The following is a 288,358-nucleotide window of genomic DNA, read 5'->3' as shown; positions in this document are numbered from 1 at the left end:
AGTTAATACTGCGCCTAATTTGTGCCCCCCTCTCTTTTTTAACCCTTTCTGTAGTGTAGTGACTGCAGGGGAGAGTCAGGGAGCTTCCCTCCAACGGAGCTGTGAGGGAAAATGGCGCCAGTGTGCTGAGGAGATAGGCTCCGCCCCCTTATCGGCGGCCTTATCTCCCATTTTTCTATGTATTCTAGCAGGGGTTAAATGCATCCATATAGCCCAGGAGCTATATGTGATGCATTTTTTGCCATCCAAGGTGTTTTTATTGCGTCTCAGGGCACCCCCCCCCAGCGCCCTGCACCCTCAGTGACCGAAATGTGAAGTGTGCTGAGAGCAATGGCGCACAGCTGCAGTGCTGTGCGCTACCTTGTTGAAGACAGGACGTCTTCTGCCGCCGATTTTCCGGACCTCTTCTGCCTTCTGGCTCTGTAAGGGGGCCGGCGGCGCGGCTCTGGGACCCATCCAAGCTGGGCCTGTGATCGTCCCTCTGGAGCTAATGTCCAGTAGCCTAAGAAGCCCAATCCACTCTGCACGCAGGTGAGTTCGCTTCTTCTCCCCTTAGTCCCTCGATGCAGTGAGCCTGTTGCCAGCAGGTTTCACTGAAAATAAAAAACCTAATCTAAAACTTTCACTAAGAAGCTCAGGAGAGCCCCTAGTGTGCACCCTTCTCGTTCGGGCACAGAGATCTACTGAGGCTTGGAGGAGGGTCATAGGGGGAGGAGCCAGTGCACACCAGATAGTCCTAAAGCTCTCTTTAGATGTGCCCAGTCTCCTGCGGAGCCACTATTCCCCATGGTCCTTACGGAGTCCCCAGCATCCACTTAGGACGTTAGAGAAATACGTAATGCAGTAAATCTTTGTGAAAATCCTATATTAGATAAAACCTGACGCACCAAGCCCCCTCAGGTTATAGAATATAGAGATAGCAAGTTGAGTGAAAGACACGAAATGGACACCACTCAGCTATCAAATGCACACACAAATAGTCACAGTTTGTACAATGCAGAGGTTATTACTAACAATAATACTGCACTGGACTAGCTTACACAGCTATATAACAATAGATATAACAGTACACAGTAAGAACTGGATGTATATCACAGGGTAATTGTAGTAGGAAACCCTGACTAAATGCACTCTCTTTCTTAACTAACACTGACTAAAAAAAGGCAGGTAGAATACTTAAGTGTCTTGTAAAGTCACAGCACTGACAACCAGGCGGCTTTACATAGGAGGATTTGCCCAAGCATTCCCAGGAACAGTGAGCTGAGGGTTAATGGTGCCGCAGACAATGACAGGGAGTGAGGGAGAGACAGATATGCAGCTCCAGGGCGGGAACATTTGCAGAAAATGGCGCCCTGGGGCTGCGGGAGGGGCTTCAGGTCTAAGCTCTATCCCCCTGCTGGCAAAACCATCGGGTACTGCAAGCTCTAATAAAACGGTTTATAGAGAAAACCTGACCTGTCCCATGCCCTGGTGATCTATTGGCATCGCCTGTACTGCCACAGTGTCCACCGCCAGCGTGCGCAGCCCGCCTCCCACTGACCGCGCTGGATCGCGATAAAGACCGGGTCCCGCAAGCGGGACCCACTTACCACCTTCCCGAAGCGCGGCCACGCGATCCCGGAGAGCCCCCGTCATGTGTGCCTGACAAGAAGAAAACCGGAGCCTCCTGCTGTAGTTACCCGACAACCAGGGCTCGGAAGTGAACAGCGCCGCTGGGGAGAGTCGGAGCTGCAGCCGTGAATGTCCACTGACATGTAACACTGCTGCTACCCTTGAAGTCTTCACTTTTTTCCTCAGAAAAAAAGCTCTTCTTAGGGCTGCCTGGAGCAGCCTCTCTGTTAAGTGCCTGCTACTGCAGCACCAACTACAAAACTGAGATCCTGTGCAGGGAGGCGGGGTGATATAGGAGGCGGCGCTATGCATTCTGGGAACAGTCAAAGCTTTGAGCCTGTTGGTGCCTCGGATCAAGATCCTACTCTACACCCCATTGTCCATTCCTTGTGGAGCCCAGTGTACCCAGCAGCAGAAAGACTTCTAACTGTCTAATTAGTCATACGTTTTTTGCAGACAATTGAATAGGCGCTGTTCGCAAATTGCCGAGGCTAATTGAATTTGGTCCTTTGTCGGTTAATAAGGTCTCTTTAATATGGTGTCTGTTCCCAACCAAAAGTACTACCAAATATGTTCGTGCTACATAAAAAATTAAAAATGTCTAATTATCACAAATTGGGGAATTCAATCACGGGAGAAAGGTGCGAACTGCCGCAGAGTTAAAATACCGGCAAACGGCACTGCACCTCATACCCTTATTTTCCCAAATGTTCATTACCTATAACTTCATGATTAGCAGGATATACACAAATATTTTGAAGCAAGCAATAAGAAAATAAATACCCTGGTGTCCGGTCCTACACAGAAAATGCATGTGCCAAAATGTAGATTCCGAAATAAAGCTCCTCAATCAAGCTGAAGGAATAGACCTACTGTTACACAACGCAGTTTGTTTTTCCACACTGCAAGTTAGAGAAAAATAAGTGTTAATAGTCTCTTAACTTTAGGTTCTATATGAAATCTTAACTAGTGAACATATGTTTATAGTCTGATATCACAGGACCGATGTAACAGCACAGCGTGCCAGCTGGCAACTGCCGACGAGTGAAAAGGTCATTAGATGAAACACTGATAACTGTAAACATAATATATTTGTATAGTATACTCTTATGCTTGATGAAGACATTAGGTGTATTGGACAAGTCTAATTTAACACAATTGGCTTAGGGAAAAAAGCATTCATCAACTAAGTGTGTGGCAACATATTATTGCCCAGCAATACAGAGACCTCCGAGACCACGCACAAGGGTTCTCTGCGCCAAGTGGGCATGTTTATTTAGCACCCCAGCTTCAGGAAAATCGACAGACATCAGATTCCCTTTGTAATTAAGAGTGCCTCCGGTTAAACCCATATTTTTGCAGAGACTGTACAGCTCATAGAAATCAACCAGGAAAAAAAAAAAACAACCTAGAAGACTATGGGGTATATGCAATAGCGGGCGAATTCGCGGCAATTATCGCCGTTTTTTCAATTCGACCAAATTCGCCAGGTGAATTCCGGAAGGTGGCTTCCGGAATTCACCATATGCAATGAAAAACGGATTCGCCAGAGTCGCGGGCGAAAATCGGCCGATTTGGCGGATTTTGCCGCGATTTTAATAAACGGGAAAAAACCCGAAAAAAAAAATGGCGTGGGGTCCCCCCTCCAAAGCATAACCAGCCTCGGGCTCATCGAGCTGGTCCTGGTTCTAAAAATGCAGGGGAAAAATCGGCCAGGGATCCCCCGTATTTTTAAAACCAGCACCGGGCTCTGCGCCTGATGCTGGTGCCAAAAATACGGGGGACAAAAAGAGTAGGGGTCCCCCGTATTTTTAACACCAGCATCGGGCTCCACTAGCTGGACAGATAATGCCACAGCCGGGGGTCACTTTTATGCCGTGCCCTGCGGCCGTGGCATCAAATATCCAACTAGTCACCCCTGGCCGGGGTACCCTGGGGGAGTGGGGACCCCTTCAATCAAGGGGTCCCCCCCCCCCCAGCCACCCAAGGGCCAGGGGTGAAGCCCGAGGCTGTCCCCCCCCATCCAATGGGCTGCGGATGGGGGGGCTGATAGCCTTTGTGATAAAAAAAAAGATATTGTTTTTTCCATTAGTACTACAAGTCCCAGCAAGCCTCCCCCGCAAGCTGGTACTTGGAGAACCACAAGTACCAGCATGCGGGAGAAAAACGGGCCCGCTGGTACCTGTAGTACTACTGGGAAAAAAATACCCAAATAAAAACAGGACACACACACCTTGATAGTAAAACTTTATTTCATACGCCGACACACATACTTACCTGTGTTGACACGCCGACTGCAACGATCTCCGACGATCCGAGGGTACCTGTCAAAAAATTATACTCACCTTCCAGCGTCCAGAGGTCCAGGTCCAGAGGTAAATCCACGTACTTTGTAAAAAAACAAACCGAACACGATCCACCGGACTAATGAAAGGGGTCCAATGTTTTCACATTAGACTCCTTTCCCCGAATGCCGGGACATCACGTGACTCCTGTCACTGATGTCCCTTCAGCCAATCAGGAAGCGCTACTGCCGTGGCGCTCACCTGATTGGCTGGACGCTGTCTGTACTCTGACAGCGCCTCGCAAAGCCGCTCCATTACTTTCAATGGTGGGAACTTTGCGGCTAGCGGTGGGGTCACCCGCCGGTCAGCCGCTGACCGGCGGGTGACCTCACCGCTAGCCGCTAAGTTCCCACCATTGAATATAATGGAGGGAGCTGTGCGATGCGCTGTCACAGCGATCAGCCAATCAGGTGAGCGCAACGAAGTTGCGCTTCCTGATTGGCTTAGAGACCTGTCAGTGACAGCTGTCACTGACAGGTCTCATTCGTGGAAAGGTGTCCCATGTGTCAGCATGGGACCCCTTTCAGTCCGTTCTGGAGCGGGTATTTGCGTTTTCTTTTTTTGCCAAGTACGTGGATTTATCTCTGGACCCTGAGGTGAGTATATTGAACTTTGCTTTTCAGGTATCCGTGGATTCTACTTGGAGAAGAGGACCGATGTCGGCGTGTGAACATAGGTAAGTATGTGTGTGTCGGTAGTGTGAAATAAAGTTTTACTGTCGACGGTGTGTGTGTCCTGTTTTTATTTGGGTATTTTTTTCCCAGTAGTACTACAGGTACCAGCGGGCCCGCTTTTCTCCCGCATGCTGGTACTTGTGGTTCTCCAAGTACCAGCTTGCGGGGGAGGCTTGCTGGGACTTGTAGTACTAATGGAAAAAACAATATCTTTTTTTTATCACAAAGGCTATCAGCCCCCCCATCCGCAGCCCATTGGATGGGGGGGGACAGCCTCGGGCTTCACCCCTGGCCCTTGGGTGGCTGGGGGGGGGGGGACCCCTTGATTGAAGGGGTCCCCACTCCCCCAGGGTACCCCGGCCAGGGGTGACTAGTTGGATATTTGATGCCACGGCCGCAGGGCACGGCATAAAAGTGACCCCCGGCTGTGGCATTATCTGTCCAGCTAGTGGAGCCCGATGCTGGTGTTAAAAATACGGGGGACCCCTACTCTTTTTGTCCCCCGTATTTTTGGCACCAGCACAGGGCGCAGAGCCCGGTGCTGGTTTTAAAAATACGGGGGATCCCCTGTCAATTTTTTCCCCGCATTTTTAGAACCAGGACCAGCTCAATGAGCCGAGGCTGGTTATGCTTTGGAGGGGGGACCCCACGCCATTTTTTTTTCTGATTTTACCGTTCCAGCAATAAAAAAAATAAAAAAAAATAAAAATAATATTTTTAAAAATATATAAATATTTGTGCCTCCCCCCCCCAAAAAAAAAAAGTACCTAATCCCTTCTAATATAAATAGATCTGCTATTCCCAAAAAAAAAAACACCAAAAAAAACATGTTTAAATTTTTTTTATTTGTTTTCACCCTCCAAAGTGTGGCGGATTGAAAATGACGAATTTGCTGTCTAAAAGCACTGCTGTAGAATTTCCAAACTTGAATTGAATATGCTTTGGTCGAATTGCAGCACTTGTATCATTGCAGAAAAGTCGAATTTGCAAAAAGTCGAATTTTGAAAGTCCGTTTTTTGGTCGGAAAACACTGCATTGCATAGGCGAATTTTTTTTTTGGGTCGAAAATGACCCGAAATTCGCCAATTTCGGGAATTCGACCACAATTGCATATACCCCTATGCCTGCTCCACTTGCCATAGACAACTTGTAAGGAGGTGTGCAATACAATGAGGTCCCCACACTGTATATACCTAAAGGAGAAAGCTCTATTATGTACTGAAGAATGAACAATGTTTATTTCACAAGTTAACCATGGTTTCACTCTGCAATTGATGTACAGCATAGTAGCCAATCACGCATCTTATGTCAACTTGTAGTTGACACATACCTAGCCACTTCCTGGCATCCTTATCTGGACTCACTTTGTGCCTTCACATTATCAATCAGGGTGGATGTGTTAGGAAGGAATGACCGATGCATGGAGCAGAATCTGTAAGGAAAAAGACCAATTAAATCAACTCCAACTAATGCTACAGGAGACGTACTGCGCCATCTATTGCGCCGGAGAGATTGACTGCTCCGGTAACGCAGGCTGTGCGCAGTATCATACATGGGTATCAGACACTTTGAGAGACCCACACCTGTTACTGCCCAGAGGGCCCCAGCGAGGGTTACCTCTGGGGGATTTCTCTAGGTCATGGCTAGGCCGTCAGGTACATCAACCAAAAGCCATAGCCTAGACCACGCACTTAAGGTACATCTAGAACATGCCTCAATTATCTGCCTGGCGTAGTCCTACACCTGCATGGAACGAAGCCATCTGCCCAGTGCTCTACTCTCAAATAAGGGAATTTATATAATATACTAAAGACTGGAGAAATTAACAAGTTGCTCATAGTAACCAAACTGCTTTTATCTAGCATTTATCAAGTGCATTCTATAAAATAATAGGCAGGAGCTAGGTGGCTGTTATGGGTAACTTCTCAATGTCCACACTTTAGAAGGTTTAATACATCTCCTTGAAAGTTCTTTACGTGAAGCAACCAACTACGTATACTCCGTAACGGGTCAGTAGTGCAGATAGGGCTGGATTGGCCCCAATAGGCACAGAGGAAACCCCCAGTGGGTCCCGCTGCTAAGTGCCCACCCACTCCTCTAGGGATCAGGTTCCAGACTGTACACTTGATTTATCCATTATACATATGCTCTATTATACTGCACAGGACAGGATACGGTTATGAGACCGCCGGTCACAATATCGACGCCGGAATCCCAAAGACTCAAAAGCCCGCCGGTCGGCATGCCGACCAACAGGGACTATTTTCACTCGGGGGTGTCCACAACACCCATAGAGTGGGAATATAACGTGTGGCGAGCACAGCGAGCCTGCAAGGTGCAACGTTGCGCTCGCCTGCCATCTAAAAGCCGGGATCCTGGGGTCAGTATGGTGACCGGCATCTACTGACTGCCGGTCAACCGAACCCAACCCCACAGGACTATGGAATATTTTCTACAGTGCATTGCTACTGTGGTACATTACCATGCTGGCTCTAGCAGCAATATATTTTTTTTTTTTTTAAAGGCCCAGACCACTCTCTAATGGTTAGCCAATGCTAACAATCCGACACTCAGTGCAGATGTGTTCCATTGCAGCAGAGCCTTGTTCTAATCTAGCACTTACATGTGGGGATATTCTACAATTGAGTGGCTAAATTTGTAATGTCACAGCTGGGTGACAGCTGTAGAATCAGGTGGAGCAGAGAGAAAGCTGTGCACACATGGTGTATACACTGACAGACATCTGGATGCATTGAGCACTGCAAGCATAACGTGTGGGGTACACACAAGTAAATATTGCTTGTTACACCCCTTTTAAATTGAAATCCCACATGTGACCCAGGATTTTGTATACAGGTCCAACTTGGGTGCAACCGAGCCGACATCCATTTCAGAGTGGCAGCTGGAGATTAGATCATCTCTTAGTGCCAGATTTCCCTATGCTGTAAACGGGTGCCAGGTCGCATTTTCATTTCAACCTTTTTCTGTCGACAATATGGTATCAATCTACTGACTGTACACCTTTTGACTGTTAATCCCCACCCATGCCAACAATCCACTACATCAGTGGTTCTCAATCTCTGTCCTCAGGACCCCACTCAGTTCACATTTTCCACTGACACAATTTAAAAGATCCACAGGTGGAGCAGATTATTTCATTTGTGATTCCATTAGAAGACCTGGAAAACGTGAACTGTGTGGGGTCCTGAGGACAGAGTTTGAGAACCTGTGTTCTATGTAATTCATACACAACATACAGTAGTGTGGCAATACCTGTAAATACTCCAATTATATTCCCCATAATTTATTCAAGTGGTCTCAGATATTTACATTGGATGTAATGCAGATAGAATACCTGTTACATAAAAATGGTACAAATAAATGAAACACAAAAAATGTTTAATGATTAGCAGGTCACTACTTTATACAATACTGTACCTCATCAATAAGAAAAACCGTGTGAATATGCCATAAGTTAGGATGAAACACATAACATTTACCAGTGGACGAGATGTCAGCTGTCAAGATCCCAACAGCGGCATCCCGCCCGCTAGAATTCCGGCAGCAGAACGATCGCAAACAGTCAACTTGCAGGCTCACTGCGCTCGCCACTGGATCCCATTCTACGGATGTCATGGACAGCCACAAGTGGGAACAGTACTGTTTTGCTGGGATTCCAGTTGTCAGTTTTGCCAGCTATCAGGATTCCGGCGTCTGTATCCTGATCACCAGGCCTCGACAGCCGGCAAACTGAATGGATCCCGTTAGGGCTAAAACACACTACCCGGCTTTTGCCGGCCGGGAAAAAGCCGGACGGCTTTTTCCCGTGCCGGCATTGTAGTTAACAGTGTGAGGGCTAGGGTCCCTTCACACTGCACGGCCCCGGCCCGGCTTGCAGCCGGGTCTCACCACTGGAAGGTCCGGCGGCCGCCGGGCCGTCTTTGCAGCCAGTGAACCGTGTGTGTGAAGGGGAGCTTTCACACACCACGGTTTTTTCTGAAGCCGTGTCTGATGCTGCGCATGCGCACAGCATCACACACGGCTCAAAGCCGTCCTGTGTGCGAGACTCTGCCGGTTTCTCCCGGATGGCAAAAAGCCGGACAAAGTTTGTGTGGCTTTTTGCAATCCGGGAGAAACCGGCCAGTGTGTTACAGCCCTTAGGGCTAAAACACACTACCCGGCTTTTTCCAGTGCCGACATTGTAGTTAACAGTGTGAGGGCTAGGGTCCCTTCACACTGCACGGCCCCAGCCCGGCTGCCGGGTCTCACCACTGGAAGGTCCGGCGGCCGCCGGGCCGTCTTTGCAGCCAGTGAACCGTGTGTGTGAAGGGGAGCTTTCACACACAACATTTTTTTCTGAAGCCGTGTCTGATGCTGTGCGCATGCGCACAGCATCACACACGGCTCAAAGCCGTCCTGTGTGCGAGACTCTGCCGGTTTCTCCCGGATGGCAAAAAGCCGGACAAAGTTTGTCCGGCTTTTTGCCATCCGGGAGAAACCGGCCAGTGTGTTACAGCCCTTAAAGGGTGTCATTCTGGAGGCGCACACACTGCAGCCTGCCTGCACTACATTTACTAGCTTCTATTGGGTGACTGGGATAATAAGTTCACGTATGTGAATGAATTGGATAGTCATATGACTGTTTCTCAATATAAATTAGTAAAGTGATGATTCTCCTACAGGCAGACACTGGTCATGCCTGTAATCACACAACACATGATCTCCGTGCGCAGAGCCCACTGCAGGTTATAGAACACACTGGCGGCCCCGTACACAGCGCTAAGTACTCCAGCAGCACGCTCAGTCCTCTCTATACCCGGGCAGTACAAGTCAATCTCCTATTACCACGACAGGGAATCTCATACCGGTGGTTACGGGCTCCCAACCCACCACTGTAACGCCACACAGACACGTCACTCACCCACCACGTGCAGATTCCGAGCCCGACTGCGCAGGCTTAAACGTTAAGCGTGAGACGTCAGTCATTTCATTCCTTTACCCCCTCCCTGATGCTGTCACGTGGTGCCCAGGGGAGGCCCCAGGGGGTTGTGTCTATTTTCCCTTCCTGGCATGGACCAGGATGTGACAGCAGAAGAGGGCGGACGTTCTCTATTGCCCTTACAGCACGTTCATTTTTTATCACGCTCCACTGTACCCTGTGGGCGGGCTTTGCTCGTCACGCTTCGGGCTAGGGGTTGTATGCAATAGCTGTCAGAAGCTGCCGTATTGTCGGAAAGACGGCATCTTTCGACAGATTTCGGTCAGATGGGGTTCCAACCTATTCAAAAAGTGCAGTTTTTTTCCAACAAGTCGGGAATTCCCGACGTGCCGGAAAACACGTGGATTCCGCCAATCCACGTGCTTCTGTCAGGTTCTACAGGTTTTGGCCCCCTTTCCGACAATCTCAATCCGCCTTTAAAAAAAGTTTGGATTGATGTGAGGTGACGGGGAGCGGTGCGGCGGGCTATGGGGAGCGGGGATGAGAGGTACCTTGACGCATACCTCCCAACTTCTCATTTTCCCAAGGAGGGACACACGCAGCGAAGCCGCGGGTGCTCCCGAAAAAGGGGCGTGGCCTAAGAAAAAGGCGCGTGCTTTCGCGGGAGGACCCACGATTGCGAGTTACGCCCCCGTTTTCGTCACTGAGGGGGCATGACCAGCGCTCTGTGAGCCGCTGGCATGCCCCCTCTCCCTCTGACTCCCTCTATTCACCGCTGCTCTCCCAACTGCCCCCACCGCGGGACACTGCGGCCCGTGGGTGGGACAGCGGGACAGTCCCCAAAAAACGGGACTGTCCCGCGAAAAAAATCGGGACAGTTGGGAGGTATGTTGACGACCGTCCCCCGACCAGGCACCTCTCTCCCTACAGCGCGGCACTGGGTGGCCGTGTTGTACGCCTCCTGCAGCTCCCTATGTTCTCACACACGGGGAGATTAAGACAGCGGCACGGACAGTCGGATTAGGCTCAAATCTGACAGTCAGATTTGCCCACTCTATTGAATAGAGGTTGTAGGATCCATTCCAACTCTTATTGAATATACCCCTTGGTGTCTTGCTCCACTTCGCTTGCCACAGGTTACTACTCCAAATAGTTGGTGACGTGGAGCCAGTGGTTTATGGAAAAAGTCCTTTCCACGAAGGGAAGCTAGACGTTACCGAGGTTTCAGGCTGCGCAGGGGAGGGGAGCAACTAGCAACCGTCCGTCTGCATGTGTGTGTTTTGTTGACGTAACATGTATGACCAAAGTGTCATAGTGCTATGATGAGGCAGTCCCGCCCCTGATAAGTGCCATCTGCCAGTGGCAGCTGTTCATTCTGTGTGTGCATGCCCGTTATCTATATTGCAAACACCTAGGGGTCAATTCTATTCAGCATGCTGTTAAGTCTGACTATAGTATTTCTGCAAGTAGTCGGACTCCTTTTGGGGTACAAGCAGAAATCCAACAAAACTAGTGCTGCAATGCTGTTTTGTGCCTTTGCACGGCTCAGACAGCATCGCGGCGGGGCACTTATGTCAGAGAATGGCCATTCTTCCAACTAACGACCGTTTAAGGCGCGAGTTACGGCGTTCTCCAACATAACAGCGCACCCTAGCCTAGAGCCACCAGATTAGCCATACAGCAAGACCTGTTTCATACCCTCCAACATTTTACACATAAAAATCGGTACAAATTAGGAAAGGAGGCGTGGTCACACCCCTTTTCCTATACTTTCAATGGAAAAATGGAGAGCCAAAAATCGGTAGAGAACATAGAAAAAAGGTATTGTACCTGCCAAAAAGGTACACTTGGAGGGAATGCTGTTTTTCTCTTACGTCCTAGAGGATGCTGGGGTCCACATTAGTACCATGGGGTATAGACGGGTCCACCAGGAGCCATTGGCCCTTTAAGAGTTTGAGAGTGTGGGCTGGCTCCTCCCTCTATGCCCCTCCTACCAGACTCAGTTTAGAAAATGTGGCCGGAGGAGTCAGTCATAGCTAGGGGAGCTCCATAGGAGTTTCTCTGGTTTTATTATTTTAACAGAGTTTAGGCACAGGGAGGCTGCTGGCAACAGTCTCCCTGCTTCGTGGGACTAAGGGGGGGGGGGAGTAGTGTCCGCCCTAAGGGGTCTGAGCCACTATCTCCACTGACAGGACACTGAGCTCCTGAGGGGATCGAACGTTCACCGCCACATGGGATCGCTCACCCCAGCAGCATGCCGCCACTCCCTTACAGAGCCAGAAGATTTCAGTGGCGAGTCAGTAACCGGCCCCGCTGGCAAGCGGGAAGCCGGTGTGAAGATGGTGGCAACAGCGTAGGGAGTGCAGTACTAACTGCGCTCCAGGGGTCAGCGGTACTTAGTGCGGTGCTGTGAGGGGCGCCCTGAGCCAGCGCCTACACCCTACACTGGTCGGCAAGCCTGTCAGGGACCCCGGATCACTGCCAGCACATACCTCAGGCCAGTATAATACAACTGAAGAGCGGGAAGCAGCGCCATTTTTATGGGGCGGAGCTTCTCAGAGGGGACCCAGCAGTGTATAGCGCCATTTCCTGCCTGCAGCTCCTATTCCACAGACGCTGAAAGGGAGAGCTACCCCTCCAAGCAACTCCAGCTATCCTGTACAGTACCAGGGGGTTGTAGAAGGGGGAGGGGGGAGGCTGTGTAAAGTCTGTGTACTAGCCTATTAAGGTACACAGACAGCGCTGGTAGTTTTATTTAGTCTGCCTCAGAAAGCGCTGTGTGTGGGTTGGCTCCAATCTCTGTGTCCCTCTGTGGCATACTTGGGGGGGAACTGTGTCGAGACATTTCCAAGTGTGTGTGTGTGTGGTTTTAATATCTCCCATAGCCATGTCTAGGGACTCTGTGTCATATGCTGCAGAAAATATTTCCTATCGGGAGGAATCCATTCCATGTACACAGAAATGTAATTCCTAGTTTCAGAAGGGGATGGTCTCCCAGATATCTACTAGGGTAGCTAATACTGCGACTGAAACTCAGGTGTTAAAAAAAATCAATGACAGTTTGGTCAGGCTATGTCCCTATTCATGCAAAATCCGTTGCATTGTTCTTAGAATTCTGCAGGATTTACGGTAGAATCCATGAAAGACCTGGGTTCGTTGGCTGCAGGGATATCTCCCATGTCTGTCTCAGCTTGCAGAGGACTCTGGCTACGCCAATGGTCTGCCGACGTGGAATCCAGGAGAGGTGTGGAGAACCTACCCTACACAGGTCAGGCTCTATTTGGGGGAAGTGTTGGATGCGTGGATTTCCACGGCAACCGCGGGTAAGTCACCTTTTCTTCCCTCAGCTGCGCCTGCTACGAAGAAACCATTTTCTTCAGCTACGTCACAGTCCTTTCGGACAGCTATAAAAGTCCAAGCCATCTAACACCTTCTTTAGAGGAGGTCGGGCAAAATCCCCCCCCAACCCCCCCCAAAAAAAACCTGCTACTGCAGTTTCCCAGGACCAGAAGCCTGTTTCGGGTACATCAAAATCCTCAGCATGATGGTACGCACGGCCTGGAGGAAGGGCCGGTGGGGGCGAGACCCAGACGGTTCAGCCATGTTTGGGTGTCGTCCGGCCTGGACCCCTGGGTAATGGGTATTGGTTCCCAGGGGTACAGGCTGGAGTTTCAAGACCTCCCGCCTCACCGATTCCTCATATCAGGCCTTCCAGCTTTGCTGGCAGACAGGGTTGTCCTACAGGAAGCCATCCAAAAAATTGGAAAAGTCACAGGTCATTGTACCAGTTCCACCTCAGATGCAAAACAAGGGTTACTATTCAAACCTTTTCGTGGTACCAAAACTGGATTGTTCGGTCAGGCCAATTTTGAATTTGAAATTGTTGAACCCTTATCTGAGGGAGTTCAAATTCAAAATGGAGTCTCTGAGAACGGTGATCTCAGGTCTGGAGGAGGGGGAGTACCTGGTATTCCTGGATATCGAATATGCGTACCTCCACATTCCAATTTGGCCGCCGCATCAGGCTTATCTCCGATTCGCACTGTTAGACTGTCGCTATCAGTTCCAGGCACTGCCATTCAGCCTCTCCACGGCACCGGGGTGTTTACCATAGTGATGGCAGAGATGATGGTTCTCCACAAACAGGGTGTGAACATAATTCCATACCTGGACGATCTGCTGATAAAGGCAGTGTCCAGGGAGAAGCTGTTGCAGTCCATTGCTCTCACGACTCGACTGGTCAGGGATCACAGTTGGATCCTGAACCTTCCAAGGTCACATTTGGAACCGACAAGGAGATTGTCTTTCCTGGGGATGATCCTCGACACAGAAGTGCAGAGGGTGTTTCTAGCGGAAGAGAAAGCGTTGGTGATACAATCAATGGTCCGGGATGGCTTGAAGCCTGCCCGGGTATCGGTTCATCAGTGCATTCGCCTGATGAACCGAGGCTCTCCCGTACGGAAGATTCCAGGCTCGACCCTTCCAGCAGGATCTCCTAAACAAATGGATGGGATCTCATCTGCACATGCACCAGAGGATACGTCTCTCACCGAAGGCAAGGATTTCGCTCCTCTGGTGGTTGCAAATGCCTCACCTTCTGGAGGGCCGCAGGTTCGGAGTTCAGAACTGGATCCTTCTAACCACGGATGCAAGTCTCAGAGGCTGGGGAGCGGTCACCCGGGGGGGGGGGGGGGGGGGGGGGGAACCTTCCAAGGAAGATGGTCAAAACTGGAAGCTATTCTTGAAATAAACAAAGCGGCACATCTTCCACAAGATCGGGCCATTCAAGTACATTCAGACAATGTAACGACGGTGGCCTACATAAACCAACAGGGAGGAACAAAGAGCAGAACTGCAATGTCAGAGGTAACAAGAATCCTCCTCTGGGCAGGAAGGCATGCATTGGCTCTGTCAGCGATCTTCCTTCAAGGAGTGGACAACTGTAAAGCGGCCTTCCTCAGCAGACACGATCTCCATCCAGGAGAATAGGGCCTCCATCCGGAGGTGTTCACAGACGTGACCAGTCGTTGGGGCATGCCTCAAATAGACATGATGGCCTCACGTCTCAACAAGAAGCTTCAGAGGTACTGTTCCAGGTCGAGAGACCCACAAGCAGTGGTGGTGGATGCCCTGGTAACTCCGTGGGTGTTCAAGTCAGTGTATGTGTTCCCTCCACTTCCGCTCATTTCAAGAATTCTAGAACTCATAAAGAGAACAAGGGTTCAGGCAATTCTCATTGCTCCGGACTGGCCAAGGCGAGCTTGGTACGCGGATCTTCTGGACTTACTGCTGGAAGATCCGAGGCCTTTTCCTCTTCGAGAGGACCTTCTACAACAGGGGCCGTTCACTTGTCAAGACTTACCGCAGCTACGTTTGACGGCATGGCGGTTGAACGCCAGATCTTAGCCCGAAAGAGTATTCCGACCAAAGTTATTCCTACCCTGATACAGGCTAGGAGGGGGGTAACGTCTAATCATTACCATCGCATTTGGAAAACATGTGTCTTGGTGTGAATCCAAGAACTTTCCTACGGTGGAATTTCAACTTGGACGGTTTCTTCTCTTCCTGCAAGCAGGTGTGGAAATGGGCCTACGTTTGGGATCCATAAAGGTCCAATTTTCAGCTTTATCCATTTTCTTCCAGAAACAATTGGCTGCCCTCCCTGAGGTTCAGACCTTTTTGAAAGGGGTTCGGCACATCTAGCCTCCCTTTGTGGCGCCAATGGCACCTTGGGATCTGACCGTGGTTTTGCAGTTCCTGCAATCTGATTGGGTTGAGCCTTTCCAGGAGGCTGAGGTCAAGTTTCTCAAGTGAATGGCTGTCACTTTGTTGGCTTTAGCTTCTGCTTGACGTGTGTCGGAATTGGGAGCTTTGTCTTACAAAAGCACCAATTTAATCTTCAATGAAGATAGAGCTGAGCTCAGGACGCGTCAGCAGTTTTCTTCCGAAGGTTGTGTCTGCTTTTCATATCAACCAACCTATTGTGGTGCCAGTAGCTACTGACTACTCAATTACATCAAAGTCCTTGGATGTTGTGAGGGCTTCAAAGATCTATGTGAAGAGGACGGCTCGTCACAGAAAATCGACTCTGTTTGTCCTGTATGACCCCAAGCAAATTGGGTGTCCTGCTTCTAAGCAGACGATTTCTCGCTGGATCAGGTTCACTATCCAGCATGCATATTCTACGGCAGGATTGCCGTGTCCAAAATCTGTTGAGGACAACTCTACTCATAAGCTGGGTTCTTCCTGGGCAGCTGCCCGGGGTGTCTCGGCTTTACACTAAGTTCTACAAGTTCGATACTTTGGTCTATGAGGACCTAAAGTTTGGTTATTCAGTTCTGGAGGAGCCTCCGCGCTCTCCCTCCTGTTCTGGGAGCTTTGGTACATCCCCATGGTACTAATGTGGACCCCAGCATCCTCTAGGACGTAAGAGAAAATAGGATTTTAATTACCTACTGGTAAATCCTTTTCTCGTAGTCCGTAGAGGATGCTGGGCGCCCGCCCAGTGCTTCGTTATCCTGCAGTGGTTATCTGGTTCAGTACGACTTTGTTCTTAGTTAAGTGCTGCCTTGTTACATGGTTAAGTAATGTTTCAGCTGTTGCTGAGTTTCAAGCCGTTAGCTTGGTTTGCCTTGTATGTGTGAGCTGGTGTGAATCTCGCCACTATCTGTGTATAATTCTTCTCTCGAAGATGTCTGTCTCCACGGGCACAGTTTCTAGACTGAGTCTGGTAGGAGGGGCATAGAGGGAGGAGCCAGCCCACACTATCAAACTCTTAAAGTGCCAATGGCTCCTGGTGGACCCATCTATACCCCATGGTACTAATGTGGACTCCAGCATCCTCTACAGACTACGACAAAAGGATTTACTGGTAGGTAATAAAAATCCTATTTTCATTTACCACCATATGTGTTGCCTGGTGTATTAACTGTTCTTATGAAGGGTCAGGACGTTCAACTTCATAGCTACCAGCCAAATTAATTAAAGACTTCCCCCCCACCACCAGTGCTTCTGAGGCACGCGCAACACAAAAGAGGCATGCTCTTAAAAAGAAAGCAGCGTGGTCACCCAATAGTATCCCCAATACAAATTACGCTGCACATTAGCACAATCTTATTCACATTACACCACATGGTAGTGTCCCTTATTCATGTTATGACACACATTAGTGCCCCTTATACAGAAAGCCCACAGTAGTAGCACCCCAAATACACATAATGCCCACAGTAGTAGTACTGTAGAGCCCATAGTATTGGTGCCCCTTATGCAGTGCACCCAGTAGTAGTGCCCCTTATGTCCCCAGAAGTGATGCCCCTTATGAAGTGCCCCCTATGCAATGCCCTTATTAGTAGTGCCCCCAGTAGTAATGCCCCTTTTAGATGCCCCCAGTAGATATAGTTACACAGTTGTTGAGGTTGACAAAAGACAAATGTCCATCGAGTTCAACCTGTATTATAATTTTTATTTACTATTTTTTTTATATTAATTAAAAATGCTGTATCCTTGGAAACTTTTTTCTGCTAGGAATTTATCTAATCCATTTTTAAACTTATTGATTGAGTCCACCATTGCTACCTGATCTGGCAGAGAATTGCAAATCCTAACTATTCTTACTGTGAAGAACCCTTTTCTCCGTTGTATATGGATTTTTTTTCTTCTAACCTCAGGGGATGTCCTCGTGTCCTATGTAGTGTTTTTTTTTTATAAACAAATGGTTTGATAAATCCTTGTATTGTCCCTTAATGTATTTAAAAATATTAATAATGTCTCCCCTCAGTCGCCTCTTTTCCAGTGTAAACAAATCTAACCTTTTAAGTCTTTCCTCATAATCCAGTGCCTCTAACCCCTTAACCAGTTTGGTAGCTCGCCTCTGAACCTTTTCGAGTTCCAAGATATCTTTTTTATAGTGAGGTGCCCAGAACTGTACACAATATACCAGATGTGGCCGCACCAATGATTTATACAGTGGCAGGATTACACTCTCATCCCTTGTCTCCATACCCTTGTTTTCTCTATCGTCCTAAGTGGATGCTGGGGTTCCTGAAAGGACCATGGGGAATAGCGGCTCCGCAGGAGACAGGGCACAAAAAAGTAAAGCTTTACTAGGTCAGGTGGTGTGCACTGGCTCCTCCCCCTATGACCCTCCTCCAGACTCCAGTTAGATTTTGTGCCCGAACGAGAAGGGTGCAATCTAGGTGGCTCTCCTAAAGAGCTGCTTAGAGAAAGTTTAGTTTAGGTTTTTTTCTTTACAGTGAGTCCTGCTGGCAACAGGATCACTGCAACGTGGGACTTAGGGGGAAAGTAGTAAACTCACCTGCATGCAGAGTGGATTTGCTGCTTGGCTACTGGACACCATTAGCTCCAGAGGGATCGAACACAGGCCCAGCCGTGGAGTCCGGTCCCGGAGCCGCGCCGCCGACCCCCTTGCAGATGCTGAAGCGTGAAGAGGTCCGGAAACCGGCGGCTGAAGACTCCTCAGTCTTCATAAGGTAGCGCACAGCACTGCAGCTGTGCGCCATTTTCCTCTCAGCACACTTCACTGGGCAGTCACTGAGGGTGCAGAGCGCTGGGGGGGGGCGCTCTGAGAGGCAAATATAAACCTTATACAAGGCTAAAAATACCTCACATATAGCCCATAGGGGCTATATGGAGATATTTAACCCCTGCCTGACTGGAAAAATAGCGGGAGAAGAACCCGCCGAAAAAGGGGCGGGGCCTATCTCCTCAGCACACGGCGCCATTTTCTGTCACAGCTCCGCTGGTCAGAACGGCTCCCAGGTCTCTCCCCTGCACTGCACTACAGAAACAGGGTAAAACAGAGAGGGGGGGCACATTAATGGCTATATATATATATATTAAAGCAGCTATAAGGGAGCACTTAATATAAGGATATCCCTTGTATATATAGCGCTTTGTGGTGTGTGCTGGCAGACTCTCCCTCTGTCTCCCCAAAAGGGCTAGTGGGTCCTGTCTTCATTAGAGCATTCCCTGTGAGTTTGCGGTGTGTGTCGGTACGTGGTGTCGACATGTATGAGGACGATATTGGTGTGGAGGCGGAGCAATTGCCAAATATGCAGATGTCACCCCCCAGGGGGTCGACACCAGAATGGATGCCTTTATTTGTGGAATTACGTGATGGTTTATCTTCCCTTAAACAGTCAGTTGAGGACATGAGGCGGCCGGACAATCAATTAATGCCTGTCCAGGCGCCTCAAACACCGTCAGGGGCTGTAAAACGCCCTTTGCCTCAGTCGGTCGACACAGACCCAGACACGGGCACTGATTCCAGTGACGACGGTAGAAATTCAAACGTATTTTCCAGTAGGGCCACACGTTATATGATTTTGGCAATGAAGGAGACGTTACATTTAGCTGATACTACAGATACCGTAAAACAGGGTATTATGTATGGTGTGAAAAAACTACAAACAGTTTTTCCTGAATCAGAAGAATTAAATGACGTGTGTGATGAAGCGTGGGTTGCTCCTGATAAAAAGTTGATAATTTCAAAAAAGTTATTGGCATTATACCCTTTCCCGCCAGAGGTTAGGGCGCGCTGGGAAACACCCCCTAAGGTGGACAAGGCGCTCACACGCTTATCCAAACAAGTGGCGTTACCCTCTCCTGAGACGGCCGCACTTAAGGATCCATCAGATAGAAAGATGGAAGTTATTCAAAAGAATATATACACACATGCAGGTGTTATACTACGACCAGCTATAGCAACTGCCTGGATGTGCAGTGCTGGAGTAGTTTGGTCAGAATCCCTGATTGAAAATATTGATACCCTAGATAGGGACAATGTTTTACTGTCGTTAGAACAAATAAAGGATGCATTTATCTATATGCGTGATGCACAGAGGGATATTTGCACACTGGCATCTCGGGTGAGTGCTATGTCCATTTCAGCCAGAAGAGCCTTATGGACACGACAGTGGACAGGCGATGCGGATTCAAAACGTCACATGGAGGTTTTGCCGTATAAAGGGGAGGAGTTATTTGGAGTTGGTCTATCAGACTTGGTGGCCACGGCTACTGCCGGGAAATCCACTTTTTTACCTCAAGTCACTCCCCAACAGAGAAAGGCACCGACCTTTCAACCGCAGCCTTTTCGCTCCTACAAAAATAAGAGAGCAAAGGGCTTGTCGTACCTGCCACGAGGCAGAGGAAGAGGGAAGAGACACCAACAGGCAGCTCCTTCCCAGGAACAGAAGCCCTCCCCGGCTCCTGCAAAAACCTCAGCATGACGCTGGGGCCTCTCAAGCGGACTCGGGGACAGTGGGGGGCCGTCTCAAAAATTACAGCGCGCAGTGGGCTCACTCGCAGGTAGACCCCTGGATCCTGCAGATAATATCTCAGGGGTACAGGTTGGAATTAGAGACGGATCCTCCTCATCGTTTCCTGAAGTCTGCCTTACCAACCGTCTCTTCCGAAAGGGAGAGGGTGTTGGAAGCCATTCACAAGCTGTACGCTCAGCAGGTGATAGTCAAAGTACCCCTATTACAACAAGGAAAGGGGTATTATTCCACTCTATTTGTGGTACCGAAGCCGGATGGCTCGGTAAGGCCTATTCTAAATCTGAAGTCCTTGAACCTCTACATAAAAAAGTTCAAGTTCAAGATGGAGTCACTCAGAGCAGTGATAGCGAACCTGGAAGAAGGGGACTTTATGGTATCCTTGGACATCAAGGATGCGTATCTACACGTTCCGATTTACCCCGCACACCAGGGGTACCTCAGGTTCATTGTTCAAAACTGTCACTATCAGTTTCAGACGCTGCCGTTCGGATTGTCCACGGCGCCTCGGGTCTTTACCAAGGTAATGGCCGAGATGATGATTCTTCTTCGAAGAAAAGGCGTATTAGTTATCCCATACTTGGACGATCTCCTAATAAGGGCAAGGTCCAGAGAACAGCTGGAGACAGCTTTAGCACTATCTCAAGAGGTGCTAAGACAACACGGGTGGATTCTGAATATTCCAAAATCCCATTTAATCCCGACAACTCGTCTGCTGTTCCTAGGAATGATTCTGGACACGGTTCAGAAAAAGGTTTTCCTTCCAGAGGAAAAAGCCAAGGAGTTATCCGATCTGGTCAGGAACCTCCTAAAACCAGGGAAAGTGTCAGTACATCAATGCACAAGAGTCCTGGGAAAAATGGTGGCTTCTTACGAAGCAATTCCATTCGGCAGATTCCATGCAAGAATATTCCAAAGGGATCTGTTGGACAAATGGTCAGGGTCGCATCTGCAGATGCACCTGCGAATAACCCTGTCACCAAAGACAAGGGTGTCACTTCTGTGGTGGTTGCAGAAGGCTCACCTATTAGAAGGCCGCAGATTCGGCATTCAGGATTGGATCCTGGTGACCACGGACGCCAGCCTGAGAGGCTGGGGAGCAGTCACACAAGGAAGAAACTTCCAGGGAGTATGGACGAGTCTGGAAAAGTCTCTTCACATAAACATTCTGGAACTAAGAGCAATCTACAATGCTCTAAGCCAGGCGGAACTTCTCCTGCAAGGAAAGCCGGTGTTGATTCAGTCGGACAACATCACGGCGGTCGCCCATGTAAACAGGCAGGGCGGCACAAGAAGCAGGAGTGCAATGGCAGAAGCTGCCAAGATTCTTCGCTGGGCGGAGAATCACGTGATAGCACTGTCAGCAGTGTTCATCCCGGGCGTGGACAACTGGGAAGCAGACTTCCTCAGCAGACACGATCTTCATCCGGGAGAGTGGGGTCTACATCCAGAAGTCTTCAACATGTTAATAGACCGTTGGGAAAGACCAATTGTAGACATGATGGCGTCTCGCCTCAACAAGAAACTGGACAAATATTGCGCCAGGTCAAGAGATCCACAGGCAATAGCTGTGGACGCACTGGTAACTCCTTGGGTGTACCAGTCAGTGTATGTGTTTCCTCCTCTGCCGCTCATACCAAAGGTATTGAAGATCATACGGCAAAGAAGAGTAAGAACAATACTAGTGGTTCCGGATTGGCCGAGAAGGACTTGGTATCCGGAACTTCAAGAGATGCTCACGGACGAACCGTGGCCTCTACCTCTGAGAAGGGACCTGCTACAGCAGGGTCCCTGTCTTTTTCAAGACTTACCGCGGCTGCGTTTGACGGCATGGCGGTTGAACGCCAGATCCTAAAAGGGAAAGGCATTCCAGAAGAAGTCATTCCTACCTTGATTAAGGCACGGAAGGAAGTCACCGTGAAACATTATCACCGCATTTGGCGAAAATATGTAGCGTGGTGCGAGGATCGGAGGGTTCCGACGGAGGAATTCCAACTGGGTCGTTTCCTACATTTCCTGCAATCAGGATTATCTATGGGTCTCAAATTGGGATCCATTAAGGTTCAAATTTCGGCCCTGTCAATATTCTTCCAAAAAGAATTGGCCTCTGTCCCTGAGGTCCAGACTTTTGTCAAGGGAGTACTGCATATACAGCCTCCTGTGGTGCCTCCGGTGGCACCGTGGGATCTAAATGTAGTTTTAGATTTCCTCAAATCCCATTGGTTTGAACCATTGAAAAAGGTGGATTTGAAATATCTCACATTGAAAGTGACTATGTTACTAGCCCTGGCCTCTGCCAGGAGAGTATCTGAATTGGCGGCTTTATCTTATAAAAGTCCTTATCTAATCTTCCATTCGGATAGGGCAGAACTGCGGACTCGTCCGCATTTTCTCCCTAAAGTGGTATCAGCATTTCATCTGAACCAACCTATTGTGGTGCCTGAGGCCACTAGCGACTTGGAGGACTCCAAGTTGTTGGACGTTGTCAGAGCCTTAAAAATATACATTGCAAGGACGGCTGGAGTCAGAAAATCTGACTCGCTGTTTATATTGTATGCACCCAACAAGTTGGGCGCACCTGCTTCTAAGCAGTCGATTGCTCGTTGGATTTGTAACACAATTCAACTTGCACATTCTGTGGCAGGCCTGCCACAGCCTAAAACTGTAAAAGCCCACTCCACAAGGAAGGTGGGCTCCTCTTGGGCGGCTGCCCGAGGGGTCTCGGCATTACAACTCTGCCGAGCAGCTACGTGGTCGGGGGAGGACACGTTTGTAAAATTTTACAAATTTGATACCCTGGCAAAGGAGGACCTGGAGTTCTCTCATTCGGTGCTGCAGAGTCATCCGCACTCTCCCGCCCGTTTGGGAGCTTTGGTATAATCCCCATGGTCCTTTCAGGAACCCCAGCATCCACTTAGGACGATAGAGAAAATAAGAATTTACTTACCGATAATTCTATTTCTCGGAGTCCGTAGTGGATGCTGGGCGCCCATCCCAAGTGCGGATTATCTGCAATACTTGTACATAGTTATTGTTAACTAATTCGGGTTATTGTTAAGGAGCCATCTTTAAGAGGCCTTTTCTGTTGTCATACTGTTAACTGGGTTTAGATCACAAGTTGTACGGTGTGATTGGTGTGGCTGGTATGAGTCTTACCCGGGATTCAAAATGCCTCCCTTATTGTGTATGCTCGTCCGGGCACAGTACCTAACTGGAGTCTGGAGGAGGGTCATAGGGGGAGGAGCCAGTGCACACCACCTGACCTAGTAAAGCTTTACTTTTTTGTGCCCTGTCTCCTGCGGAGCCGCTATTCCCCATGGTCCTTTCAGGAACCCCAGCATCCACTACGGACTCCGAGAAATAGAATTATCGGTAAGTAAATTCTTATTTTATGCATGCTAACAACTTATTTGCTTTTGTTGCTGCATTTTGACATTGCGTACTGCTACCAAGTTTATTGTCGAGCACTCCCAAATCAAATTTTTTTTTAGAAGGCACTGGGTCAGGGTTGGATTAAAGGTCACATGGGTCTAGTGCAGAAAATGTTCAAGAGCCTATACTGAGAAGGGGAGAAGCAGTGAACAGTGCAGAGTGAGTGTGGCCAGAGCCTTGTGTACATCCAGTGGCATCACAACATGGGTGTGTGGGGTGTGACCTGAGAGGCCATGCCCCTTGTTTGCTAGGCCATGCCCCCTATTTGTCCTCCTGCACCATGTGTTACCAGTATTAGTGACGTCTCTGTGTATACACCCTACACTATCAGCCTCACTGTCTCCTTAAACACATAAAATTAGAAAAAGTATATAGGCCCTCATTCCGAGTTGCTCGCTCGCAAGCTGCTTTTAGCAGATTTACTCACGCTAAGCCGCCGCCTACTGGGAGTGAATCTTAGCTTCTTAAAATTGCGAACAACGTATTCGCAATATAGCGAATACACCTCTCTTAGCAGTTTCTGAGTAGCTCCAGACTTACTCGGCATCTGCGATCAGTTCAGTGCTTGTCGTTCCTGGTTTGACGTCACAAACACACCCAGCGTTCGCCCAGACACTCCTCCGTTTCTCCAGCCACTCCCGCGTTTTTCCCAGAAACGGTAGCGTTTTTCCGCACACACCCATAAAACGGCCAGTTTCCGCCCAGTAACACCCACTTCCTTTCAATCACACTACGATCACCAGAACGAAGAAAAAGCCGTGAGTAAAATTCCTAACTACATAGCAAATTTACTTGGCGCAGTCGCACTGCGGACATTGCGCATGCGCACTAAGCGGAAAATCGCTGCGATGCGAAAAAAATTACCGAGCGAACAACTCGAAATGACCACCCTAATTTCTCTGACGTCCTAGTGGATGCTGGGGACTCCGTCAGGACCATGGGGATTAGCGGCTCCGCAGGAGACAGGGCACAAAATTTAAAAGTTTGACCACTAGGTGGTGTGCACTGGCTCCTCCCCCTATGACCCTCCTCCAAGCCTCAGATAGGTTTTTGTGCCCGTCCGAGCAGGGTGCAATCTAGGTGGCTCTCCTAAAGAGCTGCTTAGAAAAAGTTTTATTAGGTTTTTTATTTTCAGTGAGTCCTGCTGGCAACAGGCTCACTGCAACGAGGGACTTAGGGGAGAAGAAGTGAACTCACCTGCGTGCAGGATGGATTGGCTTCTTAGGCTACTGGACACTAGCTACAGAGGGACGATCACAGGTACAGCCTGGATGGGTCACCGGAGCCGCGCCGCCGACCCCCTTGCAGATGACGAAAAGAGAAGAGGTCCAGAAACCGGCGGCTGAAGACTTCTCAGTCTTCATGAGGTAGCGCACAGCACTGCAGCTGTGCGCCATTGCTCTCGGCACACTTCACACCAACGGTCACTGAGGGTGCAGGGCGCTGGGGGGGGCGCCCTGGGCAGCAATGAGAAATACCTATTCTGGCTAAAATACATCACATATAGCCCCTGGGGCTATATGGATGTATTTAACCCCTGCCAGGTTTTCAGAAAAACCGGGAAAAGAAGCCCGCCGAAAAGGGGGCGGGGCCTATTCTCCTCAGCACACAGCGCCATTTTCCTACACAGCTCCGCTGCTAGGAAGGCTCCCAGGCTCTCCCCTGCACTGCACTACAGAAACAGGGTAAAAACAGAGAGGGGGGGCACTTATTTGGCGATATTAACAATATTTGAGCTGCTATAAGGGGAACACACTTATTTAAGGTTGTCCCTATATATTTATAGCGCTTGGGTGTGTGCTGGCAAACTCTCCCTCTGTCTCCCCAAAGGGCTAGTGGGGTCCTGTCTTCTATCAGAGCATTCCCTGTGTGTCTGCTGTGTGTCGGTACGTGTGTGTCGACATGTATGAGGACGATGTTGGTGTGGAGGCGGAGCAATTGCCTGTAATGGTGATGTCACCCCCTAGGGAGTCGACACCAGAATGGATGGCTTTATTTATGGAATTACGTGATACTGTCAGCACGCTGCAAAGGTCGGTGGACGACATGAGACGGCCGGCAAACCAGTTAGTACCTGTCCAGGCGTCTCAAACACCGTCAGGGGCTGTAAAACGCCCTTTACCTCAGTCGGTCGACACAGACCCAGACACGGACACCGAATCCAGTGTCGACGGTGAAGAAACAAACGTATTTTCCAGTAGGGCCACACGTTATATGATCACGGCAATGAAGGAGGTTTTGCATATCTCTGATACTGCAAGTACCACAAAAAGGGGTATTATGTGGGGTGTGAAAAAACTACCGGTAGTTTTTCCTGAATCAGAGGAATTGAATGAAGTGTGTGATGAAGCGTGGGTTACCCCCGATAGAAAACTGCTAATTTCAAAGAAGTTATTGGCATTATACCCTTTCCCGCCAGAGGTTAGGGCGCGCTGGGAAACACCCCCTAGGTTAGATAAGGCGCTCACACGCTTATCAAAGCAAGTGGCGTTACCGTCGCCAGAGACGGCCGCCCTCAAGGATCCAGCTGATAGGAGGCTGGAGAATACACTAAAAAGTATATACACACATACGGGTGTTATACTGCGACCAGCAATCGCCTCAGCCTGGATGTGCAGTGCTGGGGTGGCTTGGTCGGAGTCACTGACTGAAAATATTGATACCCTGGATAGGGACAGTATTTTACTGACTATAGAGCATTAAAAGGATGCATTTCTATATATGCGAGATGCACAGAGAGATATTTGCACTCTGGCATCAAGAGTAAGTGCGATGTCCATATCTGCCAGAAGAAGTTTATGGACGCGACAGTGGTCAGGTGATGCGGATTCCAAACGGCATATGGAAGTATTGCCGTATAAGGGGGAGGAATTATTTGGGGTCGGTCTATCGGATCTGGTGGCCACGGCAACAGCCGGGAAATCCACCTTTTTACCTCAGGTCACCTCCCAGCAGAAAAAGACGCAGTCTTTTCAGCCGCAGTCCTTTCGTTCCTATAAGAACAAGCGAGCAAAAGGACATTCATATTTGCCCCGAGGCAAAGGAAAGGGTAAGAGACTGCAGCAAGCAGCTCCTTTCCAGGAGCAGAAGTCCTCCCCGGCTTCTGCAAAGGCCTCAGCATGACGCTGGGACCTTACAAGCGGACTCAGGGGCGGTGGGGGGTCGCCTCAAGAATTTCAGCGCACAGTGGGCTCACTCTCAGGTGGACCCCTGGATCCTGCAGGTAGTATCTCAGGGTTACAGGTTGGAATTCGAGAAGTCTCCCCCTCGCCGGTTCCTAAAGTCTGCTTTGCCAACGTCACCCTCCGACAGGGCGACGGTATTGGAAGCCATTCACAAGCTGTATTCTCAGCAGGTGATAGTCAAGGTACCCCTTCTACAACAGGGAAAGGGGTATTACTCCACGCTATTTGTGGTACCGAAGCCGGACGGCTCGGTAAGACCTATTCTAAATCTGAAATCTCTGAACCTGTACATACAAAAATTCAAGTTCAAGAATGAGTCACTCAGAGCAGTGATAGCGAATCTGGAAGAAGGGGACTTTATGGTGTCCTTGGACATCAAGGATGCTTACCTTCATGTCCCAATTTGCCCTTCACACCAAGGGTACCTCAGGTTCGTGGTACAAAACTGTCATTATCAGTTTCAGACGCTGCCGTTTGGATTGTCCACGGCACCCCGGGTCTTTACCAAGGTAATGGCCGAAATGATGATCCTTCTTCGATGAAAAGGCGTATTAATTATCCCTTACTTGGACGAACTCCTGATAAGGGCAAGATCCAGAGAACAGCTGGAGGTCGGAGTAGCACTAACCCAAGTAGTGCTCCAACAGCACGGGTGGATTCTGAATTTTCCAAAATCCCAACTGATCCCGACGACACGTCTGCTGTTCCTAGGGATGATTCTGGACACTGTTCAGAAAAAGGTATTTCTTCCGGAGGAGAAAGCCAGGGAGTTATCCGAACTCGTCAGGAACCTCCTAAAACCAGGGAGAGTGTCTGTGCATCAATGCACAAGAGTCCTGGGAAAAATGGTGGCTTCTTACGAAGCGATTCCATTCGGCAGATTCCATGCACGAATTTTTCAGTGGGATCTGCTGGACAAATGGTCCGGATCGCATCTGCAGATGCATCAGCGGATAAAATTGTCGACAAGGACAAGGGTGTCTCTGCTGTGGTGGTTGCAGAGTGCTCATCTGTTAGAGGGCCGCAGATTCGGTATACAGAACTGGGTCCTAGTGACCACGGATGCCAGCCTGAGAGGCTGGGGAGCGGTCACACAGGGAAGAAACTTCCAGGGCGTGTGGTCAAGCCTGGAAACGTCTCTTCACATAAATATACTGGAACTAAGAGCAATCTACAATGCTCTAAGCCTGGCAAAACCTCTGCTTCAGGGTCAGCCGGTGTTGATCCAGTCGGACAACATCACGGCAGTCGCCCACGTAAACAGACAGGGCGGCACAAGAAGCAGGAGGGCAATGGCAGAAGCTGCAAGGATTCTTCGCTGGGCAGAAAATCATGTGATAGCACTGTCAGCAGTGTTCATCCCGGGAGTGGACAACTGGGAAGCAGACTTCCTCAGCAGACACGATCTTCACCCGGGAGAGTGGGGACTTCATCCAGAAGTCTTCCACATGATTGTGGTCCATTGGGAAAGACCAATGGTGGACATGATGGCGTCCCGCCTCAACAAAAAACTGGACAGGTATTGCGCCAGGTCAAGAGACCCTCAGGCAATAGCTGTGGACGCTCTGGTAACACCATGGGTGTACCAGTCAGTGTATGTGTTCCCTCCTCTGCCTCTCATAACCAAGGTACTGAGAATTATACGGCAAAGGGGAGTAAGAACGATACTAGTGGCTCCGGACTGGCCAAGAAGGACTTGGTACCCGGAACTTCAGGAGATGCTCACGGAAGATCCGTGGCCTCTACCTCTAAGAAGGGATCTGCTTCAGCAGGGACCGTGTCTATTCCAAGACTTACCGCGGCTGCGTTTGACGGCATGGCGGTTGAACGCCGGATCCTAAGGGAAAAAGGCATTCCGGAAGAGGTCATCCCTACCCTGGTCAAAGCCAGGAAGGAGGTGACTGCACAACATTATCACCGCATTTGGAGAAAATATGTTGCGTGGTGTGAGGCCAGGAGGGCCCCGACGGAGGAATTTCAACTGGGTCGATTCCTACATTTCCTGCAAACAGGATTGTCTATGTGCCTCAAATTAGGGTCCATTAAGGTTCAAATTTCGGCCCTGTCGATTTTCTTCCAAAAAGAATTGGCTTCAGTTCCTGAAGTCCAGACTTTTGTAAAAGGAGTACTACATATACAGCCCCCGGTTGTGCCCCCAGTGGCACCGTGGGATCTCAATGTAGTTTTGGATTTTCTCAAATCCCATTGGTTTGAGCCACTCAAATCGGTGGATTTGAAATATCTTACATGGAAAGTAACCATGCTACTGGCCCTGGCTTCAGCCAGGAGAGTGTCGGAATTGGCGGCTTTATCGTATAAAAGCCCATATCTGATTTTCCATTCGGACAGGGCAGAATTGAGGACGCGTCCTCAGTTTCTTCCTAAGGTGGTATCAGCGTTTCACCTGAACCAGCCTATTGTGGTGCCTGCGGCTACTAGCGATTTGGAGGATTCCAAGTTGCTGGACATTGTCAGAGCATTGAAAATATATATTTCAAGGACGGCTGGAGTCAGAAAATCTGACTCGCTGTTTATACTGTATGCACCCAACAAGCTGGGTGCTCCTGCTTCTAAGCAGACGATTGCTCGTTGGATTTGTAGCACAATTCAACTGGCACATTCTGTGGCAGGCCTGCCACAGCCTAAATCTGTCAATGCCCACTCCACAAGGAAGGTGGGCTCATCTTGGGCGGCTGCCCGAGGGGTCTCGGCATTACAACTCTGCCGAGCAGCTACGTGGTCAGGGGAGAACACTTTTGTAAAATTCTACAAATTTGATACCCTGGCTAAGGAGGACCTGGAGTTCTCTCATTCGGTGCTGCAGAGTCATCCGCACTCTCCCGCCCGTTTGGGAGCTTTGGTATAATCCCCATGGTCCTGACGGAGTCCCCAGCATCCACTAGGACGTCAGAGAAAATAAGAATTTACTCACCGGTAATTCTATTTCTCGTAGTCCGTAGTGGATGCTGGGCGCCCATCCCAAGTGCGGATTGTCTGCAATACTTGTACATAGTTATTGTTACAAAAAAATCGGGTTGTTTATTGTTGTGAGCCATCTTTTCAGAGGCTCCTACATTTATCATACTGTTAACTGGGTTCAGATCACAAGTTGTACGGTGTGATTGGTGTGGCTGGTATGAGTCTTACCCGGGATTCAAAATCCTTCCTTTTTGTGTACGCTCGTCCGGGCACAGTATCCTAACTGAGGCTTGGAGGAGGGTCATAGGGGGAGGAGCCAGTGCACACCACCTAGTGGTCAAACTTTTAAATTTTGTGCCCTGTCTCCTGCGGAGCCGCTAATCCCCATGGTCCTGACGGAGTCCCCAGCATCCACTACGGACTACGAGAAATAGAATTACCGGTGAGTAAATTCTTATTTTTTTGGGAAAACTAGTAAGACTCGCCTCTAGTCTCCAAACCTTTAAATGTTCCCTGAAAACTCACCTCTTCAGACAAGCCTATCAAATTCCAGACCCACCCACATAACCTTCAGTGCTTCCCTATCTAATTACATCCTCTGTAGAGTATTCATAACATCACATATCTTGTCTTTCTTTAGTCTCACACCCTCCTGACACTTGGATAACTTTGTGGGGTATCATCATACAACCCATTAAGAACCTAGCAATCTGGTGGACCATTATGCAATAGGTAGCATCTATCCTTGTGTATCTATGCCTATTTCCCTATAGATTGTAAGCTTGCGAGCAGGGCCTTCCTACCTCTATGTCTGTCTGTTTTTACCCAGTTTTGTTCTATTACTGTTGTCCTAATTGTAAAGCGCAACGGAATATGCTGCGCTATATAAGAAACTGTTAATAAATAAATAATAAATACAATAAATACATTTCTAATGATTATGATGATGGGCTTATTTTTTTTGTGGAGGTCTGGAGCTAGAGCTCCATCCGCCTCATCGTTAATCTGGCCCTGGCCTTGATTGCAAACAGCTGTGGCACAGGGGACAGTCCTCTTTTGGTAAGATCATTTGCCTAGATTTGCACAGGTTCACCTATCTTTCAGACAAACTCTTGGGTTGGCATTTGTAGTGTTACAGAATACTGAACCACCTGATGGAAAGAGACATGTGAAGACGGAGTAATAAGAGTTTTCCTTTCTATGCACAGAGTAGGAGCAGTGTATCTCTATGTTTCACTGAGAAGTGCACAAAAATCATTTTAAACACAAATTACTGAAAACAGGCAAAGCAATGGAAGAGGCACTTACTATGAGTGTCCATTGATCTGCAAAGGTTTATCACTCCACAAAAGTTCTTGATTGATGTTACTATTCTGAGTTGGCGGAGAATTTATAATGCAGTTTATTTTAATGGTATTTTCCAATGTCTAGTTTCTTGAGTACAGATAAACTTCTTTCTACGTACTTTTTCCAATAATAAACCTTCCAACACACAACAGTGCCCTATATAATAAAGGCCTTTCCAATGCTTCATTTAAGTTAGAATTTAGGCTAAACTAAGCAGTATTTTAGGAGGAAAATAATAGTATAATCCAATTAGATCAAGGGTTTTAAAGTGGTAGGAAGTTGGACGTTTGTGACTTATAGGGGGTATGCAATTACCTCCGTTTTTTTGTTTTTTTTTTGCCTAGGCAAAAAAACCCTGAGCTTTTTGTTATTTTTAGGGAAAATGGGGATTCACCCTATGCAACAGCAGGGCTGTATTTTAGCCTAGGCGAAAAATGCGGCAGGGGCAGAAAACGCGCGCCATTTTTGTTAATTTTGAGGCATTTTTCGCCAATGCCTTTTCACAAAAATAAACAAAAAAACAATAGGTGAAAAGGCATTGGTGAAACTGCCTTCAAAAAAGACAAAACATTCCCTAATTGAATACTCAGTGGGGCAAATTCATTAGCTCCGAAATGATCGGAGCTAGTTGCATACCCCCTTGCAAAGTGTGCATATGAACCACAGCCATGGTCCATATGCACTTCCAGTGGATCATTTTGACACTTCATAGCATGTATCTAAACAGTTTTAAGTTATGACAGTAATTGCATCAAAACCTAATCTGACACATGTTGACGTTTGAATAAAACTACTTTCAGTCATCAGGGTAGTTTTGTTTCACAGGTACTGTGCATGTAATAGGTGGCTAAGCGTACCTGAAGTCTCGCGTCTGTCCCATTTTGGCTGGTCCGGTTCCTGCTTGTGCGAAGTCTGTTGGAATCTGCGGAGGACACCTGTGCAGAACCTGGGCAGAAGGGACGGAGATACCCCAGTATAGACAACACCCCCCTTAAAAGTGAAAGGACCACTACGGTGGGATACGGTAACAAAGATTTATTGTAAAAGCGGCTAATCCCCGTTCAGGGGAAACTGGGTTTGCGGCTAGTAAACCTAGTACATTTCGGTTAGGCACATCACCATTTCTCACATATCATTCACAGAAATGACATGAACATGGCAGGATAATGACAAATACATTTCGGAACTTCAACATCTCAAACAGGGGTTTCAGAAAAGAAGATTTCAATAATACACAAGCAGTACGCCAAACATGCCACTGGGTGGCGCTATGAACTCAATAAAGGGGTCTCTGGCCCAATATGTATATATATATATATATATATATATAAATATATAATCCGGAGAAGTTCAGGTGTATGTCCTTGCAAGTAGTACTAGACGAAACGCCTGGCAAGTGTTTCCCTGGGGAAGTGACACAGGGCCCTGTCTATTACGAAGCGTATACAGCTGTAGGAAGTGGGGGGGTTGTCGGTAGGTTACGGACACAGAAAGTCACCGGTAGCTCCTGGGATTTCCTTTCGACTGGTTAGTGGTTGACCCGGTAAACAACAGGCACTTTGGGGTTATACAACTGAGGTCCAGTGGGGGCTTGGCATGCTACCTCTGGCAAAGAGTCCGAATCAAGAGGGACCATCTATTGCAAAGTGGGGTGCAGTATGAACTGGCAGTGAGGTTAGAGTCGCTGTGGGAGTTTTAAGGTGGCTGCCGACATTGTCCGGTCCTATATACTGGTCCTGTGGGAGCTCAAGGTGGGGGGGCTGCCCTTTATGGGTTCCCAATAACTACCGGGGCACATTAGAGGAGCAGGTACCTGATTGTCGTGGTTCTGTGTCTTAGAGGCCCTTTTATGACTCCCGGTCCTTTGCAGCGTGGTCCCCACTCAGCGGAGCGCCACACGCTGCTCTCTCGCTGTCCCGGCCAGCAGATGCGCTGTGTGTCCTCCCTCCGGCAGGCACTCGCTTCAGCGCCTTTCGCTCGCGGCTCGCTTCTCCTCCAGCTGCAGGGTGTCTTTCTTCCCGGCTGGGCGTGACGTCACTCTCCGGCTCTCTCCTGTGTGACTCAGCGCCGGCGGCTCTGGCGGTAGCGTCGCACTCCACTCCCGCTGCTGCCCGCGGCTGCCTCCTTCGTCTCTCTCCTGCTCACCACTGCCGAACGGGCGCCAAACCCGCCCCCTGTTCTCCCGCTCTCCGGGCAGCAAATCCCTACATTTCTTTCAGTTAGGAGGCACTGGGTCCTAGTGCCCTCCCGTTAGGTGCGGTTGCCTAGCAACCAGCCAGCCAGACACATTAACCCCTGCAGTCCCGGGTGGGCTAAGGTATCCAGCAGTAGCTGGGGCAGATACTGGGCATCACATATTCTCCCTCTGGAAGATTGCGTGTCCTCACGCATTAGGCAACATGCCAAAAGTCAATATCACAGTATTTCAAGATGCGAACAATGGTAAACTGGTGAATACAATCAGGTTGGGTATCAACATACATATACATCCCTAAACAACCATGTTTACAGATCGAATATTAGCTTATTCCCTGTACCTAGAGGGCGGGACGCCCTTTGTGCTACGTCCCGACCTCCTAATTTCCACTGTGAGGGCTCGGTGCTCACTATGGGTAGTGACTGGGTTGGGTCGAATCTGACCCTCTAAGGGCCCATTAACCACGGGGTCTAGGGTGTCATGAGGTGCTGAGCTCACTGCGGGCGGGCCGCACATAAAGAGTAAGAGCTCCATAGGGTCGAGTAAGGGTATGCCACCCGGGGATACCCGCCCTTCTGCCGCAGGTGAGTTTGCCGTTTCTGGTGACACTTCGGAGGTGTAAGGTTTGAGTTGCTCTCTGGACACGACACTGACGGGCCCATCTTGACCTCGGCGGATCTCATAGGTGAACCGTTCTCCCTCCGGGATGCTGACGACGACGTAGGGTGCGTTTTCCCACATGGTGTCCAACTTACTGGTGTGGTGGTTCCGTTTCCTCCAAACAAGGTCGCCCACGTACAGAGGCGTAGGGGGAATGGTCGCATTGTAATTTTTCTCTTGGCGATGTCGGACGGTTCCCATCCGCATCTCTACCAGCTCTCTGGCCGCTTCAATTCTTTGCTGATGTTCGCGGACCCAGTCGGTCTAGGGAGGGGCAGGAGACGTTAGCGTGGGGGCAAGCTCTAGGTCTTGAGGCAGTTTAGCTTGTCGACCAAACATAAGGTAGTATGGTGTGAAACCGGTGGAGGAGTGTTCCGCATTATTGTACAGATAGACGAGTTCGGGCAGCAAGGTCGGCCAACGGGCACGGTCTCCAGCTGGTAGGCTTCTGAGCATCCCAATGAGGGTTTGGTTAGCTCTCTCGCACAAACCATTCCCCTGTGGGTGGTACGCTGTCGTTCTTGCTTTCTGGCAGCCATAATAGGAGCACAGTTCATAGAATAGCTGCGACTCAAAGGCAGGCCCTTGGTCAGTTAGTATGCACTCGGGGTACCCGTAGGGTCTGGCAAAGTGTTTCAGGAATAGTTCGGCCGTGGTCTTAGCAGTCAAGTCTTTCGCAGGGACCGCCACTAAGAGCTTGCTATAGTGGTCGGTCATGGTTAAGGCATAGTTGTGTCCACTGGTGCTGGGCTCTAGTTTCACGTGGTCGAGAGCGACGATTTGCAGCGGACGGTGACTCTTGATGGGGTGCAAATAGTCCTTCTGGTGTGCATCTGGGCGTCTCTTCAGGTTGCAGGGGACACAGTCCCGACACCATCGTTCTACGTCTTCATGCGGACCTATCCAGAAGTACCGGGTACGCAAGATAGCTTCCGTTTTTTGTGTACCGAAATGCCCTGACTTGTCGTGGTAGGCGGTAAGTAGGAAATTTGCCTGTTTCCTGGGAACAACTACTTGGTTCACTGTCTGGTGAGTACCGGGGTCAATGCTGGTGCGTACCAAGATGCCCTGTTTCAGGTGAAATTGTCTCCGATGTCGCAGTAGCTTTACCAGCTCCGGATCCGCTTCGGCACGTTGTGCCCGGGTCAGTTGGTGGTTACTTCGGAGGAGGGCTGTAAGTTCCTTCAGTACTGGGTTCTGTCGCTGGATCGCTTCCCAGTCTACAGCAGGGGCTTCGGACAATTCCGATCGTCGTTGGTCCGCGACGGCTAATGGGTCTGAGGTGACCGTTCATCTTTTCTTCGAGGCTTTGAAGACAGGGGTTTCTATTTCTTCCTCGACATCCCTTCCCTCTTCCGCCACATCGGTGGTGGGTAACCGGGACAGAGCGTCGGCGTTGCCGTTGGACTTCCCACTCCTGTAGGACACAGAGTATTGGAAATTGGCGAGCCGTGATACCCATCGCTGTTCAAGGGCGCCGTGGACAGGTGCGCCAAGGGGTTGTTGTCTGTCATGATGATAAATGGTGTCGCAGCGAGATAGTGTTTGAATTTTTCCGTGACAGCCCTGACTAGGGCGAGCAGTTCCAGTTTGAAAGCACTGTAATTTTCGCAATTCCGTTCTGTCTTGCGTAATCCTCTACTGGCATATGCGATGACTCTCTCGCGCCCATTCTGCACCTGAGACAATACAGCTCCTAATCCATGATGGCTGGCGTCTGTGCAGACTTGGAACGGCTGCTCGTAATCGGGGTAAGCCAACAGCGGGGCTTCCGTCAAGGAAGTCTTCAACTGGTGGAAGGCCTGTTGCTGTTCTTCGCCCCACTGCACTGGTGATGATCCCCTCCTTTAACGGCCAGACTGACCTCTCAGCAGTTCATGCAGCTGAGCTGCCACCTTGGCAAAGTGTTCCACGAAACGCCTGTAGTAGCCCACGAACCCGAGGTAGCTTCGGACATCTCTAACGGTCTTCGGCACTGGCCAGTCCTGAACCACTCGGACCTTCTCAGGGTCGGGCATCACGCCTTCCGCGCTGACGACATGGCCTAAGTACTGGACCTTGGGTTTGAGCAGGTGGCATTTCGTGGGCTTAAGTTTCAGACCACATTTTGTCAGTTGTTGGAACACTTCTTCTAGATGTTGCAAGTGGCCCTCGTAACTCTTCGAGAGGATTATTACGTCATCGAGGTATAGCAAGGCCATCTCAAAGTTGTGCTGTCCAAGACAGTGTTCCATGACGCGCTGGAATGTGGCGGGCGCGTTACAAAGCCCAAAAGGCATCCTTTCGAATTCAAACAGACCCATTGGCGTCGTGAAGGCTGTCTTTTCCATGTCTTCCGGGGCCATCTGAATCTGCCAGTATCCACTGGTGAGGTCGAGGGTCGAAAAGTATGCGGCAGTCTTCAGGGCCGTCAAGGACTCTTCGATCCGGGGGAGCGGGTAGGCGTCCTTATGGGTAGCCGCATTGAGCTTGCGGTAATCAACGCAGAAGCGTAGGCTGCCGTCCTTCTTCTTAACGATCACTAGCGGAGCTGCCCATGGGCTGTGACTTTCTTTGATAACTCCTGCATCTTTCATTTCTGCTATCATTTTCCTCACAGGCTGGTACAAGGCTGGGGGCAGGGGTCGGTGTCTTTCCTTAATAGGAGGGGTCGTCCCTGTGGGGAGTTAGTGATACACTTTGTCGGCTCTGCCGAAATCAGAAGAGTGTTGGCTAAAAGCTGCTGCATTCCGCCGCACCACTCGTAATACTCCCGCTTTCTGTTCGTCGGGGGTATCTGTGTTGCCGATCTGAATATCAGCCCACCACGGGGGCTCTTGACCCGTCGTTGACGGCCCCTCGGTCGCCGTCTCTTGGGCAGCTGTGGTTACCTCTTGGCCTACAATGTCTTGGAAGTCGATTGAGCTTATTCTTGCCACCAGGCAGCGCTTGTGTAGTCTGATAGCATAGGGGTGCGGGTTCAATATGCGTACTGGCACTCTTCCGTGTTTCACCTTTGCTAGCGTTCTTGCCACCGCGAAGGGTTGTTGGCCCTCTGAGTCACAGGGTTCCACCAAGGCTTCATAGTCTCGTCCTCCTGGACCGATTCTTGCCCTACACCAGACTACATGTTCGGAGTTCGGCCTCAAGAGGATGGCCCGGTGGTCGGCCATTCTGGCCTTCCCCACCTCCCCTTGATGGTTGGCGAATTTCTTCTCTTTCTCCAGCAGGTGCACCGTCTGCTGCAAGGCTCTCCGCTCCACTGGGGCGGCTATCTGCATCTCCTGCCGAAGGGCTTCTACTAGCTCGTCAGGGCAGTTCTTCAAGACATTCATCCCCAGGATGACGGGAGGTAGGTGGGTGTTAGGAGTCGTGGTGACAAGATACCCTTGCCGGGGTAATGTCGCGTTTCCAATTTTTGTGTCCGCTTCCCAGTAACCCTGATACGTTATGGCTCGTCCATTGCTGGCCAGCAGATGGAGCCAAGTGGTTGGTGGGGACACCATGGCGGCTTCGTCCCAGTACTGAAGGAACTCGGTGATCCGGATGGTGGAGACTTGCGACCCAGTATCCAACAGAGCTGGAATTTCAATTCCATCGATACAGATCTTCAGGTGTGGGCACTCCCCGACGTATCTGGACCATTCTTGGGGCAGTGGCCCACTTACTGGTTCCTCTCCCGAAGGTCGGTCCGTTGCCTCGGGAGTTCTTCGTTTAAAGCGGCCGCAGGGCAGTTCCTTGCGATATGTCCACTCTGTCGACACCTTCTGCATATCGGGCTCCCCTGAGAGTCGAACTGGTCGGTGGGTCTTCGGCCATATTCTTTTACCACATCCCAGCGAGGACGACTCCGCCCACTTCGTTTTTGACGCCATTCTTGGCGCCTATTCCTCTCTTGGTCCCTGTCGAACTCATCCATCCTTCGGTTCATTCGGGAGAGAGTCGCCGTCATCTCCGCCAGCTTTTGGTTGAGCGTTTCCATAGAATCTGGACTCGGTGAGGCTTGCGCTTGTTGGAGGACCGTTCCTCCTTGGGTTGGTCCGTCAGATTTCCTGAGCGGTGTGGTTTCTCTATAGCTGTCCTCTTCACTCCACTCCGAAGACGCGTCTTTCTCGACATTATTACTCTGATTTTTCCCAAGGATCTGCAGCATCGTCTCTTTGAATTCGGAGAAGGAGCTCTCTGGTTGCCGTCGTCTCTCCATGCGCATTTGGGATCGAATCGTCTCTCCTCTTGGCCCTTCCACAAACAGGTCTGTTAACGTTCTGTCTATCCCTTCGACCTCTCGTTCATCCAGAGCCCATATAGTCTTTGCAGCTTCTTGTAGGGCCAGCGCGAAGTCACGCAGTGATTCATCGGGTCTTTGTTTCCTCGCATAAAGGCGGCTCTTTAATTCCGCTATGGTCTGGCAGTCGAATATGGTCACCAGCTTCTTGAAGATGCATTCGACGGTCTTCTTTTCACTGTTTTCCCATGCCTTCACTTCCCGTAGTACCGAATCCGTCAATTGACCCATCACGATCTCTATTTTCTGTTCTTCGGTTAGTGAGTACAGGCGGAACATGGAGTACATCTTGTCTTTGAACGTACTTGAACCCGGCACTTGTTTTCCTGCAAACGTTGCTAACCATGGTGCTCCAAAATAGTATGGCATAGTCAACGGTGATGCCGCCATGGTGGTCGTGTTTCATTGCCCGGGTGCCGGTGGTAGCATGGGAGTAGCGGGAACCTGTGGATCCGTCATCTTGCTTGTATCCTGTTCGCGGACGCCAAATGTAATAGGTGGCTAAGCGTACCTGAAGTCTCGCGTCTGTCCCGTTTCGGCTGGTCCGGTTCCTGCTTGTGCGAAGTCTGTTAAAATCTGCGGAGGACACCTGTGCAGAACCTGGGCAGAAGGGACGGAGATACCCCAGTATAGACAACACCCCCCTTAAAGGTGAAAGGACCACTACGGTGGGATACGGTAACAAAGATTTATTGTAAAAGCGGCTAATCCCCGTTCAGGGGAAACTGGGTTTGCGGCTAGTAAACCTAGTACATTTCGGTTAGGCACATCACCATTTCTCACATATCATTCACAGAAATGACATGAACATGGCAGGATAATGACAAATACATTTCGGAACTTCAACATCTCAAACAGGGGTTTCAGAAAAGAAGATTTCAATAATACACAAGCAGTACGCCAAACATGCCACTGGGTGGCGCTATGAACTCAATAAAGGGGTCTCTGGCCCAATATGTATATATATATATATATATATATATATATATATATAATCCGGAGAAGTTCAGGTGTATGTCCTTGCAAGTAGTACTAGACAAAACGCCTGGCAAGTGTTTCCCTGGGGAAGTGACACAGGGCCCTGTCTATTCCGAAGCGTATACAGCTGTAGGAGGTGGGGGGGTTGTCGGTAGGTTACGGACACAGAAAGTCACCGGTAGCTCCTGGGATTTCCTTTCGACTGGTTAGTGGTTGACCCGGTAAACAACAGGCACTTTGGGGTTATACAACTGAGGTCCAGTGGGGGCTTGGCATGCTACCTCTGGCAAAAAGTCTGCATCAAGAGGGATCATCTATTGCAAAGTGGGGTGCAGTATGAACTGGCAGTGAGGTTAGAGTCGCTGTGGGAGTTTTAAGGTGGCTGCCGACATTGTCCGGTCCTATATACTGGTCCTGTGGGAGCTCAAGGTGGGGGGGCTGCCCTTTATGGGTTCCCAATAACTACCGGGGCACATTAGAGGAGCAGGTACCTGATTGTCGTGGTTCTGTGTCTTAGAGGCCCTTTTATGGCTCCCGGTCCTTTGCAGCGTGGTCCCCACTCAGCGGAGCGCCACACGCTGCTCTCTCGCTGTCCCGGCCAGCAGATGCGCTGTGTGTCCTCCCTCCGGCAGGCACTCGCTTCAGCGCCTTTCGCTCGCGGCTCGCTTCTCCTCCGGCTGCAGGGTGTCTTTCTTCCCGGCTGGGCGTGACGTCACTCTCCGGCTCTCTCCTGTGTGACTCAGCGCCGGCGGCTCTGGCGGTAGCGTCGTACTCCACTCCCGCTGCTGCCCGCGGCTGCCTCCTTCGTCTCTCTCCTGCTCACCACTGCCGAACGGGCGCCAAACCCGCCCCCTGTTCTCCCGCTCTCCGGGCAGCCAATCCCTACATTTCTTTCAGTTAGGAGGCACTGGGTCCTAGTGCCCTCCCGTTAGGTGCGGTTGCCTAGCAACCAGCCAGCCAGACACATTAACCCCTGCAGTCCCGGATGGGCTAAGGTATCCAGCAGTAGCTGGGGCAGATACTGGGCATCACATACATCTATAATATTATATATTGTTATCAAAATAGGCAACTTTGTTGAAACTGAGCAGATGTCAAGTCTAGAGAGTCCGTTTTCATTTTTATCTTTGTGTTGTTTTTCTTAAACAATTGAAATATATCCTCCCATTGGTGTTGCATCATAAATGAATAATTCAATAAAAATGTAAATTACTTTCAGAATTTCAATATTATTTTTTTAAATATTTTTTCAGAAAACTGTCAGCTTATTATAAAGTGAATGACCAATAAAAATGTAAATTACTTTCAGAATTTCAATATTTTTTTTTTCAGAAATCTGTCATCTTATTATAAAGTGAATGATTTATTTCACATAGCATACTAATCCCATTGCTAAAATATAACAAAATGTCAGAATGCTCATTTATTCTGCTCTGTTGACATTTACAGGGAAGTGAGATGAATGTGAAACAATGTGAGATCTACTTTGCTGCATTAAATTAATAGTTTCTGACAAGCAGTGAACACTGATCAGTTATATACTCTAAAATATTCAACCACTTAACTTGCTAATATTTTTTCCAAAAACTGCTCAGAAATTGTTGGGGGGTTTTATGATTTTATAAAAAATAATAATAATAATAATAATAATAATAATAATTTTTTTAAAACAATTTTTTCAATAAACATTGCTTAAACATCAATGACTGAAATACCGGTCCATCAATGATTGCTAACATGTACTTCATCACAGCCATCGGCAACCTACATTTTTCCAATGGCTGTTTCTCTCTGCAGCTGTGGAGGGTTGGGAAAAGCAAGGTTAAGGGGGGTAAACACGGAGAGATCCGTGCTTAATTTCTAAGCAATCTGACTAGAGTTCTAAGAAATTAAGCATGGATCTCAACGTGGGTATGCCCATAGCGATAGCAATGCGCTGCCCCACTGAGTGCTGAGCCGGGGGAGAGATGTGTGCTGAGCGGTTTGTGATAGATCGCTAAGCACACATCTTCCCTGTGTGTACCCACCTTAAGAGGGACTTTATGAAATTTCTCCGGAGGCTACTAATGTCTTCAGATGCAGGGTGGGGCAGGCGGCAGGGCCATCTCACATGCCAGGCAAGTGGTAAATAAGTCCTCTGTTTTTTTTTTTTTTTTACCCATGTCTGCCCTTCCCACTAGTCCATATTTGGAAATTTTAGCCTGGGGGCAAAAACACAAAAAAGGCTCTACAACAGCAGCCCATCTTTAAAAAGTTTTTTTTTTAGGTATACAACAAAGCAGGGGCTGATTGGCTGGGTGGGATGTCAGGACGGATCCTGCTTGGCAGGTCCCGTTGTCCCCTTAGTGGGCGCCATCACCCCTCTGCAAGGTCGGCTGCCGTGATCGGAACTCCCCTCAGGGAAGCTGTGTTTGTAAGCAGCTGCTGCCAGCTGCCTCCTTCTATACACTGAGAGGCTGGACGCTGGCTGCATGTAGGCCTCTCAGGCAAATCTCTTGTAGAGCTTTGAGATGGAGCTGGCTGGGAGACGCAGTGACTGTCTCCACTGTCACTGATTTGGACTCTGAAGCAGGTGTATCTCAGTGTCACATATTTCGGAGGGGTAGGGGGGGTGCCCGGGTGGAAGGAGGAAGATGGAGGGCAGTCTATAATAAGTTACTGTGGCCGGATGAGGTGCCATATGTGGTTAGGTGCGGGGGGAATGTCTTGTAGCTTGCAAGGTGAAAATTTTTAAATAAATAATAGTGGATGTACTGTGTGTGTGTGTGTGTGTGTGTGTGTGTGTGTGTGTGTGTGTGTGTGTGTGTGCGTGTGTGCGTGTGTGTGTCCTGTGCTCCTCCTCTCCTCTGTGCTCAGTTCCTGCCTAAAAGTACCTCTGCCCCTGCCCTGTTCCCTGCACATTATTGGGCAGGATATACTAAAGGAAAATGTGGTAAAAACCCCGTTTTGGGGGGTTTTAGCGCATTTTCATATGTACTACCTTCCGACCACCGGGTTTTCGCCGCCTTGGGTATCGCCAACTTTTGATGGTGATACGCTATATAAGCTTATGGGCTTCTTACCACCACCGTCGCCAAACGCAGTTGCCAATGACCCCCGCCCCACATACCTGTTTGCAGTAAGCCGCTGCCTCTGTGATGCTGGTGCGGCCCCCCTCCTTCTCACCCGCAGCACAGCCATTTGTCCTTCCGAATGCAGGGGGAGAAGGAGGAGCCCAGGGACTCCATGCACACATCACCTACCGGGTCTGGGAGGTTACGGAACCCACAGATACCCCCGCAATCCTTCTCACAGGTATCGAAGGGGTCTATGCACCGCATTGTGATTTTAATTGCATATGTTAGTACATATGCGATTAGCAGCAATGTATTTTAATACATCCTGCCCTGTATATCTGTCTCTCTATCCCAGTCACCAGTATATGTGTGTCCATGTCCCTAGTATGTTTCTCCAGCCCTCTCATCACCAGTGTATATATCCCCCCAGGTCCCAGTGTATATGTCTCCATGTACCCCTCCAGCCACAATGTTTTCATGCACTACTCCCCAGTTAGCAATGTGTATGTCTCCGTGTGCTCTCCCCCCCCACCCCACGGTCACCAATGTATATGTCTCCTTGTGCTCACCCCCCTCGGTCACCAATGTGTATGTCTCTGTCAGGTCCGGGTGTTTTTTGTGAATCCGTTAACCCGGGACCAACCACAGGTGTATGTGCTGGGGTATGAAGAAAGCACGAGAAAAGTTCAGTTTCATATATTTATTAAAAATAACAATTCAGTAAAGAGTTAAATGACAAGTTGTTAATCATCATATTATACTGAAGTATTGCAGGAATGGCAGAAATAATATGCAGGATGAATCTCAAAGACAAATAAAAGAAATGTTCATGGAACTGTATATGAAACAAGCTGAAGAATAAATGTTGAATTGTCCAAATATAAACAAGCTTTGATGCTGAACGGCAGAATGTGTTTAACTGGGTAATGCAGACATGAAGAAATAACTGTAAGGATTTGCAATGAAGTTTTGAGAGTTAACTGAGAGGCTGTGAAGAATTATCCTTGTTATGGTAACATAGAAAATAAAAGTACTTAATTGGGTTACTTGCGGGTTCCGGAGATCACTGTGAAAACTGTAGCAGATGACAAGGTGATGAACGGGTTAAATGCTGAGTAGAACAAACGAACAGCTGAGGGTAATGGAATCCTCCAAACTTTGTATGGTAGGCAGACAAGGTAACCTCATGCAAGACTCTGGGAATCCAACTGCTTCCAGTAGGTGTGCAATTAACTGACAGCACAGCGGGGAGCTGGTGGATCTTTTAGCAGTGAAGGCTGCAGACGGACCTCTGGGAACGGAGGCGATATCTGGACCACGGGAATCACACAGGAATGCACGGAGAGAGCTCAGAGCTAGAGCACAGCGTTGATACAACAAAGCACTGGCCCAGAGTAACATAATCCCAGCCTACTTAAAGGCAGCATGAGCACGGGATTGGTTTACACCTGCCCACAGGTGTTTTCACAAGTGCTCTGTATTACCTATTTGGTCTCCAACATGGCCACCTCCTATACAGCAGACACACCGCAGTGCCTTAGGCCATTTGGTCCCCGCACTCACAGTTCCCAGATTCTGCATTACCTGTGCCACCGATCACGCCGCGTCCCCACACGGGCGCACAGCACCGCGAGCAACCGCACTGGCAACGGATGAACCCCAGAACCCGCAAAGGTAAGAGACCGGTTCGTGACAGTCTCCCTATGCTCTCCCTCCCTTTCCTCGGTCAGCAATGTGTATGTTTCCATGTGCTCTCTCCCCCAGTCACCAGTGTGTATGTCTCCATGTCCCCCTTTCCCAACTTCCATTCATCACTTATTACGTCTCCGTGTCCCCCTTTCCCACCCGAGTCACCAGTGCGAACGTCTCCCCATATCCATGTATATACAAACAAAGAGAGTGCACTCACCAGTCTTCTTTATATGCCAAAGAAATGAATTTATTTATACATCATACGTCACCAAAGCATATGTCGACGTTTCAGGCCCGGCATGGCCCTTTCTCAAGACCCAGATGCCCCAGTGAAGAAAGCATAACTCACCAAAGGCCCCACAGGGCCTATAAATACCCAAAAGCTTACCACAGGATCTGCCCCTATATCTCACACACAGGAACTAGGCCAGACTATCAATCAACAACAATATAGGCTCAAATAGGTCCTTAATATTCATTATTGACCAAGCTGCTGCCACCCAGAGATATGATGTACACATCACTCATAGTATAAATACTGAAAGCATACTCAGCTATTAATAAATACCTTTAGTCCCCAGTTTGCGTTCCAAACGCAAAACCGGAAGTAACAGGCCGCTGCCAAATGCTGTGTTACCATCAACTCCATTCCCAAGGAACAGCGCCTACAGCACTTACGTTCCATGTAGGAAATGCAGCGATATACCGCTGCTCTCGCCCGCCATCGGGCACCATCAGCGGTCACGGACACGGAAGTGCCTCTACAGTAGCCGCCAGCAGTCAATTTGATCATGTGATGCGTTCCACCTCTTACCACAGTGGAACACACGGTCCTCTTCACTATGTTTAAGAGCCATGGACACGAATCCCGGGAAATACATAAAAACACAAGTGAACATAAACAACATACAAATACATGAATACACTTGGAGCCAAGGGAATAAAATGATGAACAAAGATAAGATCTATTATAGAGCCTAGATAAGGTACCAATACACTCCATAGAGAGAGAAATCAATAGAGGTGCTCATGGCATCCGAACACCATAATTTGGTCATCTTTGAAAAAGTCGTGGGTCACGTGACGAAACGCGTCAGGACTCCTCCCCTTTTCTCACTGAACACCTGCACATTCAAGGACACAGCCATTTCTGCCTGAAATTCACCGGTATTAGCAGTAAGCAGCCAGCATTTCACACGGAACCAAGCCGTGAGCCCTGTGCGGCAACTGTGACCAGCCCTTATCATCCTCCCTCCCGCTGACCACCGGCGGACGGTGAACGTCCAGGTAGTCTAGGAAGAGACTCTAAAATACAGCCGGATTTGTGTGGCAGCTTTCCATCAAACAGCCTCACACTGCCTTCTCTACAAATCTATACAGCACTTATTGGGTGAAGCACCCGAAGGGCAATTGAGCTCGAATCAGTGGTGTTCCGTATATACAGACACGCTACGTACCCTCCAGTTCTACACTTCACTGGGCAAGTTTTGGACTCACCCGGGGACGCTCGGGTTCACCAGCCCACATGGAGAGGTAATCTTTTACACACAACCGATATATGCCGGTCATCCGTATTGAAGTCGCTCATTTCAAACGTGCAGTAACTGTGTCTTATTCATGAATCACATTCAGCAGCTGTGGCAACAGTGTTTCCCAAGGATTGTAACACATTGTTACATCTGAACTTTTAATCAGCCAGTTCAGTGAAGTTTCATTGATACAGCAATCATTGCAATAGCTTAGATAATTCATGTGTTTTTATATTTATACATGCGGTAAATCAGTAAGTTACGATCAATATTACCTATGAATTGTTTCTATTAAGTGGTATTTTTATTAGATCATTGTGAACATTAAATATATATTTTATAAATTCATCTGACTCTTTGGTTGTTATAGAACCTGGGAAATTATGGTGTTCGGATGCCATGAGCGCCTCTATTGATTTCTCTCTCTGGTTATGTTGGTAGGAGTATTGCACAACTCCTTATAGCGGCGAACGTGCTCCTTACACCATCAGTTCCAGGTTCGTTTTATTAAGATTGATCAATTAATAATTGTCAGACACAGGCGCAGCAAAAGATTTCCTCTCTTTTTGTGTGGTCTGTTTGACCAATACACTCCATGCCTCTATGGTACCAAACGGACATCTAATAATAACCCCATAACTATGGGGGCTGATCCCACTGTTATACCCATAGCTCTTTAAAGGAAAGTTCTTACTAACAAAAGATTCCTATAATAAGATGTTTAGAGGGTTCATTTCATTTAGGTCCCCAGGGGCATCTGTGTCCAATTCATGGATCCATCTTGCTTCCTTCTTTAGAAGCAAAAGGTCCCGATCACCACCCCTAGCCAGCGGTGGGACCCAATCTATTATCATGTAGCGTAGTGTGGATAATTTATGGTGCTACTTTAGAAAATGAACTGCTACAGGTTTGTCTGAGATTCCTGTATTATGGGCTAATCGAAGAGTGTATCGATGTTGTGTCATCCTTTCTTTAAAAGTTCTAATGGTTTTCCCCACATATATTAACCCACAAGGGCATGTGAGGACATAAATCACATGGTCAAACTGGCATGTCAGTCTATATTTCAGATGAATCTTACGACCACTGTGTGGATGACAGAAAAATCTACCCGTGATCAGTGCTCTGCAAATCGTGCATCCGAGGCACTGAAAGCAACCTTGCGCACAGGTTAACCAATTCTTTTTCTCTGTTGTTTCAGGGCGCATATCTGGTCTGAGAAGGTAATCTTTCAAATTTAGTCCTCTGCTCACACTTAAAAGCGGCGATTTGCACTTCAGGTTCTTAAATGCAGGTTCAGAAGTGATCAGGGGCCAATGCTTCCTTATGGCCCTCGTTGTAGATTGCAATGCTGTATCACAATGCAGATTAAGGATCACAGGATTGTTCAAATCCTTTGATACATTTACATGTGTACCATACATACACTATTGATTTAGCTCTGGTAAGGCATCTCTCTATGTCATTATGTTTATATCCACGCTCAAGAAATCTATTATGACACTCCAGCAATTGATCTTCTGCCCGTGCAGGGTCAGAGTTATTTTTTAAAACACGGAAAAACTGAGAAACAGGCAGATTTGATTTCAGGGAGTCAGAATGGTGGCTAGTAGCCCATAGTAAAGTATTTCTGTCTGTTTCCTTCCTGTATAATGTATACGCCACATGTGATCCATTCCTTATTACCGTCACATCAAGGAATTTCATTTGGACCTCATCAACCGCTGCTGTAAACTGAATTGGACTCTCAAGCTGGTACAATTAACTACCATCTTTAAAAAGGAATCAGCATCTCCCCTTCAAATTTCAAAAACAATCATCTATGAATCTCCTAAAACATACAAGTTTATCAGAATAACAGTTCAAAATATGTCTCTGCTCATACTGGTACATAAACAAGTTGGCATATGCGGGTGCCAAGTTAGATCCCATAGCAGTCCCCGCTAATTGGATATACCATTCGCCCTGGTACATAAAATGATTCAGTTCAAGTACTAGGCGTAACATCATCAGTAAAAACTCAATCGGGGGTCACCATAAGGACCCACTAGAAGTGCTTCCTTCACAGATTCATGGGAGATAACCGTGTACAAGGAACTAACGTCCATTGTACAAAGAACACATTCATGGGGTAAAACTGCAATTTGTTTGAGATCCCTAAAAAATTGTCTTGTGTCCTTTAGGTGTTTGTAGATTTTACCACAGGTTGAAATAATAGTCCACAATTTTTTTTGCCATTGACTGGAGCAATGAGCCCCTAGCCGAGATAATGGGTTACCAAGGGGGGTCAGTGAGTGATTTATGTACCTTAGGCAAGGTATATAATATTGGACAGATAGGAAAGTTCACTGTTAGTGAAAGTACAACATCCTCACTGATCCCCCCCTGGGTAAAGGCCAACATCAATAGATCATCAAACTGCTTCTTAAATCTCACAACCAGACTAAATTCAACCCGCTGATAAGTGTCACAATCAGCCAGCTGTTTTCTAATCTCTTTGTCATACAGAGCAAAGTCTTGTAGGACCACTGCCCCACCTTTATCGGCACTTCTAATAACAATTGAAGTGTCCTTTTGCAGGGTCTTAAGTGCCCTTCTTTCAGCCCTGCTCAGATTGTCAAAGATATTAGTCTATGCTAATGATTAACGGCTACAAATGTGTCCTCACACATCTTTGCTCAAAAGAGCAGCATGGCGTGGTGTTTTTGCTATGCATACACATCGTGGGTACGCACACCACCACAGCTCTTGCCCTTTCCTAAATTTCATGGACTCACACTCCCGCAAATGCCACAATGTTTATATCAATAACCCCGTAACTGTATTAATCCTGCCGGCTCCCCCTCTCCCTCCAGGCATCAGCAGCATCGCTCCCCCACTGCCTTTAACTGTACTATTGCTGCAGGCTCCCACTCTCTCTCCGGGCAGCGGCAGCATCGCTCCCTCACTACCCGTAACTGTACTGTTGCTGCCGGCTTCCCCTATCTTTCTGGGCAGCGGCAGCATCCCTCCCCTGCTGCCCATAACTGTACTGTTGCTGCCGGCTTCCCCTATCTCTCCGGGCAGCGGCAACATCCCTCCCCCGCTGCCTGTGGCCACCTGTAAACTATTTATGCAAAGTATGCATGCTCCTGCTGAAATGCACCGCTGTGGCGCGCCATGCCGGGAGACACAGCCTGCGATCCGTTCACATCATGGACAAAGATGTGTAAGGACACATCTGTATCTCTGTCCACCATTCTTAAGAATGTCTTCAGACTTGCATTGTTTGATATGTGGTCAAACCTACTCGGTCTTTTAAAAACAGAGACTGTATTCTCCATACTAGTTTTTGCCCGATTATCAAAGAACTCTCTTAACCATTGTTTCCTACCAATTGTAAATTGGTCAACAGACCAATTAAAATAATCAAATGGGTTTGTAGGTATAAAAGACAAACCTTTAGACAATAGTGATATTTCAGCCTGATTAAGGCTGCGGGATGATAGATTAAAAATCAATTCCTTTGGCCTCTTCGGACCCTTTGGCGACCTCTTGCAATGCCCTTGCCGTGGGTGTGGCCTCATTGTCTTTGGCCTTAACCACTCCTTGTGGTTCTTGCTTCTAACCCTAGAAAAAGATGAACCTGAAGGGGGCAAACTTTCTGATGACTCTGTTTCTGAGGAAGAATAGTGGTCCACTCTATTAAAGTCACTACTTTGTCTATATCAAGGATTAAACTGAGGTCTAAGACCTATGTTATCACCAGATAACCACCTGTAAACAGAATGTCTCTGGTAGTCTGCTTCAACAATATCAAGTTTTTTCCTCTTAAAAGAGATGAGATCTATCTTATATTTCTCTATTTGTGTCTGCAGACGCTCAAAGCCAATTTTCGGTTTTGTCTGCCTTCAATGAGTCCAACAACTTCTTTTCACATTTCTTAATATCACTCTTAATTTTCTGTAATTCTATGCCAACTTCCTCAATCACCAATGCGATGAGGTCAAAGGAACACTTATTTAACACACCACACCATTTGACACAAAACCCTGGGTTCCTGTACCCAATGGTGGGTGTGTTATTGCCTTTGAAGCCCGGAGGTATGCGCTTCTTACAGTAATATTCGGACAGGAACTGTCCATGCAGCATCAGATCTATTTCCCATCTCTTTAAACGTTGTAATTTGTGAAACACATCCAAAGGGATTTCAGATGGTAATCGTCAAGTTCTGTTTCGTTAAGCAAAACTTTATCTATGTCGTCATCTGTCAGGCTAATTTGTTTGCTTTCAGTATCACTCAAAGCAGTCTCATCAAGAAAATCACTGCCAGTGGCCATTCTAGAGGACACCACAGTACAAAACTATTTCTAAAAATACCAAAAAGTACCAATATGTGCAGAGGCACACAAAATCCCAGGCTCCACATACAACAAAATATAAAAAAAAATTATAAAATACAAACAAAGACAAAAATTTCTACAATTTAAAAACACAATGGAAAGACATGCTCCTTCAATGCATCCAGAATTCCATATGATATAGCAGCAGTGTGATTGGTAAACAATGATTTCATAACTAGGCGGCAAAATGTTAATATTCTTAATGGGTGCTCACTTAGAGAAAAGTCCGGGAAATCCCCATACATATTATTATTATTATTATTATCCTTTACCTATATGGCGCCACACGGGTTCTGCAACGCCCAATTACGGAGTACATATGCACATAATCAAATCAGGAAAACAGTGACTTACAGTTGAAGACAATATAGAACAAGTACAGGGTAACTAAGCATAACTACACCAGGACGCCCCCCGCGGAAGCAATTGGAAGCAGGGTGGGATCCGTTACATCGCAAGCAAAGGTGTCGAAAACGACACCGTTGCCCAAGGGGGCACGTGGCATTGTTGAACGCGAAACATTTCCCCTTCGCCGGCGTCTGCTGCGGAGAATGAGCCGCGTTCCAAGGGCGGCGCGGCGGACCCTCCATCGCCGGCCGAAACTGACTCGCCGTTGCGGCCGGCGCCACCGGCGTCCCCTTAGCCACCACCTTCACATCTTGCGCTCGCGTGACCCGCAGCCATACCTCCACGTCCTTGCAACCAAAGTCAATGACGTGTAGGCAATCGTGCTTCTGACGGAACTGCTTGTCGTACTGCAGCCACGAATCGTCTGTAGACTGACGCTGCATGTCATGCACGAGGTGAATATACCTGATGACGTTCATGTGTTCATCAGGGCGATCCTCCAAGTAGCACGCCGCGAAGACACAGAAACCCGGCAACCAGTTGTCATACGAGCGGAAGGCTTCCGCCCCAATACCGCCCTTCGCGAGCGCTTCCTTACCTTCCCTCTTGGTGTCCTCTGTCAACGTAAAAAGGTTGACGTATTCCCCCGTCTAATCTTCCTCCTGCAACTCTCCCGCAATCCCCGCAAGACTGCCGTGTACTCGCAGCAAACTACGCCCGGCAAATTACGCCTCCTCCTTTCCCGGCGAGAACTGCTACTACTCTTCCGAGACCGCTTATCCCGGTGCCGCGCCTCACGCCGCGCGTACTTGATAGCCCTCTTCCTAGCCTTAGCGGTGCTACTAACCGCAGACTGCCACGAAGAAGAAGAAGAGGAAGATCTACTCGACGTACTGCCGTACGAGGAAGAAGAGGACCCCTGCGATAAAGCAACTGTATCGGTGTCCCACTCACCGGTCGGCCCGCTTCCTGGAGGTGACACGTCCGCCACAACCGGCTCCTCCTCCCGATCGTCCCCCATATCCGAACCTGCAAAAGAAGGGAAAACCGCCGCGGGTGCCGAAGCCCACCCCGGCGGGGATGAAAGCAGACGCCCCCGCGGATGACGGGGCAGCGCCACCCAGCAGCGAAGCGGCCGAGCCCATAGCGCGACACACTTGCAGGAACTGCGCCATAGCGGGGCCAGAAACACTAGGGGAAACGGCCACGGCAGGAGTCACGGACACGCCACCCGGGGACAGCGCCGCCAAAAACGGCGCGAATGCCACCGCAATTGCCGACACTGCCGCCGTAACGGCAGAGGGATCCGGAGCCGCAGCCCCAACGGACCCCCCGCTCCCCGGGTCCGCAGCAGGGACGGCCCTCGTGCCGCCGCCACACCCCGACTGGGCCCAGCGCCAGACGGCCGCCGTGCCCCCGCATTATTGCGTGAAGCACCAGCCGCCCCCACATTGCCATGGCCCCCACCGCCCCCGCCCACCGGGAGAACCGGATGGCCACCGCTCCCAGACCCCTCCCCTCCGCTCCTGTCCCCCACAGCAACGGAAACAGAAACCGGGGAGCCCCCCCCGTTGGAGTAGGGAGAGCCCCCAGGAGGCACCAGCACCACACGTGCACGCGGGCGCGCCCGCGAATCAGCAGCTGCCTGGCAGGGGCGGCCAGTGGTCAAGCCACGGGCCGCAGCCCTGAAACCAACCCCCTGAAGCAGTGGTGATCCTCCATCCCCCACATCCCTTCTTGTCTGCACGACTCTCAGCGGTGGAGGGCGCGGGGACCGCGCGCGCACACATCCCCGAGCCGCCGCAGCCGGAGAGGGATTACCGCCAGCGGGCACCCCCGCTGGCTCCCCCCTACGGCCGCCCGACCGCGTCCTCCGCCGCCCGGCACCTCGTCCCCCCGTAGCCGCCGCTGCGCCGGGAGAATCCCCCGGCGCCCGCGGCACCGCCAACACAGGAGCGGACGCCTGTGCCGCCACGCGCGCCCGTGGACGGGCACCCGCGGCAGCGTCCAGGGACAGAGCCTCGGGCGTGAGCGCAGCGCCACGGCCCGGGGCACAGGATGAAGAGGGGTCAGGAGATGCATACCGCAAAGGGGGACCAGAGGAGTGGCGGGGACGGGACATGGCGGCCAAATCGATAAAATTGATGGGCACAGAGAGGGGGTGGGGGCACCAGATGCAATGTGGCACAATATAAAAGCCGGCAGTGCCTTAACACAGCAACAATGCAAGCAGCACAAAAAACACAGGAGCACTCACCCCTAACACGACAAAAGCAGAAGAGGCTGACCCAGCCCCTTTCTCAGGCTTAAGAACCCATACCACCTACCCCCAACATTCATTCCTATTGGCTAACAATAATACTCCCATAATGCCTTACCGTCCTGCCCTCAGACTAGCTGAGGTTTAACCCACTCCTCTCCTATTCTGTCAATTCGTTCTCCATCCGTTCTCTGCCTGAAAAAAAAACGCTCCTTATCTGTGCTCAGTGTGCTGCATATATCTGTGCTCACACTGCTTAATTGTGGGGACAGGGGAGCAGCTGTATTATATAGGAGGAGTACAGTGCAGAGTTTTGCTGACAGTGACCACCAGTATACGTTGTCTGCCTGAAAAACACTCCATATCTGTGCTCAGTGTGCTGCATATATCTGTGCTCACACTGCTTTATTGTGGGGACTGGGGACCACCAGTATATTATATAGGAGGAGTACAGTGCAGAGTTTTGCTGACAGTGACCACCAGTATACGTTGTCTGCCTGAAAAACACTCCATATCTGTGCTCAGTGGGCTGCATATATCTGTGCTCACACTGCTTAATTGTGGGGACTGGGGAGCAGCTGTATTATATAGGAGGAGTACAGTGCAGAGTTTTGCTGACAGTGACCACCAGTATACGTTGTCTGCCTGAAAAACACTCCATATCTGTGTTCAGTGTGCTGCATATATCTGTGCTCACACTGCTTTATTGTGGGGACTGGGGACCACCAGTATATTATATAGGAGGAGTACAGTGCAGAGTTTTGCTGACAGTGACCACCAGTATACGTTGTCTGCCTGAAAAACACTCCATATCTGTGCTCAGTGGGCTGCATATATCTGTGCTCACACTGCTTAATTGTGGGGACTGGGGAGCAGCTGTATTATATAGGAGGAGTACAGTGCAGAGTTTTGCTGACAGTGACCACCAGTATACGTTGTCTGCCTGAAAAACACTCCATATCTGTGCTCAGTGTGCTGCATATATCTGTGCTCACACTGCTTTATTGTGGGGACTGGGGACCACCAGTATATTATATAGGAGGAGTACAGTGCAGAGTTTTGCTGACCAGTGACCACCAGTATACGTTGTCTGCCTGAAAAACACTCCATATCTGTGCTGCATTGTAGTATATAGTAGGAGTACAGTGCATAATTTTGCTGACCACCAGTATATAATATATAGGAGTACGGTACAGAAGGCCACTGCTGTACCTACCTCTGTGTCGTCAAGTATACTATCCATCCATACCTGTGGTGCATTTAAGTTTTGCACAGTTTGCTGACCACCAGTATATAATATATAGCATTACGGTACAGTAGGCCACTGCTGTACCTACCTCTGTGTCGTCAAGTATACTATCCATCCATACCTGTGGTGCATTTAAGTTTTGCACAGTTTGCTGACCACCAGTATATAATATATAGCATTACGGTACAGTAGGCCACTGCTGTACCTACCTCTGTGTCGTCAAGTATACTATCCATCCATACCTGTGGTGCATTTAAGTTTTGCACAGTTTGCTGACCACCAGTATATAATATATAGCATTACGGTACAGTAGGCCACTGCTGTACCTACCTCTGTGTCGTCAAGTATACTATCCATCCATACCTGTGGTGCATTTAAGTTTTGCACAGTTTGCTGACCACCAGTATATAATATATAGCATTGTGGTACAGTAGGCCACTGCTGTACCTACCTCTGTGTCGTCAAGTATACTATCCATCCATACCTGTGGTGCATTTAAGTTTTGCACAGTTTGCTGACCACCAGTATATAATATATAGCATTACGGTACAGTAGGCCACTGCTCTACCTACCTCTGTGTCGTCAAGTATACTATCCATCCATACCTGTGGTGCATTTAAGTTTTGCACAGTTTGCTGACCACCAGTATATAATATATAGCATTACGGTACAGTAGGCCACTGCTGTACCTACCTCTGTGTCGTCAAGTATACTATCCATCCATACCTGTGGTGCATTTAAGTTTTGCACAGTTTGCTGACCACCAGTATATAATATATAGCATTACGGTACAGTAGGCCACTGCTGTACCTACCTCTGTGTCGTCAAGTATACTATCCATCCATACCTGTGGTGCATTTAAGTTTTGCACAGTTTGCTGACCACCAGTATATAATATATAGCATTACGTTACAGTAGGCCACTGCTCTACCTACCTCTGTGTCGTCATTCGTCAAGTATACTATCCATCCATACCTGTGGTGCATTTCAGTTGTGCGCAGTATATATAGTAGTAGGCCATTGCTATTAATACTGGCATATAATTCCACACATTAAAAAATGGAGAACAAAAATGTGGAGGTTAAAATAGGGAAAGATCAAGATCCACTTCCACCTCGTGCTGAAGCTGCTGCCACTAGTCATGGCCGAGAAGATGAAATGCCATCAACGTCGTCTGCCAAGGTCGATGCCCAATGTCATAGTAGAGAGCATGTAAAATCCAAAAAACAAAAGTTCAGTAAAATGACCCAAAAATCAAAATTGAAAGCGTCTGATGAGAAGCGTAAACTTGCCAATATGCCATTTACGACACGGAGTGGCAAGGAACGGCTGAGGCCCTGGCCTATGTTCATGGCTAGTGGTTCAGATTCACATGAGGATGGAAGCACTCATCCTCTCGCTAGTAAAATGAAAAGACTTAAGCTGGCAAAAGCACAGCAAAAAACTGTACGTTCTTCTAAATCACAAATCCCCAAGGAGAGTCCAATTGTGTCGGTTGCGATGCCTGACCTTCCCAACACTGGACGGGAAGAGCTTGCGCCTTCCACCATTTGCACGCCCGTGCTGGAAGGAGCACCCGCAGTCCAGTTCCTGATAGTCAAATTGAAGATGTCACTGTTGAAGTACACCAGGATGAGGATATGGGTGTTGCTGGCGCTGGGGAGGAAATTGACAAGGAGGATTCTGATGGTGAGGTGGTTTGTTTAAGTCAGGCACCCGGGGAGACACCTGTTGTCCGTGGGACGAATATTGCCATTGACATGCCTGGTCAAAATACAAAAAAAATTAGCTCTTCGGTGTGGAATTATTTCAACATAAATGCGGACAACAGGTGTCAAGCTGTGTGTTGCCTTTGTCAAGCTGTAATAAGTAGGGGTAAGGACGTTAACCACCTCGGAACATCCTCCCTTATACGTCACCTGCGGCGCATTCATCATAAGTCAGTGACAAGTTCAAAAACTTTGGATGACAGCGGAAGCAGTCCACTGACCACTAAATCCCTTCCTCTTGTAACCAAGCTCCTGCAAACCACACCACCAACTCCCTCAGTGTCAATTTCCACCTTACACAGGAAAGCCAATAGTCCTGCAGGCCATGTCACTGGCAAGTCTGACGAGTCCTCTCCTGCCTGGGATTCCTCCGATGCATCCTTGAGTGTAACGCCTACTGCTGCTGGAGCTGCTGTTGTTGCTGCTGGGAGTCGATCGTCATCCCAGAGGGGAAGTCGGAAGACCACTTGTACTACTTCCAGTAAGCAATTGACTGTCCAACAGTCCTTTGCGAGGAAGATGAAATATCACAGCAGTCATCCTGCTGCAAAGCGGATAACTCAGGTCTTGTCAGCCTGGGTGGTGAGAAACGTGGTTCCGGTATCCACCGTTAATTCAGAGGCAACTAAAGACTTGATTGAGGTACTGTGTCCCCGGTACCAAATACCATCTAGGTTCCATTTCTCTAGGCAGGCGATACCGAAAATGTACACAGACGTCAGAAAAAGAGTCACAAGTGTCCTAAAAAATTCAGTTGTACCCAATGTCCACTTAACCACGGACATGTGGACAAGTGGAGCAGGGCAGACTCAGGACTATATGACTGTGACAGCCCACTGGGTAGATGTATTGCCTCCAGCAGCAAGAACAGCAGCGGCGGCACCAGTAGCAGCATCTCGCAAACGCCAACTCGTTCCTAGGCAGGCTACGCTTTGTATCACCGCTTTCCATAAGAGGCACACAGCTGACAACCTCTTACGGAAACCGAGGAACATCAGCGCAGAATGGCTTACCCCAATTGGACTCTCCTGGGGATTTGTGACATCGGACAACACCACCAATATTGTGCGTGCATTACATCTGGGCAAATTCCAGCACGTCCCATGTTTTGCACATACATTGAATTTGGTGGTGCAGAATTATTTAAAAAATGACAGGGGCGTGCAAGAGATGCTGTCGGTGGCCCGAAGAATTGCGGGCCACTTTCGGCATTCAGGCACCGCGTACAGAAGACTGGAGCACCAGCAAACAGTCCTGAATCTGCCCTGCTATCATCTGAAGCAAGAGGTGGTAACGAGGTGGAATTCAACCCTCTATATGCTTCAGAGGATGGAGGAGCAGCAAAAGGCCATTCAAGCCTATACATCTGCCTACGATATAGGCAAAGGAGGGGGAATGCACCTGACTCAAGTGCAGTGGAGAATGATTTCAACGTTGTGCAAGGTTCTGCAACCCTTTGAACTTGCCACACGTGAAGTCAGTTCAGACACTGCCAGCCTGAGTCAGGTCATTCCCCTCATCAGGCTTTTGCAGAAGAAGCTGGAGACATTGAAGGAGGAGCTAAAACAGAGCGATTCTGCTAGGCATGTGGGACTTGTGGATGGAGCCCTTAATTCGCTTAACCAGGATTCACGGGTGGTCAATCTGTTGAAATCAGAGCACTACATTTTGGCCACCGTGCTCGATCCTAGATTTAAAACCTACGTTGTATCTCTCTTTCCGGCAGACACAAGTCTGCAGAGGTTCAAAGACCTGCTGGTGAGAAAATTGTCAAGTCAAGCGGAACGTGACCCGTCAACAGCTCCTCCATTCTCCCGCAACTGGGGGTACGAGGAAAAGGCTAAGAATTCCGAGCCCACCCGCTGGCGGTGATGCAGGGCAGTCTGGAGCGAGTGCTGACATCTGGTCCGGACTGAAGGACCTGCCAACGATTACTGACATGTCGTCTACTGTCACTGCATATGATTCTCTCACCATTGAAAGAATGGTGGAGGATTATATGAATGACCGCATCCAAGTAGGCACGTCAGACAGTCCGTACGTATACTGGCAGGAAAAAGAGGCAATTTGGAGGCCCTTGCAGAAACTGGCTTTATTTTACCTAAGTTGCCCACCCTCCAGTGTGTACTCCGAAAGAGTGTTTAGTGCAGCCGCTCACCTTGTCTGCAATCGGCGTACGAGGTTACTTCCTGAAAATGTGGAGAAGATGATGTTCATCAAAATGAATTATAATCAATTCCTCCGTGGAGACATTCACCAGCAATTGCCTCCAGAAAGTACACAGGGACCTGAGATGGTGGATTCCAGTGGGGACGAATTAATAATCTGTGAGGAGGGGGATGTACACAGTGAAAGGGGTGAGGAATCGGAGGATGATGATGAGGTGGACATCTTGCCTCTGTAGAGCCAGTTTGTGCAAGGAGAGATTGATTGCTTCTTTTTTGGTGGGGGCCCAAACCAACCAGTCATTTCAGTCACAGTCGTGTGGCAGACCCTGTCGCTGAAATGATGGGTTCGTTAAAGTGTGCATGTCCTGTTTATACAACATAAGGGTGGGTGGGAGGGCCCAAGGACAATTCCATCTTGCACCTCTTTTTTCTTTCATTTTTCTTTGCATCATGTGCTGTTTGGGGACAATTTTTTTGAAGTGCCATCCTGCCTGACACTGCAGTGCCACTCCTAGATGGGCCAGGTGTTTGTGTCGGCCACTTGTGTCGCTTAGCTTAGTCACACAGCGACCTTGGTGCGCCTCTTTTTTTCTTTGCATCATGTGCTGTTTGGGGACAATTTTTTTGAAGTGCCATCCTGCCTGACACTGCAGTGCCACTCCTAGATGGGCCAGGTGTTTGTGTCGGCCACTTGTGTCGCTTAGCTTAGTCACACAGCGACCTTGGTGTGCCTCTTTTTTTCTTTGCATCATGTGCTGTTTGGGGACAATTGTTTTGAAGTGCCATCCTGCCTGACACTGCAGTGCCACTCCTAGATGGGCCAGGTGTTTGTGTCGGCCACTTGTGTCACTTAGCTTAGTCACACAGCGACCTTGGTGCGCCTCTTTTTTTCCTTGCATCATGTGCTGTTTGGGGACAATTTTTTTGAAGTGCCATCCTGCCTGACACTGCAGGGCCACTCCTAGATGGGCCAGGTGTTTGTGTCGGCCACTTGTGTCGCTTAGCTTAGTCACACAGCGACCTTGGTGCGCCTCTTTTTTTCTTTGCATCATGTGCTGTTTGGGGACTATTTTTTTGAAGTGCCATCCTGCCTGACACTGCAGTGCCACTCCTAGATGGGCCAGGTGTTTGTGTCGGCCACTTGTGTCGCTTAGCTTAGCCATCCAGCGACCTTGGTGCACCTCTTATTTTCTTTGCATCATGTGCTGTTTGGGGACTATTTTTTTGAAGTGCCATCCTGTCTGACACTGCAGTGCCACTCCTAGATGGGCCAGGTGTTTGTGTCGGCCACTTGGGTCGCTTAGCTTAGCCATCCAGCGACCTTGGTGCACCTCTTTTTTTCTTTGCATCATGTGCTGTTTGGGGACTATTTTTTTGAAGTGCCATCCTGTCTGACACTGCAGTGCCACTCCTAAATGGGCCAGGTGTTTGTGTCGGCCACTTGTGTCGCTTAGCTTAGCCATCCAGCGACCTCGGTGCAAATTTTAGGACTAAAAATATTATTGTGAGGTGTTCAGAATAGACTGAAAATGAGTGGAAATTATGGTTATTGAGGTTAATAATACTATGGGATCAAAATGACCCCCAAATTCTATGATTTAAGCTGTTTTTGAGGGTTTTTTGTAAAAAAAACACCCGAATCCAAAACACACCCGAATCCGACAAAAAAATTTCAGGGAGGTTTTGCCAAAACGCGTCCGAATCCAAAACATGGCCGCGGAACCGAATCCAAAACCAAAACACAAAACCCGAAAAATTTCCGGTGCACATCACTAATTAATAGAATATTCTGAGATCTTAGTTACATATATTTTCAAAAATATGTTTAAACCACCAGGCCTAGGCAAGGTTTCTCTGATACTAGTGGTCTGCATGATAACAGCACCCACTGGGCCATATAATTGCCTATTGTAAGGCCACATGATTGTGATGAAACGAGATGGACCTGGACTGAGGACCTTTTTATTCATCACTTGTTAATCAAAGTATAATGTACTTTTTATTCCTTGGGCCAGTCTAGCTATACACACCAGGGCATAGGTATATCGTTTATTGTTATTTCCTGTTATTAGGTATATTTTGCACTTGATATTACCTGCAATGTTGTATGTATTGGAGATATAAAGACCATTGCCATATTGTGTGAATATAGCAGGACAGCAGAAGCTATAGTGTGTAACAGCCAAACAGCTGTGACAGCTAAATGATTATTTGTGTCACATGTGCTTGTCCATTGTTTGAAATATGATAGGGATTGTTAGTAATGTAATCACTATCTGGCAAACGGTAGTGGTATGGATCAGTGACGTGCGGTGAGGTCAGGGCCTGGGGAGGCACTGTAGCTAAACCCCCCCCCCCCCCCCCCCGAAAAAAAAAAGTGCAGTCCCCCCACACCACTAAAGCCAGCACCGGGCAGAACCATAGATACAAGAAAGTGACCACACCTGGCGCCACCATACATCAACAACAAATTAAATAACTTACTTAAATATCAACCAATTGGAATTGATAGCCTCTTTTATAGTGGGAGTTATTAGTGGAGTACAAAAATCCACCCTTCTCAGAGAGGTAACAAATCTGTAGGACTAAAAATAAAAAAACATAGTGCAACCAGTTTTTTAAGGTGAAGTGAAGAAGATATTTTTATTGGTTCAACTCACATAAATATGAGTCAGTCAAGGATCCACGTCATATGGTGGATGATATGCTTGACTGACTCATATCTATGTGAGTTGAACCAATAAAAATATCTTCTTCACTTCACCTTAAAAAACTGGTTGCACTATGTTTTTTTATTTTTAGTCCTACATATTTGTTACCTCTCTGAGAAGGGTGGATTCTTGTACTCCACTAATAACTCCCACTATAAAAGAGGCTATCAATTCCAATTGGTTGATATTTAAGTAAGTTATTTCATTTGTTGTTGATGTATGGTGGCGCCAGGTGTGGTCACTTTCTTGTATCTATTGTCCTATATTGGGGTCTTGGTGAAGGCCCTTTGCACCATACAGGCTGCCTCTATACCTATAAGCGCAGATCAAAATCACCGACTCTATCACTGTTTTACCAGGCAGAACCAGCCAGGGGGGATAATGCCATAGCAGGGGAGACACTCAGTGTGGGGTCCCCCTGCCATGCCATTAAACACCCCCCAAACCAGTCAGCCCAGGGCTGGAATTCCTCGGAAAGTGGGGCCCCCAAAAAATCTAAATGGGGTCCCCCCTCCCGAGCAACAACCAGCACTGGGCTGATAGCCCAGTGCTATGCCCCACACCCCTGGTGGCGGTGGGTGCGGGGTTCATTGTATGTTCTGTTCTTTACAGGTGGCCTACAGATCCCAGCAAGCCTGCTCCAGCATGCTGGCACTTGGAGAACCACAAGTGCCAGCATGCCCGGACATAAAGGGCCCGCTGGCACCTGTAGTCCACCTGCAAAGAATAGTAATATTGTTCTTTACAGGTGGCCTACAGGTCCCAGCAAGCCTGCCCCAGCATGCTGGCACTTGGAGAACCACAAGTGCCAGCATGCCCGGACATAAAGGGCCCGCTGGCACCTGTAGTCCACCTGTAAAGAAAATATTGAAAAAACACCACGACACATTCTTTAAAAAATCCTTTATTAAACTGGGTCTTCACCTGGGGGCGGCGGCCTTTAAGCTCTTTTGCATGGCCACCGCCTTCCCAGGGCTTCCGGCGTCTTCACCTGGTGGGCGGCGGCTGCTAAGCTCTTTTGCATAGCCGCCGCCCATCCAGGACTTCCACGACGTCTTCACCTGGGAGGCGGCGGCCTTTAAGCTCTTTTACATGGCCGCCGCCTTCCCAGGACTTCCAGCATCTTCACCTGGTGGGCGGCGGCTGCTAAGCTCTTTTGCATAGCCGCCACCCATCCAGGACTTCCACGGCGTCTTCAGTCTTCAGGAGCTCTTCTCCGCTCCTCCTCCGCCGTCGGACTGACAGCCGCTGCCTCGCGCTGACTTATATAAGTCAGCGGGAGGGGGCGGGGCGATGACGCGGCGAGCCATGATTGGCTCGCGGTGGCCATCTTGAATTTAAAAAATGACGCTGAGGCGCCATTTTTGAAATGGGTACCGCTTCCGCTGCCAAACTCTGCACAAGGGGCCTGAATGCCGCGTCCCACCGCCGCTACCGCCGCCCGCCGTCAGCACCTCCGCCGCCCGGCCCACCGCATCCCGCACCTCCGCTGGTACCGACGCCCACACAGTGATTGACAGCGGATCCAGTGACGGATCCGTTGGCCAATCACTGTGGCTTCACTCACAGGGACGTGCTTTCATAGGTTGAAAGCACGTCCCTGTAGGAAAGCGGCACCACTAATGGTGCCGCTCTACCATGTTATTTCAATGGGCTTTTCCTGCCCATTGCTAGGCCCCGCCCGCGCCCGCCCCCCCCGCTCCCCATACCTTTCCCAATCACTACGGGAGGCACCACGATCGGTGCCTCCCAAACTGATTTTAACACGTTAATGATAGGTAAAATAATAAAGAAGATACTTATGTGTCATAAGTATCTTCTTTGTATTATTTTACTCATTAATGACAGGGGAGGCACTGCCCCCCCTGCCTCCCCTGTCTGCACGTCCCTGGTATGGATGCAGTTTATTGAGATTGCTATATTTGGATACTTACTGTAAGAGGCTACTGAGAACATCTTATGGTGTTGTGCTGTCATAATTAAGATATTCTGATCTGCCCGAGTAAATTGAATCCCACTGAGGGTAACCACCATCCCAACTAAGGTGGAAATTTACTAAGGTCCCAAATCCATTCGAGTTTGTCTTTTATTTCGAAGTGTGATCTCGGTAATTTACTAAACAGAAATCTCGGCAGTGTTGGGGCTATTCGTATTGAAATACATGGCCGTCCACAAAAATACGAATCAATAGACCAGGCATTCCCAACCACGGTCCTCAAGGCACACCAACAGTGCAGGTTTTAGTGATATCCAGGCTGCAGCACAGATGGTTAAATCAAAATAACTGAGGTACTAATTAAGTCACCTGTGTTCAAGCCTGGATATCACTAAAACCAGGACTGTTAGTGTGCCTTGAGGACCGTGGTTGGGAAACACTGCAATAGACCATCAGTCAAACGCGGCTGTTATTTTATACAACACGGGAATTTACGTATTCTCAATCACTGCCAACAATAGCCAAACACTGCCGGAAAGCATGGAATTCGTACAGAAATAGAACTTTCAAATAGAACTGCTTTTGGCTGGCGTGTTTGGAGAGTCATGCACAGATCAGTGAGATCCGTGCATGCTGCTGTCTGTAAAAGTATGTGAAATAGTAACAAATAAAACAAAAATTGCGTGGGTTCCCCTCTCCTAAGCATAATCAGCCCAGGGTTCTTTGAGCTGGTCCTGGTTGTTAAAATATGTAGGGGTCCTCAGTATTTATACAACCAGCACCGGGCTCTTGGTCCAGTCCTGGTTCCAAAAATATGAGGGAGAAAAGACGTAGGGGTCCCACATATTTTTAAAACCAGCACAGGGCTCCAGAAGTCAGGGACATAATGCCACAGCCGAGGTACACATTAATATTGGTCCCTGCGGCCGTGGAACCTAAGGGCCACGGGTGAAGCCCGAGGCTGTCCCCAGCACCCCTGGGCGATGGGTGCTGGGCTGATAGCCAAAAATGTGTAAAAAAAAAGAAAAGAAAAAGAATATTGTCTTTTGCTGTGGAACTACAAATCCTAGCAAGCCTCCCCCGCATGCTGGTTATTGGAGAACCAGAAGTACCAGCATGCAGGGAATTAATGGGCCCACTGGTACCTGTAGTTCCACAACAAAAGAAATACCCCCCATAAAACACAACACACACCGTGACAGTAAGTTTATTTACACAACCATGCACACTTACACACTCAAACATACTTATCTAGTGTCCAAAGCAGCACTTCGGCCCCCTTGTGCACGTAGAATCCATTGGTGACCTGTAATAAAAAACCTCAATATATTCACCTATTATCCTTTGTAGATCGATCCTCTTCTGTCCAAGTAGGCATCCACAGGGTTAAAAAAAATAACAAACCGAATAACCCGAACCACGTAACTAAAGGGGATCCATGTTTACACATGTATCCCCTTTCCCCGAATGCCAGAACCCCTCGTGACTGCTGTCACTAGAGGACCCAGCAGCCAATCAGGGAGCGCTGCGTCATAGAGCTCTCCTGATTGGCTGTGCGCTCCTGGCCTGTCAATCAGGTGGAGCGCACCGACTATAATGGAAGATCGCGATCATCTACATGACAGCCTGCAATGTTTGAGGGACAATCCACCTATGAGCTCACACCCGTTAGGGTGAGGTGGAAACAAAATTACGGCATATTCCCACAAATGAGCAGGTCATATGTTATTGTTGCGTATGAAAACTCATTGTACTGTATGTAATGTATTGTGTTATATGCTTTATATGAAGGTATTATACCCCTCTGTTTGCTAAACATGAATAAATCATTTTAAGCAATTTACCTGTTGGTATTTTAAAATAAGATTTTAAACCTACTGGTAAATCTTTTTCTCCTAGTCCGTAGAGGATGCTGGGGACTCCGTAAGGACCATGGGGTATAGACGGGCTCCGCAGGAGACATGGGCACTCTAAAGACTTTAGAATGGGTGTGCACTGGCTACTCCCTCTATGCCCCTCCTCCAGACCTCAGTTAGAGAAACTGTGCCCAGAGGAGACGGACAGTACGAGGAAAGGATTTTTGTCAATCTAAGGGCAAGATTCATACCAGCCCACACCATGCACACCGTATAACCTGGAATATATGCAACCAGTTAACAGTATGAACAAAACAGCATCAGCCCAAGACTGATCTTAACTGTAACATAACCCTTATGTAAACAACAACTATATACAAGCCTTGCAGAAATATGTCCGCACAGGGACGGGCGCCCAGCATTCTCTACGGACTAGGAGAAAAAGAATTACCGGTAGATTTAAAATCTTATTTTCTCTTACGTCCTAGAGGATGCTGGGGACTCCGTAAGGACCATGGGGATTATACCAAAGCTCCAAACCGGGCGGGAGAGTGCGGATGACTCTGCAGCACCGATTGAGCAAACATGAGGTCCTCATCAGCCAGGGTATCAAACTTGTAGAATTTTGCAAAGGTGTTTGAACCCGACCAAGTAGCTGCTCGGCAAAGCTGTAACGCCGAGACGCCTCGGGCAACCGCCCAAGAAGAGCACACCTTCCTAGTGGAATGGGCTTTTACCGAATTTGGTAGCGGCAATCCAGCCGTAGAATGAGCCTGCTGAATCGTGTTACAGATCCAGCTAGCAATAGTCTGCTTAGAAGCAGGAGCGCCAACCTTGTTGGCCGCATACAGGACAAAACAAAATATATATGGTAACCAATGCGCTAATCACACATGTTCTTCTTAACAGATCAAAATATCTTACATCAAGTGATAAGTCAGAAATATTCAGTCTCTATTCCAATATTCCTCCCGGGATGGTCAAGGCACCGTGTAGAAGAGGATATTTGGTAGGGAATAAATCCTCTTATCCTCCCATATGTAGCTCCACCACAGAAATAGGTGTTACCTTTAAATTTTCAAAGATAAGCAAAAATAGTGCAAGTACAGTCGAATGCAAAGTTAAATTGATGTTTTAATAAATTTGCACTCACAAAAAACAAATAGATAAACAGCATGTAACCACTATTGTGGGTTAGGACATTTGCCAGGCATTCGTGAAGTTACCCTCCCAGGTCTCAAATGGGATGATGTGGATCAATGGTCCGGATACACTGAACCCACTTGCAGGAAAACTGTCACCGCCAGGAATAGTCCCAAGAACACCAGTCACCACGCCTAAAGCTTTTCGGACCTCAGTCCTTCATCAGAGGCATGGTGGCTGGTTAAAAGTCTCCCTCTTATATACCCTCACTTAATATCCTCATAAGTGTCAGCTGTGGCATACACTCCCGCCACAGTGATTCTCGATCTCTTTTTCCGCCGGAAATGACGTTTGCGGTACTTCCGGCCGGAACCGGAAGTAGCCGTTATGCGTTCCACAATGCATGTGTATGCCACAGCTGACACTTATGAGGATATTAAGTGAGGGTATATAAGAGGGAGACTTTTAACCAGCCACCATGCCTCTGATGAAGGACTGAGGTCCGAAAAGCTTTAGGCGTGGTGACTGGTGTTCTTGGGACTATTCCTGGCGGTGACAGTTTTCCTGCAAGTGGGTTCAGTGTATCCGGACCATTGATCCACATCATCCCATTTGAGACCTGGGAGGGTAACTTCACGAATGCCTGGCAAATGTCCTAACCCACAATAGTGGTTACATGCTGTTTATCTATTTGTTTTTTGTGAGTGCAAATTTATTAAAACATCAATTTAACTTTGCATTCGACTGTACTTGCACTATTTTTGCTTATCTTTGAAAATTTAAAGGTAACACCTATTTCTGTGGTGGAGCTACATATGGGAGGATAAGAGGATTTATTCCCTACCAAATATCCTCTTCTACACGGTGCCTTGACCATCCCGGGAGGAATATTGGAATAGAGACTGAATATTTCTGACTTATCACTTGATGTAAGATATTTTGATCTGTTAATAACATGTGTGATTAGCGCATTGGTTACCATATATATTTTGTTTTGTCTACTATTTGGGGACCTGTGAGGAGTCCTTTTTTGGTACACTAAAGCTGCTGTTCACAGTCGGCGCGATATACAGTATTATTTGTTTATACGCATACAGGACAAACAGTGCCTCTGTTTTCCTAATCCGAGCCGTCCTGGCTACGTAAATTTTTAAGGCCCTGACTACATCCAGGGACTTGGAATCCTCCAAGTCTCCCGTAGCCACTGGCACCACAATAGGTTGGTTCATATGAAACGATGAAACCACCTTAGGCAAAAATTGAGGACGCGTCCTCAACTCTGGTCTATCCACATGGAAAATCAGATAGGGGCTTTTGTGAGACAAAGCCGCCAATTCGGACACCAGCCTTGAAGATGCCAAAGCCAACAACATGACCACCTTCCAAGTGAGAAATTTTAATTCAATAATTTGAAGAGGCTCAAACCAGTGAGATTTTAGGAACTGTAACACCACGTTAAGGTCCCAAGGTGCCACTGGGGGCACAAAAGGAGGCTGGATGTGTAGCACTCCCTTTACAAAAGTCTGTACTTCTGGGAGAGAAGCCAATTCCTTCTGAAAGAATATAGATACTGCCGAAATCTGTACCTTAATGGAGCCTAACTTCAGGCCCATATCCACTCCTGTCTGTAGAAAGTGGAGAAAACGGCCCAAGTGGAAATCTTCCGTAGGAGCATTCTTGGCTTCACACCAAGATACATACTTCCTCCAGATACGGTGATAATGTTTCGCCGTCACCTCCTTTCTAGCCTTTATCAGAGTAGGGATGACTTTCTCCGGAATACCTTTCCCAGCTAGGATTCGGTGTTGAACCGCCATGCCGTCAAACGTAACCGCGGTAAGTCTTGGAATACACAGGGCCCCTGCTGCAACAGGTCCTCCCTGAGAGGAAGAGGCCATGGATCTTCTGTGAGCATCTCCTGGAGATCTGAATACCATGCCCTTCGAGGCCAATCTGGACTAATGAGTATTGTCCGAACTCTTTTTCGTCTTATGATTCTCAATATTTTGGAGATGAGAGCAAGAGGAGGGAACACATAGACCGACTGAAACACCCACGGTGTCACCAGGGCATCTACCGCTACTGCCTGAGGGTCCCTTGACCTGGCACAATACCTCCGAATCTTCTTGTTGAGGCGTGACGCCATCATGTCTATTTGAGGAAGTCCCCAAAGACTTGTTATCTCTGCAAAGACTTCTTGATGAAGTCCCCACTCTCCTGGATGGAGATCGTGTCTGCTGAGGAAATCTGCTTCCCAGTTGTCCACTCCCGGAATGAAGACTGCTGACAGAGCACTTACGTGATTTTCCGCCCAGCGCAGAATCCTTGTGGCTTCCGCCATTGCCACTCTGCTTCTTGTCCCGCCTTGGCGGTTTACATGAGCCACGGCTGTGACGTTGTCTGATAGGTCACGAAGAAGATTCTCCGCTTGTCGTAGGCCGTTGTATATGGCCCTTAATTCCAGAATGTTGATGTGTAGACAAGCCTCATGGCTCGACCATAGTCCCTGAAAATTTCTTCCTTGTGTGACTGCTCCCCATCCTCGGAGGCTCGCGTCCGTGGTCACCAGAACCCAGTCCTGAATGCCGAACATGCGACCCTCTAGAAGGTGAGCACTCTGCAGCCACCACAGGAGAGACACCCTGGCCCTGGGGGACAGGTTTATTTCTGATGAATTTGAAGATGGGACCCGGACCACTTGTCTAGAAGGTCCCACTGAAACGTCCTTGCATGAAACCTGCCGAAGGGGATCGCCTCGTAGGTCGCCACCATTTTTCCCATTACGCGAGTGCATTGATGAACTGACACTCTGTTCGGTTTTAACAGGTCTCTGACCATGTTCTGGAGTTCCTGGGCTTTTTCCATCGGGAGAAAAACCCTCTTTTGTTCCGTGTCCAGAATCATGTCTAAGAACGATAGCCGAGACGTTGGAACCAACTGTGACTTTGGTAGATTTAGAATCCAGCCATGCTGCTGGAGCACTCTCAGGGAGAGCGACACGCTTTTCAGCAACTGATCTCTCGATCTCGCTTTTATCAGGAGATTGTCCAAGTACGGGATAATTGTGACTCTCTGCCTGCGCAGGAGCACCATCATTTCCGCCATTACCTTAGTGAAAATCCTTGGGGCCGTGGAAAGCCCAAACGGCAACGTCTGAAACTGGTAATGACAGCCCTGTACAGCGAATCTCAGGTACGCCTGATGAGGGGGATATATGTGGACATGAAGGTATGCATCCTTTATGTCCAGTGACACCATAAAATCCCCCCCTTCCAGGCTGGAGATAACTGCCCGGAGCGATTCCATCTTGAATTTGAACTTTTGCAAGTACAGGTTTAGGGATTTTAGATTTAGAATGGGTCTGACCGAGCCATCCGGTTTTGGAACCACAAACAGGGTTGAATAGTACCCCTTCCCCTGTTGAACTAGGGGAACCTTGACAATCACTTGCTGTTGACACAGCTTTTGAATTGCAGCTAAAACTATCTCCCTTTCTGTGGGAGAAGCTGGTAAAGCTGATTTGAAAAATCGGCGCGGAGGCACCACTTCGAATTCCAGCTTGTAGCCCTGGGATACAATTTCCATCGCCCAAGGATCCACGTCTGACTGAACTCAGATGTGGCTGTAGAGTCGAAGACGTGCCCCCACCGGCGCGGACTTTCTCAGTGGAGCCCCAGCGTCATGCAGTGGATTTAATAGAAGCCGGGGAGGACTTCTGCTCCTGGGAACTAGCCGTGGCAGGCATTCTTTTCCCTTTACCCTTACCTCTGGCGAGGAAGGAAGAGTCCCGACCTCCTCTGGATTTATGCGACCGAAAGGACTGCATCTGATATTGTGGTGTTTTCTTTTGCTGTGGGGGAACATAAGGCAAAAAAGTAGATTTACCCGCAGTAGCTGTGGAAACCAGGTCCGCGAGACCTTCCCCAAATAACACCTCACCCTTGTAAGGCAAAACTTCCATATGCCTCTTTGAGTCGGCATCACCCGTCCATTGGCGGGTCCACAGGGCTCGCCTAGCAGAAATCGCCATGGCGTTGGCTCTTGAACCTAGTAGCCCAACGTCTCTCTGAGCGTCTCTCATATATAAGACTGCGTCTTTAATGTGACATAAGGTCAATAAAATGGTATCCCTATCTAGGGTATCAATGTCAGCTGACAAGGTATCTGTCCAAGCTGCTACAGCACTACAAACCCAAGCCGATGCTATTGCCGGTCTGAGCAAAGCACCCGTATGTGAATAAATTGATTTTAAGGTAGTTTCCTGTCTGCGAACAGCAGGATCCTTGAGGGCCGCCGTGTCTGGAGACGGTAGCACCACCTTCTTGGATAAGCGCGTTAACGCCTTGTCCACCCTGGGCGAGAATTCCCACCGTACCCTGTCCTGTGCAGGGAAAGGATACGCCATAAGAATTCTCTTGGGAATCAGCAGTTTTTTGTCTGGAGTTTCCCAAGCTTTTTCAAATAATGCGTTCAGCTCATGAGATGAGGGAAAGGTTACCTCAGGTTTCTTTTCCATAAACATGCATACCCTCGTGTCAGGGACAGAGGGGTCATCTGTGATATGTAAAACATCTTTTATTGCAATAATCATATAATGAATACTTTTGGCCACCCTTGGGTGTAACCTCGCATCATCGTAGTCGACACTGGAGTCAGAATCCGTGTCGGTATCAGTGTCTGCTACTTGGGACAGGGGACGTTTTTGAGACCCTGAAGGGCCCTGTGACACAGTCAAAGCCATTGATTGACTCCCTGTTTTATCCCTGGACTCTGCTTTGTCCAATCTCTTATTTAATAAAGCCACATTTGCATTTAAAACATTCCACATATCTAACCAATCAGGTGTCGGCATTGCCGACGGAGACACCACAATCATCTGCTCCACCTCCTCCTTAGATGAGCCTTCCGTTTCAGACATGCCGACACACACGTACCGACACTCCCACACACTCAGGGATATATCTATATGGAGGCAGTCCCCCAATGATGCCCTTTGGAGAGACAGAAAGAGAATATGCCAGCACACACCCAGCGCCAGAGCCGGATTAAGGGGGGGTCCCCGGGGTAAAGTACCCCGGGCCCCCCTTTTTAAAAGGGCCCCCCCGTGGCCCCGCAACCCACCGCAGATCGATCTGTGCTTCCGGCTCAACCCTACACTTGTGCGGCAGCGGCGGCGCCACAAGCAGGGCGGGCAGCTTTGCGATGGCTCTCCCTGCTCCCGTCTGCATTCATTATTAACAGCGCGGGCGCCGCACGCCACGTAGGGCAGCCGTGTTGGGTTGTATTAAGGAAGGACAGTTGAGCGACGGCTCAACTGTCCAATAAACTGTAAAGAAGCAGCCTGCGGCTCAGTCATTGGCTGGCTGCGCAGGCTACAGGAAAGGAGGATGGCTTCTCGAGTGAGGGGGGTTGTGTGGAGCCAGCGCCCAGCGGAGACTGCTTGGAGGGGAGGGAGAGGAACTCCCGCTCTCCTATTATATCAATGTGACAGCAGCCTGCTAGCAAAGTAACAGTAAGGCTGGCTGCACTGTTTTTTTGTAAGTTTAGGTTCTGTGTTATTATTCTGTATATATGCACATATGTGTGAATATATATATATATATATATATATATATATATTATACAGCAAAGTAGCAAGCTGGCACTCCCGGAGCATTGCCCACCTTTAAACAGCAGTTGAGTGCCGGACATCTCATATATGTATATATATATATATATATATATACACACATACAGGATATAGATATATCTAGATATATTCATCTTGCAATGGCAGTGCCACACACGGTCATGCAGGAAACATAATGGTAAATGCTTCTAAGTTTCTGTTTTATTAAAAAAAGTAGCATTTAACATTAAGTTGCTTGCATAACCGTGTATGCCGCCGCCATTGCAATCTATTTTATATTTACATTGGAGGGCACGTGGGAACTATTTACTGTATATACAGATTGGAGTGACAGACATACACAATATATAGCTATATATATATATATATATATATACAGTGGTCGAAGTGGAGCGGTATACGGTGGTATGGTATATCGCCACTTCTTCCACTGACCCGGAAATGAGGAACTGAAAGTGCAGCAGGAGGCGAGGGAAGTGGCCATCCTGCTGCACATGTTGCTCCCCGTCCCTGCGCGGCGGCAGGCGGCTGTGTAGAGCGCTGTACTAGCTCACAGCCAGCCGCCCACCGCACGCCACTCACCGCCACCAGCCGCTCGCCACCGCCAGCAGCCCACCGCTCACCGACGCCAGCCACTAGCAACAAATGAAGTAATGTTCCCCTACTGTCACCTCTCTCCCTGTCGTTACTGTTCCTACTGTCACTCTCTCTCTCCCTGCTGTCACTGTCGTTACTCTCTCTCCCTGTCGTCACTCTCTCTCCCCCATGTCGTCACTCTGGCTGTCCCTGCTGTCACAATTTCGTCTCATTCCGTGTGCTATAATGTGAATTTCAGCTCATTCAGTATGCTATAATGTGAATTTCAGCTCATTCAGTGTGCTATAATGTGAATTTCGGCTCATTGTGTGTGCTACAATGTGAATTTCTGCTCGTACTGTGTGCTATAATGTGAATTTCGGCTTGTACCGTGGGCTATAAAGTGAATTTCGGCTCATTCAGTGTGCTATAATGCGATCAGGTATGCACCGCAATGCACAGGCATGTCGTACGGGTACAAAGTGGATTGTTGCAGTGCGATGGGTTTTACGAAGAATCCATTCGCACAGCCGATCGCAAGAAGATTGACAGGAAGAAGGCGTTTGTGGGTGGCAACTGGACGTTTTCTGGGAGTGGTTGGAAAAATGCAGGCGTTTGCAGGACGGGTGTCCGACGTCAATTCCGGGACCGGACAGGCTGAAGTGATCGCAGCGGCTGAGTAAGTCCTGGGTTACTCAGAAACTGCACAAACTGTTTTTGTACCGCTCGGCTGCACATGCGATCGCACACTTGCACAGCTAAAATACACTCCCGGTGGGCGGCGACTATGTGAACCCAGGACTGCAAAAAACAGCTAGCGAGCGATCAGGTCTGAATTACCCCCTTTGTGCGCCCAATAGCACCATTTTGAAAGGCCCCTGTCCCAATGCTTTAGAGACACCTCTCCTCAGTAGTTGGTAATATTATGCCCTTATTACATAGTGCCTTAGTTAATTTTATGCCCCATAGTTTATTTTATGAATTATAGTAGTGCCCTAATTACATTATGTCTTATTGTAGTACTGCCAGTACACATTATGCCACACAGTACCTCCAATTCATATTATGACATACAGTGTCCCCAGTTCATATTATGCCACATTACAGTGCCCCCTTACCTTTATAACTTCCACTACACACACCTCTTACTGAAAACGGAATGTGAAACCATTTTAGGGCCCCCCCCTGCCTTAAGTACCCCGGGCCCCCCAAATTCTTAATCCAGCTCTGCCCAGCGCCACCGGACACTGGAATAAAATCCCAGTTAGTACAGCACTTTTATATAAATATATAAATATCCTCACTGCGCCAATGAAATGTGCCCCCCCCCTCTTTTTTGCCCTCTGTAACCTTGTTCAGCAGGGGAGAGTACGGGGAGCCAGCTTCTCTGCAGTGTGCTGTGGAGAAAATGGCGCTGGTTAGTGCTGGAGGACCAAGCCCCGCCCCCCTCACCGGCGGGCTTCGGTCCCGCTCAAATTATTTATACTGGTGGGGGTTTATTAATATACTGCCTCCGCAGTATCTACTTTATATGCCAGTGTCCCTAGAGGTTTTTATTGCTGCCCAGGGCGCCCCCCCTGCACCGTGCACCATTACAGTGCCCGCTGTGTGTGTCTGTGTGGGAGCAATGGCTGCGCGTTACCTCAGTGAAGATCTGAAGTCTTCTGCCGCCTGTGAAGTCATCTTCTCTTCTTAATACTCACCCGGCTTCTATCATCCGGCTCTGTGAGGAGGACGGCGGCGCGGCTCCGGGACGAACGGCGAGGGTGAGACCTGCGTTCCGACCCTCTGGAGCTAATGGTGTCTAGTAGCCTAAGAAGCAGAGCCTATCATTCAAGTAGGTCTCTGCTTCTCTCCCCTCAGTCCCACGATACAGGGAGCCTGTTGCCAGCAGTGCTCCCTGAAAATAAAAAACCTAACAAAAAGTCTTTTTCAGAGAAACTCAGGAGAGCTCCCCTGCAGTGCACTCAGTCTCCTCTGGGCACAGGATCTAACTGAGGTCTGGAAGAGGGGCATAGAGGGAGGAGCCAGTGCACACCCATTCTAAAGTCTTTAGAGTGCCCATGTCTCCTGCGGAGCCCGTCTATACCCCATGGTTCTTACGGAGTCCCCAGCATACTCTAGGAAGTAAGAGAAATAATATTTCATTAGGGTAATTTTATCCAGTTGTATAATTCTATATTTTATATAAATTTATATAATATATAACACACTCACAGCACACCTGAGGTAATTTGTTGCTTATGTCTATTTACTAGTCTCTACTAGCAGGGGACTACCATTAGGGTGCTGCTATCTAAGGGGGTAATTCCAAGTTGATAGCAGCAGGATTTTTTTTAGCAGTTGGGCAAAACCATGGCCCTCATTCCGAGTTGTTCGCTCGCAAGCAGCTTTTAGCAGCTTTGCACACGCTAAGCCGCCGCCTACTGGGAGTGAATCTTAGCATAGTAAAATTGCGAACGAAAGATTCTCACGTGAGGCCGGAGACAGCTGGTGTACATGAGGTAATTTGGGCACTGGGTTTAAATAGGTTGTTTTTACACTGCAACGTTTGAGCACTTGGCACTTTACACTGCAGGCTGTGCAGTGATTTTACAGATATGCTGAATCTATTATTCCCCTGATGAAGGCAGACGAAACAGCTGTTGGGATGTTGAGTATTTCATTGCATATGTTACCTTGCTGCTATAACTACCTGTGCTGCTTGTTTGCATTATCTTGCACTTTATTAAAACACTGAAGGATATTCATTAGTTCAAACAGTGTGCTGGTTTTTCCTGAGCTGGGCTTTCTAGTGCATGGACAAATCCTATACTATTTATCTGACCGGGCACCTATCTATCAACTTGGAGGTGTGTTGCGACTCCATTTGTGGAATTTCATGTAAACCTGAGTAACGGATTGTTATCTCATGGACTTGGAGCTGCACCGCTAAGAATTGGATTTTTTCAAATATTGTGATTTTTATTTTTATTTTTTATTTTTATTTTTATTTTTACTATTTTTGCTTTTTCTATTTTTTCTTTGTGCACCATACTTTATTTTGGTGATGGATCTAGACGCTAATGATATCACAGGTACTAAAAGGTTTTTGGATAAAGAGGTTTCCAAAATATTATTCTCATCTACTGATAAATTAGCCTTTGACATTGACACGCCGACAGAAGTAAATGCCGATTTGCTGCGACTCCCCAAAAGACTAGTCGTACTGGAATTACACGGTTTGACCATTTCACAATATCATAAAGAAAAATTGATTCCACGTGGATTTAGGATCAAAAATCAACCTACGTTGGGTCGCAGCAACAAAGAATTCTGTCGTCAGTGGTGCCAAATATTGAACCAGTGTAGTTTTGATTTGATGGTATTGGTAGTCCAACAGGTTAATCTGGATATAGAAACGGTAAAGAAAGAGATTTTATCTTGTGAATCTACAGGTTTGGATATTTTGAAGGCTGATGCTTCCTATGATTGGTTAATCAAATTGGATGATTCGGTTACAGCCTTTAGAAACGATCTGCTGGCCTTCAAAAAATCCAAATATAGGAAAGTTAAGGAGGACTATCGAGACCTTCGAGTATATCCTTGGTTGTTTACTCAATCTAACAGACGACCCTGGAGAACAACCCAGGGTTTTCGTAAAAAAACGGAGATTTCATTTACTGATATTGATTCACATACATCCCAGAGTGACTCTGATCACTCCAGTAATCAAAGAGGCTCTTTTTTAGGGGCAAAGAACTTTACAAGGAGCAAGGCGAAAAAGAACAAAGACACGGGAGACCTTGCAGGAGAGGGGGGATCAGGCACAAAAGACACCGGGGGGAAAAATTACAAGGGAGGTCGGAGGTAACAGTTTTTAATCTATCTGATTACCTCCCTTCAGCAGTAGAAATGGCAGTACTGTCTAAGGGACTTACATTTGTACAAACTCACAAACAGAATGTATTCGACTGTGAAGTCGAATTATATAAATTCTTTAGACAATTAAAACTTAAAGACTTTTTCTCTAGAAAGAGTGCAGACAATTTTCCAGTGAATCCCTTTAAAGCTTCTAGCAGATTTGATCCACCACTAACTAATTCCGCTATTGAGGTGTTTATGCGCTTGGTCAAAAAGGAGGCTTTAACTAGTGTCCAAAACACTAGAATTAAAAATTACAACATGACAAAGGCCGAAAGATCAGCTATCAAAACACTACGGGATAATACAGATATCATCATACGCCCCGCCGATAAGGGCGGGGGGATAGTATTACTTAATAGGATTGATTATGTAAGTGAAATCAATAGCCAATTAGCGGATGGTCAATGCTATAAACAACTCCGCTTTGATCCCACTGACAACTTTAAACGAGAAGTTGATTCAATTATTGAACTTGGTCTCTCCAATAATTGGATAGATGAACAAACAGCAGGCTTCTTGACACAAGAATTCCCTCGCATACCCTTGATCTATACCTTGCCTAAAGTTCATAAATGTATGCAGAAACCCCCAGGGAGACCTATTATCTCCTCAAGAGGATCCCTGTGTCAAACATTGTCACAATATGTTGATTTTTATTTGCAGCCTGTTGTACAATCTACGCCCTATTTTATTAGGGATACCACGGATTTTCTGAATAAACTGAACTCCATTGGTCCAATACCGAATGATTGTATTCTGGTGACCTTGGATGTCACCAGTTTATATACCAACATCAATCATGTTGAAGGCTTAGAGGCCACGAGAGATGCCATTGCCTCCAGTCCGCAGTATGAGGGTCCGCCATGTGAATTTTTGATTTTGTTGTTGGATTTCATTTTGCACAAAAATTATTTTTTGTTTGAAAACTGTTTTTATTTACAGTTACAAGGGACAGCGATGGGGTCCAATGTGGCCCCATCGTATGCTAATTTATTTATGTTTCAATATGAGAAGGCACATATTATGGCTGATCCAATATTTTCTGAATTTATTAAATTTCATGTTCGGTTTATAGATGACCTTTTCATCCTGTGGACTGGAGGTGAATTGAAACTTCTTGAATTTGTTAACAAGTTCAATCTTTTACCGGGGTCAATTAGATTCACGTGTACCTATGACTTGACCAGCATTAGTTTTTTGGATGTTAAAGTAAAATTACAAGATGGGGCTTTTTTTACGGAAATTTTTACAAAACCAACTGACAAAAACACCCTCTTACTGGCGTCGAGTTTCCATCCCCAACCCCTTAAGAGGGGCTTACCGTATTCACAGCTAGTTAGAGTTGTTAGAATAACGTCGGACAGTGGGACATTACCAAAAGCCCTCTTAGAGATGGGCAACAAGTTCATCGAAAGGGGATATGATCCGAGAGAAGTCCAAGAATCAATATCCAGATGTTTGAAACTCGATCGGAAGCAGTTAATGGAACAGAATATACGTCCAGATGTATTGGGACGATTGACGTTCTCCAGCACCTATTCCGTATCCTCTAAGGGTACGAGACAAGCGATCCAGAAGCACTGGCACATTTTGCAGTCCGATCCAATTATGGGCAAATATTGTGAGAGATTGCCCTTATTTTGTTATAAAAGAAGTGCCAATTTAAAGGACCAAATAACTTATTCGGACATTGTGCCTACAGTCCAAGGAAAAAACACTTGGCTGCAATTGAAAATAGGAGCCTTTAAGTGTGGATCGTGTGTCAACTCAATTGCAAACATATGCGCACAGGGAGCAGCTTTACTCAACCGTTGTCAAATAAGGTTTATCATCTACGTCATCGGATGACATGTGAAACACGGTACGTTACTTACATGATTGTCTGCCCCTGCAACAAGCTTTATGTAGGCAAGACTATGAGGATGCTTAAGAAACGCATTGCTTTACATCACTCGTCAATTAAAAAAGCTTTCATCAAAATGGATGGCTCAACACCACCAGTTGCCAAACACTTCGTCCTACATGGACATAACATCAAAGATCTATTGTTCATGCCAATAGACCATGTGCCGCCACTAAAACTAGGTGGAGACAGGCATAAACTGTTGTTACAGCAGGAGTGCCGATGGATTCATCGACTTGGCACGTTGACTCCGACTGGATTAAATGAAGATTTCTCTTTTACCCCATTCTTGTAATAATGCTTATTATTTTTATTTCTTTATCTTTTTATTTTAATTTTTGTTTTTTGGTCTGAGTTTGGTACGCGCGGGTCTTGACCTCTGGTTTGCGTCTAGATCCATCATCTGACAGGGATGTATTATTCACATATTTTTTCTGTTGACATATCTTGTTTTTTCTGTGCATCCCATATTGGTGAACTGTTCTGTATGTATTATACTTGCCCACATGATATAATGTTGGATTGACTCTATAAGCTGTATGTGGTCAGATGTGGGCATTAGATTCACCAATTGTGTTGTGACAGCTATCAGAATAACCATCCCCATGTACTTCCCTATGCCCGGTCTCATGGTAATGGGCTTGTTGTCACGGGTTGCCGTTGACAACCAGCCTAACTGGACAATGGCACCGCCCCTTGGACGTCATGTGACGTGTCGAGGGAGTGGTTTCATCCAGGGTAGGACCCGGCGGGCTTGTTCCTTTCCGGGGGGAATGGAAGTGTGACACTTCTCTGCATCTTGAATGCGGAGAGGTGAGGGCACGCCAGGCCTCTGACGTCACTACCGGAGCGCGATACATGACGGCGCTTCCGGATGACGTCGGACTGATCCGCACGTGAGGCCGGAGACAGCTGGTGTACATGAGGTAATTTGGGCACTGGGTTTAAATAGGTTGTTTTTACACTGCAACGTTTGAGCACTTGGCACTTTACACTGCAGGCTGTGCAGTGATTTTACAGATATGCTGAATCTATTATTCCCCTGATGAAGGCAGACGAAACAGCTGTTGGGATGTTGAGTATTTCATTGCATATGTTACCTTGCTGCTATAACTACCTGTACTGCTTGTTTGCATTATCTTGCACTTTATTAAAACACTGAAGGATATTCATTAGTTCAAACAGTGTGCTGGTTTTTCCTGAGCTGGGCTTTCTAGTGCATGGACAAATCCCACATATATATATATATATCAGGGGCGTAAGTTCATATGAGACGCCCAGAGGCAAAACAGACGATGGTGCCCCCCCCCCCCCCTCACTTTCACCTCCAACCCACACATCCACATATGCACACACACACACACACTGCCACATATGTACATACATACATATTATTTATTTATTACCAGTTATTTATATAGCGCACACATATTCCACAGCGCTTTACAGAGACTATTTGACCATTCACATCAGTCCCTGCCCCAGTGGAGCTTACAATCTATATTCCCTAATACATGTACATGCACACATATATTTACTCCAGGGTTAATTTTGTTGGGAGCCAATTAACCTACCAGGATATTTTTGGATTGTGGAAGGAAACCGGAGTACCCGGAGGAAACCCATGCAAGTACGGGGAGAATATACAAACTCCACACATTTAGGACCATGGTGGGAATCGAACCCATGACCTCAGTGCTGTGAGGCAGTAATTGGTTGGTGAATCAAGAAAATCCAACATGTTGAATTTCGTATGGGCACCATTACTGTGAGATCACTGGATCTGCTCCATGTAATCCACACACTGCATTTCTTAAAAGTAAATCTGTCACTGAACGTGTGCCTGTTCTGTCAGACTCTTTCATCCCTTTGCAGTAGTAGGAAACCATTTTAGGTTGAGGGTTCTCCTGAGGCGTTGGGTATGCTTTACCGGCGGCCGGGTTCCCAGCCGCCAGAATGCCGGCAGGGGGGCAAACACAATGAAGCCCCTTGCGGGCTTGCTGCGCTCGCCACGCAGGTTTTATTCCCACTCCATGGGTGTCGTGGACACCCACGAGTGAGAATAGCCCTCGGGCTGCTGCTGGCATTCTGGCGGCCGGGATCCTGGCGTCGGTATGCTGACTGCCGGGATCCCGGCCGCCGGTAAAGCATACCGTCACTTCCCTCTCCCAGTCGCACTGCTCCACACACTGCAGCCAGCGCTGCTGCTCATGGAGATCATGTAAAGCAGAGAGGAGGGAAGGTCGAGTTGGCTCTGCATGTGGGAGCTGGGCTGTTAGGGAGCAGTCGCTCAGCCTGACACTGCCGGCAAACGCTGCCTCCCCTTACACGGATAGAGGGAGCGCTGCTCATCGCTGTGCTGCCTGATCTAAGTGGCGGGCGCACAGTGGTTGAAGTGACCAGAGGCAATGGAGAAGGTGTCCCCTTCAGAACAGGAGCCCGGCAGCAACCGACTCCATTCAGGGGCAAACGCAGGATTCTCAGGGGGGAATTTCCATAGAAATATCTATCTATATAGCTATCTATATACACATAACACACACACACACACACACACACACACACACACACACACACACACACACACACATATATATTAACAAGTTTGTCCAAGAAAATATATATATATATATATATATATATATATACACATACACACACATCTATGCATACATACGTACATATTAAATATATATATATATATATATATATATATATATAGCAAGAGAGATACAGTATATGTGTGGCACACAGCTTACATGCAATACACACGCACAGCATACTTACAAACATGCAGCATATGCACACACGCACACATACATGTAGCATGCACACACACAGCATGCTTAAAACAACAGGGCACATACACACACATTGCATACTGTACTTCTTAAGGTGGGTACACACTGGTAAATATATCTGCCAATCAGTTGATCGGCAGATATATCTATGGACGGATCAGGCAGTACACACTGCCCGATCCATCGGGGACTGATGTCATGAACTGGGCGGGCGTGTACACACGCCCGCCCAGTTCAGCTGTCAATCACCGCCGGCTGCCGCATCATGTGCCGACCGCCCGTACACACACAGCGATGCGTCAATATATCGATAGATATATTGGCCATCGGCTGTGCTGCGGGACCGGCGCGATACGTCTGTGAACGACGGAGTTCACAGACGTATCGCCCGTACACACTGGCCGACGGACCCGCGATATATCGGCCGTACAAGAGAAAGGCCAATATATCGGCCAGTGTGTATACACCTTTACAGACACAGAGCAGTTTTAAAACACACATGGCATACATGCACCCCCCCTTTCCCCGTTACTTCAGACGTAGTTTGCTGCCACAGTAGCTCCTCCGTGACTGCTGTCAAAGTCGGAAAAATATCATGCTACACGTTGCCATATATTCACCTCATGCGCTTGCCCGCTGCACGTGCACATTCTCTCCCGTGCGTGCGGATACTCGCAGCTGCGTGATGGCGCCTCCTCGGCCATGCGCTCGAGCGCGTGGTATGTGCATTTACAGTAGAGTTTGTGTGCGTCTAGCGGGCGACTCAATCGTTAAATAATAAAACCAAATAGTATGTTTTATAGATAATGTTCCCCTTAATAATGACTGTAAGTTTGTTTAATGTAACTGGTCGCTGGACAGAGAAATTCCTCTTTGCATGATACGAAGGGTCAGACAGGGTTTGAGCAGTGGTGTTTGGTACCTAACTAAAGAACATTTTATTAGGAACAATCCGGTGCTGGTTAGGTAAAGATTAATCGCTCCTGCGTATAGTTATGCCTATTAGTAGTTTCTGGACATTTACTATATTTGCGGTTCATTATCCATGCGGCGGGAATTCTGAGATTCCCTCCCACCTGAGCAGTTTGATATAGTCACAGCCCACCTGTTCAAACTAACCTATGACCTTTTGTTATAATGCGGAGAGACATTCCTGTGTCCAATGAACAATAAGATTGTAGGGCCCTTTGTAGTACACTGTATGTTGTGTATGTAAGGCTCACTGTCCACAGACCGGCCAGTACTCTCTCTCTTCAACATTTATCTCTGATAATTGGAGGACTGGATCTGGTTGCGCTAGCGAGTGTTCCCCGTATGGTATGTTTCTCTGTGGCCACTTTGTTACCCGTTTTTATGTTAGCCATTCATTCTTAGTCTATGTATTTGTGTTTGCGATCGTTCGCTATTGTGTATATTTCTGTTTAGTTATTCTGTTAGATTGTAATGTTAGCCTGTAGTGTATGAACTGTTAACTGTTTTTTTCCCTTTTACTTAGCTAAATATTGTTAGTAAAGGTGTTGGAACCTTAGCAAGGAGTGTGTCTCACCATTTGTTATTAAGGGTTGCTGAGCATCTCAATCGCTCAAACAGCTAGCTTACAGACCAAGGTTAAACAGTGTTATATCATTGCAGTATCTCAACACTAAGATTTACAGTATAAGCATACTCTGTGTAAGGTTTAAAAGGTTATTATCTGTGTGTACGCTCGCTGTGTGTATTCCATACTCACAGCGCAGCGTGTGTACGTAACTTACGTACCATGTGCGAGGTCTTTGTACGCAAATAGCGTACGAAGTGCGTAGCACGTGCACGAGGGACAGCGGCCATTACGGCTTCACGATATTAGTAAATAGCTTGTGTTCAAAGGTATAAAATCAGCTTTATCAATTGGGGCCTTGTCCGTCCTCCACATATCCGCACTAGCGAACACAGACTTTATCTGTCAGCAAAGGGCGGGAACGCAGTATCCCTTCGTATCCGTATTGGTGGTGAGGGATACAGTGGTGCTGACTAGATAAGCGTCTGTTACGCTACGCTGTAGGAGTGCTGGGGTGGAATCCGGAAGGTAGGAAGGTAAGAACAATACGCTATTATCTTTTAAAACTGTTTATTTCTGTTTTGCGTACGCACACACGCACGCACGCACACACCTGCATTGTTGCGACTCACTCTCTTGTTGCCATTAGAATCGATTATTAGAGACGTGCTGAGGAAATCTGGTGCTATTTAGTTGAGATTATAAAGGATAATTTTTTAGGGAATAATTGTAAAGGACACGCACACAGCATAGCAAATACTGTGTGGTGTACGGTAAGCGATTACAGTTGAACATCGTTTACATTTATAGAAGCGTGTTAGTTGCGTTGCTGTGGACATATCTGGACTTTGTGCATACGTGTCTCGGGCAACGTGCGAGATCACGTACGCAACACAAAGGCATACGCACGTGGCGTGTTTACGCAACGGAGCGTACGTATACGCCCACCAAAACTCAAATCACACGATAACATTGTTTTAGTGGGGGCGGTATAGTATAGCCACCTGATAATAGCACAGGTTTGTTCAGTTTCCAAAAAGCTTAGTTAAAAGAGAACCTTTTTCTACTGCAAAACCCAGGGATTGAACTACTGCCTGAATAAAAGGAATTTCTGTACAGAAAGATCAGTGTGTATATGAGTGAGTAGGAGTGAGTGTGGAAATAAAGGTATTATTTTGTGAACCCAGAAATCGGGATCCCGTCGGAGACCACATCAGGTGAGTGGACACTTGGTGGCGTGGGACTGGCTTGCCCGCGTTAACATTATACAAGGTAAAAGGAGCAAGTAATATCCGCAGACAAAAGGACTGCGAAGGTTTAAGCGCAGCCCGGGGGGTTTTGCGTATTACCCATATAGATTGAGCTCCGGCTGAAGGTTTCGCAGCCTAAACAACTGATTCCGTTGGTCGTACAGCGTATGAATATTAAGTTACTTATGCGCAGTGCGACTGGACCGCACGTAATTGTGTGCATTAGTTTGTTACCTTGATACCCATTAAAATTTACTGTGGGATCATAAACGCTATTTGTACATTCTAACGTGATTTGTGTAGGTTTTTGTTATTTTAAGGGAGTTTCGCTGTTCACTCAGGAAATCTCCAACAACCAATACTTACTGGGGAGGGTAGCATACTCCCACACGCCCCAGTAAATAGAGGTTACAAAAAGATCCCGCGGATTGGGTACGTCCAGTGGTGGGCACATTGCTGGAACTCGTACTGGCCAATTGGGGCGTAAAGTGAGTGAAGGCACTAGTTGAACTTTCACCGTCGCCTTACCGCGGGCAACTTGGTTTGTTTTGTAAGAATTCGCTGAGACAGCAATATCTGCAAACAATGGGGGCCAGTTGTTCAAAGAAGGGATGTCTAACAAGGGTTCACGTTGGTATTTGTTGGCCCAAAGGGTCAGCACGGTATATAATGTGTGAGAAATACGGATCACACACACAGGTATTTTGCAAAGAATGGGAACGAATGACAGAGGATGATGGGGAACAGTTTCCCCGGGTAGGCAGTTTGAACCCTGAGGTATTGCAGAATCTAAGAAAAAGGATAGGCCAAATAAAATCTGCAAAGCAGAGGATTAGACATTATGATTGTTTACAGGTATGGCAACAGGAAAGTGAAATACAACAGGAATTAGCTCAGAAAGCAAATTCAAATCCTGGTAGGAGTCTGATAGCAACGGCACCACCACCGTATATAGTAGGGGACAAAGTGGCTGCAGAGAATGACATGCGGGTGTACGATAAGGCTGCACTTAACCAATGTAGTAATGATAAGAATAAAATGAAAGTTAATGCAAATGTTGATACTAACGCTAACCCATGCAAGTTGTATCCCATTTTAAACTTCCCCCAGGAATACGACCAGGAAGATGAGCCCACTACGATTTCAGCTCTCTCTCTAGCGGCCACCATAAACGATACTTCAGTGGGCATCGCCCAACCAGTAAGAGTGGTATCAAAGGCACATAGTTCAGGGACAGGTGAGGTTGTATCTAGAGGTAAGTACGGCACTGTACAATATGCTGAAACTGTTGCACCACCCACTGTAGAATCAACCCAGAGTGAAGTAATTAATATTAATCCTGTTAGAGTGATAGCGGTCCCCAATGGGAAGACCGACACAAATGGGGTCACACCCATCAGGAATATTGCAATGCACTGTCCCTGGTCCCGAGCAGAATTAAGAACAATTTTGTCTGAATTTCCTGATCCCAGAAAAGATTTAGCCGCATGTCAGAGGTTCATTAAGGGTAACTCCACTGAACCTAACAACAAAGATTGGCGGACACTACTGAGGGCATGTCTGCCCTCTAGTATTGACCTTGTGAAATTTATAGCTGACTGTAAATTAGATGAAGAGGTACCCCTTACGGATGAGTATAATCAAGATAATGTAACCAGGATCAATCTGCAGCTGGGAATATACTTCCCAGCTGTGGTAAAATGGAACAAAATTTTCTCCATCAAACAAATGGAAGGAGAAACTGCCTCTGACTATTTCCACCGGGCACTGGAGGAAATGGCTAAATATACTGGGATCGTGGAAATTGAGGCAAATGTACACCATAGAGAGGTAGCGGTGTCCGTCTTGATGGACGGTTTAAAGGAGGTATTAAGGAAAAGGGTACAAACCACTCAACCTAACTGGAGAGGTATGTCGGTGGCCGCCTTAAGAGAGACTGCTGTTGGGCACGACAGGAACATCGCAAGACGCAGGGAGTCACAGAGTGATAAACTGATGGCTATAAGTATCCAAGCCCTTACAACAAGGCCGCCTCAGTCTAAATCTCAGACCCCTGGTGGTAAGCCGCATTTGTAAAATGTTACAATTGTAATAGGGAAGGTCATTTTGCACGTAACTGCACCAGTAACCCACACAATGCATATAAAAACCCTAGACAACGACATGACATACGAGATTGGGATCAAGGACCGCAGAGACGGAGTTATGAGCCACACGCAGGGGAAACGAGAAGGTATCCCCCAAGAAGAGACTGGCAAGTCTCTGATAGTTTCCATTTACCCCCTTCACAGGTAATAGCTGCCAGCGCAATGCAGGGAGGTCACCACGCACCCTAGGGGTGGGGCCACACCTGTAGTCTGCAGCCAGTGAAATTAATTGCGAGCCTTGGAAATGAACCTGAGGTCACAATTGATGTAGCTGGTAAATCTCTAAATTTCCTTGTAGATACGGGGGCGGCCAAGTCAGTGATAAATTCGACCGTGGGCATGAGAACCACTGGTAAAACTATTCCAGCCATGGGAGTAACAGGAGTAGTGCGACAATACCCTTTAAGCAAACCTGCAGAGATCACGATAGGGCCTTTGCATACCAAGCATTCTTTTCTGCTTGCTGCATCGGCTCCGACTAATCTCCTAGGGAGAGATTTACTGTGCAAAATGGGATGCGTCATATACTGTACTCCTGAAGGTGTGTTCTTGGACATACCCGAAAACCACGCTCAGGAAGCGCAGGATATGCTAGACTCCCCAACAAGATTAATGTCACACACTGTTGTTGTAAATAGGTGTCCGTCCAAGGTAGAGGAAATGATTTCCCAGATACCGGAATCACTTTGGACCAAGGATGGACAAGACACTGGATGGATGGCAAACGTAGCCCCAGTAGTTGTGCAAGTAAAAGATGGTAGGATAGCTCCAAAAATCCCACAATACCCTCTGAAGCCAGAGGTGAAGTTAGGAGTTTACCCTGTAATAGAGCGCTTGCTACAACAGGGCATTCTGGTAAGGACGTCCAGCACTGCCAATAGTCCCATCTTCCCTGTTAAAAAGAGTGGGGGGAGGGGTTACAGATTAGTGCAGGATCTAAGAGGGATCAACAAAATAGTTGAGAGTCAATTCCCCGTAGTGCCAAATCCAGCTGTCATCCTTATGCAAATCCCTTCCACTGCCAAATTTTTCACTGTGATTGACCTCTGCTCCGCCTTCTTCTCTGTACCTCCGCACCCTGACAGTCAATACTTATTCGCATTCACATACAGAGGAGTTCAGTACACTTGGACTCGATTACCACAAGGTTTCATAGACAGTCCAAGTAATTTCTCACAGGCCCTGGATGATTGTTTACAGTCTTTCCAATCAGAGAGTGGATCAATATTGATACAGTATGTGGATGATTTACTGCTGTGTTCAGATTCACTGGAAGCGTCCCTGAGAGATACGAAACAACTCCTGTTTCATCTTTCAGACACAGGACACAAGGTTTCCAAGGACAAGTTACAGTTATGCCAGACCCGTGTGAAGTATTTGGGACACTGTTTAACACAAGGACTGAGACACCTTACCACTGATAGAATTCAAGCAATTCGCGACATGACCCTGCCACAAACCCAGCAATAGATTAGAACATTTTTAGGAATGTGTGGGTATTGCCGTAACTGGATCCCAGGTTTTTCCATACTAGCCCTACCTTTGCAGGAGATGGTCTCATCAAGCAAACCTGATCGGATTTCGCACACAGACGAATCCAAGATGGCATTTGAGAGACTCAAACAGTGCCTAACGCAGGCACCGGCATTAGGTATGCCAGACTATGGGAAACCCTTTGAGCTGTACGGAACAGAGAGTGCTGGGTGCGCGGCAGGTGTCTTAACCCAGAAGCATGGTGATGCCAGCAGGCCGGTAGCCTACTATAGCGCTCAGCTAGATACGGTAGCGCGATCCCTCCCCACATGCTTGCGAAGTGTTGCAGCAATAGCATTGCTAGTCACAAAGAGCGAAGATGTAGTGCTAGGACACAACCTCACAATTCATACACCACATGCAGTGTCAGCCTTACTGAATTCGGCCCAAACCAGACACGTCTCATCAGCGCGGTTTACAAGATGGGAATTGGCATTGATGGCCCCCGTAAACATCACCATAAGGAGATGCAGTGCATTAAATCCTGCAAGGTATCTCCCAGGTGTGCCTGGACAAGCACAAAGGGTGGAGGATGAGAGTGATGGTGAAGGAGGATTTAATACAGGGGATGACACGCATGATTGTATGGAATATTTGACCCAAAATTTCACGGCAAGGCCTGACATCAGTGACAACCCACTGGAAGATGTAGATTTTACTTTCTACACTGACGGTAGTTGTCACAGACAGACGGACTCGGGAGACTTGTGTACTGGATACGCAGTCGTAGATGACCAAGGTACCATAGAAGCGGAACCGCTAGGCCCACCACACTCAGCACAAGTTGCTGAACTGGTTGCCCTAGCCAGAGCATGTGAATTGGCTAAGGACAAATCTGTCAATATTTACACAGATTCTAGGTACGCCTTCGGAGTAGTCCATGATTTCGGGGCCCTATGGCGCCTCAGAAATTTCATGACGGCAGCTGGCACACCCGTAGCGCATGCAGCCCACATCAAAAGACTTCTAACAGCGATACAGGAACCCGATAGAGTGGCTGTTATCAAGTGTAAAGCTCACACATATAGCCAAGACCCGGTATCACTTGGTAACAGCCGAGCAGACAAAGCTGCTAAATCAGCAGCTAGTAACCTTATACAAACAGACAGTACACAACTGATGGTATTTAATACTGTAAACACACAGAAATTGTGTGAGATGCAAAATTTGTGTTCCCCACAGGAAAAGGCAGTTTGGAGGTCAAAAGAATATAGCCAGGAGTCCTCAGGACTCTGGACGGATGGACAGGGTAAGCCAGTGGCACCCAGATCATACCTCCCAAGTCTAGCGGAAGCGGCACATGGGCTGACTCATCTAGGCAAAGAAGGAATGTGTAAGTTGGTAAGAGCTTATTGGTGCACCCCAGGATTTTCTTCCCATGCGGGTAAAAGAGCGATGACATGTCTCACCTGCTTGAGGAAGAATATCGGAAAGGCAATACCAACAGAGCCATCCCATATCCCTCCGACAGATGGCCCTTTTCAGGTAATACAAATTGATTTCATACAATTGCCACCTTGTAGAAATTTAAAATATGTATTGGTCTGTATTGATGTGTTCTCAAATTGGGTTGAAGCATTTCCCGCGGCCACAAATACCGCTGTATTTACTGCAAAGAAAATTGTGCAGGAATTTGTGTGTAGGTATGGTATCCCTAGAATCATTGAAAGCGATAGGGGTACCCATTTCACAGGTGAAGTCTTTCAAACAATGTGTAAGTTGATGGGAATTAATAGTAAGCTGCACACTTCGTACCGCCCCCAGGCGAGTGCGAAGGTGGAAAGAGTAAACAGCACTATTAAAAATAAATTGAGCAAGGTAATGACTGAAACAGGACTGTTATGGCCTGAAGCTTTGCCAATTGTATTATACAGCATCAGAACCACTCCCAGGTCCCCTCTTAATCTGTCTCCTTTTGAAATTCTGTTTGGTCGACAACCCCATGTTATGATTAACCCCCAGGATGATTTGAAATGTAACAATGAAGTAACCGTAAAGTATTTGGTTAAGATGAGTAAGCAATTGAGGAATCAGAATGATAATCTAAAGTTGGTGATTCCTGATCTGCCAGACAGTAATTGTCATGACATTGAACCTGGGGATTATGTAATGATACGGAATTTTCTACGCTCAGGTTGCCTTATTGACAGATGGGAGGGACCATATCAAGTCTTATTGACCAGCACAACAGCATTGAAGGTTGCCGAGAGAGAGACTTGGGTCCATTCGTCTCATTGTAAAAAGGTCACTGACCCAGAGAGGTCCCGTGATAAAGAACAGACGGTAGAGGTTGTATCACTAGAGTGTCTGTTCAGGGAGGATTGAGACGACACCTGAGCGCTGAGAATAATAAGACCGGAAGATTGTCGAGCCAGATTTCTTTTTCCCATTTGTTATTTTCTCCAGTTCCCACCTCCCTCCTATTTCCTTTCCCCCTTCTTATTTTTCTCCTTTTACTCCTCTAAGATGGACTTGCCCCAAGAGACTGTGATCCGGATTTTCCTGTTGACCATGATGTTGACCAGAGCAGTCTGTTTCGGTGAGAGTACCATGGAGGTCGAGAGAGGATCTGGAATGGGTTCTGATGACCAGGATGCAGGCGTAAATTTCCAAGAGCAACATAATCTCAGAGCAAAGGCGAGTATCAGAAAACGATCTGGTAGCATTGACAATAGAAGAAATTGTGAAGGATTGTTAGCTGAAGAGAACTGCATCTGTAGGCATTGTGACAATATAGTTGAGGATGGGTGCATCAAGAAGTGTCAGTCCAGTTTTAATGTCCACATGGACCGGCATCCATTGAGTGACTATCACTCCTTAGTGGGTAAAGTGTTAAATCAGACAGACTGTTGGGTATGCTCTCAAGTACCTCAAGGTCATAGCAAATCAGGACTAGTACCATTCCCTTTAACTGTAGGAGAGGTACTTGAGCTAAGTGGTGGGAGGCCGGTGGACAAGAGGTTTAATATCTCTAGTCCTCCTAGTTTGAAGCTCCACCAATATCATGTGGATAGGTCCTTAGTGTGCTTTAACATTTCCAATCCCCGAAAGCCGGGAAATTGGGAAGTATCATGGAGTAATCAAACCATGACCTTTTCATACAGAGCCGACAGAATGCCCATAGACACAGAACTTATACGCCAGATAGCCGACCATGGAAGATTTTTCCGGTATAGGTACACTCTAGGAAGTAGAACCATGCGAGTTGGAGAAGTATCACCAGGATACTGTGCACATATCATACAACCTGATACGTGTACTAAATAGATGGGAGAATTAGGGTTAGGAGATTTCACATGGAAAATTTGTAACATGGTAATGTCATACGCCGTCCCATATGTTCTCCCTGATGATGCATATTTCATATGCGGGAGGAAGGCGTATAAGTGGCTTGCCCCAAACTCAGAGGGATTGTGCTATATTGGAAAAGTACTGCCTGAAGTAATGACTGTATCCCATAACAAAATGAAAGATATTCACCGCAGTGCCCAAGCTCCATATACTCACACTCATTACGAGCACATCGTTAAAAGGCACCTGATAGAGAGGACAGAGCATTCAGCCTCTGATCTGATCCACGAATCCACCGGGATTCAATTCCTACTCGCGTTATAAATCACTCGTACCGCCAGAGGAGTGATAAATTATAAATATATATCTGTGCTTGCAAATTTATTAGACAATATCACCGAAATGTATGACGACACATTCAGGTACACTGGGAAAGAGTTACAAGCCTACAAAACAGAACTGGTTCAGCATAGGATGATTCTTAATTACCTCACAGCTGTGACAGGCGGGTATTGTGTTACCCTAGCAACTCAATATGGAATAAAGTGCTGCACGTACATTACAAACAGCATGGAGGACCCGGCCGAGGTCATAGACCAAAAGATGGATGACATTTTATAATTAAAATGGGAGTTTCGAAGGAAACACAATCTCACACTCGCTGCCGTGGGTAATGAGCTGACTAGTTGGGTGTCATGGTTGAACCCACGAAATTGGTTCTCGGGCTTAGGAGAATGGGCCCAAGGTATTATTATGGATGTAGGGAAATTTCTTTTGTGTATTCTAGGAGTCGTCATATTGGTTGGCCTGATATTTAGATGCGTTCGGGTTTTAACGAAGAGTAAAAGCAATACCAGGGTGATGAGTTTAAGGAGCGAGGACACTGTAATAACAACAACTAATTTGATTTATGACCCAACGATAGAGACAATGTTGTGATGAAAATGTGATTCCACGGTCCGTTTCTTTGACCCGTTTCTCCTTTGTTTTCCTCCAAGGTACAAAGACATCCGCTTGGAAGAAGAATTTGACAACCTCTTTTATACAGACCATTGATGAACTATGCTACAAGCCCCCAATTTCCCTAGTGACTTTAACTTTTACGATAGCCCAATACTTTAGAGACTGTAACTTTATGGACAATGGAACAACTTTTGCTCGTTATTTATAGCAAAAGCACCGAGAGACATCAGACAACATGTACATCAAGACAAGACTTCAGACAAGACCTCAATCATCGAATGCATATTAAACTCACATAGTTTACGACTGCATTTATAATAATTGCTTCTTATCTTCACCTCTACAACCTCCAGGTAATGACACACATAGTCGATAGGGAATATAGATACAGATATCAGCACTCACATATCCCCCCAGTCATGTATCATCAACTAAATGTGCTCCCCCATTTGTTGCAACCAAAAGCCGAAAAGAGCTCGGTAAAGTTTGACAGCCCATCCACAGACCCGTAATACGGGATAAGAAGGATTCAAATGTATACTTCGCAATACCACGAAGCTTGATTTAAAACACGTACGGCACGATGATACATGACCCCTCAAACATGGATTCATACACACATGCTTCTACTATCTCACTAGGTCATACTTTTTTCCCACCTGCTCCTCTCCTCCCTTTACCCAATCATAAAATGGTATTTACATTATGACATATATTTTTCTTTTTTGAACTGTTTTAGGAAGTGGCAGTTATTGATGACTGCCAAAGGGTGGACTGTCAAAGTCGGAAAAATATCATGCTACACGTTGCCATATATTCACCTCATGCACTTGCCCGCTGCACGTGCACATTCTCTCCCGTGCGTGCGGATACTCGCAGCTGCGTGATGGCGCCACCTCGGCCATGCGCTCGAGCGCGTGGTATGTGCATTTACTGTAGAGTTTGTGTGCGTCTAGCGGGCGACTCAATCGTTAAATAATAAAACCAAATAGTATGTTTTATAGATAATGTTCCCCTTAATAATGACTGTAAGTTTGTTTAATGTAACTGGTCGCTGGACAGAGAAATTCCTCTTTGCATGATACGAAGGGTCAGACAGGGTTTGAGCAGTGGTGTTTGGTACCTAACTAAAGAACATTTTATTAGGAACAATCCGGTGCTGGTTAGGTAAAGATTAATCGCTCCTGCGTATAGTTATGTCTATTAGTAGTTTCTGGACATTTACTATATTTGCGGTTCATTATCCATGCGGCGGGAATTCTGAGATTCCCTCCCACCTGAGCAGTTTGATATAGTCACAGCCCACCTGTTCAAACTAACCTATGACCTTTTGTTATAATGCGGAGAGACATTCCTGTGTCCAATGAACAATAAGATTGTAGGGCCCTTTGTAGTACACTGTATGTTGTGTATATAAGGGTCACTGTCCACAGACCGGCCAGTACTCTCTCTCTTCAACATTTATCTCTGATAATTGGAGGACTGGATCCGGTTGCGCTAGCGAGTGTTCCCCGTATGGTATGTTTCTCTGTGGCCACTTTGTTACCCGTTTTTATGTTAGCCATTCATTCTTAGTCTATGTATTTGTGTTTGCGATCGTTCGCTATTGTGTATATTTCTGTTTAGTTATTCTGTTAGATTTTAATGTTAGCCTGTAGTGTATGAACTGTTAACTGTTTTTTTCCCTTTTACTTAGCTAAATATTGTTAGTAAAGGTGTTGGAACCTTAGCAAGGAGTGTGTCTCACCATTTGTTATTAAGGGTTGCTGAGCATCTCAATCGCTCAAACAGCTAGCTTACAGACCAAGGTTAAACAGTGTTATATCATTGCAGTATCTCAACACTAAGATTTACAGTATAAGCATACTCTGTGTAAGGTTTAAAAGGTTATCTGTGTGTACGCTCGCTGTGTATATTCCATACTCACAGCGCAGCGTGTGTACGTAACTTACGTACCACGTGCGAGGTCTTTGTACGCAAATAGCGTACGAAGTGCGTAGCACGTGCACGAGGGACAGCGGCCATTACGGCTTCACGATATTAGTAAATAGCTTGTGTTCTAAGGTATAAAATCAGCTTTATCACTGCCTGGCAGTGATGGGCGGCGCAGAAACTCTTCCTGTCAGCTCTGTACTCGCGGAGTGCTGCCCGGCCACCCGCCGATTCAGCTGTCAGGCACTTCCACGTCAGGTGGAATGGATATGAAAGCCACCTCACGCGGAAGCGCCTGACAGCTGAACCAGCGGTGGCCGGGCAGCACGCCGCGAGTACAGAGCTGACAGGAACAGTTTCTCTGCGCCGCCCAGCACTGCGGTGGCCGGGCAGCAGCACTGGCGTGATGGTGTGCGGCTGGTGTAGAGATGGAGACAATGTTGTCTCCGTCTCTGAAAAAATAATTTAGTCCGTCAGGGTACTCGGAAACCCCCCTGCATGCGCCACTGCCATTGACTCCAGTACATCCGCCACTGATATTTATATACGTGTGTGTGTGTGTGTGTGTGTGTGTGTGTGTGTGTGTGTGTGTATATAAAATTTATTCTGAGAACTGAAATGCTGTGTACAGATTGTCTCATACTTTAAAATATGTCTGCATCTTAAACTGTACCAATAACTCTTAACTGACTTGGAGTCTTGTGCGGCAAGTTCTATAAATTGCATCTCATAATCTAAGTGTTTCACAATATTAATGAGTATGACTCAACTTTAGAAGACTCTTTTTATTTTCCTGGAATAAAGTGTCTCCTTGTTCTAGTCCAAATTGGATATACAGTAAATCGTAATGTTTGGCCTAACATTAGTAGGATGAAATCACATTCTTTGAACTAAGTGTGATTTCTTTGTACAGGCTAATGTCATAGCTGTCTTTGTCTTATTTTAACTATTCATGATCTGGTAAAGAGGCATCACTACTGTGTTATATAACATTTCTGTTTGTAAAGGAATCTTCTGAACAAACAATTTGCATGTACTCAGGGTCGGCCCCAAGTCTACTAGCACTCTGTGCATGAATGTTTGGAGCACCCGTACATGAAAAAAATTGGATTTTAATTACCTACCAGTAAATCCTTTTCTTGTAGTCCGTAGAGGATGCTGGGGTCCACATTAGTACCATGGGGTATAGACGGGTCCCTTGGGAGCCGTGGGCACTTTAAGAGTTTAATAGTGTGGGCTGGCTCCTCCCTCTATGCCCCTCCTACCATAATCAGTCTAGAAACTGTGCCGGAGGAGACGGACATACTTCGAGAGAAGGAAATACACAGATAGTGGTGAGATTCACACCAGCTCACACATAACAGAAAACCAAGCTAATTAGCTTGAAACAATTCAGCAATGGTTGAACAACAGTACTTAACCACGTAACAATGCAGTACTTAACCCTGTAACAACGCAGTACTTAGCTAAGTAACAAATGCAGAAAAACGAAGCGCTGGACCCCAGCAACCTCTATGGACTACGAGAAAAGGATTTACCGGTAGGTAATTAAAATCCTATTTTCTCTTACGTCCTAGAGGATGCTGGGGTCCACATTAGTACCATGGGGATGTACCAAAGCTCCCAGTATGGGAGGGAGAGCGCGGAGGCTCTTGCAGAACCGACTGACCAAACTTTAAGTCCTCAGAGACCAAAGTATAGAACTTGTAGAACTTAGCAAACGTGTTCGACCCTGACCAAGTAGCCGCTCGGCAAAGTTGTAAAGCCAAGACACCCCGGGCAGCCGCCCAGGAAGAACCCACTTTACGAGTAGAGTGGGCTTTAACAGATTTTGGACACGGCAAGCCTGCTATAGAATAAGCATGCTGGATAGTAAAGCTGATCCAGCGAGAACTCATCTGCTTAGAAGCAGGACATCCAATCTTGTGGGGATCATAAAGGACAAACAGAGCGTCCGACTTTCTGTGACGAGAAGTTCTCTTCACATAAATCTTCAAAGCCCTTACAACATTCAAGGATTTTGATGTAATTGAGGAGTCAGTAGCCACTGGCACCACAATAGGTTGGTTCATATGAAAAGCCGACATAACCTTCGGACGAAATTGCTGACACGTCCTGAGCTCAGCTCTATCTTCATTAAAAATCAAGTAGGGGCTCTTGCAGGACAATGCCCCCAACTCCGACACACGTCTAGCAGATGCCAATGCCAATAGTGTGACCACCTTCCAAGTAAGAAACATGACCTCAACCTCCTGTAAAGGTTCAAATCAATCCGACTGCAGGAACTGCAGCACCACGTTAAGATCCCAAGGTGCCGTAGGAGGCACAAAGGGAGGCTAGATGTGCAGAACCCCTATCAAGTAAGTCTGAACCTCAGGGAGGACAGCCAATTGTTCTGGAAGAAAATGGACAAGGCCGAAATCTGGACTTTTATGGAGCCCAAACGCAGGCCCACATCCACACCTGCTAGCAGAAAGAGGAAAAACCGCCCTAGTTGAAACTCCACCGTAGGAAACTTCTTGGATTCACACCAAGACACGTACTTTTTCCAAATTCGATGGTAGTATTTAGACGTTACTCCTTTCATAGCCTGTATCAGGGTAGGAATAACTTTGTGCAGAATGCCCTTCCGAGCTACGATCTGGCGTTCAACCTCCATGCTGTCAAACGTAGCCGTGGTAAGTCTTGATAAGGATCGGCCCCTGTTGCAGAAGGTCCTCTCGAAGAGGAAGAGGCCTAGGATCTTCCAGCAGTAACTCCTGAAGATCCACGTACCAAGCCCTTCTTGGCCATTCCAGAGCAATGAGGATCACCTGAACTCATGTTCTTTTGATTAGTTTGAGAATCCTTGGGATGAGTGGAAGTGGAGGGAACACATACACTGACTGGAACACCCACGGAGTTGCCAGGGTGTCCACCGCCACTGCTTGTGGGTCTCTCAACCTGGAACAGTACCTCCGAAGCTTCTTGTTGAGGCGGGAGGCCAACATGTCTATTTGAGGTACGCCCCACCTCTGCGACCACCTCTGGGTGGAGGCCCCACTGTCCTGGATGGAGATCGTGTCTGCTGAGGAAGTCCGCTTCCCAGTTGTCCACACCCGGAATGAAGATTGCTGACAGCGCCACCGCGTGTTTTTCCGCCCAGAGGATGATTCTTATTACCTCTGACATTGCAGCTCTGCTCTTGAATATTTATGTCGCCAGAATGGCTCAGGTCAGGAAAACGGAGGATCTGTCTGTCCTGTATGCTCCCAACAAGATTGGGGCGACTGCTTCCAAGCAGACTATTGCACGCTGGATCTGTAATACGATTAAGCATGCTCATTTTACGGCTGGATTGCCGATACCGATATCGGTGATGGCCCATTCTACCAGAAAGGTGGGCTCATCCTGGGCGGCGGCCCGAGGAGTCTTGGCATTACAGTTTTGCCGAGCAGCTGCTTGGTCGGGTTCAAACACTTTTGTGAAGTTTTACAAGTTTGATATCCTGGCTACGGAGGATCTCTTGTTTGGTCAATCGGTGCTGCAGAGTCATCCGCACTCTCCCGCCCGTTCTAGAGCTTTGGTATAAACCCCATGGTTCTTGAAGCATCCCCAGCATCCTCTAGGACGTATGAGAAAATAGGATTTTAATACCTACCGGTAAATCCTTTTCTCTTAATCCGTAGAGGATGCTGGGCGCCCATCCCAGTGCGTACTGTATCTGCAGTTATTGGTTATGGTTACACATGTTGGGTTGCGTTTAAGTCAGCCTGTTACTGCCGTTATTCATGCCGTAACATGCGTTATGCTGTGATTGGTTGTGTTTGCATGCAGGTTGTGTTACGGTTTATGTCAGCATATTGCTGCATATTTTTTTCATGCCGTCGGCTGGTGTTCTATTGAATGCCACGTTCTGTGACGTGCTTGAGGTGTGAGCTGGTAAGACGCTCACCGTGGTTTAACAATAAGTTCTTTCCTCAAAATGTCCGTCTCCCTGGGCACAGTTCCTATAACAGGAGTCTGGAGGAGGGGCATAGAGGGAGGAGCCAGTTCACACCCATTCAAAGTCTTAAAGTGCCCATGTCTCCTGCGGATCCCATCTATACCCCATGGTTCTTGAAGCATCCCCAGCATCCTCTACGGACTAAGGCCCTACACACTTAAAGATTATCTGTCCAATCTGTCTGATTGGAAAGAAAATCTGGCAATGTCTGGGAGCAAATGACAATCAACCATTTGCTCCCAAAATCCAGAAAATGGACAGAAATGGTTGTTAAGATCAATTGTTTTAACGAAACAAACTTAACCAATTTGTTTGAAAGTCCATTTTTGTCTGTTGTCCAGTGTTTGAGAGCAAATGGTCAATTGTCATTTGCTCCCATACATTACCAGATTTTTGTTCCAACCAGAAAGATTGGACAGATAATCTTTAAGTGTGTAGGGCACTTTAGAGAAAAGGATTTACCGGTAGGTATTAAAATCCTATTTTTTGAGCTATCTGAATAAAAGGTATTTGTTATTTTTGCACAAGCCTGGAGTCGGTTGCTGGTGGAATTTTTGTAGCAGAGCATATTCTAGCAAGACTCCTGTTACAAATGGTGCCTGAACAGGGACCCTTCTGCTAGTCATGTCACACGTGGCAGAGGACCCAACAGCCGCAAGGCAGTGGCACACATACCAGCGAACTCCAGACCAAGCTGAACTCATGAGCATCAGTACCAGACCAAGGGTGTTGTGAGTAGTGGTTAATCCCAACCCCACGCGGTAAAATAAACTGAATGTGTTTGATTATGGTGCAAAGGTTTGCATTGGCAGCAAAGATGTTAAACAGTTTGCCTGGCCTGTTCTGTCTTATAGACTCTCCACCATTCATTGAAAATAGCTGTGCTGATTTGCTCTAAGGGGTTGCAAGCATCTGATAATTTCTAACTGAATTTCTTTTCCAAGCCTATTTTTACCTGTGCCTGCAAAATCTGGTAATGGGAGTCTGGTGTCCTTGTTAATTGGCTCATTAAGACCAATCAACCAAAGTTGAAACCTTTTATAAATGTGGTTCTATTTAAATAGAGAAATTTTGTGGCACTATGTGTCCCAGCAATCCATGAGTTCTAGTTTGAGGAGCCTGAAGGGAGAAGTTGTTTATTTGCACTACCAGTGTAAGGTATTTGGGACCATTATCAGGGGTTATAGTGGGGGGGAACGAGATGGAACTGAGTTCCATCACCTGTAATAGTAGGGGGAACTAGTCCCACCATCTCCATTGCCCTGCACAGTAATTCCAACAGAAAAGCCTGCCCCATCATCTGCGTCAATCGATGATACAGGCAGCACTAGTGTTGCTGATGAGCTGCAGCCACCTACTCCTTCCTCGGGTCCTGGTGCCTCCATGGTCCTCCTCCATGAGTTCCACCACCTCACCAGGACCACTTTAAGCCCTGACCATTATGTACATGCTACTTTTCAGTGCTTTGTTAAAAGCTTAATCTGTGCTAAAAAGAAAAAAGGAATTTCTATTTTCCCTTTCACTCACAGTTTTCAAATGGGTAACAAAAAGAGAATTCATGCTAAAAAAACAAAACAAAAGGGGTGACAGCTCTAACACCTCAGGTCAGGAACTTATGTGACCCAATTAAAGCCCCACAGTTGGAGAGTGAAGTGGAGAACTTATTGGGGAGTAATCCAGATCTTGGGGAAGATTTTAGCATGGAACCTTTTTTTTGGTGTCACACGATAAGTGACCTTGAAAGCAATGTCCAATTAAAGGACCAGGAGCTAGAAGAGCTTAAGGAAAAAATGTGATTTCCTTCAAGAGCAGGTGAACACCTTAACGCAAAAGCTGGAGGAGAAGGAATCTCTTTTGTCTGACTCTCTGACCAAATTGGGAAGGAGTAGAGCAGAGATTGCCAAGCTCTCAGGCCAGGTGTCAGAGTTGCAGAAAACCTTGGCAAAGGCTACTCCCAGATCTGAAAACTTTGTAGTACATAGTCAAGGACTATTAGAGGAAATATCCTGTGACCAGACACAATATGGAAGTCTGGTGCTGGCCAATAAGGCTCTGTCGCAATTCTTGGCAGAGCTTCAGGAGAAGGTTTGTAAGCTAAAACCATTGGCTAGGCTTAGTTTCAGTTCAGAGACAGGCGTAGCTACACCAGTTGCTGAAGACGTTATGCCGAAGGTTGGGTCAGAGACATTATCAGAAATGATGCCAACGGTGGTGCAGGCTGCGGAAGAATGGTACCATACTGTATTGGAACCCGGCTATACTGGACCCTGTTCCAGCCAGAAGGAACAGGAAAGTTGAGCCAGAGCTGCCAGTACCTAAGGCCCGGAAGGCTCCCTGCTATACCACTAGTAAGGCCATCTGCCTGGAAAGTGGAAATGAGGGCCCTTCCTAAGAGGTAGAGAATTTACAGGCACTAATGTCCATTCAGTTGGTATTACCGTTCCAGAGCATGGAGGAAGCTGCAGCCATTATTGCGCAGCACACAGAAAATCCACAGGAATTTTGCAAGCAGCAAGAGAGAGCCACATCAGATGGCAGTGTTTTGTTGTTAACCCCTAGGACAGCAGTGAGAAGTTCCTCCGAAGCAGCACCACCTCATTCTCTGGAAAAAGAATGTCGTAGTAGCTTGGGTGAAGAGTCAAACAAAGCCCTGAGTTCAGTAGAACCTGTTCAAGATGGAGCATGGCAGCCACAGGGGCTCACAGAAGATGTGTTTATGGAGACATGAGATGAGGATGTGGGATGCCCGGCTGCTCCTCAGTTGACAGGGAGTGAGGAGGAAGCGGTAATGGAGCTGGGAGAGGTTTACTTGATGTTAAGTGATCATCCACCTCCAAAACAAGAATCCTCTAATCTGCTGGATCTGTGGCAGAATGATGAACCCCAGGAATCTACCTGGACAAGATGGCAATTTGATGACTACTCAAGAGCCCATCCTAGAGCAGGAAGTCTTATCTGAGCTGGATATTGCTTCTGTTGAGGTCTTGGAAACCCAGGATCTAGACATCCAGTGCACATGTGAGACTTTCTCTGATGAATCACAGACAAAGACCGTACCTTTGGTGGTGTCTCGCCCATGTGAGCTAGTCGTGGCTAAGCTAGTGGCAATAGGGGAGTCTACTTCCAAAGTCATCCGGGAACCTGCTTCTGAAGGAGTTCCCCTCGTGTATGAGGAGTATAAGGTGCAAGATTTCGATCTTGGGGATGTTGCACCCTGGCATGATCCACCACGAGAGGTTCAAGATCCAATTACTGAACTGTGACAGTTCATAAAGGACACACTAAGTAAAGAGCAAGAACCTGTCTCAGAGGAATTGGTGCAGAGTCCCATTTCTGAGGTTGCACTACCCAGGGAGAGTTCTCTATATGAGACACAAGAGCTGGAAAACTTGAGGGGAGACTTCCAAACGCTGGCTCCAAGTAACACCCAGCTAAAAGAAACAGTGAAGGAGATTCCTAGACTATGGAGTCGAATAAGAGACCTGGGCAAGAGACTCAAAATGGGTTACTTGCCAGTCATAGAACGGCAGGAGTCAGTGACTAGGGTCAAAGATGGGAGATCGGAGGACGAAGCAGTCATGTTAATGAAGGAAATGTTACCAATGTTGGAAAGACTGAAGGAAGCACTAAAAGTTCAACAAATGAAAGGACTTTCTGAGACTCGGGACCAGTGCCTCACTCTGAGGGAAAGGGTTGGGAGCAAAGTTGGACCATGACCTCAGTACAATTAAAATCAGGGCAGAGACTAGGTGTTACCGGTGCCAAGAGCTGGGCCATAAAAGGTGGAATTGTCCATATAGGCCAAGACCAGTGTGGGCCGGGGTGACTACTTGGCCCAGAGTGAACTTAAAAACCTTCCCCAGTCCAGAGTTGGTTAATGTCAGGTGTCACAAACACCCAGAAAAGAATGAAGCGACTTCCTCAGGAGCCAGTAAATCTGAGCCCGATAAGGGAAACATCCCTAAAGGTGAAAAGGTGAAGAGAAGGGGAAGTTTAGTGGGCAACAGGAGGTTGTCCATTAAAACGACCACTTTGGCCACTGTGCCAAAGTGGAGGGAAAGGGAAAGTGGCACAGTGGAGTTGGTGCAATGAACCTTTAATGGAAATAGATTCCAAGACCAGTTAAAAGGGCCCTGGACGTGTACTTGGGAGAGGAACTTGGGACCCAAATGTATGGGCCCAAGTTATGTTCCAAAGATTTGTCAGCCCAAAATAATTGGCAAATGTGAAACCTTGCCAATGTCACATGCCACTTTTCTAAGCCAGGAAAAGCTGAGGGAAAGGGTATGTGGCAGGAGAGGTACTTTGCCACCTGTAAGCTACACACAGGGTCCTGAGGGTGGATGGGAAGTGTGGATGGACCGGGTTCCCATCCATTTGGCCCAGACCAGGTCTTATAGGCTTCTTAGCCCAAGAAGATGCTTCATCAGCCAGCACCTGGCTGCTGGGTATAAAGCAGAGTCTCTCCCTTTAGTCAGGGCTCCTGAAGGCAGCTAGTTGTCCAGGTGATAGGCCTGCTAGGGACAGTGGGATCCGGAGGGCTGACACTAGTGTCAGGATGCCGGGACTTGGATGGTTCCTAATTAAGTAAGTGGGAGTGAGGCAGGGCCTAACCTCCCTGGTAGTTTATACTAAAGACAGTGATCTTTGTTTTATGTATATCTTTGTTTTTGAGCTACCTGAATAAAAGGTATTTGTTATTTTTGCACAAGCCTGGAGTCGGTTGCTGGTGGAATTTTTGTAGCAGAGCATATTCTAGCAAGTCTCCTGTTACAGTATTTCATTAAATAAAACACATACATTGTGCAACTAATATCAGCGAAACATGTCTGCAACACTCCCATTAGGTGTAACATCTCTGTGACTCTGATAAGCCACCAAAAACATTGCTCTACTGCGTCCAACATATAATCAGGCCCTTCGTGTCACTGAGCATTGTGGAAATTTGACTCAAGCCGCCACCCCAAGACTTACTTATTGGGAGGACCAGGAGGTCCCTCTGCTTGTGGCAGCTGCTGGAAGTTTCTTTTCCTGCAGCTGCACACACTGTGTATCTGACTTGTCACATTGATTGTGACCAGACCAGATAATGCACTTGCTGGTGTGGTTACATACAATGTGACCATACCAGACAAGTGGTTAAAAACCTGGAATGTAAAGACTGTAAAACAGATTATGGCACAGTCTACCCCTCACATTATTTTATTTATGTATACTGAAGAATAACATTAAGAAAGAGATCACTTTTAAGAATAACATTTGTATGTGACTCCTGGGAGCACGCCCAGCCAAATAATAGAGGACAATGGGGGAGATTGAGATGTATTAACCTGGAGAAGCCATAAGGAAGTGATAAACCAGTGATAAATGCAAGGTGATAAATGCACCAGCCAATCATCTCCAATATGTAAATTAACAGTTAAGAGTTGATTGGCTGGTGTGTTTATCACCTTGCATTTATCACTGGTTTATCACTTCCTTATGCCTTCTCCAGGTTAATACATCTGCCCCAATTTTCTTGCAATCCGATCTTTATTGCTGGTTTCCACTCACTTATTCTTTTATGTCCAGTCCAGTGCAGGATAATACACCCTGGGGTATATGTATTAAGGGTCGGTATGAGGGGAAGCGGTATCAGTGGCGCACATTATGTGTGCTGATACCGCCTCCCCCTAATATATTAATGCGGCAGTGTGTGCTCAGTTACAGGGGCACTATGTGCCCCTGTCATTATTGGCGCTGCTATCTAAAAGCATGCCGATAAGCAAGGCGATGTAAGATCGGTCAGTTGCACTGACTGTTCCGACTCCGGCAGCTATCAAATTCAACAGCTACAGGTGTCTATGCCCATACACCACAGTCAGTGACAGTGCTGTACCTAGCTGAGTCTGCTTCGGGCTACATGTGAGATCTCGTGATAGTAGTGAGATCTCGCACATACACACTGGAGCCGGCTGGGCAGGGAGATGCAGCACATGTGCTGTGTGCTCAGACGGGGATTGCTGGAGGGGGGAGTCTCCATACCCCTGCTCAGGCAGGCAAGATGGTAATACATCTAGTTGATATTCCTTCCTGCTTTTCTTGGTAATGAGGCCGATCTGTGCCACTATAATACATCTCTTCCTGTCTTTTCAGAATACCGCTGGTGAACTACAGTGGCACATAAATATTTGTTGCAGTACAGATTCAGACGCACGCATTAAGAAGTGTTTTAGAAATGTTTTGGGGGCTCCTTGGCTGTTCTAGGGTACTGGCTAATGAGACACAGAGGTAATGTAGTATGGGCGTGTTGCTGAAAGTGGTTGCATGTAGAGACGCTGAATTGCTCACATTGGAGGCCATACTGTGACAAGCTAAGGGCTTGTGACAGTTTCAATCGTGCAACTAAAGGTGGCATCTAAAGATGCACAAAGCATGATTGCAGTATTTGTAGATACTGAAAGTAGGCATCTCAGTACTTGTTTATTCAGATGCACGGATGTACAACAGGGAAGGGCAGTATAGTCACATTAGCAAAAAGTAGCAGAAGCAACTGCAGCAAAAGACGCAAGGAAGGCCGCAACTGCATTCAACTCAGATTCAGGCCATATGATGAGGTATCCCGTCCCCTCAACAGACCCCACCCCCCATTAGCGCTGCTTCCATAAATTTCCAGGGATCATTTTCTATCCCAATCTACCCCTGCCTATTATAGATTGTAGGACATTCATGTTTTCTGGGTGGCATTTTGGATGGTGGTAAGATTGGAGGCACTTGGAAATTGCCAAAGGTGCGATGGTATCTAGATGGCCAGACATATGGACATGAAATGGAATGGCATAATATCAGCCTGTGTGAGAGCTATGGGTAAACAAACACTATAGCAACATGGCGAGAAACAGGGTTTTAAAAGGTATTGATGATGTAGGTAACCTAAAGCATGGGTGCCCCAGAGTGCAAGATTCCAAGGGTAAGGTAATATTGGTGTGTCACTAACCTCCGGAGTGCAAAATCTTTGTGGCTTATTATAGTCGTGATTAATTGTAGACCTTTAGGGCTGCCAAATGATTGTGTGAGCTCTGTGTGTATATATACACACTAGAGATGAGCGGGTTCGGTTCGCCAAGAACCGAACCCTACCGAACTCCACGTGTCAAACAAGGTTCCGAGCCTGGCTCAGTTATTCCCGCCTGACTCGGAAAACCCGAACGAGGCAAAATGTCATCATCCCGCTGTCGGATTCCCGCGAGATTCGGATTCCATATAAACAGCCGCGCGTCGCCGCCATTTTCACTCCTGCATTGTAGAGAGAGAGAGCGGAGAGGATGTGGCTACGTTCTCTCAGTGTAAATCTCAATATCAGTGCTCAGTATCAGTGCTTACTTATTGCTGCTCAGTAATACTGGTAGTGTGTCTCTCCTGCTCAGTGTCAGTTCTAGTATCCTCATTAGTGCTCAGTATCACTGCTCATTGTCTTGTGCTGCATTGTGGTGACCAGTATACTACAGTACATTACTAATAGTCCAGTGCTGCATCTTGCTGCTCTGTGTCAGTTCTAGTATCCTCATCAGTGCTCAGTATCACTGCTCATTGTCTTGTGCTGCATTGTGGTAACCAGTATACTACAGTACAGTACAATAGTCCAGTGCTGCATCTTGCTGCTCAGTGTCAGTTCTAGTATCCTCATCAGTGCTCACTATCGCTGCTCATTGTCTTGGCTGCATTGTGGTGTTCAGTATACTACAGTACATTACTAATAGTCCAGGGTCTTGTGCTGCATCTTGCTGCTGTAGGGTGCTGTGTTAGTGTCCTGTCACTGTGCATAGGTCATCATCATTCCAGTCACAGTGGTATCTGGGGGTGACAATTCAGGAGGGCTTTTGTGCTGCTCACTAATACTAGTACAGTGTCTTGTGCTGCATCGTGCTGCTCAGTGTCAGTTATCCGTAGTATCATCAGTGCTCAGTATAGTCAGTGCTCAGTATAGTCAGTGCTCAATATAATCGGTGCGCTGTTAGACGTGCGCCCGTTATCCGCCATTAGTGCAGTGGGATTTAGACAATTGATGAAGTTATTGTGTCCCCGGTACCAAATCCCATCTAGATTCCACTTCACTAGGCAGGCGATAGCGAGATTTTGTCAATTAATTCCAGTGATTTATAATTATTAATTACAGTGATCTTGCCATTTAATTCCAGTGATTTAGACGTATAATTACAGTGATTTTGCCAATTAATTCTAGTAATTTATAATTATTAATTACAGTGATCTTGCCATTTAATTCCAGTGATTTGGACGTATAATTCCAGTTGGAATTGTTTGTGTCGCTTGGCTTAGTCATACAGCTACCTCATTGCACCTCTTCGACATCTTTGCATGAGGTGCTGTTTGGGGCCTAGCTTTTGATAAGTGCCATCCTGTGTGACACTGCCATATGAGTCCACGGGTACTGCTGTATTAGTCCTGGGGTACTGCCGTGTAAATCCACCAATTGCACATTTTTTTTTAAAGTGACTGGAGCATGCTGGAGATGCTGTCAGTGGACCGAACAATTGCGGCCCACTCTTGACATTCAGCCACTGCGTGACACTACTAGATGGGCCAGGTGGTTGTGTCGCTTAGCTTAGGCCTACAGCAACCTCGTGCACCTTTTTTTCTTCTTTGCATCATGTCATGTTAGGGGCCTTTTTTTTATATCTGCCCTCCTGTCTGACACTGCAGTGCCACTCCTAGATGGGCCAGGTGTTTGTGCCGCCCACTTCGGTCGCTTAGCTTAGTCATCCAGCGACCTCGCTGCAAATTTTAGGACTAAAAATAATATTGTGAGGTGTTCAGAATAGACTGGAAATGAGTGGAAATTATGGTTATTGAGGTTAATAATACTACAGGATCAAAATGACCCCCAAATTCTATGATTTAAGCTGTTTTTGAGGGTTTTTGGAAAAAAAACACCCAAATTCAAAACGCACCCGAATCCGACAAAAATTCGAAAGGGAGGTTTTGCCAAAATGCATCCGAATCCAAAACACGACCGCGGAACCGAATCCAAAGCCAAAACACAAAACCCGAAAAAGGCCCGCTGCACACACATTTACATGCCTCTTAGTTAATAAACCCTGCACACTGAGGAACCATCATCTCACCTACTCAACAGCGATGTAAAAAGATTTAAATTGGGACCCATAAGACTTTCTTCCAGGCTTCAGTAGTCCACGGTTGGTGCTTCATGGCACAGGAAACCCCATTCTTTCACTGCTGGAGAAAAGCTGTAAGTTCTTAGCTCCTTACTTGTTCTCTAAGAGTCCTTTCTTTCAAGTTCTTCCAACCCTAAACTTTTACAGCTTATCTTTTGCACTATATCAGGCTCTTCACTGGATTTCAGTTGGTTAAAATCTATATACTGTAGCTAGATCTCTTCACCCATCAGAGGCGGAACTACCGCCAGTGCAACCAGTGCGTTGCACTGGGGCCCGCCTCTGTCCAGGGGCCCAAAGCATGTAATGAGTCAAACTGACTCATTACATGCCGCTGTGTGCTGCGGGCAACCGCTGCCCGCAGCACACAGCCGCCCAGAGAGGAGAGGAGCAGCGGTACGGGGGAAGGAAGAGGAGGGAGGTGGAGGAGGGAGCCGCAGCAGCGCTTTGTTACTGGTTGAGGCGATGCTGCTGCTGTCCCTCTGCTTCACTATAGGCTGCCTTCCGAGAACAGCCTATAGTGAAGCAGAGGGGCAGCAGCAGCAGCGCCTCCACCAATAACACAGCGCTGCTGCGGCTCCCTCCTCCACCTCCCTCCTCCTCCTTCTCTCCTGCCCGGGAATCGTCTGACGCTGCACCGAGGAGCCTGAGCCAGCGGAGAGGGTAAGTATAATTCTTTCTTTCTTTCAAAAAAGGGGGACTGTCTGCCACAATGTGTAAAAAGGGGGAATCTGCCTGCCGTAATGTGTAAAAAGGGGGAATTTGCCTGCCGCAATGTGTAAAAACGGGGAATCTGCTTGCCGCAATGTGTAAAAAGGGGGAATCTGCCTGCCGCAATGTGTAAAAAGGGGGAATCTGCCTGCCATAATGTGTAAAAAGGGGGACGCTGTCTGCCGTAATGTGTAACAAGGGCACGCTGTCTGCCGTAATGTGTAACAAGGGCACGCTGTCTGCCGTAATGTGTAACAAGGGCACGCTTGTCACAACTGAGGGCTGGTGCTGACCAGGGGGAAGCCTCAGTTGTAGGGGCTGAGGTATATGTGTACCTGGGAGGCAGTACAGGGTTCTTGGACATGCAGGGAACCTTTAGAACAAATGCCCGAAGGCGTGACCACGACAACAAGGGAAAGTTCAAAGGTTTTATTAAACACAGTTCAGAGGAATACTGATGACTTGGTACTGGTAATAGGAAACACAATTCAGAGAAATACTTGGGATCGATGACGGAACACCAATGGTTACTTTGGGATCGTTAGTAAGCTTTGAGTGAAGCTGGGGTTCGCAGATAGAAATGTACTATTGTACTTAGAAGCACAGGTGAAGCATGAAGTGATGCTGGGGATCGCTGGAGAAGAAGCTGGAGAATGGCTGCTGGGAAGCCGGAGTTCAGACACAGGTGAATCAGGGTAGACTGTAGAGGGTTAATCACTGGAGTGTCGGGTTACACTGCAGAGTATAATCACCAGGGAGTCGGGCTGTACTGCAGAGAAAGTCCATGGGAGAACTGCACACTGGAATCACTGAAGACAACTGAAGCACTGACATCTTTCCACCCCAGGAACAGGATATTTATACCTGCTGGGAAGCAGGGATTGGCTGGCTGATTAACCAGAGACCAGAGTGCAGCTGCTGTGTAATCAGGCTGAGAGCAGAGTGCAGCTGATAGGCTGAAAGGTAACATGTGATTAGGAAAACATGGCTGCGCCCATGTTAGCTTTTGGAGGGAAAGATTGTTTGTAACTTGAATGTGAGCTTTAACCATGAAGCTGCCAGAATCACAGTAAAGAGATTTGAGACAATGAGATGCAGCGTGCTGCACACAGACAGTGCAGATAGAATCCAGGCTTGGAACACTGGGACAGTCTCAGGAGGCATTTGGAAGGTAAATACTGATAAGGAATTACCTAGATCTTGACAACGCTGTCTGCCGTAATGTGTAACAAGGGCACGCTGTCTGCCGTAATGTGTAACAAGGGCACGCTGTCTGCCGTAACGTGTAACAAGGGGACGCTGTCTGCCATTATGTGTAAAAAGTGTACGCTGTCTGCCGCTATGTTTAACAAGGGCACACTGTCTGCCGTTATGTGAAAAAAGTGTACGCTGTCTGCCGCTATGTGTAACAAGGGCACGCTGTCTGCCGTTATGTGTAAAAAGGTACGCTGTCTGTCGCTATGTTTAACAAGGGCACGCTGTCTGCCGTTATTTGTAAAAAGTGTACGCTGTCTGCCGCTATGTGTAACAAGGGCACGCTGTCTGCCGTTATGTGTAAAAAGGGGACGCTGTCTGCCGTTATGTGTAAAAAGGGCACGCTGTCTGCTGCTATGTGTAAAAAGGGCACGCTGTCTGCCGTTATGTGTAAAAAAGGGGGCCGCTGTCTGCCGTAATGTGTAAAAAGGGGACGCTGTCTGCTGTAATGTGTAAAAAGAGGAATCTGTCCGCCGTAAGGTGTAAAAGGGTCTCTACCTGGTGTAGTGGTGCTACTGTGCGGCGTAATTTGAATAATGGAGACTACTGTGCACCGTTTTATGAATTGGTATTATTTTGTGGCCACACCCCTTCCCCACGAAGCCACGCGACTATGTATTTTTGCGGGCGCCTACGGCGCGCACTGCCCCTGTTTTGCATGCAGGGGTGGGGCTCTGATGCCGTTTCTTGCACACAGTGCTAAAATGTCTAGTTACGGCACTGTTGCTAGGTATCCACTTTCCTGAGCAGGTCCCCCTCACCAGATCCTCTCCAGGGGTGAGGGGTGGACTTGGATGGGATGGGGGGGCGGGGGGGGCAAGCCATTTTGTCGCACATGGGCCCACCGCTCGCTAGTTCCGCCACTGTCACCCATGATACCCTGCTCATATGCCTCTGCCATTTTTAAACAGTACTGCACTTCAGTAGCTGAAAAGGGGCCATAACCTACATGCACATAGCATAGGATGATCAGGTGGATTATGGACAAATCAGGATAAAGCCTAATATGTCTTTATTTTTTTAGTTACATTTTTTAATTTAAGTTAAGGTTGTTCGCTATGTTATATACTCATGATAAAGTCTGTGCCATGGTACGATGTAACTACTTGCATAATTATATTTAATTAAGCGCAAGTTAAATTAAATGTAATATTTAGATTTTCTGTTATGTGTAGACAAGTTGATACATTTGTTATATATTGCAATATGCTCTACATTGTATAAATAAACTTATCTATACACCTGCAAAACTTAAAAAAAAGTCATGTTAAATCTACCAATGGGCCAGGGGCATTGCAAGCCACCAACCGCCCACTCTACAACGGAGGCAAAAAATATCCCAATGGCAATTGTATGTAATGCTGAGCTCTGCAAGCAGGCTTACTGTACTAGAACTTTCATTGTCACTAGGTGAAGTCATTTAAACCTTAATATTTGTATTACCCAAATACTGTACAAGGGAAAAGAAGCATTATAGTGCCTTTAAATAAACATATACAGATATATTACTTGAATTTTTTATTAAGATACACTTTTGCTTGCCGTTGTGTACATTACAATTAGTATAAATAAATATGCATCATCCCAATTGCTGCAAGACAAGAAACACAACCACATTGACGAGACATGCCTAATTACTCTTCCTACACAGGGAAACAGCATCATGACTTTCGTGCATCATTATTTGGGCTTCCATAAATTTGTAGGTGTACAGTCTTCTGTTTGTCCGTAGACCTCAATATACAAACTCATTATTCCTAGGGTATAAACATGCTATGCACATATACATTGTACAGGTTTTCTTCTTCTCCATCCAAGTTGTGGAGTAAGGCAGCATTAATAATGCAGAATAGGGGGATCTGCAATAAAATAAATTAGGAACAAATTAGGTTTGTTTATGTATCCTCATGAGAAGTAACACATGCCTGGTAAAAATTTTAGGCTTAACATTAAAAAAAAAAAAAAAAAGTTTAATTAGAATGATAACATTTTCTAAAATTAGATAACACCCAAATATAACTGTAACACTGCAATAACGTATATAATAATGAAGTAAATGATATGCTCACTGGTATACAGGCGCACTAGTATAAAGTGTAACACATGTAGCATTCTTTGCCTCTAAAATATCACAATGTTCTGTTTTGTTAGGAATTAGATGCTAAAAGGGAAATCTGCATTATAAAGGATATTTAATGCTTGGCTTTTTGTTTCATATAGAGATGCAGAGGTCACTCAGTACCATCAACATTCTGATGATAAAATTGGCTATCCACCTATATCATAACTGCCCTTTACACTGTAAGCTCTCACGAGCATTGTCCTCTTCCCTCATGTGCTCTTCTTTCCCTTACTTATACCATCATCTCCTCCCTAACGCCCTCAATGGGACCTAACCCTTGCGTTTTGCCACTCTGACGCCTATTTGAGTATTAGGGGGGTATTCAATTCTTGTCTGAAACTGCCGTCTTGTCGGAAAGACGGCAGTTTCTGACAGGTTTAGGTCGGAAGGGGTTCCGACGTATTCCATGCCCCTTGTTTTTTCCGACAAGTCAGATTTCCCGACCTGTCAGAAAGCACGCGGATCCCCACATGTATTGTCGGAAGCGCGGCCAAACCCGACAGGTTTTAGCCCCGTTTCTGACAATGTCAATCCGACTTTAAAAAAAAGTTGGATTGGCATTGTCGGAAACAAACAAACGGTTGTTTGGACACATTGAAAAGAATCCAATCCCTGATAATTTTTCAATCCCGATACCTAGGCTTGAAAATATGGCCCGGGATGGGCCACCCTAGTGTAGAGCATACAATATATTGGTTGCTTGTCTCATTTTCCTGTTACACACAGTATGTATTATAGGTTTTAGATTTCTTCTCTAATACCGTACACACCACAAAGATCAAGATTGGAAAAGTGTTGAAGCCATTTCTTCTCAATAAGTCCAGCACCAGAGAAATGCATTTACTCAGGTAGTTTCGCATTCTTCTGAGGAAGCCGCGATGTTCATAAAGGCGGAGAAAAGTGTTAAAGACTTGCCTGTTATGAGACATGGAGGGAGATATACTAAGCAGTGATAAAAGTGGAGAAGTGAGCCAGTGGAGATGTTGCCCATGGCAACCAATCAGCATTGATGTAACATTTATAATTTGCATACTATAAAAGTATACAGAGCGGCTGATTGGTTGCCAAGGGCAACTTCTCCACTGGCTCACTTCTCCACTTTTTTCACTCCTTAGTACATGTCCTCCTTGGTCCCTAGTGTGACACTTTGCTCTGGATTGCTACAAGGGCTTGGGACTATTTAGTAGTAGGGCATTCTCATTAGGCTGCAAGGTGTTCAACTGAAAGACTGCCAATATAATTAGGGATTGGGTGTGCACTTTAAATGCATGCATTGTGCATTGTACTAACTGTAACACACCCTGGCTGTGAAATCTATTTACAATTGGATGCTATTAACAAGTACAGTATTTTAGGACACTTTAAACATTCTCTGGATTAAGTTTATTAAACCGATTAACATCATCTGTGTGGTAAGAGTTGGATACATTTTCTCCATTTGTTTATATCTACCAAGGGGAGCTAATTTAACCCCTTGCTGGATAAAGACTGTGCTAATAAAGCTACTTGGGACGGTACTTACTATGCTTGGATCAAGCTTATTAACTTTCTATGTTCCTGGTTGTTTGGATATATGTAATAGTGGTTTACGATATTTACTAACAATTGTTTGCTTTACAGAAAACAGTGCTCCGGAATGTCTCACTACTAACAACTACTTATACTATTCTACTTGATTGGTAACATAATAGATCAGTCTTTGTATCTTGATTTTTTTTTTTTTTGCAGATATGTATATATGTATTAATAATTAATAAACAGGCTGCTTGATTTATGTATTGTTGTTTTATTATTTGTCATTTTTTAATTCTAACATTGCATTTACAACTGCAATTAGCAATGAGGTGGAGGCTTTAGTGGTACATTGATGAATATGGCCCTAAAACCAGATACTCCAGACTAACTAAGGGGTCTGTCAAACTCAAAAATACTAACCTTTACATGTAATAAATGAGTTTGATGAGAGCTTAATGTTTTCCCTATGACAATAAATAAAGGTGCAAAACAAGACAATTACAAATGTAATTTGATGTGGAAAACCTAGTAGAAATAAATTCCTTAAAGCTTGATAAAAAAATATGTATAGGAGGATAAATATGCCCTAGTCTATATTCTAGGAAAATAAGCACTGTGACAAACATTTGCTTGTACTGAGAAAAGCAAGCAATATACTGTACTTACCATTCTCAGATCTGACGCATTTCTTCCCGCACTTTGTGGAGCAACACTTGTGTAAAATTTGACAGTCATAGTCAGACTGGCAGCTTGTATTTTCCGTTCCAGTAGGGCAAGCTGTATCTGCAGCAGGACAATTACCGACCCTCTCTAAAACACAAACAACAAATCACAGTTGGCGACAAATAAGATATAAGGCACATCCATATAGGGTTGTTGTTTTTTTTTTTGCAAGACCTATTCCCATACACCTGACCAACCTAGGGCTGGTTAGTACTATGCAGGACAGTGGTTTTAAAACTTTTATATTTTATATTTTTATATTTTAAATATTTGCAGCACACTAAACATAATTTTAAAATGTTATTGCACATCATCATTTTTGTATCAAATATATAATAACTAATATCAACATATATTAAATACACTGGCCCCTCACAGTAATAAAAAAGCAATAAAAAACATTGTCCCCCGCAGCAATTAAACACACTGTCCCCACAGTAATTATACACATTGTCCCCCACAGCAATTAAACACACTGTCCTCACAGTAATAATTACACACATTGTCCCCTACATTAATAAAACAAATGCACTGGCCTCCACAGTAATGACAACATTGGCCCCCGCAGTAATAAACCACATTGTCCGAAACAGTAGTGGCCCACATTGTCCCCACAGCAATAACAAATATTGTCCCCCAAAGTAATAAAATAAATAAAAATACACTGACCCCATACAGCAGCTGTGAAAGTAGCTTTCCCTCCGCCAGTGGGAGTTTATCCAGCTGGAGTGTCAAGACAGAGCCTGTATCTGTCACAGAGCAGGGAGCAGCAGAGAGGAACAAGGTGCAACACTGGGCAGGTGGAGGGAAAGGCAACATGGCGAGCGTGACCTATGAAGTCACACCGCGCCTCCATAGGTCACGAGCTGGGCCGTGTCTGGGCCATTTGAAAGAACCCAGTGCTGCCCGAGCATAATATTATAAAGTGAAATGATGACAGGCATCCCTTGCGGCACATCTGAGAACCTCCCGGGGCACTCTAGTGTGCCATGGCACAGTGGATGAAATATTCTGATGTAGGGGGTTCCTCACGCTGTGTGTGTCTCTTGCTATACTGTCACCGGCCCGTTGCTGGATCGTCTAGTGGAAAATTCGGCGAGACCCCCTACTCTTTTTCCCTCAAAATGTTTCCATTACTAGCCTGTTTATTAATTGGTCAAAATTACCTTTAGTAAATACATTGGTATCTAAACCCTTAGAAAAAAAGGCCACATATTAAATCTTGCTCAATGTGTTAACCTGTGTATATTAATATATGTAAGAGTAGCAAATGCATTATTTTGACAATATAATGTACACTTGCAAAATCACCAACAATATTGAACATCTGTCTCAATAACTGACCGTGTTCATATGATCACAATAAAATATATACTGATCCAATCAAAATGGATAGGATCATAACCAGGCATGTTGGTAAATGCAGTTACATGTGTGCATTCATATTCTAAAGGCGCTAACACAGCTCAACGATGCTGGAAGTGCTCGCCAAACAGGACAGTGATCCTGCATTAGAGGTCTGTCCACTACCGTGGTGGGGTCTTGATCATTTGGGCACGTTGAGAGTGTGGCTGACTCCCCACAATCTAGCAGTGAGCTGCAATATCCGGCAGCCCAGTCCTCCAAGCCACAGCAGTTGCGAACAAACACAAGCAAAGTCTCCACCACCACTATCGTCAGCGGGCAGTGACAGGGGATCTAGAAGCTACTCATCACATATACTATTGCAGGTTGCTAAGCCAGTAATTGGCTTTTCAACCTACGAGCCAATACCAACAATTCACTGTTCTGCAGAGCAGAACACAGACACGTTCCCTCATTCTTTCGCTGCCTCTTTCTTTCCCTGATCATCTGCACAGTGCACTGCACACTATAAGTGCACAATACCTGTGCTGGGTGGTTGAGACATCTGGCCAAATAGAGAGCATGTACAGGTTCCATATGCAAATGCAGGAGGGGTGGCCGGTAGCCAGGAAACCCCCCTCCTCTTGGTAAGTGGCTCAAATTATGACAACAGCAATAGTATATAAATATGATTACTAGAGCTGTTGCCACATCATGCAGTTTAAGGGACAAAAGCGGAGCGGCTGCATATGCCCAGTGGTAGCTGCTTCTTCTACCAAGTATGCTGTGTGTGGAGTCCTCAATCAGTGTACTGGACTAGAGACTAGTTACCAGAAAGAAGAGACAGGAGCCTTACCGTGAGGAGGGAGAATGTGTACTTATTTATGAATTATGGTATGTTTAACCTTTCCATGAACACTTATCTTATTTATATTATTTAAATATGTTTGATACAGCCTATACTATAGACCATCTATAGTGTTAAATATTAATACTGTATTTCACACAGTATACAGTGTATAAAAAGAGCAATGTTTACATTAATGTCCAGGGTCATTACTAGGTTCTTCTACCACTACCGCACTTGCTCCAATGTTCCGCAGAGTGGGAGATTGTGGACTGCATTTGGAAACCCCCCTCTAGAAATCCTGCGTTTGCCACTGGGTTCTCACTACTGACACAGGCAGGCCCGGCACTACCCGCTCAGCGAAGTGATGCAGTGCAGGGAGGCGCTGGGACGGAGAGGCGCTCCCCCTGCTCTGCATTCCTTCCCTGCTGCGCCTTCCTGTCCCCCCTGCTGCTGCTGCTGCTGTGCCTGTCACTGTATGACAGGCACTGGCTGCGGCACCTGCATCATGAAAATCCTCCTCCCCTCCCCTCCCCTGTGTGACAGGACAGCGCTGTGCACGGGACAGAAGGGGGCGGAGCTAAGCGGGGCGGAAGGGGCGGGTCTAAACAGGACAGAAGGGGGCGGAGCTACACGGACCAGGCTGCTGTAGTGTAAGGAGACTGGCTTAGGTAAGTGAAGTGTGAGAGGGAAATGTGTGTGTATTGTGTCTGTGTGTGTGTGTGGTATGTCTGTGTGCGTTTATGTGTGCTTTAAGGATGCTACTACTACAGGGGGGGCATTACGTGTAACGACGCTACTAATGGGGGCCATTGCGTGTAATGACGCTACTACTGGGGGGTCATTACGTATAAGGACGATACTACTACTTGGGGGCATTATGTATAGGACGCTACTATTACTGGGGGGGCATTACGTATAAGGATGCTACTACTGGGGGGGGGGGCATTATGTATAAGGACGGTACTACTACTGGGGGCGCATTACGTATAAGGACGCTTCTACTACTGGGGGTGCACTACGTATAAGGACGCTACTACAACTGGGGGGGGCATTACGTATAAGGACGCTACTACTACTGGGGGGGCATTACGCATAAGGATGCTTCTACTACTGGGGGTGCACTACGTATAAGGACGCTACTACAACTGGAGGGGGCATTACGTATAAGGACGCTACTACTACTAGGGCGGAATTATGCATATGGACGCTTCTACTACTGGGGGTGCACTACGTATAAGGACGCTACTACTACTAGGGGGAATTACGTATAAGGACGCTTCTACTACTGGGGGTGCACTACGTATAAGGACGCTACTACTACTGGGTGGGCATTACGTATAAGGACGCTACTACTACTAGGGCGGAATTATGCATATGGACGCTTCTACTACTGGGGGTGCACTACGTATAAGGACGCTACTACAACTGGGGGGGCATTACGTATAAGGACGCTATTACTACTAGGGCGGAATTATGCATATGGACGCTTCTACTACTGGGGGTGCACTACGTATAAGGACGCTACTACAACTGGAGGGGGCATTACGTATAAGGACGCTGCTACTACTAGGGGGAATTACGTATAAGGATGCTTCTACTACTGGGGGTGCACTACGTATAAGGACGCTACTACTACTGGGGGGGCATTATGTACAAGGACGCTACTACTACTGGGGGGGCATTACGCATAAGGATGCTACTACTACTGGGGGTGCACTACGTATAAGGACGCTACTACAACTGGAGGGGGCATTACGTATAAGGACGCTACTACTACTAGGGGGAATTACGTATAAGGACGCTTCTACTACTGGGGGGTGCACTACGTATAAGGATGCTACTACTACTGGGGGGGCATTATGTATAAGGACGCTACTACTACTGGGGGTGCACTACGTATAAGGACGCTACTACTACTGGGGGGGCATTATGTATAAGGACGCTACTACTACTGGGGGGGCATTATGTATAAGGATGCTACTACTATTGTGGGGGCATTATGCATAAGGACGCTACTACTACTGGGGGGCATTATGCATAAGGATGCTAGTACTGCTGGGGGGCATTATGCATAAGGATGCTACTACTATTGTGGGGGCATTATGCATAAGGACGCTACTACTACTGGGGGTGCACTATGTATAAGGACGCTACTACTATTGGGGGGCATGACATATAAGGACGCTACTACTACGGGTGGGGCATTACGTATAAGATGAATAAGATTGTGCTACATTGTGGCGTAATTTTGAATGGGGGTACTATTGTGTAGCTATGCCCCTTACTTGTGAGACCACACCCCTTTTTCCGGCGCGCGCCAAAGGAATATGGGAGGGCGCAAATTTATAGTTTGCAGGGGGGCGCCGAACACCCTAGCACCGGCCCTGGACACAGGTACACTTCATAGCATGCGCCAGGTACTCCAAGTACTCTCTGTTCTCTGTATTGATGAATTTAGCAAAAGTATATCTATCGTATTGAGTTTGTGCTACTTATGCACTGTATGGAGTGTCACTTGGTAAAAACATTCTAAAGTTTGAAATGTATAAATTTCATGTGGAACAATAAACATCTTAATCCTTCATCTTGCCTAGGGCCCTTTTCAGTTTTAAACTGGCTCTGTTGGACCCTACAAACATGTGCTGGCTGCATATGGGTACTGGGTGAAAAAAAACCCACTGATGAGGTCACTCTTGCCCCACCATGGACTGAAAGCTCACTACTGTCACAGCATTGTCACAGCCATCTGAAATATGTGGGAATATTATGTATCTACTGCGAACATACTAAATGTTGTTATTCGTGGGATGCTAATAGAAAATTCTTGCTTCATGTATTTCTAAATGAAATATATATATATATATATATATATAGAGAGAGAGAGAGAGAGAGAGAGAGAGAGAGGGAGATTGTGGCCTGATTTGATCCCTAGATCTCCTGCCCATAGGAAGTAGTGGGCCTCCAGGAACCAATGCCATCTGAAGATGATGCTGGTTCTGCAGGACACTTCAAACACTTTCAGCTTTCAGAGTTCACTAGATACTAGATTTATAATGAATGGGCCCATTACTAAAAATACGCACAAATGCTGTGTAATAGGCTCACAATGGATGATGAATAGGGCCTAGAATAGCCATCTAACGCTGTATCATATCTGTCCACTTTTTACTCATTTAGATTTCATGATAATGGCAATAAAGAATGTTATCAAGAGTTACCGTCAACAGCTTTTCGACATTCACGTCTGCAGATCATGGGGCAGCATTTGTAACCATCCACACATGAGAAATCGTCACATGTTGCCCTTTCTGGTAGCGCACAATTCAAAATATTTTCCTGGGGGCAGAAACCTCTCTCTAGAAAAGAAACAAGCTTGGATGTACAGTATACACACATTGAAGACATTAGCATTACTTCCAAATAGATTGGACAGTAAACATTTTACCTATTTCTGCACTTTTTATGCATAGATTAATCTTTTTGGATATAATTGCTTGGATTTCTTGTAATGGTGTGTACACACGGTGAGATTCTGTCTTATGTTCGATTTTCACTTTGCGATTTCCCTTGAACTCCCCGGAGCCCAGCACCACCGATCTTGACTAACTTTTCTTGAGATATGGACTATGTGTGCTTACGATTTTGGCTTATGTGAGATTTTGGCTTATGTGAGATTTTGACTATCTAGCTACTTGCAGTATGAACTAGATAGTAAACCGATCTAGCAAGGATTAACTTGCCTACACAGTCTATATTTTCTTGCGATGCTGACCTGGCGGGACCGCGCATCGGGATCAAATCGGTATCGCAAGGTGACTTTCACCTTGCGATCTGCACTAACTTTTCTTACGATTTTGACTACAGTATATAGTCAAAATCGTAAGAAAAAATCTCACCGTGTGTACACACCGTAACCTTAACACTTGTGGTATACTTGTATATAATACACAGTATGAAACAAACCGGGAGAAGCAGAAAGCCAATGACACAAGGAGTGGTGAAATGCAGGGATGTGTGGTGAGCTAAATGGCTCAGGAGGCACTGGCTAGTACCAGAGCCAGATATACACACAATATACTGCATGAGCCAAAGGGTACATGTGGGCATTATACACAGGTGCAGCAGTATAAACTCCTGGAAATTTGATGAGCTTTGATCAGAGATGTGTGGAAAATATAGGTAGGTGAGGCACTGCTTCACCTGCCATATACTTTTTACTCCAGAGTTTTGGCTATAAAAATGATTAGAATAATGTAAATAAGATATTTCAAACATATTCTTTATATTTTTCTTATACTTCATACAGGCACAAATGTTCGTATGACAGGAAAGGCTCTGCCTCACCTGCGAAATGGCATATACTGCTTTTCAGGGGTGATGTAAAAACAAATTTGATTTCAGTTTTAAATTTAGAGAAAAAAATATTATTTGATTATATATACTGTTTTTTATGGTGTGGTAACTTTGTGTGAGATGTATTATAGCGGCACAGATTGTGCGCTATAGCTCTTCCTGCTTCGCCTCTTTATCGAGGTGAAGCAGGAAACAATACCGACGTGATGTGTCAAAATTTCGGCTGCCGAAGTTGGGGAGTGAAAACTCCCCCATCCGGAGATCCCTGCCAGAGCCACAGCGCATCAGCCCAGTGCTGACGTACTGCGTCACACCTCCCGGCCGGCTTCAGTGGGCATACGCGAGATCTTGCAACCATCACAAGATCACCAGTGTGCAGCCCGAACCCCAGCAGCAGCCACAGGTATGTACACATACCGGCAGGTAACACCTGCCGATATGTGAAGAAACGATAAGCATCAAATGTGCGCTTATCATTTTTAATACATCTGAATGAATTTCCGTTGCCATAGAAAAGTATGATGATGGCAAAATCGTTAGGTGTAGAGAACATAGAGAAAAGTGATTTTTCACTGTTATCTGGTTTCATACATACCGAGGCTCATTGTAGTCAGACAGAGCTGGTTATAGCACTTTTGACACTTACCATCTATTGATTATTTCGTCATATCTGAAGATAGCAAAGTTTTATGTCATGCTTTTTTTTTTTACGTTAGGGAACATGAAGCTATTCCTGCCAGTTTACTTGATAGAGCTAGAGGGGAACGCCAACTCATGAATCATGTACAAAGGTGTCCAGGGTATGGGACCCCATCATGCTGCTGCTATATAACCTCTGTATGAACTATTTAGAATGTAAAAAGGGTTGATCGTCTAAGCTTCACTTACGTATTATAGGCTCCATGTTTGGTTTGGCAAGGTCAGTTAAAGTGGGTACACAAGTTTTTCCACAGGTTTTAAAGCAACACTTGGCATGCCCGGGACATTCACTATCAGATGTGCAATTATCAGAACATTTTCCAGCATGAGCTGTAAATACAGGGCATGCACCTGGTCTCTCTGTGGAGGAACAAAGAGTATACATTACCCTCATATGACAACAATAGCAGACTGAATATTAACAATCAGTACAGACTCACATAACATGAAAAACTGGAGTGGATACACCAACACTACGGATTGTAAATTGTACTTGTCACTGACATTCTGAAAGCTGCCGTTTTGTGGATTACAAAAAATATTTCATTAGAAATTACTGACATCACTAAGGGCGGTATCCAAATAGCAGCGGTATTTTACTGTGGCTAATTGACCCGCCTAGGGCTATCCAATTAGCCCTGATGCTGGCACTAATCAGGGTTTTTACTTAAACTTTTTGTGGATCCTATGGGGGGTATTCAATTGTTTGAAAAGTCAGCTGGGTGTCTGTTTTTTCCTCTTTAATAGACAGGAGAAACCAGACACCCAAGCGACTTTTCAAACAATTGAATTCCCCCCTATGTGTTTTCGCGCAAAAAAAGGAAAACATTTCGGCCAGAAAAAAACAGGGACTAATTTGATAGCCCACCAAAAAATTGTCATAAAAAACAAAACAGATGCAAAAAACAAACCAAAAAAACTATCTTTCGCGCTCGAATAATTTTCAGATCTAATTGGATATCCCATAAGTCTGGCCACTCTGTGTGTAAATAATAGCTACTAATAGCTACTTCCACTATGAATAGGCAACAGCTACAACTTAAAGACATCACTACTTGAAAACACAGAAAGTTGACATACAATTATAACTACAATAAATCTGTTGCAAAATTATAGGCTGAAGCTTACTCAGACTGGCCATAGGATCGATCTATCTATCTATCTATCTATCTATCTATCTATCTATCTATCTATCTATCTATCTATCTATCAAGAATCCTGATACATCATTTCTTTTTAACATGGTATAGGGAGCAAACTTTAAAGAAAATTATTGTAAAAAAACTTTGCACAAATGTGTTGAACAGAAATCAGATGTAAATACTGGTTAGTAGTACTCAATACTGTGCGCTTACCCTGTGCAGGAGGCTTGCACATCTTTTGGCAGTTATCCAAACAACACTTCATATTCCCGTCACACTCATTGTCATATTTGCAGGGATGGAGACAACTCTCATCTTTACTTTTATTATAATACCTCTCAGGGGGACAATTTCCTGGCTTCACAGAGTCTACAGTTAGATACATTAAATAAATAAATTATAATCACATACAGAATACACGCACACACAAGTGAAATGCACACATATTTGTATAAATTGGCCTGGATGGTGCAGGGCACTTAAGAGTAAATATTTCTATAGTGTGAACTTAATATAATTGCTCACATGAGAATCGTGAATCTTAAATGTTCTTCTTGTAGAGTGACCTTATTATCCCTTTTACCTGGGACGCTCATGGATTACACAGGTTCTGTGGCTGGCTGACTTCAAGCCTGCATTTCAGATGGTTTTAGTCAGCCACAGAGCCTGTGTAATCCATGAGCATCCCAGGTAAAAGGGATAATCTGGTCACTCTATCTCAGGGTAAAGAAAGGACTTCTCAAAATGATTGATCTCCATGTTTTGCGTACATGCTGTTTTCCAATAATGAGGAGAGTAATAAATAAGGACTATAATTTATGTTATAAATCTCTAAAGGATTTACCGAAGATCAGAAGCTCTTGTAACAATCCCTACTGTAGTAATTGAAACTATCTATTTACTTTATTCTCCAACAAGATGTTCATTTCGTACTTATGAATGCACTGACAGAAATATTGTACACTAGCTGTTGTCCTCAATGCTGCACAGACAACTCTCTCTCTGAACTATACTCTCTCACTCTGGACTACTCGCTCTCTCCCTCTTTCGGGACTAATCTCTCTCTCTCTCTCTCTCTCTCTCTCTCTCTCTCTTTTCCTCCTCCTCTCTCTTCCTCATCTCATTACTCTGTATTTCTCCTCCTCCTCTTTCTATCCCCTTTTTCTCTTTTACTTTCTCTTCCTGTACTCTGACCCTCTCTAGCCTCCTCTCTCTTCACCTCTGTTCTGTCTTACTCCCCACCTCGCTCTTCTGCCCCTCTGTTTCTTACTCTTTTCTCTGGGGCACTGCTACAGCTGCCTACAGGAACAATATAGTTTATGAGAAAAAGAAGTTCGGATTCCATTTTCTTATGCTAAAAATGATTTACCTAGACATTTTGTTGCCTGAGACAGTAACTGTAACATCGCTTATATAAACTATCAGAACCAATTCTCCTAGGGCATTATAAACTGTAAGAATCTAAATATTGCTCGTGTTTTAATACACTTACAGTAAAATATATGGGATCCGGTCTGAAGATCGACAGTATCTAGGTCGACAATGTTTAGGTCGACCACTATAGGTCGACAGTCACTAGGTCGACATGGATGGAAGGTCGACAGGGTTTCTAGGTCGACATGTGCTAGGTCGACAGGTCTAAAGGTCGACATGAGTTTTTCACTTTTGTTTTCTTTTTTTGAATGTTTTCATACTTAACGATCCACGTGGACTACGATTGGAACGGTAAAGTGTGCCGAGCGAAGCGGTAGCGGAGCGAAGGCACCATCGAGGGGACGCGGCGCACTAATTTGGGATCCCGGTCACTCTACGAAGAAAACGACACAAAAACAAAACAAAAAACCTCATGTCGACCTTTAGACCTGTCGACCTAGCACATGTCGACCTAGAAACCCTATCAACCTTCCATCCATGTCGACCTAGTGACTGTCGACCTATAGTGGTCGACCTAAACATTGTCGACCTAGATACTGTCGATTTGATGAACCACACCCAAAATATATGCCTTACTAAAATGTACTTCACCCTCAGAGTGCCACCTCTGGTCCCTTTCCTCCTCTTTAGGCAGCAGAAAAGACTCAGTGATATTTTGATACAAAGTAAAACATAACTTACCTTGTTAATAAGTTTGTATGGCTGATAGTATTTTTTGTATGGCTTTTCTACCTAGAGATTACTTTACTCTACTGGTATGTCTTATGTACAAGCTGTTCTGCAACCTTTACAAACTATCATGTTTTTGTCATTCTAGATTCCTTCCATGCCTTTTAGACTTGCCTTTATATCATAATGTAGAGTTGTTTATATCTCTTGCCTTGGGATACACAGTTGCTTTTTGTATACAACTTATATACAGTACAAGTCGTGTATTTAGTAAAAGCTACAAGACTTCATATGTAAAGTCAGTGAATTCAAGTAATGTAAAAGTGTCTCGCTTTCCGTAACTTACCGAATCCATATCCCTTTATTGCTGAACTGGTGACCACTGTGCATAGTGGAAGCACCAGGAAGAGGAGCTGGATCTGTTCTGTTCTCATCATGATGGTAATCTGCTCTGCAATCAGTTTCCTGGCATTTATATATATGCTCACTGACAGGTATAGTGACAATAAAGTGATGACTTTATGACACTGGTGATGAAATGGTTGCACGTGACATTACTCAACCTAATTTTGCCTCTTTTGTTTTACCTAACAATTGAGACAACTAAATACTGTAATGTCCTTCATGGAGCTAAAGTCAGTATTGAGAGGTGAGGTGACTCATCTAATTTGCATTTTGGGTCACAATCCTACACACAAATAGTGTAGGAATGAAGATAGCACTTAGGAGTGCATACAACAAGAACTGCAATGAGTAACACTGTATAGCAATAACATTTTTCTTCTATTTATAAAGCAAAAATATAGTCAACATGGTTCTTAACCTGAGAAGGAAAGAATGAGGTCATCCTCAAGAGTATGCAATCTAATAAACAATGAGTGTGATTGTGAAGATACAGAAAGTATCAGTTCATGTTTTGAACAATGGACCCGCCACATATGCCTTTATGTGGAATGGATCCCAAATGTGCTTTGGGATTCAACAACATAGCATTCAAATACTGTAAAAGGATCTGGGCAGTAAGGGCAATTGGACATACCTAGATAATGGTTACTGCCAATCTTGCATGCGCAACTTTAGACATGGGCTGACCCTCAGGTAGAACTACTAATATAGCATATAACCACACTTAAGTTACAACCGGATATACAGATTTTTGTTCACAGTCCCATTGGGCTGCATACAAAAATCGATGAATCTGGGGCGAGATAGGGCCACAAGGGGGTTGAGGCCCCATGACGTTGCCAGCGTTTACATGCCTTTGCAATGGCAACTCGCCCCCCTTCTATGAGGGGAGAGTTAATTGGACTGAACCTATGGAGTGCTTATATTCTACTCTTACTAAGAACACTTTCACAGACTAGACTACATATAGGTTTATGTGGTTCTCTGCTTTCAGAAAGACCAGAGTTGTAAGCAAATTGGAGCCTACTATACACTTCCTAATTCAAGTTGCTATAAAGCTTTCAAAAGTAACTGGTAACATTTCCTTCTACAGTCAACCATCTGCCAATCACCAAGCGGAAATTGGAGGGTTTTATATAAACATTTAATTAAACATCATAATAGTAATAATAATAATAATAACTTGTATACTGTATAAGAAAAATAACATACTGTGGACATAATATGTACATGTACATGCATATTTACAGGGTTGGCTAATTACTAGCTTCATTATTAATACAGCAGCTCAAAATGGCTGCATCTTGCCATACTAACAGAAAACAGTGTACAGTACTGAGTTTGACTCCTCCCCTAGTTTAACATTATTCACTCTCTTTGCGAATATCTGTAGAGGTATTGGTGGTCAAGGTTTGGCGGGACATCTTAGGATGGTGCCAACAGAAAGAATAGCCCTTTTTCACCAGGAACCTTTGAAAGAAGACAAGACTAATGGTTTTCCCATCCTAATTTCTGGAACAGAGAAACTGGTTGATATAAATGTAACTTATAAACTATGGACCTAATTTTGAGGTACACACAGGTTCAAATGCTAAAGCAGATAGATTCCTAATGGAGGGTTAATGCAACTATGCATGACGTGTCTAAATATTTGTGCTTCGCTCCACAGTTGCCATTAATACACCTACTCCATGCTAGGTGCAAGAGATCTGACTAAAGGTGGGTACACACTGATATATATATCTGCCGATCAATTGATCGGCAGATATATCTATGGACGGATCGGGCAGTGTGTTGAGCATACACACTGCCCGATCTGTCGGGGACTGACGTCATGAACTGGGCGGGCGTGTACACACGCCTGCCCAGTTCAGCTGTCAATCATCGCTGGCTGCCGCAGCATGTGTACGGGTGGTTGGCCGACCGCCCGTACACACACAGCGACGCGCCAATATATCGGTAGATATATTGGCCGTCGGCTGTACTGCGAGGCCGACGCAATATGTCTGTGAACGGCGGAGTTCACAGACATATCGCCTGTACACACTGGCCGATGGACCCGCGCTATATCGGCCGTTCAAGAGAACAGCCAACATATCGGCCAGTGTGTACTCACCATAACACAGGCGTCTCCTTGGCATATGCTCGACTAAGGAAAATACTACACGCACACCAAGCTCCCACAATGCAGTTCTATTTCATACATAAACCCAAATGACTCTGAAGCGCTAATTTTATGGACAGAGAGAAATTACCATTATCCACCTGACTCAGAATTGGACAGAGATACACAAAGATGCATATGTACTAGAGATGTGCACCGGAAATTTTTCGGGTTTTGTGTTTTGGTTTTGGATTCGGTCCCGCGGACGTGTTTTGGATTCGGACGCGTTTTGGCAAAACCTCCCTGAAAATTTTTTGTCGGATTCGGGTGTGTTTTGGATTCGGGTTTTTTTTTTTCAAAAACAGCTTAAATCATATCATTTGGGGGTAATTTTGATCCTATAGTATTATTAACCTCAATAACCACAATTTCCCCTGATTTCCAGTCTATTCTGAACACCTCACACTTCACAATACTATTTTTAGTCCTAAAATTTGCACTGAGGTCGCTGGATGACTAAGCAAAGCGACCCAAAAGGGTGGCACAAACACCTGGCCCATCTAGGAGTGGCACTGCAGTGTCAGATAGGATGGCACTTCAAAAAATTGGCCCCAAACAGCACATGATGCAAAGAAAAGAGAAAAAGAGGTGCACTGTGGTCGCTGGACGGCTAAGCTAAGCGACACAAACACCTCAATATCATAGGAATTATTCGTTCTAATCAATGGTATTATTGGTCAAAATTACTGGAAGAAAATGACAAAATCACTGGAATTATTCGTTCTAATCAATGGTATTATTGGTCCAAATCACTGGAAGAAAATGACAAAATCACTGGAATTATTCGTTCTAATCAATGGTATTATTGGTCCAAATCACTGGAAGAAAATGACAAAATCACTGGAATTATTCGTAAACATTTGTTGAAAGTCGCTGCTTTCTGATTACAGAAATGCTCAGATATTCCTGCGAATCCGCAATCCCTTCCCAGAGGAAAAAGAAATTGAGAAACCGTTGTTTGAGAACATTTGTTTTCTTTCCCTTACAAAGGAACAAGCCACTTTCCAAGAAGACTGACGTTTTTGGGATTATGGAGACATAATGTTTTTGAATATAAATCCTAAAGCAGGTGGTGTATTAGAGCAAAAGAGTGCAAGAGACCAGCCATGCAGTTTCTGAAATATTATGACAAAATGTTACTGTATTTCATAAGCACTCATTCCTAACTCTGCTAAGTACTGTTTGGTATCCTGTATCTGGCTTCCATTAAGTAGTTGTCCATTATTTCAGCTTCCATTGACCTTTTTGAAAGCGGTAGAAGTTATCAATTCTTTTTTTTATTTTTTATTTTACCTTATTTTTAATTTTCTCCTGCATAGCCAAGTAAAATGTTGCAATGTTAAGTATTGACTTGTGCCTTCTAGGGGTCCACTTCTTCACCAACCCCAGCCAAATCTCATCCTAACCCTCTGTTTCACGTTCTCTATGTACCCCATCTGTGTCACCCATGTCTGTCTACCCCTCTGCTTTAGATTGTAAACTCTCACGAGCAGGGCCCTCTTCCCTCATGTGCTTATCCTTTGTTTTACTTTAATAATCTTCAACTGTACCACATCCAGCAGTCTTCTGCGACCTGATACTTATTCCAGTGTCATCTGCTGATGTAACTATGTTTATTTACCCTGTACTCGTCCTATACTGTCATCAACTGTAAATTGCTGTTTTCCTGTTTGATTATTTATGTACTCTGTAATTGGGCGCTGCTGAATCCTTGTGGCGCCATATAAATAAAGGATAATAATAATAATAATAATAATATAGGGTGTATAATCCCCAGGTGTATCTCACACATCACACAGTACAGTATATAGGATGTATAATCCCCAGGTTTATCTCACACATCGCTCAGTACAGATTACAGGATGTATAATCACCAGGTGTATAACAGACATCGCACAGTACAGTATATAGGGTGTATAATCCCCAGGTGTATCTCACATATCGCTCAGTACAGTATACAGGGTGTATAATCACCAGGTGTATCACAAACGTTGCACAGTACAGTATGCAGGGTGTATAATCCCCAGGTGTATCTCACACATCGCTTAGTACAGATTACAGGATGCATAAAAGCGCCAGGTGTATAACACACGTCGCACAGTACAGTATACATGTCACGATCCATGCAGTTTCTCCTCCATGCCTGGGGTAGCGCTCTCTGCTCTGGTGCTCAGTACTCTGCTCTGTATCTGCAGCTTGATTATTAGCTGTTACCACAGCTGTGAGCAGCACCTGAACTCACTACTTAGGCCAGCCACACAGGCTCCCTGTTGCCAGTTCATCGTGTCAAGGTTGTCTCAGTTCCTGGTCCTGGTTATGCTGGTCTCTACTGCTACAGTGCAATCCTGTGATCCTGCTACAGTGCAATCCTGTGACCCTGGTACGTTGCATACTCTACCACAGTGCTATCCTGTGATCCTGCTACAATGCAATCCTGTGATCCTGCTACAGTGCAATCCTGTGATCCTGCTGCAGTGCAATCCTGTGATCCTGGTACGTTGCATACTCTACCACAGTGCTATCCTGTGATCCTGCTAGAGTGCAATCCTGTGATCCTGCTACAGTGCAATCCTGTGATCCTGGTACGTTGCATACTCTACCACAGTGCTATCCTGTGATCCTGCTACACTGCAATTCTGTTATCCTGCTACAGTGCATACTCTACCACAGTGCTATCCTGTGATCCAGCCACAGTGCAATCCTGTTATCCTGCTACAGTGCATACTCTACCACAGTGCTATCCTGTGATCCAGCTACAGTGCAATCCTGCTATCCTGCTACAGTGCATATTCTACCACAGTGCTATCCTGTGATCCAGCTACAGTGCAATCCTGTTATCCTGCAACAGTGCATATTCTACCACAGTGCTATCCTGGGATCCAGCTACAGTGCAATCCTGTTATCCTGCTACAGTGCATACTCTACCACAGTGCTATCCTGTGATCCAGCTACAGTGCTATCCTGTGATCCAGCTACAGTGCTATCCTGTGATCCAGCTACAGTGCAATCCTGTGATCCTGCTACAGTGCAATCCTGTGATCCTGGTACGTTGCATACTCTACCACAGTGCTATCCTGTAATCCTGCTACAGTGCAATCCTGTGATCCTGGTACGTTGCATACTCTACCACAGTGCTATCCTGTGATCCTGCTACAGTGCAATTCTGTTATCCTGCTACAGTGCATACTCTACCACAGTGCTATCCTGTGATCCAGCTACAGTGCAATCCTGTTATCCTGCTACAGTGCATATTCTACCACAGTGCTATCCTGTGATCCAGCTACAGTGCATACTCTACCACAGTGCTATCCTGTGATCCAGCTACAGTGCAATCCTGTTATCCTGCTACAGTGCATACTCTACCACAGCGCTATCCTGTGATCCAGCTACAGTGCAATCCTGTTATTCTGCTACAGTGCATACTCTACCACAGTGCTATCCTGTGATCCAGCTACAGTGCAATCCTGTTATCCTGCTACAGTGCATACTCCACCACAGTGGTATCCTGTGATCCAGCTACAGTGCAATCCTGTTATACTGTTACAGTGCATACTCTACCACAGCGCTATCCTGTGATCCAGCTACAGTGCAATCCTGTTATCCTGCTACAGTGCATACTCTACCACAGCGCTATCCTGTGATCCAGCTACAGTGCAATCCTGTTATTCTGCTACAGTGCATACTCTACCACAGTGCTATCCTGTGATCCAGCTACAGTGCAATCCTGTTATCCTGCTACAGTGCATACTCCACCACAGTGCTATCCTGTGATCCAGCTACAGTGCAATCCTGTTATCCTGTTACAGTGCATACTCTACCACAGCGCTATCCTGTGATCCAGCTACAGTGCAATCCTGTTATCCTGCTACAGTGCATACTCTACCACAAAGTGCCTTCACAGTCCAGTGTCTCTAGTATTTCCACAGTTTACACCGTTTTCATGTACTCAGTCTCCTGGCATCCCGTGTATTCACAGTCTCCTGGCATCCCATGTCCCCTCAGTTCTCCCTTTCATTTTGTGTTCTCTAGTTATTCCTGGTTTATATTTACTGTTCACAGTTGTACACTGCTTTAATAAACTTGCTATTGTACCGTGAACATCAGTCCCTGCTAATATGTTCTCACAATGGGAAATCCAAACGGATTCTGACAGTATGAACTGGACCAAAACAAACAGCAGGGGAGATAATTGCAGTCTGCCTGAGGGAGTTTTCTCACAGCTCGTTAACCCCTCAGCTCCCGAAACATCACCTTCTTTAGATTCCTTACGACTGGGGATTTTAAAGGAAAAGTTAGACCAGCTACATATTTTAGTATCCAGTATTCTATGCATTCTACCTGAATTCCTGGGGAGACTGGTGGACCCCAGTAAAATAGCTCCAGAAAAGGAGTTTTCTTCTGACCCATGGACTAGGCATGCTAGGGGCACCTCTACTCCACAGACAAGAGGCAGGTTCCAAAGTTTTCCTCGACCTAGCCTCTCAGAAACAGAGCGCCAGCATCGCAGAGACAATAAACTTTGCCTGTATTGTGGGGGTCAAGGACATTTTCTTCTAACTTGTCCCATTCGAAAACCAAGAAATGGGGGCAGAGTGCATCTCCAATCTTTAAATACCATCTGTCACAAAACTGGTCTTCCACCTAAAGTTTCCAAGCCTGTTGCCCCAGGAGGAGTTTCCGAGCCTGTTGCCCCAAGAGGGGGTTCTTCAGAGTGTCCAGCCCCAAGAGGGAGTTCTTCAGAATGTCCAGCCCCAAGAGGGGGTTCAGAGCGTCCAGCCCCAGTGAGGGGTTCAGAGCGTCCAGCCCCAGTGAGGGGTTCAGAGCGTCCAGCCCCAGTGAGGGCTTCAGAGCGCTGCCCAGGCAGAGAGTCTTCGGAGCGCTGCCCAGCCAGAGAGTCTTCGGAGCGCTGCCCAGCCAGAGGGTCTTCGGAGCGCTGCCCAGCCAGAGGGTCTTCGGAGCGCTGCCCAGCCAGAGGGTCTTCGGAGCGCTGCCCAGCCAAAAAGTCTTCAGAGCGCTGCCCAGCCAGAGAGTCTTCGGAGCGCTGCCCACCCAGAGGGTCTTCGGAGCGCTGCCCAGCCAGAGAGTCTTCGGAGCGCTGCCCAGCCAGAGGGTCTTCGGAGCGCTGCCCAGCCAGAGGGTCTTCGGAGCGCTGCCCAGCCAGAGGGTCTTCGGAGCGCTGCCCAGCCAGAGAGTCTTCGGAGCGCTGCCCAGCCAGAGGGTCTTCGGAGCGCTGCCCAGCCAGAGGGTCTTCGGAGCGCTGCCCAGCCAGAGGGTCTTCGGAGCGCTCTTGCCTCAGCCCAGCCCCGTGAAGAGGGGGCTCTTGCCTCAGCCCAGCCCCGTGAAGAGGGGGCTCTTGCCTCAGCCCAGCCCCGTGAAGAGGGGGCTCTTGCCTCAGCCTAGCCCCGTGAAGAGGGGGCTCTTGCCTCAGCCCAGCCCCGTGAAGAGGGGGCTCTTGCCTCAGCCCGGCCCCGTAAAGAGGGGGCTCTTGCCTCAGCCCAGCCCCGTGAAGAGGGGGCTCTTGCCTCAGCCCAGCCCCGTGAAGAGGGGGCTCCTGCCTCAGCCCAGCCCCGTGAAGAGGGGGCTCCTGCCTCAGCCCAGCCCCGTGAAGAGGGGGCTCCTGCCTCAGCCCAGCCCCGTGAAGAGGGGGCTCCTGCCTCAGCCCAGCCCCGTGAAGAGGGGGCTCCTGCCTTAGTTCAGCCCCAGGAGGGGGCTCTGAGCATTATGCCAATCTCCGAAGAAGAATCTAGCACTCCCGTTTCTCACAACACAGGCCATATATCTAGGCACATAGGCACTGCTGTAGTCCTGGGTTCCAATCCTACTACTAACTTGTTGGCTCGCGATTTGGGTACAACTCAGTCTCACAGGACTTCCAGGAAGGACCAAATCCAGAAAGTGCCATCCAAATCTCTAGTCAACGTTCGGTTAGGATCATCATGTATTCCTGACCAGTATCCTGAAAGTCTGTCCCCTCCTAAGTGTCCTGATGCTCAATTTTTCATTCCATCTCCAGTGTTTCCAGAAAATCAAGCTTCTACTTCACAGAATTCATCCAACGCTCCATCTTTGGATTACTTTGATGGAGATTTAACGCAATACTTTGCACTAGTTAACCAATATCTTTCCATGATGGAGACAGACCCTTCCCTCGGAATTACTCCATCCAACATAGTAAAATTTTTATTCCTGACCTTCAGAGGAGAAGCCTTGGAATGGGCTAGTCCACTAATTGAAACCAATGACCCAGTTCTTCTCAATCTTGCGGCCTTCAGTGAGGTGGTAATTAAGAAATTCAATTCATGCTCTTATCAGTCTTCAGTCTCAATTGAGGTTCCTGCCCAGCCGGGGCCATTTAAGGTTCCTATCTATCTTGGTTCATCAGAGAATCCTGTTGCCAACTCAGAGACTCCAGCAATCAGCTTACCTGTTGGTTTTCTTCAGCTTCAGTCTACTGTTCCTGCTGGGAAATCTACAAAAAGGAGAAAGACTTTCCCTTTTTCTTCTAAGTTGAAAGCCTCTGTTGGACTTCCTTGGCAGCATGAGGATACCCTGATATGCCCTCTACCTTTTGATTCAGACTCTGACATGTGTTGAGCATCTGGAATCCGCTCCTTAGGGAGGGGGTACTGTCACGATCCATGCAGTTTCTCCTCCATGACTGGTGTGGCGCTCTCTGCTCTGGTGGTCAGCACTCTGCTCTTTATCTGCAGCTTGACTATTAGCTGTTACCACAGCTGTGAGCAGCACCTGAACTCACTACTTAGGCCAGCCACTCAGGCTCCCTGTTGCCAGTTCATCGTGTCAAGGTTGTCTCTGTTCCTGGTCCTGGTTATGCTGGTCTCTGCTGCTACAGTGCAATCCTGTGATCCTGCTACAGTGCAATCCTGTGATCCTGGTACGTTGCATACTCTACCACAGTGCAATCCGGTGATCCTGCTACAGTGCAATTCTGTGATCCTGCTACAGTGCAATCCTGTGATCCTGCTACAGTGCTATCCTGTGATCCAGCTACAGTGCAATCCTGTTATCCTGCTACAGTGCATACTCTACCACAGTGCTATCCTGTGATCCAGCTACAGTGCAATCCTGTTATCCTGCTACAGTGCATATTCTACCACAGCGCTATCCTGTGATCCAGCTACAGTGCAATCCTGTTATCCTGCTACAGTGCATACTCTACCACAGTGCTATCCTGTGATCCAGCTACAGTGCAATCCTGTTATCCTGCTACAGTGCATACTCTACCACAGTGCTATCCTGTGATCCAGCTACAGTGCAATCCTGTTACCTGCTACAGTGCATACTCTACCACAGTGCTATCCTGTGATCCAGTTACAGTGCAATCCTGTTATCCTGCTACAGTGCATACTCTACCACAGTGCTATCCTGTGATCCTGCTACAGTACAATCCTATTATCCTGCTACGTTGCATACTCTATCATAGTGCTATCCTGTGATCCTACTACAGTGCAATCGTGTTATCCTGGTATGTTACATACTCTACCACAGTGCAATCCTGCAACCCTGCGTTCCCTGTTCAAGTGCATCCTGCTATGGTGCAATATCCACTACTGAACAATCTTATTGCAAAGTGCCTTCACAGTCCACAGTGTCTCTAGTATTTCCACAGTCTACACCGTTTTCATGTACTCATAGTCTTCTGGCATCCCGTGTATTCACAGTCTCCTGGCATCCCATGTCCCCTCAGTTCTCCCTTTCATTTTGTGTTCTTTAGTTATTCCTGGTTTATATTTATTGTTTACAGTTGTACACTGCTTTAATAAACTTGCTATTGTACCGTGAACATCAGTCCCTGCTAATATGTTCTCACAATGGGAAATCCAAACGGATTCTGTCAATACATACTGGTCACAACAATGCAGCAGATATTGAGCATTGATCAGGATACTAGAAGTGACACAGAGCTGCAAGATACAGCAATGGCCTACTGTACTATACTATATGTATACTGCTGGTCACCAAAATGCTGCACTGTCCTACTATATACTGCTCACAATAATGCAGCACAGAGATAGTATACTTGACACAGAGCTGCAAGATACAGCAATGGCCTACTGTACTGTACTATATGTATACTGCTGGTCACCAAAATGCTACACTGTTCTACTATATACTGCTCACAATAATGCAGCACAGAGATAGTATACTTGACACAGAGCTGCAAGATACAGCAATGGCCTACTGTACTGTACTATATGTATACTGCTGGTCACCAAAATGCTACCCTGTTCTACTATATACTGCTCACAATAATGCAGCACAGAGATAGTATACTTGACACAGAGCTGCAAGATACAGCAATGGCCTACTGTACTGTACTATATGTATACTGCTGGTCACCAAAATGCTGCACTGTCCTACTATATACTGCTCACAATAATGCAGCACAGAGATGGTATACTTGACACAGAGCTGCAAGATACAGCAATGGCCTACTGTACTGTACTACTATAATTATATACTGGTGGTCCCCAGTCCCCACAATGCAGCACACTGAGCACAGATATTTGCAGCACACTGAGCACAGATATGGAGCGTTTTCAGGCAGAGAACATATATATTTTCAGCACACTGAGCACAGATATTTTCAGCACACTGCGCACAGATATCTGCAGCACACTGAGCACAGATTACGGAGCTTTTCAGGGAGAGAACGCAGCCATGTCCTCTCCGTTCAATTTCCAATGCACGAGTGAAAATGGCGGCGATGCGCGGCTCTTTATATAGAATACGAATCTCGCGAGAATCCGACAGCGGGATGATGATGTTCGGGCGCATTCGATTTAACCGAGCAAGGCGGGAAGATCCAAGGCTGCCTCGGAACCGTGTAAAATAGGTGAAGTTCGGGGGGGTTCGGATCTCGGAGAACCGAACCCGCTCATCTCTAATATGTACGCTACAGCACCTGTAGTTAGCTAAAGCATGCTAGATGCTGTCGCATTTGCACATGCATGTGACTCAGAATTAGGCGCTAAATGATTTTATATAATACCTATAAGTGGCAATAGAAAAAATAAGCTTACGACTGTGATAAGTCTTTATTTGGTAAATTTACTAAAGCTTCTAAAAATGAAAAGAGGCGATGTTGCCCATAGCAGCCAATCAGATTCTGTCTATCATTTTCTAGGATGCAACAGAGAAATGAGAGACAGAGATCTGAGTGGTTGCTATAGGCAATATTACCTCTTTTCATTTTTAGAAGCTTTGGTAAGTTTACCCCATAATGCGAGTTTGCCTATACTAGCTGCGTTCAGCATGTATAAATAGTTATGTCTACTAGGGGGCACATCAACAATACTAAAACAAATATACAGACCACGGAATAAAATCTGTATCCTACCCCCACTTCTATACAGTATGTCCCCCTTTCTATCAGAGAGCCGTTAACTAATTATACCAGTCCCCATAATTTCCCCAGCACCACCAATAATTTCCACCTACAGTTTAGATCAGCGTAATTTGGCCAATATTGATAATATAATTTACGATTTTTTCAGATTGAAATGTAAGACATACTGTACTTGTCTACGTTTCTGTGTTTTGTGGAGTTCTCCCAGATTAGACATCCCCCTGTGAAGTGGGCTAGGGCATGATGATGTAACCATGATAATTACTTTCAGCTCTCTCCCATAGCACTAATGAGTTTTTAGACATTTTCCGTTATTAAAATGCCTGCAGTATGACTGTATCTAAGCTGGATATGGTTTTCAACTAGAGATGTGCACCGGAAATTTTTCGGGTTTTGGTTTTGGATTCGGTTCCGCGGCCGTGTTTTGGATTCGGACGCGTTTTGTCAAAACCTCCCTGAAATTTTTTGGGCGGATTCGGGTGTGTTTTGGATTCGGGTGTTTTTTTTCAAAAACCACTCAAAAACAGCTTAAATCATAGAATTTGGGGGTAATTTTGATCCTATAGTATTATTAACCTCAATAACCACAATTTCCACTCATTTTCCAGTCTATTCTGAACACCTCACACTACTATTTTTAGTCCTAAAATTTGCACCGAGGTCGCTGGATGACTAAGCAAAGCGACCCAAGAGGGCGGCACAAACACCTGGCCCAGCTAGGAGTGGCACTGCAGTGTCAGACAGGATGGCACTTCAAAAAATTGTCCCCAAACAGCACATGATGCAAAGAAAAAAGAAAAAGAGGTGCACTGTGGTCGCTGGACGGCTAAGCTAAGCGACACAAACACCTCAATATCACAGGAATTATTCGTTCTAATCAATGGTATTATTGGTCCAAATCACTGGAAGAAAATGACAAAATCACTTGAATTATTCGTTCTAATCAATGGTATTATTGGTCCAAATCACTGTAAGAAAATGACAAAATCACTGGAATTATTCGTAAACATTTGTAGAAAGTCGCTGCTTTCTGATTACAGAAATGCTCAGATATTCCTGCGAATCCACAATCCCTTCCCAGAGGAAAAAGAAATTGAGAAACCGTTGTTTGAGAACGTTTGTTTTCTTTCCCTTACAAAGGAACAAACCACTTTCCAAGAAGACTGACATTTTTGGGATTATGGAGACATAATGTTTTTGAATCTAAATCCTAAAGCAGGTGGTGTATTAGAGCAAAAGAGTGCAAGAGACCAGCCATGCAGTTTCTGAAATATTATGACAAAATGTTACTGTATTTCATAAGCACTCATTCCTAACTCTGCTAAGTACTGTTTTGTATACTGTATCTGGCTTCCATGAGGTAGTTGTCCCTTATTTTAGCTTCCACTGACCTTTTTGAAAGCGGTAGAAGTTAATGATTCTTTTTTTAAATTTTTATTTTATCTTATTTTTAATTTTCTCCTGCATAGCCCAGTAAAATGTTGCAATGTTAAGTATTGACTTGTGCCTTCTGGGGGTCCACTTCTTCACCAAACCCAGCCAATCTCATCCTAACCCTCTGTTCCACGTTCTCTATGTACCCCATCTGTGTCACCCATGTCTGTCTACCCCTCCCCTTTAGATTGTAAGCTCTCACGAGCAGGGCCCTCTTCCCTCATGTGCTTATCCTTTGTCTTACTTTAATAATCTTCAACTGTACCACATCCAGCAGTCTTCTGCCACCTGATACTTATTCCAGTGTCATCTGCTGATGTAACTATGTGTATTTACTCTGTACTTGTCCTATACTGTCATCAACTGTAAGTTGCTGTTTTCCTGTTTGATTATTTATGTGCTCTGTAATTGGGCGCTGCAGAACCCTTGTGGCGCCATATAAATAAAGGATAATAATAATAATAATATAGGGTGTATAATCCCCAGGTGTATCTCACACATCACACAGTACAGTATATAGGGTGTATAATCCCCAGGTGTATCTCACACATCGCTCAGTACAGATTACAGGATGTATAATCACCAGGTGTATAACAAAAGTCGCACAGTACAGTATACATACTGGTCACAACAATGCAGCAGATATTGAGCACTGATCAGGATACTAGAAGTGACACAGAGCTGCAAGATACAGCAATGGCCTACTGTACTGTACTATATGTATACTGCTGGTCACCAAAATGCTACACTGTCCTACTATATACTGCTCACAATAATGCAGCACAGAGATAGTATACTTGACACAGAGCTGCAAGATACAGCAATGGCCTACTGTACTGTACTATATGTATACTGCTGGTCACCAAAATGCTGCACTGTCCTACTATATACTGCTCACAATAATGCAGCACAGAGATAGTATACTTAACACAGAGCTGCAAGATACAGCAATGGCCTACTGTACTGTACTATATGTATACTGCTGGTCACCAAAATGCTGCACTGTCCTACTATATACTGCTCAGAATAATGCAGCACAGAGATAGTATACTTGACACAGAGCTGCAAGATACAGCAATGGCCTACTGTACTGTACTATATGTATACTGCTGGTCACCAAAATGCTGCACTGTCCTACTATATACTGCTCACAATAATGCAGCACAGAGATAGTATACTTGACACAGAGCTGCAAGATACAGCAATGGCCTACTGTACTGTACTACTATAATTATATACTGGTGGTCCCCAGTCCCCACAATGCAGCACACTGAGCACAGATATTTGCTGCAAACTTAGCACAGATACGGAGCATTTTCAGGCAGAGAACGTAGATATTTTCAACACACTGAGCACAGATGTTTGCAGCACACTGAGCACAGATATCTGCAGCACACTGAGCACAGATTACGGAGCTTTTCAGGGAGAGAACGCAGCCATGTCCTCTCCGTTCAATCTGCAATGCACGAGTGAAAATGGCGGCGACGCGCGGCTCTTTATATAGAATACGAATCTCATGAGAATCCGACTGCGGAATGATGATGTTCGGGCGCATTCGGGTTAACTGAGCAAGGCAGGATGATCCGAAGCTGCCTCGGAACCGTGTAAAATAGGTGAAGTTCGGGGGGGGGTTCGGATCTCGGAGAACCGAACCCGCTCATCTCTAATATGTACGCTACAGCACCTGTAGTTAGCTAAAGCATGCTAGATGCTGTCGCATTTGCACATGCATGTGACTCAGAATTAGGCGCTAAATGATTTTATATAATACCTATAAGTGGCAATAGAAAAAATAAGCTTACGGCTGTGATAAGTCTTTATTTGGTAAACATAGGGGAAAATTTACTAAAGCTTCTAAAAATGAAAAGAGGCGATGTTGCCCATAGCAACCAATCAGATTCTGTCTATCAATTTCTAGGATGCAACAGAAAAATGAGAGACAGAATCTGAGTGGTTGCTATAGGCAATATTACCTCTTTTCATTTTTAGAAGCTTTGGTAAGTTTACCCCATAATGCGAGTTTGCCTATACTAGCTGTGTTCAGCATGTTTAAATAGTTATGTCTACTAGGGGGCACATCAACAATACTAAAACAAATATACAGACCACAGAATAAAATCTGTATCCTACCCCCACTTCTATACAGTATGTTCCCCTTTCTATCAGAGAGCCGTTAACTAATTACACCAGTCCCCATAATTTCCTCAGCACCACCAATAATTTCCACCTACAGTTTAGATCAGCCTAATTTGGCCAATATTGATAATATAATTTACGATTTTTTAGATTGATAATGCTGATTTGATTACCTTATAACCTTCACAATAATGGGTAAGAGACACAGTACGCAATTGGCGTATGGGGTACCGTAAGGGTACGCACTTAGCGTAGCATACGCTCGGCCGTGATCGAGACGCACATGCGGCACGCTCGCTCACAGCTTAATGCATGGTGTTGAGCACGCTATAGGCGAGCGACTACCGTAATGCTACGCTACCAGCGTAGTGGACGCTCGAGACCACGAGGAGATCACGAGCGGCGCAGACGCTCACAAGATGACAATCAGTAAACCTTGAATGTAACACACAGAAAGGATACTCTTATACTGTAAACCTTGTACTGAAACACTGTAGCGATATAACGCTGCTTAACCTGATTAACACTAAAGCTGTTTGAGCTATCGAGACGCTCCTATTACCCACTGCAATGTAATGAACACATGATACCGTGCTAAGGTTCCAACACCTTTACTAACAAGCTTTTAGTTATATTGAAAAGGGGAAACAGTTACAAGTCATACACTACAGACTAACATATAATTCTAACAGATTATCTATACAGAAATATACAATAACATTACAATCTTATACTAAACAGAGAGAGAGAGAATGTGGCCAATACAAACAAAGAGCGAGATGATTACAGAGAATTACTTACACACACTGGGAATGATCGCTGCGCAGCCTGGTACCAGCTCCGAGTTAGTCAATATGAAAACCGTTTGTGGAGTGAGAGAGAGCTGCCCAGGCTGGCTGATCTTATATACACTGAGTACAGTATACTACAAAGGGACCTATAATCTCATTGTTCATTGGACACAGGAATGTCTCCTCGCATCATAACAAAAGGTCATAGGTTAGTTTGAACAGGTGGGCTGTGACTATATCAAACTGCTCAGGTGGGAGGAAATCTGAAGATTCCCGCCGCATGGGTAATGGATCGCAAATATATGAAATGTCCAGAATCTACTAATGGCCATAACTATACGCAGGAGCGATTAATCTTTACCTAACCAACACCGGATTGTTGCTATTAAAATGTTCTTTAGTTAGGTACCAGACACAGCTGTTCAAACCCTGTCTGACCCTTCGTACCATACACAGAGGAATTCCTCTGTCCAGCGACCATTTACATTAACCAAACTTACAGTCATTATTAAGGGGAACATTATCTATAAAACATACTATTTGGTTTTATTATTAAACGATTGAGTCGCCCGCTAGACGCACACAAACTCTACCGTAAATGCACATACCACGCGCTCGAGCGCATGGCCGAGGCGCCATCACGCGGCTGCGTATATCCGCACGCACGGGAGAGAATGTGCACGTGCAGCAGGCACGCGCATGAGGCGAATATATGGCAACGTGTAGCATGATATTTTTCTGACTTTGACAGTCCACCCTTTGGCAGTCATCAATAACTGCCACTTCCTAAAACAGTTCAAAAAGAGAAAAATATATGTCATGTATAAATACATTTCTATGATTGGGTAAGGGAGAAGAGAGGAAGGTGGGAAAAAGGTATGACCTAGTGAGATAGTAGAAGCATGTGTGTATGAGTCCATGTTTGAGGGGTCATGTATCATCGTGCCGTACGTGTTTTAAATCAAGCTTCGAGGTATTGCGAAGTATACATTTGAATTCCTTCTTATCCCGTATTACGGGCCTGTGGATGGGCTGTCAAACTTTACCGAGCTCTTTTCCGCTTTTGGTTGCAACAAAATGGGGGAGCACATTTTAGTTGATGATACATGAATGGGGGGATATGTGAGTGCTGATATCTGTGCCTATATTCCCTATCGACTATGTGTGTCATTACCTGAAGGCTGTAGAAATGAAGATAAGAAGCAATTATGGTAAATGCAGTCATAAACTATGTGAGTTTAATATACATTTGCTGATTGAGGTCTTGTCGGATGTCTTGTCTCGATGTACATGTTGACTGTAGTCTCTTTGGGCTTTTGCTATAATGCGAGCAAAGCCGTTTCAATGTCCATAAAATTTTAAATCACTAAAGTTCTGGGCTAGCGTTTTCATTAAAGTCACTAGGGATATTGGGGGCCGGCAACATAGTCCATAAAAAAATCTTTGTATAAATGTGGTCTTCAAATCCTTCTTCCAAGCGAGTCTTTGTACCTTGGAGAAAAACAAAGGAGAAACGGGTGAAAGAAACGGATCTTGGAATCACATTTTATCACAGCGTGGTCTCAATGGTTGGGTCGTAAATCAAATCAATTTTGTTATGCGATACAGTCATTACTTCAGGCGGTACCTTTCCAATATAACACAACCCTTCTGAGTTTGGGGCAAGCCACTCATACGCCTTTCTCCCACATATGAAATATGCATCATCGGGGAGAACATATGGGACTGAATATGTCAAAACCATGTTACACATTTTCCATGTGAACTCTCCTAACCCTAATTCTCCCATCTGTCTAGTACACGTATCCGGTTGTATGATATGTGCACAGTATCCTGGTGATACTTCTCCAACTCTCATTGTCCTACTTCCTAGGGTGTACCTATATCGGAAATATTTTCCACTGTGGCGTATGAACTCTGTATCTGTAGGCATTCTATCGGCTCTGTATGAAAAGGTCATGGTTTGGTTATTCCATGACACTTCCCAATTTCCCGGCTTTCGGGGATTGGAAATGTTAAAGCACACTAAGGACCTATCCACATGATATTGGTGGAGCTTCAAACTAGGAGGACTAGAGATATTAAACCTCTTGTCCACCGGCCTCCCACCACTTAGCTCAAGTACCTCTCCTACAGTTAAAGGGAATGGTACTAATCCTAATTTACTATGGCCTTGAGGTACTTGAGAGCATACCCAACAGTCTGTCTGATTTAACACTTTACCCACTAAGGAGTGATAGTCACTCAATGGATGCCGGTCCATGTGGACATTAAAACTGGACTGACATATCTTGATGCACCCGTGCTCAACTAAGTTATCACAATGCCTACAGATGCAATTTTCTTCAGCTAACAATCCTTCACAATGTCTACAAATAACATGGCTGCTAGATCGTTTTCTGGTACTCGCCTTTGCTTGATGATTGTGTTGCTATTGGAAATTTACGCCTCCGTCTCAGTCATCAGAAACCCATTCTGGATCCTTTCTCGACCTCACTGGTACTCTCACCGAAACAGACTGCTCTGGTCAACATCATGGTCAACAGGAAAATCCGGATCACAGTCTCTTGAGGCGAGTCCATCTTACAGGAGGAGAAAAGGGGAAATTTGTAATGGGGGTACAGAAAACCAGTTTGAGGGGGAGAGAAACTTGTTACGATAATTAGTTCTCTAGTCTTTTTGTTCTTCTTGTTCTGTTGTCATCTCAAAGGTGCTGTCTCTCAGTCTTCCAAACGAACACTCCGGTGATACAATATTCCTTCCAAATCAGCGATCTCTCTGTAAGGAGCAAAAATCTTGCATTACCATTTGTCTAACTGATGTGTGACATACCATCTGTAAAGTATGAGAACATGAGAAAGAAGAAAAAAAAAACAAAAGAGAGAGAGAGAACAATTCATATATATATGTTACATAAACCAACAATAAAAAACGAAACATTGTCAGATCTTCCGTTCACCATCAGGCTGTCACATCTACATGTCCAATGGTATCTTTGCATAGTCTCTCCCACCAGTATTTCCATACTTCACCCTTTGTATCTGGCCAGGATACATCGATGCTGGTAGGTCATACTGGGGTTTGGTAGACTTCTGAAAAGGTCAGGTAGTCAGGTGATGTTGGAGCTGTTGTGGTGAACGTCAGAGATGGGGAAAAAGAAACATTTTACAGGTACATTACAATTTTTACCGGTCATTCCTGTGTCTTCAAGGAATGACCTCCCAATGTATTAACTGTTACCTCAGGCTTTATCAAGGTTAATGATCAACTTTCCTAATCATAAATTATATGTGTGGACCAAAATTTGACATGTGTGATACCTGATTATACTTCCAAGTGTCGTAACTCTGCTCGTGTTCTTGTCTAGGGGGTCTGACTTTATGTGGGCTGTTGCAGTTACTGGCATAATGCCCTTCTCTTTTACAATGATAACAAGCCCTGGGCTTCCTCCAAGTGCCAGTGACCTGAGGTCTTTGTTGATTTGATGCCTCCTCAAACGCTTGGATGCTCATCACCATCAACCGCTCTTCCTGTGTTTCCCTGGTTCTTTGACTATTATGGTCATGTCGTTATCTAGGGGGTGTATATATCTTGTGTTTGTTTTTAGACCTACAATCTCGTGCAACATGACCTTCCCTTAAGCAGTTGTAACACCTTCTTACTTTTGACCTATTCACAGGGGTTTGTGGCTTGCTTTTAATGTTCCGGTCATGATTAATAGCGGACTCTTTCAAATCGGCCACTGAGATATCTCTCCAGTTAGGTAGAGAGGCTTGTATACTCGTTCTTAATACTTCCTTTAAACCATTTATTAACACATAAACTGCTACTTTCCTGTAGTGTACATTTGATTTAATATCTTCTATACCAGTGTATCTAGCCATTTCCTGCAGTGCCCGATGAAAGTAATTAGGAGTGATTTCCCCCTCTCTTAGTCTTATGGAGAAGATTTCTTTCCACTCGACAACGGCTATGAAATATACTCCTAACTGTCGGTTGATCTGCTTAATACATTCCTGATTGTGTTCCTCCGTTTGAGGTACTTCTGTGTCTAATTCACAATCAGTAATACATTTTGCAGAGTCAACATTGGAGGGCAGACATGCCCTCAGCACTGCCCGCCAACCTTTGTTGGTGGGTTCTGCGGAATTACCTAACTCTCTAATGTACTTCTGACATGCGGCTAGATTTCTCCTGGGATCAGGGAATTCAGACATAATTGTCATCAATTCCATCCTGGACCAGGGACATTGCATAACAATGTCTCTGATGGGAGTGACCTTGTGACTATTAGTCCTTTCATTGGGGATTGTGTTCACCCTGACAGGATTTTGTTCCATTATGCTATTTTGTGTTAACTCTTCGGTGTAAGATGCATTTGTCTGTGAGTAACATACAATACCGTACTTACCTGTTGACACGACCTCACCTGACCCTCCGTTAGGGGGTTTGATTATTGCCTTTACCGAATTGGTCGTGTCCACCTGGACGTCTTGTGTGATGGCTGCTGATAAAGATGCCGACATCGTGCTAGGTTCACTTTCTTGCTGGTAATCCTGAGGGAAGTTTAACATGGGGTGCAACTTGCATGGGTTAATAGTTGTACATTTAACAGTATTACAATTATTCTTGTTACATTTATTACAATTGTTCTTATCATCTATAATACAGTTGCTAAGTGCATGTTTATCAAACACCAGTGTGCCATTCTCTGTAACCACCTTCTCTCTCGCTGCCATATTTTTCTTACCAAAGTGAGAGTCAGCTGTATGAGCTAATCCTCCTTGTATTTCACCTTCCTGTTGCCATAATTGTAAACAATCATAATATTTGATCCGTCTCTTTGCAGATTTAATGAGACGTATCCTTCTCCTTAGATTCTGTAACACCTCGGGACTAAAACTGCCTACCAGTGGGAACTTTTCCCCATCATGCACAGTCATTCTTTCCCATTCATTGTGTGATCCATCTCGGACCTCCTGGTCTGTAGACCTTGCCGACCCTATTGGCCGGTTTACTAAACCAACCCGAACCGAGGTTGATCGCCCCCTACCTGAACAACTGGCCCCCATCTTTGCAGGTGTTGCTTTCACTACCTCTAACCTTCAAATCAGGGTCTTCAGCGAACCCTTACAAAAACCAAGATGTCCTGGGGTAGGCCGGCGGTGGCAGTTTACCGAGTACTCCACTCACTCGCCCACGTCGACCAATACGCCCACACACTGCTCTAGCGCTGGCGTACTCGACCTAGGGCCCCTGCGACCTGAACCTCTATTTACTGGAACATGTGGGTGCGATCCGAAGAGCACTTAACCCTTTCCAGTAACTATTGGTTGTTGGATAGTTCCCAAGTGACTAGCGAACTTCCCTTAAAATAAAAAAATTACACAAATCACGTTAGAATGTACAAATAGCGTTTATGACCCCTCTAGCGTACGCAAATGGTACTGGGTCAAGTTACTAACTAATGCACACAATTACGTGCGGTACAATCGTTCTGCACATAAGCAACTAATCTTATGTGCGGAGCGACCAGTGGAATCGAAAATTGTGGCTGCGAATTCCTTCAGCCTGAGCTTAATGGCCTAGATGGGTACCGCACCAACCCTTTCTGGTGTTGTGCTCCTTTATTCTTTATCTATAGCGGACTTCTTAGTCTGCTGTACCTGGACCTCCTGGTCTGTCTGGACCTCCTGGTCTGTGCTACAGTAGACCTCCTGGTCTGCTATACTCTAATGCTCTTTTTTAAATGTTTAACAAGTGATGCCTCCCAAGCCACCATGCAGTCACTTACACATATGTACCTTCACGAGAACTCGATGATTTCCTTGGTTCAAACCCCAAAAATTTGAAACTTATATATGTATACACACTCTTTCACCTCATGTACTCTTTACTTTCGTTTCTGCGCAGAAATCCCTTTAATTCAGTATCGCAGGCTAATCTCGAGGAGTTACAACTAGAGAAGGATCTATTAGCTTAAAATTTTGGACACTGAGATCGATTTGCGCTATTTTCGCGTTGCCTCCTTATCGCCTAATTAAAACAATACTATCGTGTGATTTGTATTATGTGGGCGTACGCAGACGCTCCGTTGCGTAATATACGCTCCGTGCGTCGGCCCTTGCGTCGCGTACCCTAGTTCCGCCCTTTGTTAGAGACACGTGTACGCCGGCCAGGTATATCCACAGAAATACAATTTAACACGTTTATATCAATGTAGATGATCTTTAACTGTAATCATCTACTGAACACCACACCAAACTTCCTTGTATCTTAGGCAAGCCGTGTGCATGTATTACAAATTACTCCTTAACATATTATTTTTACTCTTTAACTACCAATAGCAACAAATCTTTCTCAGCACGTTATCAATTGTGAAATGGTAACCAGGAAAGTGATATGTGAAAATACACAAGTGAAAAGAAATACAGGTGTGTGCGTGCGTGTGTACGCAAAACAGAAATAAACAGTTTTAAAAGACACTATCGTATTGTTCTTACCTCCGGTTCCCGATTCCAGCAGCACTCCTTCACGTAGCGAAACAGACGCTTATCTAGCCAGCACTACTGTATCCCGATACGAAGGGATACTGCCTTCCCGCCCTTGCTGACAGATAACGTTCGTTTTCGCTAGTGCGGATATGTGGAGGACGGACGAGCCGCCAATTGATAATGCTGATTTGATTACCTTATAACCTTCACAATAATGGGTAAGAGACACAGTACGCAATTGGCGTATGGGGTACCTTAAGGGTACGCACTTAGCGTAGCATACGCTCGGCCGTGATCGAGACGCACATGCGGCACGCTCGCTCACAGCTTAATGCGTGGTGTCGAGCACGCTATAGGCGAGCGACAACCGTAATGCTACGCTACCAGCGTAGTGGACGCTCGAGACCACGAGGAGATCACGAGCGGCGCAGACGCTCACAAGATGACAATCAGTAAACCTTGAATGTAACACACAGAAAGGATACTCTTATACTGTAAACCTTGTACTGAAACACTGTAGCGATATAATGCTGCTTAACCTGATTAACACTAAAGCTGTTTGAGCGATCGAGACGCTCCTATTACCCACTGCAATGTAATGAACACATGATACCGTGCTAAGGTTCCAACACCTTTACTAACAAGCTTTTAGTTATATTGAAAAGGGGAAACAGTTACAAGTCATACACTACAGACTAACATATAATTCTAACAGATTATCTAGACAGAAATATACAATAACATTACAATCTTATACTAAACAGAGAGAGAGAGAATGTGGCCAATACAAACAAAGAGCGAGATGATTACAGAGAATTACTTACACACACTGGGAATGATCGCTGCGCAGCCTGGTACCAGCTCCGAGTTAGTCAATATGAAAACCGTTTGTGGAGTGAGATAGAGCTGCCCAGGCTGGCTGATCTTATATACACTGAGTACAGTATACTACAAAGGGACCTATAATCTCATTGTTCATTGGACACAGGAATGTCTCCTCGCATCATAACAAAAGGTCATAGGTGTAATACCCTGAAGCTATTGCACCATGGAGATCCCCTTGTGATTTTTTTTTGTTTACATTGTGGAACTACAAGTCCCAGAGTAGATTGTGGGCTGAACTTTATGTGACCCTGTCAGATTGGGACAGGGATTTTGCCGCCAATTCTCTGGTCCTGTCACTTCTTACCCAGCAACATAAAAAGTCTGGGAAACATGTCCCCAGCTGATTGGGTCCCCTGGGTTGTAGGGCAGAGTGACCAGGGGGTGGTCTGTTGCTGGGGCCCCGGGAGCCAGTCATCATAGAGGAGAGGGGAGGTGGAGGAGCACCAGGACCCTTAAAAGAAGCCTCACAGCACAGGAGAGAGAGACCTGGAGGAATGGGAATATGTACCTGGGGAAGTGGAGCCATGTAGTGTCCAGAGCCTGAAGACTGGAGTATGCAGCGCTGGGAGGATCGCTGCCAGAGGAGCCCTGGAGGAATGGGAAGATTACCTGGGGAAGGTGTCGCCATGTAGCCCCAGGAGCCGCCTGCCAGTGTGTGAGGACCGTCTGCGCAGAGAAGAAGCCGAGGGGAGAACCAGCGACCGGAGCACCAGTACCCTTAAAAGAAGCCTCACAGCACAGGAGGGGGAGAGCCCCTGGAGGAATGGGAATATGTACCTGGGGAAGTGGAGCCATGTAGTGTCCAGAGCCTGAAGACTGGAGTATGCAGCGCTGGGAGGATCGCTGCCAGAGGAGCCCTGGTATGGGAAGATTACCTGGAGGAGTTGTCAGCATGTAACTGCCGGGAGCCTGAAGTGCGGAGTCCCCCGCTGAAGCCTGACTGCTGCCCAGCCGAGCCGCCGCCAGGACCAGGAGCTATGACCAGCCTGGAGAGTGGAGCCGCCTGTCGGGTCGTGTGTCCGTCTGCGCTGTGAGAAGCGAAGGGGAAGATCCGGTGACCGCAGTGAACCGAGGAGCAGAGCTGGAGACCTGGTCGGAAGTGAGGACCCCTGGTGAGGATGAGCCGTCCACGCTGCTGCCTGCCGCTGAAGAGGATCGCGGGGACGACTGGAGATCCCCGACGCGGATCGCTACCGAAGAGGAGCGGGTGGAGGAAGATCCCCAGGAGGAATTCCCAGGCTGCTGCAGAGAAGATGCTGGACCCGGTGGTGAAAGACGCGCAGGCACCGCGAAGGACGACCCCGGAGGAAGGACGCGGCGAGGACCCCTGGTGGCTGGGAGATGACGGCGCGGACCGGAGCCTGCTGCACAGGAGAAGAGCGACCTGCGGCTGGAGACCAGTGAGAGGACGGCGGGGACCGGAGCAGAAGAGGACATCGCCGGCAGAAGTAGTGAAGAAGATTCGGGAGCCGATCGGAGGTGGCAGAAGCGCCGCAGCAGGTGGTGAGACCCTGATCGCCCTTCCGCTGCCATACTCTGCCCCTGTTGTGCCCTCCGCTGCAAAAGCTCTGCAAAGAGGGGACATAGTATTTGCAAAGGGGGGTAGACACCCCTAAGATCCCCTGGGTCCTGTTATTTATCCCCTTCCGCTGCATGAACTCTGCATTGGGGAACATATTGTTTAATGGGGGGGTAGGACCTCCTTCATAGTGCCTGCAGGTGTAGTATAGTGGAGGGGGTGAGCGTCCCTCATGACTTCCGTGCCGCACAAACTAAGTAAAGTATGGGGAAGGGCACCCCACAGTAGCTGTGCCCCTGCTTAGGTGCAAACAGAGGGTAGGCACCCCCTGTTTTAGTGAGAGGGGCAGATCTATAGTTCTTTTTATGCAAGCTCCGCCCAGCCGTGTGAAAGTTAATGTTAATGCATTTATCTGCTATTAAGGCATGCTGGTACTGATAGTTCTTTTTATGCAAGCTCCGCCCAGCAGTGTGAAAGCTAATGTTAATGCATTTATCCGCTATTAAGGAATGCTGGTACTGATAGTTCTTTTTTATGCAAGCTCCGCCCAGCAGTGTGAAAGCTAATGTTAATGCATTTATCTGCTATTAAGGAATGCTGGTACTGATAGTTCTTTTTTATGCAAGCTCCGCCCAGCCGTGTGAAAGTTAATGTTAATGCATTTATCTGCTATTAAGGCATGCTGGTACTGATAGTTCTTTTTTATGCAAGCTCCGCCCAGCAGTGTGAAAGCTAATGTTAATGCATTTATCTGCTATTAAGGAATGCTGGTACTGATAGTTCTTTTACTGCAAGCTCCGCCCAGCAGTGTGAAAGCTAATGTTAATGCATTTATCTGCTATTAAGGAATGCTGGTACTGATAGTTCTTTTTATGCAAGCTCCGCCCAGCAGTGTGAAAGCTAATGTTAATGCATTTGTCTGCTATTAAGGAATGCTGGTACTGATAGTTCTTTTTTATGCAAGCTCCGCCCAGCAGTGTGAAAGCTAATGTTAATGCATTTATCTGCTATTAAGGAATGCTGGTACTGATAGTTCTTTTATTGCAAGTTCCGCCCAGCAGTGTGAAAGCTAATGTTAATGCATTTATCTGCTATTAAGGAATGCTGGTACTGATAGTTCTTTTTATGCAAGCTCCGCCCAGCAGTGTGAAAGCTAATGTTAATGCATTTATCTGCTATTAAGGAATGCTGGTACTGATAGTTCTTTTTTATGCAAGCTCCGCCCAGCAGTGTGAAAGCTAATGTTAATGCATTTATCCGCTACTAAGGAACGCTGGTTACCTGAGACTGTTGTTTACAAGCCATAACCAGCCTGCTTTAATTGTGCACAAGTTACCTGCTTACCTGCTACTTGTATTGATAACGCTGGTTACCTGAGACTGTCGTTTAATAGCCATAACCAGCCTGCTTTAATCGTGCACAAGTTCCTGCTTACCTGCTACCTGTATTGCTGACGCTGGTTACCTGAGACTGTCGTTTAATAGCCATAACCAGCCTGCTTTAATCGTGCACAAGTTCCTGCTTACCTGCTACTTGTATTGATAACGCTGGTTACCTGAGATTGTCGTTTAATAGCCATAACCAGCCTGCTTTAATCGTGCACAAGTTCCTGCTTACCTGCTACTTGTATTGCTGACGCTGGTTACCTGAGACTGTCGTTTAATAGCCATAACCAGCCTGCTTTAATCGTGCACAAGTTCCTGCTTACCTGCTACCTGTATTGCTGACGCTGGTTACCTGAGACTGTTGTTTAGTAGCCATAACCAGCCTGCTTTAATTGTGCACAAGTTACCTGCTGACCTGCTACTTGTATTGCTAACGCTGGTTACCTGAGACTGTCGTTTAATAGCCATAACCAGCCGGCTTTAATCGTGCACAAGTTCCTGCTTACCTGCTACTTGTATTGCTAACGCTGGTTACCTGAGACTGTCGTTTAGTAGCCATAACCAGCCTGCTTTAATCGTGCACAAGTTCCTGCTTACCTGCTACCTGTATTGCTGACGCTGGTTACCTGAGACTGTTGTTTAGTAGCCATAACCAGCCTGCTTTAATTGTGCACAAGTTACCTGCTTACCTGCTACTTGTATTGATAACGCTGGTTACCTGAGACTGTCGTTTAATAGCCATAACCAGCCTGCTTTAATCGTGCACAAGTTCCTGCTTACCTGCTACCTGTATTGCTGACGCTGGTTACCTGAGACTGTCGTTTAATAGCCATAACCAGCCTGCTTTAATCGTGCACAAGTTCCTGCTTACCTGCTACTTGTATTGCTAACGCTGGTTACCTGAGACTGTCGTTTAATAGCCATAACCAGCCTGCTTTAATCGTGCACAAGTTCCTGCTTACCTGCTACCTGTATTGCTGACGCTGGTTACCAGAGACTGTTGTTTAGAAGCCATAACCAGCCTGCTTCAATTGTGCACCAGTTACTTGCTTACCTGCTACCTGTATTGCTAACGCTGGTTACCTGAGACTGTTATTTGGAAGCCATAACCAGCCTGCTTCAATTGTGCGCCAGTTCCCTGTTTACCTGCCTCTTGTAAATTTTGTTAGGATAATAAAATGGAGTTGGATACTATATTATGTTTGTGTTGTCATTGTGTCTGAGAGGTAAAGCAGGTCTGCCGCTCTGATCACCCGAACCTGATTCACACTAGCACCCCACAATTTAGTTCAAGTTTTCGGCACCGTAAATGTCATGTGTTTGTGGGTGGGCGTTACATCTCTTTGGCGTCACGAACAGGATCAGAGAATCGCAGGCGGGCCTGTGCTCCAGACACAATGACTTGTTTGCCAACAGAGCTGTACCCAGTTCAAGGCTTATGTTAACCGATGTATAGTGTTAAGGTGTATACGTGAGGACACGTATAATTTTAGGGGGGAAGAATGTAATACCCTGAAGCTATTGCACCATGGAGATCCCCTTGTGATTTTTTTTTGTTTACATTGTGGAACTACAAGTCCCAGAGTAGATTGTGGGCTGAACTTTATGTGACCCTGTCAGATTGGGACAGGGATTTTGCCGCCAATTCTCTGGTCCTGTCACTTCTTACCCAGCAACATAAAAAGTCTGGGAAACATGTCCCCAGCTGATTGGGTCCCCTGGGTTGTAGGGCAGAGTGACCAGGGGGTGGTCTGTTGCTGGGGCCCCGGGAGCCAGTCATCATAGAGGAGAGGGGAGGTGGAGGAGCACCAGGACCCTTAAAAGAAGCCTCACAGCACAGGAGAGAGAGACCTGGAGGAATGGGAATATGTACCTGGGGAAGTGGAGCCATGTAGTGTCCAGAGCCTGAAGACTGGAGTATGCAGCGCTGGGAGGATCGCTGCCAGAGGAGCCCTGGAGGAATGGGAAGATTACCTGGGGAAGGTGTCGCCATGTAGCCCCAGGAGCCGCCTGCCAGTGTGTGAGGACCGTCTGCGCAGAGAAGAAGCCGAGGGGAGAACCAGCGACCGGAGCACCAGTACCCTTAAAAGAAGCCTCACAGCACAGGAGGGGGAGAGCCCCTGGAGGAATGGGAATATGTACCTGGGGAAGTGGAGCCATGTAGTGTCCAGAGCCTGAAGACTGGAGTATGCAGCGCTGGGAGGATCGCTGCCAGAGGAGCCCTGGTATGGGAAGATTACCTGGAGGAGTTGTCAGCATGTAACTGCCGGGAGCCTGAAGTGCGGAGTCCCCCGCTGAAGCCTGACTGCTGCCCAGCCGAGCCGCCGCCAGGACCAGGAGCTATGACCAGCCTGGAGAGTGGAGCCGCCTGTCGGGTCGTGTGTCCGTCTGCGCTGTGAGAAGCGAAGGGGAAGATCCGGTGACCGCAGTGAACCGAGGAGCAGAGCTGGAGACCTGGTCGGAAGTGAGGACCCCTGGTGAGGATGAGCCGTCCACGCTGCTGCCTGCCGCTGAAGAGGATCGCGGGGACGACTGGAGATCCCCGACGCGGATCGCTACCGAAGAGGAGCGGGTGGAGGAAGATCCCCAGGAGGAATTCCCAGGCTGCTGCAGAGAAGATGCTGGACCCGGTGGTGAAAGACGCGCAGGCACCGCGAAGGACGACCCCGGAGGAAGGACGCGGCGAGGACCCCTGGTGGCTGGGAGATGACGGCGCGGACCGGAGCCTGCTGCACAGGAGAAGAGCGACCTGCGGCTGGAGACCAGTGAGAGGACGGCGGGGACCGGAGCAGAAGAGGACATCGCCGGCAGAAGTAGTGAAGAAGATTCGGGAGCCGATCGGAGGTGGCAGAAGCGCCGCAGCAGGTGGTGAGACCCTGATCGCCCTTCCGCTGCCATACTCTGCCCCTGTTGTGCCCTCCGCTGCAAAAGCTCTGCAAAGAGGGGACATAGTATTTGCAAAGGGGGGTAGACACCCCTAAGATCCCCTGGGTCCTGTTATTTATCCCCTTCCGCTGCATGAACTCTGCATTGGGGAACATATTGTTTAATGGGGGGGTAGGACCTCCTTCATAGTGCCTGCAGGTGTAGTATAGTGGAGGGGGTGAGCGTCCCTCATGACTTCCGTGCCGCACAAACTAAGTAAAGTATGGGGAAGGGCACCCCACAGTAGCTGTGCCCCTGCTTAGGTGCAAACAGAGGGTAGGCACCCCCTGTTTTAGTGAGAGGGGCAGATCTATAGTTCTTTTTATGCAAGCTCCGCCCAGCCGTGTGAAAGTTAATGTTAATGCATTTATCTGCTATTAAGGCATGCTGGTACTGATAGTTCTTTTTATGCAAGCTCCGCCCAGCAGTGTGAAAGCTAATGTTAATGCATTTATCCGCTATTAAGGAATGCTGGTACTGATAGTTCTTTTTTATGCAAGCTCCGCCCAGCAGTGTGAAAGCTAATGTTAATGCATTTATCTGCTATTAAGGAATGCTGGTACTGATAGTTCTTTTTTATGCAAGCTCCGCCCAGCCGTGTGAAAGTTAATGTTAATGCATTTATCTGCTATTAAGGCATGCTGGTACTGATAGTTCTTTTTTATGCAAGCTCCGCCCAGCAGTGTGAAAGCTAATGTTAATGCATTTATCTGCTATTAAGGAATGCTGGTACTGATAGTTCTTTTATTGCAAGCTCCGCCCAGCAGTGTGAAAGCTAATGTTAATGCATTTATCTGCTATTAAGGAATGCTGGTACTGATAGTTCTTTTTATGCAAGCTCCGCCCAGCAGTGTGAAAGCTAATGTTAATGCATTTGTCTGCTATTAAGGAATGCTGGTACTGATAGTTCTTTTTTATGCAAGCTCCGCCCAGCAGTGTGAAAGCTAATGTTAATGCATTTATCTGCTATTAAGGAATGCTGGTACTGATAGTTCTTTTATTGCAAGTTCCGCCCAGCAGTGTGAAAGCTAATGTTAATGCATTTATCTGCTATTAAGGAATGCTGGTACTGATAGTTCTTTTTATGCAAGCTCCGCCCAGCAGTGTGAAAGCTAATGTTAATGCATTTATCTGCTATTAAGGAATGCTGGTACTGATAGTTCTTTTTTATGCAAGCTCCGCCCAGCAGTGTGAAAGCTAATGTTAATGCATTTATCCGCTACTAAGGAACGCTGGTTACCTGAGACTGTTGTTTACAAGCCATAACCAGCCTGCTTTAATTGTGCACAAGTTACCTGCTTACCTGCTACTTGTATTGATAACGCTGGTTACCTGAGACTGTCGTTTAATAGCCATAACCAGCCTGCTTTAATCGTGCACAAGTTCCTGCTTACCTGCTACCTGTATTGCTGACGCTGGTTACCTGAGACTGTCGTTTAATAGCCATAACCAGCCTGCTTTAATCGTGCACAAGTTCCTGCTTACCTGCTACTTGTATTGCTAACGCTGGTTACCTGAGATTGTCGTTTAATAGCCATAACCAGCCTGCTTTAATCGTGCACAAGTTCCTGCTTACCTGCTACTTGTATTGCTGACGCTGGTTACCTGAGACTGTCGTTTAATAGCCATAACCAGCCTGCTTTAATCGTGCACAAGTTCCTGCTTACCTGCTACCTGTATTGCTGACGCTGGTTACCTGAGACTGTTGTTTAGTAGCCATAACCAGCCTGCTTTAATTGTGCACAAGTTACCTGCTGACCTGCTACTTGTATTGCTAACGCTGGTTACCTGAGACTGTCGTTTAATAGCCATAACCAGCCGGCTTTAATCGTGCACAAGTTCCTGCTTACCTGCTACTTGTATTGCTAACGCTGGTTACCTGAGACTGTCGTTTAGTAGCCATAACCAGCCTGCTTTAATCGTGCACAAGTTCCTGCTTACCTGCTACCTGTATTGCTGACGCTGGTTACCTGAGACTGTTGTTTAGTAGCCATAACCAGCCTGCTTTAATTGTGCACAAGTTACCTGCTTACCTGCTACTTGTATTGATAACGCTGGTTACCTGAGACTGTCGTTTAATAGCCATAACCAGCCTGCTTTAATCGTGCACAAGTTCCTGCTTACCTGCTACCTGTATTGCTGACGCTGGTTACCTGAGACTGTCGTTTAATAGCCATAACCAGCCTGCTTTAATCGTGCACAAGTTCCTGCTTACCTGCTACCTGTATTGCTAACGCTGGTTACCTGAGACTGTCGTTTAATAGCCATAACCAGCCTGCTTTAATCGTGCACAAGTTCCTGCTTACCTGCTACCTGTATTGCTGACGCTGGTTACCAGAGACTGTTGTTTAGAAGCCATAACCAGCCTGCTTCAATTGTGCACCAGTTACTTGCTTACCTGCTACCTGTATTGCTAACGCTGGTTACCTGAGACTGTTATTTGGAAGCCATAACCAGCCTGCTTCAATTGTGCGCCAGTTCCCTGTTTACCTGCCTCTTGTAAATTTTGTTAGGATAATAAAATGGAGTTGGATACTATATTATGTTTGTGTTGTCATTGTGTCTGAGAGGTAAAGCAGGTCTGCCGCTCTGATCACCCGAACCTGATTCACACTAGCACCCCACAATTTAGTTCAAGTTTTCGGCACCGTAAATGTCATGTGTTTGTGGGTGGACATTACATAGGTTAGTTTGAACAGGTGGGCTGTGACTATATCAAACTGCTCAGGTGGGAGGGAATCTGAAGATTCCCGCCGCATGGGTAATGAATCGCAAATATATGAAATGTCCAGAATCTACTAATGGCCATAACTATACGCAGGAGCGATTAATCTTTACCTAACCAACACCGGATTGTTGCTATTAAAATGTTCTTTAGTTAGGTACCAGACACAGCTGTTCAAACCCTGTCTGACCCTTCGTACTATACACAGAGGAATTCCTCTGTCCGGCGACCATTTACATTAACCAAACTTACAGTCATTTTTAAGGGGAACATTATCTATAAAACATACTATTTGGTTTTATTATTAAACGATTGAGTCGCCCGCTAGACGCACACAAACTCTACCGTAAATGCACATACCACGCGCTCGAGCGCATGGCCGAGGCGCCATCACGCGGCTGCGTATATCCGCACGCACGGGAGAGAATGTGCACGTGCAGCAGGCACGCGCATGAGGTGAATATATGGCAACGTGTAGCATGATATTTTTCTGACTTTGACAAGATTGAAATGTAAGACATACTGTACTTGTCTACACTTCTGGGTTTTGTGGAGTTTTCCCAGATTAGACATCCCCCTGTGAAGTGGGCTAGGGCATGATGATGTAACCATGATAATTACTTTCAGCTCTCTCCCATAGCACTAATGAGTTTTTAGACATTTTCCGTTATTAAAATGCCTGCAGTATGACTGTATCTAAGCTGGATATGGTTTTCAACTAGAGATGTGCACCGGAAATTTTTCGGGTTTTGTGTTTTGGTTTTGGATTCGGTTCCGCGGCCATGTTTTGGATTCGGACGCGTTTTGGCAAAACCTCCCTGAAAATTTTTTGTCGGATTCGGGTGTGTTTTGGATTCGGGTGGTTTTTTTCAAAAACCACTCAAAAACAGCTTAAATCATAGAATTTGGGGGTAATTTTGATCCTATAGTATTATTAACCTCAATAACCACAATTTCCACTCATTTCCAGTCTATTCTGAACACCTCACACCTCACAATACTATTTTTAGTCCTAAAATTTGCACCGAAGTCGCTGGATGACTAAGCAAATCGACCCAAGAGGGCAGCACAAACACCTGGCCCAGCTAGGAGTGGCACTGCAGTGTCAGACAGGATGGCACTTTAAAAAATTGGCCCCAAACAGCACATGATGCAAAGAAAAGAGAAAAAGAGGTGCACTGTGGTCGCTGGACGGCTAAGCTAAGCGACACAAACACCTCAATATCACTGGAATTATTAGTTCTAATCAATGGTATTATTGGTCCAAATCACTGGAAGAAAATGACAAAATCACTGGAATTATTCGTAAACATTTGTAGAAAGTCGCTGCTTTCTGATTACAGAAATGCTCAGATATTCCTGCGAATCCACAATCCCTTCCCAGAGGAAAAAGAAATTGAGAAACTGTTGTTTGAGAACGTTTGTTCTCTTTCCCTTACAAAGGAACAAACCACTTTCCAAGAAGACTGACGTGTTTGGGATTATGGAGACATAATGTTTTTGAATATAAATCCTAAAGCAGGTGGTGTATTAGAGCAAAAGAGTGCAAGAGACCAGCCATGCAGTTTCTGAAATATTATGACAAAATGTTACTGTATTTCATAAGCACTCATTCCTAACTCTGCTAAGTACTGTTTGGTATACTGTATCTGGCTTCCATGAGGTAGTTGTCCATTTTTTCAGCTTCCATTGACCTTTTTGAAAGCGGTAGAGGTTATCGATTCTTTTTTTTTTTTTTTTTTTGCCCTATTTTTAATTTTCTCCTGCATAGCCCAGTAAAATGTTGCAATGTTAAGTATTGACTTGTGCCTTCTGGGGGTCCACTTCTTCACCAAACCCAGCCAATCTCATCCTAACCCTCTGTTCCACGTTCTCTATGTACCCCATCTGTGTCACCCATGTCTGTCTACCCCTCCCCTTTAGATTGTAAGCTCTCACGAGCAGGGCCCTCTTCCCTCATGTGCTTATCCTTTGTCTTACTTTAATAATCTTCAACTGTACCACATCCAGCAGTCTTCTGCCACCTGATACTTATTCCAGTGTCATCTGCTGATGTAACTATGTGTATTTACCCTGTACTTGTCCTATACTGTCATCAACTGTAAGTTGCTGTTTTCCTGTTTGATTATTTATGTGCTCTGTAATTGGGCGCTGCAGAACCCTTGTGGCGCCATATAAATAAAGGATAATAATAATAATAATAATATAGGGTGTATAATCCCCAGGTGTATCTCACACATCACACAGTACAGTATATAGGGTGTATAATCCCCAGGTGTATCTCACACATCGCTCAGTACAGATTACAGGATGTATAATCACCAGGTGTATAACAAAAGTCGCACAGTACAGTATACATACTGGTCACAACAATGCAGCAGATATTGAGCACTGATCAGGATACTAGAAGTGACACAGAGCTGCAAGATACAGCAATGGCCTACTGTACTGTACTATATATGTATACTGCTGGTCACCAAAATGCTGCACTGTCTTACTATATACTGCTCACAATAATGCAGCACAGATATGGAATGGATACTTGCAGTGACACAGAGCTGCAAGATACAGCAATGGCCTACTGTACACAAGTATATACTGTTGGGTCACCAAAATGCTGCACTGTAATACTATATATACTGCTCACAAAAATGCAGCACAGATATGGAATGGATACTTGCAGTGACACAGAGCTGCAACATACAGCAATGGCCTACTGTACACAACTATGGGGGTCATTCCGAGTTGTTCGCTTGCAAGCTGCTTATAGCAGCTTTGCACACGCTAAGCCGCCGCCTACTGGGAGTGAATCTTAGCTTATCAAAATTGCGAACGAAAGATTCGCAAAATAGCGAATAGACACTTCTTAGCAGTTTCTGAGTAGCTCCACACTTACTCGGCATCTGCGATCAGTTCAGTGTTTGTCGTTCCTGGTTTCACGTCACAAACACACCCAGCGTTCGCCCAGACACTCCTCCGTTTCTCCAGCCACTCCCGCGTTTTTCCCAGAAACGGTAGCGTTTTTTCACACACTCCCAGAAAACGGCCAGTTTCCGCCCAGAAACACCCACTTTCTGTCAATCACATTACGGTCACCAGAACGAAGAAAAAACCTTGTAATGCCGTGAGTAAAATACCTAACTGCATAGCAAATTTACTTGGCGCAGTCGCACTGCGGACATTGCGCATGCGCATTAGCGACTAATCGCTCCGTTGCGATAAAAAAATACAGAGCGAACAACTCGGAATGACCCCCTATATACTGTTGGGTCACCAAAATGCTGCACTGTAATACTATATATACTGCTCACCAAAATGCAGCACAGATATGGAATGGATACTTGCAGTGACACAGAGCTGCAAGATACAGCAATGGCCTACTGTACACAACTATATACTGTTGGGTCACCAAAATGCTGCACTGTAATACTATATATACTGCTCACAAAAATGCAGCACAGATATGGAATGGATACTTGCAGTGACACAGAGCTGCCAGATACAGCAATGGCCTATTGTACACAACTATATACTGTTGTGTCACCAAAATGCTGCACTGTAATACTATATATACTGCTCCCAAAAATGCTGCACAGATATGGAATGGATACTTGCAGTGACACAGAGCTGCAAGATACAGCAATGGCCTACTGTACTGTACTACTATAAGTATAATTATATACTGGTGGTCCCCAGTCCCCACAATAAAGCACACTGAGCACAGATATTTGCAGCACACTGAGCACAGATATGGAGCGTTTTCAGGCAGAGAACGTAGATATTTGCAGCACACCGAGCACAGATATTTGCAGCACACTGAGCACAGATTACGGAGCTTTTCAGGGAGAGAACGCAGCCACGTCCTCTCCGTTCAATCTCCAATGCACGAGTGAAAATGGCGGTGACGCGCGGCTCTTTATATAGAATACGAATCTCGCGAGAATCCGACAGCGGGATGATGACGTTCGGGCGCATTCGGGTTAACCGAGCAAGGCGGGAAGATCCGAGGCTGCCTCGGACCCGTGTAAAATGGGTGAAGTTCGGAGGGGTTCGGATCTCGGAGAACCGAACCCACTCATCTCTATTTTCAACCATCAGTAAATTTGCAGTCTGTCTGTAACAACTGCGCCCATTGGTACACAGCAAATGATTTATCTGGTTGCTAATGAGTAACATTATGGTTTTATTGCACACCAGTTGTCCCAGTTTCTGTTTCTCTTCTATCTGTACTGTTTGGCTGGGGCTGTTGTATGCGGTATACTATATACATTTTTCAATAAACCATACTTGCCTACTTTGTAGGACTTCTTTCTGGGAGATGCCCAGAGAAGAGACACAATGCAGGCAACTTTAGGTGGTGGGGCTGGACTAACATGTCTTTAGGCCCTCCCCTGTAGCAGCAAAATGTCACGATTCATGGGTCATCTAGAAAGGGGTGGGGCTAAATTACTTTATTTTGCATGATTTAGCCCTGCCCGCTCAAAACCGAGCAGCAAATCACTGTGTTTTCTCCATGCCCGCTACCCTATGGAAGCTGGCGGGATATGGGAGTCCTGGCCACTCTTCCAGGGGTGCGAGGGGCTACCCAAGAAATCAGAAGTTTCCTGCAACTTCTGGGAGAGTAGTACCACTTTTCCACCAAAAACCAAGGTCCGACTAAGGTTTCCGGACACAGATACAACCCAGGTCAGACCCGTCACACCCCGTTTACACTGCACCTTGGACTCAAGTTATTCTCGGGTTGGCTCCATTTACGCTTACGTCTGCCCTGCATGTAACTCATAGACACTCCCTTGATGCGGACCTCTGCATACACAGCCAGTCAGCAGCTTTTAAGTATAACCTGGGTCAGATATCCCAGGTTGCACCGTTTACACTGCATCTTTACCTGGATTCAACCCTGTTAGCTACCAGGGTTGGATTCTGGGGTCACTCAACTCATTTTCTTTTTCAAGGACCCTTTTACAGTGATACCCACATTAACGTAACAATATCCCAGCTTATTGCGGCAGTGGAAAAGGGGTATAGGTAAGTATGCAAAAAACCTGGAAAGAAAAACGTAACTGAGGAATATAAATAGTCACTATTCTCTCTAAACTACATGAGATGAACTACAGCAGTAATTGAGGTTGTAGGCATGTTGTTATATATAATCACCACAGGACTCTAGAGAACTGCAGAAGTGTGCCTTTACTCACTCCATCATGCTGAATAATGGCTGCAGATACGCTTCCGGAATAACAAGTGGAGAGCAGTAATGCATCTTCTTGCCCCTAACATTAAAGCAACATAGCATACATCTACATAATATTAGTAACATTTCTTAATAGTGGCAATAAAAAAGAGATTTTTAACGGTTGGCAAACCTAAAGCAGGGAATGGGTATTTCATGTATTACAATATACCGTATGCAGGGCCGAAACTAGGATTTTTGTCACCCGGGGCAAGGTAGTCATTTGACACCCCCCCCCCCCCTTCCCCGCAAAATAAATAAATAAATATTTTACAATAAATAAATAAAAATAATAAAAAAAAATAAAAAAAAAATGAATAAAAATATTATATATATATATATATATATATATCTCTTTCAGAACTTTTTTACCTGAGAAACTGCCTTTTCTAACATACATTTCATATCCAGGAAAAAGTGTCCCCATTTTTACACAGTACGACAGGCAAGTGTCCCCATTCCCCATTTTACACATTGCGGCAGACAGGTGTCCCCATTTTACACATTGCGGCAGGCACAGGTCCCCATTTTACACAGTACGCTGGCAAGTGTCCCCATTTTACACATAGCGGCAGGCACAGGTCCCCATTTTACACATTGCGGCAGGCACAGGTCCCCATTTTACACAGTACGCTGGCAAGTGTCCCCATTTTACACATAGCGGCAGGCACAGGTCCCCATTTTACACAGTACGCTGGCAAGTGTCCCCATTTTACACATTGCGGCAGGCACAGGTCCCCATTTTACACAGTACGCTGGCAAGTGTCCCCATTTTACACATAGCGGCAGGCACAGGTCCCCATTTTACACAGTACGCTGGCAAGTGTCCCCATTTTACACATAGCGGCAGGCACAGGTACCCATTTTACACATAGCGGCAGGCACAGGTCCCCATTTTACACATTGCGGCAGGTGGTGGAGGGAGAGAGAGAGAGAGGAAGGGAGAGGGGCTGACTTACATTTGAAGCGGTTCTCGCCGCTCTTCAGCCGCCTCTCCCTCCTCGTCTGCGCGGCTCCGGGCTCCCCCTTCTCCCTCCTCCGGCGGGGTTTCGTGGAATGACGCGTTTGCGCCGTGACGTCACGACGCAATCGCGTCATTCCGCGAAACCCCGCCCCCCGAGCTGGGCACTCGGGAGAAGGGGGTTTAAAAGTATGTACCGCGGCGGGTGTTAGGGGGTCTCGGCGCCCCCTCCAATCTGGCGCCCAGGTCGCCTGCCCCCCTAGCCCCCCCCTAGTTTCGGCCCTGCCGTATGATAGGTTTGTCAACTGTATCAGTCATCCTGATCTATCCAGTTAGTTACTAGTACTACACTAAATAAAATATATTCAGTAGAGACAGACCCATATTGTGCAGTCCCACATTTTTCTGAAATTTACTCTTTTGAAAGGCTTTATAGTAGATTTTAAAAAGTATTTTGTCCCTCTAAACATAAGAGAAAAGGCAGTTTGACTGTATTCATATGTGATGTTTTGGGAACAAGTGTTTTGTTTTACAAGTAAACCTTAAGTGGGGTACACATGGAGCGATTTTTGCTTAATTTCTAAGCAATCTGACTAGATTGCTTAGAAAAGAAGTATACATCACTCCATGTGTATGGCCCATAGTGATAGGGCCGTGCATCGCTATCGCTGACACTAGATTGGCCTGTCTAGTCACCGGTGAAGTGAGCACACGCCCCCTCCACCAACCCTCCGCTCAGCACACATCGTACTGAGTGGGGGTAGAGATGTGTGCTGGGCGGTCTGTCATAGACTGCTCAGTACACATCTCCCTGTGTGTACCCCCATATAGAATGTAAAGCTTAACACTGGTGATTATCAGCAACTTAGATATAAGATCTGAAATGACTACTAAATGTTTAAAATCTTGTTATGGGATAATGAGGAGGATCAATTGTGTGGTTACACGGCACGCCTTCACTTAAATGGTATAAAGGCGTAAACATATAATCTTGTGTGTTGTTTGTTTCCTGTAATGTCAGTATGAGTGTGTGTTGATAAAATGAAGCAGGTTTGCTATCTTGGAAGCATTGTTCCAGCAGTAGGAACTTGCGGTACAGGACAATTACATAATTTATTTGGCAGCATTTTGACAACAAGGAATGCATTAAAAAAAAAAAAAAAAAAAATATATATATATATATATATATATATATATAGCAGAGTGAGAGAATCCGGCACTCAAAGGACTAAATATAAGCAATAAGCTGGTTCAAGTAGTAAGCTGACAGCGCAGCATCAGGAAGTCAACGTTTCATTTATTTAGCATAAATTTCATCAGGACAAGAATAACATACATGAGAAACAATCTTACCTTAAATAGCCCACCACACAAACCATCGTGCACGCTGTGTGTGCTTCCTGGACGGGGCTTGATGACGTCACCACCTGGCGACGTGCGCTCTCCAGCGCCGTTTCCATGGTTACCCGCCGGAGGCAGACACAGCACTAAGATAATACCAAAGAGAAGTGTCACCTTTTAAAATGTAACAAAACGTGAGAAATACAGGTGTCAAAAAACACTTGCTGAGAAGGTGATCATGAGGCAGGGCATTCATATATACATATTACAATTATGTTGATATATATAAGAGACATATAATATATATAGAATAGATATATGTTAATTCTAAGAACCTAAATAAAGGTCTAATAACCATACATTAATTAATCAGACACATAAGGTGGTAGATTAGCCTAAAAAAAGGTTTTTTTTTTTACATGACTAGAGAAAACACCCAAGGTTGTTGGACTCATTAAGGCCGTACGGTGAAAGTGTACGGAGCTCAAAAATCCAACGAGCTTTCCTACGTAATAATAGAGCACCCCGGTCACCACCCCGTATATTGGCCGGGACATGGTCAATGACCTTGTGTCGTAAACTGGCCAACGTGTGTTTTGCTTCACGAAAATGGCGGGCGACCAGTTGTTCTTGAGGGGTACCTGCAAGGGCAGACCGTATGGCTTGACGGTGCAATGCCATCCTTTCCCTAAACTGTCTGATAGTTTTACCCACGTACAGTAAACCAAACCACATGGGCACTTGATGTAGTAAATGACATAAGAGCTCTGACAGGTTAAGACATGTTTAATTTTGATTTTAGATCCAGAATGTGGGTGATTAAAAAAGGAACCACATTCCATTGAGCGGCATGTCGTGCAACCTAGGCACTTATAGCAGCCCGGCTGTCGAGTTAGAAAGGTTCTGGAAATGGAAATATCCATATTCGAAATGTCATTCTTGACCAATATATCACGAAGATTACGGTTCCGTTTGTAGCTTGGCATCAGCTTGTAATCCTGAAGAGATTTTAAGTCAGGGTCAGCCGTGATTATGGGCCACAGGTTCTTGCCTCGTTCCATGATCTTATGGTTGAGGGGATGGAACTCCTGGACAAATGGAATCCGTTTGTCCAGTGTCCCAGAAGAGGTTTTTGGATTGAGAGTGTCTTCTCGTTGGGTTTTTAACACCTGAGATTTCGTATCCATCAACCGAGTGACGTCATATCCTCTGGAGACGAATTGTTGGATCATCTGATCTGTGCGTTGTTCTGCTTTGATCAGCGTGTCACAGGTACGGATTGCACGGAGAAATTGGGATTTGGGAAGACTCTGGGATACAAAGCCAGGGTGTTGGCTATCAGCCCTCAAGATAGTATTTCGATCGGTGGGTTTTTTGTAGAGATCTGTTGTGAGTTTCCCATCCAGTATGGAGACTTCCACATCAAGGAATTGTACCTGTTTATCACTGATGGAATACGTAAAATGTATGTTGTCATCCAGGGTGTTAGCATGGTCCATTGCGTTTTTAAATGCTTGGCAAGTACTAGTCCAGATGATGAATAAGTCATCTATATACCTGGTTAGGTATAAAATATGTGGCCGCATCATAGGGTTTAACAAGAAGAGGTTGTGATCAATATCAAACATAAAGATGTTGGCTAGGGACGGCCCCACACAAGATCCCATAGCACAGCCTCTCAGTTGGATGTACCATCGGCAATCAAAAAGAAAATAATTTCTGGTTAAAGATAGATGCAGTAACTCACAAAACAGGTTGATGTCTGGACCACGATATGCCAAATTCCCAGTAAGAAACCTACGGACGGCCTGTACTCCCCTCTCGTGGGGAATATTAGTGTATAATGACACCACGTCTACTGTACAAAGATAACAATCCTCTGGAAGTGTAGAGAATGAAGATAATTTCTTGAGAAATGTTGAGGAATCTTTTAAGAACGTGGGTTGATCCTGGATTAGTTCCTGCAGAAAGCTGTCTAAGTATTGAGATATAATGTAGTAGATGGATTCCCGTGCACTGATAATAGGTCGTCCGGGCGGGCAACTGGGATTTTTATGTAATTTCGGGATGGAATATAAAACAGGTGTTTTAGGATAATTAGTGGTTAGCGCTTGACGGACAGTCTCTGTAATGAAACCCTTTTCAGTAGCCTCTTTAAGGATGGTGTCCAATTCATTTTTGAATAGGTTTGTCGGATCCGACCCCAATTCCTTATATACCTCTGTATCATTTAACTGAGATTGCAATTCCTGGCGGTAGTATTCCAGGTCCAGAACAACCACCCCCCCGCCCTTATCTGCGGGGCGGATAACAATGTCCTTGTAGTTTTGCAGGTTCTTCAGGGCTGTTCTTTCGGCTCTGGTAAGGTTGTTTCTGGAAGGGACAAAATTGCTATATTCATCCATTGCACTTTTGTTGAGAGTTCTGGAGAAGACTTTGAGTGAATTATTGGAAGAGGAAGGATCAAAAAATGATTTCGGTTTGAATCTTTGTAGTTGAGATGCTGGTAATTGTACTGGTTGTTTATCGAAGAACTCCTTCAGTCTAATCTGTCGAGTGAATTTGTGTAAGTCAACGGTCCAGGTGAATTTGTCAAAAGTAGTGGACGGTATAAAGGAAAGACCTTTATTAAGGACACTTATCTCGTCACTGGTTAAAGTTCTTTTTGACAGATTAAAGACTATGTCTTCTTTTTGGCTGTTCGCTTTTTGTTTGTAGATCCTTTGCCATTGGCCACCTCGCCGGGTTTTTTTGTTGGAGCCCCGCGTTGAGCGCGGGTGCGGACCCCTAAAGGGGGTTTACCATGGGTTTTAGAATGGTCACCCTCCTGGTCGCTTAAAGATGATTGTGTACCTGAGGAATCATTGGTGGCTCGATCTCGTCGCTGTCTCCATCTAGGTATTCCTTGTCGTTTAGTCGAGACACCTGGGTTATTCACCCAGGGATATACAGAGCCCTGTTGGTAGTCCCTTTGAACCACTGTAAGCTTGTCACGCTTAAATTTCAGTAAATCCTGTCGGTACTTGTCGACCTGTTCTTGAAGTTTAATCATCCATTGAGTATCCGGGTCATCTTTAAATGAAGTGTCCAGAGTGGCTTCAAAGGCTTTGATGTTGTCTTTAATCTTGGTTAGTTCGCGTTGAGATTCTTCGATAACCAATAAAAGTAAATCAAATCTACATTTGTTTAATACTGCCACCCACCGTCGGCAAAACTCTGGATTAAATTTACCGATGGTGGGGGTATTCCTGATCCGAAAACCCCTAGGAATCAATTTTTTGCGATAATAATCGCTGAGGGTGGAGCCATGTAAAAAATAATCAGTCTCTTTCTTTCTTAATTTAAGAAGTTTAAAGAAAATTTGCTCATTAGGCATAGTACTTTCAAACGTGTCTGTGATCTCGGGAAACAAAATGCCTTCCGCCTCACTCTCCGACAAGGATAACACTTCTCCTAGTGGTAGGGGCACGTCCCTATAACCACTATGGGTAGATTGCTCAATACCCGTTGCCATATTTAATAGCAGTGTTTGACACACAAAAAAATGAGTGATCAAAGGTGAAAAAAATAATAAAAAAAATATATAAAAAAACAAGACAGTCTGAATCCTGGTAATAAAAGCAGGGGGTGCCTCGTCAGATTTGAGGAACGTGGGTAGTATCCGTCATTTTAGCAAAGACGGACAATTGCTCAAGCTACCCCAATCATATATAATAATGTGAGGACTGGCACTCCATGGATCCAAAACCAACAGCGTAAGTGCCCAGGTGCCAGAAAAAGAATTCAATAGCAGAGTGAGAGAATCCGGCACTCAAAGGACTAAATATAAGCAATAAGCTGGTTCAAGTAGTAAGCTGACAGCGCAGCATCAGGAAGTCAACGTTTCATTTATTTAGCATAAATTTTGTCAGGACAAGAATAACATACATGAGAAACAATCTTACCTTATCCATATTCGAAATGTCATTCTTGACCAATATATCACGAAGATTACGGTTCCGTTTGTAGCTTGGCATCAGCTTGTAATCCTGAAGAGATTTTAAGTCAGGGTAGGCGTGATTATGGGCCACAGGTTCTTGCCTCGTTCCATGATCTTATGGTTGAGGGGATGGAACTCCTGGACAAATGGAATCCGTTTGTCCAGTGTCCCAGAAGAGGTTTTTGGATTGAGAGTGTCTTCTCGTTGGGTTTTTAACACCTGAGATTTCGTATCCATCAACCGAGTGACGTCATATCCTCTGGAGACGAATTGTTGGATCATCTGATCTATGCGTTGTTCTGCTTTGATCAGCGTGTCACAGGTACGGATTGCACGGAGAAATTGGGATTTGGGAAGACTCTGGGATACAAAGCCAGGGTGTTGGCTATCAGCCCTTAAAATAGTATTTCGATCGGTGGGTTTTTTGTAGAGATCTGTTGTGAGTTTCCCATCCAGTATGGAGACTTCCACATCAAGGAATTGTACCTGTTTATCACTGATGGAATACGTAAAATGTATGTTGTCATCCAGGGTGTTAGCATGGTCCATTGCGTTTTTAAATGCTTGGCAAGTACTAGTCCAGATGATGAATAAGTCATCTATATACCTGGTTAGGTATAAAATATGTGGCCGCATCATAGGGTTTAACAAGAAGAGGTTGTGATCAATATCAAACATAAAGATGTTGGCTAGGGACGGCCCCACACAAGATCCCATAGCACAGCCTCTCAGTTGGATGTACCATCGGCAATCAAAAAGAAAATAATTTCTGGTTAAAGATAGATGCAGTAACTCACAAAACAGGTTGATGTCTGGACCACGATATGCCAAATTCCCAGTAAGAAACCTACGGACGGCCTGTACTCCCCTCTCGTGGGGAATATTAGTGTATAATGACACCACGTCTACTGTACAAAGATAACAATCCTCTGGAAGTGTAGAGAATGAAGATAATTTCTTGAGAAATGTTGAGGAATCTTTTAAGAACGTGGGTTGATCCTGGATTAGTTCCTGCAGAAAGCTGTCTAAGTATTGAGATATAATGTAGTAGATGGATTCCCGTGCACTGATAATAGGTCGTCCGGGCGGGCAACTGGGATTTTTATGTAATTTCGGGATGGAATATAAAACAGGTGTTTTAGGATAATTAGTGGTTAGCGCTTGACGGACAGTCTCTGTAATGAAACCCTTTTCAGTAGCCTCTTTAAGGATGGTGTCCAATTCATTTTTGAATAGGTTTGTCGGATCCGACCCCAATTCCTTAAATACCTCTGTATCATTTAACTGAGATTGCAATTCCTGGCGGTAGTATTCCAGGTCCAGAACAACCACCCCCCCGCCCTTATCTGCGGGGCGGATAACAATGTCCTTGTAGTTTTGCAGGTTCTTCAGGGCTGTTCTTTCGGCTCTGGTAAGGTTGTTTCTGGAAGGGACAAAATTGCTATATTCATCCATTGCACTTTTGTTGAGAGTTCTGGAGAAGACTTTGAGTGAATTATTGGAAGAGGAAGGATCAAAAAATGATTTCGGTTTGAATCTTTGTAGTTGAGATGCTGGTAATTGTACTGGTTGTTTATCGAAGAACTCCTTCAGTCTAATCTGTCGAGTGAATTTGTGTAAGTCAACGGTCCAGGTGAATTTGTCAAAAGTAGTGGACGGTATAAAGGAAAGACCTTTATTAAGGACACTTATCTCGTCACTGGTTAAAGTTCTTTTTGACAGATTAAAGACTATGTCTTCTTTTTGGCTGTTCGCTTTTTGTTTGTAGATCCTTTGCCATTGGCCACCTCGCCGGGTTTTTTTGTTGGAGCCCCGCGTTGAGCGCGGGTGCGGACCCCTAAAGGGGGTTTACCATGGGTTTTAGAATGGTCACCCTCCTGGTCGCTTAAAGATGATTGTGTACCTGAGGAATCATTGGTGGCTCGATCTCGTCGCTGTCTCCATCTAGGTATTCCTTGTCGTTTAGTCGAGACACCTGGGTTATTCACCCAGGGATATACAGAGCCCTGTTGGTAGTCCCTTTGAACCACTGTAAGCTTGTCACGCTTAAATTTCAGTAAATCCTGTCGGTACTTGTCGACCTGTTCTTGAAGTTTAATCATCCATTGAGTATCCGGGTCATCTTTAAATGAAGTGTCCAGAGTGGCTTCAAAGGCTTTGATGTTGTCTTTAATCTTGGTTAGTTCGCGTTGAGATTCTTCGATAACCAATAAAAGTAAATCAAATCTACATTTGTTTAATACTGCCACCCACCGTCGGCAAAACTCTGGATTAAATTTACCGATGGTGGGGGTATTCCTGATCCGAAAACCCCTAGGAATCAATTTTTTGCGATAATAATCGCTGAGGGTGGAGCCATGTAAAAAATAATCAGTCTCTTTCTTTCTTAATTTAAGAAGTTTAAAGAAAATTTGCTCATTAGGCATAGTACTTTCAAACGTGTCTGTGATCTCGGGAAACAAAATGCCTTCCGCCTCACTCTCCGACAAGGATAACACTTCTCCTAGTGGTAGGGGCACGTCCCTATAACCACTATGGGTAGATTGCTCAATACCCGTTGCCATATTTAATAGCAGTGTTTGACACACAAAAAAATGAGTGATCAAAGGTGAAAAAAATAATAAAAAAAATATATAAAAAAACAAGACAGTCTGAATCCTGGTAATAAAAGCAGGGGGTGCCTCGTCAGATTTGAGGAACGTGGGTAGTATCCGTCATTTTAGCAAAGACGGACAATTGCTCAAGCTACCCCAATCATATATAATAATGTGAGGACTGGCACTCCATGGATCCAAAACCAACAGCGTAAGTGCCCAGGTGCCAGAAAAAGAATTCAATAGCAGAGTGAGAGAATCCGGCACTCAAAGGACTAAATATAAGCAATAAGCTGGTTCAAGTAGTAAGCTGACAGCGCAGCATCAGGAAGTCAACGTTTCATTTATTTAGCATAAATTTCGTCAGGACAAGAATAACATACATGAGAAACAATCTTACCTTAAATAGCCCACCACACAAACCATCGTGCACGCTGTGTGTGCTTCCTGGACGGGGCTTGATGACGTCACCACCTGGCAACGTGCGCTCTCCAGCGCCGTTTCCATGGTTACCCGCCGGAGGCAGACACAGCACTAAGATAATAACAAAGAGAAGTGTCACCTTTTAAAATGTAACAAAACGTGAGAAATACAGGTGTCAAAAAACACTTGCTGAGAAGGTGATCATGAGGCAGGGCATTCATATATACATATTACAATTATGTTGATATATATAAGAGAGACATATAATATATATAGAATAGATATATGTTAATTCTAAGAACCTAAATAAAGGTCTAATAACCATACATTAATTAATCAGACACATAAGGTGGTAGATTAACCCATGGTATTAACCCATGGTAAACCCCCTTTAGGGGTCCGCACCCGCGCTCAACGCGGGGCTCCAACAAAAAAACCCGGCGAGGTGGCCAATGGCAAAGGATCTACAAACAAAAAGCGAACAGCCAAAAAGAAGACATAGTCTTTAATCTGTCAAAAAGAACTTTAACCAGTGACGAGATAAGTGTCCTTAATAAAGGTCTTTCCTTTATACCGTCCACTACTTTTGACAAATTCACCTGGACCGTTGACTTACACAAATTCACTCGACAGATTAGACTGAAGGAGTTCTTCGATAAACAACCAGTACAATTACCAGCATCTCAACTACAAAGATTCAAACCGAAATCATTTTTTGATCCTTCCTCTTCCAATAATTCACTCAAAGTCTTCTCCAGAACTCTCAACAAAAGTGCAATGGATGAATATAGCAATTTTGTCCCTTCCAGAAACAACCTTACCAGAGCCGAAAGAACAGCCCTGAAGAACCTGCAAAACTACAAGGACATTGTTATCCGCCCCGCAGATAAGGGCGGGGGGGTGGTTGTTCTGGACTTGGAATACTACCGCCAGGAATTGCAATCTCAGTTAAATGATACAGAGGTATATAAGGAATTGGGGTCGGATCCGACAAACCTATTCAAAAATGAATTGGACACCATCCTTAAAGAGGCTACTGAAAAGGGTTTCATTACAGAGACTGTCCGTCAAGCGCTAACCACTAATTATCCTAAAACACCTGTTTTATATTCCATCCCGAAATTACATAAAAATCCCAGTTGCCCGCCCGGACGACCTATTATCAGTGCACGGGAATCCATCTACTACATTATATCTCAATACTTAGACAGCTTTCTGCAGGAACTAATCCAGGATCAACCCACGTTCTTAAAAGATTCCTCATCATTTCTCAAGAAATTATCTTCATTCTCTACACTTCCAGAGGATTGTTATCTTTGTACAGTAGACGTGGTGTCATTATACACTAATATTCCCCACGAGAGGGGAGTACAGGCCGTCCGTAGGTTTCTTACTGGGAATTTGGCATATCGTGGTCCAGACATCAACCTGTTTTGTGAGTTACTGCATCTATCTTTAACCAGAAATTATTTTCTTTTTGATTGCCGATGGTACATCCAACTGAGAGGCTGTGCTATGGGATCTTGTGTGGGGCCGTCCCTAGCCAACATCTTTATGTTTGATATTGATCACAACCTCTTCTTGTTAAACCCTATGATGCGGCCACATATTTTATACCTAACCAGGTATATAGATGACTTATTCATCATCTGGACTAGTACTTGCCAAGCATTTAAAAACGCAATGGACCATGCTAACACCCTGGATGACAACATACATTTTACGTATTCCATCAGTGATAAACAGGTACAATTCCTTGATGTGGAAGTCTCCATACTGGATGGGAAACTCACAACAGATCTCTACAAAAAACCCACCGATCAAAATACTATTTTGAGGGCTGATAGCCAACACCCTGGCTTTGTATCCCAGAGTCTTCCCAAATCCCAATTTCTCCGTGCAATCCGTACCTGTGACACGCTGATCAAAGCAGAACAACGCATAGATCAGATGATCCAACAATTCGTCTCCAGAGGATATGACGTCACTCGGTTGATGGATACGAAATCTCAGGTGTTAAAAACCCAACGAGAAGACACTCTCAATCCAAAAACCTCTTCTGGGACACTGGACAAACGGATTCCATTTGTCCAGGAGTTCCATCCCCTCAACCATAAGATCATGGAACGAGGCAAGAACCTGTGGCCCATAATCACGCCTACCCTGACTTAAAATCTCTTCAGGATTACAAGCTGATGCCAAGCTACAAACGGAACCGTAATCTTCGTGATATATTGGTCAAGAATGACATTTCGAATATGGATATTTCCATTTCCAGAACCTTTCTAACTCGACAGCCGGGCTGCTATAAGTGCCTAGGTTGCACGACATGCCGCTCAATGGAATGTGGTTCCTTTTTTAATCACCCACATTCTGGATCTAAAATCAAAATTAAACATGTCTTAACCTGTCAGAGCTCTTATGTCATTTACTACATCAAGTGCCCATGTGGTTTACTGTACGTGGGTAAAACTATCAGACAGTTTAGGGAAAGGATGGCATTGCACCGTCAAGCCATACGGTCTGCCCTTGCAGGTACCCCTCAAGAACAACCGGTCGCCCGCCATTTTCGTGAAGCAAAACACACGTTGGCCAGTTTACGACACAAGGTCATTGACCATGTCCCGGCCAATATACGGGGTGGTGACCGGGGTGCTCTATTATTACGTAGGGAAGCTCGTTGGATTTTTGAGCTCCGTACACTTTCACCGTACGGCCTTAATGAGTCCAACAACCTTGGGTGTTTTCTCTAGTCATGTAAAAAAAAAAAACCTTTTTTTAGGCTAATCTACCACCTTATGTGTCTGATTAATTAATGTATGGTTATTAGACCTTTATTTAGGTTCTTAGAATTAACATATATCTATTCTATATATATTATATGTCTCTCTTATATATATCAACATAATTGTAATATGTATATATGAATGCCCTGCCTCATGATCACCTTCTCAGCAAGTGTTTTTTGACACCTGTATTTCTCACGTTTTGTTACATTTTAAAAGGTGACACTTCTCTTTGTTATTATCTTAGTGCTGTGTCTGCCTCCGGCGGGTAACCATGGAAACGGCGCTGGAGAGCGCACGTCGCCAGGTGGTGACGTCATCAAGCCCCATCCAGGAAGCACACACAGCGTGCACGATGGTTTGTGTGGTGGGCTATTTAAGGTAAGATTGTTTCTCATGTATGTTATTCTTGTCCTGACAAAATTTATGCTAAATAAATGAAACGTTGACTTCCTGATGCTGCGCTGTCAGCTTACTACTTGAACCAGCTTATTGCTTATATTTAGTCCTTTGAGTGCCGGATTCTCTCACTCTGCTATTGAATTCTTTTTCTGGCACCTGGGCACTTACGCTGTTGGTTTTGGATCCATGGAGTGCCAGTCCTCACATTATTATATATATATATATATATATATATATATGTAGCAACATTAGGCACCCCCTCTAAAATAATTAAATGCTGTGGTGCCCTCCTTGTAAATGACACAGGCAGTGGTTCCCTGGGTCGAGATGGGCATGTCCTCCTCCTTCCTGAAGAAACCAGGCAGCACTCAATGGTCTTCACACACAGATAATTGTATTAAAGTGCATCAAAAAGTATAGTGTAGTACCGACGTTTCAACTCCACGCAGGGCGTTTTTTTCAATGTGGAATGCTGTGGACAAAACAGGTGTGCAACAAGGTCTTACCTTATAAAGGAGACTGCTTCATAGTGAGGTGAGCCCATCACACAATCTGCTGGGAGCCGGCGGGACTTCCGGGCTGCTCCGGAACTCTGTGAGTTGGAAATTATGTCACCTGGTTGCTTGGTAATTCAGACCTGATCGCAACATCAAAAATTTTCTCTAATTGGCAAAATCATGTGCACTGCAGGTGAGGAAGATATAACCTGTGCAGAGAGACTTAGATCTGGGTGGGATGTGTTCAAACTGAAATCTAAATTGCAGTGTAAAAATAAAGCAGCCAGTATTTATATCTCAGCCCCCCCCCCCCCCCCCCCCTCCACCGCAGTGTACATGGCTTTGTCCATTAGACAAAGATTTTGTTTTTGCAATCAGGTCTGAATTAGGCCAATAGTCAGCAGGAATTCCATTTATTAAGATCAATACATCCAAAATGGGTAGGCAGTATGCCATACCACCATGCCCACAGGACTTAAAATGTATAAGTGATAAGCAAAAGCTGTCATTCTGGTACATTGGAAGTCACCTACCATTCCTTCAATGAAAGAATGGATCGGAAGAATCGAATACTACATGGATATGGAAGATTTACACCCTCCTCCCACCTGGAGATATTACTTCTGACAGTGGCGTAAGTTCGTCACAGTTGCCCGGAGGCAAGATAAATATTGGTGCCCCCCTATTTCCTATATTAGGATAAATATATGTACGTACGTACGTACGTACGTGCGTGCGTGCGTGCGTGCGTGCGTGCGTGCGTGCGTGTGTGTGTGTGTGTGTGTGTGGAGTGTTCTGAAAAAAATTTCATATACTGTCTTTTATTTTAAATCACACATTTCTTAGCAGTCATACCCAGGATTAGAAGCCATGACCTGTTACGCTGACAGCAGACACTTTACTGATGGAGTTATTTGCTCCTGTAGAGGAAGCATGAGAATTCTAACTATATGAAGTTATGTGTAATTGTCAGAGAAGTAATTTCATATAGTTAAAATTCTCATATTTCCTATACAGGAGCAAACAGCTTCATCAGTAAGGTGTCTGCTTCCAGTGTAATAGGTTGTGGTTTCTAATCTTGGGTGTGATACTTGTAAAATGTGTATATTCAGTATAATAAAGAGGGTGTGGTTTGTAAGGTGCAGGGAACAGTGAGGAAGTCGGCCGCTGAAAAGACAGCGGCAGCTACTGTATCAATTAACTTAATTCAATGGTGTCACAGAATGGGAGGAGAGGTGCCCCTTCAGAGCAGGAGCCCGGCGGCAGATGACTCCTTTGCCTCCCAGAGTTCTGCCTCTGACTTCTGACTTTATTACTACCTGGCTCTCATGGTTAGAATTAAAAGAGACCCATCTATGTTCTAGTCTATCAACACAATCCACTATTCCTGCCAATGCTCTGGCCTGTGCTAACTTATAATGTCAAGATTGAACATGACTTAGACCTATGCCGTTATATTAAGAATGAGTCTTCCTGTATTCCTCAGTCACTTATGATTATTAATTCACCACATCTTACCAATTCCCTAACCCTTTTCCCCTCCCCCCCCCCCCCCCCCCCCCATACTGTTACAGTGGCGCACTTTTCTTTTTTATATTTTCTATATAACGTATATAGCAGTATTCAGGGGTCTGGCAGGACTTGAATATACGTTATATAGAAAATCGACTGACCGGAAGACACTTTTGTGGGCTACAAGCCACCATTTGGATGCCCTTAAGTCTAACCTACCAATCTCACAATTTTTACAAATAATGAGGAATAATTTGAGAACAGACCTTGCTGAAATCCAGTTACGAGAATGTTGTGAGCATTTCTGTGAACGTGGCTACAAATCCTCCATCATTGAAAGATGCACCACCAGGGCTAGAGCACGTTTTGACAATGGACAATCCCACTTATGCCTAAACAAGACATCCACTGAACGCATTATTTTGGGTACCAGGTGTGACACCAATCTCAAGACAGTTCAGGGTGCCATTCGGAAGCATTGGCCATTGGTAGCCACTGATAATGCATTTAAAAAGCCTAAGAGATCTAAACCTCTACTCAGTGTAAGCAGAGGAAGGAATCTAATAGATATTCTGTTACGACCAAATATGTGACCTGAAAGGGATTCAGTGGATAGTTGGCTGTCACAGCAAAAAGGATGCTATCGGTGCCTAGGATGTACTACGTCGGGCAATGCTGACTGGAAAATGTTTTTGTCATCCGCACACTGGGTGGAAGATCCACCTTAAACATCGACTGTCTTGTCAGATGGATCATATTATTTATATACTCACTTGCTCTTGTGGACTCACATATGTTGGTAAGACGATTTGGACATTTCGAGAGAGAATGAACCATCACAGATCATCTACTAGGTTGGCATATGCCGCTGGGCCTACAGATAAACCAGTGGCTCAGCATATTCTGGATAAAAAGCACCAATTAGCCACATTAAGATATATGATTATCAACTGGATACCACCTATGAAAAGAGGAAGTGATCGTGCATTGGCGCTTTTGAAATGCGAAGCGAGATGGATCCATTTCCTGGATACTGTTACCCCCTAGGGGGCTAAATGGAAATAATTCCCTTTCTATGTTTGTTTGAACTTGAGGTTGTGATCGTGTAATGACTCGGCACTATAAAAGCGAGTTTTGTTAGAAACACCATCCCTGTTTTTTATGATATATATGTCATTTGTTTCTATGTTATATAATGTAATGTGCCTATTTAGGTGCGTTTTTTATGAATTTTGTTTTGTAGGTTTAGTAGTGTGTATTGTTCACTATGGGTCAATATAAATACCGCAGATATACTATCATCAGTATTGGCGCGCTAAATAGTGTTTTGTGGATCAATATTATGGTCTTTTGTTATATATACAAGATGTTTAATATTATGGGGGATCACAAAGTGGTTCTAATGTAAATGATGCACATGAGTATGTCAAAGCTGCTTAACGCATCATGGTTGGTGTTTGCGTTCCAACCAGCCACTGTTGGATTGCTTCCGCTTCCTGTGTTCCATACACAGGAAGTAGGTTACCGAAAGTGGTGATCCGCGATGCGGCTTTCGCGAGCGGGTCTGGAGACTCACTTTTTAGCGGGTTTGGAGGTATGATAGCAGGGATGTGCTGAAGGTTGCCTGATCAATATAATTGAGCATAAGTAGTGTATATCAATAGCACTTTCCATAATAACTAATTATCTACGTCAGACGCCACCAGAAGTGACGTCACGTCACTTTCGGTGGCGTCTGACGTAGATAATTGTTTGAATAACAAGGAGTGGTATTTATATGACCCTAGGTGGAGATTGTAGGGTTTGGTCTGCATTTATTGTTTGGGTGCTGTGGTGCACTGTTGTGGTCTTGAAAAAGGCTCTGTTGAGGGCTGAAACATTAACCATTATTTTTAAGATGACGAAATAAAATTTTAAGCTTTTTTAAGTGCTAAAGCCTGGTGGGTGCCCTCTCTACCTACACTATAGTTTATATATATATATATATATATATATATATATATATATATATATATCAATCAATCAATCAATCAATCACACGTTCATATATACCAGGCATGTCCAAACTGCGGACCTCCAGCTGTTCAGAAACTACACATCCCAGCATTCCCTGACACAGCTTTAGCATTCCCTGATAGCAAAACTGTGTCAGGGCATGCTGGGATATGTAGTTTCACAACAGCTGGAGGGCCGCAGTTTGGACATGCCTGATATATACATACACACCCTCGGAAACCCCCCTCGCTAAATCCTGCATTTGCCCCTACCTTATGACTTTAATAGTTTAAAATGGAATGAAATTAAAATTTGAATTTCAATATATAACTGAAAAACTGTATAAGATATCATGATATATTCATGTACTATAACTTCATACCCATATGTATTTCAATTTGTACACGATTTTTCTTCAATAAAAACCAAATGTAATAAAATGTATAAGTGGTCATGATACTCCTTAGATATGAAGCACGTAAATGTACTCTGTGTTAGATATATCCCCCAGTGTTACCAGTATGTGACATCCTGTGGTAACATAGGGGGTAATTCCAAGTTGATCGCAGCAGGAATTTAGTTAGCAATTGGGCAAAACCATGTGCACTGCAGGGGAGGCAGATTTAACATGTGCAGAGAGAGTTAGATTTGGGTGGGGTGTGTTTAATCTGCAATCTAATTTGCAGTGTAAAAATAAAGCAGCCAGTATTTACCCTGCACAGAAATAAAATAACCCACCCAAATCTAACTCTCTCTGCACATGTTAAATCTGCCTCCCCTGCAGTGCACATGGTTTTGCCCAATTGCTAACTAAATTCCTGCTGCGATCAACTTGGAATTACCCCCATAGTTATTTAATAAGCTTAAGATATCTTTAAGCACTACAAGTATTATTTTGTATGTGTACTGTATGCAATGCTGTGCCAAAAGTATTAAGGGGTAATATTACCATTAGGAGTCAGGACACACTTTTTGTGTTCTATAGATTTTTTAACCTCATTGCTTGTAATTGTCACTTTTTTTCAATACACTTTTGCATTTTATATGTGTCACCAAGGGCGTAGCTACCATAAGGTACAGGGAGTGCCGCTGCCATGCGGCCCAGAGCCGAGAGGGGCCCATCTTTCCTGTCATAATGACATGTTTAGTTTTTGTATAATTTTTTGGGTACATAGAGGCCCTTAGAAACTTTTGCCTATGGGCCTACAATATGTCTAGCTATGTCCCTGGAACTGCTCATTGTAATGTGCAGGGACCATAAGCGGTTGTACCCGCACAGGAGGTCCCATAGGGGGCATAAGTCTAGTTACCAGCGAGAAAGTAGCCCAAGGTGGGTCGTTATGAACCCCCATTGCTACAGTTCCACTGGGGGGCAGAGAACCCCCAGAACCTGAACCCTCTGCTGCTATGTTTTCCTCTAATGTGTCTGCAGCGTCACCGCCACGCAATGTGGGATCAGCCCCAGTTCCGTCGCCCCTTGTAGCTGACATATCTGAAAGCACAATTCACGGAGAACCCAGTACAATGGGATCAGCACTAAATGCCGCCGGCCGGAATCCCGACGGTCGAAATACCGACGCCGGAATCCCGACCACACAATCCCAACAGGGGTGGCGAGCGGAACGCAGCCCCTTGTGGGCACGGTGCCTCGCTACGCTCGGCACACTATTATATTCTCCCTCTATGGGTGTCGTGGACACCCACGGAGGGAGAATATGTCGGGATTGTGGCGGTCGGGATTGTGGCGGTCGGGATTCCGGCGTCGGTATTTCGCCGGCGGGATTCCGGCCGGCGGCATCTTGACCGCATCCCAGTATAATATCAGCAGCCTAATACCTTAACAAGAACCCCCTGTGCAGTGTATTAGAACAGACAGAGAATTCAGGAGGTATATGGTGACTAAAAATCACAGAGAAAAATACACAGCAAGTATATCCTGTGAAACACCTATATTAAACAATAACCCTGACGCACGTGGCCCCCTCAGGTTACAGAATATAGGGATAGCAATCTGAGTGAGATACATGAAATGGAAGTCACGCAGCAGCTGTATATGCGCACACACACAGAGTCACACGTACAATGCAGAAATTATGACATGCAATAAAACTGCACTAGACTAGCAATACAAAGTCATACTAAGCACAGCTATACAATCAATAGATATATCAATGCACAGTAAATAATGGATGTATATCACAGGGTACTTGTACTATATAACCCTGACTAAATGCACTGTTTCTTAACTAACACTGTCAACAGACATGTAGAATACTTAAGTGTCCTGTACAATGCACAGCGCTGACATGCAAGCGGCTTTACAGAGAAGGATTTGCCAAAATAGTCCCAGGATCAGCTCAGCTTGTGGAAATGGCGCCCAAACGCTGACAAGGAGTGAGGGAGAGAGAGATGCAGCTCCAGGGCGGGAACATTTACTCTAAATGGTGCCCTGGGGCTGGGGGAGGGGCTACAGGTCAGAGCCTTATCCCCTTGCTGGACTTCACCACCGGGTACTGTGGGCCATATAACAAACATTTTTTAGTGAAACCGACCTGTCCCCCTGCCCTGGTGGTCTAGTTGGGTCCCTGTACTGGCACAGTGTCCACACCAGCGCGCGTGGCCCGCCTCTCACCGGCCGCGCCGGATGGCGGTTTCCAACGGGTCCCGCCTGGGGGACACTCTTACCTCAACCCTAAGTGCGGCCACGCGATCCTGGAGAACTTCGGTGGTGTGTGTGTCTGACTGATGAAAACCGGAGCCACCGCTGTAAGTACCCGTCAACCAGGGCGTGGGAGTATACAGCGCCGCTGGGGAGGTGATGGAGCGGCAGCAGGAGATGTCTGACTGACATCTAACACTAACACTGTCTCTGCTGCAGCCCTTGAAGTCTTCAAATTTCACTTAAAAAAGCTCTTCTGTTGTATGCCTGCACTGCATGGCATCAACTACAAAATTGAGCTCCTGTGCACGGAGGCGGGGTGATAGAGGAGGCGGCGCTATGCATTCTGGGAACAGTCAAAGCTTTTAGCCTGTTGGTGCCTCGGATCAAGATCCTACTCTACACCTCAATGTTATTCCCTGTGGAACCCAGTGTACCCCACTGCAGAAATAAATATATATACACACACAGATATATATACATATATAGTTTGCAGCAATGATCACACATTACACAAGTTTGTTTGCAATGTTTCAGCATTGCTTATTGACTCTTTTGTCAAGCATTATACAATGACAAAAACGAAGCTGAAACGTTACAAACAAGCTTGCTTCTGTAATGTGTGATCACTGACCGGAGTGCCACCTAGCTGCAAACTACATGGGGATGCGTCCGTGCTGGTCATCCGTCGTGGAGGACACCCGGTAATTAATCTATCGTGTGAACCCGAGGAGTGCCGGATCTTGGATCTCTCTCTCTCTCTCTCTCTCTCTCTCTCTCTCTCTCTCTATAAAAACTCAGGTATCTGAAAACCATTCGGGATATCACTATAACCCCAGTTGTGTTAATTACCCCCAACAAATCATATTTTTGGACTTCCCTATACATGTAAATGTTAAATAATCTATTTTACTGTATCAGATATTCAAAGCCATCAAGGCATCAGCTTGCATATCACATGTATATATTGTATTTTGTGTTAGCAAATATTTTATTATTATTCGGAGCAGAGGGGGTAATTCCAAGTTGATCGCAGCAGGATTTTTTTTAGCAGTTGGGCAAAACCATATGCACTGCAGGGAGGGCAGATATAACATGTGCAGAGAGAGTTAGATTTGGGTGGGTTATTTTATTTCTGTGCAGGGTAAATACTGGCTGCTTTATTTTTACACTGCAAATTAGATTGCAGATTGAACACACCACACCCAAATCTAAGTTCTGCAAATTCTTTTACAGTCTGCAGACTAGAAATCTGACACAGAGTGCAAGGTGACCATGTACAGTTTCCAGACTCCATAGCACTCTTCTTGTCAAGCCACATATACCTCCACCCAGAGGCAGAACTCTGGGAGGCAACGGAGTCATCTGCCGCCGGGCTCCTGCTCTGAAGGGGGGCACCTCTCCTCCCATTCTATGACACCATTGAATTAAGTTAATTGATACAGTAGCTGCCGCTGTCTTTTCAGTGGCCGACTTCCTCACTGGTCCCTGCACCCAGGCCCGGCGCTGACCGCTCAGCAAGGTCCTGCAAAGCAGGGAGGCGCTGGGTCGGAGAGGCGCTCTCCCCGCTCTGCGACCTTACTGATGTGCGTTATTGCTGCCGGCTGCCAGCGCCGCTACTGCCTGTCAAAGTGACGAGGGAAGAGCGGCTCCCCCTCCCTTCCTCCTCACTGACAGAGCGTCTCTATATCCTGCCTGTTACTGCCGGCTGCCACTGCTGCCAGCGTCTATCACACTTACCACAGGCAGCAGCGGCACCAGCAGCATGAAGAAAAGAGAACTTAGTTAGCATGCGCCTGGCCGCCCAGAAAGACCAATCAGGGCCACAATTCCTGTAATAAAAGAAAAAATGAACAGGTCGCGACCCCCCCCCCCTTGTCACATGGTCCAGTCTGTTGGCCCCGCCTCCTTTTCCGACGTCTCTGTCATTAATTTATGTGCACTGCGCCTGTCCTTCCCCTTACCTTTCTGCCGCCGAGGAGCAGATGGAATAAAGAGGGCAGGGCAAAAGAGTGAACAGGGCTCGTTTCCTGGACGCTGAGGCAGAGATCACCCTCTTCTCCCATCACACACTGCAGCTGCGATGTGCTGGCAGAGGGAGTCCAGCAACCACAGCCAGCCTCTAAACGCGGCAGGAGCTAGGACCCGGCAACTGCAGCACAGGAGATTGGACCAATCGGAGACTGTGCTCTCCGAAGTTCATTTCATAGAGGGGAAAACTGAAAAGCATGGCTTCAGCAGGAGGAGGACCTTCAACCCTAACAGTGGCAGCCAGAGGTATGAGTCCAGCTAGTATTAAAAGGGATCTGGTTCAGGTGCTTAGAGGAATAGCATTTTCCCTGCAGCTGTGTGAGGTGGGCAGCCTCACTAGTGAACAGAAAGTGTCTAAACACTGGTGTATCCCTCCCTCACTCACTACCCCTGGTCTCTGTGTCTCTCTGGTCTGTCTTTCTATTACTCCCTAGTGTCTTCCTCTCTCTCTGTCCCTGATCTGTGTCTCTCTGTGCCCCAGGTCTTTCCCTGCTGCTGGTCCCCCCCCCCCACCCCCCCACCCCCCTGTCTCCCTCACTCACTGCCTCTGGTCTCTCTCTCTACCTCTCTAAGCCAACGGTCTTCCCCTCACTTTCTGCCCCTGGACTGTCTCTCACTCTCTGCCCCTGGTCTGCCCCCCCCCCCTCTCTCTCTCTCTCACTCACTCTCTCTGCTCCTGGTCTCTCCCTCCCTCTCTCTCTGCTCCTAGGGGGTCATTCCAACCCATTCGCACGCAGCTGTTTATCGCTGCGGTGCGAACGGGTACAGAATGCACATGTGTGTCAGCCACAGTGCGCGACGTTGCGGTTACGTCAAGAAGAACGAACAAAGCAGTCGCAGAGCCGACCGCAAGAAGATTGACAGGAAGAAGGCGGTCCTGGGCGGCACCGAAGCGTTTCCAGACGTTTTCGGGGAGTGGAGAAGAAAACGCAGGCATGTCCAGAAGAACGGAGGGCGGAGGTGTGACGTCAAAGCCGGGACCTGCATCGCTGAGATCGTCGCACAGGGTAAGTATGTCCAGGGCTGGTCTAGTTTTACTTGAAAATGATTTAGCTTAGCAGGGCTGCACAAGCGATTGCAGCCCTGCTAAGCTAAAATACACTCCCCCATAGGCGTAAACTAGTTGATCGCACCAGCAACAAAAAGTTGCTGGCTGCGATCAGCTCGGAATGACCAACCTAGTCTCTGTGTCTCTCTCACTTTGGTCTGTCTTTCTGTCTCTTTGGTATCTCCCTCTCTCTCTCTCTGTCCCTGACCTGTGTCTCTCTCTGTGCCCCTGCCCCCTCCACCCATCTCTCTCTCTCTCCTCTTTCTCTGACGTCCTAGTGGATGCTGGGAACTCCGTAAGGACCATGGGGAATAGCGGCTCCGCAGGAGACTGGGCACAAAAGTAAAAGCTTTAGGACTACCTGGTGTGCACTGGCTCCTCCCCCTATGACCCTCCTCCAAGCCTCAGTTAGATTTTTGTGCCCGGCCGAGAAGGGTGCACACTAGGGGCTCTCCTGAGCTTCTTAGTGAAAAGTTTAGTTTTAGGTTTTTTATTTTCAGTGAGACCTGCTGGCAACAGTCTCACTGCATCGAGGGACTAAGGGGAGAAGAAGCGAACTCACCTGCGTGCAGAGTGGATTGGGCTTCTTAGGCTACTGGACACCATTAGCTCCAGAGGGACCGAACACAGGCCCAGCCTCGGAGCTCGGTCCCGGAGCCGCGCCGCCGGCCCCCTTACAGAGCCAGAAGACAAGAAAAGGTCCGGAAAAATCGGCGGCAGAAGACATCAGTCTTCAACAAGGTAGCGCACAGCACTGCAGCTGTGCGCCATTGTTACTCAGGCACACTTCACACTCCGGTCACTGAGGGTGCAGGGCGCTAGGGGGGGGCGCCCTGAGCAGCAATGTAAAACACCTTGGCTGGCATAAATACACCACATATAACCCCCAGGGCTATATGGGTGTATTTTAACCCCTGCCAGAACTTACCAAAAAAGCGGGAGAAAAGGCCGCCGAGAAGGGGGCGGAGCCTATCTCCTCAGCACACGGGCGCCATTTTCCATCACAGCTCCGCTGGAAGGACGTCTCCCTGACTCTCCCCTGCAGTCCTGCACTACAGAAAAGGGTAAAAAAGAGAGGGGGGCACTAATTTGGCGCAGTTTTATATTAACAGCAGCTATAAAGGGAAAAGCACTTTTTATAGTGGTATTCCTGTATATATATAGCGCTCTGGTGTGTGCTGGCATACTCTCCCTCTGTCTCCCCAAAGGGCTAGTGGGGTCCTGTCCTCTATCAGAGCATTCCCTGTGTGTGTGCGGTGTGTCGGTACTGATAAAGCTAAATATTTATCTTACTTAAAACCCTTTAAGAGGTCAAAGAACACAGTACGCTATTGGCGTAGGAATACCGTAAGGGTACGCACGTTGCGTAACAATCGCTTAGCCGTAGTCGAGACGCTCAAGCGTCACGTTCGCTCACGGCCAAGAGATCACAGGCAGGCACGCTATTGGCTGCCGACTAACGTAATGGTTTGCTATTAGCGTAGCGGACGCTCGGGACCACGAGGAGATCACCAGCGGCGCAGACGCTCACAATGTTAAACCTTTATAACTATACCATAAAACAGTGTATTATGCAGTAAACCCTGGTGTAGTGATAAAGTGTAAATGTAACACAGTGTAACCTTATTAACTTAAAAGCTGTTCGAGCGTCTCCGACGCTCTGAGAATACTTAGAAATATAAGAAATACACTGATACCGACCTTAGGTTCTAACACCCTATATGAACGTTATATTTGCAAGAGAATAATACAATACAAGTCATACACTACCAATATAACATAGACTAACTAACCAGATAACTACACATGAAATACAATACAATTACGTTTAAGGGAAAATGAGAGAGAAAGAGGAGAGGAGAGAGAGAGATAGAGATATGGCTCACAATAACAATAGACAATATGATTGCGGAGAAAACTTACGCACAAAGGAAACAATCGCATGCGCCTCTGGATATCCAGCTCCCGATTATCAGTGGTGAGAACCGTTGAAGAGAATAGAGAGCTGGATCAGATCGGCTTGTCCTTTTATACACTACACACAATACAGTACAATGGTCCCTACAATCTCATTGTTCATTGGACACAGGAATTCGTCTTCGCATTATAACAAAAGGTCATAGGTTGATTCATACAGGTGGGCTGTGACTATTTCCAACTGCTCAGGTGGGTGGGAAACTAGGTTTCCCGTCGCATGGATAAGTGAGTGCAAATAATAGTAAAAGTACATAAACTTCTTATGTCCATAACTATTCGCACGAGCGATTAATCCGCTTCAAACCAACACCGAAATATTGCTAATTAAATACTCTTCCGATGGATACTAAACACCACTGTATAACCCTTGTCTGACCCTTCGTATCAAACAAAGAGGGATCTCTTTGTTTATGAACATGCTACATTAACTAAACTTTCAGATTCTATCAAAGGGACCATAATCTACAAAATACATTATATGATTAAAATATGTAACGATTGAGTCGCACGCTAGGCACACATAAACTCTACCGTAAATGCGCATACCGTGCGCCTGCGGGTGCACGTAACAGCGGGTATGCGTACGCACGGGAGAGCGCACGCATGCGCAGCGCGGACCTATATGAGGTGCAAATATGGCAGTATGCATCATGATATTTTTCTGACTTTGACAGTCCACCCTTTGGCAGTCACCAATAACTGCCACTTCCTAAAACATTTCAAAAAGAGAAAAATATATGTCATGTGTAAATACATTTCTATGGTTGGGTAGGGGAGGAGAGGAGAAGGAGAGAAAAGGGTATGACCTAGTGTGATAGCAGAAGCATGTGTGTATGAATCCATGTTTGGGGGGTCATGTATCATCGTGCCGTACGTGTTGTAAATCAAGCTTCGAGGTATTGCGAAGTATACATTTGAATTCCTTCTTATCCCGTATTTAAGGGTCTGTGGATGGGCTGTCAAACTTTACTGAGCTCTTTTCGGATTTTAGTTGTAACAAAATGGGGGAGCACATTTTAGTTGATGATACATGAATGGGGGGATATGTGATTGCTGATATCTGTGCCTGTATTCCCTATCGACTATGTGTGTCATTACCTGAAGGTTGTAGAAATGAAGATAAAGAACAATTATGGTAAATGCAGTGGTATTCTATGTCAGGTTAATGAACATTTGTCGGTTGAAGTCTTGTCTGGTGTCTGTTGAATGCAGTCTTCTTTGGGCTTTTGCCAAAAAGTGTGGGCAAAAAGCTTTGTCAATGTCCATAGACTTACAGAAGTGTTGGGCTAGCGTAAATTTAAAATTTCTAGGGAAACTGGGGGTCTATGGCATAGTTCATCAATTATCTGTGTATAAGGTTGTCAAAACTTCTTCTTTAATCCATCTGTTGTCTGTGTACAGGATCATCAAATTCCTCATCCAAGTGGGTCTTTTTACCTTGGAGAAAGCGGAGAAACAGGTGAAAGAAACGGACCGTATAATCGCATTTTCATCACATCATTGTCTCTACCGTTGGGTCATAAATCAAATCCATTGGAATTACAATTTCCTCACTCCTTAGACTCATTACCCTGGTACTACGTTTGCACTTCATTAAAACCTGACCGCATCTAAATATCAAGCCAATCGATATGACAACACCCAAGATACATAGGAGAAACTTCCCTACATCCATTATGACTCCTTGAGCCCATTCTCCTAAACCAGAGAACCAATTTCGCGGGTTCAACCATGACACCCAACCAGTCAGCTCATTACCCACAGCAGCAAGGGTGAGATTGTGTCTCCTGCGAAATTCCCACTTTAATTGGAGAATATCGTCCATCTTTTGGTCTATGACCTCGACCGGATCCTCGGTACTATTCGTAATATAAGTGCAGCATTTCACGCCGTACTGCGTTGCCAGTGTGACACAATATCCACCTGTCACTGCTGTGAGATAATTAAGAACCATTCTATGCTGAACCAGTTCTGTTTTATAAGCTTGAAGCTCTCTTCCAGTATACCTAAAAGTGTCATCATACATTTCTGTGATATTGTCTAATAAATTTGCAAGCGCAGAGATATACCTATAGTTCAGCACTCCTCTAGCGGTGCGAGTGAAATCTAGCGCAAGTAGAACCTGAATCCCGGTGGATTCATGGATCATGTCAGAGGCCGAATGCTCTGTCCTTTCTGTCAGTTGCCTTTTAACTACGTGCTCGTAATGGGTGTGAGTATAAGGAGCTTGGGCACCACGGTGTATATCTTTCATTTTGGCATGTGATACAGTCATTACTTTAGGCAGTACTTTTCCAATATAACACAATCCTTCAGAGTTTGGGGCAAGCCACTTATACGCCTTCCTCCCGCATATGAAATATGCATCATCGGGGAGAACATATGGGACGGAGTAGGACATAACCATATTACACATCTTCCATGTGAAATCTCCTAACCCTAATTCTCCCATCTGTCTAGTACACGTATCAGTTTGTATGATATGTGCACAGTATCCTGGTGATACCTCTCCAACTCTCGTAATCCTACTTCCTAGGGTATACCTATATCGGAAAGATTTTTCTCTACTGGCTATGTGGCGTATAAGCTCTGTATCTGTAGGCATTCTATCTGCTCTATATGAAAAGGTCATGGTTTGGTTACTCCATGACACTTCCCAATTTCCCGGCTTTCGGGGATTGGAAATGTTAAAACATATTAGGGACTTATCCACATGATATTGGTGGAGCTTCAAACTAGGAGGGCTGGAGATATTAAACCTCCTGTCCACCGGTCTCCCACCCTTTAGCTCAAGTACCTCCCCTATCGTTAAAGGGAATGGTACTAAGCCTGATTTACTATGGCCTTGAGGTACTTGAGAGCATACCCAACAATCTGTCTGATTTAACACTTTACCCACTAAGGAGTGATAGTCACTCAATGGATGCCGGTCCATGTGGATATTAAAACTGGATTGGCATTTCTTGATGCACCCATCCTCAACTACATTGTCACAGAGCCTACAGATACAGTTTTCTTCAGCTAACAATCCTTCACAATTCCTTCTATTGTCAATGCTATCGGATCGTTTTCTGATACTCGCCTTTGCTTGTTGATTATGTTGTTCTTGGAAATCTACGCCTCCATCTTTGTCATCAGAACCCATTCCAGAACCTCTCTCGACCTCCATGGTACTCTCGCCGGAACAGACTGCTCTGGTCAACATCATGGTCAACAGGAAAATCCGGATCACAGTCTCTTGGGGCAAGTCCATCTTATAGGAGGAAACGGAGAAGAATGAGAAGGGGGAAAGAAATAATTTGAGGGAGATGGGATGGGAAGTTTGGAGAAAAACAATAAAAGGGAACAGGGAATCGACAACTGCTTTTGGTCTTATGATTTTCAATGCTCAGGTGCCGCCTCAGTCCTCCTGAAACAGACACTCCAGTGATACAACTTCCTCTACCGTCTGTTCCTTATCACGGGACCTCTCTGGATCAGCAACCTTCTTACAGTGGGACGAATGAACCCAAGTCTCTCTCTCGGCAACCTTCAATGCTGTAGTGCTAGTCAATAAGACTTGGTATGGTCCTTCCCATCTGTCAAATAAGGCAACCTGAGCGTAGAAAATTCCGTATCATTACATAATCCCCAGGTTCAATGTCATGACAATTACTATCTGGTAAATCAGGAATCACTAACTTCAAATTATCATTTTGATTCCTTAGCTGTTTACTCATGTTAACCAGGTACTTTACAGTCACTTCATTGTTACACTTCAAATCATCCTGAGGGTTAATCATAACATGCGGTTGTCGACCAAATAAGATCTCAAAGGGAGACAGATTAAGAGGGGACCTGGGAGTGGTTCTGATGCTGTATAGTACAATGGGTAAAGCTTCTGGCCATGTCAATCCTGTCTCTGCCATAACTTTGCTCAGTTTATTTTTAATAGTGCTGTTCACTCTTTCCACCTTCGCACTCGCCTGGGGGCGGTATGGAGTGTGCAGCTTACTATCAATTCCCATTAACTTACACATTCCTTGAAAGACATCACCTGTAAAATGGGTACCCCTATCACTTTCAATTATTCTAGGGATACCGTATCTACATACAAATTCCTGCACAATTTTCTTAGCAGTAAACATAGCGGTATTTGTGGCCGCAGGAAATGCTTCGACCCAATTTGAGAATACATCTATACAAACAAGTACATATTTCAAATTTCGACAAGGGGGTAATTGTATAAAGTCAATCTGTATTACCTGAAAAGGGCCGCCTGTAGGTGGGATATGAGATGGTTCTGTTGGTATTGCCTTTCCGATATTCTTTCTCAAGCAGGTAAGGCATGACATTGCTCTCTTACCTGCATGAGATGAAAATCCTGGGGCGCACCAATATGCTCTTACCAACTTACACATTCCCTCCTTGCCCAGATGAGTCAGCCCGTGTGCTGCCTCAGCTAAACATGGAAGGTATGCTCTGGGGGCCACTGGTTTACCTTGTCCATCCGTCCAGAGTCCTGAGGACTCCTGGCCATATCCTTTTGCCTTCCAGACTGCCTTTTCCTGTGTGGAACACAAATTTTGCATTTCACACAACTTTTGTGTGTTGATGGTATTAAATACCATCAATTGTGTGGTGTCTGTCTGTCTGGGGGTACCAGCTGCTAACTTAGCAGCTTCGTCTGCTCGGCTGTTACCAAGTGATACTGGGTCCTGGCTATATGTGTGTGCTTTACACTTGATAACAGCCACTCTGTCGGGTTCCTGTATCGCTGTTAGAAGCCTTTTGATGTGAGCTGCATGCGCTACCGGTGTACCAGCTGCCGTCATGAAATTTCTGAGGCGCCATAGGGCTCCGAAATCATGGACTACCCCGAATGCGTATCTAGAGTCGGTGTAGATATTGGCTGACTTGCCCTTAGCCAATTCACATGCTCTGGTTAGGGCGACCAGTTCAGCAACCTGGGCTGAGTGAGGTGGGCCTAGCGGTTCTGCTTCTATGGTGCCTTGGTCATCTACGACTGCGTATCCAGTACACAAGTCTCCCGAGTCTGACTGTCTGTGACAACTACCGTCAGTGTAGAAAGTAAGATCTACATCTTCCAGTGGGTTGTCACTGATGTCAGGCCTTGCCGTGAAATTTTGGGTCAAATATTCCATACAATCATGCATGTCATCTTTTGTATTAAATCCTCCTTCCCCACCACTCTCATCCTCCACCCTTTGTGCCTGTCCAGGCACACCTGGGAGATATGTTGCAGGATTTAATGTACTGCATCTCCTTATGGTGATGTTTACGGGGGCCATTAGTGCCAATTCCCATCTTGTAAACCGTGCTGATGAGACGTGCCTGGTTTGGGCAGAATTTAGCAAGGCTGACACTGCATGTGGTGTATGAATTGTGAGGTTGCGACCTAGCACTACATCTTCGCTTTTTGTTACTAGCAATGCTATCGCAGCAACGCTTCGCAAGCATGTGGGGAGGGATCGCGCTACCGTATCTAGCTGAGCGCTATAGTATGCTACCGGCCTGCTGGCGTCACCGTGCTTTTGGGTTAGGACGCCTGCCGCGCAACCAGCACTTTCTGTTCCGTACAGCTCAAAGGGTTTCCCATAGTCTGGCATACCTAATGCTGGCGCCTGCGTTAGGCACTGTTTAAGTCTCTCAAATGCCATCTCGGACTCGTCTGTATGCGAAATCCGATCAGGTTTGTTTGAGGAGACCATCTCCTGCAAAGGTAACGCTAGAATGGAAAATCCTGGGATCCAGTTACGGCAATACCCACACATTCCTAAAAACGTTCTGATCTGTTGCTGGGTTTGTGGCAGAGTCATGTCTCTAATTGCTTGGATTCTATCAGCGGTCAGGTGTCTCAGTCCTTGTGTTAGACAGTGTCCTAGATATTTTACTTTAGTTTGGCATAATTGCAATTTGTCTTTGGAAACCTTGTGTCCTGTGTCTGAAAGATGAAACAGGAGCTGTTTCGTATCCTTCAGGGACGCTTCCAATGAATCTGAACACAGTAGTAAATCATCCACGTACTGTATCAATATTGATCCACTCTCTGGTTGGAAAGACTGTAAACAATCATGCAAAGCCTGGGAAAATATACTTGGACTGTCTATGAAACCTTGTGGTAATCGAGTCCATGTGTATTGGACTCCTCTGTATGTAAATGCAAACAAATATTGACTGTCAGGGTGTAGAGGTACCGAAAAGAAAGCGGAGCAGAGGTCAATAACAGTGAAAAATTTCGCAGTGGGAGGGATCTGCATAAGGATGACAGCTGGATTTGGCACTACAGGGAACTGACTCTCAACTATTTTGTTAATCCCCCTTAGATCCTGCACTAGCCTGTAACCCCTCCCCCCACTCTTTTTTACAGGGAAGATGGGACTATTGGCAGTGCTGGATGTTCTTACCAGAATGCTCTGTTGTAGCAAGCGCTCTATTACAGGATACACTCCTAACTCCACCTCTGGCTTCAGAGGGTATTGTGGGATTTTTGGAGCTATCCTACCATCTTTTACTTGCACAACTACCGGAGCTACATTTGCCATTAATCCAGTGTCTTGTCCATCTTTAGTCCACAGTGACTCTGGTATCTGGGATGTCATTTCTTCTACTTGGGATGGAGTCCTATTTGTCATAACGGTATGTGTCATTAATTTTGATGGGGAGTCTAACATGTCTCGTACTTCCTGAGCGTGATTCTCAGGTATGTCCAAGAATACACCTTCAGGAGTACAATAAATGACGCACCCCATTTTACACAATAAGTCTCTTCCCAGGAGATTAGTCGGTGCCGATGCAGCCAGCAAAAAGGAATGCTTGGTATGTAAAGGCCCTATTGTAATCTCTGCTGGTTTGCTAACAGGGTAATGCTGGACTACTCCCGTTACTCCCATGGCTGGAATTGTCTTACCAGTGGTTCTCATGCCCACTGTCGAATTTATCACTGATTTGGCCGCCCCCGTATCTACAAGAAAGTTTAATGTTTTACCAGCTACGTCAATTGCAATTTCGGGTTCACTTCCAAGGCTTGCAATCAATTTTACTGGCTGCAGATTACAGGTATGGCCACACCCCTATTGGGTATGGTGACCTCCCTGAATCCCGCTGGCAGCAACTACTTGTGAAGGGGTTAACTGGGAACTGCCAGAAGTTTGCCAGTCTCCTTTTGGGGGATATCTTTTTGTTTCCCCTGCATGTGGCTCATAACTCCGTCTCTGCGGGCCCTGATCCCAATGTCGTGTGTCATGTCGTGGTCTAGGGGGTTGGTATGATTTTTGTGAATTTTTCACTCTACAGTCTCGTGCCATGTGTCCCTGTCTATGACAAGAATAACAAGATACCACATTTGACTTACCCACAGGGTTTGGTGATTTATACAAAGGCTGCCTTGTGGTCAGGGTGTTAGGGTCTCCTGCCCTGTGCTGCCACGTCGTCATGGCAACCGGGAGACAAGTGCTAGTGGAGTAACCTGAGCGCAGCTGATACTCCGGTTCGGGTCTTTTGCTGTGCAGTGGTTATAGGCTCTGTGCACGGCAGGGGATCCGGTGCTGGTTTTTGTGCTCACAGTCTGTGAGGTCTGAGTGGGGCGTGGACAGCACCTGCTTTATAAGGCCTCTTTTCAGGGTAAGCAGATGCTGCTGAATCTTTGTTGGTTAGTCAGTTCATGAAAGTTAGCCAGTACTGTGTAGCTTTGTATTTGTTTGTTGCTTACTGCAAATAGGCCTGGGGATTTGGTATTACACTCTGCCAATCCAGACCTAGCAGTAAGACTGGAGTCAGTCGTTTAGCTTGCTGGGGTTCTGTTACCACTCTGTGAACTTAGCAAGTTTGCGGCTGTATTCTAAGACTTGCCTGTCTAATCCTGTCTCACTGTGCTAGGTGTCAGGGGTCAGTTTAGTGGCAGTAAGCTAAAACCTGTGCACTGCAAGTGAGAAATAGGATTGTGGAGACTCTCCTTGTGTCTATCATTCCATCTCTGACCAAGGAGTTTACTGCCACACCCGTTGGTAACCCTTTAGGGTTTTGCTGTTGCCCTTAGCAACAGCATTTCGGGTTCTCTATGTATTAAAACACAACATCTTGCTTTTTCCATCTGTGCAGTTCTAATACAAAGGAGATACCCAGTTCCTTAGCCTCTGAGCTTCTCTGTTCACTTTGTGTGTATTTTGTTACCCTATTACCTTCTGTGTACGTTATGTCATATTCCCCAGTTTGTCTGTGAGTCCATTTGTTTTGCATAACAGTTCAAACACCAGTACATTCCTGCAGACACTGGAGTGCATAACAGTTCTGACACCAGTACTTTCCTGCAGGCACTGGTGTGCATAACATATTCAGCAGCCTAATACTCCTGTTGAAATTTTGTGGGAATATGGAGCATACCCCTCAAAATACGTTGCAACAAGTGGTCGATCAGGTGCAGGTCCTGACTCGACAATTTAATGATTTGTCCATTAAAATGCACACCTCCCAGGCTGCTGGCGGAGCTCCCGCAGCAGCAGCACCTGCAGGGGTTAAGGAGCCGAAAGTAAATCTCCCGGATCGTTTTTCTGGAGATCGCTCGCAGTTCTTTTGTTTCAAGGAGAGCTGCAAGCTATACTTCCGGCTTAGGCCTCAGTCTTCTGGGTCGGAGATTCAGCGGGTGGGCATAGTGATTTCCTTGCTACAAGGAGACCCACAGGTCTGGGCATATGGGTTGCAGCCTGACTGTCCGTCGCTTAAAAGTGTTGATGCTTTTTTTACGGCACTGGGCATGTTGTATGATGACCCTGACAAGACGGCCTCAGCCGAGGCTCAGATTTCGATCCTTAAGCAAGGGCGAAGGCCAGTTGAGGTTTACTGTACGGAGTTTCGGAGGTTGGCCCATGATACCCAGTGGAATGACCCAGCCCTGAGACACCAGTACCGAAGAGGTCTTTCTAACCAGATAAAGGACCAACTGGTACAATGGGGCAGATGTATTAACCTGGAGAAGGCATAAGGAAGTGATAAACCAGGATATGTGCAAGGTGATAAAGGCACCAGCCAATCTGCTCCCATATGTAAATTAACAGTTAGGATCTGATTGGCTGGTGCCTTTATCACCTTGCACATATCACTGGTTTATCACTTCCTTATGCCTTCTCCAGGTTAATACATCTGCCCCCCTATCCCTTGCCTGATAGCTTGGATCAGCTCATGCAGTTATCCATCCGGGTGGATAGACGGCTGAGAGAGCGTAGGCTTGAAAGGGAGACTGAGATTTCCTTCCTTCCCAAGGGAACCTCAGACTCTGAGGAATTTTCTGAGGAGCCTATGCAGATTGGGGCTACCCGCCTCTCCTCGCGTGAGAAGACGCGGAGGAGACAGCAGGGGTTGTGTTTGTACTGTGGGAATAAAGGTCATGTGGTAGTATCATGCCCAGAAAAGCCGGAAAACTTCAGGGCCTGAGGGTGATGGGAAATATCCTGTCAGGCCAGAAGTCAGAATTTCCCAAGAAGACTTTTATCATTCCGGTGACCTTGAAGATCCTCGGTCAAACTGTCAAGACTGAGGCCTTTGTGGACAGTGGGGCCGACGGGGTTTTTATGGACCGCCAATTCGCCCTGAAACACTCTGTTCCCTTAGTACCCTTGGCATCGGAAATTGAGATTTGTGGGTTAAACGGGGAACCATTATCCCAAGGTAAAATTACCTCTTGCACTAGCCAGATTTCTTTGTTTATTGGAGCCACACACTCTGAAAAATTGTCCTTTTATGTGACTGTCTGTACTTTTGCCCCATTGGTGTTGGGGTTACCCTGGTTAAGGACCCACAATCCTCAATTTGACTGGGTCTCTAGGGAGATTCTTAGTTGGGGTACTGATTGTTTCAGGAGTTGCTTGAGCCTTCCAGTCAGGCTCTCGCAGCTAAGTTTGCCAGGATTGCCAGGGTGTTATGCAGATTTTGCGGACGTGTTCTCCAAAAAAGTTGCAGAGGTACTACCTCCCCATCGCCCCTATGACTGTGCCATTGATTTGTTGCCAAATGCTAAGCTTCCCAAGAGCAGGTTGTACTCCCTGTCACGTCCTGAGACTCAGGCTATGGCAGAGTACATTCAGGAGAACTTGGCTAAGGGATTTATCAGACCTTCACAGTCTCCAGTTGGGTCGGGGTTCTTCTTCGTGGGTAAAAAGGACGGTTCGTTGCGACCCTGCATCGACTTCAGGGAATTGAACCGTATCACGATTAAAAACTCATACCCACTGCCTCTCATTTCGGTCTTGTTTGACCAGCTTCGTACTGCCACCATTTTTTCTAAGATTGACCTACGCGGTGCGTACAATCTAATCCGAATAAGAGAGGGGGATGAATGGAAGACTGCCTTTAATACCCACTCAGGGCATTATGAATATTTGGTGATGCCTTTTGGGCTCTGTAATGCCCCGGCAGTCTTCCAGGATTTCATGAATGATGTGCTCAGGGAATATTTGGATAGATTCTTAGTTGTATACTTAGATGACATCCTAATCTTCTCCCATTCCCTGGAGGAACATCGGAAGCATGTACGCTTAGTCCTCCAGAAACTCAGAGACCACCGGCTTGGGGCGAAGCTGGAGAAGTGCGAATTTGAAGTTCAGCAAATCGCATTTCTAGGATATATTATCTCCCCAGAAGGTTTCCAAATGGAGGGTTCCAAGGTACAGGCAGTCCTGGATTGGGTGCAGCCCACTAGTTTGAAGGCGCTTCAGCGTTTCCTGGGCTTTGCGAATTTTTATAGACGATTTATCGCTGGATTTTCGTCTATAGTGGCGCCCTTGGTGGCACTCACTAAGAAAGGGGCGGATGTTGCTCACTGGTCTTGTGAGGCTAAAGCGGCTTTTGCCCGTCTCAAAAGGGCATTTGTTTCGGCCAAGGTGCTGCGACACCCAGATCCAGAGCGTCCTTTTGTGGTGGAGGTGGATGCCTCTGAGATGGGTATTGGGGCAGTGCTTTCTCAGATGGGAGTGTCTGATAATCGCCTTCATCCCTGTGCTTACTTTTCCCGTAAATTTTCGCCTGCCGAGATGAATTATGACGTGGGTAACCGGGAATTGTTGGCTATTAAGGATGCACTCGAGGAGTGGAGACACTGGCTTGAGGGGGCTAAGTTTGTGGTCTCAATTCTCACTGACCATAAGAATCTGGCATATTTAGAGTCAGCGAAGCGTCTCAATGCCAGGCAGGCACGATGGGCTTTGTTTTTTGCTCGCTTTAATTTTTTGATAACATATCGCCCTGGGTCAAAAAACATCAAGGCTGATGCGCTCTCGCGGAGTTTTGCTCCAATCCAGGAGACCACCGAGGAGCCGTTGCCCATTGTTTCCCCATCATGTATTAAAGTGGGCATTACCCAGGACCTCTTATCATTAGTCCTTAGAGCACAGGAGCAGGCTCCTCCAGACCTTCCGGTAGGTCTTTTGTTTGTGCCTCCTAGGTTAAGACAGCGAGTGTTCCTGGAATTCCATGCCAAGAAGTCGGCAGGTCACCCGGGTATTGCCAGAACTCGGAAGTTGCTATCTAGGGCGGTGTGGTGGCCCTCGGTGGCTAAGGATGTGGATCAGTGGGTTCGGGCATGTGACATCTGTGCCCGAAATAAGACTCCTAGAGGGGTTCCTGTTGGCCCATTACATCCACTCTCTATCCCATCTAAGCCATGGACCCACATTTCAATGGATTTTGTGGTGGACTTGCCCAAATCCTCGGGGATGACAGCCATCTGGGTTGTCGTTGACAGGTTTTCGAAGATGGCGCACTTCGTTCCACTGGTTGGGCTGCCATCAGCCAGACGCCTGTCTGAATTATTTATGCTGCATGTTGTGCGTCTCCACGGGTTGCCACTTGATGTGGTCTCTGACCGCGGATCCCAGTTTGTGGCCAAATTCTGGAGGGCATTTTGTTCCGATCTCCAGATTTCTGTCAGCTTGTCGTCAGGCTACCATCCGCAGTCTAATGGGCAGACTGAAAGGGTGAACCAGTCCTTGGAGCAGTTCCTCAGGTGTTATGTCTCCAAGTGTCAGACTGACTGGGTTGCTCATCTGTCCATGGCGGAGTTTGCCTATAACAACGCGGCTCACTCTGCTACAGGGATCTCTCCCTTCCTTTGTGTGTATGGGCATCATCCTAAGGCCAATTCTTTTGACCCCCTGGACTCCACGCCTGGTGGTTCCTCTGTGGTTTCGGTCCTTAGAGGTATTTGGCGGAAAGTGAAGAAAGCCCTTGTGTCTGTGTCATTAGTGACCAAAAGGGTTTTTGATAAGCGGAAAAGACCCTGCAGCTTCAAATTAGGAGACTTCGTCTGGTTGTCTACCAAGAATTTGAAGTTGAGACAGCCATCTCATAAGTTAGGGCCCCGGTTCATCGGCCCTTATAAGATCACCAGGGTTATCAATCCGGTGGCATTTCAGTTAGATCTGCCCCGTTCTTTGGGTATCAATAAAACATTTCATTGTTCCCTTTTAAAACGGGCGATTAGTAATCCTTCTTCCAGTGAAAGACCTTCCCCTCTTCTGATACGTAGCCAGAGGGAGTTTGTTGTTGAAAGGATTCTTGACTCTAAGGTGGTTCGGGGTCGGCTGTCATTTTTGGTGCACTGGAAGGGGTATGGCCCGGAGGAGCGGTCGTGGGTGCGCAGTTGTGATCTTCATGCCCCCAGACTGATACGCTCTTTCTTCTCGCAGTTCCCCGATAAACCCGGTGGTAGGGGTTCTTTGACCCCTCGTCAGAGGGGGGGTACTGTTAGGGTCTCCTGCCCTGTGCTGCCACGTCGTCATGGCAACCGGGAGACAAGTGCTAGTGGAGTAACCTGAGCGCAGCTGATACTCCGGTTCGGGTCTTTTGCTGTGCAGTGGTTATAGGCTCTGTGCACGGCAGGGGATCCGGTGCTGGTTTTTGTGCTCACAGTCTGTGAGGTCTGAGTGGGGCGTGGACAGCACCTGCTTTATAAGGCCTCTTTTCAGGGTAAGCAGATGCTGCTGAATCTTTGTTGGTTAGTCAGTTCATGAAAGTTAGCCAGTACTGTGTAGCTTTGTATTTGTTTGTTGCTTACTGCAAATAGGCCTGGGGATTTGGTATTACACTCTGCCAATCCAGACCTAGCAGTAAGACTGGAGTCAGTCGTTTAGCTTGCTGGGGTTCTGTTACCACTCTGTGAACTTAGCAAGTTTGCGGCTGTATTCTAAGACTTGCCTGTCTAATCCTGTCTCACTGTGCTAGGTGTCAGGGGTCAGTTTAGTGGCAGTAAGCTAAAACCTGTGCACTGCAAGTGAGAAATAGGATTGTGGAGACTCTCCTTGTGTCTATCATTCCATCTCTGACCAAGGAGTTTACTGCCACACCCGTTGGTAACCCTTTAGGGTTTTGCTGTTGCCCTTAGCAACAGCATTTCGGGTTCTCTATGTATTAAAACACAACATCTTGCTTTTTCCATCTGTGCAGTTCTAATACAAAGGAGATACCCAGTTCCTTAGCCTCTGGGCTTCTCTGTTCACTTTGTGTGTATTTTGTTACCCTATTACCTTCTGTGTACGTTATGTCATATTCCCCAGTTTGTCTGTGAGTCCATTTGTTTTGCATAACAGTTCAAACACCAGTACATTCCTGCAGACACTGGAGTGCATAACAGTTCTGACACCAGTACTTTCCTGCAGGCACTGGTGTGCATAACACAGGGCCTGTATACTTACGGCCATTAACTTATCACCTTGTAATTCCCTGTGTCTGGTGATATTCCGATCGTGATCAATAGCTGCCTCTCTCAAAGTAGCCACCGACAGACCTCGCCAACATGGTTGCGTGGTCTGTACCCTTGTCTTTAATGCTTCTTTTAAACCATCCATTAGCACAGATACTGCTACTTCTCTATGATTTATGTTGGTTTTAATGTCCTCTATGCCTGTGTATTTAGCCATATCTAGTAATGCCCTGTGAAAATATTCTGCAGCTGTTTCTGACTCCTTTTATTTAATGGAGAAAATTTTGTTCCATTTAACTACAGCTGGAAAATACTCTTTTAACTGTAAATTTATTCTTTTTACATTGTCTTGGTTGTACACATCTGTAAGGGGTACATCCTGATCCAATCCACAGTCAGCTAAAAATTGAGCTGAGTCGACATTGGAGGGTAAACATGCCCTCAGCAATATCTGCCAGTCTTTGTTATTGGGCTCTACAGTGTTCCCTAGGTCTCTGATGTATTTCTGGCTAGCAACTAGATCTTTTCTAGGATCAGGGAATTCAGACACTATGGATCTTAATTCCATTCGGGAAAATGGGCTGTACATGGCAATGTTTCTAATAGGAGTGACTCCTGTAGTGTCAGTTTTCCCATTTGGCACAGCTATTACCCTAACGGGATTAAGCCTAACAACATCATTCTGAGTAGATTCTACAGCCTGTGGTGAAATGGTTTCAGCATAGTGTAAGGTGCCGTACTTACCCGTTGATACGACCTCACCTGTCCCTCCGCTAGGGGCCTTTGCTACTAATCTTAAGGGTTGGGCCGTGCCTACTGTTGTTTCTGATAAGGTGGCTGCTAGAGAGAGCGCCGATACTGTTGCCGATTCGTCCTCTTGATCACACTCCTGGGGAAAGTTTAAAACAGGGTACAACTTGCACGGGTTAATATTTGCATTGGTTAACTTATTAACATTATCTTTAACATTTATACAGTTGCTAAGTGTTTGTTTGTTACACCCTAGTGCGTCATTCTCCGCAACCAACTTCTCTCCTGATATATATGGTGGCGGCGGTGCCGTGGCTATCAGTTTCCTGATAGGGTTAGATCCCGCCGCCTGAGCCAATCCTCTCTGTATTTCACCCTCCTGTTGCCATAACTGTAAATAATCATAATGTTTGATCCGTCTCTTTGCTGATTTAATGAGACATATCCTCCTCCTTAGATTTAGTAACACATCTGGGCTAAAGCTGCCTACTCTTGGGAACTTCTCCCCGTCATGTACCGTCATTCTCTCCCATTCATCACATAAAACCTCTGTGTGTGAACCGTATTTTTCACACATTACATACCTTGCCGACCCGATTGGTCGGTTTACTGAATCAACCCGAACCGAGGTTGATCGCCCCCTACCTGAACAATTGGCCCCCATACCTGCAGGTGTTGCTTTCACTACCTCTGACCTTAATCAGGGTCTTTCAGCGAACCCTTACAAAAACCAAAATGTTCAAGATAGGCTGACGGTGGCGGTTTACCGAGTACCCCACTCACCCGCCCACGCCGACCAATACGACCTACACACTGCCCTAGTGCTGGCGTACTCGACCCAGGGCCCCTGCGACCTGAACCTCTATTTACTGGAACATGTGAGGGTGATCCGCAGAGCACTTACTCTTTCCAGTAACTATTGGTTGCTGGATAGTTCCTTAGTGACCAGCGAACTTCCCTTAAAATAAAAAAAATTACACAAATCACGTTAGAATGTACAAATAGCGTTTATGACCCCTTTCATACACAAATGGCACTAGGTCAGATTACTAACTAATGCACACAATTACGTGCGGTACAATCGTTCTGCACATAAGCAACTAATCTTATGTGCGGAGCGACCAACGGAATCGAAAATTACGGCTGCGAATTCCTTCAGCCAGAGCTTTATGGCCTATATGGGTTCCGCACCAACCCTTCTTGGTGTTGTGCTACTTGTCTCTATAGCGGACTTCTTAGTCTGCTGTAACTGGACCTCCTGGTCTTGTTCCGGACCTCCTGGTCTGTGCTACAGTAGACCTCCTGGTCTGCTATACTCTAATGCTCAAATTTTATGTTTAACAAGGGATGCCTCCCTAGCCACCATGTATGTCACTTACATGTATGTACCTCACGAGAACTCGACTTCTTGTGGTTCAACCTCAAAAATTGTAGAACTTATATAATTGCAAACACTCACTCACCACATGTACACTTTTGTTTCTATTTCTATTTCTGCGCAGAAATTTCTTTCCTTTAGACCAGATGAGTTGTAAATTGGAGAAGGATCTATTAGCTTAAATTTCGGACACTAAAATCGATTTGCGCTATTTATCGCGTTGCCACCTTTTCGCCTGTTTAAAATAACACTATCGTGTGATTTGAGTTATGTGGGCGTACCCGGACGCTCCGTTGCGTAATATACGCTGCGTGCGTCGGCCTTTGGGTTGCGCACGCGGGTCTCAGCCTTTTGTTAGAGACACGTGTACGCAAAGCAGATATCCACCGTAACACAATTAACACGTTTATCAATGTAGACGATCCTCGATCATCTACCGAGCACCACACAGATCTCTCCTTGTATCTTTAGGCAGAGCTGTGTGCGTGCTTTGCAATTTACACCTTAATGTATTACTTTTACTCTTTAACTATTAAATAGCGACAAATCTCTCTTAGCACGTTTATCAATTATAAAATGGCAAACAGGAGAGTGATATGAAAATACACGAATGAAAAGAAATGCAGATATATGCGTGCGTGCGTACGCAAGACAGAAATAAACAGTTTTAAAAGACAAAAAATAGAATGCAAGGAAGATCTTAGTGCGCAAAGCTAAAGCTGCTGGATAGCACCCCTTTTCTACAAAGAAGGTTCCCAAACCCTTCACCACATGTGTCAAAGAAAAAATATGAGTAAAGGGGACTTATCCTGCGCTCCACTATCTGTTGTTGTCTCAAGAGATTCCCAGATTCGTTTGGAAATTCATATGGATAACATATGGAAAATGAGAAGAAATTTTGTGTGCATAGTGAAATACCGTTTTGTATTATAGGTAAAACATAAGCATTTATTTAATACAAATAATAAAAAGCCATATATGATGCATTACAATATATGGATGCACAAAAAATACACAATGGGTAGATGTACAATTGTAATACAATAGTTATAGCAGCATTTAGAGCTGAGGTGGGGAGTAATGAGGGAAATTACCAGATGTTGCGAACTGAATAAACAGTTCTGAGCCAGCTTGCGGGTTAATTTAGTGCAGGGAAACCCGGGAATCCCCTGAACCTCGCCGTACTGGAACAGATAATCTCTCTCCTGCTGCCCTCCTCAGCGTCCTGTGAACACCGACGCGTTTCTACCTCTGACTGAGGTCTTTTTCAAGGTGTATTGGTTTAAGCTGCTGACGTGTGTTTTTAAATTATCCCTGACCAACCGTACCATAGATGCAGCAGCTGTGTCCTATACAAGTTAATCACCTAGCCGTGTCCCGTGATCCGCTGCTACATCCTATGGTTTCCGGATTAGTCCCCGTTGTCATGGTAGTGTTTGTCAACTACCGGCAAACACTTCCGGAAAGCCCACTCGTTTCCATGGTGATCAGTGCGTCCTTCACAGTAATAGTTCCTTCCGTCATCTTGTTGATATCGCCCGCATTCATCCGTCCGCTCCGGATCCACTCCTCTCGTCTGCGATCGCCTGTTGGCAAAAAGACATCCACACCGGGATATCTGGTAAAAGTGTCCGTGGTCCGATTAGTGGAGTAGCGTCACGTCACTTCCTGTGACGTTCTCCTTTGCTTGTTCTGTCCTTCTAATCGCGTAACGGCACTTCCCTTGACAAACCTAAACAAAGGGGAGGATCTTATATTTCTTTGCGTCCTCAGTGATCGGGGGAATTGGAGGAAGATATGGACACAATTTGAGGAACATTATAATATTAAACAAATTCATTCAATAAAATCTTATATTAAAAAAACAAAAAAAAAATTTTTCTATATTAAAAAATCTTTTTATATTTTAAAACCTTCTGCTAAAATATTCAAGTGTTAAATAACCTGGTAATTAAACAAAGGGAAAATGCTATTGATAAAGCCAGAATTCCCATATCTTTCCATAATCAATCCCCTATCCTGTCTGGAAATATAACACTGTATGAACCCCAAAATTTTTTCTTATAAAAACCATTTGATCTCAAAGTCGCAATTAATACCCCCAGGTTTTAATGTCCCTAGCTGGTATATTGCCTTCATTTCGGCTCTGGCCAACTGTGCAGCAATGTCCTTGCGTCTCCAATCGCCCTTAATGTATCGTATGCCGCAAAACTGTTTGATTTCACTACACTTACTCTGGTGAACTATGCGGAAGTGTTCTGATAGGGCATGGGTAGTGAGTGATTTTCTTATATTCCTCAGATGTTCCCCTATCCTTACTTTGAGCGGGCGGGAGGTTCTGCCAATATACCAGAGCCCACAACTGCACTCAATGGCATAGATGACATTGTTTGTATTACATGTAACAAAGTCCAAGATTTTGAAGTTAGTTTTATTAATAGTGACTTCTGTAATTTTACTTCCGGACCCTGTAATTCCTCTGCATCCTAAACAGCTTCCACAGCGAAAGAAACCTTTCGATTTTATAGTATTCATTTTCTTGGTGGTGGTCTGAGCACTTTTTACCACACTGGTCTTGATGTTCGGTGCTTTTTTAAAAATACATTTTGGCTTGGCTGGTAATAGGCTGCCTATTACTGGGTCCTTGCGGAGAATATTCCAGTGTCTCTTTAGCGTACTCTCCAAAGACCTATACTGACTGCTAAATGTAGTAATGAAAGACCAGTCGTAATTCCTACTATTTTGAGTTTTTTCCTTACTGGTTAATAGATCTTTCCTATTCAAATCTGATGCTCCGACACGTGAAACAAGTACTTTCCCCGGGTCATATCCTGATGCTAGGAATTTATCCTGTAGTTCTCCAGCCTGATTTTCAAAGGTTTCTGGTTTGGTACAGTTGCGTCGTAGGCGCCTAAACTGACTGCCTGGAATTGAATCCAGCCAGTTGGGATGATGGCAGCTGGTAATGCCTATATATGCTCCCGAGTCCGTGGGTTTGATGTAATTGCTGGTATTAAGTCCATCTTTGTCGACTGATACCGTAATATCCAAGAAGTTCGTAGTGGATTGACTACTTTCAAACGTAAACTGAATATTTTTGGTGTTCGAATTCAGATACGTGCAAAACTCTTTGAGAGATTCATCATCGCCTTCCCAGATGAAGAAGACATCATCGATATATCTCTTCCAGGTCACCAGGTTCGCCCCAAAGGGACAGTGGTTCCATATAGTGTCTTCCTCCCACTGTCCCATAAAGATGTTAGCGTAACTCGGGGCGAACCTGGTGCCCATTGCGGTTCCGATTCTTTGTAAATAGAACACATTATTAATAATGTGTTCCATTTACAAAGAATCGGAACCGCAATGGGCACCAGGTTCGCCCCGAGTTACGCTAACATCTTTATGGGACAGTGGGAGGAAGACACTATATGGAACCACTGTCCCTTTGGGGCGAACCTGGTGACCTGGAAGAGATATATCGATGATGTCTTCTTCATCTGGGAAGGCGATGATGAATCTCTCAAAGAGTTTTGCACGTATCTGAATTCGAACACCAAAAATATTCAGTTTACGTTTGAAAGTAGTCAATCCACTACGAACTTCTTGGATATTACGGTATCAGTCGACAAAGATGGACTTAATACCAGCAATTACATCAAACCCACGGACTCGGGAGCATATATAGGCATTACCAGCTGCCATCATCCCAACTGGCTGGATTCAATTCCAGGCAGTCAGTTTAGGCGCCTACGACGCAACTGTACCAAACCAGAAACCTTTGAAAATCAGGCTGGAGAACTACAGGATAAATTCCTAGCATCAGGATATGACCCGGGGAAAGTACTTGTTTCACGTGTCGGAGCATCAGATTTGAATAGGAAAGATCTATTAACCAGTAAGGAAAAAACTCAAAATAGTAGGAATTACGACTGGTCTTTCATTACTACATTTAGCAGTCAGTATAGGTCTTTGGAGAGTACGCTAAAGAGACACTGGAATATTCTCCGCAAGGACCCAGTAATAGGCAGCCTATTACCAGCCAAGCCAAAATGTATTTTTAAAAAAGCACCGAACATCAAGACCAGTGTGGTAAAAAGTGCTCAGACCACCACCAAGAAAATGAATACTATAAAATCGAAAGGTTTCTTTCGCTGTGGAAGCTGTTTAGGATGCAGAGGAATTACAGGGTCCGGAAGTAAAATTACAGAAGTCACTATTAATAAAACTAACTTCAAAATCTTGGACTTTGTTACATGTAATACAAACAATGTCATCTATGCCATTGAGTGCAGTTGTGGGCTCTGGTATATTGGCAGAACCTCCCGCCCGCTCAAAGTAAGGATAGGGGAACATCTGAGGAATATAAGAAAATCACTCACTACCCATGCCCTATCAGAACACTTCCGCATAGTTCACCAGAGTAAGTGTAGTGAAATCAAACAGTTTTGCGGCATACGATACATTAAGGGCGATTGGAGACGCAAGGACATTGCTGCACAGTTGGCCAGAGCCGAAATGAAGGCAATATACCAGCTAGGGACATTAAAACCTGGGGGTATTAATTGCGACTTTGAGATCAAATGGTTTTTATAAGAAAAATTTTTGGGGTTCATACAGTGTTATATTTCCAGACAGGATAGGGGATTGATTATGGAAAGATATGGGAATTCTGGCTTTATCAATAGCATTTTCCCTTTGTTTAATTACCAGGTTATTTAACACTTGAATATTTTAGCAGAAGGTTTTAATATAAAAATATAAAAAGATTTTTTAATATAGAAAAAATTTTTTTTTGTTTTTTTAATATAAGATTTTATTGAATGAATTTGTTTAATATTATAATGTTCCTCAAATTGTGTCCATATCTTCCTCCAATTCCCCCGATCACTGAGGACGCAAAGAAATATAAGATCCTCCCCTTTGTTTAGGTTTGTCAAGGGAAGTGCCGTTACGCGATTAGAAGGACAGAACAAGCAAAGGAGAACGTCACAGGAAGTGACGTGACGCTACTCCACTAATCGGACCACGGACACTTTTACCAGATATCCCGGTGTGGATGTCTTTTTGCCAACAGGCGATCGCAGACGAGAGGAGTGGATCCGGAGCGGACGGATGAATGCGGGCGATATCAACAAGATGACGGAAGGAACTATTACTGTGAAGGACGCACTGATCACCATGGAAACGAGTGGGCTTTCCGGAAGTGTTTGCCGGTAGTTGACAAACACTACCATGACAACGGGGACTAATCCGGAAACCATAGGATGTAGCAGCGGATCACGGGACACGGCTAGGTGATTAACTTGTATAGGACACAGCTGCTGCATCTATGGTACGGTTGGTCAGGGATAATTTAAAAACACAAGTCAGCAGCTTAAACCAATACACCTTGAAAAAGACCTCAGTCAGAGGTAGAAACGCGTCGGTGTTCACAGGACGCTGAGGAGGGCAGCAGGAGAGAGATTATCTGTTCCAGTACGGCGAGGTTCAGGGGATTCCCGGGTTTCCCTGCACTAAATTAACCCGCAAGCTGGCTCAGAACTGTTTATTCAGTTCACAACATCTGGTAATTTCCCTCATTACTCCCCACCTCAGCTCTAAATGCTGCTATAACTATTGTATTACAATTGTACATCTACCCATTGTGTATTTTTTGTGCATCCATATATTGTAATGCATCATATATGGCTTTTTATTATTTGTATTAAATAAATGCTTATGTTTTACCTATAATACAAAACGGTATTTCACTATGCACACAAAATTTCTTCTCATTTTCCATATGTTATCCATATGAATTTCCAAACGAATCTGGGAATCTCTTGAGACAACAACAGATAGTGGAGCGCAGGATAAGTCCCCTTTACTCATAGTTTTAAAAGACACTAGCGTTTTGTTCTTACCTCCGGTTCCGGATTCCCTCAGCACCCTTTACTAAGCGAAGCAGACGCTTATCCAGACAGCACTACGAGGAATATGACCTCCCGCCCTTTGCTGATGGATAATGTCTGCTGAAATTACCTAGTGCAGATATGTGAAGGACGGACGAGCCGCCAATTGATAAAGCTAAATATTTATCTTACTTAAAACCCTTTAAGAGGTCAAAGAACACAGTACGCTATTGGCGTAGGAATACCGTAAGGGTACGCACGTTGCGTAACAATCGCTTAGCCGTAGTCGAGACGCTCAAGCGTCACGTTCGCTCACGGCCAAGAGATCACAGGCAGGCACGCTATTGGCTGCCGACTAACGTAATGGTTTGCTATTAGCGTAGCGGACGCTCGGGACCACGAGGAGATCACCAGCGGCGCAGACGCTCACAATGTTAAACCTTTATAACTATACCATAAAACAGTGTATTATGCAGTAAACCCTGGTGTAGTGATAAAGTGTAAATGTAACACAGTGTAACCTTATTAACTTAAAAGCTGTTCGAGCATCTCCGATGCTCTGAGAATACTTAGAAATATAAGAAATACACTGATACCGACCTTAGGTTCTAACACCCTATATGAACGTTATATTTGCAAGAGAATAATACAATACAAGTCATACACTACCAATATAACATAGACTAACTAACCAGATAACTACACATGAAATACAATACAATTACGTTTAAGGGAAAATGAGAGAGAAAGAGGAGAGGAGAGAGAGAGATAGAGATATGGCTCACAATAACAATAGACAATATGATTGCGGAGAAAACTTACGCACAAAGGAAACAATCGCATGCGCCTCTGGATATCCAGCTCCCGATTATCAGTGGTGAGAACCGTTGAAGAGAATAGAGAGCTGGATCAGATCGGCTTGTCCTTTTATACACTACACACAATACAGTACAATGGTCCCTACAATCTCATTGTTCATTGGACACAGGAATTCGTCTTCGCATTATAACAAAAGGTCATAGGTTGATTCATACAGGTGGGCTGTGACTATTTCCAACTGCTCAGGTGGGTGGGAAACTAGGTTTCCCGCCGCATGGATAAGTGAGTGCAAATAATAGTAAAAGTACATAAACTTCTTATGTCCATAACTATTCGCACGAGCGATTAATCCGCTTCAAACCAACACCGGAATATTGCTAATTAAATACTCTTCCAATGGATACTAAACACCACTGTATAACCCTTGTCTGACCCTTCGTATCAAAGGGATCTCTTTGTTTATGAACATGCTACATTAACTAAACTTTCAGATTCTATCAAAGGGACCATAATCTACAAAATACATTATATGATTAAAATATGTAACGATTGAGTCGCACGCTAGGCACACATAAACTCTACCGTAAATGCGCATACCGTGCGCCTGCGGGTGCACGTAACAGCGGGTATGCGTACGCACGGGAGAGCGCACGCATGCGCAGCGCGGACCTATATGAGGTGCAAATATGGCAGTGTGCATCATGATATTTTTCTGACTTTGACAGTACGATTGTGTTGACATGTTTGAGGAGGAAAATGAGATGGAGGCGGAGCAATTGCCTATTATACAGTTGTCACCCCCTAGGGAGTCGACACCTGAGTGGATGAGCTTGTGGAAGGAATTGCGTGACAGTGTCAGCTCCTTGCGACAGACAGTTGACGACATGAGACAGCCGGCTACTCAGCTTGTGCCTGTCCAGGGGTTTCAAACGCCATCAGGGGCTTTAAAACGCCCGTTACCTCAAATGGCAGACACAGACACGGATACTGACTCCAGTGTCGATGATGAGGAGACAAACGTGACTTCCAATAGGGCCACACGTTACATGATTGAAGCAATGAAAAATGTATTGCATAAATCTGATAATACAAGTACCACTAAGAAGGGTATTATGTTTGGTGAGAAAAAACTGCCTGTAGTTTTTCCTGTATCCGAGGAATTAAATGAAGTGTGTGATGAGGCGTGGGTTTCCCCCGATAAAAAACTGATAATTCCGGGGGCGTGGCCTGGCTGTGAATGGAGTCAGAAGCAGAGTTACTGAGCTCCTCTGACTACCAGAGTTTAAAAGCAATTAGACCCCTCTTGCAAACCCCCCTGGGCACACAACGACCCTCACTATTTCCCCAGGCCCCCCTGCTGAGGCCCTAAAGGAACCGCGGAGTCGGGGAGCGGTTTTCACTGCTCCTGCGGATTGCGGCCTTCAGACCAAACGAAGCCGGGATCTCGATTTTTGGGCCTCTCCGAGGAAGGCTCCAGGAACCCGCGGACCGCATCTCGGACTCATTCCGGGGCCCGAATCCGGATAAACCCGCTGCCAGCAGCTGAGGAGGACCCACCCAAGGCCGGCCAAGCACCACTAGAGAACCATCTACCCGGGGACCCGGAGATAGAAGGCCGGAAAGGGACCGGACGGACGCCCGGCAGACCTCACGCAAGTAAGTCCCTTCACTGCTTGCCGGCACCCCTGTAGCCTCTTACCCTCTCACCCGGCCCCTCACACAGCTACAGACATCCCCCTGTACACGGTGCATATCTAGAAGGTCCGCGCACCTCAGGCGGAATCGAGGCCTACACGGCTGTGAGACCAGGGCCTCGATTTTCACATCTCCCCGTCGGCGAGCTCCAGGCCCAAGAAGAGTCTGAAACGGGTCCCACAGCGGCGCCCAGCGTACCCTCCGCTTCCCCACATTACTCCACATCCAATCCCAACCCCCCAGGCACCCACCAGACGGGGCCACACAGCCCAAAAGGCACTGGGGCAGCATCTAATCAGTGACTCTTCAGGCCTGCATATTCCACGGCGGCCATCTTGGATCCTCAGGCACCCCTGGTTGAAAAAACTCGGAGTCCTCACTCAATATCATATACTCCGATTCCGGGGTCACCTATATTAGAAGCAACCCTGCAGCCGTGGCCTGGACACCTGTCTGAACAGATCCCTGTAGCTTGCACTTTCACCTGTGTGATCTCCTATACTCTGAAAAAAGCCTCCGGGATGTATATGTAATTCACCTCCCTTCGGCTGCACGGCACGGGACAACACCCCATCCACTTCACAGTTTTTGATTTTTTCCTATACACCTGCGCAGAGTCATCCTAGATCAAAAGGATCATGTCTAACAGGAACCGTAAAGCACCCCCGGGTGACTCAGCGGCATTCTTCGGCCCTAAACGAGGCAAAAATACGAATCAACACACGGTCTCACCCGGAAACACACAAGATACGTGTTCCTCTCCGGCTAGATCTGACTCAGCCCTTACGGTCGATGCGGATCCATATGACTCTTTAGTGCAACGCATAGCGACCACATTCAGAGTTGAACTGCGCGCGGCTATCCAAGATCTTAAGACAGAAATGTCCTCCCTGGGGTCCCGCACCGACGCGTTAGAGCGCAAGACCGACGACATCTGCAATTACCAAGATGTGGTCACCCAGGAGGTCTCGGAACTACGATCGGAAGTCGACCTCATACGCGAGCAAGTAGAGGACTTGGAAAATCGCTCGCGCAGAAATAATCTGCGAATACGCAATGTACCCGAGTCTGTGGACACCCCTACACTGCCGGAATTTCTCATGGGCCTCTTTCAACAGCTACTCCCGGATCTCTCGGACGACCAATTTTTGTTGGATCGAGCGCACAGAGCCCTTCGCGCAAAACCACCTCCAGATCAACCACCTAGAGATATTATCCTCCGCATGCACTTTTTCCACATCAAAACGAAAGTGCTCAACGCTTGCCGAGGCACCCCGGCTATCCCATACAAGGGATTAAATCTCCTAGTTTTCCAAGACCTTGCCCCCTCCACCCTCAAAAAACGGAGAGAAATGTTACCCGTAACTAAAGCCTTACGTAACCGCCAGATCCTCTACAGGTGGGGATTCCCGTTTGCCCTACAGTTCACGTACAACGGCCGAACCCACTCAGTTAAGAACCCCGATGATGGACTGTCCGTACTAAGACGACTGGGACTTTTCTCGACCTCTCCCCCAGAATCTTCCTCAGACTCAACGGACAACCCGAAGTCGAGAATCCCCCCGCAAGCTGAGTGGTCGACCGCCCGCTGAATTCCCAGGATTTCTAGTTCAAGGATGAACAGAAGGTTTTTCTTTCCATAAGATTAATGTTTTGGAATCATTGTCTGTATAAATGTTGATGTTTGTCTGTTGGTCTCGCCGGGTGCCGGGGCGGGGCCCCCCGCTGGGTCCCCCACGGACCGTCTTCCCGACGCCCTGAGTTGTCGGCGTCGCGGGTGGAGCGGCGGGGGTGCCCCGGGGTGGCCTCGTCCGGACGCCCGGCGACGACACAATGACGCGTTCGCTTGTATGCTTAAGAATTGTTTATCTCCATTAACGGTTCCATGTTTAAGTTCACCCTTGTTCAATTCTTAGGCTGTGATATTTCAACTGTATACGCCAGGGTATCATCTTTCCTAATACCAAGACCAAGCAGTCGTTGGGTTTACCCACCGACTCCTGCGGTTCAATCAAGACCCTACCTAAAAGATATTGGGGTGTTCCCCCCTCCCTGCCGTGCAGATTACCCCCCTCCCCATGCTCAAGTTCATATCAACCCTTTTTGTGTTGCTATGCTCAATTGACGCCAGACGTTCCTCTGGTCGCCCCCAGGTCTCGCCCCCACAACACCGGACCTCCCTCCCATACGGATGGAGTCCATCAGAGGTGTTGAACGTCGTGTCTCTTAGACTACGACCATACCCGGATACTTGGTTGGCCGCGAGGCCCCAATTTCCCTTGTTTTGTTCTCCCAGCTTTTCCCATCCCGCCCATATCCCCCCTACACAGCTCTGCGATACCCCCGCGAGGGTTAGACCCTCCCTAAGCCGAAACCGGCTCTGGAACCCCCCATGACTCTTAAATTTGTGTCACTGAATGTCAACGGACTCAACTCCCCCCAAAAGCGTACTATGGCCATCCAATATTTTAAAAAACAAAGGGCGGACATAATTCTTCTACAAGAAACACATTTCAAATCGATACACCCCTCCCTTGCCTCGAGAGCTTACCCCCAGGCCTTCTACTCCACTACCCCCCAAAAACGTAAAGGTACCGCCATTCTACTCCACGCTTCACTCCACTGCGCTGTCGAGAACTCCTTTTCAGACCCCAAGGGCCGCTTCAATATAGTAGTACTTCAACTTGGAAACTCTTTCTTAACTGTGGCCTCAATTTACTCCCCCAATATGGAGCAGGGTTCCTTCCTCAGCGACTTCCGCCCTCAACTGGAAAAAATAACAAAGGGACGAGTGGTCGTCGGTGGAGATTTTAATGCAATACCAGATCTGATATGGGACCGCACCCAATCCAGTAATCCCAGCCCATCGACAATCAGGGAATCCAGACGACTGACAGACTACATAACATCTTCGGGCCTATACGATGCCTGGAGAGTACTACACCCATGTGAACGCACGTACACCCACTACTCAGTCCCCCACAAATTACACTCCAGAATAGATCTATTCCTGGTAGACTCCTCCACTGTACAGGGCTTGGTCAGAACTTCAACTTCCCCGGTGATATGGTCAGATCACTTAGCAGTGTCCCTGACCATCGACTCCTCCCCTGCACTCCCTACAACTTTTCGATGGAGATTGAACACGGCCCTCCTATTGAAAAAAGAATACCTTACCCAGACTACTGAAGTCTTGAAGGAATTCTTTACTCTAAATACCACTGACGAGATCTCACCTGCAATAATATGGGAAGCGCATAAAGCTTCCATTCGAGGTCACTTCATCTCCCTAACGAAAGCGCAAAAACTGAAGGACCTCCGGGAGGTCGCGGATCTCGAGAACCAAATTAAAGAACTCACAGCTCGCCACCAGCGTACCCCCAAACGCACGATCTATAGCAAACTCCTGGCTCTTAAAAGCCAATTATATCAAATTCTGTCGGCCAAAGCGGCTAAGACCATGCGATGGCTACAACACAAATTTTATTCTAAGGGTGACAAGGCGGACTCCCTCTTGGCCTCTCGCCTACGGGCCCGCAAACAGAGAAATAGGATCCTTTCCCTAAAAGACCAACAACACAAAGTGACATATGATCCCCAACAAATTGCCCATTGTTTCAGGAATTATTATCAATCCCTATACAATCTCCCCACCCCGGAGGACCCCACCAGTCTACAAAAACGTATAGATAGTTTCCTCTCTTCTAGCTCCCTCCCAACCTTATCTCAGCTTCAGATAGACTCACTTAATCAGGAAATTTCCCCTGAAGAAGTTGATCTCACAATTAAATCACTAAGGAATTCATCAGCTCCTGGCCCAGACGGTCTACCGGCCCTATACTATAAAAAATTCAGTGGAACACTGACCCCGGCTCTGACGATGTTGTTCAATGCTATTTTGGCTGGTACGCCCTTCGACAGTGCCACCACTAGAGCAGAAATAGTGGTCATCCCCAAGCCCGGCCGCGATCCCACGGAGTGTAGTAACTACCGCCCGATATCATTACTGAACTCAGATCTGAAGTTATTCGCAAAAATACTCGCTAATCGCCTCGCGGTGATGATCGCCTCTTTGGTCCATCCGGACCAAGTCGGATTCATCCCAGGCAGGCAAGCGTTTGATAACATCAGAAGAGCTATTGATACCCTGCACTTTGCAGACGCCTCCGCAATTCCCTCCTTAGCGATGGGATTAGACGCTGAAAAGGCGTTCGATCGCATATCATGGACATATATGGATCGCACACTTCGACGCTTTGGATTCATGGGCCGATTCCTTACGGGCATTGAATCCCTTTACGCATCCCCTTCAGCCAGCGTCCTAGTAAATGGCCAACTGTCTCCTCCATTCACGATTGCGAATGGTACAAGACAAGGCTGCCCTCTGTCACCCTTAATCTTCGCGCTGATGATGGAACCATTGGCGTCGAGGATCCGCGATTGCCCGGATATCTCAGGGATTACAATTGGTTCCTCTCAATTTAAAATCTCCTTATATGCAGACGATATCCTGCTCACTCTCTCAAACCCCCACATCTCCCTCCCAAACCTTCTACACGTTATACAAGAATTTGGACTCATTTCAAACTTTAAAATTAACGATTCTAAAACGGAGGTGCTAGACTTTCATCTCCACGCCCAGTTAAAGAAATCCCTGCACAGTAATTTCAAGTTTGATTGGAAGAAATCTCACCTAAAATACTTAGGCGTCTTCCTCACTAGACAACACTCCCAACTATTTAAAGCTAACTACCCTGAACTTATTCATAACGTCACTAGAGATCTGCAGAAATGGTCAGATCAGTATATTTCTTGGTCCGGAAGAGCCAACGCCCTGAAAATGAACATCTTGCCTCGACTCCTATACCTATTCCAGGCACTCCCAATACGAATACCCTCAAAGGTGTTCGCAGACTTACAGAAGAAATTTTCACACTTCCTGTGGTCAGGTAAAAGACCCCGGGTTCGCTTCAAGACACTCTACAACAGGAACAGAGAGGGTGGACTTGGAGTACCTAACATTAAATTATATTATTACGCGGCCCACCTATCTCAGGCCGTCTTATGGCACTCACAGACAACGTCACGTAGATGGGTTCAATTGGAATCCGAACTCGTACGTATGAGATCCATCTCCACCCTCCTCTGGATCCCACGAACTGATAGACCACCAGAAAGCGCTAATTTCCCGTCAATATTATTTACTGTCACACTTTGGGACAGGCTCACTAAGATTTTCTCCCTATTGTCCTCCCCCCCCGCTCTGGCACCCCTCTGGAACAACCCGTTGTTCCCCGAGGGACAGCTCGCTCATACTTTCCCACACTGGCAGACGCACGGCCTACTGTTTATTAACGACATAGCACCATCTCGCTCTTTCCCAGCCTTCTCCGATATTCAGAGTAAATATAATCTACCTCCACACTGCTTTTTCCAATATCTACAATTGCGTAGCTTGCACATTGCATATTTACACTCACATAGTTCCTTAACACGCTCACCTCTTGAATCATTATGCTTCCTGCGATCTCCTTCAAGGGGCCTTCTATCATCTATTTACCGGCTCATGCTCACCCATGATCTACCCACAAGGACCCCCCATGAAATAGCCTGGGAAGCTGAATTACAGGACCACCTAGAACCAGACATCTGGGAACAAATTAAACAAAATCTTGTATCCTCAGCGACCTCAATCAGACATAGAGAAAATTTGTTTAAAATTTATGTCCGATGGTACTTGGTACCATCCCGTCTCAGTAGAATATTCCCTTCAGCATCGGACAGGTGTTGGAGGAATTGTGGGTCAGAGGGAACCCTGCTCCATATATTCTGGGATTGTCCTCGGATAACACCGCGCTGGAAAGCCATTCGGAATTTGATATTACGAATCACCGGAGTAACGGTGCCCTTCTCCCCTACTTTCTTCATCTTTCCAAGGCCCCTCCCCGGAATTCCAAAACCTAAACAAAAACTCATTTGGCACATTGCGACCGCACTGAAATGTAAGATTGCCTTCCACTGGAAATCGCATACAATCCCCTCCGTTGCGGCGGTGATTGCGGCTGTATGGGATACGTATCACATGGAGTTCCTCTCTAGCATAATTGAAAGCAGGGCGGAAACCTTCACAGAGGTCTGGTCCCCATGGTTGGCACACTTCAAATGCCCCCCTCCGTTGACATTCGGTTTCTAATATACTAACAAAATGAATAACAAATGCTTGCATTGCTGTATCCCCCCCCTCCCCCCTTCCCCTCTTTCCTTCTGTCTTTCCCACCCCCTTCCTCCAATGTATTTTGAAAAAACTTCAATAAACAGTGTTTAAAAAAAAAAAAAAAACTGATAATTCCTAAAAGGTTATTGGCATCGTACCCTTTCCCGCCAGAGGATAGGGCATGTTGGGAAACACCCCCTAGGGTGGATAAAGCGCTCACACGCTTGTCTAAACAGGTAGCACTACCCTCTCCTGATACGGCCGCCCTAAAGGAACCTGCCGATAGGAAGCTGGAGAATATCCTAAAATGTATATACTCTCACACGGGTGTTATACTGCGACCAGCAATAGCCTCAGCCTGGATGTGCAGTGCGGGCCTGGCGTGGTCAGATTCCCTGACTGAAAATATTGATACCCTAGATAGGGACAGTATATTATTGACTATAGAGCATCTGAAGGATGCATTTCTATATATGCGTGATGCACAGAGGGATATTTGCCGACTGGCATCAAGAGTTAGCGCGCTGTCCATTTCTGCAAGAAGAGGTTTATGGACGCGGCAGTGGTCAGGGGATGCGGATTCTAAAAGGCACATGGAAGTATTGCCTTATAAGGGGGAGGAGTTATTTGGGGTAGGTCTATCAGACCTGGTAGCCACGGCAACTGCTGGAAAATCCACATTTTTACCCCAGGTAGCTTCTCAACCTAAGAAGACGCCGTATTATCAGGCGCAGTCCTTTCGGCCCCATAAGGGCAAGCGGGCAAAAGGCGCCTCATTTCTGCCCCGTGGTAGAGGGAGAGGAAAAAGGCTGCAACAAACAGCCAGTTCCCAGGAACAAAAGCCCTCTCCCGCCTCCGCAAAGTCCTCAGCATGACGCTGGGGCTTTACAAGCGGACTCAGGCACGGTGGGGGCCCGTCTCAAGAAGTTCAGTGCGCAGTGGGCCCACTCGCAAGTGGACCCCTGGATCCTTCAGGTAGTATCTCAGGGGTACAAATTGGAATTCGAGACGTCTCCCCCTCGCCGTTTTCTAAAGTCTGCTTTACCGACGTCTCCCTCAGACTGGGAGGCAGTATTGGAAGCCATTCACAAGCTGTATTCCCAGCAGGTGATAATCAAGGTACCCCTCCTACAACAGGGAAAGGGGTACTATTCCACACTATTTGTGGTACCGAAGCCGGACGGCTCGGTGAGACCAATTTTAAACCTAAAATCCTTGAACACTTACATACAAAGGTTCAAATTCAAGATGGAGTCACTCAGAGCAGTGATTGCAAACCTGGAAGAAGGGGACTATATGGTGTCTCTGGACATCAAAGATGCTTACCTACATGTCCCAATTTACCCTTCTCACCAAGGGTACCTCAGGTTTGTGGTACAGAACTGTCACTATCAGTTTCAGACGCTGCTGTTTGGATTGTCCACGGCACCCCGGGTCTTTACCAAGGTAATGGCCGAAATGATGATACTCCTTCGAAGGAATGGAGTTTTAGTTATCCCTTACTTGGACGATCTCCTGATAAGGGCAAGATCCAGGGAACAGTTGGAAGTCGGGGTAGCACTATCTCAGATAGTGCTGCGCCAGCACGGTTGGATTCTCAATATTCCAAAATCGCAGCTGATCCCGACAACACGACTTCTATTCCTAGGGATGATCCTGGACACAGTCCAGAAAAAGGTCTTTCTCCCGGAGGAGAAAGCCAGGGAGTTATCCGAACTAGTCAGAAAGCTCCTAAAACCAGGCCAAGTCTCAGTGCATCAATGCACAAGGGTTCTAGGAAAGATGGTGGCTTCTTACGAAGCAATCCCATTCGGCAGATTCCACGCAAGAACTTTCCAGTGGGATCTGCTAGACAAATGGTCCGGGTCGCATCTTCAGATGCATCAGCGGATAATCTTGTCTCCAAGGACAAGAGTGTCTCTCCTGTGGTGGTTGCAGAGTGCTCATCTTCTAGAGGGCCGCAGATTCGGCATTCAGGACTGGGTCCTGGTGACCACGGATGCCAGCCTGAGAGGCTGGGGAGCAGTCACACAGGGAAGAAATTTCCAGGGCTTGTGGTCAAGCCTGCAGACATCACTTCACATAAATATCCTGGAGCTGAGAGCCATCTACAATGCTCTAAGCCTAGCAAGACCTCTGCTTCAAGGTCAGCCGGTGCTGATCCAGTCGGACAACATCACGGCAGTCGCCCACGTAAACAGACAGGGCGGCACAAGAAGCAGGAGGGCAATGACAGAAGTTGCAAGGATTCTTCGCTGGGCAGAAAATCATGTGATAGCACTGTCAGCAGTGTTCATTCCGGGAGTGGACAACTGGGAAGCAGACTTCCTCAGCAGACACGACCTCCACCCGGGGGAGTGGGGACTTCACCCAGAAGTCTTCCACATGATTGTGAACCGTTGGGAAAAACCAAAGGTGGACATGATGGCGTCCCGCCTCAACAAAAAACTGGACAGGTATTGCGCCAGGTCAAGGGACCCTCTGGCAATAGCTGTGGACGCTCTGGTAACACCGTGGGTGTACCAGTCAGTGTATGTGTTCCCTCCTCTGCCTCTCATACCCAAGGTACTGAGAATCATAAGAAGGAGAGGAGTAAGGACTATACTCGTGGCTCCGGATTGGCCAAGAAGGACTTGGTACCCGGAACTTCAAGAGATGCTCACAGAGGACCCGTGGCCTCTACCTCTAAGAAAGGACCTGCTCCAGTAGGGACCCTGTCTGTTCCAAGACTTACCGCGGCTGCGTTTGACGGCATGGCGGTTGAACGCCGGATCCTGAAGGAGAAAGGCATTCCGGATTAAGTCATCCCTACCCTGATCAAAGCCAGGAAGGATGTAACCGTACAACATTATCACCGTATTTGGCGTAAATATGTTGCGTGGTGCGAGGCCAGGAAGGCCCCTACAGAGGAATTTCAACTGGGTCGTTTCCTGCATTTCCTGCAAACAGGACTGTCTATGGGCCTAAAATTAGGGTCCATTAAGGTTCAAATTTCGGCCCTGTCGATTTTCTTCCAAAAAGAACTGGCTTCAGTTCCTGAAGTACAGACGTTTGTCAAGGGGGTACTGCATATACAACCTCCTTTTGTGCCTCCAGTGGCACCTTGGGATCTCAATGTAGTTTTGGGGTTCCTAAAATCACATTGGTTTGAACCACTTTCCACTGTGGACTTAAAATATCTCACATGTGAAGTGGTAATGCTGTTAGCCCTGGCTTCAGCCAGGCGTGTCTCAGAATTGGCGGCTTTATCCTATAAAAGCCCTTACCTAATTTTTCATACGGACAGGGCAGAATTGAGGACTCGTCCTCAATTTCTCCCTAAGGTGGTTTCAGCATTTCACTTGAACCAGCCTATTGTGGTACCTGCGGCTACTAGGGACTTGGAGGACTCCAAGTTGCTGGACGTAGTCAGGGCCCTGAAAATATATGTTTCCAGGACGGCTGGAGTCAGAAAATCTGACTCGCTGTTTATCCTGTATGCACCCAACAAGCTGGGTGCTCCTGCTTCTAAGCAGACTATTGCTCGTTGGATTTGTAGTACAATTCAGCTTGCACATTCTGTGGCAGGCCTGCCACAGCCAAAATCTGTAAAAGCCCATTCCACAAGGAAAGTGGGCTCATCTTGGGCGGCTGCCCGAGGGGTCTCGGCTTTACAACTTTGCCGAGCAGCTACTTGGTCAGGGGCAAACACGTTTGCTAAATTCTACAAATTTGATACCCTGGCTGAGGAGGACCTGGAGTTCTCTCATTCGGTGCTGCAGAGTCATCCGCACTCTCCCGCCCGTTTGGGAGCTTTGGTATAATCCCCATGGTCCTTACGGAGTTCCCAGCATCCACTAGGATGTCAGAGAAAATAAGAATTTACTTACCGATAATTCTATTTCTCGGAGTCCGTAGTGGATGCTGGGCGCCCATCCCAAGTGCGGATTGTCTGCAATACTTGTACATAGTTATTGTTACAAAAATCGGGTTATTATTGTTGTGAGCCATCTTTTCAGAGGCTCCTCTGTTATCATGCTGTTAACTGGGTTCAGATCACAGGTTGTACGGTGTGATTGGTGTGGCTGGTATGAGTCTTACCCGGGATTCAAAATCCTTCCTTATTGTGTACGCTCGTCCGGGCACAGTATCCTAACTGAGGCTTGGAGGAGGGTCGTAGGGGGAGGAGCCAGTGCACACCAGGTAGTCCTAAAGCTTTTACTTTTGTGCCCAGTCTCCTGCGGAGCCGCTATTCCCCATGGTCCTTACGGAGTTCCCAGCATCCACTACGGACTACGAGAAATAGAATTATCGGTAAGTAAATTCTTATTTTCTCTCAGCGCCTGGTCTCACTCTCCAAGCCTCTGGTCTTACCCACTCTTTCTGCCCCTGGACTGTCTCTCACTCTCTGCCCCTGGTCTGTCTCCCTTTTTTTTTTAATTAATCATTTGAATGATATATATAGAATTATGTGTGTGTGTGTGTGTGTGTGTGTGTGTGTGTGTGTGTGTGTGTGTGTGTGTGTGTGTGTGTGTGTGTGTGTGTGTTAAGGAGGGCCCCGGAGATATCGGAGTACCAGGACCCAAGATTTCTGTTGCCGGCCCTGCTTACTCTGCACATATCTGGTAAGTGACGAAAGGGGGGGGGGGGGGCTCGCTCCATAACTTATAGTCTGTACATAAATGTTTACAGTATTTTATTTATTGTAATAAAGCTATTTTTTTAGACCGCTGCCCTCACCCTCCCTATAGCTCCTCCCTCAGTGTGCCTTCACCCTCCCTCTAACTCCCCCCTCAGTGTCCTTACCCTCACCCTCCCTGTAGCTCCCCCCTTGGGATCCCTACCCTCATCCTTCCTGTAACTACCCCCTCAGCGTCAACTCCCCTGTCAGTGTCCCTGTCCTCACCCTCCCTGTTACTTCCCCCTCAGTGCCCCTGTCCTCACCCTCCCTGTTACTCCCCCCTCAGTGCCCCTGTCCTCACCCTCCCTGTTACTCCCCCCACAGTGCCCCTGCCCTCACCCTCCTTGTAATTCCCCCTCAGTGTGCCCCCACCTTCCCGTAGCCCCCCCCCTCACTGTCCTTACCCTCACTGTCCCTGTAACTCCCCCCTCAGTGCCCCTGCCCTCACCCTCCCTGTAGCTCCTCCCTCAGTGTGCCCTCACCCTCCCCGTAGCTCCCCCCTCAGTGTCCTTATGCTCACCCTTCCTGTAACTCCCCCTTCACTGCCCCTGCCTTCACCCTCCATGTAGCTCCCCCCCTCAGTGTGCCCTCACCCTTCCGCTAACTCCCCCCTCAGCATCCCTACCCTCACCCTCCCTGTAACTACCCCATCAGCGTCCCAGCCCTTAACCTACCTCTAATTCCCCCGTCAGTGTCCCTACCCTCACCCTTCTTGTAGCTCTCTGTCAGCGTCCTTGCCCTTACTCTCCCTGTAACTCCCCCCTCAGTACCCTTGCCCTCACTCTCCCTGTAACTTCCCCCTCAGTGCTCCTCATAGTTCACACTCTGTCCAACTCCCGGTCAGTGTCCCTGCCCTCACCCTCCCTGTAACTCCCAATTTAGTGGGATTAAGAAGGGGAAAGAAGGGATGGAAAATAGATGGGGAAAGGGGTTGCTGAGAGAGTGGAGGAAAACGAGAGAAGAAAAAAATAATAGCTTAAAAATAAAAAAACCCCAGGCAATGCTGGACATAAGTATATGGGACACTACTATGTTCTGTAATATGAATCATGGGGACTATGTGCAGTATATATTAAATAAGATTGTGCTACAGTGTGGTATAATTTGAATTGGAGGTACTATTGTGAGGTGCTATTGTGTGTCCGCACCCCTCTTCTGTGACGCACACTGACCCTTTATGAGTTAAGGGAGGAAGGGCGCAATTTTATAGTTTGCAGGAGGGCGCCGAACACCCTAGCCCCGGCCCTGCCTGCACCTTACAAATCACACCCTCTTTATTATACTGAATATACACATTTTACAAGTATCACACCCAAGATTAGAAACCACAACCTATTACACTGGAAGCAGACACCTTACTGATGAAGCTGTTTGCTCCTGTATAGGAAATATGAGAATTTTAACTATATGAAATTACTTCTCTGACAATTACACATAACTTCATATAGTTAAATTCTCATGCTTCCTCTACAGGAGCAAATAACTCCATCAGTAAAGTGTCTGCTGTCAGCGTAACAGATCATGGCTTCTAATCCTGGGTATGACTGCTAAGAAATGTGTGATTTAAAATAAAAGACAGTATATACATTTTTTTTCAGAACACTCCATACACACACACACACACACACACACACACACACACACACACACACACACACACACACGTACATACACACGTACGTACGTACGTACGTACGTACGTACATATATTTATCCTAATATAGGAAATAGGGGGGCACCAATATTTATCTTGCCTCTGGGCAACTGTGACGAACTTACGCCACTGCCTCCACCTACTCTCTATTCCAGCATGGGGGAAGGCTGAGATGGATTATGCAGCATGATTGGGTCAAGGACCGGCACCGGGTAAGCTGGGGCCCCACCTGCATGTCGCAGCCACAGTGATTTGGTGGAAAGAGGACAGGCAGCAGGAAAAGGGTATAACCATGCAATAATACTATTATGTAAGAAAGAATGGCTAGGAATCTCAATGGGACCAATGAAAACTCAAATGTCCTACATCATATTTAAGGCAATCCTCTCTCATATTTCTCAGAACAGCACACTTTTTATCCAAAACGTACTTCCATACTGAAATAGGTCCCTAATAAGGACTTACTCAATTTGTGGCCAAAGTACAGGGTGAATGTTACAGCTAGAGGGAACCGCAAATCACATGGCTATCCCTGTTTTCCTACTTATGTCTCGGTAGCAGGAAGACTTGTGTACAGGTCAGATATGTGCAACTCAACTACAGCTACATATTTAGGGGCAGAGTGGTGACTGGCTCACTACTACATTGTGTCCAGGGCTACACATTGCACCCATTACCTTACTAAGTGGCACTCCACAGAGACTCAATCATAAATACAACAAGCGGACGCAGTCCTTCTGTGTGTTAATCAATGTTTCAGAGACCAAACTCTTTTACTCTTTTATCAAGAAATACAAAAAATGTAAACACATACACATATAAATACCTTAGTGAGACACCTCGTGCAAACAGTATCTGGCCTGAGCACCCAGCGGGGACCCGATGACATCACATGCACACCATTGTTCCAATGGACCAGATGTCTCCAGGAGACGAGGCCTAACATATTGTGCTCCATCACCTAGGTGATAATAAAAGTAAAATACCACTTTCAGACAGAAAAGTCTGATAGTTCCTGCAATTACCCGGCATTTCAATGCCGGGTAATTTTGCCGGGACCTGTCTGACCCCCCTTTCACACAGACAAGCAAATTACCGGGTTGAAATTCTCGACCCGGTAATTTGCAGATTAACACGGGTATTTTGCCTGTGTAAAAGGGTCAACCCGGGTTGAAATGCCAGTGTTTCCAACCCTGGTAAATTCCTGGGTCGAAGTCCCGTGAATTACAACACGGGTTGACCCTTTCAAACAGAAAAGGGACCCGTGTTTTTCATGATGTTACTGGGTGGAACTGCTTCACCCGGTAATTTCACTTTCTGTCTGAAAGGGGTATTACTATAGCAAAAGTTCTATTTCACAGTGATCACCAGATAACAGAAGCTAGTAAACTAAATTGCTACAAATGGAAACCATAAACACAGTATGTAATCAGTACAATAATAAGCAGAGAAACTGTCTGCGAATACTGGAAAAGGCATACTAGACTATATCAATATAGCAACAGCCTAATTACAATGTTCTGAATGAAAACATACTTAGCCTGATTAAATAAGATCAAAAAGGGAGATAAAAAGCATGTAATGGTAATACTCATAAAAAGCTAACAAACAACAGCATCTCATTTAAACCCCGGGTTTGGACAGTTTGAAGAATATACATCCATCTGGATTCACAATGCAGCAGAATAAGATCTCCGCCTCCTCCTTGGGCACTCGATGGTACCCAGACAACCATTTTGTAACATATTGTGGAGAGACCATGATTAAATTCATGGAAATGTCTCGCAACTGGTTGCTCTGAGCCCTTACTTTTCAGGCAGTGTCGGACTGGGGCATGCAGGGCCCACCATGGGAATGCAGTGGTAGGGGCCCATGTTAGGGGTGTGGCCAGTCTTCCGAGGGGGTGTGGCCTGCCACCTCATTGGTTTGACTAAACATTAGAGAGTGCAACGTCTGGGCCTCTTCAAAAATATATACAGTAAATTCAGCTGCTGCATGCCTGATAATGTAACAGATTAATAACAGTAATGCACTGTAGAAAATACAGTATTATCCAGTATAAGGTAACATATGTATAATGTATATTTCAAGTGCACAGTCTGGAACCTGATCCTTAGAGCAGGAGGTGGGCCCCCAGGCAGTGGGGCTCACCGGTGGTTTCCCCTGTACCCCTGTGGGCCAGTCCAAGCCTGCTTCCAGGGCTGCACAAATGCTAGAATAGTGCAAGGCTATCCTTTCTTTAAATTGTCTGGAAGTCTTCCCCACATAGAACATTCCACAAGGGCATCTAATGTAGTAGATAACAAAGCGGCTAGAACACATTAGGGGATACTCAATCATGAATTTCTTATCAGATCGGGGATGGAAAAAGGAGTTGCCTATTTCTAGGCTGCTGCATGTAGTGCATCCTAAACATTTAAAGTTCCTGCTTTAGGGGTAAGAAAGTGAGTTTAAGAATCTTTAAAGTGTGTCATTATGCACAATCAAGGGCCTAATTCAGATCTGATTGTTGCTGTGTGTCTTCACACAGCGGGCGATCAGATCCAAACTGCACATGCGTATGCACCGCAATGCGTGGACGCATCACACAACAGCAACAGGCACCGGCACCTAGCGAAGGGATGGTGTGAAAAATCCGAACGCACGGGCGTTTGCAAGATGATTGACAGAAAGAGGCCGTTTGTGGGTGGCAACTGACCGTTTTCAGGAGTGTCCGGAAAAACGCAGGCGGGCACATGCGTTTTCAGGGAGGGTGTCTGATGTCAGCTCCGGCCCCAATCAGCAGGAATCAATCGCACAGGAAAAGTAAGTTCTGAGCTGCTCAGAGACTGCACAAAATCGCTTTTTGTGCAGCTCTGCTACACATGCGATCGCACACTTGCACAGCGATTTTACCCTCCCACTGTAGGCGGCAACTATCTGATCGCAGGGCAGCAAAAAATGCAGCCCAGTGATTAGATCTGAATTAGGCTCCAAGTCCTTGATATTTTGCCCCCATCTGTATGAAGGTAATATGGTGGTGTTCCTCAACGACAGTAAAGATTGATCATGGGAAATGATGGGCCACATATGTTTTGCTGTCTTCATCAAATTCCTACCATTAGTAGAAAAATCCTAAGTCCACACAATCTTGTTGGAGCTGGAATCCTTTTTGGATGATGTGAGCGCTGCCTGATGATCTAGTGCTAATACACGATTAGAATGTGTTGTAATATAAGACATAGGTGTCAGAAGGTCTCAGCTTTGTAATCCCATCAATCTCGCTGGTTGTGTACCGTCTATTGTTTAGTGATTTTCCAGCTAGTTTGCCACTCACTACTTATTACAATACATCTAGTGACTTGTATATTTACATAATAAAACTCTGTATGTGCCCCTGCTAAAGATCAGGTGCCGATGCAGTTACATAGTTACACACTGGCACCAGCTATGGCCAGTGCCCAGCCCCACTGGCATTACAAGTGCCTGTATGGTCACATGATTGGCTGAGCCATTGCCTGGGCACCTCCAGGTCAGCTATTGGTCAGGCGCCTTCACCTTTACTGTACTTTTTAAGATTGGGAACTACGACATCTGACCAAATTCTGAATTAATGCTCTACAGCAGCACAAGTGCTGGGGTTAGAATGAGAGATCTTGAGTTGGATGCAGCTGCAGCAGCTTTTGTGAGGGGCTGCGGTTTTGTACTTTCTTTAATAGTCAAATGTTATTAGCCGCCTAAACGTACGGGGGGGCACGGTTGTATAATCATGCTCTGGATGCCATGACCCCAAAATACATCTCTGTATAGGGCACCTAAAGTGTATCAGGTAACTCATCGTTGTTGTTGTAAAAAATAGCCCTATCAAATGGAAACTTATTACATACCAGTACACTACCTCTGTGTATACTGTACATTCAGCAGTGGTGACATACTGTACGAGAGGTGGCTCACTGTATAACACTAAAAACTTAATTCCAGGAGTATTAAAAGCCTGAATTCATGAAAATGGGTGATTGCCAAGTTGGTCATTTCATTTTACACTGTCCACACATGATATAAACTTACCTAATTGAAATGACTCTAGATGCAAATGCTGCAGGTGATGTTATTTGCAGAGTTATCTAGGCACACTACAGTGGATGACTCAAGCTATGAGCAGCCCAGTTACTTAGGGGGAGATGTACTAAGCCTTGGAGAGTGATAATGTGGAGAGAGATAAAGTACAAATCAATCAGCTCCTAAATACCATGTTTCAGGCTGTGTTTTAAAAAAAATGACCGTTTGGTTGGCTGGGACTTTATCTCTCTACACTTTATCACTCTCCAAGGACTTAGAGTTCTATTTACTAAGTAATTGGAAAGAGATAAAGTGGACATAGATAAAGTTCCAGCCAATCAAGTCCTTACTACCATGTTGCAGGCTGTGTTTGAAAAATGACAGTTAGGAGCTGATTGGCTGGTACTTTATCTCCGTCCAAGGCTTATTAAATAGACACCAGGGAGGTTTTCAGAGTTGTTAGCAAACCAAATAAGCACACTAATGGGCAAATCCATGTGTGGCAGATGTATGTGCAGAGAGAGTTAGATTTGGGTGGGTTATTTTGTTTCTGTGCAGGGTAAATACTGGCTGCTTAATTTTTATACTGCAATTTAGATTTCAGTTTGAACACACCCCACCCAAATCTAAATCTGTTATAGCTGCCCCATGGTATTGCCCATTAGTGTGCTTGTTTTGTTTGCGACCAACTCTGAATAACCCCCTTTAGTACATCTGGCCCTCAGTTACAAATAGCTAACCTAGTACCCAATTCTATTGCTCGTTCTGTTTTTCATTTACTCTAGTTATATCATGACCAATGTTTGTTTTATGGCAATAATTACAGTATGACCTCCCAAAAAGTTATTGAGGCGTTTACATTATAAATAGAAGATGACACAGTGAGGCTAAGATAATAATAGAACATGATGACAAACTACAGTATAAATAATTAATGTCCAAGATTTAAAAATAAAAGACTATTGTATGTAAATGAAGATGAAATATATAATATAGATGCCTATATATTTATGTTTAATTATTGAGCATTGGTGTAACAAAAGGAGTCTAAGCCCAAATAAATTAAATCATTATGTGAAATATATTACTGTACGGTTGGTACTTAAAAAGAATTTAACTAATGTCCTCTAGCTACTGTACAGAAGTAGAGTTGAACGCAAAGCTACATTTCAGTATTACCTTCCTTGGAAAACAAAAATACAGAAAGGGGAACTAAGGAAATTAAAAAGGCAACTCTTAATGGCCCCATACACTACAGAGATATGTCTGATGGCTGAAGACGGAGGCGATTTCCCTTGAACTCTCCCAGGAGCTTCCCGGGAGTGGTTCCATACGATTCCATATAATTTGGTACATTTTGCATGCGATATAGCTTATGCAATCCCAGCCATGCCTGCGGGAACCGACATATCACGAGTGCAGCACTAACGATCTAGGGGAGCCGATCCGACTCTCAAGGGAACGCGCATCGGATCGAAAACACATCCAAAATGCCCGATTTCACCAGATATATCAGCCCGACTGCCCGAAATTGGATGAAATCGGGCATTATCGTTCTAGTGTATGGGGCCCTTTACTAAGTTATATGGATACAGTGCTTCCGGAAAGTATTTACAGCATTTCACTTTTTCTACATTTTGTTGTTACAGCCTTATTCCAAAATGGAATAAATTCATTTTTTCCCCTCAAAATTCTGCACACAATACCCCATAATCACAACGTGAAAAAGTTTTTTTGAGATTTTTGCAGATTTATTAAAAATAAAAAAATTAAGAAATCACATGTACAGAAATATTCACAGCCTTTGCTCAATACTTTGTTGATGCACCTTTGGCAGCAATTACAGCCCAAAGTCTCTTTTTGAATATGATGCCACATGATTGGCACACCCATCTTAGGGCAGTTTCGCCCATTCCTCTTTGCAGCACCTATCAAGCTCCATCAGGTTGGATGGGAAGTGTCGGTGCACAGCCATTTTCAGATCTCTCCAGAGATGTTCAATCGGATTCAAGTCTGGGCTCTGGCTGGGCCACTCAAGAACATTCCCAAAGTTGTCTTGAAGCCACTCCTTTGATATCTTGGCTGTGTGCTTAGGGTCGTTGTCCTGCTGAAAGATGAACCGTCGCCCCAGTCTGAGGTCAAGAGCGCTCTGGAGCAGGTTTTCATCCAGGATATCTCTACATTGTTGCATTCATCTCTCCCTCTATTCTGACTAGTCTCCCAGTTCCTGCCGCTGAAAAACATCTCCACAGCATGATGGGGATGAAGCCTACCTGGAGTTTGCCAAAAATGCACAGCTGCGACCAACCCCAGTAACAGTCCGGACACGCCTCCTTTGTCCGGGTCGCGCCACCAGTGCTGTCCCAATGCCGCCAGCACGCCCCCAACCGCCTCTGTCATCACATCTCACTGTGCGCACATTGCACTGGCCTTCAGCCTGCGAACGCTGCCGATGCAGTGTCCAGGTCTGAAGAACGTCCTGAGTCAGGTCGTATATGAAGCAAGATGTAGTTGTCAGTTTAAAACCACTGCAACTAGGGGTGATTCTCTAGAAAGTGAACATAAAGTCCCGTGCATCACATGCTTTTAATTTTTTTTTCCTTTTAAATTGGTCTGTCAAGAAATTGTTCTTATATGAAAACTTAATTGCTTAGTAGCAATGCCTTACCCTATAACTTAAGACCCACTAAAATCTTGGTATTTTGGAAAAGGATGTCGTTTGAATTGTGTAGCTGTTCCGTGCATCATGTAGAATCGCCCCTAGGCAGATCAATGTGGGGAGCAGCCAAACATCCAATCCCTTGCAGCCACACAGGTTTGACATTATTAATTGAGAAATGTGTGTGTTACTGTAACTGGAGGTGCATATATATTCCTGTACTCACAGGATCCTGCCAGACCTGCCTCTCACACAGCAGCAGAATGTTGACAGAGGGATATGATCATCAGCAGGCTGGGGACCCACTACTATTAGAAGATGAGATAGGTTAATATCCAGATAGCCTGTATGAATGCTTATCTAATAAAGTTAGCACAGTGATATCAGAAGGGGAGTGCGGGCACCCGGGTGTCATCAAATGCCGGTTTCTCCACAGTGACAGGAGCCAGATGCTGCAGTGTAACATTCTCCTGCAGCATCCAGCTCGTGTCATAGTGGAGGAGCCGACACTGCATACAGGCTAGTCTCCGGGGGCAGCCAGCATCTCTCTGGGGATGCTGGGCACGCCTCCCGGAGTGATGAAATCAGGGGCTGCATGTGAAGCCTAGCCCCTTTCCAGCTAGGCCACGCCCACTGTTCTGTATTCCCCGCTGTGCCAAGCCCCACTTTCAGGCGCGTTCAGGGTGACACCTCTGTGTTAGCATGTACAGTAATACATACCATTTTTTGATAAGACTTACAATGATAGTTACAATTGTTTAAGATCGGTATTTTAATGATCAGAACTTAAATAGTAAAAGCTCAGAGGCTGATATTATACCAGTAATATCTATCCCAGTTGGAGAGACACTGCTTAATTCTTACATTGTGGATGCTGTTTTAAGTGTTCCACTATTGTTCCTATACACAAGAAGTCTGCCATCTCAAGTTTAAATGACAACAGACCAATCGCCCTTACATCTGTGGTCATGAAAACATTTGAATGTTCAGTGCTGAACCACAGGAAAGTGACAGTAGGTCCTCGCTTGGACAGCCTGCAGTTTACCTACCGGACGAATAGCTCAGTTGAGGATGCAGTCAATATGGGGCTGCATCATATTTTGCAAAATGCTGACCTGCCTGGAACTTATGCGAGGGTTCTGTTCACTGACGTTAGTTCAGCATAGTCCCAGGGATATTGTTCTCCAAATTGTTGAATTTAGGGTTTTCGGTATCTACCTGCAAATGGATTGTGGATTTCCTGATGTGCAGCAAACAGTATGTGAAAGCAGATGAGGTTACCTTAGGTGTTCGAAGGACCACCCACAAGGGAGTGTCCTTTTCGCCTATGCTTCTCTCTGTATACCAATGATTGTATTGCTAGTGAGCAATCTGTGACATTCTTTAAATTTGTGGATTACACCACTGTCATTGGTTCGATTAAGGATGGGGATGAGTTGGCATATAGAAGAGAGGTGGACCAGCTGGCACGGTGGTGCTACCTGTAGTTAAACCCTCCTAAAACGGTACAGAAGGTTGTGGATTTTAGAAGGTGTTCACTTTCTCTGCCCCCACTTGTGATTGTTGGCAATGTTGTGTCGCTGGTCGACTCTTTTAAGTTTCTGGGATCTACAATTGCACAAGATCTTAAGTGGGGACCCAACATTGATGCCAATAAAAGAGCTCAACAGAGATTATACTTTTTGCATCAGCTCAAAAAGTTTAACATCCCCCGAGAGTTGCTGGTTTTTGTTTTTTTATCTGCTATAATCGAGAGTGTCGAGCATTGTGAAAACAGCAGAAAAACAGCAGCGTTGTGAGAACAGCAGAAAACAGCAGGATTATTGGGGCAGATCTGTTCATGAGTTATATTTGTCTAGGGTGAAGAATCTGGCCATTGACATTATAAGGGATCAATTGCATCCTGGTTGTTCCCTGTTTCAACTGCATCCATCAGGCAGGCGCTATAGAGCACTGCCTGTAGAAACCATTAGACATCAAAACAGTTTTATTCCGCAGGCAATTTGTTTGTTGAACTCTTGAAAAAAGGGTCTGCCTAGTTTTGTACTAATATTCTTTTTAGAAATAGGATATATGTTTTAAGGACTATTGATTATAAATTTCAATGTATTGCTTAATGATTGTGACCAGTAATGTAAGATGTTTGTTTATGGGAGCTTTCTGGCTTTCAGATAACCAGGGATAAATTCTAGGTGTACGAAGGCATAATTTGACAATAAAAAAATTCTGATTCTCTACTTAAATCTATACAGTGGAGCTTCTCCCTATACTGACAGTGCTCTGCTGAAGACATTAGCGGTAGCATGCCATTAGGGAGAACAGTTAGACTCTGTATGCTACTTTATATTAGAATTGGTACTCTTCAGTATACTGTATGTATGTGTATTTGCCGTTTTATGCATCATATAGGCGGCGGCGCTAGGCGCTTGGGATGCTCATGAACTTCCGCTCCATGGCTGCCAACTCCATGGCAACCGGGGCACCGGTCTCTTGCAGCGCCCGGTGTTGTCAGGCAGCGGTGAAGCCGGAAGCTTCCTCAGTTAAAGTTAAAGGAGGCTCGTGGACGTGCAGCAGCACAGCTGCAGAGAGTTGGTAATTAGGGGAGGTTGTCTGTGATGTGACTCTCATTGGCTCTTGTCTCCTTTTTTATGTGTTGTCTGTCTTTGACTCCCTGCTGGTCATAGTTCTGGGTCACAGCAGAAGCCCTTGTCTCTCTGTGCAAATCCTAGTTTGTGGGATATTCCCTCTATTTTCTGTATTGATTGTCTATTGCAGAATTCTGTGTCCCACTCCGGATCAGCCCAGCTTCCAGTCGGGTTGCTTATGCTCCGATTCTTTATTGTAATTTTCCATACACTTTCTTTGTATCACTACTCCACATGTGTACATGTTCTCCTGCGTAATCTTTTGTACTATGTGTCTCAGTGTTTAGCCCCTTCTCATTCTCTTATTGTATCCGTTATTTCTCTCAGATATGCCTGTCGTATTTCACTAGTTTTTCTTAAATCTTTGCGCCTCCGCAGTTCGGCCTTTTCCTGTCCAGTATTTTCAAGTGAGTTCTATGAGTCTCAATCTTGGGTGTACAAGGGTCACTGCTCAGAAGATCTTCGGCAAGCCCATCCTTCATGGAAAGAAGATTTTACAGTCGTAACAGATGCAGAGGAAGGCAAAAAATTGTGGTAGTACAAAAACGTATCCTCCGTGAAAGGAAAAATAAACTCCCTGGATCAGTAGCTTCTATAATGTTCTCTACCAGGAGTGGCTCGTGTGCAGTCGCCATGCTGTGTATGGCGCATGGTGAGTAGACTCTTGCACTTTGCCAGAATCTAGTGCGTATGTGCAGGTTTACAGTTGATTATTGCCCACACCATGTTTCCTGTGATTTCTGCACAACACATACACAAACCTCTGTGAAAATGTCTGCAATGCCATTTTTCCAGTGATTTAATCAGCACCAACATGAGACTCTGGAGAAGTGAATATAACATATTGGTGCAGTGTGTACAGTGTGGGGCCCCCTGATCCCAGTCACTGTAATGCTCTCTGTATTATATGGCAGTCACTACGATGCTCTCTATATTGTATGGCGGACACTGATGCTTTTTGTATTAGATGGCAGTCACTGCAATCATCTCAATTATATGGCAGTCACTGTGATGCATACTATAATGCAGCCTAACCCTAATCCCCCCTCATAGCCTAACCCACCCTTCCCCCTGCGTAAAACTAACCCCCTGCAGCCTAAACTTAAAACTCCCCCCCCCCCCCCTCCCTGCAGCCAAAACCTTGGAGTTCCACGGCATACATACATTTGGGATGTTGGCGGCCAGGAATCGGCTTCGGAGTTCCAGTGCTGGCATTCTGGCCGTGTGTCAGGATTCCGGAGCTGGGATTTAGAGCGCTGGCATTCTGACCACCGGTATCCTGACCGCATCCCGGTGCAAATAAATTAAATTAGTGTGTATTTTTCACCAGGGATCGAGCACTTGCAAGCTTTACCCCATGACAGGTGTGCTGTATGAGCCACATTTATGTGAACATGCCCTTAAAGTACTCCCCGGTGCTTGCACCCAGTGGCGGATCCAGGGGGGGGCACTCAGGCCCGTGCCCCCCCTGTCATTTGCGGCCTCCGTGTGTCCCATCCCCCCCCTGCACAGCGGCAGCCGGAGGCAGGAGCTCAGTACTGAGCTCCGGCTTCCGGCGCTGTCACTGTGCAGCGTGCGCTATGGGAGAGACGTCAGTCATGACGTCTCTCTCATAGTGCTTACTGAGGAGCGGACGCCCAGGGAGGAGGAGGACTGCAGCGGCGCGGGAACGGGGCTCGGTAAGTATGTATTTTTTCTTAATGCAGCGGGGGCATCTACGGGGGGACATTACTACTGGGGGGCATCAACAAGGGGCATTACAACTGGGGGGGGCATTACTACTGGGGGCATTATATCTGGGGGCATCTACTGGGGGCATCAGTACTGGGGGGGTCAACTATTGGGGGCAGCTACTGGGGGACATTTTTACTGGGGGCCATCTACTGGGGGCATTATTACTGGGGGGCATCTACTGGGGGCATTACTACTGGGGGATCATCTATTGGGGGCAGCTACTGGGGGCATTATTACTGGGGGGCAGCTACTGGGGGCATTACTACTGGGGGGTCATCTATTTGGGCAAAGTCCTAGGGGGCATTACTACTGGGGGCAAACTACTGGAGGACATCATTACTGGGGGGCATCTACTGGGGGCAAACTACTGGGGGACATTATTACTGGGGGCCAACTACAAAGGTGCTAACTACTGGGGGCATACTACAGGAGGGCATTACTACTGGCGGCTTAACTACAGGGACATTACTACTTGGGGGCTAAACTACAGGGGGGCCAGACTACTGGGGGCATAACTACAGGGGCCAAACTACTGGGGGATAACTACAGGGGCCAAACTACTGGGGGCATTACTACTGGAGGCTAAACTATAAGGGGGGCATAACTACAGGGGCTAAACTACAATGGGGCAAACTACAGGGGGGCATTACTACTGGTGGCTAAACTAGTGGGGGCATTACCACTGGGAGGCTAAACTAAAGGGGGGGTAAACTACTGGGGTCATAACTGCAGGGGCATTACCACTGGGGGCATTACTACAGGCAACATGGGGGCAATACGGGCATTGCATAAGGGGCACCACTACTATGGGGTCTATATAAGGGGCACTACCAGTACAGTGGACATTGCATAATGAGCGCTACAACTGTGGGCATTGTATAAGAAGCGCCACCTCACATGCACCGAAGCCGCACGCAAATGTACTTGCCCCTTCCATCGTGCCCCCCTATCATTTTCTTCTGGATCCGCCCCTGCTTGCACCCCAACTACGTCCTGCCCCCATCAATCCATCCCTCTAAACGTAAGGAGTCGCAAGTGCAAAATATGACTGATTCGATATAGGGATGGTATAAAAAACTTTTTGATGCGCATGTGCAGTATGGAAAAGCACTGTCCACGCTATGCTAATAAGTTTATGTCCAAGTCCAACCCTACATCAGACTTTATGTACATAAATAGTTCAAGAATTCTGAAGCTTGCCACATGCCTAAGGTGTGTTGCACATTTGGTATCACTGTGCTGAAGTGAAGTAAGATTACATCCAGCTAGTAAGTCTGCAAATGTATCATGGTAGATCCTAAACAAAGACCACTGGGACTGCAAGATCTAAAGCCCATCTTAACTCCAGCACAAAAAAATAGATCTGCCAGAATATTTAACCCTTTCACTGCAGAGGACAAGTAGGGCTCGTCATCTCTATATAGCTTACAAGTGCGAAGGATTAGTCCCACCTGTCATTCACCTCAGAGTGTTCAAATTAAAATGACCTTTACCCGACCGGCACTAATCACCAGTGTGGAGTCCAGAGTCACTGGTCCCAGGGCAGTGATGTATTGTTAGAGAAGGGCGGAGGAGCTATTAAATTATTGTTAGTTACTGGCGCACTACAGGTGCTAGCTAGTCCTGTCATGACCAATGTAAATGGTTGTCAGGGCATGCAGGCACTTACATAACTACAGATGCCAGCATGCCGTAGCAGACAGGGCCTGCTGGCACCTCAAGTGCACCTGTAAAAAAAAATTATGATGGTACTCGGACACAATGAAAAATATAGTTTATTAAAATGGGATTTATGTCTTACCTGGTAAATCCTTTTCTTCGAGTCCATAGGGGGCACAGGAGTGCTAACGCTGGGGTATAGGGCTGGCTGGGATCAGGCAGGCACCAAAAGGGTTACTTTAAAGTATGCAGCAGGCTTTGCTTCCCAGTCCCCTGCACCCGCCGCCAGGCTCGCCAGTTTTGTTAGCAAGCCTTAAGGCAGGAGCAGCATACAGAGGAAGGAAGAAAGTCACAGACACCTCACACATAAGATCACTGTGAAGCTGGGAGGTCACACACCACCTACACAGGAATCCAATCCCGCAGGACAGGTGTGTCAGGGAGGGCATCCTGTGCCCCCTATGGACTCGAAGAAAAGGATTTACATGGTAAGGCATAAATCCAATTTTCTTTCTTCGTCCACTAGGGAGCACAGGAGTGCTAACGCTGGGACGTCCTAAAGCTGTCCCAATTCAGGCGGGGACGCTCCTCGACTGCGCTAATGACCCTTCGGCCGAAGACTGTCGTCTGACGCGAAGGTTCAAACGCATAGAATTTGATGAATGTCAAAGCTGCTCCGCTATGGCCCCATGAGAGGCTGCCCAGGAAGCCCCCACAGCTCATGTGGAATGGGCCCTCACCCCCGAAGGGATAGGAAGATTTGCCGCCACATAGGCGTGATGAATCGTCAACCGAAGCCATCTAGCTAAGGTTTGTTTGGACGCAGGGCATCCCCGTTTATGTGTGTCCAATAACATGAGCAGGGAATCCGAACGCCGAATATCCCTACTCTTTTCCACATAGATACGGAGAGATCGGACAACATCCAAGGAAGCCTCCTGTGGAGAGGTTGATGACAAAACCGGCAGCATTATCTCCTGATTGATGTGGAAACTAGAAACCACCTTGGGCAGGAAACCTGCTCTAGTACGGAGTGGAAAACCAAGAAAGGGGAGCGCCAAGACAAGGCACTGAGATCCGAAACCCGACGAGCTGAGGATATGGCAAAGAGGAATAAAGTCTTTCAAGTGACCCAACGGAGATCCGTCTTGTTTATGGGTTCAAAAGGAGCCAGTTGAAGAGTTTTCAATACCAATGAAAGATCCCAGGGTGACACCAAAGGCACAACAGGCGGGTAAACATGAAGTACCCCTGGAGGAAAGTCCTTACCTCCGGGATAACCGCCAGATGATTTTGAAAGAGTACCGACAAGGCAGAAACCTGAACCTTCAAGGATGATAAACAAAGGCCTAGGTCAACACCAGAATGCAGAAAAGCCAACAGCCGAGGCAATCTAAAAGATCGCGGATTGTATTGCTTTCCAGTGCACCAGGAAAAATAAGTCCTCCAAATGCGATGGTAGACTTTAGCAGAGGATGACTTCCTTGCCTTAAGCATAGTCTTGATGACCTGGTTGGAAAATCCTTTCCTGCTCAGGATGGATGTATCAACAGCCACGCCGTTAAAGTTAGACAGTGTGTATGAGGATGCATGCAGGGCCCCTGTGATAGAAAGTCTTGACGTAGAGGAAGACGCCACGGACTGTCGATGGACAGATTGAGCAAGTCCGTATACCATGGGCGACGTGGCCAATCCGGAACGATCACTATCATTGTTCCTCCTTCCTGTTTGAACTTCCGAAGTAACCTGAGAATCAGGGAAATCGGTGGAAAGATGTACAGTAGGCGGAAAGGCCAAGGAGCCGTCAGAGCATCCACTAGGAATGCTTGTGGACCTCATGTGCGTGAGCCGAAGTTTCTGACTTGGTTGTTGTAGCGGGACGCCATGAGATTTGAGCACTCCTGGTATGAATACCACCGACAGAGCCAGTAGATTTCTTTCCACCTACAGGAAGATCCTGGAGACCTCTCGCATGGCTCCTCAACTGCGAGTGCCACCCTGGCAGTTGATATATGCGACTGCCATTGCATTGTCCGACTGGACTTTTACCGGATGACCGCGCAAAATCCGCTGAGCTGCACGTAGAATATTGAGGATTGCCCTTAATTCTAGTACATTGATGGGAAGTTTGCTTTCCTGAAGAATCCAACGGCCTTGGAATGTATGAGCTTCCGAGACTACTCCCCATCCCCGAAGAATGGCATCCGTTGTGACCACCATCCAGTCTTGAATCCAAAAGGGGCATCCCTTGTTGAGATTGGATGTTAAAGACAGTCGAACCTCCGGAGTGAGAACTATAGTTTGTGAGCGTATGTAGAGAGGAGACCCGTCCCATTTCCGAAGAACCTCCAGTTGTAGAGGATGGGAGTGGAACTGGGCGTACTCCGCCATATCGAACGCTACCACCATCGAGCCCTGTGCTCTGATACAAGTATGTATGGAAACTGTGCGATGATGTAGTAGTGTTCGGATTCTGGACTGAATGACTGTGATCTTGTACTGGGGGAGAAACACCCTCTGTACACTGGAATCTAGGAGCGCCCCTAAATGGAGGATTGTTTGAGAGGGCGTTAGAGACGATTTCTTCCAGTTTATTTTCCAGCCATGAGACTGCAAAAAGTCCACTGTTAGCTGAAGGTGAAATGCAAGCTCCTCTTGCGAATGACCCAGAAGTAGTAGGTCATCCAGATATGGGAGAATTTGAACACTTTTGCATCTGAGGTAAGCTGCCATCACTGCCATAACTTTGGTAAAGGCCCTTGGAGCTGTGGAAAGTCCAAATGGCAGGGCACGGAACTGAAAATGGTCGGTTTTGATTGCAAAATGAAGAAACCATTGATGACTTGGACGGATTGGGATATGCAAATATGCATCCTGGATGTCCAGTGATGCCATAAAGTCCCCTGGTTGCAGAGTGAAAATTATTGTCCTGAGGGATTCCATTCTGAACTTGGGAACTCGTAGAAATCGGTTCAACCATTTGAGGTTGAGTATAGGTCGATATGAGCCGTCCGGCTTCGAAACCAGAAAAAGTGACGTGTAAAAACCATGGCTATCCTGTACTGCTGGTATCGGAAATATCACGTTGGAGGTGAGAAGGGAGCTGACTGACTCTTGAAGAACCTTCTTGGAGGACGACGCCAGAAAGTCAAGGCATATCCATGAGTGACTACGTCTCTGATGCAGGCGTCCTTTGTGACGTTCCATCACTGCAGAGCAAAAGACAGCAGTCAGCCCCCCACTCTGGGATCCCTCAGAGGGGGGCCCGCCCCGTCACGCTGCAGGTTCGTCGGCTGGCTTGGTGGCCGAGCGTCTGGTAGCCCAAGGTTGCTTGCGAGACTTTGTATTCTTAGCTTGGGATTGGTATTTAGTAGAGGTTTGACCCTTAGCCCTCCCCTGCCCCCGAAAGGGATGAAAGGAAGTTTTATGTTTAGCCGGTGTAGCTGACGGTAGAAAAGACGTTTTAGCAGTAGCCAGTGACATGACAATGTTGTTGAGTTCTTGTCCAAAAAGGGTATCTGTTGTGTAAGGTAAAGTCTCTAGAGCTTTCTTGGAGAAGGCGTCCGCCCTCCAAGAACGCAGCCATAACTGTCATGATCCTAGGCACGGGGATTCCCCAGATACACCAATCTGTGAAACCTTGCCACGTGACACCATTACTGGATACCTGAGCGCATGCGTTAATTTCAACACGGTCACTGTCACCAGCCAAAGTACAAACGTTTGGGGTATGACCCAAGGCAAACTTATGGCTTTTGCCTGCACCCAGAATTATTAATATTTTGGTAATGCCTCTTTCAGAGAGTTGGGCTGGATACACAACAGAAAACCAGAGCTAAAATTGATTATTTAATTTAAGTAAAACACTTCAAAGCTTATGTTACAGAAAAAAGAAAGTTACAAGAATATAAGGATTAAAAGGCAAAGTCACATCAGAAAAGACAATTTCCAGAAAAATTTAAAATAGAGAGATAAAAACCCACCGATCCTAGCACATGCAGAGTGGAACAATGGGATGAAGTGAAGCCTCTTCAGATATTCGGGACATTACAGAGCCAGGATGCTTCTCTTGACTCGCCTCTTTGATAATGCACGCTTTGCAGCCTGTTTTTCTCCTATTTAAAACTCAGGTTGCCCATTCAGCCCCCTCCCCCTGGAGAGTTTGTTTTTAACCCTCCCAAAGCCAGAGACGGTATTGAGTGTCAGCTCAGGGGTGAATGTCCTTATTTTCTAATAGCTTTTGAAGCTCTGGCCATAGTTCTTGTGTAAACACAACTGGGACATGGGGGTCTCTTGGTCATATACTCAGGGGCTGGCTAATTACTTTTCCCATTCCTTTTGAAGCTGGGCAATCAGATTTATCAATCATACTAAGACACTGTCATAGCTGGCTGAAGGAAGTTTTTATCACCTTCCCTAGCCAGCATGACTTTCTGGTCTCTCTGTTGACCCCCTGGGGTCAGGAAACAACCTGTTGGGAGATACACAAGCCAGTTGAGAAAACTCATTTCAGGTCTGACCTGCACTTACTTTAAGATCTCAGTTCTGATTCTGGGGTAATTAAACTAGTTCTTGTCAGGAGGAATTTCATACCTACATAGCCAGTGTGTCTCTGAGTTCTGTGGCTATAATTAAATGCCAGCAGATCAATCAAGCTTCAATCATTTGACATGCAAAGACAGTTATCACACACTGGTACATTGATACATCGATCAGAATATTGATATCACATACATTGATTTTCTACTTGAAATAGCCTGGATCATGACACCTCCCTCTTTAAGATCAGCATGGGAGCAGTGGCACGTCAGGCCAGTACTATTCTTTCATTTGTCCTGAGAAGCCAGTTACAAAACAATAGATCACTTACAGTACTTAATATAGTTTTTATGGATATAGAGAGGAAGGGGATACAATATGCTTTCCTGATGCCTTTCTGCTGGACTTACAGGGCTTGCTACCTTGACACATAGCAGAGTTCCTGCTGGGAAGGAGCTGTTAGAATGACCTTTTCACACAGGATTTATACATAACCACACAAAGGGCATTTGCAGAGATTGATCAATAAAATATTATTTGCAGTTATGCACGTTCTGACGTCAGAATGGCATCCAATCATGACACAGTGGAAGCCGAAACATTAGACGTAAGGGTGGCCGTATCCAGAGCCGCTTCCACCAGGTAAGTATTTGTCTTCTGGATATGCCCAACAATTGCCAACAATTGTTTCCTACTCACGTTAGAGGAGAGGCCTTGTTGAAGCTGGTCTGTCCAGCACGAGAATGCTTTAGTTACCCATGCCAAAGCCAAATCCGGTCTGGTTATTGCTCCTGCGTGAGTGTAGGCCGTCTTTAGAAAAGTATCTAGTTTACAATAGGTGGAGTCCTTAAGGGAGGAGGTGTCCAGAATTGGCAGAACCGAGGATCTCACGAGACGTGCCACATGTGCATCTACAGGTGGTGAGTTCTCCCACTTGGACCTATCCTAAGAAGGGAAAGGATAAAAAGCCTGACACCTTTTAGAGCTGAAACCGTTTCTCAGGTTTATCCCAAGCTGCTTCTAGCAAGTCCTCTAGCTGAGCTAAGGAGGGAAACTGTGAAGAATCCTTTTTGGGTTTCTTGAAAATAGGCGTCTTGGAAGTTGGAGCCGGATCTTCGTGTTCAATATCAAGGATCAGTCTGACCTGTTTGACAAGGGCCTCCACTTCCGCTATCTAGAGAGAGTCTTCCAGACTAGAAGCTGCACCCGGATAAGAGTCTGCCGACCCGCTTTCTTGGCCTGAATTGGGTGACTCTGAATCCAAACCCCCTTCCGACAGAAAGGTAGCAGTTCCACTAGAAGTATGCGCCCATCTGGGATGCTTTTCTCTGCCTAGAAGCTGCTGCATGGAAGCTGAAACCTGTGACAGGCCCTGGACCGACTGAGTCAGTGTAGTGACTCATGGTGGTTCCCCCTGTGGAGGAGGAATAGGATGAGACTGACCTGGAACTATCATACTGGAAGGTGCTGTAACTTGTGGACCTACTTGCGGTGTAGCCAACCGATCCATGAGTTGCATCATAACCTGTGTCAGCATAGTTGCCCAAACTGGTTACTGCGAAACTGGTGCAGGAGGGGAGTCCTCACGTGGTGGGACGGCCATGCACGCCCTGCAACGACCAGTGTCTACAGAATCCTGTGAAGATCGAATATTACAACATATTGTGCAAGTTGGTGGTTCTGGATCAACGATCCTCTTGCCCCTGAAAGTCATAGTAAAAATGCAAACAGGGTACAGTAAAATAAATAACACAGCAAAAGATGTTAAATGTGCACAAACCAGTCCCTGAAGAACCCTCTGCAGAATAAGAATCTGCCCAAGGGAAGGGAGACCAACTACTGCACAGTGGTGTGACAGTCACACACACACTCAGCCACGCAATGCCAGAAAAGACAATAAGGTCCAAGGTACTCAACTGGCCTGTGAGGAAACCACAGACAGGAGAAAATGACTGGACCCGGCTACAGAAGCAGGGTGCAGGGGAGACAGTGGTCAGACCCTCCTTACTCAGCTAGCCCCAGCTAGCATGTGAGCCCAAAATGTCTGCTGAGTGTTTTTAGGGAGGGACTGAGTAAGGAGGGAGGACAGATTGCCCAAGGGCTAACCTTGAGCCTTGCTACTGGTGAGCCCTGGGCCGGGGCTGCAGGCTAGGCACCCTACCCCCTCAGATGGAACCCAGGGACTCTGCCCACCTGTCCTGCGGCTGATGCCCTGGTAGACTAGTGACAAAAAGGCGCAGTGTCACCTGGGCCTCCACTCATCTGCCCCCCCCCCCCCTGCTGGCTCCCTGGATCGGGAGGGGATTACCACAAGGAGCCGTTCTAACTTACCCTCCGGTCTGCGGGGGGCTGTCTGAAGCCTCCTGTGGTCCCCATAGCGGAAGTTCCCGGCCCGTTCACCGGCACTGCTGCCTGCGGGATTGGGCTTGCTGGGCACTTAGTGCACCAGCATTACACTCTGATGTGAAGTGCCGTAGCGCTGATTAGTAAAAATAATAGTAACCAAGGGTGTCATTCCGAGTTGATCGCACGTAGCAACTTTTTGCTGCCCGTGTGATCAACTCGACGCCGCCGTTAAAGTTAGACAGTGTGTATGAGGATGCATGCAGGGCCCCTGTGATAGAAAGTCTTGACGTAGAGGAAGACGCCACGGACTGTCGATGGACAGATTGAGCAAGTCCGTATACCATGGGCGACGTGGCCAATCCGGAACGATCACTATCATTGTTCCTCCTTCCTGTTTGAACTTCCGAAGTAACCTGAGAATCAGGGAAATCGGTGGAAAGATGTACAGTAGGCGGAAAGGCCAAGGAGCCGTCAGAGCATCCACTAGGAATGCTTGTGGACCTCATGTGCGTGAGCCGAAGTTTCTGACTTGGTTGTTGTAGCGGGACGCCATGAGATTTGAGCACTCCTGGTATGAATACCACCGACAGAGCCAGTAGATTTCTTTCCACCTACAGGAAGATCCTGGAGACCTCTCGCATGGCTCCTCAACTGCGAGTGCCACCCTGGCAGTTGATATATGCGACTGCCATTGCATTGTCCGACTGGACTTTTACCGGATGACCGCGCAAAATCCGCTGAGCTGCACGTAGAATATTGAGGATTGCCCTTAATTCTAGTACATTGATGGGAAGTTTGCTTTCCTGAAGAATCCAACGGCCTTGGAATGTATGAGCTTCCGAGACTACTCCCCATCCCCGAAGAATGGCATCCGTTGTGACCACCATCCAGTCTTGAATCCAAAAGGGGCATCCCTTGTTGAGATTGGATGTTAAAGACAGTCGAACCTCCGGAGTGAGAACTATAGTTTGTGAGCGTATGTAGAGAGGAGACCCGTCCCATTTCCGAAGAACCTCCAGTTGTAGAGGATGGGAGTGGAACTGGGCGTACTCCGCCATATCGAACGCTACCACCATCGAGCCCTGTGCTCTGATACAAGTATGTATGGAAACTGTGCGATGATGTAGTAGTGTTCGGATTCTGGACTGAATGACTGTGATCTTGTACTGGGGGAGAAACACCCTCTGTACACTGGAATCTAGGAGCGCCCCTAAATGGAGGATTGTTTGAGAGGGCGTTAGAGACGATTTCTTCCAGTTTATTTTCCAGCCATGAGACTGCAAAAAGTCCACTGTTAGCTGAAGGTGAAATGCAAGCTCCTCTTGCGAATGACCCAGAAGTAGTAGGTCATCCAGATATGGGAGAATTTGAACACTTTTGCATCTGAGGTAAGCTGCCATCACTGCCATAACTTTGGTAAAGGCCTTTGGAGCTGTGGAAAGTCCAAATGGCAGGGCACGGAACTGAAAATGGTCGGTTTTGATTGCAAAACGAAGAAACCATTGATGACTTGGACGGATTGGGATATGCAAATATGCATCCTGGATGTCCAGTGATGCCATAAAGTCCCCTGGTTGCAGAGTGAAAATTATTGTCCTGAGGGATTCCATTCTGAACTTGGGAACTCGTAGAAATCGGTTCAACCATTTGAGGTTGAGTATAGGTCGATATGAGCCGTCCGGCTTCGAAACCAGAAAAAGTGACGTGTAAAAACCATGGCTATCCTGTACTGCTGGTATCGGAAATATCACGTTGGAGGTGAGAAGGGAGCTGACTGACTCTTGAAGAACCTTCTTGGAGGACGACGCCAGAAAGTCAAGGCATATCCATGAGTGACTACGTCTCTGATGCAGGCGTCCTTTGTGACGTTCCATCACTGCAGAGCAAAAGACAGCAGTCAGCCCCCCACTCTGGGATCCCTCAGAGGGGGGCCCGCCCCGTCACGCTGCAGGTTCGTCGGCTGGCTTGGTGGCCGAGCGTCTGGTAGCCCAAGGTTGCTTGCGAGACTTTGTATTCTTAGCTTGGGATTGGTATTTAGTAGAGGTTTGACCCTAAGCCCTCCCCTGCCCCCGAAAGGGATGAAAGGAAGTTTTATGTTTAGCCGGTGTAGCTGACGGTAGAAAAGACGTTTTAGCAGTAGCCAGTGACATGACAATGTTGTTGAGTTCTTGTCCAAAAAGGGTATCTGTTGTGTAAGGTAAAGTCTCTAGAGCTTTCTTGGAGAAGGCGTCCGCCCTCCAAGAACGCAGCCATAACTGTCATGATCCTAGGCACGGGGATTCCCCAGATACACCAATCTGTGAAACCTTGCCACGTGACACCATTACTGGATACCTGAGCGCATGCGTTAATTTCAACACGGTCACTGTCACCAGCCAAAGTACAAACGTTTGGGGTATGACCCAAGGCAAACTTATGGCTTTTGCCTGCACCCAGAATTATTAATATTTTGGTAATGCCTCTTTCAGAGAGTTGGGCTGGATACACAACAGAAAACCAGAGCTAAAATTGATTATTTAATTTAAGTAAAACACTTCAAAGCTTATGTTACAGAAAAAAGAAAGTTACAAGAATATAAGGATTAAAAGGCAAAGTCACATCAGAAAAGACAATTTCCAGAAAAATTTAAAATAGAGAGATAAAAACCCACCGATCCTAGCACATGCAGAGTGGAACAATGGGATGAAGTGAAGCCTCTTCAGATATTCGGGACATTACAGAGCCAGGATGCTTCTCTTGACTCGCCTCTTTGATAATGCACGCTTTGCAGCCTGTTTTTCTCCTATTTAAAACTCAGGTTGCCCATTCAGCCCCCTCCCCCTGGAGAGTTTGTTTTTAACCCTCCCAAAGCCAGAGACGGTATTGAGTGTCAGCTCAGGGGTGAATGTCCTTATCTTCTAATAGCTTTTGAAGCTCTGGCCATAGTTCTTGTGTAAACACAACTGGGACATGGGGGTCTCTTGGTCATATACACAGGGGCTGGCTAATTACTTTTCCCATTCCTTTTGAAGCTGGGCAATCAGATTTATCAATCATACTAAGACACTGTCATAGCTGGCTGAAGGAAGTTTTTATCACCTTCCCTAGCCAGCATGACTTTCTGGTCTCTCTGTTGACCCCCTGGGGTCAGGAAACAACCTGTTGGGAGATACACAAGCCAGTTGAGAAAACTCATTTCAGGTCTGACCTGCACTTACTTTAAGATCTCAGTTCTGATTCTGGGGTAATTAAACTAGTTCTTGTCAGGAGGAATTTCATACCTACATAGCCAGTGTGTCTCTGAGTTCTGTGGCTATAATTAAATGCCAGCAGATCAATCAAGCTTCAATCATTTGACATGCAAAGACAGTTATCACACACTGGTACATTGATACATCGATCAGAATATTGATATCACATACATTGATTTTCTACTTGAAATAGCCTGGATCATGACACCTCCCTCTTTAAGATCAGCATGGGAGCAGTGGCACGTCAGGCCAGTACTATTCTTTCATTTGTCCTGAGAAGCCAGTTACAAAACAATAGATCACTTACAGTACTTAATATAGTTTTTATGGATATAGAGAGGAAGGGGATACAATATGCTTTCCTGATGCCTTTCTGCTGGACTTACAGGGCTTGCTACCTTGACATATAGCAGAGTTCCTGCTGGGAAGGAGCTGTTAGAATGACCTTTTCACACAGGATTTATACATAACCACACAAAGGGCATTTGCAGAGATTGATCAATAAAATATTATTTGCAGTTATGCACGTTCTGACGTCAGAATGGCATCCAATCATGACACAGTGGAAGCCGAAACATTAGACGTAAGGGTGGCCGTATCCAGAGCCGCTTCCACCAGGTAAGTATTTGTCTTCTGGATATGCCCAACAATTGCCAACAATTGTTTCCTACTCACGTTAGAGGAGAGGCCTTGTTGAAGCTGGTCTGTCCAGCACGAGAATGCTTTAGTTACCCATGCCAAAGCCAAATCCGGTCTGGTTATTGCTCCTGCGTGAGTGTAGGCCGTCTTTAGAAAAGTATCTAGTTTACAATAGGTGGAGTCCTTAAGGGAGGAGGTGTCCAGAATTGGCAGAACCGAGGATCTCACGAGACGTGCCACATGTGCATCTACAGGTGGTGAGTTCTCCCACTTGGACCTATCCTAAGAAGGGAAAGGATAAAAAGCCTGACACCTTTTAGAGCTGAAACCGTTTCTCAGGTTTATCCCAAGCTGCTTCTAGCAAGTCCTCTAGCTGAGCTGAGGAGGGAAACTGTGAAGAATCCTTTTTGGGTTTCTTGAAAATAGGCGTCTTGGAAGTTGGAGCCGGATCTTCGTGTTCAATATCAAGGATCAGTCTGACCTGTTTGACAAGGGCCTCCACTTCCGCTATCTAGAGAGAGTCTTCCAGACTAGAAGCTGCACCCGGATAAGAGTCTGCCGACCCGCTTTCTTGGCCTGAATTGGGTGACTCTGAATCCAAACCCCCTTCCGACAGAAAGGTAGCAGTTCCACTAGAAGTATGCGCCCATCTGGGATGCTTTTCTCTGCCTAGAAGCTGCTGCATGGAAGCTGAAACCTGTGACAGGCCCTGGACTGACTGAGTCAGTGTAGTGACTCATGGTGGTTCCCCCTGTGGATGAGGAATAGGATGAGACTGACCTGGAACTATCATACTGGAAGGTGCTGTAACTTGTGGACCTACTTGCGGTGTAGCCAACCGATCCATGAGTTGCATCATAACCTGTGTCAGCATAGTTGCCCAAACTGGTTACTGCGAAACTGGTGCAGGAGGGGAGTCCTCACGTGGTGGGACGGCCATGCACGCCCTGCAACGACCAGTGTCTACAGAATCCTGTGAAGATCGAATATTACAACATATTGTGCAAGTTGGTGGTTCTGGATCAACGATCCTCTTGCCCCTGAAAGTCATAGTAAAAATGCAAACAGGGTACAGTAAAATAAATAACACAGCAAAAGATGTTAAATGTGCACAAACCAGTCCCTGAAGAACCCTCTGCAGAATAAGAATCTGCCCAAGGGAAGGGAGACCAACTACTGCACAGTGGTGTGACAGTCACACACACACTCAGCCACGCAATGCCAGAAAAGACAATAAGGTCCAAGGTACTCAACTGGCCTGTGAGGAAACCACAGACAGGAGAAAATGACTGGACCCGGCTACAGAAGCAGGGTGCAGGGGAGACAGTGGTCAGACCCTCCTTACTCAGCTAGCCCCAGCTAGCATGTGAGCCCAAAATGTCTGCTGAGTGTTTTTAGGGAGGGACTGAGTAAGGAGGGAGGACAGATTGCCCATGGGCTAACCTTGAGCCTTGCTACTGGTGAGCCCTGGGCCGGGGCTGCAGGCTAGGCACCCTACCCCCTCAGATGGAACCCAGGGACTCTGCCCACCTGTCCTGCGGCTGATGCCCTGGTAGACTAGTGACAAAAAGGCGCAGTGTCACCTGGGCCTCCACTCATCTGCCTCCCCCCCCCCCCTGCTGGCTCCCTGGATCGGGAGGGGATTACCACAAGGAGCCGTTCTAACTTACCCTCCGGTCTGCGGGGGGCTGTCTGAAGCCTCCTGTGGTCCCCATAGCGGAAGTTCCCGGTCCGTTCACCGGCACTGCTGCCTGCGGGATTGGGCTTGCTGGGCACTTAGTGCACCAGCATTACACTCTGATGTGCAGTGCCGTAGCGCTGATTAGTAAAAATAATAGTAACCAAGGGTGTCATTCCGAGTTGATCGCACGTAGCAACTTTTTGCTGCCCGTGTGATCAACTCGACGCCGCCTATGGGGGAGGGCTTTTTTGCATAGCAAGACTGCGAACGCTTGTGCAGCCCTGCTATGCAAAAAAACTAACGCAACCAAGATCTCCATATTATCTGATTATTATGTAGTAGTATTTTTCACTCAGTGTGCATTAGGGAACACAAATTGTTTTTTCTTACACAGAATTACCCCTCCCTTTTAGCACCTGAGTGAAATCACAATCTGATTGAGCAGCTTGCCAATATATGTACATCCTCTTCAAGTAAGCATCCACTAAAAAAAAAGTGTGACAATGCATGACTGCTCCTATATATTTCTATGGAATAACCACTTAGAACTTGTCATTCAGATAATCTCTCTGTGGGAGAAGTCATGCATCATCACATATGTTTTTTTTTCCTGTGCGTGCTCGTATGAAGCAAAGTACATACATAATTTATATTGCTTCATTTTGTATCCAAACGTGAAAAATATTTTTGTCATACAAACTTTTTTTTTAACAGTTATATTTCATGTTTTTTATGTACACATGGGAAATTGATGAGCATTTGAATACTGGTAAAAACATTAGGGTCAATCCAATTAGCCGCGAAGGGTGCAAAGTGCCATTGCAACGGCGTTTAAACGCCAGCACCGATCTCACACCATTCGCGGGCTCAAATCAGTGCCAATTCGCACAAAATTGCTCGGACATCTATGGGGTGGTGAGCAGTTTTGTGCGAATTTAGCCCGCCGTAAAGTGCAGCCCCTGCTGCGATGATTCGCAGCTGCTATGATATCGCAGCTAATTGGATTGACCCCATTATTTTGGTATCTGCAAGTTTTTTTTGAATATTCAAACTATTGTAGACTTATTGTTCTCATTGTGAAAATATTTAATGTTAAATTAATTTACATTTGTAACTTAGAAGCACCATTGTATATTTATTTTTCTGCAAATTAATTAATAATTTAAGAAATGTAAGAAATTATTGGAATGCATTAAAATTGCTAAAATTTTTAATTTAGGAAAAATGCCTTAGAGGTAACCTAATTTATATGTATAACTCAAAGATTTATTTAATATACCTTTCTAACTATGCTCCATACCAAGAATAAAGACATGGGGGTCTTCAACTGTAAATGGAAGAAAAAAAAATGTTTTCCACCATGAGTACAGGAGTGATTCTTTACTGTAAGGGCGAGAAAGCAGACATTCATTATCACGAGATGGTGCTGACAAAATCATTAACAGCATGAAAAAAAAGAACTGATGTGCCTTATGGCAGACTTATCTTTGTTAACTCTCATTAAGTCTCTTTCTTCGAAGTACATAGGATCCACAGGGAACATCGGGGATGTAATGGTGGATGAAAATCCGGGCACCAAACAGTTTAAGCTTTCAAGCGTATCCAAGAATGCTCAGCCTCCCTCCTCTATAACCCCACCTCCAGCCACAGACAATTAGTTTTGTTAACCAGCTCAATGCAGGAAGCAGAAAGGAGAGAAGAAGGATGTTAGAACACATTCTCACGGACAGGAGAAAGTAACCAGAGGCCATTGTTCCAAAAACCCAGAGAGGCCAGGTGTGTCAGGGTGGGCGCCCTGTGGACCCTATGTACTTTGAAGAAAGAGACTTAACAAAGGCACCATGACTCTCCTTTTCTTCAACAGGGTACATAGGGTTCCACAGGGAACATCGGGGATGTCCTAAAGCAGTACTTTAAGGGTGGGGACGCGTCTGAGAATGTATCAAAGGCATAAAACCTAAGAAATGTGTAGACCGAACACCACATAGCCGCCTTGCACAATTGTTCGGCAGACGCCCCACAGCGTGCCGCCCATGAAGGTCCTATAGAACACGTAGAATGGTCAGAAACCGAAGCTAGGATATAGGAGGGACATAGGGAGTTTGAATGCAAATAACACCCTGAAGAAACATGTGTACATCAGGTAGTGAGGCAATCCTGCGATGGAATCAGACAAGGCAGAAATGTGTACCTTGAGAGAGGAAAGACGAAGCACTAAATCCAAACCTCTTTGGAGAAATGCAAGAATTCTGGAGGTTCAAAACTTAGTGGCATCATAACGTTTGGTAGCACACCAAGTAAAGTAGGTGTGCCATACGCTATATTAGATGTGTGCAGAGGCCGGTTTACAGGCCTTAAGCATAGTCTGAATGATGGCTTCTGAAAGGAGGGACATAGGGAGGTTGAATGCAAATAACACCCTGAAGAAATGTGTGTACATCAGGTAGTGAGGCAATCCTGCATTGGAACCAAACAGACAAGGCAGAAATGTGTAACGTGAGAGAGGCAAGACGAAGACCTAAATCCAAACTCCTTTGAAGAAATGCAAGAATTCTGGTGGCACAAAACTTATTGGCATCATAACGTTTGGTAGCACACCAAGTGAAGTACAGTAGGTGTGCCATACTCTATAGTAGATATAGTAGATATAGTGCACAGGCCGGTTTACAGGCCTTAAAGCATAGTTTGAATGACGGCTTCCGAAAATCTTTTTGTTTTCAGGATCGCTGATTCAAGAGCCAAGCTGTCAAAGATAGCCGGGCCAGGTCCAGATGGATACATGGGCCCTGAGAGAGAGGATCCCGTTGCTGAGGAGGTGGAAGAGGTTTCCATTCTGAGAGGCCCTGGAGATTGGAGAACCAATCCCGTCTGGGCCATGCCAGAGCTACCAGAATGAGTTGTCCACCTTCTTGTTTGAACTTCCGACGGACCCGACGTAGAAGTGATACCGGTGGAAAGATGTAAGGTAGACAAAAAGGTCCACAGGACTGACAATGCATCTATGAATGCATTGAGGATTCCTGGTTTGTGACCCGAAGACTGGAACCTTGTAATTGTGTCGAGAGGCTATGAGATCCATATCTAGTAGGCCCAATCTGTCTACCAGAAGTTGAAAGATCTCTAGATGAAGAGCCCACTCTTCGACATGAACATCCTGACCACTGATGAAGTCTGCTTCCCAGTTGAGCACGCCCGGAATGAATACCGTTGATATGGCTGGGAGATGACATTCAGCCCATCAGATAATTTTGGACACCTCTTGCATCGCCATCTTACTGCGAGTGCCGTCCTTATGATTGATATACGCCACCATGGTGGCATTGCCTGACTGAACTTGAACTGGTCTGTCTTGTAGCAGAGGGCAGGCTAGGTTCAATGCATTGAACACTGCTCTCAATTTCAACACATTGATTGGCAGGTGAGACTATTCCCGGGTCCAACGTCCCTGAAAAGAGTGTTGTTCAGTCACTGTTCCCCAGCCACAAAGGCTGGCATCTGTTTTAAGCAGATCCCAGTTGGGGACCCAGAAGGGGTGACCCCTGTTCAGTTGCTGGTCCTGGAGACACCGGGTCAGTGACAGGCGTACCTCCAGAGTCAGAGACATCATTTGCGATCTGATGCGATAAGGTTGACTGTTCCACCTGAAAAGGATCAGACGTTGCAGAGGAGGGGAGTGAATCTGAGCGAACTTGTACATGTCGAATGTTGACACCATCAGTCCGAGAATCTGCATTGCTGAATGTACAGACACCCAAGGACGGGGAAGGAAGTGTCGTATCCTGCTCTGTAGTTTCAAGACCTTGTGACAGGTACAGTCGTTGACTGTAAATGTCTAGAAGTGCTCCCAGATGTACCATCCTTTGTGACATAGTAAGGGTTGACTTTTTCCAATTTATCAGCCATCCGTGATTCTACAGGAAGGCCACTGTCAGTTGGAGATGACTGAGGAGAAAATCGCGTGAGTTCCCCAGAATCAGTAAATCGTCCAGGTAGTTTTAAATCATTTGCGGCCCAGGAAGCTGCCACAGTGGGTCTATGTATAGCCCCCATAAGAGAATAAATAGATTTCAGACAGCTTTCAACACGTTTGTCTGTAGGTTCCTTCAGTGAGGTGACAGCCAGGGTAGATGAGACCACGAGACGTGTGACATTAGAGTCCACTGGGGGTAGAGTTTCCCACCTGCTACAAATAGCTGCTGGCAGAGGATAGCGAGCTAATGCTCGCTTAGATAATGGGAACATTTTACCTGGTGTGTTCCAGGATTCCTGCCTAATTTCCATCAAATGATCAGAATGGGGAAATTCACCTTTTGCTTTTTAAACACATCAGTTTTCTTAGCAACCGGTGTGGGTTCTTCCTTATCTAAGAGTTGAAAAATATGTTTAATTGCTTCCACAAGTGCAGGGACATCTGACAAAATGGGAGCTTCCTCTTCTGCAGCACAGGAGTCTGTGTCAGATAGAGCTGTATGCTCACCTTCCTCCCCAGATGACACTTCTCAGAGGACTGTGGATTGGGAGGAAGAGGTAGCCTGCTTAGAAGAACCAGTGGCATGCCTATGCCCAGTCAGAGCCTTTTGTCTAGTCAGAGTTTATTTGCTGCAGCTGATTACAGATTATCCTCCCAAAGCGGATTTACCATTGGTACTATATTAGGAGGTAGCGCCATAGTCGGTCTACCAAAGTACCCAACAGTGTAGAAAAGGCCGCCCTGGGAGGCTTCTGCATGGGGACAGCAGCAGTGGACTGACTAGGAGGGGTGTAACAGTTAGCACAGAGGCCATCATGTATCCTCCGCAGATAACCCAGGTGAACAAACTCTATATGAGAGTAAGACAGGGTATTTTGCCTGTTTGCACCCCTTTTTGTTAGACATGTCAGTAGGACAAAGTACTGTGAGAAATAACCCTAGAAGCACCTGTGCCCTGGGTACAGAAATAACACGTACAGATATATAAGATACACTGAAAGGGAAAACAGACAGCAGATCTAGCACACAGTAACATACAATGCAGAAAATAACGAGTTTTATGGTAAGAACTTACCTTTGTTAAAACTCTTTCTGCGAGGACATTGGGGTGTAGAGTAGGATCTTGATCCGAAGCACCAACGGGCTCAAAAGCTTTGACCTTCTTCCCAAGATGCATGACAGGAGAAGTGTCAGCGGCTAATGCCATACCAACCCAAAGAAGCTAAGTGCGTCAGGGTGGGCGCCTTGTGGAGCTCAGTGTACCTCGCAGAAAGAGTTTTAACAAAGGTAAGTTCTTACCATAAAACTCGTTTTCTGCTGCGGGGTACACTGGGCTCCACAAGGATAGACATTGGGGATGTCCTAAAGCAGTTCCTTACGGGAGGGGACGCACTGAAGCGGGCACAAGAACCTGGCGTCCAAAGGAAGCATCCTGGGAAGCGGCGGTATCGAAGGCATAGAACCTAATGAACGTGTTCACTGAGGACCACGTAGCCGCCTTGCACAATTGTTCAAGGGTCGCACCACGTTGGGCCGCCCAAGAAGGTCCAACAGACCGAGTAGAATGGGCCTTAATGTGATAAGGAGCAGAGAGACCAGCCTTCACATAAGCATGTGCAATCACCATTCTAATCCATCTGGCCAGTTTGCTTGTGAGCAGGCCAGCCACGTTTGTGAAACCCAAACACAACAAAAAGAGAATCAGATTCCTAATAGGAGCCGTTCTCTTCACATAGATACGGAGAGCCCGTAGCACATCCAAAGACCGCTCTTTGGGAGACAGATTAGGAGAAACAAGTGCCGGAACTACAATCTCCTGATTAAGGTGGAACGAAGAAACCACCTTAGGTAGATAGCCGGAACGAGTCCTAAGAACCGCCCGGTCACGGTGAAATATCAGATATGGGGAACTACAGGACAAGGCACCCAAATCTGACACTCTTCTAGCTGAAGCAATAGCCAACAGAAACACCACCTTAAGAGAAAGCCACTTAAGGTCAGTTGAACCAAGAGGTTCAAACGGTGACTTTTGTAACGCCTCCAAAACCACCGACAAGTTCCAAGGAGCCAAAGGTGGGACAAAGGGAGGTTGGATACGCAACACGCCCTGAGTAAAGGTATGCACATCAGGTAAGGTCGCAATTTTTCTCTGAAACCACACCGACAAGGCAGATATTTGAACCTTGAGGGAGGCCAGACGCAGGCCTAAGTCCAGGCCCTGCTGAAGAAAAGTCAACAACTTGGCTATACTAAACTTGGAAGTATCATAATCGTTAGATGCGCACCAAACAAAGTAAGAATGCCAGACCCTATAGTAAATCAGAGCCAAAGCCGGATTCCGGGCCCGCAACATAGTTTGAATGACCGCCTCAGAAAACCCTTTAGCCCTTAAGACGGAAGCTTCAAGAGCCACGCCGTCAAAGACAGCCGGGCTAGGTCCTGGTAGACACAGGGGCCCTGAACGAGGAGGTCTGGGCATTGTGGAAGTAGAATTGGACGCTCTGACGATAGGTCTTGCAGGTCTGAGAACCAGTGCCGTCTGGGCCACGCTGGAGCTATGAGAAGCAGGATTCCTTTTTCTTGCTTAAACTTCTGAATTAACCTGGGCAGGAGTGACACCGGAGGGAACACGTACGGCAGCCGAAACCTCCATGGTACTGCCAGCGCATCCACGAATGCTGCTTGAGGATCCCTTGTCCTTGCTTCGAAGACCGGTACCTTGTGATTGTGTCGAGACGCCATCAGATCCACATCTGGAAGGCCCCACCTTTCCACTAGGAGTTGAAACACTTCTGGATGGAGGCCCCACTCGCCGGCATGCACGTCCTGACGACTGAGAAAGTCCGCTTCCCAATTCAGGACTCCCGGAATGAATATTGCCGATATGGCCGGTAGATGGCGTTCTGCCCACTGTAGAATCCGTGAGACTTCCTTCATTGCTAGGCGGCTTTGAGTGCCGCCTTGATGATTTATGTAAGCCACTGTGGTGGCGTTGTCCGACTGTACTTGAACAGGACGGTTCTGAATTAAATGCTGGGCTAGGTTCAAGGCATTGAAGACCGCCCGCAACTCCAGAATATTGATCGAGAGGAGGGATTCCTCCTTGGTCCACCGCTCCTGAAGGGAGTGTTGCTCCAGCACCGCGCCCCAACCTCTTAGACTGGCATCTGTCGTCAACAGGACCCAGTCGGATATCCAGAAGGGACGGCCCCTGCACAGTTGTTGGTCCCGCAGCCACCAGAGCAGCGACAGACGGACCTCCGGCGTCAATGAGATCATTTGAGACCTGATCCAATGAGGCAGGCCATCCCATTTGGCTAGAAGCAGCCTCTGGAGAGGTCGAGAGTGAAATTGAGCGTACTCCACCATGTCGAATGCTGACACCATGAGGCCCAGCACCTGCATCGCCGAATGTATCGACACTTGTGGACGAGATAGGAAGCAACGAATCCTGTCCTGAAGTTTCAGGACTTTCTTCTGAGACAGGAACAACCGCTGGTTGTGAGTGTCCAATAGTGCTCCCAGATGCACCATGCTCTGAGCAGGGATCAGGGATGACTTCTTCCAGTTGATGAGCCACCTGTGGGCTTGCAGAAACCGGACCGTCACATCTAGATGATGCAGGAGAAGTTCTGGGGAATTTGCCAGGATTAACAAGTCGTCCAAATACGGCAGTATCCTGACCCCTTGACGGCGGAGTACCACCGCCATTACCGCCATGACTTTTGTAAAGACTCGTGGAGCCGTTGTTAAACAAAAAGGTAACGCCCGAAACTGGTAATGGCAGTTGCCAATCGCAAATCTCAGGTATTGCTGCTATAGGAATATGCAGGTAAGCATCCTGTATATCCAGGGAGACCATGAAGTCCCCAGGTTCCAAGGCCAGAACTATAGAGCGAAGCGTTTCCATCCGGAACTTGGAAATCTTCACAAACCTGTTCAATGCCTTGAGGTTGAGAATGGGCCAGGAGGACCCATTCGGTTTCGGGACTAGAAACAGCGGAGAATAGTACACCTCCGGCCCCTCTGCGCAAGAGGCAACTGTACTACGACTCCTGTATCCAGGAGGGTCTGTACCACCGAATGTAGAGTGTTTGCCTTTGTCTCATCCAACGGGACATCTGTCTGGCAAAATCGATGAGGGGGTCGGTTTTTGAAGGCTATGGCGTAACCTCGAGTGACGACTTCCCGTACCCAGGCATCTGAAGTGGTCTTCAATCATTTCTGGGTATACCCTAGAAGCCGGCCCCCCACCCTGGGATCCCCCAGAGGGAGGCCCGCCCCGTCATGCGGCAGGCTTATCTGTCTTGGAAGCTGGCTGACGGGCCGCCCAGGCTCTTTTGGGCTTAGGCTTACCAGGTTTGGAAGTGCGGGCCTGCTTGTTGTACGCCTGACCTTTTGCTTTACCTGAAGGACGAAAGGGGCGAAAGGAAGTACCTTTAGCCTTCGACACAGAAGGAGCAGTACTTGGCAGACAGGCAGTTTTGGCAGTAGCCAAGTCAGCCACAATCTTATTTAAATCCTCCCCAAACAGAATATCTCCCTTAAAAGGGAGTACCTCCAGGGTTTTTCTAGAGTCCAGATCCACAGACCAGGATCTCAGCCACAATATCCGGCGAGCCAGGACTGACGTAGTAGAGACCTTGGCTGCCAGGATACCGGCATCAGAAGCCGCCTCTTTAATATAAAGAGAAGCTGTGACAATATATGACAAGCATTGTCTAGCATGGTCAGAGGAGATTTCAGCATCTTACTCCAAGGCCCATGCTTCAATGGCCTCTGCAGCCCAAGTAGCTGCAATAGTGGGCCTTTGTGCAGCAGCCGTGAGGGTGTAAATCGCTTTCAGACAACCCTCCACACGTTTATCCGTAGGCTCTTTTAGAGACGTGACGGTGGTGACCGGTAGAGCTGAGGAAACCACCATCCTAGCCACATGTGAGTCCACTGGAGGAGGCGTTTCCCAATTCTTAGACAGCTCCGGCGCGAGGGGTAGCGAGCCAGCATCTTCTTTTGAGGCACAAACTTTGTACCCAGGTTTTCCAAGGGTTCCTGACGTATATCAATTAGGTGGTCAGAGTGAGGTAAAACTTGTTTAATCACCGTCTGACGCTTGAACCTATCTGGTTTCTTAGGAGGAACGGATGGCTCGGGATCATCCGTAATCTGTAAAATTAACTGAATAGCCTCCAAAAGATCAGGAACATCCACATGTGAACCACCCTCCCCATCAGCCGTATCTGAGTCAGAACCTGTGGGGTCAGTGTAAGTGCCGTCTTCATCCGACGAGGTGTCAGTGACAGCAGTGGATTGTGAGGAGACAAGCGCTCGCTTAGAGGACCCCTTGGACGTAGGCGAGCGACGGTCAGACTTCTTAGTAGTCAGGGACTGGTTCAACTTCTTTATTTGAGCAGATAAATCGTCCGCCCACGGCGGGTTAGCTGCAGGGACCACAAACGGTTGTACCGGCATTGGGGGTCCCATAGGGGGTGTTAGTTTTTGAACTAGCGTATGCAGAAGCGTGGAAAAAGCGGCCCACGGCGGGTCATTATTTGCCCCCGTTGCCACCGTCCCACTGGGGGGCAAAGAGCTCCCAGAACCAGAGCCCAAAGCTGCTATATTCTCCTCATAGATATCTGCAGCTTCAGCAACACTGGCAGTGTGTTCAGCCCCAGAACTGTAACCCTCAGAAGCAGACATGATATAACTTGCAGTATCAGGTAACACAGTACAATTTGTCAGCAGCACAATATCTCTAGCCCAAACCCCTGCGCAGTGTTGTCAGCACCAGCAGAGATAAAGGAGAGCTATGGTGACTAAATCACAGAGAAAAAAATAAGAATTTACTTACCGATAATTCTATTTCTCATAGTCCGTAGTGGATGCTGGGAACTCCGTAAGGACCATGGGGAATAGCGGCTCCGCAGGAGACTGGGCACAAAAAGAAAGCTTTAGGACTACCTGGTGTGCACTGGCTCCTCCCCCTATGACCCTCCTCCAAGCCTCAGTTAGGATACTGTGCCCGGACGAGCGTACACAATAAGGAAGGATTTTGAATCCCGGGTAAGACTCATACCAGCCACACCAATCACACCGTACAACTTGAGATATGAATCCCAGTCAACAGCATGATAACAGAGGAGCCTCTGAATAGATGGCTCACAACAAGAACCCGATTAGTTAACAATAACTATGTACAAGTATTGCAGACAAACCGCACTTGGGATGGGCGCCCAGCATCCACTACGGACTACGAGAAATAGAATTATCGGTAAGTAAATTCTTATTTTCTCTGACGTCCTAGTGGATGCTGGGAACTCCGTAAGGACCATGGGGATTATACCAAAGCTCCCAAACGGGCGGGAGAGTGCGGATGACTCTGCAGCACCGAATGAGAGAACTCCAGGTCCTCCTCAGCCAGGGTATCAAATTCATAGAATTTTGCAAACGTGTTTGCCCCTGACCAAGTAGCTGCTCGGCAAAGTTGTAAAGCCGAGACCCCTCGGGCAGCCGCCCAAGATGAGCCCACCTTCCTTGTGGAATGGACTTTTATTGATTTAGGCTGCGGTCATCCTACCGCAGAATGCGCCAGCTGAATAGTGCTACAAATCCAGCGCGCAATCGACTGCTTAGAAGCAGGAGCACCCAGCTTGTTGGGTGCCATCAGGATAAACAGCGAGTCAGTTTTCCTGACTCCAGCCATCCTGGAAAAATAAAATTTTCAGGGCCCTGACTACGTCCAGCAACTTGGAATCCTCCAAGTCCCTAGTAGCCGCAGGCACCACAATAGGTTGGTTCAAGTGAAAACCTGAGACCACTTTGGGAGAAACTGAGGACGAGTCCTCAACTCTGCCCTATCCATATAGAAAATCAGATAAGGGCTTTTACATGACAAAGCCGCCAATTCTGGCACACGCCTGGCCAAGGCCAAGGCCAACAGCATGACCACTTTCCACGCGAGATACTTTAGCTCCATGGTTTTAAGTGGCTCAACCAATGCGACTTTAGGAAATCCAACACCACGTTGAGATCCAAAAAGTGCCACAGGAGGCACAAAAGGAGGCTGAATATGTAGTACTCCTTTAACCAAAGTCTGAACTTCAGGCAGTGAAGCCAGTTCTTTCTGGAAGAAAATCGACAGAGCCGAAATCTGGAACTTGATGGACCCCAATTTGAGGCCCAAACGTCACCCCTGCTTGCAGGAAGTGCAAGAATCGACATAGTTGAAATTCCTCCTTCGGGGCCTTCATGGCCTCCCACCAAGCAATACATTTTCGCCAAACGCGGCAATAATGTCTTGCGGTGACATCCTTCCTGGCTATGATCAGGGTAGGGATGACTTCCTTCGGAATACCCTTTTCCTTTAGGATCCGGTGTTCTACCGCCATGCCGTCAAACGCAGCCGCGGTAAGTCTTGGAACAGACAGGTTCCCTGCTGCAGCAGGTCTTGTCTAAGCGGCAGAGGCCAAGGGTCCTCTGCCAGCATCTCTTGAAGTTCCGGGTACCAAGCTCTTCATGGCCAATCCGGAACCCCGAGTATGGTTTTCACTCCTCGCCTTCTTATTATTCTCAGTACCTTGGGTATGAGAGGTAGAGGAGGCGACACATAAACCGACTGGTACACCCACGGTGTCACTAGAGCGTCCCCAGCGATCGCCTGAGGGTCCCTTGACCTGGCGCAATATCTTTTCAACTTCTTGTTGAGGCGGGACGCCATCATGTCCACCCGTGGTCATTCCCAACGGTTTACCCGCATTTGGAAAACTTCTGAATGAAGTCCCCATTCTCCTGGGTGTAGGTCGCCCATCGGAGAATCCTTGTGGCTTCTGCCATCGCCATCCTGCTTCTTGTGCCGCCCTGTCTGTTTACATGGGCGACCGCCGTGATGTCGTCTGATTGGATCAGTACCGGCTGGTTCTGAAGCAGGGGCCTTGCTTGGCTTAGGGCATTGTAAATGGCCCTTCGCTGCAGAATATTTATGTGAAGCGAAATCTCCTTGGAAATTTCTTCCCTGTGTGACTGCACCCCAGCCCCGAAGGCTGGCATCCGTGGTCACCAGGACCCAGTCCTGTATTCCGAATCTGCTGCCCTCTAGTAGATGAGCCCTCTGCAGCCACCACAGCAGCGACACCCTGTTTCTTGCTGACAGGGTTATCCGCTGTTGTATCTGTAGATGGGACCCGGACCATTAGTCCCACAGGTCCCACTGGAACGTCCTTGCGTGGAGTCTTCCGAATGGAATTATGCTTCGTACGAAGCTACCATTTTTCCCAGGACTCGTGTGCATTGATGTACCGACACCTGTCCTGGTTTTAGGATGTCTCTGACTAGAGATGACAACTCCTCGGCTTTTTCCACTGGAAGAAACACTCTTTTCTGGTCTGCGTTCAGAAACATTTCCAGGAACAGAAGACGTGTCGTCGGGACCAGCTGTGACTTTGGAATATTGAGAATCCAGTCGTGCTGTTGTAGCACTTCCCGAGAGAGTGCTACCCCCACTACCAACTGTTCTTTGGACCTCGCCTTTATCAGGAGATCGTCCAAGTACGGGATAATAAAAACTTCCTTCTTGCGAAGGAGTATCATCACTTCTGCCATTACCTAGGTAAAGACCTTCGGTGCCGTGGACAACTCCACCGGCCGCGTCTGGAACTGATAGTGACAGTCCTGTACCACATATCTGAGGTACTCCTGGTGAGGAGGGTAAATGGGGACATGCAGGTACGCATCCTTGATGTCCAGGGAGACCCTGTAATCCCCCTCGTCCAGGCTCGTAATATCCGCCCTGAGCGATTCCATCTTGAACTTGAATCTTCTGATATAAAAGTTCAAGTATTTTAATTTCAAGATGGGTCTCACCGAAACGTTTCGGTACCACAACCACTGTGGAATAGTAACCCCTTCCTTGCTGAAGGAGGGGCACCTTGACAATCACTTGTTGTGATTATAGTGTTGAATATCCACCAACACCGTCTCCCTGGCAGAGGGAGGTGCCGGTAAGGCAGATTTTAGGAAACGGCGGGGGGAAGAACGTCTCGAACTCCAGCCTGTACCCCTGAGATACTACTTGAAGGACCCAGGGATCCATGTGAGAGAGCCCACTGTCCGCTGAAATTTCTGAGACGGGCCCCCACCGTACCCGGGTTTGCCTGAGCAGCCCCCGCACCATGCTGTGGACCTACCGGACGCAGGGAGGATTTCTGCTCTTGGGAACTAGCTGTGTGTTGCAGCTTTTTCCTCTACCTTTGCCTCTCGGCAGAAAGGATGAGCCTCTAGCCCTCTTGCTTTTCTGGGGCCGAAAGGACTGTACTTGATGATACGGTGCTTTCTTTTGTTGTGGGGTAGCCTGTGGCAAAAAAATCGATTTCCCAACAGTAGCTGTGGAAACGAGGTCTGAAAAACCATCCCCAAACAGTTTTACCCCCTTATAGGGCAACTTCCATGTGCCGATTCGAGTCGGCATCGCCTGACCATTGCCAAGTCCATAACCCCCGTCTGGCGGCAATGGACCTAGCGCTTATTTTTGATGCCAGCCGGCAAATATCCCTCTGTGCATCACGTATGTATAAGACCACGTCTTTTATATGCTCTATTTTCAGCAAAATATTGTCCCTATCCATAGTTATTTTCCGACAGGGAATCTGACCACGCAGCGGGAGCACTGCACATCCATGCCGAAGCAACGGCTGGTCGCAATATAATGCCCTAGTGTGTGACTATATCTTATAGGGTAACCTCCTGCTTTCTACCAGCAGGTCCCTTCAGGGCGGCCGTATCCGGAGACGGTAGTGCCACCTTTTCTGATAAGCGTGTAAGCGCTGTATCTACCCTATGGGGTGTTTCCCCGTGTGACCTATCCTCTGGCGGGAAAGGGTACGCTGCCAATAACCGTTTTAGAAATTATCAATTTCTTACCGGGGGAAGACCACTCTTCCTCACACACCTCATTTAATTTCTCAGATGCAGGAAAAACTACTAATAGTTTTCTCTCACCAAACACAATACCCTTTTATGTGGTACCTGGGGTATAATCATAAATGTGTAATACATTTTTCATTGCCTCAATCCTGTAACGGGTGGACCTATTTGGAGGGTACACCAGTCTCATCGACGTCGACACTGGAGTCAGTATCCGTGTCGACATCTGTGTCTGTTATCTGAGGTAGCGGGCGATTTTAGAGCCCCCCATGACATTTGAGACGCTGGAACAGGCACAAGCTGAGTAGCCGGCTGTTCTGTGTCGTCGACCTTTTATGTAAGGAGTTGACACTTTCACGTAATCTTTCCATAAGTTCAACCACACCGGTGTCGACCCCGCAGGGGGTGACAACATATTTACAGGCATTCGCTCCGCCTCCACCTCATTATCCTCCACATACCTGTCGACACAGCCGTACCGACACACAGCACACACACAGGGAATGCTCTGATAGAGGACAAGACCTCACAAAGCCCTTTGGGGAGACAGAGGGAGAGTATGCCAGCACACACCAGGGCGCTATATATCACAGGGATAGCACCTATAAAAAGTGTTTTCCCTTATAGCTGCATATATATATGTATACTGCGCCTAAATTGTGCCCCCCCTCTCTTTTTAACCCTTTCTGTAGTGTATTAACTGCAGGGAAGAGCCAGGGAGCTTCCCTCCAACGGAGCTGTGAGGGAAAAATGGCGCCAGTGTGCTGAAGGAGATAGCTCCGCCCCTTTTTCGCTGACTTTTCTCCCGCATTTTTATGGATTCTGGCAGGGGTTAATGTACATCCATATAGCCCTGGGGGTTATATGTGATGTATTTTTGCCAGCCAAGGTGTTAATATTGCTGCTCAGGGCGCCCCCCCCCAGCGCCCTGCACCCATCAGTGACCGCAGTGTGAGGTGTGCATGAGGAGCAATGGCGCACAGCTGCAGTGCTGTGCGCTACCTTGATGAAGACTGATGTCTTCTGCCGCCGATTTTCCGGACCTCTTCTTGCTTCTGGCTCTGTAAGGGGGCCGGCGGCGCGGCTCTGGGACCGGACTCCGAGGCTGGGCCTGTGTTCGATCCCTCTGGAGCTAATGGTGTCCAGTAGCCTAAGAAGCCCAAGCTGGCTGCAAGCAGGCAGGTTCGCTTCTTCTCCCCTTAGTCCCTCGATGCAGTGAGCCTGTTGCCAGCAGGTCTCACTGAAAATAAAAAACCTAAAACTAACTTTTATCTAAGAAGCTCAGGAGAGCCCCCTAGATTGCACCCTGCTCGGTCGGGCACAAAAATCTAACTGAGGCTTGGAGGAGGGTCATAGGGGGAGGAGCCAGTGCACACCAGGTAGTCCTAAAGCTTTCTTTTTGTGCCCAGTCTCCTGCGGAGCCGCTATTCCCCATGGTCCTTACGGAGTTCCCAGCATCCACTAGGACGTCAGAGAAATACGTAATACAGTTTATCTTTGTGAAAATCCTATATTAGATAAAACCTGACGCACCAAGCCCCCTCAGGTTATAGAATATAGGGATAGCAGGTTGAGTGAAAGACACTAAATGGACACCACTTAGCTACCAAATGCACACACAAATAGTCACAGTTTGTACAATGCAGAGGTTATTACTAACAATAATACTGCACTGGACTAGCTTACACAGCTATATAACAATAGATATAACAGTACACAGTAAGAACTGGATGTATATCACAGGGTAATTGTACTAGGAAACCCTGACTAAGTGCACTCTTTCTTAACTAACACTGACTAAAAAAGGCAGGTAGAATACTTAAGTGTCTTGTAAGCACAGCACTGACAACCAGGCGACTTTACATAGGAGGATTTGCCCAAGCAGTCCCAGGAACAGTGAGCTGAGGGATAATGGTGCCGCAGACACTGCCAGGGAGTGAGGGAGAGACAGATATGCAGCTCCAGGGCGGGAACATTTGCAGAAAATGGCACCCTGGGGGAGGGGCTTCAGGTCCAAGCTCTATCCCCCTGCTGGCAAAACCACCGGGTACTGCGGGCTCTAATAAAACGGTTTATAGAGAAAACCTGACCTGTCCCATGCCCTGGTGATCTAGTGGGATCGCCTGTACTGCCACAGTATCCACCGCCAGCGCGCGGCCCGCCTCCCACTGACCACGCCGGATCGCGATAAAGACCGGGTCCCGCAAGCGGGACCCACTTACCACCTCCCGAAGCGCGGCCACGCGATCCCGGGGAGAGTCCCAGCCGTGTGTGACTAACTTGGAAGAAAACCGGAACCTCCTGCTGTAGGTACCCGGCAACCAGGGCACGGGAGTGTACAGCGCAGCTGGGGGAGAGATGGAGCTGCAGCAGGCAATGTCTACTGACATCCAGCACAATCTGTGCTTCTGCTGCAGCCCTTGTAGTCTTCTTTTTTCCTCAGAAAAAGCTTTTTCTAGAGCTGCTGTGAGCAGCTCTTCCTGTTACATGCTTGCACTGCAAGCACCAACTACAAACTGAGCAGTGGCGTGCGGTGAGGTCAGTGGCTGGTGAGGCACTACAGCCATAATGTCCACCGGATCCTGACGATGACCCCTACCGCCACCGAGCCAATGCCCGCTACTGCCTCTGAGCTAATGCCTGCTGCCACCGCCAATGGCTTACAAACTTGCCTACCATCAACTGACCCAGCCCTCCGCCACTAATTTGCATCTCAGTCCGATGCCGCCAATGCCCGCTGCCTGCCTCTCATCATACTTGTGATATATTGTACATTTTTATAGGAAAAAAAAAAGATTTTACTAACCGGTAAATCTATTTCTCGTAGTCCGTAGTGGATGCTGGGACTCCGTAAGGACCATGGGGAATAGCGGCTCCGCAGGAGACTGGGCACAACTAAAAGAAAGCTTTAGGTCTAGCTGGTGTGCACTGGCTCCTCCCTCTATGACCCTCCTCCAGACCTCAGTTAGGATACTGTGACCGGAAGAGATGACACAATAAGGAAGGATTTTGAATCCCGGGTAAGACTCATACCAGCCACACCAATCACACCGTATAACTCGTGATACTATACCCAGTTAACAGTATGAACAACAACTTTGCCTCTCAACAGATGGCTCAACAATAACTCTTTAGTTAAACAATAACTATATACAAGTATTGCAGACAATTCGCACTTGGGATGGGCGCCCAGCATCCACTACGGACTACGAGAAATAGATTTACCGGTGAGTAAAATCTTATTTTCTCTGACGTCCTAAGTGGATGCTGGGACTCCGTAAGGACCATGGGGATTATACCAAAGCTCCCAAACGGGCGGGAGAGTGCGGATGACTCTGCAGCACCGAATGGGCAAACTCTAGGTCCTCCTCAGCCAGTGTGTCAAATTTGTAGAATTTAGCAAATGTGTTTGACCCCGACCAAGTAGCTGCAAAGCAAAGTTGTAGAGCCGAGACCCCTCGGGCAGCCGCCCAAGAAGAGCCCACCTTCCTCGTGGAATGGGCTTTCACTGATTTAGGATGCGGCAGTCCAGCCGCAGAATGTGCAAGCTGAATCGTACTACAGATCCAGCGAGCAATAGTCTGCTTTGAAGCAGGAGCACCCAACTTGTTGGGTGCATACAGGATAAACAACGAGTCAGTTTTCCTGACACTAGCTGTCCTGGAAACATAAATTCTCAGGGCCCTGACTACGTCCAACAACTTGGAAGCCTCCAAGTCTTTAGTAGCCGCAGGCACCACGATACGTTGGTTCAAATGAAAGGCTGATACCACCTTAGGGAGAAACTGGGGACGAGTCCTCAATTCTGCCCTATCCATATGGAAAATCAGATAAGGGCTTTTACATGACAAAGCCGCCAATTCTGACACACGCCTGGCCGAAGCCAAGGCCAACAGCATGACCACTTTCCACATGAGATATTTTAATTCCACGGTTTTAAGTGGCTCAAACCAATGTGACTTTAGGAAATCCAACACCACGTTGAGATCCCAAGGTGCCACTGGAGGCACAAAAGGGGGCTGAATATGCAGCACCCCCTTAACAAAAGTCTGAACTTCAGGTAGTGAAGCCAGTTCTCTCTGGAAGAAAATCGATAGAGCCGAAATCTGGACCTTAATGGAACCCAATTTTAGGCCCATAGTCACCCCTGACTGTAGGAAGTGCAGAAAAACAGCCCAGCTGAAATTCCTCCGTTGGGGCCTTCCTGGCCTCACACCACGCAACATATTTTCGCCAAATGCGGTGATAATGGTTTGCGGACACTTCTTTCCTAGCTTTAATCAGCGTAGGAATGACTTCCTCCGGAATGCCCTTTTCCTTCAGGATCCGGTGTTCAACCGCCATGCCAAACGCAGCCGCTGTAAGTCTTGGAACAGACAGGGCCCCTGCTGCTGCAGGTCCTGTCTGAGCGGCAGAGGCCATGGGTCCTCTGAGATCATTTCTTGAAGTTCCGGGTACCAAGCTCTTCTTGGCCAATCCGGAACAATGAGTATAGTTCTTACTCCTCTTCTCCTTATTATCCTCAGTACCTTGGGTATGAGAGGAAGAGGAGGGAACACATAAACCGACCGGTACACCCACGGTGTCACTAGAGCGTCCACAGCTATCGCCTGAGGGTCTCTTGACCTGGCGCAATATCTTTCTAGCTTTTTGTTTAGGCGGGACGCCATCATGTCCACCTGTGGCCTTTCCCAACGGTTTACAATCAGTTGGAAGACTTCTGGATGAAGTCCCCACTCTCCCGGGTGGAGGTCGTGTCTGCTGAGGAAGTCTGCTTCCCAGTTGTCCACTCCCGGAATGAACACTGCTGACAGTGCTAACACGTGATTTTCCGCCCATCGGAGAATCCTTGTGGCTTCTGCCATCGCCGTCTTGCTTCTTGTGCCGCCCTGTCGGTTTACATGGGCGACTGCCGTGATGTTGTCTGACTGGATCAGTACCGGCTGGTTTTGAAGCAGGGGTTTTGCCTGACTTAGGGCATTGAAAATGGCTCTCAGTTCCAGAATATTTATGTGTAGGGAAGTCTCCTGACTTGACCATAGTCCTTGGAAGTTTCTTCCCTGTGTGACTGCCCCCCAGCCTCGAAGGCTGGCATCCGTGGTCACCAGGACCCAGTCCTGTATGCCGAATCTGCGTCCCTCTTGAAGATGAGCACTTTGCAGCCACCACAGCAGAGACACCCTGGTCCTTGGAGACAGGGTTATCAGCCGATGCATCTGAAGATGCGATCCGGACCACTTGTCCAACAGGTCCCACTGAAAAGTCCTTGCATGGAACCTGCCGAATGGAATTGCTTCGTAGGAAGCTACCATTTTTCCCAGGACTCGCGTGCAGTGATGCACCGACACCTGTTTTGGTATTAGGAGGCCTCTGACTAGAGATGACAGCTCCTTGGCCTTCTCCTCCGGGAGAAACACTTTTTTCTGTTCTGTGTCCAGAACCATCCCCAGGAACAGTAGACGTGTCGTAGGGACCAGCTGTGACTTTGGAATAATTAGAATCCAACCGTGCTGTTGTAGCACCTCCCGAGATAGTGCTACCCCGACCAACAACTGCTCCCTGGACCTCGCCTTTATCAGGAGATCATCCAAGTACGGGATAATTAAAACTCCCTTTTTTCGAAGGAGTATCATCATTTCGGCCATTACCTTGTAAATACCCTCGGTACCGTGGACAGACCAAACGGCAACGTCTGGAATTGGTAATGACAATCCTGTACCACAAATCTGAGGTACTCCTGGTGAGGATGGTAAATGGGGACATGCAGGTAAGCATCCTTGATGTCCAGTGATACCATGTAATCCCCCTCGTCCAGACTTGCAATAACCGCCCTGAGCGATTCCATCTTGAACTTGAATTTTTTTATATATGTGTTCAAGGATTTCAAATTTAAAATGGGTCTCACCGAACCGTCCGGTTTCGGTACCACAAACAGTGTGGAATAGTAACCCCGTCCTTGTTGAAGGAGGGGCACCTTGACTATCACCTGCTGGGAATACAGCTTGTGTATTGCCTCTAACACTGCCTCCCTGCCTGAGGGAGTTGTAGGCAAGGCAGATTTGAGGAAACGGCGGGGGGGAGACGTCTCGAATTCCAGCTTGTACCCCTGAGATACTACTTGAAGGATCCAGGGATCCACCCGTGAGCGAGTCCACTGATTGCTGAAGTTTTTGAGACGGGCCCCCACCGTACCTGGCTCCGCCTGTGGAGCCCCAGCGTCATGCGGCGGACTTGGAGGAAGCGGGGGAGGACTTTTGCTCCTGGGAACTGGCTGTATGCTGCAGCTTTTTCCCTCTACCTCTGCCTCTGGGCAGAAAGGACGCGCCTTTAACCCACTTGCCCTTATGGGGCCGAAAGGACTGTACCTGATAATACGGTGCTTTCTTTGGCTGTGAGGGAACATGGGGTAAAAATGCTGACTTCCCAGCTGTTGCTGTGGAAACGAGGTCCGAGAGACCATCCCCGAACAACTCCTCACCCTTATAAGGCAAAACTTCCATGTGCCTTTTAGAATCTGCATCACCTGTCCACTGTCGAGTCCATAACCCTCTCCTGGCAGAAGTGGACATTGCACTTATTTTAGATGCCAGCCGGCAAATATCCCTCTGTGCATCTCTCATGTATAAGACTGCGTCTTTAATATGCTCTACGGTTAGCAATATAGTGTCCCTGTCTAGGGTATCAATATTTTCCGACAGGGAATCTGACCACGCAGCTGCAGCACTGCACATCCATGCTGAAGCAATAGCTGGTCTCAGTATAATACCTGTGTATGTATATACAGACTTCAGGATAGCCTCCTGCTTCCTATCAGCAGGCTCCTTTAGGGCGGCCGTATCCAGAGACGGTAGTGCCACCTTCTTTGACAAGCGTGTGAGCGCTTTATCCACCCTAGGGGATGTTTCCCAACGTGACCTATCCTCTGGCGGGAAAGGGTACGTCATTAGTAACCCTTTAGAAATTACCAGTTTCTTATCGGGGGAAGCCCACGCTTCTTCACACACTTCATTTAATTCCTCAGATGGGGGAAAAACTACTGGTAGTTTTTTCTCTCCAAACATAATACCCTTTTTTGTGGTTCCTGGGGTAACATCAGAAATGTGCAACAGATTTTTCATTGCCTCAATCATGTAACGTGTGGCCCTATTGGAAGTTACATTAGTCTCATCGTCGTCGACACTGGAGTCAGTATCCGTGTCGACATCTGTGTCTGCCATCTGAGGTAGCGGGCGTTTTAGAGCCCCTGATGGCTTTTGAGACGCCTGGGCAGGCACAGGCTGAGAAGCCGGCTGTCCCATATTTGGTATGTCGTCAAACCTTTTATGTAAGGAGTTGACACTTTCACGTAATTCCTTCCACAAGTCCATCCACTCAGGTGTCGGCCCCGCAGGGGGTGACATCACATTTATCGGCATCTGCTTCGCCTCCACATAAGCCTCCTCATCTAACATGTCGACACAGCCGTACCGACACACTGCACACACACAGGGAATGCTCTGACAGAGGACAGGACCCCACAAAGCCCTTTGGGGAGACAGAGAGAGAGTATGCCAGCACACACCAGAGCGCTATATAACACAGGGATGAACACTATAACTGAGTGATTTTCCCTTATAGTTGCTTATATATATACTGCTGCGCCTAAATTTAGTGCCCCCCCCCCTCTCTTTTTTACCCTTTGTAGTCTTGAAACTGCAGGGGAGAGCCTGGGAGCAATCCTTCCAGCGGAGCTGTGAGGGAAAAATGGCGCCAGTGTTCTTTTCTAGGAGCTCAGGAGAGCCCCTAGGGTGCATCCAGCTCAGCCGGGCACAAGATTCTAACTGAGGTCTGGAGGAGGGTCATAGAGGGAGGAGCCAGTGCACACCAGCTAGACCTAAAGCTTTCTTTTAGTTGTGCCCAGTCTCCTGCGGAGCCGCTATTCCCCATGGTCCTTACGGAGTCCCAGCATCCACTTAGGACGTCAGAGAAATAAAAATGAGTGTTTGGGACTGGGAAGGGAGTGGGAGGAGGACATGAATGCAATTTTGTTGTCCAGGGCTTTTATTAACTTAATGGAGAAGGGTCTTAATGGGTTAAAAAATTTAAAAAAAAATGCGTGAGGTCCCCCCTCCTAAGCATAACCAGCCTCAGGCTCTTTGAGCTGGTCCTGGTTGTTTAAATACTGGGAAAAAATTGGACAGGGGTTCCCCGTATTTAGACAACCAGCACCAGGCTCTTAGACCGGTCCTGGTTCCAAAAATACAGGGGACAAAAGATGTATGGGTCCCCCGTATTTTTAAAACCAGCACCGGGCTCCACTAGCCAGGGACATAATGCCACAGCCGGGGGACACATTTATGTAGGTCCCTGCGGCCGTGGCATTACCCCCCCCAACTAGTCACCCCTGGCCGGGGTTCCCTGGAGGAGTGGGGACCCCTTAAATCAAAGTCCCCCCCCTCCAGGCACCCAAGGGCCAGGGGTGAAGCCCGAGGCTGTCCCCAGCACCCCTGGGCGGTGGGTGCCGGGCTGATAGCCATAAGTGTGTAAAAAAAAAAGAAGAAGAATGTTTTTTGTTGTGGAGCTACAAGGCCCAGCAAGCCTCCCCCACTTGCTGGTACTTGGAGAACCTCAAGTACCAACATGCGGGGAAATAACGGGCCCGCTGGTACCTGTAGTTCTACAACAACAAAAAATACCCAAATAAAAACACAACACACACACCGTGAAAGTAAAAATTTATTAAAACACACTTACACACTCACACATACTTACCTACATCCCACGCCGGTCACGTCCACTTGTCCATGTAGAATCCAATAGGTGGTTCCTGTAAAAATGAGAGAGATTACTTACCTACATCCCACGCCGGTCACGTCTACTTGTCCAGTAGAATCCAAAAGGGCCGGTACCTGTAAAAATGAAAATTATACTTACAAACGAATGAATGAATATTATGCCCTCACTGACGTGGGAAGACGTTCGCCCCTTGTAGTTGTGCCCCTGTAGCTGCGCCCCTTGTATTGTGCCCCTTGTAGTTGTGCCCCTGTAGCTGCGCCCCTTGTACTGAACCCCTGTAGCTGCGCCCTTTGTAGTTGTGCCCCTGTAGCTGCGCCCCTTGTAGTTGTGCCCCTGTAGCTGCGCCCCTTGTACTGTGCCCCTTGTAGCTGTGCCCCTGTAGCTGCGCCCCTTGTACTGTGCCCCTGTAGCTGCGCCCCTTGTAGTTGTGCCCCTGTAGCTGCGCCCCTTGTACTGTGCCCCTTGTAGCTGTGCCCCTGTAGCTGCGCCCCTTGTAGTTGTGCCCCTGTAGCTGCACCCCTTGTAGTTGTGCCCCTGTAGCTGCGCCCCTTGTAGTTGTGCCCCTTGTAGTTGTGCCCCTTGTAGTTGTGCCCCTGTAGCTGCACCCCTTGTACTGTGCCCCTTGTAGTTGTGCCCCTGTAGCTGCGCCCCTTGTACTGTGCCCCTTGTAGTTGTGCCCCTGTAGCTGCGCCCCTTGTATTGTGCCCCTTGTAGCTGTGCCCCTGTAGCTGCGCCCCTTGTACTGTGCCCCTTGTAGTTGTGCCCCTGTAGCTGCGCCCCTTGTACTGTGCCCCTTGTAGTTGTGCCCCTGTAGCTGCGCCCCTTGTACTGTGCCCCTTGTAGTTGTGCCCCTGTAGCCGTGCCCTTTGTAGTTGTGCCCCTGTAGCTGCCCCCTTGTACAGTGCCCCTTGTAGTTGTGCCCCTGTAGCTGCGCCCCTTGTACTGTGCCCCTCGTAGTTGTGCCCCTGTAGCTGTGCCCCTTGTTGTAGTTGTGCCCCTGTAGCTGCCCCCTTGTACTGTGCCCCTTGTAATTGTGCCCCTGTTGCTGTGCCTCAAACACACACACATAAAAAAAAAAAATACACACACACATACTTACCGCTCCTGCAGCGCTGCCTCCGTCTCCGTCCGCCGGCTCCTCTCTGCTGTACTATGGGAGAGACGTCATGACTCACGACGTCTCTCCCACTGTAGCGCCGCTCAGACACTAGGGGTCAATTATGACCTCTAGTGTCAGTCAGCGGCGCCGGCTGCAGCGGGCGCCCACACAGCCCACGGCGCCTGCTGCAGCCGGGAAGGGGGATCGCTAGTGATTGGACAGCGGATCCAGCACTGGATCCGCTGGGCCAATCACATCTGGGGGAATGACAGGGGCGTGCATTCATCGGGGCTGAATGCACGCCCCTGTCCTTGAGGCATCAGTAAAGGTGCCGCTTCCCCGTTCTTTTTCAATGGGCTTTCACAGCCCATTGCTGCGAGCCGCCCCCTGCCCGGCGCCCGCTGCCCGGACTTCAATGTTAGGTGCGGGAGGCACCTCTCCCGCTGCCTCCCAGCCTAACATTTTCACGGGGGGAGATTATTAAAATAATAAAAGAATATATTTATCACAGACTCTGTTATAAATATCTTCTTTTTATAATTTTAATCATTATGACAGGGGAGGCACTTCCTCCCCTGCCTCCCCTGACTGCACGTCCCTGAAACTGAGCTCCTGTGCACGGAGGCGGGGTGATATAGGAGGCGGCGCTATGCATCTTGGGAAGAAGGTCAAAGCTTTTGAGCCTGTTGGTGCTTCGGATCAAGATCCTACTCTACACCCCAATGTCTGTCCTTGTGGAGCCCAGTGTACCCCGCAGCAGAAATACAATATTACTGCAGTGAACACTTGAATCAACTACTCAGCTTGTTTTGAAACAAGTAGGATATATAAGTGAGTGTAAAAGCCTGGCTTAGCCCAGCGTTCCTGGAGACCTGCTTGCTGCCTTGCTGTAAGATGGTGCCCAGGTCTCTATGAGAGAAGGAGGGTGACTGAGGCAGCTTAAGGGTGGGAAATCAGCAGTAGATGGAGTCCAGAGCTTGGGGAGGGGCTACAGGTCAAGCGCCAGCTTCCCTATGCTTGTCTTCCACCCCAGGTACTAATGGGCCTTATTAAACAGGTTTATGAACACGTAGACCTGTGCCTTTATTGCCCTGGTGTAGTGAGGTCCCTGTACGGAGACAGTGTCCACGCCAGTGCCGCTGTCCATCTCCCTAGGCTAATGCAGACCACGATTTAGACGCGGGTCCCATAGAGGAGAACCTCTTAACTGCCTTGTGGTGCTGGCCACGAAGTCCTGGGGTCCCCACAGCCAGTGGTGTTAGTCGCAGTGTGTGTCCCCTGCTGCAAGAACCCGTCTGAGGCTCTGGCCAAGCGGGAGTTTTATCGCCAGCGGTGGGGTGATGGAGCTGCAGCGCTAAAGTCAGCCTGACTTACAGCACTGACATCCCATGAGACAAACAATAAAAAATCTCTTCTTGAGTAAAAAATGAAAAGCTTTACGAGCTACTGTAACAGCCCAACTGTCACGATGCACCTGCTTTCTGCAGGCGCCAACTGAAAAAGGATTGCCTGTGCCTGGAAGCAGGGTTATAGAGGAGGGAAGCCGAGCATTCTGGGATACGCTTGAACTGTTTGGTGCCCGGATTCTCATCCACCACTACAACCCCGATGTTCCCTATGGAACCCTATGTACCCTGCTGAAGAAATATCTGTACTATAGCTATAATTAGTAGAGGACAGTGGCTTATCTATAATGGGTGCAAGGTGTGTGCGCAGGGACAGCTCAAGAGGAGGGCTGACAGGATACATGCCAGAAGCACTGTGGCTTGGTGGGGGCACAGCCACACTTACTTGACTTGCAGTCACCAACCCCCTCCCTTCCCCCATGCTACTCTGCTCCCATATGTCCCGCGCTCGGCTGGGAGAAACCTGTATCAAACTGGCAACAATAGGAGAGCAGATGCTGCTGCTGTGCTGCTCCGATTAGGATCCCACAGGTGGGATTCTGGCTGTTAAAATGCCAACACCGTAATCCCAACACGTAACGGAATGCCGGCGCCCAAATCCCAACAGGGATCACATCCCGGCGCCCAAATCCCAACATCCGGGATCCCAATCGCTACACTACCAGTACGCAAGAGTGGTAAGTCGCTGGGGTGGGGGTTAGGTTTAGGTGCAGGGGGAGGGAAAGTGTTAAGCTGCGAGGGGGAGTAGGGTTAGGTTTAGGCTGCGAGAGTGGGTGTTATGGTTAGGCATTACCAGGAGGCTGGAAAATAGGATTTTGGTACTTACCAGATAAATCCTTTTCTTTGAATCCATAGGGGGCACTGGAGTACTCTTGGGATATGGACGGTTCCACTGGAACTAGGCACTGAACAGTTAAACTTTGACTATATCTCCCCTCCATATCCCAGAGTACCTCAGTGTTTTTTTTACTGAGCCGAACTGGAGCTATAGAGGTTGACAATGGAGACATACATATAACAAAAAAAAAATGGACAACAATAAAGTTGACACAAACAAAAAATTACAACTAACAGTTGACACCAACCCGACAGAATTTCTAATTTGAAACAGTCGGTAAGAGTGTGTTACCATAATATTCCCTGCACTTACCACAACCAGGTAACAACTGCTCTGGGTGGGCGTCCAGTGCCCCCTATGGATTCAAAGAAAAGGATTTATCTGGTAAGTACCAAAATCCTATTTTCTTTTTCATCCACTAGGGGTCACTGGAGTACTCTTGGGACGTACCAAAGTTTCCCCCGTGGGCGGGAGAGCTATTTGGTACCTGTAACACTAAACGGCCAAAGCTAGATGCTGATGCCGCAAAAGTATCAAACTTATAAAAGCGCACAAACGTGTGCACTGACGACCATGCAGCCGCCCGGCAAAGCTGTGTCGTAAAAACTCCCCGACCAGCTGCCCATGAAGTTCCCACAGAACGTGTGGAATGAGCTGTTACCGAAGTAGGCGGCTGTAACCTAGCCTGAAGATGGGACTGACGTATGGTCAGTTTTATCCATCTGGATAAGGTCTGCTTAGAGGCTGGCCAACCCCTCTTGGCAGTATCATAGAGAACAAACAACGTATCCGTCTTACGAACCGTGGACGTTCGAGACACATAAACGCGTAAAGCGCGTACCACATCCAGAGTTTCAGAATGTCCTGATAACACAGGAACTACTATTGGTTGGTTGATGTGAAAAGATGACACTACCTTTGGTAAGAAAGCGGAATTCGTCCGAAGTTCCGCTCTGTCATCATGAAACACCAAATATGGCGGCTTGCATGACAAGGCACCCAAATCTGAAACCCGCCTTGCCGAAGCCAAGGCTAGAAAAAAATTTTTTTCCAAGTGAGAAATTTAATATCCACTTGTTGTAAGGGTTCAAAATGAAAAGACTGTAAGAAATCTAAAATCAGATTCAAGTCCCATGGCGCTGTAGGTGGAATGAATGGAGGCTGTACTCTGAGGACACCCTGCATAAAGGTGTGTACTGATGGCAAAAGAGCCAATCGTCTTTGAAAGTAAATTGACAAAGCAGATATCTGCACTTTTAGTGTGGATAGACATAGACCTCCATCTAACCCCATCTGTAGAAATAACAAAAGACGGGATAACTTGAAAGAAGATGTCGGAAATTTGCGAGCTTCACACCAACCTATATAGGCACGCCAAATTCTGTAATAATGAGCTGCCATAACCGGCTTTCTAGCTCGTAACATGGTTGGAATGACTGATTCTGGAATGCCCTCTCTTCCTAAGAGGGCGGTCTCAATAGCCACCCCGTCAAACGCAGCCGCGCTAAATCGGGGTAAAGAAACGGACCCTGTTGTAACAGGTCCGGACGTAGTGGCGGACGTAGTGGGAGCGGCCAAGGATCGTCTGCGAGTAATCCGCGAAGATCCGAGAACCAAGCTCTCCGTGGCCAATGAGGCGCCACTAGTATGACTGTGACGAACTCTCTTTTGATCCGTTTTAGCAATAGCGGGAGCAGCGGAAACGGTGGAAACAGATACACTAGACTGTATGGCCACCGGACTGTGAGAGCATCCACCGCCACTGCCTCTGGATCTCTCGTTCTGGATACATACTGGGGCATTTGATGATTGTGGCGAGATGCCATCAAGTCCACCTGCGGGTAACCCCACCTCTGGACCAGCATGAGAAATACTTCTGGATTTAATGCCCATTCTCCTGGATGAAAATCCCGACGACTGAGATAATCCGCCTCCCAGTTGTCCACTCCCGGAATGAACACTGCCGACAATATGACCTGGTGGTATTCTGCCCAATTGAGGATTCGAGTTACTTCCCGCATTGCCATGCGGCTTCTCGTTCCGCCTTGTTTGTTGATGTATGCGACCGCCGTCGCATTGTCTGATTGCACCTGAACCGCCTGCGCCTGCAGGATGTGCACTGCCTGTCGCAATGCATTGTAAATTGCCCGGAGTTCCAGGACATTTATGGACAGCAATCTTTTGTGATCCGCCCAGAGACCCTGGAGCTGAAGATTCTGAACTACAGCTCCCCAACCTCTGAGACTTGCGTCTGCCGTGAGAATTATCCAATTCCAGGTGCCGCACTGTTTCCCTGCGGTTAGATTCTGTACCCTGAGCCACCAGAGTAGAGACACTCTGGTCCTTGGAGACAACCTTACCCTGTGGTGAATCTGTAAGTGTGAGCCCGACCACTGGGCGAGCACATCCAGTTGAAAAGGACGTGAGTGAAATCTCCCGAACTGAAGTGCTTCGAAAGCCGCCACCATTGTGCCTAAGAGGCGAATGCACAAATGAACCGAGACTGTGCGTGGCTTGAGCACTAATTGTACCAGATGACGAATGACCCGTACCTTCTGTTCGGGTAGGTAAATCCTTTGGTCTAACGTATCGAGAATCATACCTAGGAATTGAAGTCGTTGGGACGGAACTAGATGTGACTTCTTGAAGTTGACAATCCAACCGTGGTGAACCAGAACATTGTATGTCAGTAATGCCTGTTGAAGGAGTATTTGTTGAGACGGAGCTTTGATGAGCAGATCGTCCAAGTATGGAACTATTATCACTCCTAGAGATCTGAGATGAGCTATCAACACAGACATCACCTTGGTGAATACCCGAGGTGCTGACGAGAGGCCAAACGGTAGAGCCTGAAACTGATAATGTGTCACGATCCGGGTATCTGGACGCCATTACTTACCCTTCAGATGCCTCCTAAGGCTGGCTCAGCGTTCCAGGACCGGATCCCGCTGTTCCTGAGTTTCCACATGCAGAATGTCAGAGTGGTGATTTCATCAGCCGCGGCCTCCGCTGTGCCCGCGTGGTTAAATGTGCGCTTGTCAGTCTGGCGTCTCCTGTCTCCTGTGGCCGGCGTCGCCATTACTGTTTCAATTCTCACATGGATTACAAACCAAACTTCCCTCCAAGTGTCTGCATGGGCGCAGCCATCTTGGATTTTGTCATCTGAGCATTTCCACCAATCTGCTGTCTGTATTGTTGATTTGCATAATTGCCTAGCCAACCCCTTCCTTGCTGCAGGTATAAGTAAGCTGTGCCTGAGCAAGGAAGGCGTCAGTGCTTTGGTTGTCTAACCTAGTTCCAGTTTGTCTCTCTCCTGTGGTTGTCTTCCAGGTTCCAGCTCCTGTCTCCAGACTTCTGCTATAGAGACCCGCACCAGCATTCCATCTGCGGTGTAGCCTGACTCTCCGATCCATTCTGGACTCACCTGTTTCCAGCTACAACAATCACCTGCTTCCAGCCCAGCTTCCAGCAGTGTATAGCTTCTCTTAAAGGGCCGGTGTCCTTTCTGCAGTTTACCACTCTCCACCGGTATTATTATTTCACCGCTCTCAAACAATCACCTGCTTCCAGCCCAGCTTCCAGCAGTGTATAGCTTCTCTTAAAGGGCCGGTGTCCTTTTCTGCAGTTTACCACTCTCCACCGGTATTATTATTTCACCGCTCTCAAACTCCAAACTTCATTATTATTTCATCGCTCTCAAGTTCGTTTATTATTTAACTGGTTCCAGCCAGTATCCACTCCGTACCAACAACAGTCTGGTTCCAGCCAGTATCCACAGCAGCCGTTTTACCTTCAGCAGCCCAGCCTTTCCTGGAACATCAGCTGGTACGATCCTGGGTTCTCTCCATTGCTACAGTCAGGCCTGGTAAGGACTTTCCAACTAGAGGATTATAAGAACTGTCTCACACTACCAGTGCCTGTGGCCCTTGCCACCCTGTAGTACCCAGGAATTGTATTTATCCTCTGTTGACTTTTATGTTTCCTTTTACTGCTGCTGTGTTACGGAGTTTGTCATAATAAACATCATTGACTTTTATCCTGGTTGTCGTGGTCACGCCTTCGGGCAGTTATTCTACATGTTACTTACATGTCTAGGGGTCTGATACAACCTCCCAGGTTCCGTTACATCTCAGCCCCTACAACTGAGGCTGCCTCCCGTCAGCTCAGGCCCTCAGTTGTGACAGTAAGCACTGACCAGTAATGAATCCAGCCGGAGACCAGGATCAAGCGGCCAGGCCGATGCAAGAACTGGCACCCCGACTTGAACATCAGGAGGCTGCACAGGGCCACATCATCCGCTGTCTCCAGGATCTCTCTACACGGCTGGATGGGATTCAAACGACCCTCCATGGACCTGGCACGTCCGGTGCGTCCACTACAGTGACACCAGCTGTAACCCCACCCACCTTACCCATTTCCAGTCCACATCTTCATCTTCCAACGCCAGCAAAATTTGATGGATCTCCAAGGTTCTGCAGGGGATTTCTCAATCAATGTGAAATCCACTTTGAGCTTCTACCTGGCAATTTCTTCAGTGACCGTACCAAAATTGCCTATATCATCTCCCTTCTCAGTGGCTCAGCCCTTGACTGGGCATCACCTTTATGGGAGAAGTCTGATCCCCTGCTATCCTCCTATACTGACTTTGTAGCTACATTCAGGCGCATCTTCGACGAGCCAGGCCGGATAACATCTGCTTCATCTGAGATTCTCCGTTTACGCCAGGGAACACGTACTGTGGGACAGTATCTTATACAGTTTAAAATCCTGGCATCCGAACTGGCATGGAACGACGAGGCCCTGTATGCTGCATTCTGGCATGGCTTATCAGAACGCATCAAGGATGAGTTAGCTACCAGAGACTTGCCCTCTAAGTTGGATGAGCTAATTTCTCTTTGCACGAAGGTTGATCTACGTTTCAGAGAGAGAGCAACCGAGCGAGGAAGATCATCTACTCCTAAATCTTCTGCTCCTCCTCCTCGTCAACCATCTCCATCCAAGGATGAGCCTATGCAAATTAGTCGTTCCCGTCTATCTCCCGCTGAGCGCCGAAGACGTCTCTCTGAGTCTCTCTGTCTCTACTGTGCAGCTCCGTCGCACACTATCAATGCCTGTCCCAAACGTCCGGGAAACTCCAGATCCTAGCTCGCCAAGGAGAGGGCCGGCTAGGAGTAATGATCTCCTCTCCATCTCCTCATGACTGTAACCTCCCAGTGTCGCTCCAAATTGCTCAACGTTACAGGAACGTCATTGCCCTCCTTGATTCCGGAGCAGCTGGGAATTTCATAACCGAAGCTTATGTTAAACGGTGGTCCCTACCCACCGAGAGACTGTCCTCGTCCATCTCTTTGACTGCCGTGGATGGCAGCAAGATTTTTGACGCAGTCATTTCCTTAAGGACTCTTCCAGTTCGTCTGAGAGTGGGAGTTCTTCATTCTGAGTATATTTCTTTTTTAGTGATTCCAAGAGCCACACATCCAGTGGTTTTAGGCCTTCCATGGCTCCGTCTCCACAACCCATCAATTGACTGGACGACTACGCAAATACTGGCATGGGGTCCCTCCTGTGCTGAGACTTGTTTAGCCAAAGTTCTTCCTGTTTGTTCTTCCTTCCCCAGGTCATCTGATGTTCCGCCTCCTCCATATCAAGACTTCACGGACGTGTTTAGTAAAGCCTCTGCTGATATCCTTCCTCCTCATAGAGAATGGGACTGCCCAATCGACCTCATTCCAGGGAAGGTTCCACCGCGAGGCCGAACTTATCCGTTGTCTCTGCCTGAGACACACTCCATGGAAGAGTACATCAAAGAGAACCTGGCGAAGGGTTTCATCCGACCATCTTCTTCTCCAGCCGGCGCAGGCTTCTTCTTCGTTAAGAAGAAAGACGGTGGTCTGCGTCCGTGCATCGACTACAGAGGTCTGAACGACATTACCGTCAAGAACCGATACCCTTTACCCCTGATTACCGAGCTCTTTGATAGAGTTAGTGGTGCAACTATTTTCACAAAGCTGGACTTGAGGGGTGCCTACAATCTCATCCGAATCCGTGAGGGTGACGAGTGGAAGACCGCCTTTAACACCCGTGACGGACATTATGAGTACCTCGTCATGCCCTTCGGATTGAGCAACGCTCCAGCAGTCTTCCAGCACTTCGTGAATGAGATTTTCAGGGACATCTTGTACCGCCATGTCGTGGTTTATCTAGACGACATCCTCATCTTTGCTAATAATCTCGAAGATCATCGTTTCTGGGTAAAAGAGGTTCTTTCCCGTCTCCGTGTCAATCACCTCTATTGTAAATTGGAGAAGTGTGTGTTTGAAGTTAAAACCATTCCGTTTCTAGGTTACATTGTGTCCGGTTCCGGACTAGAGATGGATCCTGAGAAACTCCAAGCAATCCAGAATTGGCCTATACCCTTAAGCCTCAAAGGGGTCCAGAGGTTCTTAGGGTTCGCCAATTATTATAGAAAATTTATACGAGACTTTTCCACCATCGTGGCGCCTATCACTGCATTAACCAAGAAAGGTGCTAATCCGTCCAAGTGGTCCGAGGAAGCTACACAGGCCTTTCACCTTCTGAAGCAACGGTTCATCTCTGCACCAGTTCTGAAACAGCCCGACACCGACTCTCCTTTTATCTTAGAGGTAGATGCCTCCTCCGTTGGAGTAGGAGCAGTGTTATCCCAGAGGGCCAAAGATGGACATCTACATCCTTGCAGTTTCTTCTCCTGGAAGTTCTCCCCAGCTGAGCGCAACTATGCCATTGGCGATCAGGAGTTGCTAGCCATCAAGCTCGCTCTGGAGGAGTGGAGATACCTGTTGGAGGGAGCTTCCCACTCAATCACCATACTTACCGACCACAAAAATCTTTTATATCTCAAAGGCGCACAATGTCTGAATCCTCGTCAGGCCAGATGGGCACTTTTCTTCTCTAGGTTTGACTTTAAACTCCAGTTCTGTCCGGGTTCTCAGAATCGTAAGGCCGATGCCCTTTCCCGCTCATGGGAGCAAGAAATTGAGTCCGAGTCTGCAGACAAGCATCCTATTATTAATCCGTTGGCATTCTCCACGGTAGGGATGGACTCTACGCCTCCACCAGGGAAAAGTTTTGTTAAGCCAGTTCTAAGGAAGAAGCTCATGCATTGGGCCCATGCTTCCCGTTTTGCTGGACATACAGGCATTCAGAAAACCCTTGAATTTATTTCTAGGTCCTACTGGTGGCCAACTCTGAAGAAGGACGTTATGGAATTTATTGCCTCCTGCCCAAAGTGTGCCCAACACAAAGTCTTCCGCCAGTCGCCTGCGGGGCAACTGGTTCCATTATCTGTTCCCCGTTGACCTTGGACCCATTTGTCGATGGACTTTGTTTCCGATCTACCTATCTGCAACAAGTTTAATACCATCTGGGTGGTAGTTGACCGGTTCACCAAGATGGCACATTTCATCCCTCTCACCGGTCTTCCGTCAGCTTCCAAGTTGGCTCAAGTGTTTATACAAGAGATCTTCCGACTTCACGGTCTTCCTGAAGAGATCATCTCGGATCGTGGAGTACAATTTGTAGCCAAATTTTGGCGAAGTTTGTGTCAAGCCCTCCAAGTCAAGTTAAAGTTTTCCACGGCTTACCATCCTCAGACCAATGGTCAAACCGAGAGGGTGAATCAGGACTTGGAGGCCTTCCTCCGTATATATGTGTCTTCCTCTCAAGATGACTGGGTTCAACTCCTTCCTTGGGCCGAGTTCAGCCACAACAATCAATACCATTCCTCATCTTCTTCTACACCATTCTTCATTAATTATGGATTCCACCCTAAAGTCCCAGAATTCCAACCGCTTCCCGCAACTTCTGTTCCAGCAGTGGATGTCACCTTGCGTCAGTTTTCAAATAACTGGAGGAACGTCCGCGCAGCCCTGCTTAAAGCCTCATTCAGGTATAAGAAGTTTGCCGATAGGAAGCGTAGAGCGGTTCCTGCACTCAAGGTGGGTGATCGTGTGTGGCTGTCCACGAAGAATTTGAGGTTGAGAGTTCCCAGCATGAAATTTGCACCTCGCTGTTATGATTCCCGTACTCCAGACCAGAGGAGATCGTATGGCTGAGGTCAGAGTACTGGGAAGATATGCTGGTTGTGGGAGCAGGAAAGCCTAGTAACCCCTGGCGCCCTAACTCCGTTGTCTCGCCCGTGTTATCAGAAATCCCCTGCGAGACTATGGTTGCTTGAGCCCATGGCAGCCGCGTTCGAAGGGCGGATTATGTCTGCCCAACCCCGATGCCCCCTCAGGTCTTAATGGGAGACAAAGGGAAATCCGAGACAGGGTGATAACAAGGGGCCCTCTGACTAAGCAACCAGGCCAGGGGTTACAAGCTAACTAACTAAATCAAAAGGTATGTGCGGACTAGCCGCCAGGGAAAAGGACAACCAGCTTGAGCAGGACTGGATACTTTCTGCAACTGACATAGGCAAACAGGAAGCTGCCGACACCGACTTTCAGAACTGGAGGACAGGCAGAATCCACTGGAACTCAGGATAGGACACGGGATCAGACACAGGGACTGACACAGGAATCCACACAGGGACTGACACAGGAATCCACACAGGGACTGACAGGAACCAGCTCAAACTTAAAGCAGACTGCAAACCAAGGAATATCATCAGCATCTGCTAACTGCAGTGAGCCAGCATATATCAGAGAGGCCTAATTAATTATCTCTAGCAGCTGGCCTGCTGCACGACTAAGCTGACAAGATGCAATCAGCAGCCAGATGAGGCTGAACACATGGGAACAAGCTGCAATTGCACAGACTCACCAGCGGCAGCAGACAAGAGTAATCCAAAACAGAGCAATGGGAAATCCTGGCATGCAAGACAACTAAATAAACATAAAATAGGAATGAACCACTACCTGTGGTTCATAACAGTATCCCCTCCTTAAGGGTGAGCTCCGAGCACCCCATGACACCCACGGGGAACATAAACAAAAGTATAACATGAAATACAGAACAAAACTGCAAAACAGGAATGAGCCACAGCCGTGACTCATAACACTCGCTACATCGGACCCTTCAAGATTGAACAAGTCATCAATCCTGTTGCCTACAGGTTACAGTTACCATCCTTCTTGAAAATACCCAGGACATTTCATGTTTCTTTGTTGAAACCGCTGATCCTGAATCGGTTTCATTCCGCTCTTCCTCCAGCTCCCAAAGTTCAGACTCAACGGGGAGTCGAGTACGAGGTGGCCAAGATTTTGGACTCACGTTTCCGTTACGGTCAGTTACAATACCTTATTGACTGGAAGGGCTATGGTCCTGAAGAACGCTCTTGGACCAATGCCTCAGACGTCCATGCTCCTGCCTTGGTCCGAAATTTCCACGCAAAGTTTCCTTTAAAGCCTAAGAAGTGTCCTGGGGCCACTCCTAAAGGGGGGGGTGCTGTCACGATCCGGGTATCTGGACGCCATTACTTACCCTTCAGATGCCTCCTAAGGCTGGCTCAGCGTTCCAGGACCGGATCCCGCTGTTCCTGAGTTTCCACATGCAGAATGTCAGAGTGGTGATTTCATCAGCCGCGGCCTCCGCTGTGCCCGCGTGGTTAAATGTGCGCTTGTCAGTCTGGCGTCTCCTGTCTCCTGTGGCCGGCGTCGCCATTACTGTTTCAATTCTCACATGGATTACAAACCAAACTTCCCTCCAAGTGTCTGCATGGGCGCAGCCATCTTGGATTTTGTCATCTGAGCATTTCCACCAATCTGCTGTCTGTATTGTTGATTTGCATAATTGCCTAGCCAACCCCTTCCTTGCTGCAGGTATAAGTAAGCTGTGCCTGAGCAAGGAAGGCGTCAGTGCTTTGGTTGTCTAACCTAGTTCCAGTTTGTCTCTCTCCTGTGGTTGTCTTCCAGGTTCCAGCTCCTGTCTCCAGACTTCTGCTATAGAGACCCGCACCAGCATTCCATCTGCGGTGTAGCCTGACTCTCCGATCCATTCTGGACTCGCCTGTTTCCAGCTACAACAATCACCTGCTTCCAGCCCAGCTTCCAGCAGTGTATAGCTTCTCTTAAAGGGCCGGTGTCCTTTCTGCAGTTTACCACTCTCCACCGGTATTATTATTTCACCGCTCTCAAACAATCACCTGCTTCCAGCCCAGCTTCCAGCAGTGTATAGCTTCTCTTAAAGGGCCGGTGTCCTTTTCTGCAGTTTACCACTCTCCACCGGTATTATTATTTCACCGCTCTCAAACTCCAAACTTCATTATTATTTCATCGCTCTCAAGTTCGTTTATTATTTAACTGGTTCCAGCCAGTATCCACTCCGTACCAACAACAGTCTGGTTCCAGCCAGTATCCACAGCAGCCGTTTTACCTTCAGCAGCCCAGCCTTTCCTGGAACATCAGCTGGTACGATCCTGGGTTCTCTCCATTGCTACAGTCAGGCCTGGTAAGGACTTTCCAACTAGAGGATTATAAGAACTGTCTCACACTACCAGTGCCTGTGGCCCTTGCCACCCTGTAGTACCCAGGAATTGTATTTATCCTCTGTTGACTTTTATGTTTCCTTTTACTGCTGCTGTGTTACGGAGTTTGTCATAATAAACATCATTGACTTTTATCCTGGTTGTCGTGGTCACGCCTTCGGGCAGTTATTCTACATGTTACTTACATGTCTAGGGGTCTGATACAACCTCCCAGGTTCCGTTACATCTCAGCCCCTACAACTGAGGCTGCCTCCCGTCAGCTCAGGCCCTCAGTTGTGACATAATGGTTCTGTCGTATTGCAAACCGCAAAAACCTTTGATGAGGAGGCCAAATCAGAATGTGTAAGTACGCATCTTTGAGATCCAGCGCAATCATAAACTCCTGTGGCTCTAGACCTGCAATTACTGATCGTAGAGATTCCATCTTGAATCTGTAGTAAGTGACGTACTGGTTGAGGCCCTTTAAGTTCAATATTGGCCTGACCGAGCCATCCGGCTTCGGTACTACAAACAGACTGGAATAATAACCCTGACCCTGTTGGTGCACAGGGACCGGAACCAAAACTGCTGCGTCCAGCAAAGACTGAATGGCAGTCTGCAGAATCGCCCTCTTGTCGTCCGACCGAGGCAGTCCTGTCCTGAAAAACCGCATTGGCGGGAGACAGTCGAACTCTATTTTGTAACCTGTTAAAACTAGATTGCAGATCCACCCATCTGTGGACGTCTGAAGCCACGCCAACTGGAATGACTGAAGACGTGCTCCTACAATAGGAGATCCGAGATGGGCTGGGAGCCCGTCATGCCACTGGCTTACCGGTGACTTTAGTATCCTGACGAGTGGTATTGGCTCGTTGGAAACTACGTCCCTGACCTCGTCTACCTGGTGTGGCCGTTCCCCTGCCACGCCCGCGAAAGGACTGAGGTGTAAAAGATTTGAACGCCGGTCCAGAATATCTTTTTCTAGGCACTGTTGGAGGAAATGGTAAGAAAACCGACTTTCCTCCCGTGGCCTCAGAAATCCATTTGTCCAATTCAGGACCGAATAACCTCTCGCCCTCATAAGGTAATGCTTCTATTCCTTTTTTGACCTCTGCCTCAGCTCGCCAAGAGCGTAGCCAGAGCGCACGTTGTGCTGTGACTAGTGATGAAGAAAGGCGAGAAGTAAGCTGACAGACGTCAGTAGAAGCTGTACATAAATAGTCAGCCGCTTCCCAGATTTGATCAGCGAGAAGTATAAGATGATCATCAGTTAAGGCAGATCTGAGTTCTGTTATCCATACCATTAGTGCTTTAGTTACCCAAATGCCACTCAACCCAGGTCTAAGCAGCACTCCTGCCGCTGTATACATGGACTTCAGCATAACCTCTATTTTACGGTCCGAAGGGTCCTTGAGTGTAGTTGCAGCTGGTACTGGTATGGTTAATTTCTTTGCAAGTTTAGACACAGATGAATCCACCAACGGTGGATTCTCCCATGTAGCTGTCATAGACTCTGGAAACGGATAGCTAGACCTAACTCTGTGAGGTACAGAAAACAGTTTATCCGGATTCTTCCTTGTTTCTAGTAACATTTTATTAAGAGATTCTGACACAGGAAAACAAACTGGAGTTCTTTGTCGTTTAGTAAAAACGACCTCATCATTTGTCAGAGGCTCCTCAGTTTCTGTACAATTCAGAGACTGACGCACTGCTCTGATGAGATTATCAATACCTGGCCTGTCAAAATCGTCACCCTCTGACTGCTGGTCTACATCGCCCTCCTCACCCATATCTTGTAAAGTGAGGTCTGGCGAAGAATCATCAGACATTAACATAGCAGCCGGTAGCTTATAGGAAAAATGAAACTTATCCCCTTTAGTCAAAGAAGATCTGGACCTTTGGTAAGGCTGAGACCCCTCAGGAAGTTCTAGCGGTCTCACCCTAGATTCAGATCTTGCCGCCTCTCGCTCCTGCCGAGAGGCGGCCAACTCTGATTGCAATCCAGCTAAAACATCTGCTAATATAGCCCATGGCGGGTCCGGGGTTAAAAATAAGATTTTACTTACCGATAAATCTATTTCTCGTAGTCCGTAGTGGATGCTGGGGACTCCGTCAGGACCATGGGGATATAGCGGCTCCGCAGGAGACAGGGCACAATAATAAAAGCTTTAGGATCAGGTGGTGTGCACTGGCTCCTCCCCCTATGACCCTCCTCCAAGCCTCAGTTAGGATACTGTGCCCGGACGAGCGTGCATAATAAGGAAGGATATTGAATCCCGGGTAAGACTCATACCAGCCACACCAATCACACCGTACAACCTGTGATCTGAACCCAGTTAACAGTATGATAACAACGAAGGAGCCTCTGAAAAGATGGCTCACAACAAGAATAACCCGATTTTTGTAACAATAACTATGTACAAGTATTGCAGACAATCCGCACTTGGGATGGGCGCCCAGCATCCACTACGGACTACGAGAAATAGATTTATCGGTAAGTAAAATCTTATTTTCTCTGACGTCCTAGTGGATGCTGGGGACTCCGTCAGGACCATGGGGATTATACCAAAGCTCCCAAACGGGCGGGAGAGTGCGGATGACCCTGCAGCACCGAATGAGAGAACTCCATGTCCTCCTCAGCCAGGGTATCAAATTTGTAGAATTTTGCAAACGTGTTTTCCCCTGACCAAGTAACTGCTCGGCAAAGTTGTAAAGCCGAGACCCCTCGGGCAGTCGCCCAAGATGAGCCCCCTTCCTTTTGGAATGGGCTTTTACCGATTTTGGCTGTGGCAGGCCTGCCACAGAATGTGTAAACTGAATTGTATTACAAATCCAGCGAGCAATCGTCTGCTTAGAAGCAGGAGCACCCATCTTGTTGGGTGCATACAGGCTAAACAGCGAGTCAGATTTTCTGACTCCAGCCTTCCTGGAAACATATTTTTCAGGGCCCTGACAACGTCAAGTAACTTGGAGTCCTCCAAGTCCCTAGTACCTGCAGGTACCACAATAGGTTGGTTCATGTGAAAAACGGAAAACACCTTAAGGAGAAATTGAGGACGAGTCCTCAATTCTGCCCTGTCAGAATGAAAAATTAAGTAAGGGCTTTATATATGATAAAGCCGCCAATTCTGACACACGCCTGGCTGAAGCCAGGGCTAATAGCATCGTCACCTTCCATGTGAGATATTTTAAGTCCACAGTGGTGAGTGGTTCAAACCAATGTGACTTTAGGAAACTCAAAACAACATTGAGATCCCAAGGTGCCACTGGGGCACAAAAGGAGGCTGTATATGCAGTACCCCTTTTACAAACATCTGAACGTCAGGCACTAAAGCCAGTTCTTTCTGGAAGAAATTCGACAGGGCCGAAATTTGAACCTTAATGGACCCTAATTTTAGGCCCATAGACAGTCCTGTTTTCAGGAAATGTAGGAAACGACCCAGTTGGAATTCCTCTGTAGGGGCCTTCTTGGCCCCACACCACGCAACATATCTTCGCCAAATGCGGTGAAAATGTTTTGCGGTTACATCCTTCCTGTCTTCGACCAGGGTAGGGATGACTTCATCTGGAATGCCCTTTCAGGATCCGGCGTTCAACCGCCATGCCGTCAAACGCGGCCGCGGTAAGTCTTGGAACAGACAAGGCCCCTGCTGGAGCAGGTCCTTTCTTAAAGGTAGAGGCCACGGTTCTTCCGTGAACATCTCTTGAAGTTTCGGGTACCAAGTCCTTCTTGGCCAATCCGGAACCACGAGTATCATTCTTACTCATCTCCCTCTTATGATTCTCAGTACTTTTTGTATGAGAGGCATAGGAGGGAACACATACTCTGACTGGTACATCCACAGTGTTACCAGAGCGTCCACCGCTATTGCCTGAGGGTCCCTTGACCTGGCGCAATATCTAGTTTTTTGTTCAGGCGGGACGCCATCATGTCCACCTTTGGTTTTTCCCAACGGTTTACAATCATGTGGAAGACTTCCCGATGAAGTCCCCACTCTCCCGGGTGGAGGTCATGCCTGCTGAGGAAGTCTGCTTCCCAGTTTTCCACTCCCGGAATGAACACTGCTGAGAGTGTTATCACATGATTTTTCGCCCAGCGAAGAATCCTTGCAGTTTCTGCCATTTCCCTCCTGCTTCTTGTGCCGCCCTGTCTGTTTACGTGGGCGACTGCCGTGATGTTGTCCCACTGGATCAATACCGGCTGACCTTGAAGCAGAGGACTTGCTAAGCTTAGAGCATTGTAAATTGCCCTTAGCTCCAGTATATTTATGTGGAGAGAAGTCTCCAGACTCGATCACACTCTCTGGAAATTTTTTCCTTGTGTGACTGCTCCCCAGCCACTCAGGCTGGCATCCGTGGTCACCAGGACCCAGTCCTGAATGCCGAATCTGCGGCCCTTTCATAGATGAGCACTCTGCAGCCACCGCAGAAGAAACACCCTTGTCCTTGGAGACAAGGTTATCCGCTGATGCATCTGAAGATGCGATCCGGACCATTTTTCCAGCAGATCCCACGTAAAGGTTCTTGCGTGAAATCTACCGAATGGGATCGCTTTGTAAGAAACCACCATTTTTCACAGGATCCTTGTGCAATGATGCACTGATACTTTTCCTGGTTTTAGGAGGTTCCTGACAGCTCGGATAACTCCCTGGCTTTCTTCTCCGGGAGAAAACATCCTTTTCTGGACTGTGTCCAGAATCATCCCTAGGAACAGTAGACGTGTCGTCGGAAAAAACTGCGATTTTGGAATATTTAGAATCCACTCGTGCTGTCGTAGAACTACTTAAGATAGTGCTACTCCGACCTCCAACTGTTCTCTGGACCTTGCCCTTATCAGGAAAGCGTCCATATTTCTTTTAAGAAGAATCATCATTTCGGCCATTACCTTGGTAAAGACCCGGGGTGCCGTGGACAATCCAAACGGCAGCGTCTGAACTGATAGTGACAGTTCTGTACCACGAACCTGAGGTACCCTTGGTGAGAAGGGCAAATTTGGACATGTAGGTAAGCGTCCCTGATATCCAGTGACACCATATCGTCCCCTTCTTCCTGGTTCGCTATCACTGCTCTGAGTGACTCCATCTTGATTTGAACGCTTGTATGTAAGTGTTCAAATATTTCAGATCTCACCTAGCCGTCTGGCTTCAGTACCACAATATAGTGTGGAATAATACCCCTTCCCTTGTTGTAGAAGGGGTACTTTGATTATCACCTGCTGGGAATACAGCCTGTGAATTGTTCCCAATACTGCCTCCCTGTCGGAGGGAGACGTTGGTAAAGCAGACTTCAGGAACTTGTGAGGGGGAGACGTCTCGAATTTCCAATGTACACCTGGAATACTACGTGTAGGATCCAGGAGTCCACTTGTGAGTGAGCCCACTGCGTGCTGAAACTCTTGAGATGACCCCCTACCGCACCTGAGTCCGCTTGTACGGCCCCAGCGTCATGCTGCGGACTTGGCAGAAGCTGTGGAGGGCTTCTGTTCCTGGGAATGGGCTGCCTGCTGCAGTCTTCTTCCCTTTCCTCTACCCCTGGGCAGATATGACTGGCCCTTTTGCCCGCCTGCCCTTATGGGGACGAAAGGACTGAGACTGAAAAGACTGTGTCCTTTTCTGCTGAGATGTGACTTGGGGTAACAAAAGGTGGATTTTTCAGCTGTTGCCATGGCCACCAGGTCCGATGGACCGCCCCTTTATACGGCAATACTTCCATGTGCCGTCTGGAATCTGCATCACCTGACCACTGTCGTCTGGCAGATATGGACATCACATTTACTCTTGATGCCAGAATGCAAATATCCCTCTGCGCATCTCGCATATATAGAAATGCATCCTTAAAATGCTCTATAGTCAATAAAATCTTGTCCCTGTCAAGGGTATCAATATTTTCAGTCAGGAAATCCGACCAAGCCCCCTCAGCGCTGCACATCCAG

General features: G+C 46.7%; 2 protein-coding genes and 1 non-coding gene across 9 annotated transcripts in view; all 3 read right to left on the bottom strand.

The window, feature by feature from the left end:
* Positions 1–9,695, bottom strand: part of SLC35C2 (solute carrier family 35 member C2) — a 199,300-nt gene extending 189,605 nt beyond the window's left edge. The window contains exons 1-3 of one of the 7 annotated variants that reach the window (XM_063960504.1): positions 9,552–9,695; positions 5,961–6,062; positions 2,395–2,513 (exon numbers count right to left, since the gene is read on the bottom strand). The gene's annotated coding sequence lies outside the window, so the exon portion shown is untranslated. Of the gene's footprint in view, positions 1–2,394; positions 2,514–5,960; positions 6,063–7,903; positions 8,000–9,495 lie in introns of those variants that run through there. The other 6 variants (XM_063960497.1, XM_063960503.1, XM_063960500.1 and 3 more) reach the window with 6 other exon arrangements.
* On the bottom strand, positions 6,163–6,317 carry LOC134899988 (small Cajal body-specific RNA 16). Its single transcript, XR_010173511.1, has one exon. It is a non-coding gene; the product is annotated as a small Cajal body-specific RNA 16 (non-coding RNA).
* Positions 9,696–109,081: 99,386 nt separating the features above from the next.
* Positions 109,082–247,346, bottom strand: WFDC3 (WAP four-disulfide core domain 3). The gene is made up of 6 exons (XM_063963607.1): positions 247,259–247,346; positions 120,498–120,653; positions 119,332–119,502; positions 117,309–117,446; positions 111,840–111,983; positions 109,082–109,395 (listed from the first exon to the last, which is right to left on the bottom strand). The coding sequence occupies exons 2-6, from the start codon at positions 120,547–120,549 to the stop codon at positions 109,373–109,375; spliced, it is 528 nt and encodes a 175-aa protein (XP_063819677.1). The 5' UTR covers positions 120,550–120,653; positions 247,259–247,346; the 3' UTR covers positions 109,082–109,372.
* Between the last annotated feature and the right edge of the window lie 41,012 nt (positions 247,347–288,358).

This window comes from Pseudophryne corroboree, chromosome 3 (assembly GCF_028390025.1).
Source record: "Pseudophryne corroboree isolate aPseCor3 chromosome 3, aPseCor3.hap2, whole genome shotgun sequence".
Lineage (NCBI taxonomy): Eukaryota > Metazoa > Chordata > Amphibia > Anura > Myobatrachidae > Pseudophryne > Pseudophryne corroboree.
This window is presented reverse-complemented; position numbering and strand designations above follow the sequence as displayed.

Excerpts from the sequence above, each read along its gene's own strand:
- WFDC3 (XM_063963607.1), bottom strand. The coding sequence starts at position 120,549 with ATGAAGTGTTGTTTGGATAACTGCCAAAAGATGTGCAAGCCTCCTGCA. Across the intron at positions 117,447-119,331 it reads AAACATGGAGCCTATAATAC|AGAGAGGTTTCTGCCCCCAG; the intron begins GTAAGTGAAGCT and ends TTTCTTTTCTAG. Across the intron at positions 109,396-111,839 it reads ATGCGTCAGATCTGAGAATG|ATCCCCCTATTCTGCATTAT; the intron begins GTAAGTACAGTA and ends ATTTTATTGCAG.